Consider the following 243793-nt stretch of genomic DNA (forward strand, 5'->3'; position numbering starts at 1 on the left):
CATGCTTAATGCTTATGCAGCAAAAATAGTAAACAAGTAATTGAGAATATCTCTCGTCGGTAATGAAAGCCTTTGTGGATGGCAGACAATTAACTATATTAAAAACTAAGTCACAAAACAACCATTCCTGGGGGATGCAAGCTCTCATTGTGATGTCATATCAGTACAATACTGATTGTAACCGAAAATAAATTACTCCCTTATCAGTCTCGTCCAGAGCACCGGACATATCAACATTTACAAAAATAGGTGACAAACTCAAACCTCAGCATAACAGTGGTCCATAAATCACTTCCATGCCTAAAACACTTTACTATACAAATTATTTTAAGAACAATCAAGATCCTAAAAACGGACTCCTCAAAGCTAGAATACATTACATATGTTACAGCTTCTTTTTCTGTTAAAGCATAATTTTCTGTAAAGCTGCTTTCAAATGATTTGCGTTGTGAAAAGCGCTATACAAATATAAATACTTGACTTGACTAGAACATTTCAGATGCCATATTTCCTGATGCATCATTTGGTTTCCAAAAAAGAAAACCACCATTTGGTTTTCTATTTGAGCAGCCACATAGGTGAATGATTTGGGACCAGATATTCAAATGCTTTTATTTAAATACTGAGATTAAATAATTAATGTCATTAATAACAAATAAATAACTTTACTTTTGTGTTCTACAAAGTCACTTCGAAGTGAGCGCCTTTTCACAAAACTAGTTCTGAGCCTTTTTCATGAACATTTAAACAATTTTTGTGCATGTAATACTATCATTTCGACCATTCATCAGAAAAAGCATTACTCTGAATAATAACACTCCTGACTAACCAGTCTGAGAATTCATAGTCTTAAATCTTAACTAATACTATTATTTATAAGAGGTTGATATGAGTGACGGATGACTGGCACAACGAACAGTGTGGGAGTAAGAATGTTTAGGTATCATGTATTGAATCTTGACCATCAGTGAGCATGTGACATGCTGGGGGATGTTTGATTGGCTGAAGCACGTATTGAGTTAGTAGTGCTATTGCTGTTTGGGGAATATGGTGGAGGCCACTGCCTGATTGAATAAAATTATGGGCAATGATATACACCCAGGGACTAGATTAAAGTAGGAAATTTCCCTAGCTAGCTTATGCTGTATCAGCATGCATGTTTTCTCCAACACGGTCTAGAATTTACACGCATAATGGAAAAAGGGATTAGTATGTAATTGCATGCTGTCAGTGTGGCATTCAGGATCAATACAGCCATAACAAATAATATGTGACATCAAAGATTACTCCAAACATTAATTCACAAACAAAGGTTAAGTTAGTGGTCTGTTGATTAAAAGCATTTGGTGATTAACGTGATCGTATTCAATTCAAAATTCAAAAAGCAACAAATTTAATGAGATGAAGTCTCCATGAATTTGAGTCTTTGTGCCATCAATGTTTAATTGAACTGAAAATACAATGTTTTGACACACATTTGGTGATATTATTGGATTTGTAAATCTGTCTTACCTGACAAAATGGTAATTCACATCAATGAAGAAATCCAACAGTGCAACAAGATTTGCAGAATAGTGAGATCATTTTTCAGAAAGATGTTTCCATCATGTTATCTGGCTGGTGACCCCATGCTTCATTGATCTGGAGCAAACTGACCGACATATATTGATTCCCATTCGGAAATCTGTATCTCTTCTTAATGCTAACAGAACCAGTAGAGAAAAGTTGTATGCATCTCTCAGTTCTCGTGAATATAAATGAGGTAGGAAGAGGGTATTCATCTATGTTGAAAATTCAAGGATATGCATGTCACTATTGTACAGCAGTACAATCTTGCCAAGATAGGGAGTTGCCAATGATAGATACTAAACAATGCATACAGTACACCATAACCCACTATCCACAAAGTCTCCATGCTTTAAGGGATGAAACAATATATTCAGTAGTAAATAATATTCAAAGTTAAAAGTGATCATGTTCAGCAAGCATAAGTAGTTCTTAAGTACAGAAATTTGAATAAGCACACTGTTTCTGTATTACTGTTACTGCTTCTAGCAGCTTGAAATATACAGTATAAAGGGACTAACTGTTTTGTAACTAAGCTTCTAGCTCCAAAAAATACTGTCAATTTTTTGTCCACCATAAATTACCAATGTAAACAAATGATTAAACACTGACACAAATATTAGAAACTAGGACAAAGGTAGCTGTTAGATTTAAAAAAACCTTTTGGGCTCTGGACTTGACAAGACTTTACATTATGTGCTGTGATGTTTGTCTATTACAGCAACAGGAACAGTGAAGGGCAAAGGGAGGTTAGAATATCCTCCAGCTCTCTCATGCTGGGATGTGAGTTCTTGTCTGACAAACTGCAAAGCCAAAATTCACACTGTGCTCAGATAGGCCACTTTAACTTGCACATCTTGGATGGCCTCTTTTCATGCCTGCCATCTTCTTGAATTCACTAAGGTGACTTTGAAGATTGCAACCTAAAAATGCTATCATTACTTGTGGAAGCGAACACTAGTCTGCTGGAAGTCAGGTGGCTGAACATAATATTTTCTTTTGAACTCTTTCTCATGTCAAGTGTACTTTAAGTTTTCCCTCTTGTAAGATTTATTGGCAAAGTTGAGAGAGGCCAGATGTACTTTATTTAATTGTAAATGTTCAATGCTTTAATTGTGGAAATATATTTAAAGAGGTCAGGAAATTACAAAGTTGGGACTATCCCAAATGGTCAAGCTAAGCCTTCTAGAAGTATTGTTTTGTAATTGGGTTCTTTATCATGTCAAATATGAGAACCCAGTGACAAAAAACCTGCTGTCAGTTTAAAGTCCTGGACAGTGTCGTAAAGGAATATTCCGGGTTAAATGCAAGTTAAGCTCAATCGACAGCATTTGTAGCATAAAATGTATTACCACAGAAATTTATTTTGACTTGTTCCTCCTTTTATTTAAAAAAGAAAAATTCTGGGTTAAAGTGAGGCACTTACAATGGCGTTTGTGAAAAGGAAATCATTATAGTTGGGTAACTACTGTATATGGCGGCGATTGGGAAGAACAATAATAACCAGTGCCACTAGTGTTCCTATCTGCACAACATTATATAAGTGTGATAAAATCACTTACTAACCTTTTCTGTGTAAAGTTATAGCGAATTTTACAACTTTCTTACCGTGAGAATGTAATATTAACGAACCCTAAAACTACTGTAAAAAAAAAAATTACTATTTAAACAACTTTACACCTAAAGTGTAAGTTTTAACAGAATAATTAATGTAAGTGCTTTATAAAGTTATAAGCTTCACATTTCTGCCTTAAAACGCACGCAAAATTGGCCCTATTCACTTCCATTGTAAGTGTTTACTGTAGCCTACACCTGACTTTTGCCTTTTTTTTTTAAAGAAAAAATGGCGGTATTCAATATTATGCCACAAATGCTCTCAATTAAGCTTAACCTGTATTTTCCAGATCATTCCTTTAAGGAAGTATTTCGCCGGGTCAATAAACTTTGAAAGGCATCCAGCTATCCCTAAAAATAGCAAGTGTGGATCCTGAAACCATTGCCTGTTCCGTTTTCTTCCACTCGCAGTGCCGCAAAGGAGAAGGCTATAATCTGGCAGGTGATAAAGACAGAGTCTGATATGTTTTTTCTTTGAACTTCAAATTGACAGAGGTATAGAAAAACAGTATTTCCAAGTGAAATATTTGTGGTTCGATAGGTATCAAAAGCTTTTTATCATCGGAGTTCGCGGATAATTATTTGTCGGTAGTAGAGTTTCACGAGAGAGAAAAGGGCTCCGACCGGTCTGTGCCACAGAATTTCTCCTTCGGTTTATCAGGTAAGATGTCATTCATCTGAGAGACCTTGATTAAAAATGACACTTTTTGAAATATATTATGCTTTAAGATCGGTTGATTTGTGACTCCGTAACATTATTTTAATTAGATGCGTTTTAACGGGATCTGATCACATGTCATTAAAAAGTGTGCGTAAGTAGCTACTAGCCTAATGTTTTCACACGTTTTTAAGTAGACTAGCCTACATGGCTACTCCTGCAGTTGAACTTTAGGCAGATGGCTACACTTGTTTTATTAATTAATTCACGTTCAGCCATTTTACAGACAAGTTCTAACATCGCTTATGCAGGGTGATAAAAACAAATTAAAAAACTATCCTCTACTATTACAATGGTGCATGCATTAATTGCCCCCATGGAGATGCTTGGCTGCTTTACTGACAAATTACATTTTAGCCTAAGCACTTTTATTAACCATATTTGCTCTAATTTATATATAGGCTATATATATATATATATATATATATATATATATATATATATATATATATATATATATATATATATATATATATATATTTTACAGGTAGCCTACATTAAATAAAAAAGCGTGGATTGGCATTTTAAGTAGCCTATAGTCTAAGTTAAATGACAGACAGCGTTTAGAATTATGCAAGCTTAGTCCTTCCTTGAAAATATCTAAGCGAATTTATCATACTACCTTTTACTACCTACAACAAACTGACTATTATTCTGTATAGTACTTTTGTTGTTTGTGCTAATGCCCTGTTGAATGGGTTGCGGTCAGACTACATCATGGTGTCCCTGTGTTAACATATTCGGGCGGCATTCTACGGACAGTTGTACATTCGCGATTAAAGCATATCCGTTGCAGGTTCACAAGGTGGTTCCTCGGGCTTTATCATCGTTCGCGTGCAGTGTCACGGCTGACGTCGACTGACACTCGGTGGAACCCCCTTTCCTTTCCCTCTTCTTTTTGTTCGAGAGGATAGGCTACTTGTTTTCATCGCAACACCTCGAGCTTCGTGGTGGAGCCGTTTTCCCCATATCAATGTGCATTAATGTAGGAGACAACGTGGAAGTGACAACATTCTTGATAACAAAGACCACTTACGTGAAGGTTTACCCTTGAGGCTGCGTTTAATTCTGACATTGGCGGACTTGTTACCACCACGCGCTTTGTAAACTCGACTATGTTATGTCTGTAAAGGCAGTGTTTGACACTGTTGAAGGTTGTGATGTTAAATCTCGATAGACGGTATGAAAACCACCACTTTCCCTCTCGTTTTTGTAAAAATATTCACTTTTTAAAATGACAATTTCTTTCTTGCAGAGCTCTTATCTCATCACCTGGCACCTTTGTTTTGGATTTGACAAGGATTTCGTAAAACCTGTGGGTGTACACAACTGACGGATATCGGGTTTTAGTCTAAATCGGGATCTATACATCCAAACTGGGATCTATGAGCGGAAAAGTGGCGAAGCCTAAAGAAGAAAAGGATGCTTCAAAGGGTAAGAAGCGAGTCTTGAAACGCCTCGATTGCTGACCGTTCATCACCGGTTTAAAGCGACCGTGAGCTCTGATTCATCTCCCACTCGTTGCATTATCCTCGCAGTTACGAAATTTGGCCAAGATAATGGTGAAACGTCTGTCTATAGAACAAACATTTCAGATAAAATAAAGATGAGTAGAAACATAGCCTACATAATTATTCTGAATTATTACCAGTTGTGCTGAGTAACACAAATTAGCTACCACGTGATGAACGACCTGATAAAGAACGAAAATCAGCACATTCCATTCAGTCTATTTAGAATATGAGATGAATTATTGGGCTGTCTCTTTAACGTAGCCTGATGGCAATAAACCCAATGCCACTGCTTTACTATCCCGTTGAAAGTGCCCATTGTGTTTTCTCTCTTGCACATTAAGGTAGGTCTGAGCAACCAGCTTAATCTTTAAAATATGCATCACGTTTGCAATGATATGTACGATGTGTGATGACGCTTAATCGTTTGTTTGGGTAGCTACTGTACTGCGCAAATGACCTATTGCGTAAAACATGTCTCTGGAACAGCCGGGCTTCAGCGGGATGTAAACTGGCCGTCCAGTGCCACGGAGACAAAGGGGATACAGGGATTGCCAAAGAAACCTTGCGCGATTAATTGATGTGCATGCTGTCTGCTTTCATCGCAATTTTACAGCGACATGAATATGCTGTAGCTCTTTGTTCCGCCTGTAGACAATCACTAAACATAGAGTTTAGTGCACAGTAGGATATCGCAACAAATCTGACAATAAATTACCGAAAATAGACATTCCTCGTAGTTCAGGAATAGTCCACACAATTGGAAATTTGAAACTTCTGTGCAGGTAGTGACTCTTCTATAGCCTCACTAATGTAATTGTTTTTTTAAATGAGAAACAAATATGACCAAAGAGATACATTCTGAAATGATATTGAAACTAATGTATATTAAAAAAGAGAAAGAAAGAGGAACATAATGATTGGTCAGACAGCTTACTTGGCATCATATTGTGGAAATGATTAAACAAATCCTCATACAGTTTTTTATTTTTTTTGTAATGAACATTTTTATTGATTGTGAATGCATAACAGAGAAAAACACAACACATATCAAAATGTAACATTTAACCCCCACAAATATCTCTCCCCATACACTAACCTCACCCTAACCCCCAGCCAACACACCTGTGGTCACATATAATAATACACACACACACACATACACACACACACAAAAAAAGTTAAACATATAATAAACATGCATAATTAAACTAGACTTCTCTCCCCACACCCTCTCCCTGAGAGTCCCCAAAAAAAGCGAAATAATTATCCCATTTCCTGACAAACACGTCCCCAAACCTTCTATTTGCCACCTCCTCGAAAGATACCACCCTCCCCATCTCCGCTCTCACTACTCTGGAAATGATGGCACACTGTCCGACTTCCAACCCCTTAAAATAATATGTCTGCCAATCATGATACTGGTTAGAACCCAATTTTTTACAAATTTATGACCACCCCCATATCCCAAATTACAAAGTCTGGAGCAAAGTAAAAGCTCCGTCTAAATTAGCAGGGAGTATTACACTGATACCTCATGACCTTTTCCAAAAGCAGTAATCACCTCTCCCAGAGTATCTGCTGCTTTAGTGGGGTGTATGCTACTCCCAAAAACAACCAGCAGAAAGGGGACTTAAAACACAGTACATAATTTAGGGTTCAGCCATATGCTTGAGGCAGCATTTAAATAAATGTCTGAATTAAGCACTCTGGATGTTTTTCCATATCGAGTGAAAATGAGAGATACCGGGTGTCACTTAACTTCTCCAATTAGTTTAATTCCTCATGCAGTTTTTAATATGATTGTTTTAATTAAATGTACATCAGATTGGTTCCCTATCGAGAGGTCTCTCCTATTGCGTAAGTAGCTTACGCTATGGGAAAACTCAGTTTCTCGAGAAATATTGACGTCTTTATGTAAAACGCATTGCAGCTGCACAGCAGACAGTAATGAGCGAGGCAGCTCGGTCATTGGCTGTGCTGCGGCAACTGCTCAAACCAATGATGGGGCGACTCTGAACGCGCGACCAATGGGCGCGCGCCTCGCGTTCGCGCGCTCAGAGCCCGCCGAAATTAGCATAGCCAGGCTATATAATGGGCACCCCGTCATACGAGTTCCTTTAGATTTAATCTCCTTCAGCGAAGACCTCCTCTTCGCTGGATCCTCCGGATTGTTGGAGTCTTTCGCCCGCCGTTGACAAGCCTACAGCAGGACTGCTAAGAGGACGCCGGCGCCTTCAGCCGCCTTCGAAGCCTTCTGCTACACCATCCGGCGCGCATCACTATATCCTTTTTACTAAGCTACTTTGCAAGTGTTCGCCTTTGCGACACTTTTTGTATTTAGTAAAAGAGCAAATTCGAGGTGTTGTTCCAAATGCCTTCGACCTGCGCCTCGTGCAGAGGCCTTCTTCCTGACAGGGACCGTCACATTATCTGCACTCGCTGCCTGGGACCTGACCACGCAGAAGCTGCTTTCACTCGAGGCGGATGCCCCGAATGTGACTCCCTGGGCCTCAACGAGCCGTGCGCTCGCTTCGCCGCGAACGAGCCTGCTACCTCCGTGCTGCCGTCCCCTCTGGGGCGCGTGCTTCACCACCACCCGAGAACTCCCCGCCGCCAGTCCAATTCACGCAGAGGGACCAGCACCCCTCCAACAGAGCGGTGGGTCTCATCTCGTTCGGCGCGCCAGGGGACGACGGTGAAAAGGATGACAGCCTTTCCAATTGGCGCTGCATCCGACGACTGGCCGGGCTCAGCCTTCGACCCCGCGCCGTCGACATTAGCGGACACGAGCACGGGCACCAGTACGGTAAGAGAGTTCGCTGACCGCTTCACTGCAGCGAGCAAAACGTGTAAAACATTACCCAGTCCCCTTACAGGCGGCTGGAAATGTCTGTACAGCAGTCAATGGGCCAGTCACAGAACTCGCTCACCTGCAATCAAACGCCGTTTTAACGGCAACACACAGAAATCACAAGAGTCATTTTCTGCCTGTGTCACTAAGGGGTCATGTGTCCACACTAAAGTGCGCACTCCCACATATCAATACTGTCCAAACAGTGCCGAATACTTTCCCAGCTCGAGCTGGACGCCCCATAAATGTAGATCGTGTGCCTATTGTCATGTATGCACCACTACACACAAGCACTGTTCCCACAGTTATAAACACTTCCCCAGTAAAAGCGGAAATACTATAAATGTAGCACGCGTGCCTGCTGTCCTGCACGCACCCCTACACACAAACACTGTATGCATGGCCAAAAACCCCGCCGCTAGCGGGAGGCTTTATGGAAGTGTCGCGCGTGCCTATTACAATGTATGCACCCCCACCCGTAAACACTGTCGTTTCAAACATTTCTCCGGCTCTTGCTGCGAGCATTACGGAGATAGCGCGTGTGCCTGTAATCTCACACGCACCCCTGCACTCAACAAAGCTGCTCAGCGCGCGCCCGCGCCTCTGAGAGCTGTAAGCTCAGTGTTAGCACATTTTCTGCCTGTGTCACTAAGGGGTCACGTGTCCACACTAAAGTGCGCACTCCCACAGTTACAAACACTGTATGCATGACCAAAAACACCCCGCCGCGAGCGGGAGGCTTTATGTAAGTGGCGCGTGCCTACTACAGTATATGCACCCCCACCCATAAGCGCTGCCCATACAGTTTCAAACAATTCTCTGGCTCATGTCGCAAGCATCACAGATGTGACGTGCGAGCCAAGAAACTCCCCACTAAGAGCGGGAAGCTTTATGAAAGTGGCGCGCGTGCCTATTACAATGTATACAGTTTCAAACATTTCTCCGGCTGCGAGCATTACGGAGATAGCGCGCGTGCCTGTAATCTCACACGCACCCCTGCACTCGGAACTCAACACAGCTGCTCAGCACGCGCCCGCACTTCTGAGAGCTGTAAGCTCAGTGTTAGCACATTTTCTGCCTGTGTTACTAAGGGGTCACGTGTCCACACGAAAGTGCGCATTCCCACAGTTACAAACACTGTAAAACACTGGCCAAAAACAATGGCCAAAAACACTCCGCCGCGAGCGGGAGGCTTTATGAAAGTGGCGCGCGTGCCTACTACAGTAGATGCACCCCCACCCATAAGCGCTGCACATACAGTTTCAAACAGTTCTCTGTCTCATGCCGCAAGCATCACAGATGCGACGCGCGAGCCAAGAAACTCCCCGCTAAGAGCGGGAAGCTTTATGAAAGTGGCGGGCGTGCCTATTACAATGTATGCACCCCCACCTGTAAACACTGTCTATACAGTTTCAAACATTTCTCCAGCTCACTATGCGAGCATTACAGAGATAGCGTGTGTGCCTGTAAGCTCACACGCACCCCTGCACTCGGCACTCAACACGGCTGCTCAGCGCACACCTGCGCCTCTGGGAGCTGTAAACTCAGTGTTAGCACAAGGCAATTTGCCGGTGGGGCCCATACGTCACTGCGACACGCCCCCAGCCAACATTCAGCCCATATTTGTGCGAGCAAAAGCCTGGGAAAAAATCCCCGACATGCCAAAATGGGTTTTGAACATAATAAAACACGGTTAGTCACTTCAATTCGCTCGCAGACCACCCTGCTTTTCAGTGGTGGTCGAGACGAAAGTGAGGAAAGATGTGTCACATGTTCTACGCACCGAGGTGCTCGAACTGATAGAGAAGGCCGCTATAGAATCTGTTCCTCCCTCTATGAGCGAGGCAGGTTTTTACAGCCGCTATTTTCTCCGCCCCATCCTAGATCTCAGACATCTGAACAAAGATTTATGATTCGCTCGTTCAGAATGTTAACAACCAAACATATCCTCGCGCAAGTTCGCCCTGGGGGTTGGTTTCTATCAGTGGATTTGAAAGACGCTTACTTTCACATTCCGATAGCGCCTCATCACAGGCCTTTTCTGAGATTCGCTTTCGAGGGACAGTCATACCAGTACACAGTACTACCATTCGGCCTATCATTGGCCCCCCGTACATTCACGAAATGTATGGACGCGGCACTTTCCCCCCTGAGACAGCGGGGAGTGCGAATACTGAATTACCTCGACGATTGGCTAATCATAGCACAATCAGAGGGTCAGTTAACGACGCACAGATCTTGGATTATCAGCCATCTAGAATGCCTGGGTCTGAGAATCAATTTTGCAAAGAGCGTGCTATCCCCCAGCCAGAATATCTCTTCTGGGAATAGTGCTAGACTCAGTGCAGATGACAGCGCGCCTCTCATCAGAGCGCGCGCTCTCTATTCGACGCCTTGCAACATCATTCAGAAAGGGCACGCGCGCCCCCATCAAACGATTTCAAAGAATGCTCGGTCTCATGGCCTCGGCATCAGCTGTACTCCAGCTAGGATTGTTGCACATGCGTCCTCTCCAGCGCTGGCTCAAGAGCCGTGTCCCCACTCACGCGTGGTGCTCGGGCCACTTTTTGATCAGAGCGAATCACGGCTGTATAAAAGCCCTGACGCCCTGGAAAGCCATCAACTGGTATCAAACTGGCGTGAGTCTGGGCGTGAACACGCGGAGAAAAATGATCACGACAGATGCCTCCAAAATAGGATGGGGGGGCCCATTATGAGGGCAGGCCTGTTTCCGGCTTTTGGTCAAACCCGGAAAAGCGCCTACATATCAGCTGTCTGGAAATGAAGGCGGTCGCCTTGGCTCTCAGAGCCCTGCTTCCGTACCTGAAAAACGAACACGTCCTGGTCCGAACGGACAACATGATGGTAGTTTCGTATATAAATCGCCAGGGTGGACTTAGGTTGAGCTCCCTGCACTCTATGGAGGGCCCTCCATGCATGGCCCCTCAACGGGTTCCCGAGAACCTCCCCAGTGGAGTTTTGAGTACCATCACTGAGGCGCGAGCACCCTCTACGAGGCGTTTATATGCCCAAAAGTGGAAAGTGTTCAGTGACTGGTGTGATACCAAGAGCTTGAACCCCAAATCGTGTGAGATACCAAGTGTACTCGCCTTTTTGCAAGAGCTGCTGGAGGCGGGCCGCACACCCTCCACGCTCAAAGTCTATGTGGCTGCCATAGCGGCGTCGCACAATCCTGATAAAGGACATTCATTAGGGAAAAACGATCTAATCATTCGTTTCCTAAGAGGCGCTAGGAGGATGAACCCTCCTCGCCCCCCCTCGGTGCCGATCTGGGACCTGACCACGGTCCTGGATGCGCTCAAGAGTGCCCCGTTAGAACCTCTCCGAACCGTGCACCTTAAACAGCAAAACTGCACTCTTGCTGGCGCTCGCTTCAGTCAAGAGAGTGGGTGACCTGCACGCGCTGTCATCAAGCGCTGCTTGCCTGGAATTTGGACCTAACGACTGCAGAGTTGTCCTTAGGCCAAAGCACGGGTATATTCCTAAAGTGCTCTCCACACCCTTCAGAGCACAGGTGATATCTCTGGCAGCGCTATCGTCCCCAGCAGACGAAAGCGACGCTAATTTACTCTGCCCCGTCAGGGCGCTCGGAGTATATTTGGAACGTTCTGCCCTGTTCAGACAGACGGAACAATTATTTGTATGCTTTGGCGTCCGCACTAAAGGTCTTGCAGTCTCAAAGCAAAGAATATCGCGCTGGATAGTGGATGCTATAGCGCTAGCTTATGAAGCCAAGGGCCTTCAATGCCCCTTAGGCGTCAGAGCTCACTCTACGAGGAGCATGGCCTCCTCGTGGGCTTGGTCGAGTGGGATACCCATTTAAGATATTTGTGCGGCGGCGGGCTGGGCCTCGCCTTCGACATTTATCAGGTTTTATAACCTACAGGTCCCCTCATTGCATTCCAACATTCTATCAGCCTGACTGTAGAATGGACTGGAGTATGTATATGCTGAGCATTATCTCCTCCCTTACAAGGTCCGTCTCTGACTGACTTAAAGGATTTTTTATGCATATCAGCACATAGAAAACTCAGTACATAAGATATGTGCTTGTGTTTGTACTATGAGCGCCCCACCATGGACCACCTTGGAAGGGCGCTCTATACTATCCCATTATGTAGCTCGCCGTTGGCCGGCTCGTGGAATAATCACTTTGCTTTAAGGCTCAGGCATCTGCCTCTGGCTTTACAGAGCGAAGTCAGCACGCACGGCGTTTTGCAGGGTGTTCCCATAGTGTAAGCTACTTACGCAATAGGAGAGACCTCTCGATAGGGAACGTCTCGGTTACTAACGTAACCTCGGTTCCCTGAGAGGAGGGAACGAGTATTGCGTAAGCTGCCGTGCTTGTGCTTGGTCAGTTCGCTTCAGTCGATTGAACCTAAAGGAACTCGTATGACGGGGTGCCCATTATATAGCCTGGCTATGCTAATTTCGGCAGGCTCTGAGCGCGCGAACGCGAGGCGCGCGCCCATTGGTCGCGCGTTCAGAGTCGCCCCATCATTGGTTCGAGCAGTTGCCGCAGCACAGCCAATGACCGAGCTGCCTCGCTCATGACTGTCTGCTGTGCAGCTGCAATGCGTTTTACATAAAAACTTCAATATTTCTCGAGAAACGGAGTTTTCCCATAGCGTAAGCTACTTACGCAATACTCGTTCCCTCCTCTCAGGGAACCGAGGTTAAGTTAGTAACCGAGTCGTTTTGCAGCTTGAGTTCATTCTTTCCTTTATTTGTTTTGTTTTTGTTTTAGGCAGCACTTTGTCAATGCATTGTTTGTGTCTCATTCACTCAGCATACCAGCTTCCAGCATGCTATTTGAATTAGGCTACACATTGTGACTGGCTCTGCATCATTAAAACTTTCAGGATTGCATTAACTCCAAGTTAGATAGTTACCAGTGAATTCATGTGTTAAAGTTTCTGTTTAACTTCATACTGGATAAAAATAAACCTAAGGTCATCTAAGGTTTGGTGGCACCAAGGTGTGCTTTACAGAGTCCCTAAACAGGTCAGTTCATAACCTCCCTCTCTTGGTTCTCTACCTATAATCTGTAAAAGTATGAGCACTAGCAGGGTTGGGAGGGTTAGTTTTTAAATGTAATCCATTACAAATACAGATTACGTAAAATGTATTCAGTAACTTAATCCAGTTATCTCAATAAGAAAACAATGTACCGGTAATCAGATTGCTTTTACTTTTTGATTACCTTAAGACCACATGAATAAACTCAAGTGAAAAGCAATATTTTCTCAAAAATTGTAATCATGCCTGAATGCAAACAAACCGTATTTAAATGATGTTATGAGTGATGTAACTATTATTATTTACAGCAGAAGGAAAAAAAACATGAAAAACAGGAACACTGCCTTCTTAATAGGAAAACAGATTATGTTCTAATGTAGAACAACTCTGTATTTTTATCCAAATCAGGTGATCTGTTACAGAAAATAGTTTATTTTCTCAACAAGCAAATACAGTTAGAACAGATGCACTGAATTATGTCTTGGTTAACATTAACCAAAATAAGACAGGATATACATCATATTCAAAAACAGTACCGTACAAAGTTTAATTCTGGCATGTATTGCTGTTAGCATGTAAACTAATTGGCAATGACCATTAATTAACTTCTGACTGGAATAGGTAGATCACAGATAATCATCATCATTGTTAATGCAGTGCCTCCAGTGTCTGTCCTCTGCTTGCTCATGAGTCAAACATCACCAACTAACATTTATGGGTGATTCTATGTTTATGTTTAAGGAGGATTTTAGTGACAAAAATAAATAAAATAAAAATGTTTTAAAGAATAGATAAAAATAGTTTTAAACCTTTTTAGTGTGTCTTGATTTACTTAATCCTACTTTCAATTTTAAATGTTAGTATTTCTCCCCCATACTTCTGAACTTCTTAACGATACATTGATAATAAGTATTAACATCAGATAAATTATCCATTGCAATTTCACCCCTAAGAATTTGGTATTCATGTGCACAATTTGAATTTATTTCAATAAAGACATGAACACATTTCAAAGAACGGTTTCAACTGAAGTTAGGATGAAATGAGAAGTCACACTAATGTTTCGACAGTAGGCGTCCGGTGTACCGGAATACTGGCCATTCGCCGGGGGAGTGGTTGATCCTGAGAAAACAATCGAAAGACGGTCTGACGGTGAAATTAGGGAACACTTATGATTAATTTTAGCTATCCTAGCTAACATGATTTTTGTATGGTCTCACCTTTAAATTATTTATCGGGTCCTTGGTAAAACACTGCATCTTCACAGCTGGAAGGTTTCAATTGAACTGTAATCTTGTTTCCCTTTTCTCCACTGAAGTGACTAAAATGTAGGAATTTCCACAAAAATTATGAAACAGCACTTTTAATGGTTTGACCATGTTTGCCTGGAGAGTGCAGTGTTGATGAGAGACAGATGTTATTTGCACATGTGACAGTACGTGGTGCTAGATTCATGTGTCACGTGAGAGAACCAGAAGAGATCTCCTGTGTGCATTTGATCATATCTGTATTCTGTACTAAAGCAAGCCGCGGTCTTTATAGATTTATGACAGGAAGATTTTTTGTTTAATTTGTATATATTGAAAATTGTAATCCTGTTAGTAATACCCATTTTTACCAAATGTAACTGTAATCTGAATACGTTTAATTTGTATGTAACTGTAACAGATTACAAAAATCAAGATACAAAAAAAATGTGTAACTGTAACAGATTACAGTTACACATTTTTTTTGTATCTTGATTACGTAACACCATTCGATGTATTCTGTTACTCCCCAAGCATGAGCACTAGCCTATTTTTCTTAGTTACCTCAAGCAGAATGTGCTCTTTCACTTAACAATGTCAGTTGCACTTTTGTGTAATTGTCAAATAATATATCCATTAGTCATTAATTTAGACAAACGCACTTAAAATACTATCACAGATGTAATAGCATAATATTTGCTTAGCTATCAGAAATTTCTCTATTTCGGATGGAGCCGATGTACAGCAGTAGTGAAGAAGCTCTTGACATGTTGGAGCCGTGGTGCTCATGAGGTGGCGTAAGTTTGAGTCCTACCGCAATGAATCCCATTCCCCTCTCTCTCCCCAATAATTTCCTGTTTCCTCTTCACTCATGTGGGAAATGTGCCCAAATATGTATACGTTTTAATTTCTGTAACATACTGACTATATCAGGGCATCCCACTCGGATGTGTCTAATACAGGGATTGAAAAGTCTTCTTTGTGAATAGCTAACATTGGCCTGTAATTTAGGCATGGTGCTTAATGCTCAAGGATGTATAACTGCAGCACAGGCTAATTAGCCTGGGGAGAAATACCACAGGGCCTGTACCGGCTGAGCAGCGCTTGCGAGTCTTTCATATTTCCTTGCAGATGAATTCAACTCCAGGCCAGATGCAGTGCCAAATCAATATGCATCCAGAGCATTATTTAGAGAAGCTTCATTAATCATAAAGCAGCCTTTTTTTTTTTTTTTTTTGTGCCTCACTATGACACCTGCTCTGACCTGCTTGGCATTGTGGCACCCCATCTGCTGCCGCATCCAAATCGTCTGATGGGAATGTTCAGATTGTGTGTACTTTGCCATTTGTCTTTACCAAAGCTTGGTTGTAGGTTAAACAGTGCCAGGAACATAAAAGAGTAGACTGTGAACTTATGTTGATGTTCCCACCCATATTTCACCCACAAGGTGAGGGGAGGCATATCAATTGACACACTGTAAATTGGAAACAAAAACACTTTCTCTATGTTCCTGTGAGATGAGCAGAGGCACTGAAAACATAAATTAAACATTCCCTAATGAAGGATATAATTTCAATTATGTTATTTAGTAAGCAAGCTATATTTGACAGTGCTCTGTCAGAATCGCTTTTGATCATTAAAAAGTATTTTGTAATGGTCTTTTGTGTTTAGTAAAGGCTGTGTAAGGACAATGATTTGAGGCAGTACACATTCTAGTCTGCAGCTTACTGAGTGCTGACAAAACCTTAACATACAGCCCTAGAGGAAGACTCCATCTGCATTAGAGAGCTGTCACTCTGCATCACTGCCATGCTCTCTGAAATGTTTGGGAATGTTGCTGGCCTGTCTCTATAACTCAATGCTGGCTATGCTGGTGAAAGCAGAATGATTAGCACGCTTTGATTGGCTGCCTGTTTCTCGCTCTAGCCTGTTCCCCTGCTCCTCAAGATCCCATTGCTTGTCATAACAGCGGCCTTAAACAAAGCGTGAGGATAATAATGTAGATCTCGCTTTGTTTGTGTTGGAGGGCTGTCATAAAATTTCTAGTGCCTCTCTTCACTTTGGCAATTTGCGTAAACTGAGGGTAATCACTAGCCATAGCTGTTTTTATTTAGTTGTATTGGAATAAATTATGTAATCAATATTCAAGCATTCATAGTCATGTCACCTTTAAACAAGTAAGAGCACAAAGTAGCCAGGTTCATCTTAATTGACCTCATCTGATTCATCTGACCTTAAAGTCTTGAAATATCAGTGAACACTGAAAACCTTCTGAAGGGAGTGGAGGTGTAAGATACCCTGTTAGTTCCTGGGAAATCAGCTTTGCTCTAGATAGCATTTATAAATGATAGGTTACATTGATCAGGTCAGAAGGTCACAACCACACTGTCCCTAATAGAGTGCCTTTTCTAAATTTTTCTGAAACTTTGGCATATTAATTTTGTACTATTAAAGGTTTAGTTCACCCAAAAATGAAAAATCCCTCATCATTTACTCACCCTCATGCCATCCCAGAAGTGTATGAATTTCTTTCTTCAGCAAAACACAAACAAAGATTTTTAGAAGAATATCTCAGCTCTGTAGTTCCATACAAATCAAGTGAATGTAGATCAGGCCTTTTGAAGCTCTAAAAAGCACAACGTCATCACAAACATAATCCTTTAGACTTAGTTGTTTAATCAATGTCTTCTTAAGTGATCCAGTTGTTTTTTGGTGAGAAAAGACCAAAATATTACAAAATCGAACTTGAAATCATAAATGTGCCTAGAGACTGCAATGGCAAGATGTACAGTGAAAAAAAGAGTTACATTTTGGTATTGCTTCAGAAGACATTAATTAAGACACTGGAGTCATATGGATTACTTTTATGCTGACTTTATCTAATTTTTGGAGCTTCAAAGGCCTGATCATTATTCACTTTCATTGAATGGACGTACAGAGCTAAGATATTCTTCTAAAAATCTTTGTTTGTGTTCAGCAGAAGAAAGATGCATCAGAAAAGTCATCCACATCTTAGATGGCATGAGGGTAAGTAAATGATGAGAGAATTTTCATTTTTGGGGAACTATCCTTTTAACTTTCGATTCGAGTAATGCAGAAAATCGGCAAGTTCACCGAAAAGTAAAATTACTGTATATTATATTTTTTATAAAAGACAAATGTCTATGAGAGATCGAGTGACCCTAAATTGTCCATTGTGCTGGAAATTTCACATTATGATGACAGCAGTCACTTGGTAATGGTTGTAATGGGATTTACGCAGCAATGCATTATGGGGATTAAAACCCAATCAGTCTTTTTGTGTTGTGCATGTGGGGCACTACTGCACACCCTCTAAACTGGGACTATTCAACCTCTCAACATTTCCATTCAAGCTCCCCCTCTCCATTTAGATATTATAAATCCTTTAATTGGTGAGGATGTTTAGCAATTTTGTATAAATTTTTTCCCAACTGTAACAACAGCTAGACTGTTGTAGAATAAGTTGAACAGTATATCGGATATTGTTTTCATAATCATATCATAGAGTCATGTAATATAGGGTATTACATATATCATTTAGAGATGTTGATGGGATAGTCATGTTCGACAACCATTATAAATGAGATAAATAACAAATAATTAGATTATTTGTCTTAATAGATTCTCCACCATTGAAATCGTAATACAACGTATCAGTTCACAATTTCTACTGTAAGGAATTAGCTTTAATAAGTGAATTATGATTAATTCACTTATTGGAGTGATATTTTCTCATGGCTTATTGAAAATAATATCACACATATTCAGGTACAGCTTTGAAGCGAAATCTTGTAGAAACAGGGATGAGATTATTTATCAAAATATACCACAATCAAGTCGTCATTAAACACAGAAAACGTTATTGCTATTCTAAACATAAATCTAATCTAACACATACATGAGACAGGTTGGTGAAAAGTGACAGAATGTGAAATAACTGATCAGTACAGTGAAGATGAACTCTACGGAGTCTGTTGACAATACCTTAAGTACATCCTTCTTTGAGTCTACATCGATTTGCTATCGGATTACCCAAATTATTTGATTAATACACCAGCACTTTGAGCACAATATTGGAGATGTACTTGCTTGTCTTTGTAGTGTTTCCTTGCGTTCTTTGTGTGGCTTGGTTCTTGGTCGAAAGTTTGTTCCGTCGATGTTTTAACTTCTGTGTGATCGAATTTATTGTCTGTATGAATGGTTAGCTGTGAAGCAAGGCCTTCTCACTTCTTCTCGGGACGTTGAGTCCCGAGTTCCCTTGGACCTCACATGGCATGGAGTCAGAGCGAAGTCTGAGCAGTCAGCGGAGCAGAAGAGAAGAGTAAAGAGAGCAAGAGAGAGTTCTTCCTGTTTGGAACTATTTGAACTGAAATTGGCCGCATCCCCCAAAGGTGTCCTGCGCCAATCAGAAGTGACTTTTCAGAGTCACATGGTCAACTTGGCTGTCTTTTCCGACAGTTGAGTTATGGTCCTTTGTTTCAGACTCAAGAATTTCCCGCTCAATAATAGTGCATATTTAATCATGAGCTTGAGAATGGTACAAGAGATAGGATATTCGTTTTCATCAGCTTTCTTTGTGCACCCAAACAAATGTTTACATACTAAACATGACATTTTTTTATGGATGTTATATGTGCAGGTAACAAAACATCAAAATCCCTGGTTACAAAATCATAATGGTTTTACACATCATTGCATTTTAACAAGTTAAGCCTTATTGTTACCATTCTTTGTAGAATGAGATGAATCATACAAAATTAAAGATTATATTTATCAATTATAGGTGATTGCACATCGCTACACACATTTTAAAGAGTTCCATCAGTCTATAATCATTAATTTGTCAGGTACAAACGTTACCACTGTTCAAAGGGATTTTCAGCATTATCTAGCAAGGCTAGATTAAGATGAAATGTCTTAGAGTTGTGCAAATATGTGTGGGGGTTACATCTGAAGGCCGGTAATTTATGACGTGGAAACATTCCGAACTGAAATGCTGTTTTTTTTTCATAGATTTAAATCATGTTGCTGGAATTCTTCTGCATATACTGTATAATCTTACATGAAGTTATCTGTAGTTGTTATATTGTTTTTCATTACACTAATGGCTTGATTAAGAGGACAACTTTTATGTAGGTGTGGGATTAAGTGTCAATTCAGGAATTTGGATTACAGGTCTGAATGGAATTGTTTGAGATTTAGAAATTAATTTTCATGCCATTTGTTGATATGAAGATACACTGCTCTGTTTTGTGTCATTTATGGGCACTGCTTATGTCCACTGGCTTATGAGTGTTGGAATTCCATGGGGAAATTTAGAGAAGACTAACTTGTACAATATTAGTACACACATTTTTGCATTAAGATTTATCAAATTGAAATTATCTACTGTTTTGCCAACATTTTCAAGCATATATAAACCTTTCTGCTATAGGGTTGAATGGAATTGCTTTTGTCATGATCTTTGGCTCTTTGACTTTAAGTGAGACACAGCCTTGAGGATATTTGTGGCAGTTTATTAGTAGAAAATGTACCTGTGTTCTTAGACATCAGACAGCCTGTAACTGCTTATAACAAAGTCATGCACAACTGCATGATAAATCCATAATGCATCTTTCACATAAAGCTGGTTAAGGAAAGTGAAACTTTTAGGAACAAACTCTAATATCTCAGACCAAGTATACATCCCACAGCTACAGAAACAGTAAGTGGATTATTACTGTGCTTGCTGTTTGTTGTCAAGTGATGCATGAGAAGTGCCCTGACATATATTCCCACTCAGTGGACACATTTGTGACAAATCCAATACCTCAGTGACAGTTCAGTCCTGAAACCATCACAGCACCTTGATGATTAATGTCCCTGTGTCAATGATGCTCTTAGTTGCCTTTTCAGTCCCCCAGGCTGCTGTGGAGATTGTGTTTTGCTTAATTACACTTCCCCCAGGCCTGAAAGTTGCACCACTTAATAGGATTTAATTTTCTGCAGCAAAGACAAGTTGTTTATGGATTGATGGCCAAGGGTCTTGATCAGTGATTGACAAATACTATTTCTTATGTTAATTATTACCCTTTTCTTATGTGAACTATTACACTTGTTTGTAAATCAGCACCCTCGTATCAGATCAGGCAGATGCCATTTCTGCTTTTAGAAGGTAATCAGCAAAAATTGTCAGAGGGAGGTAGGCTATAGTAAATGGGCTGTGGGCACAGGTTGGGATTTGGCACAGGCATGTGAACTGACTTGAAGGATGACCAAGTTTGCAGAAGCCACCTGCCCCTTTAAAACCAATTTATCACATTGAGCCAATCAGCATAGTTAAAGAGATTTTTGGTCAATGGAAGTGCCTGCAGCAGTGTTGGGGGAGTAGCTAACTAAGTGTCAACGCATATGTCTTAACTTAATTTTTCAGTGGCATGCAGTAGCTATTTTCAAAATAATGTAGGTTTTCAATGTGAAGTGGCATAAAGTGGCAAACAATTGAACATGCTCTTCTAAAATGACCTCTCTCGCTCTCTCATTAAGCATTGGTAAGACTGACTCATTTTATTTAATCTTTGTGTTTTGGTAGTAATTGTATTTATACAAACCCACGTACCCTTAATAGCTTCAATTTAGTAAGCTACTTTTGAATAATTTGTATTGTAGCAGTGGTGATTGCTTTAGTACACATAATGCACAGCTTTCCCTAAGCTTTCATAAGAAATGCGGCTATGATGAGTTTAATGTATGTATAAATGAGCTATATTAATTACATATGACTCTTTTTGCATTTAAATATTTTAGCAAATAAAAGTGTAAAATGTCACATCACAATCAACCTGCTTATTTCTACATTAATATGTCCTTAGAAGTGGATGCATGGTCCATTTAGCATTGCAGCTGTGCTTCAATGGGAGTCTATTGCAGATAACTGTAACATTCAAATCATTGCGCAAAACATCAATGTTAATTTTAAGAGACCCTCTAAAATAGTGGTCAATTGATATATCACCGAGGCCGATAAATCGGCCGATATTCAGAATTATTAAATGATCGCATTGGCCGATACATTTTCACGTTTGGCCGATTTGTTTCCTAAGGGCGCTTAGAATCGCCGCTTGCATTTGTAGCGACTGAGACATGTAAACGACCAGTCATGGTTCATTTTGTTGTTACGTGCCATCGTGTTACTACATTAATAGACTGGTGTGCAACACAATCTCATTTAAACAGTCTGCATATCGGAGCCACGGCATACGCGTTTGAGCCCATATTGTTGAAGTGCTCACCTGTTTCATTTTCCCTTGCTCTCCTCAGCAGATCCCTGTCACTTTTAACATACTTTTGTAATGATAAAAGGCAAAAATCAATAAAACTTCTATTACATTCCATTTGCAAATATGCATATATCTTGTTTAAACAGATGTAATTTACTAACCTCATGAATATCCAGCGTTTTCTTCTAGGGATGGGCGATTAATCGAATGCTATTTTCAATTACGATTTTGGCTTCCAACGATTATGAAAACAAGATAATCGAGATAAAACCATTATTGTGCCACATTCTGTTTTGCAAATAAACCCCTTGGGGTTATATCTTTTAAGCATCCTTTATTAAAGTTCAAATAATAACGAAGAGGTTATGAAATAAACTCTGAAACTGGCATTACTGTGTGCGGTTAGCGCCGCGTCAATGAGTTGAGATTGAAGAGATTGAATCTTTTCCCGGGCTGATGCACACTCTGGCGTGGGGACGGTCGTCACTTGCGTGCATTTGCTGCAGCTAGATTAGAATGTGATGGCTCATGATGTAGTGAATAATAATAATATACAGTTGAAGTTAGAAGTTTACATACACCTTAGCCAAAAACATTTAAACTCAGTTTTTCACAATTCCTGACATTTAATCATAGAAAACATTCCCTGTCTTAGGTCAGTTAAGATCACTACTTTATTTTATGAATGTGAAATGTCAGAATAATAGTTGAGAGAATTATTTATTTAAGCTTTTATTTCTTTCATCACATTCCTAGTGGGTCAGAGGTTTACATACATTTTTAGTATTTGGTAGCATTGCCTTTAAATTGTTAACTTGAGTCAAACCTTTTGGGTAGCCTTCCACAAGCTTCTCACAATAAGATAGGTTTGCAGGCCTCCTTGCTCGCACATGCTTTTTCAGTTCTTCCCACAAATTTTGTACTGGATTGAGGTCAGGGCTTTGTGATGACCACTCCAATACGTGGAATTTGTTGTCCTTAAGCCATTTTTACACAACTTTGGAGGTGCAGTATCTCACAAAATTGAGTACACCCCTCACATTTTTTGTAAATATTTGATTATATCTTTTCATGTGACAACACTGAAGAAATGACATTTTGTGTTGAGTTATTTTGAGGGGACAGCAAATTTACAAGCTGTACACTCACTACTTCACATTGTAGCAAAGTGTCATTTCTTCAGTGTTGTCACATGAAAAGATATAATCAAATATTTACAAAGATGTGAGGGGTGTGTTCACTTTTGTGAGATACTGTATACTTGGGGTCATTGTCCATTTCGAAGACCCATTTGCGACTGAGCTTTATTTTCCTGGCTGATGTCTTAAGATGTTTAATATACTATCCACATAATTTTCCTTACTCATCTATTTTGTGAACTGCACCAGTCCGTCTTGCAGCAAAGCACCCCACAATGTGAACTGCACCAGTCCCTCTTGCAATATGATTGTGGTTGGGATGGTGTTCTTTGGCTTGCAAGCCTCACCCTTGTGTTCATGTTCATTAGACCAGAGGACTTTTCTCCAAACTGTAACACATTTGTACCCATGTGCACTTGCAAACTGTAGTCTGGTTTTTTATGGCAGTTTTGGACCAGTGGCTTCTTCCTTGCTTAGTAGCCTTCGTAGCCTTCCTTGCTTAGTATATATACTTGTCTCCCTGTTTCTTCCAGCATCTTCACAATGCCCTTTGCTGTTGTTCTGGGATTGATTCGCACTTTTTGCACCAAACTACGTTCATCTCTAGGAGACAGCGATCATCTCCTTCCTGTGTGGTATGATTGCTGCGTGGTTCCATGGTGTTTATACTTGAGTACTATTGTTTGTACAGATGAACGTGGTACCTTGAGGCATTTTGAAATTGCTCCCAAGAATGAACCAGACTTGTGGAGGTCCACAATTGTTTTTCAGATTTCTAATGTCTTGGCTGATTTCTTTTGATTTCCCCATGATGTCAAGCAAAGAGGCACTGAGTTTGAAGGCAGGCCTTAAATACATCCACAGGTACTCCTCCAATTTAGTACACCTCCTGTCAGAAGCTAATTGTCTAAAGGCTTGACATAATTTTATGGAATTTTACAAGCTGCTTAAAAGCACAGTTAACCTATTGTATGTAAACTTCTGACCCACTGGAATTGTGATATAGTCAGTTAAAATTGAAAAAATATGTGTGTGAACAATTATTGAAAAAATTGTGTCATGCACAAAGTAAATGTCCTAAATGACTTTCCAAAACTATCGTTTCCTAATTAAATCTGTGGAGTGGTTAAAAAGGTTTTTAATGACTTCAACCTAAGTGTATGTACACTTCTGATTTAAACTGTATGTGTCACGTTCACGGTGTGTATGTAGTAATGAAGAAAATCGGCGATATGCACCTCTATTAAGAAGAGAGAGTTTGTTTTTTGTGAATTAGAGATGGATTGAAGTGAACATAAATGTGAGCGAGAGAGTGTTGCCTTACCCAATTATACATTGGAACAAAATACATTTTTGATAAGACTATTTGTTTCCCTAAATAATATCTAAAACTCCTTTTAAAACTACGTACATTTACTTAAGGAGCTATACTGCAGAAGAATTTTTTTTTATTAGAGTACGTTGAATACAGTATTTTATCAAGGCTCCAGGACATTTACATTTTTGAATGGGCAAGTGAAAGTGAACCGGACAAGCAAACTATTAAAACGTCAATAATGAAAAAATAACTGGCAATGTTTGCCTAGGCCTGTGTCACTTATTATAAAGTTAATATTCTTATTCTGCTGCTGAAAGTAATCCAGCGGACGTAATTTTATCATTCGCAAGCAATTTAGTAACAATTGTGCCCTGTTTGATTGACAGGTGGCATATGTGTGTGTGTGCCGAAAATGCGCACCTGAACAGTCAAATACATTTCAAAAGAGTATTTTTGAGGTATTCATTGTAAACACAGAGAGTGATGTCTAAAGTGAACGTAAACAGCTGAGAAAAAAGTGTGTTGTATTGCAAGCTGTCAGGAGTTGGGTGGAGAAACTATACTTCTTAATTAAGAAGGAAAAGGAAGAAGTACCTTCTTATTTTTTCATTATTTTCTGTAACAACACGAACGCATAACACTCTCTCACTACCCTTACTCTGTTCTCTCCTTCTCCTCTTTCTCTCTCTTCTCCTTTCTACCAAGGAGCGCCCTCTACTGTTTAACACAGGACCCAACATACCCTCCTTTGTTAAAGTTACAAAGTGCCTGTTCCACATAGACCACATACACAAAGTACTTATTTTGTAAACTATATTTCAGAGCACATAAGTACTTCAAGCTATGTGAATCAGAATATTAAAATTACAGACATATGAAATTCTGAGTACCCTTAGGTCAGCAGCATGGTATAAATTCAACACTAACAGAACAATATGTGTAATAACCATCTTGTTTACTATTGTTCTTATTTCACTATATTTTCCACATTGTTTCACCGGTGTACTTATACTTTGTATTTTATCTCAGTTACTTTACAGAGTTTTTCATCCACTCAGGTGGTTTTACCGATCTCTCACTCCTCCTGAGTAAATCTGAACACTCTTGTGGCTGTGAACTGAAACTCTGTTTATTCAGGAGGGAACTTAGTAAGCCTCATTTCATAAAATTTGTTTCCATCGCTCAGCAGGTAAGTATTTTGTCCTATTTTTTGACGAACAGACAAGGGTTGTGTATATTTGGGACTACCCTTAGGTACATGTTCCGGTTTCCTGACTCTCACCAGATCTTCCTCATTGTAGAACGTATATATACCTCTTCTTCTGGTGTCAGTGTAGTTTTTTCTTTTCAACTATTTGTTTTTAACAGAGACCTTTACATCTGCACATTTGTCACTCTTCCGCTACTTGGGAAAAATGTCCACCTTTGTTCTCTGTAACACAGTTAAAGATGGGCATGGAGGAGGCGAGAACCGGCTTGTCAACATAAATCATAATTTAATGCAAACTTAAACCAAAAGCACAAACACATAAACATAAACACACACATGTCGGACATGCCTGTAATTATCTCTCTCTCTCTCTCTCGAACCATCGTCATCAGGCCGGTTGGGGACCGGGCGTGCGATATTCCGACCCGGCCCCGCCCCCCTCCGCTCCACACTCCTCCCGGCGTGCCACCGGCATGACGTACATCCCCCCCCCCCCCCTCATCCCTGGGGCGGGGTGTATCTTGCGTCCCGTGTGGTCATCCCTGCCTTCCTCACCCTGGGAGGAGACAGGAGGGGAAGACAATAACAACAAAGAAAACAAAATAGGCGAGGGAAAAGGCCAACACGGTGCGAAAGAGAGAGAGAGGAGAGCGAGGAAAAAGCTCACTCACCGGTTCTCTGATGTACCGTCGCGTGGTCCTCGAACAATCCTCCACACTCAGGCGGACGACAGCCGCTCCAACCCCGGGTGAACCGGAGTCAAACTTCTGACCCCCAGCAGGCAGAACGTCCCTCCGATTTTCTGGCAGCAAATGGGGATACTCCTCCGCCCCTGGCAGCGTTCCTACCGCTCCGGGCGGTCGGGGAGTTTCTTCCCTCCTCCCCTCGCGGACGGCAGTCTCCCTTGACCCCTCCGCATCTCTGGGGACGGCAGGGCACTCCTCCGCCCCCGGCAGCGGCTCCCTCGCTCCAGGTGGTCGGGGTATCCAGTCCCCACTTGCCCCGCGGACGGCGGCCATTCCCCGCATCCGGGCGGTCTGTCTGCTCCGTCACCCGGCAGATGGCAGCGGCGCTCCCCTGGGTGGACGGCAGTGTTGAAGACTCTGCAACGGGCATCCCTCCTCCCTCCCGGGCTTCCGGCACCAATGTAACACGGTTAAGGATGGGCAAGGAGGAGGCGAGAACCGGCTTGTCAACATAAATCATAATTTAATGCAAACTGAACTCAAAATACACAATTATTAAACAAACACACACCCATGACGGACATGCCCGTAATTCTCTCTCTCTCTCTCGACCCATCGTCACCGGCCGCCTTTATCCCTCGCGCGCCTCGTCAGGCCGATCGGGGACCGGGGGCGCGATACTCCGACCCGGCCCTGCCCCCCTCCACTCCACATTCTCATTTTCCGAGTGTGCAGGAGTTCAGATGGTGAAACACCAGTTGTAGAGTGTGGGGTAGCACGGTAGCTCTGCAAAAACTCAGTAACTGCAGGTTTCCATGTTTTTCTCTCACTATCAGCTGACAAAAGACATACTTTCAGTATCCGATTCCAGTGCTCAACTGCACCGTTGTTCTGGGGGTGGTTCACGCTTGTGCGCAACTATTTGATACCTCTTTCCGACAGGAATTCAGCAAAGGCAGATGAAAGAAAATGAGGTCCATTGTCTGTAACAATAAACAAGGGGTTACCTTCACGAGCAAATACAGAATGCAGCACGGAAACAACCACGTCCATGGTGACTTGAGAAGCAAATGCCACTTCCGGCCACTTGCTATAGTAGTCCACTAAGCAGATAGCAAAACGACATCCAGGTGCGGCATTCTGAAAAGGTCCAACAATGTCAAGTCCAAGTTTCTGCCAAGGACCGTCAAGTAAGTCTATAGGTTGCAAAGGGGCAGGTGCAGTTTTGTCATTTAACTGGCATGGCAAGCACTTAGCAATAACAGCATGCACAAAAGAGTAAATTTTTGGCCACCAGTACAATTCACGAAGTCTCTGTTTAGTTCTGACTAGACCTTGATGAGTTTCATGTGCTAGGCTAACAAAGAGGGGCATGCAGGGGAAATAGGTACAAGGAACCGATGCTCACCTCTCCTAATCAGTCCATCCTGTATGGACAATTCATCCCTAACTAAGAAGAAAGGGGCTAAGGCCGGGTTAATATCCTTCCTATCACGACGCCATCCGGCCTGTATTTGTGTCTTAAGCAAGTTCATTTTGGGACAGGCTTCCAAAGCTGATTTAAATTCCTCCATGGATAAGGAATGCAGGCCAGAGAAGACTGCAGCAACCATCTCAGGTTCTTCTTTTTGTTCAGCAGGAACTGGAGGCATTCTTGAAAAACAATCCGCAGCCTGATTTTGAGCGCCAGGCACAAGGTCATATGAGAAACACGATAGCTGAGCTGACCACCGTGCCACTCTCATTCCAGCATGACCAAGTCCTTTAGTGGCAAGCAGAGTAGTTAAAGCCTTACGATCAGTGTGTAATGTAAAACGGTATCCACATAAGTACGGCCTCTTTCTCTACTGTAGAATATTTCCGTTCCGCAGCTGTGAGGGTGCGTTAAGCAAAAGCAACAGTGCGTTCTATGCCGTCCTCCTGAACCTGTGACAGCACTCCACCAAGTCCATAATCTGACGCATCTATTGACACGATACTTGGGAGAGACGAATCAAAAAGAGACAGAACTGGGCTGTCCACAAGCACTTATTTCAAGTTGCTAAAACATTTGTCTGCTTCAGCGGCATTTTGTACTTCAGGAAGAACTTCACTAACTAGCGTAGATGAACGGCAAACTTTCACGAAGTGACCTGTTTTGCCACATGTATTACATATCACCTTAGCTACTGGGCAGTCCGAAGCATTCGCTAAGTGCTGAGTGGAACCGCATCTGAAGCAATTATGTTGCACTTTTGTAGATGCGCTTATCTCCCATGTATTGAGGTTTACCCTGCTTATGATGATGTGTCTTTTGAACTCAACGTGTGAATTGGAGCCGAATCACAAAGTACAGTGGCATTGTGAAAAGCCTGTTCAATCTGGCAAGCAATAGTCACAGCTGCATCCAGAGAGGCAGGCTGTTCCAGGAGCAGTTTTTCTCGTACTGCTGTAGCGTAAGCCTTTGCAACAAGCTGATCCCTGATGATTTCATCCTCAACAGTCACAAAAGCACAATTAGCTTCTAATCTCACAATGCAGTAAGATATCGTGAGATAGTTTCACCCTCATATTGTGCTCTCTGTCTGAACTGGTGACGTGCAACAACCACATTCACTTTTGGGGTAAAATGGTATTCCAGAGCAGCCATAGCATCGTTGCATGTCGTACCTGTATCGCATAGTCTGTAGAAAATACGTTGTCCTTCTGACCCAAAGCATTGAAGGAGGACTACCCATCTGCGCGCATCCATCCGGGAGCCCACAGTTGCGTTAATAGCAGGCATATTGTTCTCAAAATATTTTCTCCACATGCAGAATGGAATTGACGGAGCATCGCCGCATGTAGATATGGAGCCAGTGTGGGAAGACTCACCATCGTCGTCAGTTGTTGTATTGCAAGTTGCCAGGAGTTGGGTGGAGAAACTATACTTCTTAAATAAGCAGGACAAGGCAGAAGTACCTTTTATTTCTTCTTTATTTTCTGTAACAACACGATCACTCACTACCTCTACTCTGTTCTCTCCTTCTCCTCTTTCTCTCGCTTCTCCTTTCTCCCAGGAGCGCCCTCTACTGTTTAACACAGGACACAACAAAGTGGATTTGTATTAAAATGTCTAATAGACCGTTTGCCATCTAGTGTTGTGTGTCATTATAATAATCAAACGACCATAACAAGAAAATGAGAATACTCACTGCTCCTGACTGAATACATTTAGAAGCTTTAAAAAGTATTAATGTATTATAATCATATATTGAATACCAATAGTAGTTTTATGTTGCATTTCATTCTGAATGTTTACTTGAATGCTTGATAGCCTACTGCCGTTAAAAACTTTTAAAGCTGTTAAAAAGCACTGAATTTTCTTAATTTGAATTTTTTGTTCTATTATTTTTAATCTATTTCTATTCATTGCTGTTTTTTTTTTGTTGTTTTATTACTGACTGTTTAATAGTCTTGAATAATTACTTAAGAACTTGAAACCATTCTTCCATAATTAACATATTAGTTAGTGTTATTATTTGTTGTGGTTTTGAAGCTTTTATTGAGAATAGTCAAATTTCACTACCGACTAGTGAAATTTTGGTATTGTGATAATGTATAGCCTTTATTGTACATGGTAGATCTTGCTGGAATAACATGATAAAAAGTAGATCTCATTCTATAGAAGTGTGAGCATCCCTTCTGTAAATAATGGCGATGGAGGCTTTTTTTTTTTTTTACTACAATACATAACATAAAATAATTATCATATGACAGTAGCGTCATCCCCTACACAGTGTAGTTTACATTTCAAGTTCAAGGAAATCAATTTTTTTTTTTTTTTAAGTTAAATGTATTTATGTGTTTATGTTTCCCAAATCAATGAGTAACCGTGTTAAATAATTGTGATCTCAATATTGACCAAAATAATCGTGGTTATGATTTTTGCCATAATTGAGCAGCCCTGTTTTCTTCCCATCGAGCGCTTATCTAATATCTTCCTCTGAAGTACATATTCCATCAGCCAGAATCAAAACTTAAGGATCTGGTTCAAAAATTCCTCTGATTCACAAATCATGATGGTCACTCAGTGACGGTCCAAGCAGGCGATCCAGGCTGTTTAAACTGTCAGGTGATTGCTGCTCACGCGTGAACTTCAAAGTAAAAGGGCTTCATGTGTGCTATAAATTAAATGACTTATTCACTATGCACTGTACATACAATTGGTTTAATTCTGTATTTTTTGGGAAAATGTGATTAATGCGCACGTCACCATGGTTGGTATTTCCTTCTTCCTAATATCTTAAGAATTTCTTCATGGGCAAATTAATTATACAAATTTGTAAACTAAACATAAATTAGAAGAAACTGCTATCTGCTATTTCAAATATAGTATTTTATTTATTATTTTTTTTACAAATTTTTGTGTATAATTAAGTTATATAGTGCTAAATAAGAGTCTATTAATTTTTACTTTTTAGCAATTTTATGTTTTAGTTATTTACTATATTAAATTGCGTGATATATTGGCATTGTTTTGGCCTTTCTGCCACCCTTCTCTCTGGATATTGGCATCAGCATTAAAAAAACCATATTGGTCGAGATATATATTTATTATTTGATCCCCTTTTCTCCCACTACTTAGTAAGTCCTCAATCCGGGTGGTGGAGGACATGTCCCAGTTGCCTCCGATTCTGAGACAGTCTATCCGTGCATCTTATCATGTGGCTCGCTGTGCATGACATCGCGGAGACTCACAGCATTTGGAGGCTCATGCTATTCTCTGCGATCCACACACAACTTACCACGTGCCCCATTGAGAGTGAGAACCCCTAATCGTGACCACGAGGAGGTTACCTCATTTGACTCTACCCTCCCTAGCAACCGGGCCATTTTGGCTGGTTAGGAGACCTGGCTGGAGACACCCAGCACCCTGTATTCAAACTCGCAACTCCAGGGGTGATAGTCAGCTTCAATACTTGCTGAGCTACCCAGGCCCCCAAGGTCAATTACTACACTAAACACACCATTTTAGGTCCCGCCTGAAGCTGAGCTTCTTAAGCGCTGTTTGCGTTGGATCTGCATTTGATCTGTCTCACCTGGAAACCTGTCTTTTCTATATGATGATTGGTAGAGCTCTCAAATAGGCCAGAATTCACAACTAATGGTAATGTTCAGTAAGGATTGATAAAAATATATATAAAAAAACGATGCATTGCAATCTTCATTTGAACAATCTCTATATCGATTCTTATATCCCAAGATCGATCTTTTACTCTGTGCAACCCTCTACTACAATGAGAGGAAATCACTCACATTTGCAACCAAATTTCGTGCTATGAAACCAAAATGTATATATTTGGCAACTGGCTGGTAAATGTTTATATTTCACTCGCCAGTGATTGTGCAGTGTAGTGGTGAAGTATTCAGCAGCGAGATCCTTTCACTGCATGTTGAGAGTAAAAGTTATTCCATGTAATGCGTGCCAAAAGACGAGCTCCTTTGACCCTCTTTGTTAAAGAGACAGTACTGGTTTCAGCACATGCTCAACAAATCAATGTAAATACTTGTAAATAGTACAAATTATACAATTAAACAATAACCACGAACAAAAACAATTATATATGAAATATAATATCTTGTTTATTATACCTGTATTTATTAAAGCCAAAATGTGACCAAAATGATAAACTAATAAAATATAATTAGTACAATTAATATTTTCATAATGTGCCTAGTAAGAAGGTCCATGTATACTTAAAATCATTAGCTGGAAGAGAATGTATTTAATATGTAAGTAAAAGCGACATTATAACTGAAATATACCCATATGAATCGATATCGAATCGAAACGAGAGCTTGTGAATCTGAATCGAATCGGGAAATCTGTATCAACACCAGCCCTAATGTACTGTACAGTATGTGATTGACAGCGTATGAAATGTAAAGTACCACGGTCGAGTGCAGAGTGTTTGGTGGCTCTGAGATAATTATTTTGTTATTAGTTATCTGATGTAACATTTATTTCAGCTTTCATATTTTGCAAATACAATGAACTCCTTCCTTTTACTGTTTGAGTTGTAGTTTAAGCAGCTTTAGGAGCAACACTGCAGCAATACTGAAAACCAAAATCTGTTGTTCCCCATTTTTGAAAAGCACCAGCTGCCACTGTATTATAGCTTACAACATTAGCAATAGGGTAGCTTGATTACTTTAAATTATGAGTAGCTGGTATCTTGAGAAGCTACACGTGTCACAAATCTGCTCAGCCCAAATAAAAACTCATAAATAGTAGTCAGCTTTGACGTGATATATAGACATTCCCACATCAGGTGGTTGGATCTCCAAAACTACTATCACAGTCCACCTCCTCCACCTCTGACCACGCTGTCAGTTCCCATGGGTGACTTACTGCCTGTTCTGCCATAGTTCAATAAAGAGGTCAATAATTAAACTCCATGCTTTAATTGGTAATTCCCATTGCTGATGGGGTTCAGAGGTTTTTTTTGTGCTGTGTCATTGACAGCGTAAGGAATAGCTGAAAGTTTGTAGTGCAGGGCTAAAGTGCAAACTGAGGTCACACAATTAATTATCAAGTGACCAGGGGCACAATTACCCCTTCATTACAGTGCAAGGCCCAAGCTAAAGTTCAAGGAACCGAAGCCTCCTGTCAAGTCTGTGTAAACCTACTATTTAGTATTTCAGTGAGATGGTCGTTAAAGCAAATAACTGTGATTATGACTGTGTGTGCACATATGTGTCACATGTTAATTGCCTCTTTCTTGGTAGACTCGGTTACTGCGCTGAGGATTAGTAATTAGTTTGATTTTGAACAAATTAAAGCTGGCCAAATTACAGCTTGGATAAGTAAGAAAGACAGTTGATAAAACCTAACAACGTTAGAGAAGATGTAGGCTTCTGCTAGAAAAATGCATTATGTGGGAGTGGAGGGGAAAAAGCTGTCCTTTGTAGGTGGATATCATAGCAGTAAATTGAGCTGTGGAGATTGCACTATGGGTTTTGATTATGTTGATGGGCAGTTGACTGACAGCCAGCCATCCCCCTACCACATGCAGAGCCTGTTGACTCTCCTTGTTGTGACTCTCTTTACTAATGTGCCTCCACAGAGTGTCCATTTAAAGCCCAGTTTGACACAGTTCAGGCCAAATAAAGCATTAACTAAATTTACACTGTTAGTGTCTGGCACCACTTCAAGCAACTATTCTAGAGAAGACTTATTAAGCACTTCTGTAGAGGTAAATACATAGAATTTGCTGGCTGGATTTCTAACATGAAGTCTTAAAGCGGTAGCTTCAAGCAGCTGGTTAGAAGTCTTGTGGAGACAGAAGTCTGGCCCACTCTGTAGCTTATTAAGATCGGCAAACATAGACATTGTTTTTACTTACCATTTAGGGATGGATACATTTAAATAATACACTGGCATGGAAAATTCCCATTCAAAAGATGCTAGTGTATGTCTTTCACTATTTGCTAAAATGTGCATCAGACAAAACTCTGAAAATGTTACAAAGATATGCCACCACAAACCTTGCAAACTGTGGCAAATTCAATGATTAATCTTTCATCCAAAAGTGCTAATAACATCTTGGTATCTTGTAAGCACAAGTTTGTTTCTAGGTAAACTAGTAAAAACCTGTGCACACACTGACTCCCCAAAGTTGCATAGAAGCTAGACAATAATATTTACATTTTCAGTGGATCTGTCATCTGAGGCTGAGACTTGTTGGTCAGTGGCTGTCATGTTGATGCATGTCATAGGCTCTTTGCAGCTCTGAGTTATGTTATTGACAACATTGATCGCTGGGGTCACTCAGTCAACATAAACGTACAAGCACATGCTTTAGAACCATATGAATAATATCGGTGACACTTGGCAACATTAGTTAGTTAATGCTTTACATATCATGAACTTACAATAATGAATTTTTTTTTTTTTTTACAGCATTTATTAATCTTTGTTAATGCAAAAATACAACTGTTTATTATTAGTTCATGTTAGTTCATAGTGCAGTAACTAATGTTTTATAACGTCTAGGTTACGTATGTAACCTCCGTTCCCCGATGGAGGGAACGAGACATTGTTTCAGAGAAGCGACACTACTAGGGGTCTCTCTTGTGTGCCGATATTCACCTCTGAACTATGAAAAAAAGGCCAATGTGAATTGGCACCCAGTATTTGCATGTCCCGCCCCCGGACATATGGGTATTTAAGCGGCACAAATACGGGAGTTCATTCAGGATTTTTCTGAGGAGCCGGAAATGGTCCGGCCACAACAGTGGCTCGCTCAGCGACGTGGCAGGGGAGACACAACGTCTCGTTCCCTCCATTGGGGAACGGAGGTTACATACGTAACCTAGACGTTCCCCTTCTGTCGCTCTCTCCACGTTGTGTCAGAGAAGCGACACTAGGGGTCCACTTATAAAAGTGCCATGCGCTGAGCAGTGTACATGAACTGCTGATACAGGAGCGAGCAGGTATTTGACCAACTGTATCAGGCTGCACGTACCCTTCCCCAATGCCCCATTTAAGCCATCAGGATTCCTTATCGTTACCCTGGAGGGGGGAACAAGGTGCTGGCCGCCAACCTGGGAACGGTCCAAGCCTGGCCGGGCCTCTTTTCTCTCTATGTTTCTCGCATAGAGCAGCTAAGGCCGGGGCCCTTACACGCATTGAGGGAAGGGGGTCTTAGCCCTTATTCAGGGCAGAGAAGACCCTGCGGAGGCCACGCCTACCCGAGAGGGGAGGCAAGTTTAAGTGGCAAAACCATCAGAGGCCTGACTTAGGGCCTATGTGGAAAAGTTGGTGCAGTGGTGGATCCAGCCTCATAGAGGGGGGAACCTACAGCACGGCAACCAAGGCAGCCGTGACTGCCTAAGGGAAACACGGGAGTCCGCTCGTTCAGAGGGGACAGAACTGTGGTGTTACACACAGGGGGAGTCCGAAGGAGGCCTTACCTGTGGAGCACCTATACCAGTACAGGGTAGCTTGCGGTACCCGCAGTGGCTTGGGTCGGCAAGTTCCTCCGCGAACTGCAACCCACGAGGGCTGGGGAGGAATCAACCAGCGTCCCAAACATGGGATCTCCTGGGAATGAAGGTGCACTGTTTCCCCTGGTTAGGGGGAAGGGCGCTAGGTGCAAGCGGTTCACCTGGTCAGATCGTCAGCGTGCTACCGAGTTCTATGGGCTCGGTACCTGAGAAGACATGGGACGATACCGACTCAACTCGGAGATTGTAGAATCTCGCAAAAGTGTTAGGTGTTGCCCAGCCCGCTGCTCTACAAATGTCTGCTAGGGCAGTGCCCCTAGCAAGTGCCCATGAGGACGCAACACTCCTGGTGGAGTGAGCTCGGACCCGCAAGGGGGGGGGGGCACAGCCTGGGTATGATAAGCCAGGGAAATGGCGTCGACAACCCAGTGGGCGAGTCTCTGCTTGGAGACAGCGTTCCCTTTCTGCTGTCCCCCAAAGCAGACAAAGAGCTGCTCAGAGCGTCTGGTGCTCTGTGTGCGGTCCAGATAAATACGCAAAGCACGTACTGGACACAGCAGTGAAAGGGCTGGGTCTGCCTCCTCCCGAGGCAGCGCTTGCAGGTTCACCACCTGATCCCTGAAGGGTGTGGTAGAAACCTTGGGCACGTAGCCCGGTCGCGGTCTTAGGATCACGAAAGTGTCTGCCGGACCGAACTCCAGGCAAGCGTCGCTAACAGAGAACGCATGCAGGTCCCCGACCCTCTTGATGGAAGCGAGCGCGATCAGCAGGGCGGTCTTGAGAGAGAGGGCCCTGAGTCCAACTGAGTCAAGCGGCTCGAAGGGGGGGTCTCTGGAGTCCCGTAAGGACGACCGAGAGATCCCAGGAGGGGAACAGGTTAGGCCGGGAGGGAGTCATCCTCCGGGCACCTTTTAGGAACCTGACGATTAAGTCGTGCTTACCAAGAGACTTGCCGTCTACCATGTCATGGTGGGCCGTAATAGCGGCGACATACACCTTGAGGGTGAAGGGGGACAGCCTCCTCTCCAACCTCTCCTGTAGAAACACGAGCACTGACCTAACTGCGCACTTCTGCGGGTCTTCGGCTCGGGAAGAACACCAGTCCGCGAACAGACGCCACTTTAGGGCGTAGAGATGCCTGGTAGAGGGGGCTCTGGCTTGATTGATTGTATCTATGACAGTCAATGGTAGGCCGGCTAGATCTTCCGCATCCCATCCAGGGGCCAGACGTGGGGGTTCCAGAAGTCTGGGTGCGGTTGCCAGAGTGTGCCCCGTCCCTGAGAAAGAAGGTCCTTCCTCAGGGGAATTCGCCAGGGAGGGGCTGTCGTGAGGAGCGTGAGGTCCGAAAACCAAGTCCGGGTGGGCCAGTAGGGGGCTACCAGAATGACTTGCTCCTCGTCCTCCCTGACCTTGCATAGCACCTGTGCTAGAAGGCTCACTGGGGGAAATGCGTACTTGCGCAGCCCCGCAGGCCAGCTGTGTGCCAACGCGTCTGCCCCGAGGGGAGCCTCTCTCCGGGCATACCAGAGCGGGCAGTGGGAGGTTTCTTGGGAGGCAAATAGGTCTACCTGAGCCTTGCCGAACCGGTCCCAAATCAGCTGGACCGACTGGGGTGGAGCCTCCACTCTCCGCCAGGCAAGCTTTGTCTTGACAGCGCATTCACTATCACATTGAGGTTGCCGGGGATGTGAGTGGCGTGCAGTGACTTGAGTCGCTGCTGACTCCAAAGGAGGAGACGACGGGCGAGCTGTGACATGTGGAGGGAGCATACTCCGCCTTGGCGGAGTACACGTGGTGCTGTCTGTCCTGACTAGGACGTGTTTGTTTCCGAATTAACGGGAGAAACTTCTGCAGGGCCAGAAAAACAGCTAGGCAGTTGATGTGCCAGCGCAGCGGGCCTCGGTTCCACCGGCCTGCGGCTGCGCGCCCGTTGCACACGGCACCCCAACCCAATTTGGAGGCATTGGTTGTGACCAGAACGCGTCGGGACACCTGCTGCAAGGGTACTCCTGCCCGTAAAAAGCAGAGGTCTGTCCAGGGTTTGAAGGTTTGGCGACAGGCAGAAGTAACTTTTACGTTGTGCGTGCCGCGGCGCCATGCTCGTCTCGGGACTCGAGTCTGGAGCCAGTGCTGAAGTGGTCTCATATGCATCAACCCCAGCGGCCCGGCCACCGCGGAGGTTGCCATATGCCCCAGGAGCTGTTGGAAACATTTTAGTGGGACCACGGCGCCTGGCTTGAAGGAAGCGAGGCATTTCAGCACTGACTGAGCACGCTCATTGGAGAGACGTGCTGTCATTGAGACGGAGTCTAACTCCAGACCGAGAAAAGAGATGCTCTGGACCGGGGAGAGCTTGCTCTTTTCCCAGTTGACCTGAAGCCCCAAACGGCTGAGGTGGCTGAGGACCTGGTCTCTGTGCGCATAGTAACTCTCGGGAGTGGGCCAATATGAGCCAGTCGTCGAGGTAATTGAGTATGTGTATGCCGGCTTCTTGGAGCGGGGCAAGAGCTGCCTCTGCGACTTTCGTGAAGACGCGAGGGGACAGAGACAGGCCGAAGGGGAGGACTTTGTACTGATACGCCTGGCCGTCGAACGCGAACCGTAGGAAGGGTCGATGTCGAGGGTAAATTGAGACATGGAATTACGCGTCCTTCAGGTCTACCGCTGCGAACCAATCTAGATGCCTGACGCCAGATAGAATTTGTTTCTGGGTGAGCATTTTGAACGGGAGTTTGGACAAGGTCCGATTGAAAACTCGCAGGTCCAAGATCTTTCGTAAGCCGCCGCCTTTCCTGGGTACAACAAAGTAAGGGCTGTAGAAACCCTTCTTCGTTTTGGTTGGAGTGACAGGCTCTATCGCGTCCTTTAATAGAAGGGAGGCGATTTCTTCATGCAGGGAATGGGCATGTTGGCCATTTACTGGGGAAAAATGTACGCCCACGAAGGGGGGCGGAGACCTGGCAAACTTAATTGCGTAACCGAGTCGAATGGTCCGGTGCAGCCAGCGTGACGGTTGGGCAGAGAAGGCCACGCCTCTAAGCTCCGTGCTAGGGGCACCAAGGGGACGAGTTTTTTTGGACGTACTCGACGGGGCTTTGCAGCGGTGCGGAACAGGTAACGCGGCGTCGGGAGGCAACATGGCGTCCCGAGGCTCTGGTGCTGAGAATAAACTCAAAGCACTTACCTTGCTCCGCGCACCCGGCAGGGGGTGACTGAGGAGGAAGTCTGATGCTGGGGTCCTCTGAACTCGTCTGAACCGGCCGGCCGGGGAACAGTCGTAGGGCTGAGGGCGGGGATACCGCGTCCAGGAAGCCGGGACTGTTGAGGCCTGAAAGCAGAGTGCCGTGAGAACGGCATTTGCGGGCCAGGTGACCCCAGAGACAACAAGGAATTAGCTCTATAGAGTGTAAAGAATTTAACAAAAAATTCTCCTCCTGGCCCTCCACCGGGGAACGGAGTGGTCTTACCAGCTCTGGAGCTAACGTCTCGGTCTCTGGGTCTGTCATCTCAGGAGCGCCTGGGAGCCTTCTGGGTCCTCAAGGGGGTCTGTGAGACGATGGGCGTCCAACTTCTGCGGGGAGCTCAACGCTGGGGCTGAGAGCTGGGCCCACTCACTTGTTAGTTGAGGCGGAGCACAACATTCTTTCTTTCTTGAAAGCCACAGGAGGATGCCCTCGGCGAGCAGACAGGGCATGGCCCCTGGCGGCAGGTTTGCGGCAGGGCAAGATGCTTTTTTTTGCTTATAAATAGCCTTCGTCTGTTTCTTCACCACTGAGGACTGCTGGGCGAAGTCGTCAAGTGGTGTCGCCGAATGGATGGAGCTGGGAGACGGGGGCGTTTGAGAAAGCGTGCTTTGCCTCCCGTACTGCCTGTCCATCGTTGCGTTTAATTTGTGTAAAAGAGTCAAATTTGTGGCCATCGCCTGTTTGAGTGCAGTTCCTGCAGCACGTCAAGAACAGGACCACCCAAGTGCAGATTTTGAAGTGCCCTGGCCCGGTGGACTTGCAGGAGGGGGCCATGGCATGCAGGGGGAGCGTTCTGGGACCATTCTACCACCGAGGGTAGCGAGAGCGGAGGAGCGAGGAAGCTGGGCTTGCTCATCTCGTCATGCACGTCCGGGAAGGAATCCGGGGGGGCGCGGCTGTGAGCGGCGCACATGCCCGCGGAACCAATTAAGCCCGGGGAAGCATAGCAGACCTTCTTGCGTCAGGCTCAGACTGGGCGGAGACCCGAAGGTGGCGGCCCAGGCGAGTTATCCGCATCCGACGCCGCTGTTACGCTCTCCGATGCAGCGGTGATGTCATCATCCAATGCCGGGGAGCTCGAGGGACCGGACGGTAGGCTGTTAAGCGGACCGCACTAATCCCGAGCTCGGGAGAAGCAGGCAAGCGTGCCGGGGAGGCGGGAGGTTTTCGAGGGGATTTACCCGGCAAAAGCGTCCCGTTATTCTCCCCAGATCGTTCTCCATCGCCCGCGGCACCTGCCTCAATCAGATAGCCACAGAATGTCTAGAGGGGGGCTGAGGGCGGAGGTAGCGCATTCAGGGAGCTGGGACTGTTGAGATCTGGAAGCAAAGTGCCGTGAGAACGGCATTTGCAGGCCAGGTGACCCAGAGACAAAGGAAATGGCTCTTTTATTGAGAATGTGGGTACCGCAGCCCCCGCTAGGGGGTGTTGCAAATGAAAAAACACAAGATTCTCCACCGGGGGATGGAGCGGTCTTACCACCTCCGGATTTAACGTCTTAGACTCTGGGTCGGATGTCTCAGTAGCGCCTTGGAGCCTTCCGGATCCTCGAGGGGGTCCGTGAGACGGGGGGTGTGCGCCCCCTGTGGAGTGCTCGACGCTGGGCCTGAGAGCATGGCCCGCGTTGAGGTGGAGCAGAGTGTTTCTTAGCCGCAGGGGGACACCCTCGGCGAGCAGACAGGGTATGGCCCGGGCGGCAGGTTTGTGGCGGGGCATGATGTGAGAGATGGCCTCCATCTGCTTCTTCACCGCGGAGAACTGCTGGGCGAAGTCCTCGAAGGTGTCGCCGAAGAGGCCGAACTGGGAGACAGGAGCGTTCAGTAAGCGAGTCTTGCCGGCTTCACGCATCTCGACCACAGATGACGTTCCTGGACTACGAGCGTTGCCATCGCCTGCATACACAGACACAGACTGCATACACGACCATCTGCTCTGAATAAATTTTCTGAATGAACTCCCGTATTTGCCCGCTTAAATACCCATATGTCCGGGAGCGGGGTATGCAAATACTGTCTACCAACTTCTCTTTGGCCTTTTTTCATAAGTCAGAGGCATATATCGGCACTCGAGAGACCCCTAGTGTCGCTTCTCCGACACAACGTGGAGAGAGCGACAGAAGGGGAACAGGTTTTTGTGCTGATGAATTCTCCCCATTTCACTTATACTGTAGCATGTCTTTCTGACAGTTTATTTCAGGTTAAACTAGGAAGTAATCACCCCTGTGGATACATTTAATTTTTGTTCCTCTCAGAGTGATTTAGAGCCCACCAGATTTGAAGAAAACACAATAAAGCTCTATTTGTCTCATTATTGTGCTATAATGATATTTAGATGAGTGATGACCCCTCAAGGACTCTGGGCCTCTGTTTATATAATTTCTCAATTTGTTTTAATTTTTTTATATCATGCATTCTCAGGCCTTAGGATATATATGCACCATAAATGCCTGTGTGTGTATGTGTTCGTGCTGTGTGTACAGCGGCATGTGCTCCTATATCCCAAAGCACAGTCTTATCTATGAAATAACTTTGTGTTTGCCTTGAAGAATCGAAATAAAACGTTGTGAGGTTGACAACTGCTAAAAATAGCTACGGCCTTGTTCCCTGAAGCTAACATCACACATTCTCAAGTGGCGAACATGAGGTGTGTGTGTGGCAACAGTTCAGTGTAATGGGCACACACTCAGGGGAAGGAATCATTTACATTAAGAGACAGCCAAGAAAACAAACATGAAAAGAAGTGTGCAAACTGTCACAGTCTCGCAGCTGCCTTGAACTTAAAGAATGTTTGGATGAACGGTTCTTTTATCAAATCTCATTTATACTTGGGTACAGAAAAATGTGAGTCGTCAAGACAAATCTTGACGTCAACGAAGTCAAATGTTATTGATTCTTGCTTTCTCATGAACTAATGTTAGTTCTGCCTTTGTTACCCCTTATTTTTAAAATCTCATTATGACTGGTATTATAGTAGCATGAGAATGGTATAATATTCAGTGCAGACAGTAGGTTTTTTCAGCCTCTTCCATGCAATGGGTTGTTAATAGATCAAACCCTCATCAGAAGAGGGTTGTCATTGGACTGAGCATTACTGAACTATTGCTCTGTCATCAATAGCACTCTTTATAATCACTCTCTGCTAGACACTGGTAAATATGTACAGTTGTGGCGCACTCAAAATTTATTATGCACACCAAATCTACAAGTTAATACTGAAAAAAAAAAAGAATTTAAAATGAACCCTTGACAGTAGCATTGCAGTCACATTACATCAAGGGTGCACAGCCAATAGCATCCCCGGGAAGAGTTGTGACCATGGTGAACGGTTAGCTGGGATGTCAGTAAATGCCTAGTGACAGAGACAGAGCCAGCTGATTTAATTAAGTCAGGCCCATTTACTTGTAAAAAAGTGCAGCATTTGAAAGGATGGCAGTCTTGTTTGAGCGTATGTTTGTGTGCTGAAGTTTCAGTTCAGAAAATCCTAAAATGCCTCACTGCTTTATATCATTGCCTGTCCTAGTAGTTTGAGGCAACACGTCTGCATTTTTGGCATTTGCTTCAGGTCTTGCCAGCAGACATCAAACTGAGCATGTCTGTGTTTATGCGTTTTATGTAGTCCATTACCTCCATCCTTTTGGACTATCAGCTGTGTGACACAGAAGTCTAAATGCAGTGTCTGGCAGCAGTCTAGCAATGTGATCTGTTGATTTCAATGTGAATTTTTTTTTTTTTTTTTTGACAGAAGCACAGCAAAAAAAAATTTTTAAAGATGAATTTGTGATTAGAATTTGAGTTCACTTTCAGTTGCGTTCAGAAGTCTACATTGAAAATATGGGATTCATAAAATAATAATAAAATAACACAAAGAAACGTCATGATTACAATTAATATGAAGTATTTACGATTCTGGAGTATTCTTATATCTTAGTTAATAATTATATATATATATAGAATTATATCTTAGTTTAAAAATTATATATACATTTTCATATTTGACTAGTTGGTCAGTTGTTTGAATGACTAGTCGCAGGGTTTGTACAAGGTGCTTGAAGTGCTTTAAATACTTGAATTTGACTTGAAATACTTGAAGTCCTGGAAAACCCTTTAAAATAGCAATTTTTACCAAGAGGTGTTTAAAATGTTATTGAATTATAGAAAATCTTAAAATGTGTTGCTTAAATCATTTAATAAATTAAATGTATTTAGTTATTTTCAGAAAAACATGACGACAGACCACTAGTCCACTGCTGAAGTGAGCAGCGCATAGATGGCGCTGTCACGTGGCACCTGCTGCTTTTGGCAGCATGGTTCAGAATAGGCCAATCACAATCAAGTTTCACTGGAGGATTTTAAAAATATATATTTTATAGATACTGCTGTTGTGGATTTAACAAGTATGAATTATTGCAACTATCAGTTTTAATAACAATTTACACTCCAGAGTGAAAAAAAATATATGAGATGTAAAAAGTTTTTGATGATTTGAATGCAGATCAATAGAGGATTCAGTTTTGTGAGCCGTTTAGTGCCCCCTTCTGTAAAGAACGCTTTGTATCTCACAAAATAGGTTATTTCTGACAACATTGTGACCCAAAATACGTTGACAAACATTACTTTTTTAGTCACGAAAAAGCTTTCAAATATCTCGAACAAAAAATAATAATAAAAAAAAAAAATATATATATATATATATATATATATATATATATATATATATATATATATATTTTAAATGTTATAACCTAACCTTTAATGATATTAAAATGGCTTGACACTGTTTTGCAAAATTGTTTAGAAAATATATTTTAAATTGTTAATTGTCTGAAAACAAATCCTTGTTCCCTTCAGCTGGTACACCACTGTGTGTTTATTTTGTACTTGTTTTTAATAAAAGCATTAGTTCAAGGCCGAACAAGTGTGCAAAAAAGCTAAACAAAATTATTATTAATAATTGTAATAATTTAAAAAGAATGTTTGTCCCTTGATTTAATGTTATTGTTAGTTTTATCAATGTTAAAAACAAAAAACAAAAAAACATTTAATACAAAACGTTGTAGAAAATAATTTGTACGGTTTAAGATCAGAGGCTGCTTAAATATGCTTCCCCTTCTGTCGCTCTCTCCACGTTGTGTTGGAGAAGCGACACTAGGGGTCTCTCTTGAGCGCCGATATTCACCTCTGACCTATTGAATAGGGCCAATGGGAGTTGGCAGTCAGTAATTGCATACCCCGCCCCCGCATACGGGTACTTAAGCGGGGCAAATACGGAAGTTTAGTCAGAAAATTTCTTCGGAGCCGATGGTCTGTCTGCAGTTTGCTGCGAGTTACACACCACATTAAAACGTTCCTGTTTCCTCTGACGATCTGCATGCTGTTGGATCTTGACGGCGCACAACAGCGGCTTTCTCCTTTACATTGCACGGCGTGCATTGTTGTCCCTGAGCGCTTCGACAGCGCAGACACACACACACACTGTGTATTAAAAGAGTAAATTTTTATTAAAAGAGTAATTTCTCTAAAAGAGCAAAACACAGCGGCGTTGAACGTTCTTTTCAGAACGTGTCTTTTTCAAGATGCCCTTCCGCCCCTGTGTTGTTCCTGGATGCGGTAGAGTGCTCTCCGCTTCAGACGGCCACAGGCGCTGTCTCATGTGTTGGGCCGCGATCACACCGAGACGGCGTTTGTGGATGGTTCATGTTCTCACTGCGAGAACATGACCATGACCACGTTGCGGTCGCGGCTTGCTTTCAACAGAAAGCAAGCCACCCCAGCTGCACCCGCATTGCTCCTTCTTCCCACGGGATTGAAGACGGTGCGGTTGGCGCTGGAGGCGATTTGGGGCGGCAGCGGGTGCAGTTTCGCCGGGTAGCCCCCGCGAACCTCCCGTTCCCCGACACGCTCGCTGGTCCCCGTCCACGCTCGCGGCGATAGCGGCTCGCCTCACGACCCGGCTGTTTATCCTCCCGAGCCCGAAGCAGATGAGCTCGCCGCTGCATCGGAGAGTGTGATGTCTGGTGTGGCCGCCCCGTACTCCCATCCAAGCCCTGTAGGACAACATCCTCGCTCAACGCGAAGGCCTACAGTACGGCTGGACGCGCTGCCTCCGCCCTGCATGCGATGGCCCTCCTGAAAGTCCACCAGGCCAAAGCACTCAGAAACATGCACTGGGGTGGACCTGATCCTGATGTGCTGCAGGAACTGCGCTCAGCGACCGACCTCGCCCTGAGAGCGACCAAGGCCACAGCGCAGGCACTCGGACAGGTGATGGCCACCCTAGTGGTCCAGGAACGCCATCTTTGGCTCAATCTGGTCGAGATGCATGAGGCCGACAAGAACCGCCTCCTGGACGCACCTGTCTCTCAGACTGGCCTTTTCAGCGACACCGTCGAGGACTTCGCCCAACAGTTCTCCGCGGTGAAGAAGCAGACGGAGGCCATCTCAAGCATCATGCCTCGCCGCAGACCTGCCGCTACGGGCCCTGCTCCGTCTGCCCGCCGAGGGCATCCCCCTGCGAAGAAACCAGCTCCTGCTCCGCCTCAACCCGGGCCCAGCTCTCAGCCCCAGCGTCGAGCACCCTGCAGGCGGCGCACGCCCCCTGTCTCACGAACCCCCTCTAGGACCTGGAAGGCTCCCAAGCGTTCCTGAGACAGCCGACCCAGAGCCGAAGATGTTAGCTCCGGAGGTGGTAAGACCGCTCCATCCCCCGGTGGAGGGCCGGGAGGAGAATCCTTTGTTTTTTTCATTTGCCACACCCCCTGACGGGGGCTGTGGTACCCACATTCTCAATAAGAGCTATTTTCTTTGCCTCTGGGTCACCTGGCCTGCAAATGCCGTTCTCACGGCAATCTGCTTTCAGATTACGACAGTCCCGGTACACCGGACGCGGTGATCCCGCCTTCCGCCTGCCCACGACTGTCCCCTGGCCGGCCGGTTCAGATGAGTCCAGAGGACGCCAGCATCAGACCTCCTCCTCAGTCACCCCCTGACGGGTGCGCGGAGCAAGGTAAGTGCTTTGAGTCTATTCTCAGCACCTCAGCCTCAGGCCTCGACGAAGCCGCCCGACGCTGCATTACCTGTTCCGCCCCGCTGCGATGCCCCGCCGGGTACGTCCAAAATACTCGTCCCTTTGGTGCCCCTAGCGCAGAGCTGGGAAGCGTGGCTTTCACTTCCCAACGCATCACGCTGGCTGCACCGGACCATTCGACTCGGTTACGCAATTCAGTTTGCCCGGCTCCCGCACCCCTTCAGGGTCGTCCGCTTTTCCCCAGTACACGCCAAGCATGCCAGTTCCCTGCGCACGGAAATCACGACCCTCTTAGCCAAGGGCGCGGTAGAGCCCCTCCCTCCAACCGAAATGAGGAAGGGTTTCTACAGCCCTTACTTCATTGTACCCAAGAAAGGCGGCGGCTAACGACCAATCCTGGACCTGCGAGTTTTCAATCGGGCCTTGTTAAAACTCCCGTTCAAAATGCTCACGCAGAGAAATATTCTGGCTGGCGTTCAGCAACTAGATTGGTTCGCAGCGGTAGACCTGAAGGATGCGTACTTCCATGTCTCAATTCTGCCACGACACCGACCCTTCTTATGGTTCGCGTTCGAAGGCCAGGCGTTTCAGTACAAAGTCCTCCCCTTCGGCCTGTCTCTGTCCCCTCGCGCCTTCACGAAGTTCGCAGAGGCGGCCCTTGCCCCGCTACGAGTAGCCGGCATCAGCATTCTCAACTACCTTGACGACTGGCTCATCCTAGCACACTCTCGAGAGTTACTATGCACACACAGACCAGGTGCTCCGGCACCTCAGCCGCTTGGGGCTTCAGGTCAACTGGGAAAAGAGCAAGCTCACTCCGGTTCAGAGCATCTCTTTTCTCGGGTTGGAGTTAGACTCAGTCTCAATGACAGCACGTCTCACGAGCGAGCGTGCTCAGTCAGTGCTGGACTGCCTTGCTTCCTTCAAGCCAGGCACGGTGGTCCCTCTAAAACTTTTCCAGAGGCTCCTGGGGAATATTGCGTCCTCCGCGGCGGTCGCGCCGCTGGGGTTGATGCATATGAGACCACTCCAGCACTGGCTCCAGACTCGAGTCCCGAGACAAGCATGGCACCACGGCACGCATCGGGTAAGGATCACCCCCGCCTGCCTCAAAACACTCTGACCCTGGACAGACCTCTGCTTTTTACGGGCAGGAGTGCCCCTGCAGCAGGTGTCCCGACGCGTTCTGGTCACGACCGACGCCTCCTGGTCCGGGTGGGGTGCCGTGTGCAGCGGGCAAGGGGTTGGAAAGGGTCCCCGCTGCGTTGGCACATCAATTGCCTGGAGTTGCTGACCGTACTTCTTGCTCTCAGGAAGTTCCTCCCGTTAGTTCGGGACAAACATGTCCTTGTGAGATCGGACAGCACCACGGTGGTGGTGTACATAAATCGCCAAGGCGGCGTACGCTCCCGCCACATGTCACAACTCGCCCGCCGTCTCCTCCTATGGAGCCAGCAGCGACTCAAGTCGCTGCACGCCACTCACATCCCCAGCAAGCTCAACGTCGTAGCGGACGCGCTATCACGACAACGCCTGCCCGGCGGGGAGTGGAGACTTCACCCCCAGTCGGTCCAGCTGATTTGGGAACGGTTTGGCAAGGCCCAGGTAGACCTGTTTGCCTCCCAGGAAACCTCCCACTGCCCGCTCTGGTACGCCCTAACAGAGGCTCCCCTCGGGACAGACGCGCTGGCACACAGCTGGCCCGCGGGGCTGCGCAAGTACGCATTTCCCCCAGTGAGCCTTCTTGCACCGGTGCTGTGCAAGTTCAGGGAGGACGAGGAGCAAGTCACGTTGGTGGCCCCCTACTGGCCCACTCAGACTTGGTTCTCGGAACTCAGGCCTCTCGCGACAGTTCCTCCCTGGCGAATTCCCATGAGAAAGGACCTCCTCTCTCAGGGACGGGGCACGCTCTGGCACCCGCGCCCAGACCTCTGGAACCTCCACGTCTGGTCCCTGGACAGGATGCGGAAGAGCTAGCCGGCTTACCGGCGACCGTTGTGAATACAATCAACCAAGCCAGAGCCCCCTCTACCAGGCACCTTTACGCCCTAAAGTGGCGCTTGTTCGCAGATTGGTGTTCTTCCCGAACTGAAGACCCGCAGAGATGCGCGATCAAGTCAGTGCTCCTGTTCCTACAGGAGAGGCTGGACAGGAGGCTGTCCCCGTCCACCCTCAAGGTGTATGTTGCCGCCATTGCCGCCCACCACGATCCTGTAGACGGCAAGTCTTTGGGTAAGCACGACTTGATCCTCAGGTTCCTGAGAGGTGCCCGGAGGTTGAATCCCTCCCGGCCAGGCCTAGTTCCCTCCTGGGATCTCTCGGTAGTCTTGGCAGGACTCCAGAGACCTCCCTTCGAGCCGCTTGAATCAATTGGACTCAGGGCCCTCTCTCTTAAGACGGCCCTGCTGATCGCGCTCACCTCTATCAAGAGGGTCGTGGACCTGCAAGCGTTCTCTGTCAGCGACACTTACCTGGAGTTTGGTCTGGCAGACACGTCTGTGATCCTAAGACCACGACCGGGCTATGTGCCCAAGGTTCCTGCCACACCCTTCCGAGATCAGGTAGTGAACCTGCAAGCGCTGCCCCGGGAGGAGGCAGACCCAGCCCTTTCGTTGCTATGTCTAGTGCGCGCCCTGCGCATTTACCTGGACCGCACACAGAGCACCAGACGCTCTGAGCAGCTCTTTGTCTGCTTTGGAGGACGGCAGAAAGGGAATGCAGTCTCCAAACAGAGGCTCGCCCACTGGGTTGTCGACGCCATCACACTGGCTTATCACACCCAGGCCGTGCCCCTACTCTTGTGGGTCCGAGCTCACTCAACAAGGGGTGCGTCCTCGTGGGCACTGGCCAAGGGCACCTCCCTAGCAGACATCTGTATAGCCGCGGGTTGGGCAACACCCAACACCTTCGCGGTTTTACAACCTCCGCGTTTTGTCAGGTCCAAGCCCATAGAACTCGGTAACACGTAGACCGACCGGCCAGGTGGATCGCTTGCGCCCAGCGCCCTTTTCCTGACGTCAAGGTAAAGTAGTGCGCTTCTTCCCAGGGTGCCCCACTCTGAGTCGGGACCCTGGTCGATTCCTCCCCAGCCCTCCGGGTCCACGGTTCAGCGGAGGAACTCACCGACCCAACCCTGATGGCTACCCTGTACTGGTATAGGTGCTCCACAGGTAAGGCCTCCTGCTCGGACTCCCCCTGTGTGTATTTCCACGGTTCTGTCCCCTTACGAGCGGACCCCCGTGTCTCCCTTAGGTAGTTACAGCTGCCCCGGTCGCCGTGCTGTAGCAACTCCCCCCCTTTCAAGGCTGGATCTACCACCGCACCATACTTTCCACACGAGCCCTAAGACGGCCGTGTGACGTGTCTACCACTTTTCCTCCCCGAGAAAAAGGGCAGGTGTGGTCTCCGCAGGGTCTGGGTATACCCCCTTCCCTATATGCGTGTAAGGGCCCCGGCCATGATTGCTCTATGCGAGAAACATAGAGAGAAAAGAGGCCCAGCCAGGCTGGCCCATTCCCATGTTGGCAAACATCGCCTTGTTCCCCTTCCAGGGTAACTAGAAGGATTCCGATGTTCTTATGGGGCATTGGGGAAGGGTACGTGCAGCCATGTACAGACGATGCGCGGCACTGGATGAAATCCCTGCCCGCCTCTTTATCGGCAGTTCACGTACACGGTTAAGCGCATGGCAAGATAGGAATGGGTCCCCTAGTGTCGCTTCTCCGACACAACGTGGAGAGAGCGACAGAAGGGGAACGTTTGGTTACGTATGTAACCTCCGTTCTCTGAGGGAGGGAATGACACGTTGTGTCTTTCCTCCGCCATGTCGCTGAACCGGGCCACTGTTGTGGCCGGACCATTTCCGGCTCCTCAGAAAAATCCTGACTAAACTTCTGTATTTGCCCCGCTTAAGTACCCGTATGCGGGGGCGGGGTATGCAAATACTGACTGCCAACTCCCATTGGCCCATTTCAATAGGTCAGAGGTGAATATCGGCGCTCAAGAGAGACCCCTAGTGTCGCTTCTCCGACATAACGTGTCGTTCCCTCCCTCAGGGAACGGAGGTTACATACGTAACCAAACGATATAGTGATTTTTTCCCAGCATGTTAAAAAGTTATTCACATAAGGCCTGTACCCCTGAGACTTCTCTTTACTGTTCATGAAACTGGTGTTGAGTGGGTAGGATTCAATGAAGCTGTCAGCTGAGGACATGCGAGGAGTCTATTTCTCAAACTAGCCTCTGATGTACTTATACTCTTGTTTAGTTGTACATCTGGGCATTCCACATCTCTTTCTGTCCTTGTTAGATCCAGTTTTCTGTTGTCTTTGAAGACTGTAGTGTACACCTTTTTATGAAATCTTCAGTTTTTTGGCTATTTCAAGCATTGTATAGCCTTTATTCCTCAAAACAATGATTGACTGACAAATTCCTTGAGAAAGCTGTTTCATTTTTGCCATTTTTGACCTAATATTGACCTTAAGACAAGCCAGTCTATTGCATACTGTGGCTACCGGTACTCAAAAACAAACACAAAGATAAAGCTAATGAACCAAATATCTTTAAACTGTGTTTGATATAATGGCTGCAATTCACTTGAAAAGTGATTTTCAAGTACCAAATTAGCAATTTAGAATGATTACTCAAGGATAAGGTGTTGGAGTGATGGCTGCTGGAAATGGGGCCTGTCTAGATTTGATCAAGAATTACTTTTTTTTAATATTTATTTATTTATTTTTTAAATAGTGATGTTGGTGTTTTTTTTTTTTACATCAGTAATGTCCTGACTATACTTTGGGATCAGTTGAATGCCATTTTGGTGAATTAAAGTACAACAAGTATCCAGTTCAATAACTGGATTGTATCTACACATTTCTTGTTTGTTTAGATACAATCCAGATGCAGACACTGTGTCAGCCGATTTTGCCGGGGCTTCAGGCCCGAATGTTTTGAGTGTAGCCCCTAATGTATTTTGAAATGTTGACTGACAAATATGAAACCGGACAATAGCCTATGTAAACCCCAGAAATCATAAGTTGCCTTATTTCATTGTGCTTTGGCTTTGCACATACTGCATACAGCCTGTAAAATAGACATAGGTCTTAAAAATAATCTAGCTTATAGAATAAGTTTCTTTGCTGTCGGTAGCCTATGGGCTACTCTGTTTCTTCCTCTGTGTTGAATATGCAGCAGGTAGGGGAGGAGTTGACATCAACTAACGTTTTTTGGCGAGTTAACAGCAGTTAGCAGGAAAGACAGCAAAAATGAAGCAAATGAGGCTATGGGGATTTTTCCGTAAGAAGTCAGTGGATAGCCAGGAACAATGGTTTTATCACACTGCACTTGCAACGAGAGCCAGCAGGTAGATAGCTGTGCAGTGTGTAAAAAGGTGTACAAACGACTGACGCAACTTGTTAGCTTATTGTTAGCGCATCCGCCTCTCACACCGGAGACGTCAGATCGAGTCTCGCTTGTAGCGTACTTTTCTTGTTTATTATGTGTTGTTTTCTCTAAGGATAACCTATGAGCATTAGCATAAAATGTATGTGTGTCTTGTTTTGTGTTATTAGTTTGTAGTAAATATAAACTTTGATTTGATTAAATGGTTTTGTAGAGGGTAGCAAAGATGAGCTATAGACTGAGGAGCCTGCAGCAGCTGTGCCAGAATCAGGCATGGAAACTGGTAACAATTAATCAGTCACTTTACTTTAGAGAAAGTTAAAAGTGAAACATTGTTTATCCCAATGCTCCTAATGATTATAATGAAAGGATTTTGATAGATGAACATTGAGAATTATATACAAATCGATTCAATGGTGTGTCAATGAACTTAGACTAAAGTCATTCATGTATTCCTTTAACTTAGGATCTTATACATCATTTTGACTATTTATGTCAGAAAAATATAGATTTTTTATATTAAATTTTTTTTTTTTTACCTCACTTTACTCACTATAATATAACTCTTTTGTGATGACTTTATGGTAATGTACATGAAAATTCAAGAATCATGATAGATCTTCGGGCAATCCCACTGATCTGATCTTCCCAATACATTTACTTCAATGGTATTGGTCTACACTTTGACATATGTAGCACTTGAAGAATTAGTTGTGTGAAGCTGATTTGCAATAAGTTATGTGCTGTATCTGTTCTTTTGCATCACAGATGATTCAAGGAAGAGAGAGAATGAGTTAGTCGAGGATAGTACTAGAGTGGAAGATTTAGGAACTATAGAAACAGGCCCAGCCAGAGCAAAACTCAAAGAATACCCTCTCACCGGCTTTGGACTACAGGGAAGTGGTTGCTAGTATGAAAATAAAATTGTCTGGGCTAAGCCCCGGATGTCCTTCAATGCTGGAAATGCCTCTGTCCAGATGTAGTCTAGGACGGATCTAGAAAGATCAGTTATTGAACAGGATAATTTAAAAATCTCTAAAAAAAAGTCTCTAAGAAGTCAGCAAACACACCTTGTACAAGAATTGTATTAAATGTATTTCTGATTTGTTATATCTGCTCTTTAGAAATCTTAAAGGATCTCATCAGTTGACAACAGACTGTAGAGGCAGTAAATCCAATAAGAATTGCATTTCTCATTTTCAAATAATTCTTCCTCAAAAGTTCTAAAAGAACTACTGGAACCGCTAAGGAACAGGAGTCGTTATGCGGTATTGGAACTGGAATTGTTATATTCTAAACAATTTCATCCCTAGTCCTTACAAAGCACCTTTTATGTGGTCGTCTGCTGTTGTAGCTGTTGCAATTTTTCTTTAAAACATGTTTATCATGCTATATAATGATAATAAACTGGCAGTAGATGCTGTAAAACGAGTGATATTTGTTCCAGTGTTCTCTGTTATGGAATGACTGTGTAGGTGGAACTCTGTTTAGAGTTTAATAACTGGATACCACCATCAGAGAAAAAGTGTATCTCCTGTTAGGGGCCACACCACAGGGCACTGCCTGATGGAGCACCTCACTAACTTCCCACATCCACACAAAGCACAATCAGACACAAATATTCACACACTCTCGCTATTTCCACATACACAGACATTAACCTGTGTATAACAACAATAATATTTGTACCTTTCTCTTCAATAAGGGACCATTTTCTTGACATTTTGTAGCAATCCAATCATAGTTTTAGTTAAGTTTGTTATGTAGTTTTGCCATAGTGATCATTTTCTGCCTCTCTCTTTAATTAAACAGGCGGCTTTCTTCTGTACATGTCCCTGTATAGGGATAGTTCACCCAAAAATAAAAATGCTATAATCGTTTGCCTACCCTCATTTGTTCCGAACCTATATGAGTTAATTTCTTCAGTGGGACACCATAAGTGATGTTTGGCTACATCTACCAGCCAAGATACAGGACATATGAGGTCATATGTTAGTGTTCTCATGTTTTTAACATCATAACCTTGATGATTTTTGAACGGACCACTTCATTGTCATAAATGGAGGACTGATGAGGAACGATTTGCATTGTGAACGTACGTCTACATAGTAAATCAAACTTTTTATTTGAAAAGATCAAGAAAAGTCCTGCTTTCTATGATGTGCACCCATTGGATGTTTGGATCCGGTTTGAGATGCAGTCTCATTGCTGCACACATAGTTCAGATCTGTGATTGCTCTGCTCTAGGGACAGATGGCCCTTCTGCTGTCCTGCTGCTTTCCTGCACCCCATCTCTATGCTCTCATCCTGTCCTGGTGCACAGAAAGAGTCACTCTCTCTGGCTCCGACCCCTCTCTCCTTTAGTTATCACTGATTCAAGCTGTTCTTTCAACTCTGGCTTACTATGTTGCCTACACAAAGGTTCCAGAGCTCCAGGTGACCTGACCTATATTAGTACACCGGACACTATACTAATTGCACTGACAAGCTACTGCTCTCGCACATTTTGTCTTAAATGTGCTGTAAGCAATTTTTTATGGAATGGCATGCAGAAATAAAATCCCTACTACTGGAACCTGCCAGCTATCAACTAAATATCGCACCTGTCACAGCCCTAGCTTCTGTAAATGGCAAACCAAAATGTGACTGCGGGCAGTGGCCAGATTCTTTTTGTAGGCAATGAAAAGATGTTGACAGTGTGCTTTCTGTTTGTAAATCATTTTGTGTGTTTACTGGGAAGCTTCTATATAGGCAGCAGGAAGCTGCGAGCATGGTAATGGAAGCAGTCATTCATATATGTTATTGTAACTCTATATTCAACTTCATAAGCAGTTGTCATTTGTTAAGACATTTTTTTTGCATTTATTGTTCTATTTAAATGTGCTAGATGAACATAGTTGTCCCCCTTATGCCATGTCTCACTGTTTTTCTGTGTTTCCATTCACATGCTTTTATGCAAATTTGGGGATATCAAATATAAATGCTGGATAGAAACACCAAGATGCGAATACATTTCCAAAATGTGCATTAAAAAAAAACTTGCGCATAAACTATAATGGAAGCACATTTACTGAATACTGTATATTTATATATTTATACACTCACTGAGCACTTAATTAGGAACACCTGTAGAATGGTGCCAAAAACATCCAGTGAGCAGCAGTTCTGCGAACGGAAATGCTTTGTTGATGAGAGTGGTCAACTGAAAATAACCGGACTGGTTTCAACTGACAAAGTTTACAGTATCTCAGGTAACCACTCTGTACAATTGTATTGAGCAGAATAGCATCTCAGAGTGCACAACACCAAGAACATTGAGGTGGATGGGCTACAACAGCAGAAGACGAGGTCAGGCACTTTATTAAGACCATAATGTTCCTAATAAAGTGCTCAGTTAGTGTAGATATGCATTAAAAAGTAATGTGACTTTGCCTCAACAAACCATTTGAAGACATTCGCTTAGAGAACATTATCAAAATTCTCACATTGCATCTCAAATGTTGGTCTGGCTGCTGAATGCTAGCAAACATGAAGTTTGTCAGAGTCTAAACTGAAAGTAATTTATTACATTTAATTAAAGTGCCATAGTGGCTTCAACTTATATTTTTGCTTCCAATTTGCACCAATATCGCTAGAAGTGGCAAATTTGTTCTTTTAAACACATGGGATGGACATTTTTGATTTTCCACATGAATTGGCTTGGATGGAAATATACTGTCTCACACAGGAATGATGCGGTCTTAAGATGCTGCGTCATGTTAAAAGAACTTCAACTTTTAAATAGCGTCTCGAGACACCTGCTTTCTGTTCTAGTCTTTGTGCTGCATTTAGCTCCAATTTAACATCGCTCACAACTACTGAAATTGTCTTCCCCTTTCGGCTGAGCCTGAGCTCCATGAAAGCTAGTCAGGTAACAGCAGCAGCTTCTGGGGACAATCTCCCATTTAGAACTGGGAAAGCAGCAAACAAATCCCCAATTGAGAACAGAGCATGCATCAGTGAAAACAGAATGACACTGATTAAGTTAAACAGAGTTAAAGGAGGAGCTAGGGGAGGAGGTGGGTTGCAAGCATGCAGTGGAAGCAGCCAAGCAGACAGACAGAAAAAAGCCTTTAAATAAGGCCTAATTGAAAGAAACTAATTGAAGGCGTATGAATCGGATCAGCTGATAGACTGGGTATCAGCTGATAGCTGAGCTTGACTACGCGGCCTGCCTGAACTAACGCTGAACGCTAGATTTCAGTCAGGACCACTTGAGTCAAAAATACCAAAAACAATAATATTTCCAAAATATTTATTTGCATGATTGTTAAAGTTACATTTGGCGGTATGGCTCTGTTCTGAATTACCCATCCTTTTCATGAGCTCCATGAAAGCTAGTCAGGTAACAGCAGCAGCTTCTGGGGACAATCTCCCATTTAGAACTGGGAAAGCAGCAAACAAATCCCCCCAACAGACCATACCAGGCAATCATCCCTGGCTCTTTTGCTAAAACGAAGAGCCAGGAGATGATCGAAATGAGCGTTCAAGAAGCCAACCTTATTTAGTTTATAGGAATAAGCTAAAATTGAATGTGAAGATAGCCAGAGAAATGAAGCTAGATCTAATGAAGCTGTAATTAAAAGCCAATTAATTACTGAAGCAATATTTATTTCGACTACAGATCACAAGCATCACTCATAGCTTTCTGAGCCTCAAGGATGGCTCGAGTATCTGGCCGGAGATACCGTTCATAAGCTGCCGAAGACCATCTTCCCATAGCTTTAAGGGTAGAAACGGGAGTAGAGGAAGCAGCCGTTGTAGCAGCCCCTATACGCAATGAATGAGCTGAATAACGCCCTGGGGGAAGCCCGCAGTATAGACAAAGCAGGCGGAAGCGGGATGCAAACCAGGCTCTAGACATAGGCTTTCACTCCTCAGTTGTAAATAATGGGTCCTCTGGACGAGCTTGAGAACAATTCCTCAGATAAGCCAACATAGAAGACAGAGGACAAAAAGCAGAATTAGTTTCAGAAACGTAAACAAAAGCTCCTTCCCTGTTCCTATCAGATTTTGAGTGTTTCAGAAATATGGTGAAGTGGTGAGGAAAACCTGAAACATCAGATATGGTGAGGTCATGTGACGGATTAAAGGAATCTGTGCGTGTTGCGAACTCGCCACCTCTGAGAAAGCCATAGAAAGCAGTAAGCAAAACAGATTCTAACATCATATCAGTATAAATCCCAAAGCATCCCGCTCTCAGATGTGATATTAATTTTCTCAAAAGTGGAAGTGTGAGAGGGAGTGTGATCATTGCCTTTAGGTTTCTCTTTTTTAAGTCCATTAAGCAGGAGACGAATCGATGAATTTTTGAGCAAGCTGGAGGTAGATGGATCCAAGCAGCGCAGGTGGAATTGGATGCCGGCGATCATACTTTTAATGGATGAAGGCTGCATTTTACGGGACTCAAAACAGTGAACTATAAAAGCACTAACATATGAAACATTGACAGGAAGTACATTTACAGAGAAGGTGGCACAAAAAGAACTAAAATGAGACCAAGCAGTGTCATACATTTTTAATGTCGATGTTGCTAGACCACTGCGCATGTACTTTGCTGCTGAATGAAAATAAGATAAAAGGGTCATGTCTAATCTATTACGGTTTGGCTGAAAGGAGGGCAGACCAAGCTGGTTGATGCTGAACCTGGACACAGGAGGTGGAATTTCTGAAATTCAAATCGAGAAAGTGAATCAGCAACTTGATTGTTTAAGCCTGGAATGTGAGCAGCTCAAAAATTGAAGTTATCCAAGACCGATACCCAAGTAAGGCACCTGACGAATCGGTTGATAAACGGAACTGATGAGCGACCCTTGTTAATAATATTAACAGTTGCCTCATTATCACAAAAAAACAGAATTTGTTTTCTGGACCATTGTTTGCCCCACAAAATACAAGCTATCACAATGGGATATAATTCCAACAGAGCGGTGGACATATTATTATCAGGCATGGATATCAGCTCCTTTGGCCATTTACTAGCAAACCAATGACCATTAAAAACCCCCCCAAAACCGACAGAAGGTGCAGCATCTGTATACAATTTAAGGGCTGCAGAAGACTCCAGATCATCGTAATAAAAAAAGGAAATGCCATCCCAATTATTAAGGAGCAAAGACCAGAACTTGAGATCTGATCTGCAGCCTGCATCTAGGGTAACTATGTCCTTAAGATCTTTAACTGATTTGGATATATCGAGGAGTCTGGCAATAAAAGACCTGCCTTGGGGAATTATACGCATCGCGAAATTAAGATGGCCTAGTAGAGAAAGCAAATCTCTTTTTGAAAAACATGTGGACATCTGAGCATTTCTCATGATTTCTCTAATGCGATTTAATTTCTCAAGGGGCAACGACGCTTGCATTAAATTAGAATCTAATGTAATGCCTAAAAACTCAATAACTTTAAGAGGGCCTAAAGTTTTCTCCTCAGAAATGGGAACACCTAAATCGGCGAAAGTGTGTTTTAACGCCGAAATGCATCTCTCTGGCTTTGCATTTTTATGATCCACAAGCAGAAAATCATCTAAAAGATGGAGCACGTGCGGTAATTTGCAGTTATTAAGGAGAATCCAACATAGTGCCTCTGATAGTGTATCAAATGTTTTTGGACTACTGCGACAGCCGAAAGTGAGCCTGACCGAAAAATATAATTTTTCCCTCCATTTAACACCAAATAAATGCCACTGCGATGGATGTAAAGGCATGACTTTGAAGGCGTCTGAAATATCTGCCTTTGCAAGCCATGCACCCCTACCTGCTATTTTTATGAATTTAATTGCATCGTCAACAGTTGCGTAAAACAGAGAAAACGGAGCTAGAGGAATAAGACTGTTGATACTTTGAGTAGCGTCATTATGGGGGGCAGACAAGTCAATTATTAAGCGCTTCTTCCCTGAATATTTTCGGGTAGCAATTCCTATAGGATTAATCCTACAAATTGAGAAAGGAGACTTATCAAAGGGCCCGATCATGAATTTGATCTTCCTTTTCCAACAAAGAATCGACAATTTCAGGTTCCTTTACAGCAGAAAGCAAATTACTACAGGAAAATAAAGATTAGGCAACCATAATAATCCTGCAAAAAAACCTTGGATAAGTCCTGTTATTAAATAATTGACAAAGCAGCGGTTAGGATGATTTTTCAGTGCCTGTCCCAGTTTTGGAACATTGATTGGGGTTGATGGCTTTATTTCTTTTTCTCCTTTTTCATAAAGCGGGTTCATCTTGGGCACACAGATTTGGGGTGGCTGTCCCCGCAGTAACTACAAGCATGAACATATTTACAATTATAAAATTTACAAACATTTTCATTAAAATTATAGCACAATGGAGTAGCAAATGGTGTTACCTTAGAGTCAATAGTTTGAAAACCAGGCTTAGAAGATAGAGACACAGATTTTGGGCATAGATTGAGAGTGTGAGAATGAGAGCCACAAATCGAGCAGGAGAGAGCTTGATGACCAGTGAAATGTCTGCTTATGAGGGTTAAGTCGACTACAGACCAGTCCAATATCTGATTAAAACGTTGAATAAACATAGCAGCTTTTGCAGAGAATGATTTGTGATAGTCATAGAAGAGAGTTCCTCCATAAGTCAAAGCCAAGTCAGAAATAATTGCTAAATATGTGTCCAGCTCGGCTCTACGAGACGGATAGATTTCGCAAATGACATCTCTGTAAACCCCAAATGCCACGTTAAATTCAGCTAGTGTTAACATTTTTGAAAGCCGGGGATCGCTGTCTTTAAGCATAACGGACACATCGCCACAATCAACAACACGCTTCTCACTCATTTCTGAGCACAGTAATATTTTTACAAGATTGACATCATTACCTGCCACGATTTGGCTTCTCAACTGATGAGAAATCGCCGCAGCAGGCGGAAAGAATGGAGAGCCTGAAGACACGGGAACTGCACTTCCCATCGTTCTTCGCGGAATAGTCGCCGCGTTGATGACGTTGTCATCCAGCTGCGGAGTAAACACGGGCAGCCGCGCCGTGCCTGAAGTGGAGTTCTCGAAAGACGGGCCGGAGAAGCGAAGATTTGCCGAGGACCTAGATGATGGACCGGACTCCAAAGCCTGAATTCTGGAGTTCATGTCGGAGAGTGAAACCTGAATGCTGGACAATGCTGTTAACACTGGGTCATTGCTTTGGACTGAAGAGTAGACTGCTCGGTTTGAGACGGCTGGACCACCTGCCCGCTTGGGTGCAACATCAGACGTAGTAAAAGCCGGGTCGAGGTTCTTTCTCTTCTGCGGCAGTTTCCTGCCGGAGAGTGGAGGAGGAGGAAGATGATCTGCTGCTGGGACGTCAATTTTTTCACAGAGCAAAGCAAACAATTCTTTATGCGTAGCTCCAGTCGGTGCCGGGATATCGTGTCTATACAAGGTTTCCAGTAACTTCGGCAGTGGCCAATCAATGATGCTAGGAGGACTAAAAAATTTACTCGCAAGGCGAGAGCTCCGACGGACAGAAGCGTTGCTTTCGTCTTGAAAGGCTTCCTCTGCTTGACTTAATTGTTTCTGGGATTCTTCAATGGATTCAACTTGCCATTGGTCTTCAACATGTGCGGTGGTAAACATGATCGGCAGTTGAATGAGTACGGCAAAACATATGAGTAATCTCATCGTATGCGAGAAGCTACGTTTGCAAGCATGCAGTGGAAGCAGCCAAGCAGACAGACAGAAAAAAGCCTTTAAATAAGGCCTAATTGAAAGAAACTAATTGAAGGCGTATGAATCGGATCAGCTGATAGACTGGGTATCAGCTGATAGCTGAGCTTGACTACGCGGCCTGCCTGAACTAACGCTGAACGCTAGATTTATACCAATTTGGTATGCCCAATTCTAGAGGTCTACCGATTAATCGACCGGCCGATTAATCGGCCGATTTTTTTGCATTTTTTACATAATCGGCATCGGCCAATATCCACGCATATCAAGCCGATTATTAGGCAGGCGCATCTGTGGGCAGCCTAGTGTTGTTGGAGAAAACAGTAAGGGTTAAATTTGTATAACTTCTTTAGATTTAATTAAAAACGTTTGATATGTTACTGCCAACTTCAAGAAAAAAACGTGACAAACGCGATAGTTGACATGACGTTAGGCTACTTTGGATATTGATAGCGTAGTTGAAGTTGCATTATCACAGCAGAAGGGTTGCTATCATGTCACATTAAGGAAGCAAGAATTTTGCAATTACAGACAGTGAATCTGAGACTTTTATTTGTTCTGTTTGTGTGTCTTATATTTGAGAGGGTTGTCACTCAATGCAGATAAATAAGTAATAAAAATATACCAACGCAGTATAGGCTATTGAAGGACTGGCTTTGGTAAGCTCGGACGTTATCGGTTCTGCTGTCGGTACTGGAGAAATTAAGAAAATACATTCTTTATTGCTATAAAGAGAAAGTTATTTTATCTCGCCAGCCATTTCTATGTATAATAATATGAAACCATTTGTTTGTGATACAATTTAGCTATTCACAGTCAGAGAGAGAGAGAGAGAGAGAACTCGCTCACGCGGTGCTACAGCGAGCAAAACACGAGCCCTGCTCACCGCAAAGAGACGAGCAAAGTATAGGCTACTGTGGGTTTCATGTGCGCGTCTAAACGATCAACTAGACACAAAAATATGTCAAAACGACAGGCTTGGAGATTCACTTAAACACAGTTTATGTCTTAAATGGACGTAGTTATGGAAATAGTTGGGGAGAAAATATGCTGCATCAGGAGCCTATTAGATCTGAACTCGGTCTTAAAGGGGAAGCAGTCTAATGAACATGTTGACGATTGAGCCATTACTGCGAATCAAACAACAAAAAGCAAAGAGAAAATCACTTACAGCTCTTGAATGAATAACTTATGTATTAATAAGCATTAATCTATCTATGATAAACTATGCAGTGTTATTTTACAATTGATTACTTTATTAGATTTCTTTTTAGACCACACCTGAACAGTAATGTTAGACCTTCCTGAAATAATTTTTTTATATATATATACAGTGAGGAAAATAAGTATTTGAACACCCTGCTATTTTGCAAGTTCTCCCACTTAGAAATCATGGAGGGGTCTGAAATTGTCATCGTATGTGCATGTCCATTGTGAGAGACATAATCTAAAAAAAAAAATCCAGAAATCACAATGTATGATTTTTTTAACTATTTATTTGTATGATACAGCTGCAGATAAGTATTTGAACACCTGAGAAAATCAATGTTAATATTTGGTACAGTAGCCTTTGTTTGCAATTACAGAGGTCAAACGTTTGCACACACTGCAGGAGGGATTTTGGCCCACTCCTCCACACAGATCTTCTCTAGATCAGTCAGGTTTCTGGGCTGTCGCTGAGAAACACGGAGTTTGAGCTCCCTCCAAAGATTCTCTATTGGGTTTAGGTCTGGAGACTGGCTAGGCCACGCCAGAACCTTGATATGCTTCTTACAGAGCCACTCCTTGGTTATCCTGGCTGTGCGCTTCGGGTCATTGTCATGTTGGAAGACCCAGCCTCGACCCATCTTCAATGCTCTAACTGAGGGAAGGAGGTTGTTCCCCAAAATCTCGTAATACATGGCCCCGGTCATCCTCTCCTTAATGCAGTGCAGTCGCCCTGTCCCATGTGCAGAAAAACACCCCCAAAGCATGATGCTACCACCCCCATGCTTCACAGTAGGGATGGTGTTCTTGGGATGGTATTCTTCTTCCTCCAAACACGGTTAGTGGAATTATGACCAAAAGTTCTATTTTGGTCTCATCTGACCACATGACTTTCTCCCATGACTCCTCTGGATCATCCAAATGGTCATTGGCAAACTTAAGACGGGCCTTGACATGTGCTGGTTTAAGCAGGGGAACCTTCCGTGCCATGCATGATTTCAAACCATGACGTCTTAGTGTATTACCAACAGTAACCTTGGAAGCGGTGGTCCCAGCTCTTTTCAGGTCATTGACCAGCTCCTCCCGTGTAGTTCGGGCTGATTTCTCACCTTTCTTAGGATCATTGAGACCCCACGAGGTGAGATCTTGCATGGAGCCCCAGTCCGAGGGAGATTGACAGTCATGTTTAGCTTCTTCCATTTTCTAATGATTGCTCCAACAGTGGACCTTTTTTCACCAAGCTGCTTGGCAATTTCCCCGTAGCCCTTTCCAGCCTTGTGGAGGTGTACAATTTTGTCTCTAGTGTCTTTGGACAGCTCTTTGGTCTTGGCCATGTTAGTAGTTGGATTCTTACTGATTGTATGGGGTGGACAGGTGTCTTTATGCAGCTAACGACCTCAAACAGGTGCATCTAATTTAGGATAATAAATGGAGTGGAGGTGGACATTTTAAAGGCAGACTAACAGGTCTTTGAGGGTCAGAATTCTAGCTGATAGACAGGTGTTCAAATACTTATTTGCAACTGTATCATACAAATAAATAGTTAAAAAATCATATATTGTGATTTCTGGATTTTTTTTTTTAGATTATGTCTCTCACAGTGGACATGCACCTACGATGACAATTTCAGACCCCTCCATGATTTCCAAGTGGGAGAACTTGCAAAATAGCAGGGTGTTCAAATACTTATTTTCCTCACTGTATATATATATAACTAAAAGAACCGTTAAGAATACCGTTAAAGTACCGGATCGATAAGCGGTATCGGTAAGATAGTAATACCATTAAAACCTTAACGATACCCATCCCTAGTTATGCCTGTGCTTCTCTTGGATGCTCTGAATATTGGATTACATGTCTGGATTGCCCCTTAATTAAAGCTGCATTTGGATCTCAACCTTCGTGTCTCGGAGCAGTTCGTAACACCTGCTTTGTTTATTTAATATATTTGTTATACATTATTTATACAATATGTTTTTACATTACACATTTTTAATTTTAAGTGTACAAGTGCAGATTGGTCAAGTGTTCAATAAATGTATTTGTTGAGAAATGTTGTCTATCTTAAGTAATTATTTGTGTTACATTTTATCTTTCAAATAAAAGGTTCAAATAAGAGGTTAAAAACAAGCACATATCGGCCAAAATAAAAAATTTAATCGGCAGCATTAATCGGCCATCGGCCGACCCGGATTTCAAAAGATCGGCATCGGCCTGAAAAAACCAATATCGGTCGACCTCTACCCAATTCCCAATTGCTTTAGGTCCTCGGAATCTCAGTTGCATCCATGTTTGAGACAGTCAATCCACAAATTCTTATCACATGGCATGTTGAGTGCATTACCGTGGAGACCTAGCTTGTGTGGAGGCTCACGCTGTTCTCCGCGGCATCCATGCACAACTCGCCACGCACCCCACCGAGAGTGAGAACCACATTATAGCAACCACGAGGAGGCTAACCCAACGTAACACTACCCACCCAAGCAACCGGGCCAACTGGTTGCATAGGAAGCCTGACTGGTGTCACTCAGCACGCCCTGGATTTGAACTTGCGACTCCAGGTGTGGTAGTTAGCGTCTTTACTTGCTGAGCCATTAATTTTAATACAAGTGCTCTATCTTGGGCTAAGTAGTCTCTGGCCCAGTTGAGTAGCCCTCCAATAAAATTGGGGTATCCAGCAGTAGGAACGACCACTACAACCAACAACACAGCCACTTGGTGACCTCTAGGGATTAAATCGCTTTATGTGTACAGGGCAGAACATTGAGCACCTTTTCTACTAGAGTCAGAAAGTTTTGACATTAATTTGTTTTTTTTTATGGAAAACTACTTAGCATTTAGCATTAAGCAAGGAATTAAATCCTGACTTAAACTGTATAAAAGTGTACTTTTCATAAATTAACAGAGCTGTCCTGTGACACTAATGGAGGCTTTATACTTCTGATGGATTATGTAGAGAGTATCATGTTAAAACTGGGAGAGCTTAGTGAAGACATCCTCAAGCCTCTTCTGCTGCTCCTCAGCATTTCTCAAGTCAACAGCATTCTGCTAATTAATTTTTTTTAAATTGTATTTATAGCGTTTTACACTTTACCAATAAATACTAAAAGTCTACCCAAAGACACTACATTACATGGCCAAAAGGATGTGGACAAACCCTTCTAATTAACAGGTTGGCCAAGGCCCCTTAATTCCAATCAAGACAAATCTTAATGATATGGCATACAATGGCATTCTAGAGAATTCTGTGCTTCTAAATTTGTACAACATTTTTGGGAGGACACTTTTCTTTTCCAGCATGACAATGCCCGTTCACAAAGCAAGGTCCATAAAAAAATTATTATGATGTCTGGTGTGGAAGTGCATGTTGTGTAAATAGAGATGATAACAGCCATTCTTTGTCCCACCATTATCCTTCACTTTATCATTTTCTCATCACTTGGTTTTAACCATGGTCTTCTATAAGATATGTTGGCTTGGTGGATGCTGTGGGAGAGGACAGTGCTAAGTGCAGGTACTGATGGTGTATCCACCCAGTACTTTGCATAACCAGCCGTGTAAACGTGGCTGAGCATGTGTGGGAGCTTCTCTTCATGTGTTTTGTGGACTGTTGATAATTGTTGTGTACGTGTGTTTGTGTGTGTGTGTGTGTGTGTAAGAGTGAACAAGAATGAGAGTTTGAGTGCAAGCTGCAGTCTTTGCATCTCTTGTGAGTGTTTTGTAAAAGAAGAATCAGTATTCAAGTATGACCTTCAAATATCTGTGCCATTCAACCAGATGTGTTATTACAAACATGCTTATAAGATCCAATTTGCTCAGCAACATGCTCTTTAAACTGTTGCTCTACCATGACAGTGACCAGTGCCCCTTGCGGCAACGCTGAGAATGCAGTTTACTTGCTTTGCGTAATTAACATATTTCAGAATATTATGTTGCATAAAAGAGCGCTTACATAGCTAGAAGGGTCTATGTTCATGTACTTTATAGAGTAGCCTATGTTATAAGCCTCACTCTCTTTAAAATGCCCTAAAGAGAACCATGCACTAATTTTTGTGAATGTAGTGAGAACTGTTGCTTCAGATATTGAGCAGAAACTCTGTTGTTGTCTGGATTTGAATTGCTAAATATTTCTATTCTAAATTTAATAATGGTATTTCAAAAAGTTGATTTCTCTCATTGTACACACCCTATCACTTAAATGCAAGTAAAATATGTAGGATTGAATTATACTTTTACATGACAGACCAGTGATCACCGGTATTTATGTTGAAGACTCTCAGGTGCAATGACATGAGAGCAGAGAAGACGAGGTAATGTTAAGGTCACTATTAAAGTGTCATGTCAGTTTATGAGGCAGCGTGCAGTTGATGGGCTGTAATTCAGCAGTGGGCCTGAACCTTGAGGTGGCAGACATCACACCTATTCACAGAAACGGATAGAGACATAGAGAGACATTTCAGACCAGCACTGCTGAACAAAGCCAAATCAGAATAAACCAAATCATAAAAGAAAGCAAAAATTCATATTTGGACCATTGGGAAAATGAAAGTAAAAACCAAAGCAAATTGGAATGTTATCGGGCCCTAAACAGAACACATAATCTGGCAGAATATCTGCACACTGTAAGAGATCCAAAACAGAGACGGATCCTCACCAAATACAGACTCAGTGATCACAGTCTGCCCATAGAAAAAGGCAGACACAGACAAACATGGCTTCCAAAGGAAGAACGAGTCTGTGCTAACTGTGACACGGGTGAGGTTGAGACAGACACTTTCTCCTTCACTGTGAGAAATTTACAGAGGTGAGAGAGAGATACCTCCACAAACTCTCAAACCTCATGCCACAGTTTTCCAGTTTGGAAGAAACCGACCAGATGCTGGTGTTTCTGGGGGAGGATCATAATGCATCAGTTGCAGCTAAATTCATTTTTGAGCTGCACACCCTCAGAAACCAACAGTTACCATGAAACCATGTTACAGTAAACAACATATTTACACAACAACAATTTACATATCAAATGGACACATACACAACACAATAATTATATACAATGTACAGTAAACAATACACACAATATAGAATACACAATATACAATACAGTAAAGTAGAGAGTATATTAAATATATAAGTAGTTGTACTGAGGAGAATATGTTGACAGTCCAGTGTGAGATTATAGATTATAAAGTGCAGTGCTAATTATTGATCCTGATAGATCAAGTGTTCAACAGTCTGACTGCTTGGGGGAAGAAGCTGTCATGTAGTCGGCTGGTGCGGGTCCTGATGCTGCGATACCGCCTGCCTGATGGTAACAGTGAGAGCAGCCCATGACTTGGGTGGCTGGAGTCTCTGATGATCCTCCGAGCTTTTTTCACACACCGCCTGTTATATATGTCCTGGAGGGAGGGAAGCTCACCTCCGATGATGTTTCTGGCAGTTCGCACCACCCTTTGCAAGGCTTTGCGGTTGTGGGCGGTGCTATTGTCGTACCAGGCGGTGATGCAGCCAGTCAGGATGCTCTCTACAGTACTAGTGTAGAACTGTGTGAGGATGTGGTGGTTCATTCCAAACTTCCTCAGCCGTCTCAGGAAGAAGAGGCGCTTGTGAGCCTTCTTCACAACGGCCTCAGTGTGGACGGACCATGTGAGTTCCTCAGTAATGTGGACACAGAGGAACTTGAAACTGCTGACTCTCTCCACCGGTGCTCCATTGATGGTGATGGGGCTGTGTTCTCCGTCTTTCTTCCTGAAGTCCACTACAAGCTCCTTGGTTTTACTGACATTGTGGGAGAGGTTGTGCTCCTGACACCAGCGTGTCAGAGTGTGCACCTCCTCTCTGTAGGCTCTTTCATCATTGTCAGTGATCAGACCTAACACTGTCGTATCGTCAGCAAACTTGATGATGGCATTGGAGCTATGTGTTGCCACACAGTCATGTGTGTATAGTGAATACAGGAGTGGGCTGAGAACACAGCCCTGCGGGGCTCCAGTGTTGAGGGTCAGTGATGAGGAGATGTTGCTGCCCATTCTAACCACCTGACGTCTGCCTGACAGGAAATCCAAGGATCCAGCTGCACAGCGAGCTGTTTAAGCCCAGAGCCCAGAGTTTCTCATCAAGCTTGGAGGGCACTATGGTGTTGAATGCTGAGCTGTAGTCTACAAACAGCATTCTCACATATGTGTTCCTTTTTTCCAGATGAGAGCGAGCAGTGTGTATAGTAGATGCAATGGCATCATCAGTGGAGCGGTTGTTGCGGTTCACAGTACTTTTATTCTCTTATAATGTCCTGTTAAATGCATATTTTATTTTATATTATATAGTGTATATTGTTATTATAGTTTTTATTTTATTTGATTCATTACCTGGCACCTTATTTTAATTATATCTTATCATTTGTCTTGTCATTATCTGTTTTGTGTATTAATGCTTTTGCAATATTGTATGTAAACACAATCATGCCAATAAAGTCCTTTAAATTGAAATTGAGAGAGCAGGAGAGAGAGAGAACTATGATGGGACTCTAATTGAGGGAGAATTTGTGTTGTTACAACAATGTTGTTAACGTGTGTGTTGCTCATATTACCTTCACATGGCATGTCAAAGAAAGAGATGTACTCTAAAAGCTCTGTCCTGTGCACATGCTTTGGTCCCAACTAACCACATACACACAGTGCAACTTGCTAAAAATACACTCAATGAGCACTTTATTAGGAACAGCTGTACACTTACTTATTCATGTGATTATCTAATCAGCCAACTGTGTGGCAGCTGTGCAACACAAAATCATGCAGATATGGGTTAGGAGCTTCAGTTAATGTTCAGGTGGGGAAAATTTTGTTCTCAGTGATTTCGACTGTGGCATGATTGATGGTGCTAGACGAGCTGGTTTGAATATTTCTGTAACTGCTGATCTCCTGGGATTTTCACACACAAGCGTCTCTAGAGTTTACTCTGAATGGTGGCAAAAAAAAAAACATCCAGTGAGCAGCAGTTCTGCAGAAGTAAAAACCTTGTTGATGAAAGAAGTCAATGGAGAATGGCCAGACAAGTTTGAGCTGACAGAAAGCTGAGGTTAACCCAGATAACCGTTCTGTACACTTGTAGTTAGCAGAATAGCATCTAAGAATTCACAACACTACAAACATTGAGGAAGATGGGTTACAACAGCAGAAGACTTTGTTACTAATTTAGTGTTACTTATAAAATGCTCAGTGAGTGAATATATAACTATTCGATTTCATCAATAATAATTGAATCAAAGCCATATTATAATAAGGGTTTTTTAATTAACATTTTAAATTAGGGTAACAGTATTAAACTTGAAAAGATAAAGTTACTTAATACAGCTCAATCAAAAACATAAACATAATTCAAACAAATATTTTTTTTTATATAAAGATTTAAAAGACGTAAATATGTGAATAATTAAAAACAAATTGTATCTGTTGATTTACATTTACCGCCTAAACTAATCAATTCACAAGAATGAATTGGACTTTCCAGACAGATGAGAGAAAGGACAGTTTAAATTAGGAGAGCACGTTTGATTATCACCTCAAATTGCTAGGATTTAAGACTTCACTGCTTTTTGTTGGAAAAAGTAGCTTGGCACAAAAATCGAGCTTGGAGGGAGCTGGAGGACTGCCTCCGATCCACCCGGGGAGGTGCGGCTGTCATCCGTTAGTGGTCTCTCTTCCACTGCCGCTCTGCGTTGGCCTTTTCCCTCTTTTACATTTTTTTTTTATGTTTTTTTTTTGTTGGGTGTTCTTCACTGTTACAGGGAGTACCCCCCCTATTTTTCATTATTGTTTCCCTCCCCCTGTCCCCTCCCAGATTCAGGAAGGCGGGGATGACCTGCCGGCAGACGGGGCATAAAGGCATAAAATTATATAAAAATATACATCATGCCAGGGGCTCCCCGGCCTGAGAGAACGAGGGAGGAATGTGACAGGGCGGAGGGTGGGGGCCCGGTCGTGATTTTACACACCGGACCCCTTATCAGGCTAATCAAGCCTCCGAGAGGGATAAACTGCAGACGGTGATGCGACAGAGAGTGAGTGTTTATGGGCAGCTGTCCATCCTATGTGTGTGTTTGTGTCTTTTGGTATATTTCTTCATTAAACTATTATTTATATCGTCAAGCCGGTTCTCGCCTCCTCATTTCCATTGAACTGCTTTACACAAGATCAATCAAATTGATCTTGTTTCATGAATTGTTTTATATTTTTACTGGAGAACAATACAAAAATGTTTTATCTAGAATACAATTTTTGCCCTAATATCAAAGGTCTAACTAGAAAAAAATGAATTATGATCCAACATGAATTTTCTTGATAAAAAAAATATGATAGTGCCTGGTAACGTGCATGTAAAATGATTAGAAATAGCATTTTAGCTTGGCGTAAAGCTGATAATTTACACAAGGTTTATTTCTATTTCTTCTGCTCCAAACTTACTTCAAACGTACTTCTCTGTCTGCTCCTATGAATGTAACACATCATAAGAAAGTGTTTCACCGCTGTTCAAATGCACTTTGGATCACATCATTTATATGGATAAATGTACATCTGAAAGGACTAAATATTAAATGAAACAAATTACAATAAATGCAAAGTAATATGAATGTAACTGTATTCTAATTACCAATGATTTAAATGGTCAGTTACTTATATTTAGTTTTCTAAATACTTAATCCCATAACATGTATTTCGTTACTCCCCAACCCTGCATATATCATTACATTTTTATAATTTTCCACCTCTCTCTCCTAGTCTTCCTATATCTGTCTAGCTCAAATGCTGCTTCTTGTCGCACAAGTACACTTATTGACCTCCAGCACAGCAGTGCTGCTGTACACAAAGACATCTGCAGATCTTTCTGAGGTTGTGTTTATTGTCATACACTTACATCATCTCTCATCTCATCTTTAAAGAGCTCTAAGTTTATTATTACATGTACAAGGTTGTCATGGTTGCTTGCTCAAAGAATAACAAGGAGCCTTTGGGTATCACAGCAGGCTATGATTCTCTAACAGCCTATCTCTCTTATCCCCCCACACCCCTCTTCGATTTTGATTTGCCAATTAGATTCATACTTTATCAGGTTGTTTCTACGGAGTGGAGCAAATGGAAGTAATGGTTGGGAATGGTGGGATAGCAGTGGAGAGCAGGAATGGATAGGTTAGGAGATCAATTGGCTAAGTGCAATATTTGTAAATGTGTAAAGGATTAAAAACATTTCCATTTTTGTGTCAACTTTCCCTTTAAGGGATGCTGGAATTGTATTGTAAAGCTGTCTAGAACTACAGTATGCCTACGTTGGCCTGGTTGCTCTATTATTTGAAACCTGCTTTGTCAGTCTACACAAAAGCACATTTTAAATCAAATGTATTGAGTCATGTTTGATGTTCAGTGGTCAGAAGTACATTACTGCCGATCAGAGCTGCTTCAGTCTGAACAGCTCATTGTGATTTTCATGCAGATGAGCTTGTGTTTAATCACAATTGTAATCTTGCTTGTCAATTAATAATTTATGGGCTGAGATTTAAATCTGGAAACTAAAAATTTAAATAATGTTAAATTTCATTTAAGTGTTCCATCTGTATGTTACATCATCTCCATTTGTCATTAAACTAGAATGTGAGGGCAAACTCTGTTAACTTAAGTGACAAGCACTACTGAATGTGGGGATTTCACCAAGAATGATTTTGTGCACTGATAGCTGTAACGCAGGGAAGAAGTCAAGAGAGCTGGATATATGTGCAGGGAAGGATTTTAATGAAAAAATAAACAAATACAAATAACTGGGAGACACAGGAACAAATAAAACATCCACGAGGGGAGACAAAAACATAGACAGGAGAAAACATCCACGAAGGGCAAAACATCCACGAAGGGCACGGGCAAAACACGGTAGGTCAGGATACATTCAAGTCCATACATTCAACAACTGACCAAGAACAAGCAACCAACAGGGCATAATATACAAAAAGACTAATGAGTAGACGAAACACAGGTGAGGACAATGGAAGACAGCTGGCAGTGATGAGGGCAGAGAATTTATGGGAAGTGTAGTCCATGGGGAACAGATGACAGAGGCAAAACACAGGGCAGACAACAGTGAATCGTGACAATAGCGCTGTTCATTTGCACATGTTGTCTGCATATTTCTCCCGATTTACTAAAGAAAATTGTGCAGATTAGTTTACTGGTCAAAAATGTATAAAACATGTTGTGCTGAACGAAATTTGAATCGCCCAGTTCCCCATTTTGCAGACCAACTCTGATTGCTATTTTGTGGTGATGTTGTAAACTACTGCAATCTGGCTTTCTTTACTAGGACTACACAACATTGCTGCACCATTGCAATCCAGGCACCTGAATGGGATATTTAAAATGGCAAAAGTATGCTTGACTACACTGCACCTCATGATTTATTGATGCCATGATCACAAGCAAATTTACACAAAATTCTCTTTTAAATGAAAATTTGCTGTAATAACTCAACGTTCATTGTGCCAAGAGTGCAATCTATAATGAGCACACTTTACATAAAAAGAGGTGCATTTGTGTTCACAAGAATGACAATGACTTGGTTATGGCACAGGAGCAAAGCAAATGCTTAGGCTATATGTTCAACTAAAAAGCTTGGATTTGAAAAAGCAATGCGGGGTAGACATTATTATAGACATATAATAATATATATTATTTTTAGAGCTGTCAGAATTAATGCCTTAATGCATAAGATTCATTTTTAAAAAGTTTAATGTATTAATTTTACTTATTTTTCTTATAATTTTTAACATTATTTTAATGTTACTTGAATTGGTTATATTTTAGTGCATTGTCTTTATATTGTGGAAGGCTTTGTTTGGAAAATGTTACTAAAGCATTGTATTGCTACAAATTGTTTTGTTTTCTTTCCCAAGATGGAAATAAATTGATTTTGACAAGAAAAGAAGTATATATATTGAAATATTAAAATCTGTGATTAATCATGATTGACTACAAGATAATTATGTGAGTAATGGCAATTAAAAATCGGAATTGACTGATAGCACTAATTATTTTAGTTTTTTAAATAAAATATTTATTGATAAAGTTTTGTTTTTTTAATTGCTATGGACGTTAGTCATTGTAGATCCAAAAATGAACTTATAATTACATGTATAATTAAGGTTTTGAATCACTTTCTGTGATATTGTTATCAACCAAAATTTTCAAAAAACAACTACATACATTTTTGTTTAATTGCTAACACCTAGTAGCCAGGGGTGAAAATTTCATCAAAATGTGGGGGTGGGGTGGGGGGCAATAAACATAACAATTCTCAAGAGCAATTTTTGAATGGGACACCAAGGGTTTTTTGTTGTTGCCCCATTTGCATTTGTATTATTTTGTTTCTTAAACAATTATTTTAAGAATATATCATTATATTATTTACAATACACATATTTTAATGATATTTTAGGGGGAGACAACCCCCCCCTGCGATTTCCGCCTATGCTAGTAGCATGCAAAAGTGACGGAATTGTTTCATGAATTCGCCCCCCAGTACATTTTCATCTCTGTCAGCTTTCACAATTAACAAAGTCTTTGGGACATTATTTTGTTTGTGTGAGGTACATAGGCAATCAGAGTACTGGTTGGAGTGAAGCTCTTGTAAAGAACACAATTCCATCATTGCAGATGCACTTAACATATCTCCCTGTAAATCAAAGCCACAGCAGACTGATAGTGGATGAGATCTGTTAAAGCTGCATGTCATCTGCTGAGATATACCACTCGCTGACATAATTTCAATACTGCTTTTTTCCCATGCTGGGCACTTTGCATTTCTCTTTTCTCTGTTACATCTTAAGCAGTTTGGCAAGAACATCAAGGTCTGTGGAAATTTTCATTCTACTCGTGTCGAGTTGTAAAGTATTATAGGTTGCAGTTAAATGGGACCTACAAGTTGTTAAATATAAGGTTACACATGTTGAGGATGGAGTCATATGGCTCAAGGGTGGGGTAGGTCAGTTTGTGAAGTGATTTAAGATGGTGTGAACATGAATAGCTTGGGGTTGTCAGGTCTCAAGCACTGAATGTTGTTATGCATGTTTATGATGGGGATCAAAGGACAAGTTATGAGAGTTATGGCAGGAATGAGGTGGCAGCATTTTTTTATGTGCTGATTAGGGGTTGCACCAACTAGTTGATTAGTTTTGCCATTTGTTTATGTGCCGAGTCTGTGTTGACTAGTCATGGATCACTTGACTTCAGTTGTGCTGATTCGATAAATGGCGACAACAGAAGAAAAATTATTTTGTCCAAAAACTGCATCCCAGTGTTGCTTTGTATAGCAAACTATATAATCATTATTACAGGTGTCGACGACTACAGGGCTTATGCAGCTGCTAGCCTGCTAATACTTCCTAACTGGCTGATGTCATGACTGTGATTCAGTTTGCTAGTTGTGCAACTTTGTCTAACTGCTGGCATTTTAGTGATAAATACCTGATCCTATCCTCTAAATGTAGAACATAGACTAAATATCGAAAAGTTTACCATTGATGTTGAACATTTATTTTTTACGTTAAAAATCAATATCTTTTTATCACCCAGCCCTACATACGACCCAAGATTCTTGCAAACTGCTTTCTAAATAATCAAGTGTCACCCATAGACTGACAATAACTAAGCAAGTGAGACATGACTGTTTGTGCTTTAGTTGCATTATCTCAGATGTGTGGAATTTCTCGCTTCTCACACATTCTCCATTAACACATGTTAGACACACCAGAAATGGGAAAGACTGCACGGTATGTGTTGAGTCATTTACATAAAGTAAACAGTGACTTGCAGACTAGTCGGCTACTTTTTTGGACAACTAGTTGACTAGTAAAATGAAGAGTTGTGCAAGCCCTTCTTCTGATGGCTGTTGAGAAGCTAGTGTTGTGCATTTCCTCATCATTCCTATTCTCTGCTGTTGCTGGCTGATATCTGAGAAATTATGAGACAAACTGAAGTGCCATTAGCCTGCTACTGAAGTGATGTGCTTGCTGAACGCAACCGCAACCTCAACTCTCATCCTCCCATCAGTCTCTTTAAGGGCCTGTCTACTGGCCTGTGTCCATTGATCAGTGCCGACTCAAGACTACACAGCCTCAGATACACATGCTACCAAGTTTAGAGAAACACCATCTGTATGTAGATGATGCAGCTTGGACACATCATCAGTGATAAACCCAGGGTCGTCAGGTGTTTCAGGTCTAATCATCAGACACCCTCACCTGGTTGACCCAACCGGGTATGATCAGTCCCCAGCTTGCGTCCAAGCGGCATGCTACACCATGGATCCCCCTCTTGATCCACAACCACCTTGAAGCTTTTTCCACAGCTTCAATGATGTTCCTGGTGGCTTTTCTTTTCTGCAACCCTCTGATGCCAAGGAGCCTGAGTGCCCGGTGCAGAGACTGCCCTGGAAATCCCCTGCAGCCCACCTTCATAGGCTCACAGCGGGCCTTCCATCCATTCCCTGTACAGGCCTCCATCAGCTCAAGGTATTTGGCCCTCTTCCGCTCATGGGCTTCCTCTATGCGGTCTTCCCAGGGGACTGTAAGTTCCAAGATCACTACTTGCTTCGAGGAGTCAGATGTTAAGACCACGTCTGGCCTGAGTCTTGTTTTCTCAATGTGCTCTGGGAACTTCAGCTGTCTCCCGAGGTCCACTTTCAGCTGCCAGTCACGAGCCGTGAATAGCAGCCCTGTTGAGGACTTCCGCTCTGCCTGCGTTTACTCCCCTGCCCTGGCGAAGGCGATGTTGTGCCTTGTTGGGAGCTGCTGTTTGCTCTGTCGTATTCCTGTGCAAATGGTATCCGCTACTGCCTTCAACACCTGGTCATGGTGCCATGTGTACCTCCCCTCTCCCAGGGCTTTCGGGCAGCAACTCAGGATGTGCTCTAGAGAACCTCTTGCCAGGCACAGTGGGCATGCTGGAGTTTCCACAAGACCCCAAGTATGCAGATTTGATGGGCTTGGGAGGACATCGTATACCGACTGAATCAGAAATTTGAGTCTCGCTGGTTCTGACTTCCAAATTTCTGTCCAGGTGATCTAGTAGATGCATGGTCCCAGGTCATCCAAGCTCCCTGCTGACGCATGGCCACTGACTTACTGTGGCGCTCCTCCTCTACCTCAGCATGAATCTCCTCCTGGACCAGGTGACGTCTCTCACAATAGATAGTGTTGATAAAAGATTGTGGAAACTTACAAGGACATTTCAGCTTCTTTTCACTATCTGGTCAAGTTGTATAGCTATTTGTATAGCACTTTTCACAATAACTAGGCTAAGCTGGTGGAGTCCGTTTCCCTCTGGCTAAAAAGCATAAATATAATGACAATATTAGTTATCTATGTGTAATACAATTCATGTATTAATTGATTAAACTGAGTAGATTTTCGATGGACATTTGTTTAAAAATAAAATATATGAATTGATCTGTAAGATCAATGATTGAGGTGCAGATTCACTAAGCACCTTTTTTGCAACAGCATCACTTTAATCCAGACACCTGGATCAGCTCTTAAACATGCAGAATGTGCGCTTGATGACTCCATGCATCTGTATGAGTATTTGATTAATTACTGCTGAAATGATTGGTTCAAAATGTTCACAAACATCTCTTTTAAATAAAATTAATTTTACCACTTTAATTTTTCCGGTAATAACACAATGTAAATTTAAGTGCAATCTTAAATGAGCCTAATTTACATAGAAAGGAGGCATGTTTGTGTGGAAAGGAATGGCAATGACAAATAAATAAAAAAATAAAAATAAAAAAATAATATTGAAGAAGAAATTCAATTTCAGTACCATGCCAATACCATGCGCCACAACTGTTTGGTGAATCTGCTCCTAAGCAGCGTTGGAAGGGTTACTTTTGAAATGCTGTGTATGAGTACATGCTGTAAAATGTAATTTATAACATATTCCATTAGATTGCTCAAGGTCAGTAATGTATTCTAAATACTTTGGATTACTACTTCAGCACTGGTAGATTTTTTCACTTGTTCTGACTATAAAAACTCTGCCAGTACAGTAAAGGTGCGTACACACTGCCAGCGACTTTGTCGCTGCAGGTCGCCAGTGGCTGGCGGTTAAGTCGCTAGTGGGTGTTCCCACTACTGGTTGCCTAGTAACGTTTATAAATGACATTCACGGATGTCATTCCATTGCTGTTGACAGCGAATCTATTTTCTTGCCACTAAAAACAAACATTTTGGAGGGAAAAGACCAAATATATATGGAATCAGTACATAAAATGTTTTATATCAAAGATGAATGAGAAACAAGGCGTGCTGTTTGCCATAGTGGCTGTTTATCTGCGGCGAAAATGCAAATGCCGGTCTGTCTGGGTCCATAAAATCTCCGCGATCTCAGATACACCTTTCCACACAGTATTTTTCTTAAAAATGTCCTTGTAAGTGGGAAGAGACATATCATAGAGCACTGGAAAATTTCTAACAGCAAGAATTAGCCTTTCATCCATCTTTCCGTTACTGCAGGAGCTGAGAGAGAGAGAGAGAGAGAAAGAGAGAGTGAGATAGAGATGGATCACGTGAGCTCTCCCGTCGTCTCTCCTATTGGCTGTCGCTTCCGTTAGTCACTCTTCATTTGAATAAAGTTGAACTTGTCTCAACTTTGTCGCGTTGCTGGACACGCCCACATCTAGCGCCAACGGTCGCGACAGCTCGGGTCGCCGGAAGTCACTGTTTTCGCATTGAAAATGAATGGTATGGAGTCGCTGTCACTGGCAGTGTGTACGCACCTTAAGGCAAAATACACATGCTATAAAAATACATTCTCTGAAAAAACTAAATATCTTATGCAGTGTTGTTTCTAAAGATCAGATTTTGACAGGAAAACAATAAAAACATTTTTTATCAAGAATGCAATTTTTGTCCTAATATCAAAGGTCTAACTAGAAAAAAGAAATTATGTTCCAAAGTTAATTTTCTTGATAAAAAAATATGTTTGTGGCTGGTAACATATGCATGTAAAATGGCTAGAAATAACATTTTAGCTTAGTGTAACCTGGCAATTTACACAAGGTTTATTTCTATTTCTTCTGCTCCAAACTTACTTCAAACTTACTTCTCTGTCTGCTTGTATGAATGTAACGCATCATAAGAAAGTGTTTCACCACTGTTGAAATGCACTTTGGATCGCATCATTTATACGTATAAATGTTTTCCATCTAAAGGACTAAATATTAAATGAAACAAATGACAATAAAATGCAAAGTAATCTCTTCAGTAATCAAAATACTTTTTGAATGTAACTCTATTCTAATGACCAATTATATAAATTGTAACTTTAGTGGAATACAGTTACTTATATTTTGTATTTTAAATGTAGTCTTGTAATTTTATGTAGTCTTGGTTTTATTTAATTTTTTTATTTTTATCTTGCATAGTTTTGTTCATGGTTTTCAAGGATGAGAAAATGTATATATGGGTCAGGAGCTTCAGTTAATGTTCACATAAACCATCAGAATGGGGAAAAAAAGTGTGATCTCAGTGATTTCAACCATGACATGATTGTTGGTGCCAGACAGACTGGTTTGCGTATTGCTATAACTGCTGTGATCCCCTGGAAATTTCACACACAACAGTCTCTAGTTTTCTCAGAATGGTGCCAAAAACAAGGCACTTCTGCATATGGAAACGTCTTTTTGATGAGAAAGGTCAATGGAGAGTATCCAGACTGACTGTTTCGAGCTGACAGAAAGGCTACGGTAACTCAGATAACCAATCTGTACAGCTGTAGTGAGCAGAATAGCATCTGAGAATGCACAACGAAACTTGAGGCGGATGGGCTACAAAGGTAGAAGACAACTTGGGCAAATTATTAGGACCATAGTGTTCCTAATAAATTGCTCAGTGAATATACATTCTGGCTCATACAACTGTTTTATGTAACAGACAATAACCAATACAAAGGCCAATTTTATAAATCTATATTTTTGTCTGTTTACTCTGACAAACTGTTTAAATTATTAATAAACTGTAAACCCTAGATTTTACACTAAAACCTTAATCCATCATTTTACATGCGTCAGGTGAAATCAGGCATTAAATCACATCAAAACAGATACAGTCAAACATAAATTAAATGATGCATCCGTAGTCATGATCTCATTACATAAATGTATCAGTCAAATGTCATGCATTCAGTTTATAGCTAAATTTATTTTTCTTGCAGAACTTAACTGTAATGAGTTTAAATCCCTCAGCAGTTTTTTTGAATAATGTGTTGTAATTCTGTTGTGCATGGTGTAAACAGTAATCTCCATAACTCACAGAAGTGGTTTGCATACTGTACATTTATCAGTAACCAAAGCCCTCTTTGTTTTCTTTCTCTAGCTCACGGTGTCTTCACTGGCGAATTAACTCTCAGTGCAAAAGAAAGGCACTCGTATTTGGTGTAAAAATATATTCATGTTACTGTAATTCGCTATCATTATAGGCCCTGATTGAACTTCACTTTCTCATGGATCAAACATTGATTTTTGTTACTAAGGTGTGCTTTCTTACCACTCTACCATCAAAACTATCAAAACTACCATTTCTTCATTATTCTTATTAATTGTAATTATTTATACCAAACATTTTAAAACACACTTCTACATGATGTGAGATTCTTCATAATTTTTCATTTAAGTGAAATAATACTTGTTCTTTTTTGTTTGTTTACTTGTTTGTTTTTTGTCTCGGTACGTACATTACAGTAGTACAAAGTTTTCATTCTACTGGCCAATTATGGTTGTTTTTGGAAAAAATGCGCCTGCAGCCTATTGTTGCTATAGTAACAAATGTAATTTCCACGTACACCTGATTGATGCTCTTATTTTGTTTTTTTTTGTTAATTTTAAGGGAGGTCAGACCTCCCCAACCCCCCCCCCCATTACTCATTTTAGATGCTCATACGCAAAATCCTTAGAAAGATAGATGGGTATATGCTTGCAACGACACTACTGGTGCCTGTGTGTATGTGTCCTCCTTAGGTGACCTCAGGTTCAGAGCATTGACATTAATAAGGGTAGTGATGTAAAACCTTGACATACATCTGGAGGAAGAGGCTAAGAACCAACTGTAAGAACCAAATAATTGAATGACTCTGTGCTTCCGCTGTGCCAGAGGACGCAGTCTTCAGATCTGCACAAAACTGTGAGAGAGCAGCTTTATGTATGGCGTTTAATGTTGGACAAAACAGCGCAAGCGCAAAAACACAGCGCGCAAGTGAATTTCAACAGTGTGAGCACAATGACACAGCTCGCACGTAAAATGCAAACCTGCAGATCTTGCAAATCACAAACTCGAGCACAAAAAATATGATTGTGCACACAAATTAACAAGTCCCATACACGCGCAAGTTCTTTTCTGCATGCGCGCAGAACTGTATACACGTGCAAGTTCTTTTCTGCACACGTACGAGTTCTTTTCTGCACACACGCGCGCAGATCTGTACACACGCGCGAGTTATTTTCTGCACACACGCGCGAGTTATTTTCTGCACACACGCGCAAGTTATTTTCTGCACACAGGCGCAAGTTATTTTCTACACACAAGTCGGTTTTGACACTCAGGGGCGGGGCCCGATCCTTTCTGTTAACAAATGCTATTGGCTGCTGACCAAATACTGTATTGATTGGCTGCATCTCTTCGAATCTCTCGTGATTGGCTGTTGTTGGACGAGAGCAGACAGTAAAGAGGTTATGGTTTATTTCTAAATTCCTCCTTAATTTCTTGTAGCTGTAAGATGTTTTGTGCATACACACACACATAAATATATATACATATATGAGAGGCAAGATGACACTAGCTGCGTTTGAATAAAACAAGAGCGCGTCCATCTGAAGTGTGATAAGAGACATGAAAGAAGGGCCGGATGAGCGGTCATTATAAAGTCTTGCTACTGACGACGATCATTATCGGTCATATAATGTTGTAACTGACAAATCAGAATCAAACATTTCAGAGAGACATTCCTGTAGTAATATTATATTGTATGTACACTTGATTTCCTAACCTGGCCTTATTCTGCTGCACCTGCTCTGCTTTCCCAGCCCCAAGACTGACTGGCTTGCTCTCTTAGCCTGCATTTCATCTATATAATGAATTAATGTAGAGGCTGATGAGTAGTGGATGGCCCTTGCAGTACCACACAAACAAGCTGAGAACTATCTGGCATCTAGCTATCTACACTTACCATTTTGTGAAACACTAACGTTCCCTTCAACATTAACGTTAGATTGATAGATATGGATAGATAGGGTACATCTAAACGGGTTCACTAAACGCCTTGCTGCGTTCTATATTTCCACCTATTTTCAGTTATTATCAAAGACAGAAAACACACATACATACATACATACATACATACATATATATAAACGCACAAAACATCTTACAGCTAAAAGAAATTGAGGAATTTAGAAAGAAACCATAACCTCTTTAATGTCTGCCATCATCCGATTCCCAATCTTTCCAGTTCCCTCCTTTGTAAAAATGAAACCCATTATATTAGGAGATCACAGTTAGTGAAAGAGAATGATAAGGGTGGTATCAATGCATTAGACTTTGAATATATTTTTGGGGCATTTACGTGTAAATGGTTGAAATCATACTTACTCTATGTGATAGATAAATTGTTTCGATAAATATCCACTTGTATGCTACGTCTAAAGGATGCTTTTATTTTTATTTTTTTTAAACCAGTACCCCCTTGTTGTTTGCTTTTTGTTGTTCAGTATTGTGTAGGGATGCTTTTCTTTCATTTACACTAACAAAAATTGTATTGTTCCAATTGATTTATATTTCTTATTTCTCCACTAAGAAAGTTTTGTATGTTTTTTCTTGTCAAAAATAAAGTTCCCGCTTTCTGTCTGTTCTCGTCCAACAATAGCCAATCACGAGAGATTCGAAGAGATGCAGCCAATCAATACAGTATTTGGTCAGCAGCCAATAGCATTTGTTAACAGAAAGGATTGGGCCCCGCCCCTGAGTGTCAAAACCGACATGTGTGCAGAAAAGAACTTGCGCGTGTGTGCAGAAAAGAACTTGCGCGTGTATGGGACTTGTTAATTTGTGTGCACAATCATATTTTTGGTGCTCCAGTTTGTAATTTGCAAGTTCTGCAGGTTTACATTTTACGTGCGAGCTGTGTCATTGTGCTCACACTGTTGAAATTCACTTGCGCGCTGTGTTTTTGCGCTTGCGCTGTTTTGTCCAACTTCTAACGCCATATTTGTGTATCATTCAATACAGCAGCTGGAGGAGTTTTGATTATTGATATAGTGTTTGCTGACCCACCCATACAGTCAGTTTGGCTGGTTTGTTATTGGGTGGGACACCAAAGTTAAACTTAGAATTTAAGGTCTTTCCACATTATACAATTGTAAAGTGTAAAGATGCAATCAGTAAGTCTTTGTTTATGGTGGACTGGCTCTTATTTGCTGCAGTGGTCTTGAACTTTATACTGACACATATCAGTGTGAATTCATGAATTTTGTTTATTGACTGAGGACATTAGTGGGCCCCTCTTGTCACAGGGCTTTGGATAACGTTCCTGGTTGTGCATTCTTGATGACGAACCTCCATAAGGAAATATTCATCTTTGAGTTGAGTTGTTTTTAAACTTTCTAAGGCCACATCCAGGCTACTATGCTTACATTTTGAAAATGCATCGATTTTGGTATTCTCATCAGAATAGCATTTTTCCCCACCATAATGAAGAGTTTAAAAAAATACTCTCCTGTACCGCATTCTTTAGAAAACAATATGTACATTATTTTTCATGTGAAAACTCAGTTATCAGTTCCCTAGTGCTATCGTTTTCCAAAGTATGTGGTTATGGAAAGCATTTTTTAAAATGCCATTCTAGTGTAAATGAGAGGCCTAAATGTAGCAAAATCAATGTGTGGACGTGGCCCAAATGTCACCTTGTTTTAAAGTTGAAGTGTGGAATCGTTATCTCCTATTCCACTTTAATGTGCGATGGCATGAATTTGATGCAGGACTACCTGTCTGACAAGGTGGTAGGAGTGTTTGGTAGACTTGTTTGCAAAACAAAATAACATACAATTCTCGCTCTTGCTGCTAGTTGTGCAGAAATGATACATTTCCCCTTTAAATAGAGCTAGGTTTATGTTCATGCCACATGTGTTCTTTGCATTGACATTTGATTAAGAGTTAAACTGTGCTGGCATGTGCCTCTGTATGCTCAATGAACAAAAGGGCAGGGATATATTAAAGGAGCCGTGATTGTAATTGCTAACCTTGTTGCTTCTCACAACAAAACTCTGAATTGTTGAATGTAACTGAAGCTGAATCCCTCAGTGTATGAAACCCTTGAATGATTTTCCCAGCATCCACGTTTAACGTGGGGGCGAAGAAAGATGAGCTATGTGCTTTCCTCTCGATTCACTTTTCTCCCAGTGCAGCGAGTTATTGCGTTATAGTGGTTTGAAATGACAATAGATGTGTCCTCATAGGGGTGCTGTAACAATGCCCACCACAAACCCTGATTAAGAAACAATGGGTTACTTGAAGGGAAGCTGAAATCTTTGGTGGAGTGCTGAGGTCGGATGTCGTCACAGAAATTATTATAAAATAATTGCAGACTGATATTCCAATTCAGTATAGCTGTATCAGACTTTACCCGTTGTAACTGTGTTTGAACAGGGTTTAACTGTGCGCATTGGTGATATTCTATGTTAATTAGATGTGGCTATAACTACTGTATGTTGCAGTGCTTCAGTTAAACCATCTCCTAATTTAAGAAATGCTCTTTATTTGTTGGCTTGCTTTTGGAAAAGAAAAAACTGCATAAGCATTAAAGAGATAGTTCACCCAAAAATTAATGTTCCCTCATCATTTACTCACCCTCATGCCCTCACAGATGTGTGTGACTTTCTTCTACTGAACACAAATTAAGATTTTTCCAAAAATATGTCAGTTCTGTAGGTCCATACAATGCAAGTGAATGGTGACCAGACCAAAAATCACAAAGGCAGAATAAAAGTAATCCATACTATTCCAGTTTTCACTCCAGCAATCCAGCAATCCAGCAATCACTTTGGGTGAGAAACAGATCAATATTTAAATCCTTTTTTACTATAAATCTATTTTTTTTTTTACTATAAATCTATACATTTTTAAATCTAAATAAATGTATCTGTTTCTCACCCATGCCTATTATATAGCTTCTGAAGACATAGATTTAACCACTGCAGTCAAATAGATTACTTCTGTGCTACCTTTGTGATTTTGGTGCTTGGAAGGTCTGTTCACCATTCACTTATTGTATGGACCCAAAGAGCTGAGATAATTTTCTGCATATCTTCATTTGTATGCAACAGAATAATTAAAGTCATACACATCTTGGCATGAAGGTGAGTAAATGATAAGAGAACTTCCATTTTTGGGTGAACTATCCCTTTGGTGTAGTGGTCTAATCACATAACTGGTAATCTGGTATTCAGAAGGACCTGGTTCGAGCTCCACAGCCACCACCATTGTGTCCTTGAGCAAGTCACTTAACTCCAGGTTGCTCCAGGGGGATTGTCCATGTAATAAGGGCTCTGACAATGCATAAATGTAAACGTAAATGTAACTTCATTATCAACATCTACTACTAAAATATTCAAAATAGTTTGTATTAAATGTTGACAGTTGTAGGGTTATAATTCATAATGTATCTTTAATTCCCCTTCTGTCACTCACTCGACGTTGTGTCGAATGAAGTGACACAAGGAGACTTCCTTGGGAGCCTCGCGTACCTCTGAACTTGAGAAAAGGCCAATGAGAAATTAGCAGAAAAAATGTTCATGTCTCGTCCCCGGACATACGGATATAAAGGGAAGCAGGCGTGCGTCTGTCAGGGTGATTTTTTCTTCAGAGCCGAGCGGTTGTGGAACCTCTGTTGGCAAGAAGCACTGCTGTTGGATCTTACTTAAAAGCTTTCACTGCCTAAAAGAGTGTTTTCCCCTCCTAAAAGAGTTTTTATTCTCTAAAAAGAGTTTGAGTTTCACTCATAAAAGAGCAATACACAGACAGGCATTGAACGTCCTTTTCAGGAGGCGTCTTTTTGAAGATGCCCTTCTGCCTCTGTGTTGTTCCTGGATGTGGTCGATATCTCTCCAAGACTGACGTCCACAGATGCTGCCTCGTGTGCCTGGTCAGTGATCACACTGAGGTGTCGTTTGTGGATGGTTCATGCACTCACTGCGAGAACATGTTAATGGCAGCATTGTGGTTGCGAAGGTGAATGCCACTTCAGCCTCCCCCCTCGTCGCTCCTTCCCATTGGATTGAGGACGACCCGGCTGACGATGAAGGCGATTTGGGGATGACGACGGTCTCGGTTTCGCCGGGCAAATCCCCATGAACCACCCCCCGGCATGCTTGCTTGCTTCAGATCGAGCTCGGGATGAGTGCGGCTCTCCTCTCGGCCAGCCGGCATTCTTTCTTGAGCACCCGGAATTGGATGATGACATCGCTGCTGCATCTGAGAGCATCCAGGCGTGGGCACCCTTTACTGCCCGGAACCGACCACTCCACTCGTCCGCTCTCACTACCCTGGAAGGTGGGGCAGACAGAGCGGTTGTGATCCACCTTTGTCCTGAGAAAACTGCCACCTGGTGGGACCGCCTGGTACTCCCCTCCAGAGCCTGTAGGATGACGTTATCACTGACCTCCAAAGCCTACAGCGCCTCCGGACAGGCCGCCTCCGCCCTGCATGCCATAGATCTCCAGCAGGTCCACCAAGCCAAGGCACTTAAAGATTTGCACCTGTGTAGTCCCGACCCTGATGTGCTGCAGGAACTGCGCTCTGTCACGACCTCACTCTCAGGGCCATGAAGGTCACAGCGCAGGCTCTCGGGCGGGCAATGGCCAACCTCGTGGTCGGAGGAGCGCAACCTCTGGCTGAACATGGTCGAGATGCACGATGTTGACAAGGCACACTTTCTCAATGCCCCCGTCTCCCAGCTTGGCCTTTTCGGCGACACCGTCGATGACTTCGCCCAGCAGTTTTTGGCAGTGAAAAGGCAGACGGAGGCGGTCTCTCACATCATGCCGTGGCGTCGCCAAACCATTTTCCCTTATTTTAATTTGCCGCACCGCGTTTGGGCTGCAGTACGCACATTCTCAATAAAAGAGTAATTTCCTCACTCCCTGGGTCATCTAGCCGGTGCGTGCCGTTCTCGTGGCACCCCGGCTCCAAAATCCTACAGTCCAGACAGAGTCTGGACGCGGGGCTTTCACTGTCCAACCCGTCGCGCTGGTTGGCCAGGACCATCCGACTCGGCTACGAGATTCAGTTCGCCCGGCTCCCACCTTGTTTCAGCGGTATTCGCTCCACCTCTGTATGCGACGAGAAAGCCCCCTCCACCTTGAAAGTGTATGTAACCGCTATCACGGCCCACCATGATGCAATGGACAGCAAGACCTTGGGTAAGCACGACTTGATTATCAGGTTCCTTAGAGGCACCCGGAGACTGAACCCTCCCCATCCAAGCCTGTTCCCCTCCTGGGATCTCTCAGTGGTCCTCTCGGGCCTTCAGAGACCCCCCTTCAAGCCTCTTGAATCAGTTGAGCTCAAGGCCCTCTCCCTTCAAAATTCCTCAAGTTATTCCTCCCTAGCCTTCTGGCCTGCGAATTCAGTGGAGCATTTTGTGACCAGACCCACCACGAGCCACAGGTGCTCTGTACTGGTGTAGGGCTCCCCAGGCTTAATTCCCTCTTCAGACAACTCCCTGTGATGTATTTTCCATGGTACGGTCCCCTTGTCGGTGGACCCGCGTCTCCCTTGGGCAGTCCCACTGCCCCCTGTCGCCGTGCTTGTAGAGATCCTCCCTCATCAGGCAGGACCTACCACAGCGCCGCTCCCACGTGCGGCTTCACAACCCACGTGGTGTATTTGTCACATGTCACCTCCCACTAGTCTGGGCAGGATGTGGCCTCTGCAGGGTCTTTTCCCCCTGAAAGAATATGATCGGGAAAAACCGCCTTCCCTGACACATTTCATTACGTTAAGATAGCCCCAGCCACTTTACACTCTATGCGAGAGACATAGAGAGCGAAAAGGCCATGGCTGCCGGGCTTGCTCCCATGCTAGTCATGTAGCACCTGTTTCCATTGGGGAGGGTTACGTGCAGCCAATACAGTTGCTTCTAGCATGCAGCAGCCTGCTTACACCTGTGTCAGCAGTTCACATAACATGGTCTAGTGCATGGCGCTTTTGAATGGGACCCCTTGTGTCACTACATTCGACACAATGTCTAGTGGGTGACAGAAGGGGAACGTCACGGTTACTGTTGTAACCTCCTTTCCCTGAGGGAGGGAAGGAGATGTTGTGTCCCTTCTACCACGACAATATACCTACCACTGTATACGGCCATACATTATTCTCGGCTCCTCAGTGCAAAAACCTGACTGACAGACGCATGACCGCTTCCCTTTATTCCTGTATGTCTGGGGACAGGACATGCAAATTCTGTCTGCCAATTTCTCATTGGCCTTTTCTAAAGTTCAGAGGTATGCAAGGCTCCCAAGAAATGAGAACTTCATTCAACACAACGTCTCGTTCCCTCAGGGAACGGAGGTTACAACAGTAACCATGACGATATGTTTCCCCCTTAACCACTGGCTTGCATAGAGCAACCTCTATAGTATGAGTCCCTAGTCAGCATTTACTAATACTCCCTTGAGTCTGCTTTCCAATCAACCACCGGAAACTCATCCAAGTAACTGTGATATAGCAATTTATTAAGGAATTAATGTAATTGGTCTCCAATAAATGGGTATTGACCGCTTCAGCAAGGCAGACCAAAGTGTATCTGTTGTATGTGATGTCATCATAACACTGCTTAACCTCAGGGATCCTTGCTACTGAAGTCCTTACAGATGCTTTTTTCCAGTGATAAGCAATTTGTTTGCCCACAATGAAGGCAAAACTGCTGAAAGATATATTAATATATTTTCCTCCATCTCAATGCAAAGCATATGTAATTTGTTGTCCAGCACCAACTCTCCCATAAATATCTCATTGGCTTTGGTATTAGGTTGTGCACAGTTCTAGAGAGTTCTGGAGAGTTTTGCCAGTACAAGGGCAGTGTTAGTGTGACTGAGCTCTGGTGGCTGCTGCCAGTCAGTGTTTACTTTCATACATACTTTCCCCACATGATCTCTCTGATATCCCTGACGTAAATCTGTTGACCACATGTCTTTTTTGGGGTGAAATGCAATCCGTCCACCTTAATCTTAGCTTGGCTTTAAACCAGCTTAACTGGATTATGTAAATGTCAGCTGGTTATGTGTGTAGAAACAGTGAGAAGCAAGTCATTGCTGCGCTTATTTAGTTACTGCTTTACTTTGCTGTCAAATATGTCTTGTCAACTGTTCCCATGGCTTTGAGCACTCAAGGCCAAAAAGTGCTATGTAAGATGTGTAAAGAGCAGTTGATCAAATTAAACGTTTGTTGTATAAGAGATAACAGATATACAACAAAAAGCCTCCTGAAAGAAACTTGGCCTCATTGATTTCCTGATTGTTATTATCATTTAGGCAAATTTAACTTGTGACACATGATAGACTACTGTTTTGAACCAATCTTAGGACTATAGATGCTTCTAAATGGATGTTCATTAAAACTCCAAAAGTAAGTTAATAGATTTTACATAATGTAAGTTAATATAAGAATTATCCCTATTACTTTTGCTCGTACCAAGGGTTATTGTAGGCTAGGGTTAGTTTAGGGTCGGGGGGGTATCCCTAGGTAGGGATATCAAATTTTGATTAGAGGTTTGCTATTACTTACTAGATTATCATACTGCATGACGGATGATAAAATGGGTGGAAAATATCCCTTAGACTTACATAAAAGGTGGGATCTGAGTCATATACGTAGAGACCAGAGTATCAAATAGACTTAGAGTGGACTCTTTAGACTTGGACCAGTATGATTCCACCTAGCAACCACCCAGATGAGTGTTTACATTCCTCCAAACGCGTCTGGGAACTTAGCGCTGCAACAGCTGGCTGATCAAATCTCAGACATAGAACAACAATACCCGGATTCAGTCATTATTATTCTTGGGGTCTTTAACAAAACAAATCTCACACGCGAACTGCCCAAATACAGACAGCACATTACATGGCCCACCAGAGACAGGAATATATTGGATCACTGCTATACAACATTAAAGGATGCATATCGCTCTGTCCCACGTGCAGCTTTGGGACTCTCTGATCACTGTCTGGTTCATCTTCTCCCGACCTACAGGCAGAAATTAAAATCAACAAAGCCAGTTGTAAGGACTATAAGGAGATGGACTATTGAAGCAGAGCTGGAACTACAAGCCCGCTTTGACTGCACTGATTGGAGTGTTTTTGAAGCTGCAGCTACAGACCTGGATGAGCTCACAGATACTGTTACATCATACATCAGTTTCTGTGAGGATATGTGCATCCCTACTAGGACATTTTTGTCATTCAACAATGATAAACCATGGTTCACAGGAAAACTCAGACAGCTTCGTCATGCCAAAGATGAGGCTTACAGGGGTGGGGATAGAGTCTTGTATAATCAGGCCAGGAACACACTGAATAAGGAAATCAGAGTGGCTAAAAGAAGCTACTCTGAGAAGCTGAAAAGCAAGTTTTCAGCTAACGACCCTGCATCAGTGTGGAGTGGCCTGAAACAACATACTAATTACAGGACTCCTACCCCCGACCCTGTGGCGGACCAACGACTGGCTGACGACCTGAATGTGTTTTACTGCAGATTTGAAAGGCACGATTTCACACCCCACATGCACTCGGACCTTCATTTCACACAACCATTAACACCTCCTGCAACCCCCCTCCTCCCCCCTCCTGCTACACTACCTGCACTCAAGATCTGTGAGGACGATGTGTGTCGTGTCTTTCGGAAGCAAAGGACAAGGAAGGCTCCAGTACCAGATGGCATCTCACCAGCTTGCCTTCGTTCCTGTGCTAACCAACTGGCCCCCATCTTCACTCAGATCTTCAATAGATCACTGGAGCAGTGTGAAGTCCCATGCTGCTTCAAACGCTCAGTTATTATCCCGTCCCTAAGAAACCTAAAATCACAGGACTTAATGACTACAGACCTGTCAGCCCTGACATCTGTGGTCATGAAGTCATTGAGAGACTGGTGTTGGCCCACCTGAAGGACATCACTGGACCCTTTCTGGACCCCCTTCAATTTGCTTATCGAGCAAACAGGTCTGTGGATGATGCAGTCAACATGGGTTTGCATCATATCCTGCAACATCTGGACAGACCGGGGACATACGTAAGGATCCTTTTGTGGACTTCAGCTCGGCTTTCAACACAATCATACCAGATATACTCCGGACTAAGTTAAACCAACTCCCTGTTCCCACCTCTACCTGTCAGTGGATTACCTGCTTTCTGACGGACAGGCAGCAGCTTGTGAGGCAGGGAAAATTCACTTCCACCACCTGTACCATCAGCACTGGTGCCCCCCAGGGATGTGTGCTCTCCCCACTACTCTTCTCCCTGTACACCAATGACTGCACCACCAAGGACCCCTCTGTCAGGCTCCTGAATTTTGCAGACGACACCACTGTCATCGGCCTCATCCGAGATGATGATGAGTCTGCATATAGAAAGGAGGTTGAACGGCTGGCTTTCTGGTGCAGTCAAAACAACCTGGAGCTGAACACGCTCAAAACAGTGGAGATGATTGTGGACTTTAGGAGGAACACCCCAACATTGTCCCCCTCACCATTCTAAACAGCACTGTGGCAGCAGTGGAGTCATTCAGGTTCCTGGGCACTACCATCTCACAGGACCTGAAGTGGGAGATACACATCGACTCCATTGTGAAAAAGGCCCAGCAGAGGTTGTACTTCCTTCGCCAGCTGAGGAAGTTCAACCTGCCACCAGTGCTGCTGAAACAGTTCTACTCAGCAGTCATTGAGTCTGTCCTCTGCACTTCAATAACTGTCTGGTTTGGTGCAGCTACTGAAATCAGACATCAGAAGACTACAAAGGACAGTTCGGTCTGCTGAGAGGATTATTGGTTGCCCCCTGCCCCCACTTCAAGAACTATACACTTCCAGAGTGAGGAAAAAGGCTGGTAAAATCACTCTGGACCCCACTCACCCAGCCCACTACCTTTTTGAACTGTTGCCTTCTGGCCGGCGCTTCAGAGCTCTGAACACCAGAACCATCAGACACAGGAACAGTTTTTTCCCTCAGGCCATCCATCTAATGAACAATTAAATTGCCCCATTGAGCAATAATTATGTGCAATACACAGTTTAATTTTAATTTTAATTTATATTATCCAACTTATCCACTTCTGCCATTACTTACATTGCTCTGTACATAATATACAGGTTTTTGTTCTTTATATAACAGATTGTATTAGATTTGCACTACGTGTGTGTATGTGGGTATGTATGAAGGTGAGTGTATGTACGTATATGTATAATTATTTATTTTGTGTTCTTTTTTGTTTTTAATTACCTATGTCTTGCTGCTGTTTTTGGTATTGTTTGTATTGTTGTTGACTGGAAGCTCCTGTCACCTAGACAAATTCCTTGTATGTGTAAGCATACTTGGCAATAAAGCTGATTCTGATTCTGATTCTGAATACTTAAGCAACCACCTAGCAATGCCCTGACAGCGACACACGACATGTTACAATCATAGTGGTGCGTTTTGCACTGGCAAACACCATACACATTTTCTTCTGAAATTGTTTAAATCTAGTTATATTTATTATGCTGTGATACCCAATGTTCTATTCTATTCTATTCCAAACATGGTATATCAGGATCTAACAATAATGTGAAAAGCAACAGTGCAATGATAGATAGTTATCAGGTACCTTGAATGTGTGATGTTCTCTTCTCTGGGACACAGCTTTACACTGTGTCCCATTCACACACACATTGACACTCACACGCATACACCAATGGCGGCAGAGCCGCCATGCAAGGCACTAGCCTGCTATTTGGAGCAACTTGGTGTTCAGTGTCTTGCTCAAGGACACTTCGGCATGTGGAGTCCTGTGAACCGCCAACCCCGCGATTAGCGGCTGACCCGCTCTACCACCTGAGCCAGAGCCGTAAAATAATCTGTAAAATTACTTTGTAACAATTTACAATAAAGTTCTATTTGTTGACATTCGTTAATGTATTTTGGATAATGAACTAACCATGAACAGTCATTTTTAACAGCATTTATAAATCTAAATATGCAATTGCTTAATGTTAGTTCATAATGAATTAATTCATGTTGACATATACAACTTTAAATGGTAAAAATATATTAGTATATGTTGAAATTAACATTAACATTAACTAAGATTAATAAGTACTGTAAAAGTATTTTCATTGTTAGCTCATGTTAAGCAATGTTGTTAAAATATATATTTTTTTACAACCACAACCTTATTGTAAAGTGTTACCCATAATATAAATGTAAATTACCCCATTCCTTAATATCTGATTATGCATTATGTGACTTCCTGTCACATTTAGCTTCTTGAAGACCTATATGGCAAAATGTTGTGGCTCTACTGTGTACAAAAATGTTGGAGCATTTTTTCTTTTGTGCTATGTGCTCTCCATCCTCTTGTCTATTTCTTTGTATCGTATTTGACCTCAAGGTTGCTTTGTTGATTTGGGAGCCAGTAATCATTATCTCAGTAGCCTTGTATTGAAAATAAGTAGTGTCTAGTGCCACACCGAGCGAAGGCTGTTCTCTTCTCCCAGGCCACCTTCTCTGTCAACAAATTATTTATGAAAGTATTCCAGCCATCAGCCCCCACCCTACTAGAACACATTTAGCCCTTTCCACTGACATGGTTCGGGTGTGGGTTCATGGGCCAGAGCGAATTCTCGAACTCTTCTGTGCATTTCCACCATAGAAAAGGCCATTCAGGAGCTGAAAACCTGGTTTGATTCCGGAACCCAAAAGCTTGCTGGTCACTACGAGGAACCGAGTATGTCAGGGGATGGATGGTGAGATAATGTTTTGTCACCATGCTAAAGTTTTCCCAAACAATAACAGTAGCTACCATCTGCATCAAGGAGTAATTCTTCACTCTATAACAACAATAAAAACCCTCAAAATTATCAGACCTCAAAAACATTGAAATCAGCCAGAAACACTCGTGATAAACAGTGAATCGCTGGTGATATCTGCAGCTCATCTCAGTAAGTTGTTATATTTGCCAACTTTCTTAGCTTTTCTTACACTGTTGTCATCATATTTTGTGCATTGTTTTGTTCTGTAAGCAGATTTTTGACCAGCTGCTCACTAAGTTTCAAAGATCGCTGCTATCTGTTAAGTAAAATGGTGGGATTCTCAATCAGTAATATTATATGCTATGGCAAAAATCCAAATACAACCATCTGCTACACCAATGTTAATAATGATTCCACTGTAAGAGTTTACAGGTAATTACATAATCTGTTGTCTTTATCGTAGATGTCGTCTCTGACGTTCTTGTTGAGCAGTGTAATTACGATGGTGTTATAGATTATTAGTTCTCTACTATGATGGAGGAAGAGGGGGTCAGGTGAACAGTCCACGTAATTCTTTATTCTACACTTTTGAGGCGAACACGTACGTTTTCACATATCAAAGGCACACACTATCACTGCTGCATACATCTCTCTCTCTCCCCCCTCTGGCGGTTTGGACTGCCCTTTTATCCCCCTCCAGCACTCACTGCAACACAAAATAGTTGTTAGAGGTGATTTCCCACAGGTGTCAATCCTTACCATTCTTCCTCTCCCAGCCTCGCTCTCCACAGACGTCGCTCGTCCACGCCTACATCACCACATAGCTGATGGTGGTCAAATAATTAGGCACAATCCTGCAATAATATCCAGCCAGCCCCAGGAACCGTCTCAACTCCTTTTTGGTTTTAGTTCCCAGGCAGGCTGCAATCGCAATGGTTTTATAAACTTGGGGCCGCACCTGCCCGTGACCCAAGTAGAAGCCCATATACCATACTTCCTGCCTAGTTGTGCACTTCTTTGGGTTTTCTTGTGAGTTCCACCTGTCTCAACAACCTTAGGGCAGCCCTCAAATGCTGCAGGTGCCACTGCCAATCATTACTGAAAATGATGATGTCATCTAGATTGCAGTGGCGTAAGCAGCATGCAGTCTGAGGATTCTGTCCATTAGCCTCTGAAACGTAGCCGGAGCCCCGAACAAACTGAACAGAAGCATCACGAATTGATGTAATCCGAACAGTGTGGGAAATGCAGACTTTTCACAGGACATGGGAGTTAAGGGGATCTGCCAATATCCCTTTGTTAAATCCAGTGTTGAATAAAAGCAAGCCACCCCAAACCAGTCGAGCAACTCATCAATCCGAGGCATCTGATATGCATCAAGATTAGATATTACATAGACTTTTCTATAATCCACACAGAAGCGAGCTGTTGCTCTTAGGAACCAAAACCACCGGGCTGGCCCAGTCACTGTGGGATTCTTCTATTACCCCCATATCTAGCATGACCTTTTACTCTTCCCGAACCACTTTTTTTTTGCTCGGGTAATCATGAGGGACTACAACGTACCACTACCCCTGGGGTCGTCTCGATGTGGTGGTCCATGAAATTCATACGACAGGGAAGAGGCAAAAACACATTGGAGAGTTTTTCTTGCAACCTGGCAAAATCTGTGATTTGGGATGGTGAGAGGTGGTCTCAACAAGTGACTCTAATTTGTGACTTTTAATTTCACCTCCGGTCCTCCCTCCTCCCTCTCCAGAACCACCATCACTAAAGTCACGGGGACCACCTCTCTCCATGGTTTTAGGAGGTTGAGATGATAAATCTGATGTGCTCCACCTCTATCATTCGTTTTGCCTCATAGTCGATTTACCCAACGCGCCGTGTGATCTCAAATGGACCTTGCCACTTGGCGAGTAATTTAGAGCTCTCGATGCGGGGAGCAATACAAGGACTTTATCTCCCAGTGTAAATTCCCTTAGTCGAGTACTCCTATTTTACAGCCGGCTTTGACATTCTCAGCAAATGATCCTGTGTTAATTGCCCCAATGTGTGGAGTTTTGCTCTCAGGTCAAGAAAGTATTGAATTTAGTTTTTGCGGTTTGATGGTCCCTCCTCCCAATTTTCCCATAGGACGTCGAGTATGCCAGCTGTTGGTGATTTCCCACATGTGTCAATCCTTACCATTCTTCCTGGCTTTCCACAGATGTCGCTTGGCCATGCCCACATCACCACAGATTGATTGCATTAATCCATGTGTTTAAATATGTACTCAAAAACAAGAGTAAAAAGATGTATACACACACTGTGACATGTTTGTTTATGTTTGAGGTAGTAACGTGAAACTACCATGTAGACAGTAACACATTACTTTCAGGTCAGTGGAAAAGCATGGCCGATTTACAATATGCTCCAGATTGCCTCGTACCTGAACCAGTGGAGCACAGTCTCTGCACGAGAACCACTGCAATTTCAGTGGAAAAGGGCTTACTGATTCTGGACCTGAAGGTCAGATGTGAAGGAGACTTTGTCCCTTCAATCTGTAAATGGTAAATGGTCTGCACTTATATAGCGCTTTTTTTATTAACCTTAGAGGTTACCAAAGCGCTTTACACTGTGTCCCAATCACCCATCCACACTCACATTCACACACCAATGCCGGCAGAGCTGCCATGCAAGGCGCTAGCCTGCCATTGGGAGCAACTCAGGGTTCAGTGTCTTGCCCAAGGACACTTTGGCATGTGGAGCCGAAGATGTGGAGAGGAATTCTTTGTCCCTTCAATCTGTACTAATGCAAAAAATGCTACAGGTTAATAATAAACGTTCTTATGTTACACACCAGTGTTAAATGAATCACCACCACAAATTATGGCTTTGATCTTTCTGGTGAACGGATTGTGACCTTGTGTGTTTATGAAATATTTGCGCTGTAAAATGAATGCCCATAAAATGTAATGGCCCATTCTGGAGGGAAAAAGTGTTTGTATTTTTATGCTGTTAAGTGCTTTTATTACTCTGCTAAGAGCAGTATAGTTTCATTTTGATTAGTATCTAATATACCTTCTCAAATTCTTAAATTGCTGCTGTTTGTCTCTGTAGAGCTCAAAGCTTTTTAGTGAGTGTGTATGTGTTTGTCTGGGCCACCTCACCTAGTCATCGTTCTTTTGAAAAGTATTGTCTGACAGAATGAGGTTGCTATGATGAGTACAAAGTTTTTTTTATTAGATTTATTTTGGGTGCATTTCAGGTGTCTTCAAATTACTGACAAATATAGCAAATTTTGCTTTCTCATCTCTAGTAACACACTATAATTGGTATTACTTCTGATATGTGTTCTTAATGGTAGAGTGGTTTTGCTGTTATGTAATGAAATGGAGGAATTTAGTCTCTGATCTGTAAGATCTTGTTTCTAAAGTCTTCAGACTCTGAGGTACTGACAGACAGACAGGATCATTATCTCATTTGTTTATTATGACCGTTGATCATTGCAAGATTGTGCATGTTAACTCGGTTACTGTTTGGATGTTTTGCCTATATGACAGCGTGTTGTTAGCTATACACAGTTTTATTGTTTTGTTTTAAAAATATAATATGTTCTAAGATATTGTTTGTTGTAAGCATATAATATGAATATAAATGTTACAAAAAATTCTTTAAGAAACAATCTGTAAGAATACTGTTAGACATACTAAACACATAAAGTACTCAAAGTGTGCTAAATCATTGTACTACTACGCACAGGAGCATGTCATGTTAAAAATTAAATAAAAAATCTAATTAAAATTAATTAAATTAAATTAAATTGATCAATTGTCACACATTATACATACATTTCTGCATATACATGGTGAAATTATTTATTTTTCACATATCCTAGCTAAGCTGGGGTCAGAGTGCAGGGTCAGCCATGATACGGCGCCCCTGGAGCAGATAGGTTCAAGGGCCTTGCTCAAGGACCACACAGTGGTGTCTTGGTGGTGTTGGGGCTTGAACCCCTGACCTTCTGGTCAGTAACCCAGAGCCTTAACTGCTGAGCCACCACTGCATGTTTGCACCCAAGGCAGGAGCAATCACCATATCTGAGCATTCTTTCCCAACACCTCAGCACAGAGGAGACATTTGCTCTCATGAAGAGGGAATTGGCAAACAGAACTGGCAAAGGAATGAGCTGCGTGAACATTGCGGATCTCGAGAGGTCCCGGGGCTCCCGGGCAAATTAGCTGTCTTGCTAAATTCAAAGGCAGCCAGTCATGTGAAGCCTGCCATTATATAAGCACATTAAATGCATGGCAAAGACACACACGTGTGAACGTGCTGTGTACAGAAAGTGCTAAGTTTTGGTAGTGACAAATTCCCTAAATTATTGTTCTGTGTGTAAAATACAAGAGTCACTACTGAAATTGCGATGGTTTTGTCCAAAAGAGAGTGACATGCATTAACAACAACTAGTATATTTCTGACAACTATTTAGAGGCAGTTTGTATGTAGCTTTTGTGCATTGCTTCAAATATATCTGTTGTATTGTTCTCGCTGGCATTATAAAGCTTTGCCATAAACCATTTATGACCTTACCCTGATTAGTGAAAATGGTTTAAGGCGTGTTGACCGCTTATTAAGCATAATCGTTGCAAGATTTTGCATGTTAACACGGTTAATGTTTGGATGTTTATCCTATATGACTGTGTTTACACCTAATAAATGGATGACAACTATACTGTATTTAGCGGCAGTGTGTATGTAGTTTTTGTACATTGCTTCAAAGCATCTGCATTAAGGAGGAATGTATGAAGCTTGATAAAATGATACACATTGTGAACAACACCATATCTTTTACACAACTAAAGAATGAATGTGACCCTTGGGGAAAAATGGCGTTTGTGTATGTATTCACATTGTTTGCGGAGAGGAAAAAGTAGTGGCTGGGGCCATTTCGGGTAGTTATGCCATGTAGCAGAAGGCCGTCTGAGGCAGCTATGCCCAAAGAAATGTATTTCTCAGTGCTTGACTCTAAACTTTGCCTTTGATGAAACACTGCAATTGCAGGAAAATTCTGTTGTCCTCTTGCTTATTCCATTTTGTTGGCCTGGGAAACTCTAGCTTCACAGAAACAAGGTTTGATGCCAGTGCTGTGTGTATTTTGTATAGGCTGTCCACATACGGTATGTTTGTCATCGCATGACTAGATTTAGCCTGCTAGGACATGTTCCTGTGTGAATGTCCTTTACTGGTCCTGGAACAGCATAACATAAAACAGTCATAAGCTAAACCTAAATGGAAACACTAACCACAACTAATATCTGATGTAAATGATCGGTTGAAAATAATATTATTCATGCTTTTAGCCCCAACCCTAGAATCCTAACCCTAAAATCGGATTCATAAATTGGAATGTTATTTCAGTACCAACAAGGATGGTGATCCAGGCATTTGTCCTGGTAAATAATGTTAAACGCTTTGCCATCTTAAATCATAATTTAACTGAATCATTCACTACAAAATATGTCTTCACACAGCAAATACAGTATGAATGTGAATGAGATTTGAAAGCTACAATGGAACTAAAGTGGGCCATGATGGAATTTGTTTAGAATTCTGCTGAATAGTTAAACATGTTTAAATGTATTATACAGAGATGAGAATTTTATACTCTTATTTATAGCTTGAAAGCATTTCCAAATGACCCAATATGTTTAATAAATTAAAACGTAAGGGGATGAAGGATGTGTAAAACAATCATTGCAATTTTGTAGATTTCTGTGGGTGCAGATTCCAGGTGGGCCTAGTTATAGCTCTTATGTACATACTGTATGCACTCCGATAAACAGATCAGTCCCCTTTACAAACTGAGGCCTCAACAAGAGCTTGTCTGCTGGCACAAAGCCAAATCTTTGGGCTAGCAACATGTCATAGCCTCTGGTCATAGATTACCGCCTGCGTGTGAAGTGCTGCTGTCACTATATATGTACGGACAGCGCCTCAAGACAGGGCCAGCCACTGTTGTGTAACAGCCCAATTGCTTCCGGTCCAGTGGTCAGGATGAGGACATTTTTATGTCTGTGTTCTTTGGAGAAGTTTGCTGAATGTGGATCTGAGGTGACAGTAGGAAACGTTTCTCTGTCTATTTACCCTCTTTTAGCTTGGTGTTGACACAAGGGAGTCTTGAGTCTTCTCAGCTTCTGACTCTGTTTTTGACTTCCACACACATAGATACACAGAAAATATTGGAGAGTAAACACCTATTTGTTAATAACTTTGTAGTGTAGCTTTTTCTTGGCAGCTTTGTCACTAAAGCTAACACAAGAGACCAGTGTTTTAAGAGCAGCCAACAACGGAGACTCCATGTAAGGTACATAATGACAGTTTTGCACTGAATTAGCAGTGTGTTTGAGTTTGCATATAAAATGTATAGCTCATGGGGCTATACGCATTCATTGGACGAATCCTTGGTAATAGAGTTATCTCCAAGGGGAGAACTCTCAAAAATGTTGTCATTGTAGTAACACAGTGTTTCAGTGCAAAAAATAAAACAAAAAACCCCCAAAACAAAAATATTTTATTCACATACAATTCTCAATCCAGTTAAAATTTTTGCAAAATGTGCTGAACAGGGGAGGATACCAATATTAGAGGGGCTCAGTCCCCAATGACACTATTAGATGTGGACATTTAATGTATTTCACTCTTAAGGATAGATAGTGTTATGTTTTTTTAAAAACTATGTTTATATCATTCAAGATAGCCAGCTAATATACATTCAGAATTTTGTCGTTTTCAATAATAAACACTTATACATTTATTGAAAAAATATCTAAAACCATTTAAAGAACCATTAGAATATTTTTTTCTATAGGTTAAAGTTATATTAAACTTTCAACGTCTTATGTGTTTTTAAGTCATTAAACCACTAATAAAGCACCTTGTTCATGACCGAAACAAGTCTAATTATTTTTTATTAAAATCAGCATGTCAACTAAGAGACTTCTGCAGAGTGTTTAAGCATAATATAAGCATTTCCCCACAAATGACAACAAAGCATATCATTTTGTGAACTGCTGTGCACGACCATCAAGCTATTCAACAAAAGACAACATTATTAGCCTGAAAGTAATTACAAGTTTTAATTATGTCTTAATATCATTGTAATGTCATTAGTCACTTTTACTCCTAATTCATTCAGCCGCTTTCTCTCCTTGTTAAACTAGATTACTGAACTAAACGAGTGACATGCCTCCTCCACTCCTTCAATCAGTTAAAAGAGTCTCCAGACGCTGATCCTTGCTTGTTCACGAAGTGAATGAGGAAATGGGGTGTATTTATTCAGTGTGTCAAACCAATGATATTCTCCTTCACAGCCCACACTCCAATGCTACTGGCTTCTGCTTCAGTCAGTCTTTACAGGTAGAAAACGCCACCAAAGCAGTCTCGCACTTCAAACAAGTGCAGCGTTGCAGCTGCCGCTTTTTTTTTCCCCCTCCCATTTTCTCCCCAATTTGGAATGCCTAATTTCCAATGCGCTCTAAGTCCTCGTGGTGGCATAGTGACTCACCTCAGTGCGGGTGGCGGAGGACTAATCTCAGTTGCCTCCGCGTTTGAGACCATCAATCTGCGCATTTTATCATGTGGCTTGTTGAGCGAGTTGCCACGGAGACATAGCGCGTGTGGAGGCTTCACGCCATCCACCGCAGCATCCACACTCAACTCACCATGTGCCCCACCAAGAACGAACCACATTATAGTGACCATGAGAGGTCCAGCCATGCAATTTGGTTGCTTAGGAGACCTGGCTGGAGTCACGGAGCACACCCTAGGAATCGAACTAGTGAACTCCAGGGGTGGTAGTCAGCGTCTTTATCACTGAGCTACCCAGGCCCCCTGTCCTTTGACAGGCAGATTTGAGTCAACTATGCTCAGATTCAAAGAAAACAGAGTGTGAATTTATTAATCCACATTTTGCTGATCAAAAAACTTTGAAGTAGGGCTGCACATATAATCGAAAAACTAATCATGATTACGATTGCGGCTGCCACGATTTTGTATATTATAACAGCATTCAATTTATGTCTGCTACTGTTGCGTCAGTGGTTTCTATTTACGACGTGTTTTTGCAGCGGTTGAGTATTCTAACCAATAACTAACATGTCTGTTGAGCTATGAAATGGCAATGGCCAATCAGAGCTGCTTAGATTAGTACTCCGTCCTAATCACAACTCCGTGTAATTACAACTGATCCTAATGTGCAAGTTTTAAACCATCTGAATGCCCAGATGCTTGCTTTATGTTCTACCTCTGTTTGCGGTGGCACATGAAAATGAATATTGAAGAAACATCACCTGACACTTGAAAAGAAGCTGTAGAACAAGAGCGAAAAGCACTTTGGAATTATTTGGATTCATTGCATATTGCGCCGCTTGCTTTGAATGCAAATGAGCAACAAGACAAAACTAAAATGCTCCCGTTCTATTCAAGGCATAGATGTTGTGTAAATAATGGATTTATTATTCTGATTAGACAGATTTGTGTTTAATGAGAGCATTTGCAAGAGTGCAGAACTTTGTGTGGAGCATCACTGAGCTCCCGTCGAAATGCAGGTCTCAAACAGTCGAAATGCTGGTCTCAAACAGTGTTAACCTGCAGTGAGTGACAGCAGTCATTGTAATCAGAGTTTGTGGCGTTGCTCGACTTCTGTGTACAGTTTCTTAAAAATGTAATAACAGTTTTGTTTTGTCATGATAATAATTAGACCAATGTGAATTTGTTCTAAGTTTGTTTTGGAGGTGTAGCCAACATAAAGAATATGGTATGAATAACATATTTCAGGAATCACGTCATTGCTATGTTGTATGCTCTAATAAGACCCATTTGCCACGCAGCTAGTATTAGTAGATTTAACATTTACACAATTTGCACAAACTCAAATCGCAAATGACTGGATTTAATTCCTGGTTTAATTTTAAGTGCAACCACTGAGGCCAAAAATGATCTTACAATGATCTTACATGAACAATATCACCACTGAAGATCTAACGGGATGAATGCCCCCCCCCCCCCATAATCATGCAGCCATACTTTGAAGTAATTTTTCTCAGTTTTACTGTTGGTGTTTGCTTAATTACTGCATTTTGCCTTTGTGGTGCAGAATAGGCTATTGACAACAAGAAGAGCTCACTCTTAACTTATAAGCTACCCTAAATCAAACATTAATACTTAAACTTCATGGCTAATTTTAAAGAACTACTTCTCATACTCTATTTGCTGTGTGAAGACATAGTCATAGAAGACATAGACATAGAAGACATAGACATATTTGTAGTGAATGATTCAGTTAAATTATGATTTAAGATGGCAAAGCGTTTAACATTATTTACCAGGACAAATGCCTGGATCACCATCCTTGTTGGTACTGAAATAACATTCCAATTTATGAATCAGATTTTAGGGTTAGGATTCTTGGGTTGGGGCTAAAAGCATGAATAATATTATTTTCAACCGATCATTTACATCAGATATTAGTTATGGTTAGTGTTTCCATTTAGGTTTAGCTTATGACTGTTTTATGTTATGCTGTTCCAGGACCAGTAAAGGACATTCACACAGGAACATGTCCTAGCAGGCTAAATCTAGTCATGCGATGACAAACATACCGTATGTGGACAGCCTATACAAAATACACACAGCACTGGCATCAAAATAATCAGTATTAATATATTAACCTATATCCAGTTACTATTTAGTCGACATTGCATTGAGACTGCAGTGTGGAAAAGCTTTGAGAAATCCACTTTTATTTTTCTCTAATATTTTAACTTGTCCATGTCATCTATATTAGTGTGAACTACTCACACAATCATCAAGGTGGGCAAATTAACTGGTATGCTTTAGGACAGCTGTCACCCACTGATCCAGTTTTCAAAGAAAAATGTACATGCAACTTCAAGTACTGAATGTCGCACGTAATTAAAAGATTCACTTTAAGATGCGAGCTAAAGTACCATAATAATATCACTGAGCATAATCAAAAGACATCAACAAGTACAAGTCAACTTACATTACTTGATGTCACAGGGCATTTTTCTCACGTTGAGTTAAAGATCTAGCCCTAACCCTGTGGATGACATGCTGCTCGGGTGTGTGACATGTCATTAGTGCCACCAAATGGAATTTCAAAAATAATAATAATTAAAAAAAAAAAGATTTTTTGAATATACATCGTTTTGTTGTTGAATGAACAAACAGATAGTCCTGCCCCAAACTTACACTGTTGGTAAGACTGGATGGGTTGCTTAAACAAACTACTTTTATAGTGCCACAGAGACTCAATTTTGACAGTTTTAAAAGAAATCGATCTACTGAATGCTGTTTAAAAATGATTTTTGCAATACATTTTGGTGCCGCCAGTGATTGCACCTTTAAGTCATCTCCAAGTTTAGAAACAACAATATAATAACCCATATTCTGTATGTTTTCATGTTTTAATCTCTTTAATTGGCACAATGACAAAATAATCAAGTTTCAATCCCATTAGCAGTTGACTTCAGTAAATTTAGCCCAAAAAATTAATCCCACTTAATTCTTACATCTGTTTGCTCTCAGTGCCGTATGTGTGTGATAAAGAGAGACAGACAGACAGACATATATATATATATATATATATATATATATATATAGGCCTACTCTTATTAACCTGAAAGGAAAGATCAAATGCCTTGTCTCATAACATACAGTGCACTTTGATTGTTAAGGGTGCATTTAGAAATTATCCATGGCTTTAACCTGTTAACCTTTGCCAGAGCGCCAGCGCACGGAAGAGTTTTTTTCCCCCACAAGTTTAATGTTTATGAATAGATTTAACGTGAAAGAACATCATTAATCTTGGCAAACTATATATCATTTTAAAGGTGTAAGCCTCAAGCATCGATGATAGAGCTCTGTTTTTTGATGAAAAGCTTATAATGAATGTATTTCTTGCATTTATGTAAGCAGTACAGATCAAAACACACGTAATCAAAAACGGAGTACATACCAGTAGTGTCGTAATAACGAGCCACACACGCATCCACTGCTAAAAGTTCCAGATTGAATGGAAAGGTGAGGGTCCACTGAATAACATCCCATAGAGCATTTTTAGTCCAAAGAAACAATAACGTTGTAACATCGATGGTTATTCCTTTGTTTACATCGAGTTTCTTCAGGGTGAAGTATCATACTTGTCGGTTATGCAATAAAATTATGCATAAAAACAGACTCCCGGTAGCCGAACGTTATATGGGTGTGTTGCTTAGAGTGTAATGAACAAATTAAGACCGCACACACACACACAAATACAAAGATAGGCAATATATAGGTCAAAATATCCAAACACTGCGGTCAGTTTTTCTGACGTCATGAAATGCTGATCCTATTATTTTGTCTTTACAACGAAAGCCAATGAAAGAATTGAAATTGTATGACTGATAGAAAATGTAGCCAAGCAGTGCACGATTCCAACGATACACGGAAAGTCTAAATTCCTCGCGAACAAGATATTTTTTATTTATTTGAATCAGCCACTCTCTATTGAGGAGCTAACCTGCGATGTAGGCTGTGACCACACCCCGTCATTTGACAACAAACAAGCCATAGTAAAAAGACGGTTCCCCAGTCAACATCTGTTTTCGCGTCTTACTTACTGGACGGATTATCTCATCAAATGGATCGTCAAAAGAAGTTTTTTCTGCTGAAGATGTTTTATTTGCGATCACTTCGAAGCAGCGATGACGAAATTGAGGAGAGTGAAGACAGCGTCGAGGGTGATATGCTTGAGGACGGAAAAGATGGTCCAATTTCACATCGGTGAGTTGCTATGTAACATGCACACATTATACGTGTCTAAACGACTGCCCATCAGTTTGATTGTATGGACGACCTTTAGTATGAATGCTGTCTAAACGACTGCCCATCAGTTTGATTGTTGATTTATGAATGCTGTCTAAACGACTGCCCATCAGTTTGATTGTTGATTTATGAATGCTGTCTAAACGACTGCCCATCAGTTTGATTGTTGATTGAATGGCCAGCCACATAAAAACTATACAGAATTATTTACTTGACATGCGGTGCTAATTATCTTTCCATTCTTTCCCATGCAACAGCTGTGTGGATTATTTTATAATTGAAAAAGCATGGAACAGTGTATATGATGACTAAAATAGCTTGCAGTACCCTTCATAACATTTGGTCATTAGGTTGCTTTTTGAGGTATCCAAGGAGGCTTCTTGGTACCTGGACATAGTCTTGGAAAACATATTGCAGAAATCTCATTTTTCATAATATCTTCCTCAAATGTGAAATATAAACTGATGAGACTTGTGGCTTTCAATCAATTACCTAACTGGATTCCTCCAGGTTCGTTTTCATTTATTTTTTCATAAAATAATGCAATGTTACTTGCAGTACAAATTATCTTCAAGACACTTTAAATTCTATAAATGTTTGTCTGTGTAAGTTTTTCAACTTTTACATTTGGGTAATAAACTCCAAAGTGTCTTCTTTTTAAATATGTCTAAATTGTGCATGTAGAGCAAATTGTTCAGTAACTACAATTATTTTAGTTTGGGGATGTCATTTCTGGGGATGTGCCTCAAGCAGGGGAAGGGAGAAAGGGAACTGACATAGTCTTGGAAAAAAGCTTGCAGGAACCCCATTTTTCATTATATCTTCCTCAAATTTGAAATATAAACTGATGAGACTTGTGGCTTTCAATCCTTTCCCTAATTGGATTCCTCCAGGTCTATTTTTATATATTTGTACATGAAATAATAAAACATTTTTTGAAGTTCACATTATTTATGAGGCACTTCAACTTTTATAACTTTTTATTTGTTTGAGCATTATCAACTCTGATTTATTGTTAGTAGAGTGCCAAGTGTCTTCTTTCCAAAGAGACCTTAATTGTGCCTGTGGTACACTGTTCTCAGGAGCTATATTTATTTTAATTCAGGTATGTCATTTTCAGCTGTGAGCCCCTGAGTGGGGGTGAAGGTTAACAGGTTAAGGGCCCCCCCTGAGAGCTACAGTATGTGAAAACAGTCTGGTAAGCCTTTGTGATTTACAAGTCATCTTTTGAGGGTTCTCTCAGGTTGTGAAAAGAGGCCACGCTTAAGTTTTATTAATGCGTATGACTCAGCTGTGACAGTGAGATACACACAGAAGAATCTCATCAGCTCAGGGGAGAATGCATACACAATGAAAACAAAGTCTTTGTGGATCAAATGCAGACTCAATACAAATGCAAGCTGTGTTTACTTGCAATGTAATGTTTGATGTTACTAAACATCAAGCGTGTATCAGTTACTATTGTGGGACTGTATCTGGTTACCTCCAGCTGTTCAGCAGTCCTAAATGTACACTATCAATCAAACGTTTGGACACAGACTAAATTTTTTTCTCATGATCTCTAATTTTTTTAATCTAAATCTTATACTTAAATGCTTGAATTTAATTTTGTAGACAAATCTTGAATCATTAATTTCAACTGTTTTTATTTTTATTTTAATTAAAATGAAAACAAAAACAGTTGAAATTATTGAGTTGGAATCGATAGTGAAGCAATAATGCAGTGTTGTTTTATTGTTTGCGTCAACCTCCTGATGATAATGTATTAACCTCTAAGATTTGTACTGACATTTGTATTAACCTCTACACATGAGATCAGATAAACTGTTAAAAAGCACCTAAAATAATTTCAGTGTTATAAATAGATATACTCCTCATGTTCATGGTCTCTTTAATAACATAAATGTTTAGGAATGCCTTTTAGTGGCTTGCTGCTTTATCATCGATGTGTTAAAAACCACATAAGTGGGCAGAAGCTCAGCTGTATTGTTTAACTTGTGCAGCCATGCACAAAAAGCCCTGTGTTTATTGTTAAATCCAAGAGCTGGTCTGCAGGTTTTCAGCCAGAGGGGAATAAGTTCTACACTCTACCTACCTTGACACACACACACACACACACACACACACACACACACACACACACTCACTCACTCTCACTCTCTCTCTCTCTCTCTCTCTCTCTCTCTCTCTCTCTCTCTCTCTCTCTCTCTCTCTCTCTCTCTCTCTCTCTCTCACACACACAGTCTTACAGAGAGCGAGAGAGTGTTTGGCAGTGATAGACTGTACTCTGTCAGCTTCTCCTGTGAAGAGGAGTCTTGTTGAATAAGATCTTTTGGTGGAAAGCAGTCCATCAGTCAGTGTGACTTCTCAATGCTCTGCCATCTCTAAATGCCACCCATCCATAATATCCCTCACAGGGGACATGACACACACCTCTACAGCCTCTGATCTCCCAGCATATTTAGATTTGAGCTCCACAATGCACGGATGAACGATGCTAATCATTTGTTACTCTGCTCCATATTGTCCTGGAATCGATGACTTGAATGGAAAATATAGTATGTATAATATTGGTATAATTGGCTATAGTAATCTAATTACTATAGTAAGCTATACTATAACATGAAGTTAATTACATGTTTCTATATAATAAAGTAATTAGAGATTGCAGTTTAAACAAAGTGAAGGAAAAAGAAGGATGTGTAGTCTATTAGCGATGTGTAGTCTATTAAGATTAGCATAACTGGTAACTTTGATGTTGTGTTTTGTATGTGTTGTGAAAAAAAGTTCTGTTATTATTTATTTACCCTCATGTCTTTTTAAACATGTATGCTAATTTTTCCTCTCACGAAACACAAAAGAAGAATTTTTGAAGTGACTTTGTCAAGCTCCAAAAGGAACAAATACGCTTACTTTTTGTGGGTTTTTTTTTTGTTTTTTTTTTTTTTCTCTGCTCTGTTTAGTTTTGCCTTACTTTGTGTCTTTTTTTTTTTTTTTGCTTTGCTTTATTTTGATTAGTTTAGGTTTGTTTTTTTAGCTTGATGGATGTGCTCACTATAAACTGTTGTTGTATGGAAAATAACCGTGTAAAGATTTTTCACAAATTCACAGCATATGTGTTTGAAATTACATGAGAGTAAACAATGACAGAATTGTAATTTTTTTTGGTGATTCCTATAAACCAGAAAGACTTCACTGAATAAAATGTGCCATTCCACTAACTACTGTAGACTAAACCATCATCAAACCAACACTAACCTGCCTTTTCAGAAGGGCAGTAAGTGTGTGTGTGTGTGTGTGTGTGTGTGTGTGTGTGTGTGTGTGTGTGTGTGTGTGTGTGTGTGTGTGTGTGTGTGTGAAGACATGTGCACTCTCAGTATCTGCAGTGTTAAGAGAATGATTCAGTCAAATGTCATCAAGCCTCCAGGCACTAGAGAGATTTAGTCCACCTCAGCATTTGATCCCCTAAACCTTCAATGTTTCCTGTATAATAATTGTGAGATTGAGTAAACTGCATTTATAGCCAGATAATACATATCTCTGGAATTAATTAGATTGTGCTGTCATTAAAAATCCTTGTTAAGAAAATGAATCATCAATTTCATGACACAAATGTATATATCATCTCAGGGGTGGATTATGACTACGGCAACGGCTCTGGGGTGTGGGGCTCAAAAATAGTGTTCGTTTGGTCATTTTTTGGGGAATTCTGTTTGGAACAATCCTACAGCTTGGCCACCATTATTATTCTTCCATCATTTAAGCCTTTTCAAAGTGTCCAAAAATCCCCTAGACTACATTACATTGACAGAGCGTTAAAATGAGTTAACGTGGCATGGTTGTGTCAGTACAAGGCAAAGTTCCTTAGCTGACCGCAGGCTTCTATTGGGTGTGTTGCTCTGCAGAAATGATTTTAGGTATGCTGGAGCAGACCCAGTGACTGTTCTGAATGCCAGTATCAGAGTCTTGCATTTGATACATGCATCAACCGGCAGCCAGTGAAGAGCGACAAGGAGTGATGTAACTGGCTCTCTTTGGTTTATTAAATACCAGATGTGCTGCTGCATTCTGGGTCATTTTCAGAGGTCTAATTGCACATGCAGGGAGGCCTGCAATGAGAGCATTACAGTAGTCCAGTCGAGTTATGACAAGTGACTGAACAAGATGTTGTGTGGCATGTTCAGAGAGGAAGGGTCTGATCTTCCTGATATTTTAGAGTGTAAATCTACTTGATCTTGCGGTCTTTGAGATGTGGTCTGTGAAATTTTGTTTGTTATCGATAGTTACCCCTAGATTTCTGACCATTTTGGAAGGCATTACTGTAGTTGCACCCAGCTGTAACTGTGATGTTGGACAAGGAGTTTGGTTTGGCTGGGTTGAGTTGCAGGCTGTGTTCCTTCATCCAGGCCGAGATGTCTAGCCAGGCAGGCAGGCAGAGATTCGAGCAGTCACTGTGATGTCGATGGGCTGGAAAGACAAGTAGAGTTGCGTTTCATCAGCATAGTAGTGGTAAGAGAAACCATCTGAATGATGGGTCCCAGTGATCTTTTGTATATAGAGAAGAGAAGTGGCCCAAGCACTGAACACTGAGGTACTCCAGTAAGTAGCTGATGTGGCTTGGGCACCTCACCTCTCCCAGGCTACCTTGAAGGACCTACCTGAGAGATAGGAATTAAATCAGTCAAGCACAGTTCCTATGTTGCCCAGCGAAGAGAGTGTGGAGAGTAAGATCTGATGGTTGACTATCAAAGGCTGCAGAAATGTCTAGCACAATCAGGACTGATGATCTGGATTCAGCTTTCGCCTGTCTCAGCAACTTACAGACAGCAGTTAGACTTACAGTTTTGTCAGACCAACATTATAGTTTGTCTCAACAAACTTTACATGTCTAGTTTAACCTGTACTTCTGAACCACATAAAGTAAAATATCAATATTTTCTTTTTCCCAACCACCTAAGCCAAGTTATTTTTTGTAATGTTGGTTAAACATGCTGTTATAGCAATGAATAGTATAATAATTTTTTTTGCTGAACAGCCCTTTTATACAAACAATAAAGCTTAACCATATTAAGCATAACATGTGAAATAAAAGTCAGAAAATTTTATTTTTAAACCTGTTTAAAAAACATTTCTACAAATTAATAACATTTTAATGTTGCTTGAAATCATTAAATACTAATTTTGAAATATCAGTAACAAAATAAACATTATTGTTCATTTTATTTTCTCGAAATCACAAAAAAGATGAGTGCATCAAAACATGATGGTAGCTATTATGGAAAATTATATTACAAGGTCTTCTACTTCCAGTATAGCTTGAAAACTTTCACCAGGAGACAGTAGACATCTCATACACATTGTTATAGAGGCTTTAGAAAGTCATGTTTCAAATATGATACGCACAGCGTTAGGTAAGGTTAAAGAGTTTCTCAAAAGATGTAATTAGAAATAAAACATAATAATGACAAATGTTTCATTTTTGGGTGAACTATTCCTTTAAGTCCAGTGAATTCTCCTCTCATTTTACCCTCTGTCCATTCCTCTGTATGGGCTGCCCTATGTTTCTCCAAACAGGTCTGTGATGTTAGCCCACTTGGCCATTTCTAGCCATTTTCCATTGGAAATGGTAGGGGTCATGAAAGCTTCTATTCCAAACAATTGTAGGGTGTAGGATTAGCCATGAATCATTGGCTGAAAAGGGGACAGGATAGCTATGTGTGTGAGTGTAAGAGAAGTATGGGGTAGTGATGTGTCGTTCATGAACGATTCGTTCATTTTGAACGAATCTTTAATATGACTCGGGACTACCGAGTTGTCTCAGAGAGTGATTCGTTCATTTTGTGTTGACCGCGCATGCGCGCAACATCGCATAAGGTACATGAAGTCATAAATGATTAGTTCATCTTTCGCGAGTCTTCGGGTTCGGCCGGGTCCGAGTCTTTCGTTCTTCCTGTCAGTCCCATAGAGACTATGCTGTCAGTACCGGAAAGAGAAATGATTAGTTCGTCTGGTTCGGTTTCGGCCGGTGCGAGTCTTTCGTTCTTCCTGTCAGTCCCATAGAGACTATGCTGTCAGTACCGGAAAGAGAAATGATTAGTTCGTCTCTTCGGTTTCGAGTCGTTCGTTCTTCAAGTCAGACTCACAAACCCATAGCACTATGCATTTTGCATATTGTGATTTAAGTTATATGGTTATGCTCTGTGGCTTTATAGTGTCCTTTTCATTCTTATTTATTTTTTATTTATTTTTATTTAATTCCTTTTTGGATAGTTATCCAATTTTTTTAAAGCATTGTTGGCAAAAAATAAACAAACAATAAACATCCAGTCAATATAGTGTGTACAGTGTTGTAATAAGCTATGTTACAAAGGTGTAGGTTTCATAGGTTTATTAAATAACTGCATATTTAAGTTATATACTGTGACTTTTCACAAAACAACTCGTAGACTTTTTAGGTGATTTTTTGTGGACTAAAAAACATAGTGAATGGAAAAATGCATGAATACTACATTCTACATTACTACATTCAATGTTATAGAAAAGAATCTTCATGACAGAAATTCACAAATACATATGAAAAAAGATACAATTTGAGACCAGAAACGTAACATGTAACTGTAAAAGTAAAAATCAAATAAAAAAACTAACTACAACATGTTTGTAAGAATGATGTGAATTATGAACTAGGTTAAGTATTTAATAGGGCTGTCACGTGACAAAAGAACGAAGGACTCAGACTCGAAAGATGAACTAATCATTTCTGTCTCTGCATAGTGCTGTGCTATGGGTTTGTGAGTCTGACTTGAAGAACGAACGACTCGAACCGAAGAGACGAACTAATCATTTCTCTTTCCGGTACTGACAGCATAGTCTCTATGGGACTGACAGGAAGAACGAAAGACTTCGGACCCGGCCGAACCCAAACCCGAAGACTCGAGAGTCGAGACTTGAACTAATCATTTATCTTTCCGGATCCGGACCGGTATGCTGCATGTGCATGCAGTCAGTGAGTGCATTGGCTGCTGTGTCACACCACACGGCCCACACACAGACACTGACGAGTCGACATCGACAACCAAGTATTTTTAACGTTTTGAAGTTCGAACCCGATGACACAAGAGGCGGAGAAAAAGGAGGTGAGGTGAACTAACTGCAATAGCTTAAACTTAAGACCCAATTAATAAATTAACATTTCGGTTTCTTATAAATTGGCTTTGGCTGCATTACCCTATAGTTTATTTTTATTTATTTATTTCAAATTGAATCAACATTTTCGTAAGTAGACTACTTGATGTTTTGGGCTATTTAACATGACATTTAATTATATTCTGCTGAAATGAACGAAATGACTCGAAAAAAGATTCGTTCATTTTGCTGAACGAGACTCAAAGATCCGAGTCAGTAAAATGATCCGAACTTCCCATCTCTAGTATGGGGAGAATCAGACATGCCCTGTGCATCATCGGTGTGTTTCTCTGTGGGTGGGAGGTATCAGGTGGTCAGTGTTGTGTTGACTATTGACTAACTAATTGACAATCTGTTTGGACAACTGATGGAAATCTTTTTGAAAAGCATCATAATTTTTGCAATTCAGTTTGATGACACAAGTGGATCAGAAATTAAAATACATTTTACACTCCTTCACAATTATCATGGGAAACCTGTTAATTAGAATTTTTGTTTTAAATCAGATTTAAATTGAGTTTTAAACTGTTAAAATAAGCATTACATAATTTGCTCCTGCTGTATTTTCAAATACTTTTCTACTTGCTTCTTTCTTCACATGCCCTTCACCAGCATGTGAACTGCTCTAAGGCATTTGAAACTGTGGAAAATATGGATTCTTTGTCTAAGTAGAGAATAAACAAGCATTCTTTCAAGCTCATTTACTGGTGTAAAGAAAAGCTTACCTTCACTCCAGTAGCTTCAGGGTGACACAGCAATAAAAATGAAAACCATTTCTTCTTGGCTACGGAACTTAGAAGATCTCTCAAGACCAAAGAGAAGTCTTGACTCAGATATTTAAAGGTACTGGTATTTTAAGAACAATCTCCCCCAGGGCAGCAGGATCAGCTGATGACAAAGTTCTTGTGTTCAATTTCATCAGACAATGATCCGGCATTTCATACAAATTGAAAGTGTTAGGAATGGGTTCTGACTTCACTTCATTTAAATTGCAAAACTTGAGACAGTCCACCTCTAATCTGTCTCACTGTTTAAACTTTGTGACCTCAATGTGCTGCAAGCTCTCAGCATAACTGTGTGAACTGCAGGAGGGTCATAATTCAGCACAGACATCCTGCTGTTGATTGCATCAGTCTTGTCCTTGAAGGCATTGTGGATTGAGGCCAATGTAAATTAACTGCTCTGATCTTTGACATGTAATGTTACTGTGACCCATGTATATTTCAGGGGAATAATGGATGAAACCATCACTAATCATTTACTATTTGACTCCTGTAAAAATTTGGTGTTTTTTGACCTTTAAAAAATCAAGACAACAGTTTTCATGGCTGTTTTAAATGACATTATATTATTTTTATTAAATGTCTTGACTGAACTTAAGGTGTTAAATTACCATGAATAAAAATCTGCAAATTTTGAAAAGCAGATTTGTGAAGCTTATAGCATAAAAGCACTTACATTAATTCTTCTGTCAAAACTTTTGATTATATGAGCTGTCACTCTAAGGTTTGCTGCGGTGCATTGTCAAGGCAACAAAGTTGTAAAATTGGATGTAGCTTTGCACAGAAAAGGATAGTAAGCGATTATACCACACTAGAAATCATGTTAACCCCTATATTGTTTGTCTTGTGGCTATATTTTTTAAAAGTATTTTTAACGTTTATGGATTGGCCCCATTCACTGTCATCATAATTGCTGCACTGTAACCCAGATTTTTGCTTTTTTTGGCAAGTCGCAATACATTTTTGAGGTAATCAACATTATGCCACAAATGCTTAAGATTGAGCCTAACTTGTATTTAACCTGGAATATTGCTTTAAGAAGATTTCTTAAGCTGTGTCAACTTAAAAATAATTTTATGCTAATTGTTCCTTTTATTTACATGGGTTAAAAAATATATAGTCTAATATTATGTTCTTCATCTCATGCAGATTTTCACTGTGTCATGTTTCGAAGGCTGTGTGCTAGCTAGGAAGCATCCTTTGGACAAATGGAAACAAAACTTGTCATGGTTGCTATGACAGCACACCACTCTTTAACAAGCATGAGCACTTAGAGTGAGAAGAGAACAAATTCCCTTTGAGTGCTCACAAAGGTTAAACCTCATGCATCCTCTGAATTCCCGTGAAAGTAGGTCTCATTCGAAGGCTGCATTCAGGGTGTCCTACTCACTTTTCTGAAAGGAGACAGCCGCGATGACGTATGCGACCTACAGAGAACACAGCCTTCGAAACGAGATACAGCCTATGTATAAAAATTAAGATCATAGTTGCAGAGAGAAAAATGCTTGTTCTCTTAAAATGTTCTCTTAAACTACTGGCGATATCAAATGAATACTCATGTGAACACTCATGTGACAAAAAACACACATGAAATACATGAAACGCCACACACAGATTGGTGCACACATAATTGATATATGAAACACAAAAAGGGTAACACTAACAACCTATTAAATTATCATTTTAATAGAGGAACAAACTCATCTTACAATCACAAGACAACAAGTTTGTGACAAGGAGGAGGGCGGGGCCGGAGTATGCACACCCAGCCCCCAATCGGGCTAATCAGCCGAGGAGAGGGATAAATGCAGCGGAATGCAGCAGTTTGGGAGAGAGAGAGAGCCATGTATGTAAATGTGACAACAAAGTCAACAACAATGAAAATAAAACTGGCAAATGGTCAAACAATGCAACTATTTTAATAAGGCTATTAATTTTAATTATTTAAGAGGACAAATGAGACTGAGTCACAAAACAATTTTTCAGCATTGGCGTATTTGAAAAAGAAAAATGCATTTATCAAAATGCATCCAAATGCAAAAAAAGCCATATAAACAGTATATTGTAATAATATTTTCTGTTAGAATTTTTGTTCAGTTTTTCTGTGTAATTAAGGGTTATTTTGCATCCAACACCTTAACTAAAATGGCAAGGTGATGCAAATAGGGTAAAGTTATGTTCTTTTGATTCATTAAGACCTTAATTTCATCAAGCTCCTATCTGTAATGTCAGAAACTGGCTTTCAGAACCATGGAGGGACAGTCATCAGAACAGAGCTGATGTGGTGGCAGAACCATGAGTTGTAGATCATGTAGCATGCAGCAGGCTACATATCCGTCAGACTTCCCATGACCCAACCGTGCACTCTCCATCACGGTTTGGCATTCCGTGCTGCTTCAAGTTGTAAAGAACTCTTTTAGCATGGACTAACCTTAAAAAAGCCCCTCATTTAATTGAGGTTTGTGAGGCTGCAGTTAACATGGCCATTAATAGCCACAGATGGACTAAGACCTTCAATGAACTGTTCCCCCTCAACTTGTGTAAGTGGGCAAATGGAACAAATAGGTTTGGTGTTTGGAAGAATCAGCTATAGCGTCAGCACTGATCTAGTAATTTGTGTTAATTTAATAGTTTATACACAATAGGGCTGCAAAAAATTATTAATTTGATAATTGGCCAATCTTACAATTATTAGAGCAATTAATCAACAATCAATTCATAATCTTGGTGACTAATTAAATGATTAATTTACAGCTTTTATTCGACTGTCCAGATTTCATCTTGAGTTAGGGTGCTTACGAACCATAAAGACAATCTCCTAACAATTTGACAATATTTACATAAAAGATATTACTTTTTCATGAAATGTGTAATTATTACCACTTAAAAATAAAATATGCACTTCCAATGCATCTACGGTGGGGTATTTCATTTTTAGTTGCTCTTCTGAAATGCCAGCTCCACCTGATAATATGATAATACTATACTGAATTGACGCTATGTGAAGAGTGGACTTGAAAACGGCAAACATGGCAAAGAATTCAGAATCCTCGGGCTCTGGAGTTATTAAAAGACACTTATGTTCTCAAGCTGATACCTCAGACAGCGCCACAGATCAGGGACTCGGTTTGGACGGTGTGGTGGGAGAAATTCAACACCAACTGTCCAGCATGTCTGTGATGCTGATGAAAGTTGTTGCTGAATAAGAGGATCTTGCTGTTAAACGTCGATCGATTTCTGCGATAGAAATGAAATTCTCTGCATTGGTTGCAAGAATCGGGGATGTCGAGGGACGGATCGATTATCTTGATGCATCGGAGAGGGAATTAGCTGCTAATCCGCTAGTGACCAAGATAGACTTGGAACGCGTTTTGAAAAAACTTGATCATTTGGAAAATCATAGCTGAATCTGAATTGTTGGAATTCCTGAGCATAAAGAAGATTGAGATATGGTAATATTCCTAGACAAGCTCTTCCCAAGTCTGCTCGATATAGCAGGCCATTAGATGGAAATTGAGCGAGCCCACAGAGTCCCAGCTCGGAGATCCACGGAGGGAGACAGGCCCCCGATCAATTCTGGCAAAATTTATGAGATCAACCGATAAAGATCTTTTGATGCGCAAGGCGAGGAGCAAAGGAAAGCTTTCTTTGAAGAATCATAGCATTTACTTGTTTGGGAATTCGACAGAGAAACGTGATCGATTCAAGGAATGCAAGAAATTCTTACATCAGTGGAAGATCGCATTTGCACTGATGTTCTCGGCCAAATTGGGAATAGATACTAAGGATGGCCGCAAAATATTTCCATGCCCACAGCAAGCATTTTCTTTCATAGAGTAATTTCATATGGCCCCCAAGTGAATTGACTCGTTGAGCTTACACTTGACTGTCTGAGGAAGCTGGGTGCCATTTTGTTTCTTTTGGTGTTGGTTTCACCTTGTTGCTGGAATAACACACCTTCAAGAATCTTTTGCATCGACGAAGGGTCATCTTTACACTGAAGTTCCAGGCCAAATTGAGAATAAATACTTAGGATTGCGGCAAAATATATACTTGCCCACAACAAGCGATGTCTTTCATAAAATCAATGGACTGAGTAAGTCATGGTGTGCTTCTCATGTGCCTCCAAGTGAACTGACTCGCTGAACATCCACTTGACTGTCTTTTTTGTTTCTTTTTATGCTGTTTCTGCCTAGCGGCTGGAGTTTGTTTTGTGGAATAACACTCTTTCGGGACAGTTGTGGATGAATCTGCTTGTTCTTTGTGCTTATTCCTCCTATTGGTTGGATTTTGTTTCATGGAGTATTTTTTGCAGGACATTGGAATGATTAGGTCATCTCCTGCACTCTTTAACAGCCAGCTCACGGAACATTCGTTTGACCCTCCAAGGAAACTGAATGGCTTTATCTTTTTATTTTATTTGTATTTTTTGTGCTTTTTCTGCTAGCAGCTGGAAATTGTTTTGTGGAGGAAAACACCTTCAAGATTTTATTTGATTTGTGAATGAATCTACATGTTCTTTGTGTTTATTCTGCCTATTGGCTGGAGTTTGTTTTATAGATTATTTTCTGTTATGTAATTCTGTCTCACAAAATTTGTACAGGAACACCAGACTTGAGCTATCCGACGGCAAATTTGTCATGTGGACTCTCATTGGCATAAATTGACCTTTTAAGTTTAGAGGAATTTGGCGCTGTCGTACGTGGGGTTAATGCAAAAATTTTCTGTTTGTTTGTTTCGGGGGGAGTTCGGGGTCTGACTGTGGCACTAATGTTGGAATTTGGTCTTCATAATTTTATTTTTGACACACAAATTTTTTTTCTAATATGTCAAAATGTCAATTTGAGTGGATTGTCTCTCTCCATGTGGAATGTGAATGGGATGGGGCACATAACAAAGAAGGAAGGTTATTTGTCTTCTTAATTAAAATAAATATGATAGTGTTTCTTCAAGAAACACATCTTTCACAGCAGGAAGCTGAAAAATTTGGGAAGATATGGGGTGACATGTTTTCTTTAGTGCTGGCTCAATTAAGAGCAGGGGAGTCATTACATTTGATAAATAAGCATCTACAATTCAAATATCTCAAACAGATTACAAATCAGTTAGGAAGAGTCATTATTGTTTTAGCAGAAATTCAGGGGCAAAGGTTAATTTTGACTAATATTTACGCTCTTAACACAGGGCTTTTTTATAGATCTTGAAGGGATGTTGCAAGCCGCTGGCACCCCTCATGATATAATATTGGGAGGAGACTTTAATCTTTTGATGGACTCAGTCCTTGATCATAGTGAAGCAAAAGTGTGACGGCCCCCTAGAGCAACATTGATGCTTCACAGGATGTGTAAAAATCTTGGTCTTACAGATATTTGGAGACTTTTGAACCCATCTGGTAGGGACTATAATTTTTTTTTCATCAGTACATAATATTTATTCTAGAATAGATTTGTTCTATATATCTAAATTCCTCATTTCACCTGTTGTTGAGTGTTTAGTTGGAAACATCCTTGTCTCAGATCACGCCCTGGTGAGGTTAGAGATGTTGCCACGTATGGAGAAAAATAAATCATATAGTTGGCGCTTTAATGTATACCTTTTACAAAAAAAAAAATAAAATAAATAATATATATATATATATATATATATATATATATATATACACACACACACATATATATATGTAGACCAACTGGTCCTCAATATCTTCTGTGGGCGTGGCTCAGGAGTAGGGCTGGGATAAACGATTATTTTTTAAACGATTAATCTAGCGATTATTTTTCCGATGCATCGATTAATCTAACGATTCATTTTTCCAGTCCGATTCGATTTCGATTTGATTAATCGACTTGTGACAACACCGGTAATACCGGTTTCATCGGGGGTGGGGGTGTATAAAATGTTAAAAAAAAAACATTTGCCGGGAGTTTGATTGACTGGCAATCTGATCAATCAATCATAATACACCATTTTTGTCCGACAAAGTAGTCAGGAGAGAGAAGATTAACATCGGTGGATTTGAATTTGAATAATGGATTGTAGGCTACTGTACTGACATCTTTCCGCGGTTAAAACAACAGTCCTTCTGATGTAGGCTACATTCATGTTTAGCCTATTTGATGCTATAAATTAACCAAGGAAAAGATGATCGGTTCACGAGCAGCTTTAACTGAGGCAATCTGTCACGACACATTAAAGAGCCACAAAATAGTAGGCCTATTTATGGTTTAATTTTCTTTGAATGACCAAATTTGAAAGTTGAGACTTTATTAAATGTTACCTGCTTGGTCCTGTCTGTCAGCCGTTGTCAGTGTCCTCTATGTATTTTTCACGACATTCATAGCTATAAGCGCATTATTAATAGCTATAAGCGAAAACTTTAGGTGTCGACAACGTATTATAGCCTACTCCAACATCGAGTGCAAAGTGGGGAGTTGAAAAAAAACTTACGGTGCTTTGTCAACTGCAGCTGCAACCGGGTGGCGCCTCTTAAGGTGCTGGTGCATTGCCGTGGTGCTAGAATGGAAGGCCATCTCCATTTTGCAAAGACGACATATCACGGAATTGTTTCCTTTTAAATTAAAGAATTCCCATACTTTAGAGGAACGAGTGCATGCCGCCTTGCACTTCTGATAGTCTGAGGAGCCACTCGTGTTGCTACTAGTCGGCGGCGCCGCCATCTTTGTTTTGGGTCCGACGAATCGACGCGCATATTTTGCGTCGACGTATTTTTTGCGTCGACGTCGACGCGTTGTCCCAGCCCTACTCAGGAGGCACTTAAGGCGGTTCTTCGGGGTCAGATCATACAGTATGCCTCATTCATCCAAAAATCCAAAAGCACGAGAACTCATGGAGTTGAAAGGGAATATTAAAAGTGCCAAGGCAGAGCTGAAGCACCGAATGTCATCTGATATGAGAATTGACCCGATTGAAATACAGATATAATACTATTTTTAAGGCCTTGCCTACAGGCAAGTCTGTTGGACCAGATGGTTTTGCCGTGGAATTTTTTAGATCTTATGCTACAGAACTGGCTCCACTTTTGTTAGAAATTTATACAGAATAATTATAGAATGAAAGCTTCCACCAACCATGAAACAAGCACGGATCAGTCCGATTCTTAAAAATGACAAAGATCCAAGTGAGTGGAAGAGTTAACGTCCAATTTCCCTGATCCAGCTAGACGTAAAAATATTGTCAAAACTTCTGGCTAAACGATTAAGTAAAGTTATGACATCTCTTATACATATAGATCAGGTGGGGTTTATTCGGAGCCGTAGCTCTTCTGATAGCATTAGGTGTCTCATCAATATCATGTGTCGAATGATCAGGTCGCTGCCATATCACTTGATGCCTAAAAGGCGTTTGATGTGGTAGAATGGGATTATCTTTTTAACATTTTGGAAATATACAGGATTGGGAATTCTTTTATTGGATGGATCAAGTTACTATATAGACACCCGGTAGAAGCGGTACAAAAAAATGGATTAATTTCAGATTATTTTACTCTGGATAGGGGCACCTGGCAGGGTTGCCCTTTTCCCCCATTATTGTTCTGTCTTGCCCTAGAATCATTAGCAGCCGCAATAAGCAATTTTCCAGGAGTTGTGGCGGGAGGTGTGGCGCATAAGCTTTTGCTTTATGCAGATAGTTTATTATTTGTCTCTGACCCTACTAGATCTATGCTTTGCCTCCACAGAATTGTTAATTCCTTTTCTAAATTCTCGGGATACAGAGTCGGTTGGTCTATATCCGAAGCTTTGGCTGTGACAGCATACTGCCCAGTAACGGCTTTCCAGCTGGCGCCTTCCAGTGGCTCAAACAGGGCATTAAGTATTTGGCCATTTTATTCCCAGCAAATTTGTCTGATTTAGTTAGTTAATTTTGACCCCTTAATAAAAAGGTTTTTGAGCGATGTGGGTAGGTGAGCTTTATTACATTTATCTATGATTGGGAAGGTTAATGTTATTAAAATGAATTGTATTCCAAAATCTAACTACCTGTTACAGTCTCCCCCTGTAGATATCACCCTCTCTTACTTCAAGCAATTTATAGCATAGCGAAGTTCTTCATTAGGAATGGTAAACATCCTAGATTACATTTTAATAAGTTACATAGACCGATTGAAAAGGTGGTCTAGGCATTCAGTCTCAGACATTTGGTTCAAACATTTGAACACTGCCCTTGAAAAGAAGTTCTTGCTCCTATTTTGCCATTGAAAAGCCTATCAAACTAGTCGGAAAAGTTAAATTACACCCTGTTATCTCTCATTTGCACTCGGTATGGACAAAAGTGTCCAGAGTGTTTAATTTGAACATTTATTTAAATGTTGCCTCAAGCATATTGCAGAACCTTAAATGATGTATTAATAAGTCTCCTTTCTACTGATCAGAGTGGATTGGGAGGGGGTTAATACACTCGGTGACCTACATTAAAGTGGAGTGCTGAGATCTTTTGAAAATTTGGGTCAATATTTTGGGATTCCCAGATCTGAGTTGCATATGTATTTACAGCAGATTACGGCCTTTGGAAAAGGTCATAAGGCATCAGTGTATTACTCTCTGGTAATTCAGAGTCTGGGGGATGGAGCTTCAACTTCTCTTATGGGAGAAAGATTTAAACTTGATATTGGAGGAGGGAGTGTGGGGTATGATTCTAAAAAATGTCAAGTCTACATCTAGAGATGCAAGGGTGCACCTTATGCAATTTAAGATTTTACATAGATTCTATTGGACCCCCTTAAGATTGTATAGGCTTGGCCTTAAAGATACACCCACATGCTGGCGATGACAGTCAGAAGACAGAAACACAACCCATGCTTTTTAGGGGTGTGTTAAGATTCAGGAATTTTGGTTTAAAATTCTCGAATTTCATTCTGCCCCAGACTTTGCATTTTGGGTGATGGGGTGGTCATACATTTTTGGGATAAACACTAATAATGCTGGTGTGCAGGCAAATTATTTTAAGGGGATGGATGTCAGATAGGGCACCCTTATTTCCAGAGTGGTGTGTGGAGATAGGGAGAGTGGCTGCTTATGAAGGAATGTCAAGGCTGGGAGTTCAGAATTTCTTCGACAGGAAGTGGGGTAATTACTTTGTGTTTTTGGGGGACTCTCGTGGAGGGGCTGGGGAGAGAGATGTTTTGTTTTAATTATATATGATTATTATATTATTATGTGTGTGTGTGTGTGTGTGTGTGTGTCTATTTGTGACCACAGGGGTTTTTTTGGGGGGTTAGCGTGGGTTTGGTGATTGGGGACTGATATTAGGGGGGGTTAAATGTTGATTCAGTGTATATATGTAGCTGTAAGGGGTTTAAGATGGGCAAGGAGGAGGTGAGAACCGGCTTGTCAATATAAATAACAATTTAATGAAAACTTAAACCAAAACACACAAACATAAACACACATCTCTCTCGAACTGCGTTCGACATTCTAGCCTGGTCCGGCCCCCCTCTGCTCCACACTTCTCCCGGCGTAACCTCATTCCGTGGTGCCACAGGCAAGACATACATCCGCCACCCCCCTCTTTCCCTGGGGAGGGGCATGCTTTGCGCCCCGTCAGGTCATCAACGCCTTCCCCGACCTGGGAGGAGACAGGAGGGGAAAAACAACAACAAAAAAACAACTAAATAGGTGAGGGAAAAGGCCAACACGGAGTGACAGAGAGAGAGAGAGAGGAGAGAGAGAAGCTCACTCACCAGTTCTCTGATGTGCCGTCGCGTGGTCCTCGAGCACTCCTCCACACTCTTCGGTGGACGACAGCCGCTCCTCCCAGGGCGGACCGGAGTCAAACCGCCGACCCCCAGTGGACAGAACTCCCCTACGCTTTTCTGGAGGCACTTGGGGACATTCCTCCGCCCCTGGCAGCGGCCCTACCACTCCAGGCGATCGGTGAGTTACTTCCCTCCTCCCTTCTCGAACGGCGGTCTTCCCTCAACCCCTCCGCGTTTCTGGGGGACGACAGGGCACTCCTCCGCCCCTGGCAGCGGCTCCATCGCGCCAGGCGGTCGGGGAATCCAGTCCCCACTCACTCTGCGGACGACGGCCGTTCCCCACGTCCGGGCGGTCGGGCTACTCCGTCGCCCAGCAGATGGCAGCGGCGCTCCCCGGGTGGACGGCAGTGTTGAGGACTCTGCGACGGGCATCCCTCCTTCCTCCCGGGTTTTCGGCACCAATGTAAGGGGGTTAAGATGGGCAAGGAGGAGGCGAGAACCGGCTTGTCAATATAAATAATAATTTAATGAAAACTTAAACCAAAACACACAAACAAACACACATGACAGACATGCCCGTAATTCTCTCTCTCTCCATAACTGTCGTCACCGGCTGCCTTTATCCCTCGCGTGCCGCCCGCCCGCCCCCCTCCGCTCCACAGTAGTGTTTTTTATTTTTTATATATTTATGAATCAATAAAAATGTGAATTGAAAGGTAATGCTATACTGAATAACGAGGATAGGTAACTATTTTGTAAACTCATGTCTACAATCTCAAAGTCAACATACACTACCGGTCAAAAGTTTTGAAACACTCATTCTTTATTATACTTTTTTTTTCTTTCACATTTTAGAATAATAGTAAAGTCATCAAAACTATGGAATAACATAAATGGAACAAAAAATGATGTTGTGCAAAATCCAAAATAAATCAAAAATCTGTTATATTTTAGCATCTTCAAAGTAGTCACCCTTTGCCTAGAATTTGCAGACATGTACTCTTAATATTTCCTCAACCATATTTTTTAGGTATCACCCTGGGATGCTTTTTAAACAGTTTTGAAGGAGTTCCCATCTATGTTAGGCACTTATTGGCTTATTTTCTTTATTATTTGGTCCAAGTCATCAATTTCAAAAACGTTTTTTTTTTTTTTTAATTTAAATTTTTGTTTTATAATGAAATTAATGAAAAAGGTGGCAAGATTAAATTTGTCTACAAAACAAATTTCAAACATTTAAGCATACGCCTTCAGATCAAAAGATTAATAAGATCATGAGAAACATTTCAGTCAAGTGTTTCAAAACTTTTGACCGGTAGTGTTTTCTCTTGAGTTGGCTACATAGCCGATTTCCTTCCCCAGAAGAAGAGTCAGATTTCAACCTCCAGTATAGTACATTCCACGGCTTTAAATAGAAGGTGGCTGTCAAAGCACCTGATCTTCATACTGAACCAAATTGGTCCCAAAATGTGTCTGAATGTGCCTTTTAAACCTACCAGTTCAGACCATATCAGGGGAAGATGAAAAGTCTTTTCTTAACCACCATTCATGTAATTTTGTCTTTAATAACATGTCTGAGAGAAAGGAGAGCAAAAGAAGAAAAGCGAGCGAGAGAGAGCGAGCGAGCGGGCAAGTGAAGAGGAAGAGATTTTTAATACCACAGCTGTTAAATACTTTGGCAGGAGTAGTGTTTGGCCTCAAATCATGACGATGGAAAAAAAGAGATGCTATAAAATAGAAGCCAAAAGCTTTATTAATACATTTTATCTCAGGGAAAAGTAGTCCAGGAATTGAGCCCTCATTTAACCTCTCACAGTTTGTGCTTGAACTAATACAGTGAGCATTAGCCTGCACTTAGGCCCTGAGAGATTCAGAGGTCAAAGTGAAATAGTCGTTGTTTATTATAAGGGAGTCGTCCCTTAGGTGAAGTGTGTACAGTAATTGTTTTCCATGTAAAAAAAAAAGGAAAAAACAAAACAATAAAAACTCTATTAATGTGGATAAACAAGTGTTGGTAAGCCATCCGTAGGTTGATTTCCCCCAAAAGTGTAATCGCTGTGGCTCTTTGGCACTTTCAGAACATTGCTCTGTTTGTTTGTAGAACAGTCTAGCACAGCAAAATTGGCTGAACATGTGCCATGATCACCTTAGTATTTGTGCTCACAACAGACATAGTCCATTAAATTTTACAGAGTCTTTGATTACTGTCCACAGAGGACCACTGTATGCCATCAACAAAATAAATATATCGTAAATACAGGGCAGGAATCATAGAAAGAGATCATATAAATAGTTTAATCATGCGTAATTTAGTGAAGTTTAGTTATATTCTTAGATGATCAGTTACGGAACAATGGCAGCTGTTTATATGTGCATGTTGCACGCAAGTGATGCCCAATATACAGTTTGAGCTGCTTTCTCTATGCATGTGAGATGCAAAAGATGCCTGTGCTGGAAGATGACGCATGCATTGACAAGAATGACTTTCTCAATACTGAAATAAGAAAAAACGTTAGCAATAATCTCTTGATACTGTGTGTCTTGATCCATTGCAGCAAGTTTGCATGGTAGCTTTGTCCATAATCACACACACGTGATCCTGGTCATTACCCTCTAAAATATTGAATTTATTTTTTCAAAGAGCCAAAAGAGACCTGCTCTAACTTTTCCACCTTATCCCAGTTCCCAGTGCTTAACTAACTGCTGCCATATTGTTTGAACCATTTGTGATGTGTGCTGTCCATATCTCTTCTGTCTCTCTCCTTCTCTTTCTTACCTCTGAATACCTATCTATTAGACGTTTTCTGCTAACCTTGTTACTGTTGTTGCTTATAATGTCTCTTTACTTTGCATATTTCTCTCATTGTGTTTGATTAGATCTGTTGCGCTCTCTCCCTTTCTAACCCTTCGTTCATTTTGTTATGGCCTGACCACAGTCCAGGATGACGCTGTCCCAGGTACCCAGGAGTACATTATGTTGCGGCAGGATTCCATCCATTCTGCAGATATAAGGGGTAAAGGCTCCCCCTTTCGTGCTAAGTGTCATGAAATCTTCTGCTGCCCACTGAAGCAAGCCATCCTCAAAGAGCACTCAGATCCCGAAGGTTTGTGTGCAACACGTTCATGTTTCTCTTTACTTTACTGATGCTTCTTTGTATTTTCCATATATTTATGTTTCATTTGAAATCTTGATTTGTTTTGTTTTTGTTTCTATATTTTCTGTTTGTGTGTGTGTGTGTGTCTAATCTGCTTGAAGCCTGTGATATTGAATGTCCCAAAGACACATTCTCCTTCTGCTCTGCGTTTGTGTGTGTGTGTGTGTGTGTGTGTGTGTGTGCGTGTGTGTGCGCGCACTGAAAGCAGGCTTGTGGTCATGGTCCTTTTGATCTGTATTCACCAATAATTGCCACAGGACCACAGAGCACTGATGATGTAACTGCATGACCACATATTCTAGCTGACGTTACACAATGGCTAAGTTCGCACACTGTTTCGGATTGACAACCATATTTAGTATTGATTGTGACTCTCGAATGATCCTGTTTGTACAACGGCCGACAGAAGCAGATTAAAGTGGTTTAGCCAAAAAATATGTCATTATGTACACACCCTCATGTTGTTTCACACCTTTATGAAGTTCTTTCTCCTGCAGATTACAAAAGGAGATGTTAGGCAGGTAAGCCTCTGTCAACTCATGTATAAACACACAGGTTTGGAACAACATGAGGGTGAATAATTGACAAAATCTTTGTTTTCCATCTTTGAGGATTTCATTTTTATTCTATCCTATTGAGGGTAGGTCTCACTGCCATAATCTTAGATATGCAACTAAAAATATAAAATAATCATTCTCCTTCACCCAAATCCTTGACAGCAAATAACCTGATAAAATTGTCTGATCGTACAGTTATAACTGAACTGTGTGTGATCAATTGAACACTCTAAACAGAACTGACAACAGTATTCTGCTGCTGTGTGAATGTAGCAAATCAGCAACATCTACACAATAAGTATGTCTGTCTTGTAATTTAACCAGCAATTTACCAATAACCCTTCAATAAAAAGTTAGTGTGTGATTAAGATGATGATTCAAAACCATATCTTTAGTCATGTATGTAGTTGTAGACTTCACCCTCTCCCCATAAGGTCCTCCTCCTTTTGGACTACAGACTAGGACAATTACTCGAAATAAAATTGAAATTCATGATATAACGTGGTCTGCATGCACTGCTCACTATAAGTGCACAGCTCTGTTTTATGAACCATATTTACACATCCTCAAAGCATGCATGAAGCTAATGATCTTAGAGTGTTTTATTTACAGTGCTCTAGCATTTATTTTTACAGTGCTAACTGCACTTTTGTGTAATTCCAAATATGATTGGCCCCTAAAACTTACTATCCAAATCTTAAGTAACCTCATAACAAATGGTGTTTTTTGACAGAAGAGTGGAAGAAGCATTTCTTTGCATTAAAAAGCAAACAGATATGTCTTCCTTGAGTGCAGGGGTGGAAAAAGTACTGAAAAATAATACTCAAGTAAAAGTACTGTTAAATCCTAAAAGATGTAGTTTGAGTAGAGTAAAAGTACCGGTCCTAAAAACGACTCAAGCACGAGTAAAATAGTAACTCATTTAAAAGTACACATGAGTAGTGATTATTGAGTACTGAGTTTCGAAAGCTATGCCCTTTTATAATAAAAATAATATAAATGTTTTTTTAATGTTGCACACATACCGTAATTTACATTCCCTTTTGTTTTCCAGAAAGAATAATATTTAAAAAAAATATTTTATAGGTGTTTGTGATTGACAACTTTTAAAATACATCACTTATCTATGATATTGTAAGCACTACATGAATCTGATTTAAAAAATAAATAGATAGGGCGACATGATTAAAGAAATTAAAAGATGAAAAAGTTATTTTCAATATCATAATGTAAGAAAAAATTATATTAAAATCAGTGTATGTGTAGGGTCTAAATTTCCCTTAATGCCGACTGAGAGATTTATTGTTGAGCATAAAACGTGTTCAGAACTATGCAAGGAATGCAAACAAAAAAAAGCAGGGTCACTTGGCGTGTCATGTCCCACACAATAGAAGCGGTAGAGCAGTTGTTTGGTACAGGGGCCACATTGGGCTTTAAAGGAATAATTCATACAAAAATTAAAATTCTGTCATTATTTAGTCACCCTTATGCCATCCCAGATGTGTATGACTTTCTTCAGCAGAACACAAATTAAGATTTTTAGAAGATTATCTCTTTTGATCCATACAATGCAAGTGAATAGGTGCCAAAATGTTCCAAAAGTCAGCATAAAAGTAGCCTAATCCATGTGACTCCAGTGGTTAAATCTATGTCTTCAGAAGATATGATAGGTTGGGTGAGAAACAAATCAAGAATTTGTAGCAGAAATTGACTGAAATATTGATCTTTTTCTCACCCACACCTATAATATCACTTCTGAAGTCATGGATTTAACCACTGGAGTCATATGGATTACTTTTGTCCTGCCTTTATTAGGGATGCACCGAAATTAAAATTCTGGGCCGAAACCGAAACCGAAAATCCAGGATGCACTTGGCCGAAAACCGAAACCGAAATTTATTTATTTATTAAAAATTTTTTAACCTATTTAAGAAAAAGAAAAAAAAACATTTTGTGTATAATTGTATTAACATTATACTTTTTCATCAATTTCATGAATTTAATGAATCTGAATTGAAAAACTACAAACCAATAAAATAAATCACACTTTTATTGAAAGTAACACACCAATATTGGAAAAAATATATATTAAAACATTATTAAATATTATTCTTCATTCAGTTCTGTAAAAATCTAATTTTACAGATTTTATTAACAATTATCCAAATAATGTAAAGTTTTAGAAAACTATTATATGCAAAACAACAGTCAAGTAATGAACTTAGCTAGCATCTTTCAAAAAGTTTAAATATGCAACTGTAATTTTAATTAAAACAAAAAGGCAGAACACAGAATGGCAGAGGGCCTCTATTCCACTGATCTATATATAACTATAATATTTAATAATATATATAGATCAGTGCTCTATTCTGTTTATGTAAACGTATGTACACTTTAAGTGAAAATGATTGTGCAAAACAGCAGTAATTGAACTAAATCCAACCTCAACTGTAAATGACAGATGTATCCTCAAGTGAAGAACAAGTGTATTGTAATGGCTATACACATCACATTGGACCGCTTTCTATTTAAGTACAAGTGACAGGTTTCTCTTCAAGAACAAATGTTGCTAAACTTTCTGACAGTCTCTCCTGTCAGAAAGCTCATCAAGAACATGAGATGCTGCACTGAACTCTCACTCTCTGCTGGTGCTTTGGCAGATAAATACCTGTGCGCAATCCAAAAAAATTTCCTGTAGAATCTCTTGCTGTACTCTGTATATATATCTTGAAAGTTCTGCTGAACAAACACTGCAGATCGCAAATGTGATGTCCTTATCAGAAACTTTGAAGAATTTCCACGCCGCTGACATGATCGGCCTTCGTTTGGTAGCGCCGTGATAAGGGCTAGATCGATCCAGGGTGAAATCTGAGCACTGAGGGGCGGGGCGAGGAGGTATATATTTTCGGCTCATATTTTCGGCCTTTTTTCTCTTTCGGCCGAAAACCGAAAGTGCCATTTTCGGCCGAAAAGTTTCGCCGGCCGAAATTTCGGTGCATCCCTAGCCCTTTATGTGTTTTCTGGATCATCAAAATGTGGGCATCCATTCACTTTTATTGTAAGGCCCCTCTTGAGCTAAAATATTCTTCTAAAAATCTTAATTTGTGTTCTGAAGAAAGAGAGTCATACACATCTGGGATGGCATGAGGTTGAGTAAATGATGAGAGAATTTTCATTTTTGAGTGAACTATTTTTTTATGTAGCACATGGGGGGCCTCATTGTCCTCCTTTTGATATGCAATGTTCCACAATTATTTTGTTCTTGTAACTTTTAAGCCCATCAATAGTTGTGTTCTCATTCTAATGCATGATGCACAATTTTCTGAAGTTTGTGACTGGTGGGATGTTCTGTAGAACATTGCTCTACAAAGATTGACACTTTTCTATCAGGCATTAGAAAAAACATGATAAAGGCTAAGCATAAATCTAAATTATTTTATCATCTCTACTTTCCTGGTAATTTATTATGCAAATTAACACACTTATTAAATAAACTAACAATATTATTAAAAATAATATTATTAAAAATGTCAGTTTTATTCTATTACAATTTTACTTTTAAAGCTACTCAAGTTATTCAGCCAAAAGTAGTGAGTGGTTTTCTTGTTTCATTGTTATTGTTATATGATTAAAAGCCTTTATATGACATGGCCTACTAGACAGTGCTCAATTAGATTACATGTACACTTCAAGCCTGACATTTTGATACAAATACACTTTTTATCCCACTGTTTACATTCACTTTAGACCAAACTGACTGTGTTTACATTCATTCCTCTCCAATACAGGCATTGGCGGAATTATAAATTGTATTTGACCATTTAGGCATACCCGCATTAGTGCACAAACATTAGCCGCCTGTCAATCAAACAGCACACAGCTACAGACGTCAGGAAATAAAAAGTCAATCTTTTATATTTTGTCTAGATCAACCAACCAGTGGTTGTCATGCTATAGTGATCAATGTAATGAACACCCCTGTTCTAAATGTAGAATATAGGCTAAGTATAGAAAATTACTCAAAAGTTTGTCATCGATATCTTTTTTTTTTTCAGATAAACATAAATATTGTTTTATTGCCCAGCCCTATTGATAACATTGTCTTAATCTCTCACATCAACCCAATAATCTCAGTGATAGAAAGCTAATTTACAGGCTACATTATAGACACGCAGAATCCAGTAATCATAAATATGAAGTGTACCTCGATGTGTTTTTTAAAATTAGAGGCAGGATTAATGCTGATATCTGGCTTAAGCAAGTTAAACTCACATGACACAGTCAAGCAATTGGCCTATTTCACTGTGAAAAGCCCTTTCAGGTGTGGCTGTGATATTCAGGTGTTGAAATGTGCTTAAGGCATCCTCCGCATCCATAACAGTTGGCGCCAGATCTACAGCTTCCGTTCAAGTTTTTTCGTGTGATTTGATTTGACGGGTCAAGAGACTCTACCTAGTCAATCATGTTGATAGATAAAAGAAAAATCAGGACAGAGAAGTAGTGAACACAGGCGGTGGGAAAATTTTAAAACTGCTTAAGGTACAATTTTTGGGAAAAACTACTTAATTACAGTAACGTGAGTATTTTTAATTCATTACTTTACACCCCTGCTTGAGTGGTTCTGCCAAAATAAAATCTTAAAAAATATTTTTACAAATAAAAATATATACAAAAATTATCATTGTTATTATTTTTTTCTATTGTCAGTAGAGCATGTTTTCCCATTATAATTTATTGGTGAAAAGAAGAATTTTTTATTTTTTTTAATATTAATCATATCGCAGTTCAGATCTCAATTGCAATATTTTTCAAAATAATCACAATTAGACTTTTTGTCCAAATGGTTCTGCCCTACTAGAGAATACTTCTTTCTCCTTGCTCTCAAAAAGGCTAGAACCCTCTATCTCTTTTTCTTTCTTTCCACATCTCTTCCATCCTTAGGTGTTTAAAGATACATGATATTGCTGATGTCTGCTAATGGTCATGTGCAAAGATGGCAAAATTGCTGGATTGTTATGGGGTGCTGCATGTTACTGGATACTGTATTGTCTTTACGTTGGTTGGGCAGGTATTTTAGAATCCTGCAGAGTGCTAAGCTTCTCTAAAAGTATTGTAAATGTGATTGTAAAAGTATTTTTCTTCTCAGACTGTCAGATCACTGGGTAAGCCATCAGCAGTCACCTCAATCCTAAATTAATATTTAAACAACTCAAACACATTCATGCAGAATAACGCATGATGACACATTAATTGTTCACAAATCACTGGAATGCAGCTCTAGATTAATTGATAATATAGTTGTCAAAGATACAATGATATTGCTGCTGACAAACGTGTGCCTAATCAATTATTCAATAATGATTTATATTTACGGTCATTACTAGCGCATTTCAGTGCGGTTTAGAGTTGTAGAGAGTCTGTGAGGAAGGAGAGTAAGTCAGGCAAACGAAAAGCTTCCATGTCCATTTTCTCACAGTGTTTGTGCTGAACATTGAGTGTAAATTTCATCAGTCTGGATCAAGTTGCAAACAACAGGACAATTACTGTATGAAAAGAGAGAAGGAGGGAATGGCTGATAAGGAGAGAGACTAGAATATTACAGATATATTATTTAGTCTAACTGAAGCTCTGCTTGGACGTGATGAGTTTCTTTTGAAACGTGTTCATAACTGTGCCATCAAGGGTTAAAGCATTAGTTCACCCAATTATTAAAATTCTGTACTCATCTTCATGTTGTTTTAAACCTATATGAATGTCTCTGTAGACCATCAAAAAGACATGTGGAAGAATTGTCATGCAGTGAACTTAAATGTGGATTGACACTGTCAAGCTTCAAAAATGACAAATGCACCATAACAACCAAAAGTCAATTTGACTTCTGAAGCAATACGATACAGTAGATTTTTGTCAGGAACAAACTGAAATGTAATTCATTATCCTCTGACATTGATCAAATCTCATTCATGCTTTTGCATATTCAAACTTTGAACAAGAACGACAGGTGTTTGACATAATTGACGTCAAACCTGACATTACATGTATTCATGCATAATTTTTAAATGCATCCGATCATAAGTGAGATTTGACAGCTGCAGCTGAGGGAATGATTTTCAGTGAACAGCTGTCTGTTCCTAACAAAAAGCCTATCGTATGGCTTCAGAAGACTTGGAATATAGCACATGAGTCATATGGACTACATTTATTGTCCTTTTTAAAAAATAAAATAAAATCATTTGGGTTTAAAACAACACAACGGCAAGTAAATTATGACATCATTTTTGGGATGGGCATCTGAACCACAGTCTAGCAGACCTATGTGCTGGGCTGAGCTGTTGTTAATAAACAGTTGTTTATTACAGAGACGCAATGAGACTGAACATGTTTCTGTGATATAGGGAGCAACAGCTGTAGGTGGTGTTTCCGCAAGCAAAAAATCTGTTTGCTGATTCCTGAAACCACTCTGCCTGATTATAATCAGGACACATACACACACACACACACACACACACACACACACACACACACACACACACACAATAGAGGCTCAGGTCAGCAGTGGAGTCTATAATCCAAATCCCTGTATACCTCCGCAAGTCCATCAGCATCAGGCTCCTTGGACCCACAATCTCTCCCCTCTCTCGCTGTCCTCACATCTTCTCTTCTTTATCCTGTTCTGTTACGCTACTTGCCCTCAACATCCTTCATCTCTCTTTCTCTCTCTTAACATCTCCAAATTCATCCCATCCCTCAATATCTGGCTGATTTCTATCTGTTCTCACGCTTATCTTGCATTCCTTTGCTCGGTTTGTCATTATCATTCTCATGGAATGTATCCCTGAGGCCTGTTTCTTTTTATCAATAAATGAGAACAAGTTGGACTTTTTGAACAGCCCTACCAAAGATTGCCATTTTCGCCCCCATTGCACGTCTTCGTCTATATGACTATAACTCACCAGTAAATAGTCCAGAATTCCTACTTGGTGTTGATTTGTTACCTTTTGTATCACTGAGCATATTCCCAGCAAACAGATCACCATAATGCTGTTGTAAAAGGTAAACATCAGGACCACGTCTATACTTGGCAGAATATTAAATTATGGCTTGCTTGTTCATTTCACAAGCCATGTGTATCAATAAAGCACTTGGCACATTCACCCACTCTCACACCTGTATAAACAGCATTAGTGGACTGATGAACACTGAAATTACATTACAGCTGACCCCCACCTCTCATTTCAGATGCTCCTCACAAACCATGTGACTCAACACTGTTAACACTAGTAGCTGGACTAACAATGGCTTTTTTTTTATTTGTTTGTTATATATGTTGCATCACACTCACAGGATCAGGCTTAAGCTATTTATGCAAATCGTTGCTTGAATAATGAAAGCATGAATAAGTCATGTTTATGATAATGGATGTGAATTCAGATAGGTGTAGTATTGGGAATGTCACACTAGAGGAAAGGAGGCACAGATATACCCTCTCCAGTGCACATTATTTCAATGGAAGGTGAAAGAGTGTTTTTAGAGTGTAATTTCTATTTATTATAGGGGAAAGCTCTAGCATATAGAGTGTGTTCAGAAAGTATTTTCACATTTTGTTATGTTGCATTTTATGATAAATGCTTGAAATTAAATCACATTTTTCACGTCAATCAACACTCCATACCCCATAATGACAATACAAATCCCTTTTTTTTATAACTTTGCAAATGTATTAAAAAGAAAAAAACTGAAATATCACATTGACATATGTATTCAGACCTTTTGCTATGACACTTGATATTTATTTCTCTGGATCATCTTTGAGATGTTTCTACACTTTGATTGGAGTCCGCCTGTGACAAATTAAATTGAATGGACATGATTTGGGAAACCACACACCTGTCTATATAAGGTCTCACAGATGAAAATGCTTATCAGAGCAAAAACCAAGCCATGAGGTCAAAGGTACTGCCTGCAGAATGATAACCCATTCATCGAAGGTTTATTAATAAACAGTATATATATAGTTGGGATGATAAGTTTGCATTATATTTTGTCCCATAATGTTCACACCCCTTTCATAATTTATACAAATATAAGAGATAATTTTTTTATTTAGTACTGCTTTTCAGAATCTACACTACAGATATTTACATAAAGTATAATATGCATATAGTAGTGTGTGACCTTCTTCAGCATTTGTGATTGTTTGCATCTTGAGTAATAGTAGTGTACAAGTCCCTCAATTGTCCTGTGTGTGTATATATATATATATATATATAATTGTAATTGTTCTTTCTGTACTGTTACCGGATAGCCCCAGACACAGAGACTACAAGAATGCAAATTAAATTAAATCCCAGATGCAGTTTATTGTGCTACTCCATTCCCAATCAATAATTACCTGAAGAAAAAAGTGGTGGGACTTTTAATTATAAAGAAGCCCGAAATACACATGGGACTCTTATTTTGAAATGTATGTTCTGCCATTTGTGAGCTCACTGACAGCTGATTTGCTGAGAATTTTTTGGATGATTCATGAAAGGATCCTGTTCAAAAGAGTCATGTGTTCATGACTCCCCCGTGCTGGGTCTGTTGTTTCATGCGGTGCAGCGAGCTCATCAGAAACCGAATGGGTGAAAAGTGGCACCAGACACACTGGTTGTCCGCTTTCCAAAAATATATTCAATAACTCACAAGATGTTATCTGACAAAACAGCATATAAACGCACACAACCTGACATTAGCAATCATTGTAGTCACAGTCTGGAGCCCTGAAAGACATATCCTTAATGAAAACCTGGTCCAGAGCACTCAGGACCTCAAACTGGGCAGAAGGTTAACTTTCCAACAGGACAATTACCCTAAGCACACAGCCAAGACAACTCAAGAGTGGCTTATGGACAACTCTGTGAATTTCCTTTAGTGGCCCAGTCTGATCCCAGATTTGAACATCTTAAAACTCAATTGAACATCTCTGGAGAGACCTGAAAGGTGCTTCAAATAAATACTAAGTTAAGAGTCTGAAAACTTATGTCAAAGTTATACACTGCAAAAAAATAATTTTTTTGTCTTGTTTTCCTGTCAAATTATCTAAACTTTATTTTATTTACTTGTCAAGAAAAATGGGATAAGATATTAAGTCTTGTTTTAAGATAAATCTGACTAAATTTAGTGAACTTGAGCCTCAAAACAAGAAAAAAAAATCTGCCAATGGGGTAAGCAAAATAAACTTAATTTAAAGAGAAAACAAGTTTATTTTGCTTACCCCTTATCTTATCTTGTTTTGAGTCTAAAGTTCACAAAATGTTGTCAGATTTATCTTAAAACAAGACTTAATATATTATCCCATTTTTCTTGACAAGTAAATAAATCATCTTTTAAGAAAGTTTAGATAATTTGACAGGAAAACAAGAAAAAAAGACTTGTCTAGAAAATAATTTTTTGCAGTATATTTCAGTTTTTTTTTTTTTTTCCAGATTAACATTTTTATTAGTTGCTCATTCAGAATGACACATAACACAACAAAATATTCATGTACTACAGAATCAACCTTTATCCCCCTCCCAATCCCCAACCCCCAACAAACATCCCTGTGGCCAAGCCTGAGTACACATGCAGATAAATTAAAAAGAAAATAAATACAATTACAAAATAAATAAACACACACACACACACACACACATATACATGTGTGTGTATATATATATATATATATATATATATATATATATATATATATATACACACTCACCTAAATGATTATTAGGAACACCATACTAATACTGTGTTTGACCCCCTTTCGCCTTCAGAACTGCCTTAATTCTACGAGGCATTGATTCAACAAGGTGCTGAAAGCATTCTTTAGAAATGTTGGCCCATATTGATAGGATAGCATCTTGCAGTTGATGGAGATTTGTGGGATGCACATCCAGGGCATGAAGCTCCCGTTCCCGATGCTCTATTGGGTTGAGATCTGGTGACTGTGGGGGCCATTTTAGTACAGTGAACTCATTGTCTTGTTCAAGAAACCAATTTGAAATGATTCGAGCTTTGTGACATGGTGCATTATCCTGCTGGAAGTAGCCATCAGAGGATGGGTACATGGTGGCCATAAAGGGATGGACATGGTCAGAAACAATGCTCAGGTAGGCCGTGGCATTTAAACGATGCCCAATTGGCACTAAGGGGCCTAAAGTGTGCCAAGAAAACATCCCCCACACCATTACACCACCACCAGCAGCCTGCACAGTGATAACAAGGCATGATTGATCCATGTTCTCATTCTGTTTACGCCAAATTCTGACTCTACCATCTGAATGTCTCAACAGAAATCGAGACTCATCAAACCAGGCAACATTTTTCCAGTCTTCAACTGTCCAATTTTGGTGAGCTCTTGCAAATTGTAGCCTCTTTTTCCTATTTGTAGTGGAGATGAGTGGTACCCGGTGGGGTCTTCTGCTGTTGTAGCCCATCCGCCTCAAGGTTGTGCGTATTGTGGCTTCACAAATGCTTTGCTGCATACCTCGGTTGTAACGAGTGGTTATTTCAGGCAAAGTTGCTCTTCTATCAGCTTGAATCAGTCACATTCTCCTCTGTCCTCTAGCATCAACAAGGCATTTTCGCCCACAGGACTGCCGCATACTGGATGTTTTCCCTTTTCACACCATTCTTTGTAAACCCTAGAAATGGTTGTGCATGCAAATCCCAGTAACTGAGCAGATTGTGAAATACTCAGACCGGCCCGTCTGGCACCAACAACCATGCCATGCTCAAAATTGCTTAAATCACCTTTCTTTCCCATTCTGACATTCAGTTTGGAGTTTAGGAGATTGTCTTGACCAGGACCACACCCCTAAATGCATTGAAGCAACTGCCATGTGATTGGTTGATTAGATAATTGCATTAATGAGAAATTGAACAGGTGTTCCTAATAATCCTTTAGGTGAGTGTATATATACACAGTATCTCACAAAAGTGAGTACACCCCTCATATGTTTGTAAATATTTGATATATCTTTTCATGTGACAACACTGAAGAAATTACACTTTGCTACAATGTAAAGTAGTGAGTGTACAGCTTGTATAACAGTGTCAATTTGCTGTCCCCTAAAAATAACTCAACACACAGCCATTAATGTCTAAACCGCTGGCAACAAAAGTGAGTACACCCCTAAGTGAAAATGTCCAAATTGGGCCCAAAGTGTCAATATTTTGTGTGCACTGCTTTAACCCTCTTGGGCATGAATGAACCACCACTTCCTCACACGGTTCTACCCCAGCACTGTAGAGAGCATCCTGACTGGCTGCATCACCGCTTGGTACGGCAATAGCACCGCCCACAACCGCAAAGCCCTGCAAAGGGTGGTACGAACTTCCAGACACATCATCGGAGGTGAGCTTCCCTCCCTCTAGGACATCTATACCAGGCGGTGTGTGAAAAAAGCTCAGAGGATCATCAGAGACTCCAGGCACTCGAGCCATGGGCTGCTCTCAGTGCTACCATCTGGCAGGCGGTATCGCAGCATCAGGACCCATTTAGACTCCCAAACATTACCTTTGCAAATAGATTAGAATAGAAGAACAGGGCATTCTGCAAGAGAAGGCATTGCCCCCACAGAGCCCCCCACTGAACATTGAGTCAGTCTGGGATTACATAAAGAGACGCCTAAATAGATAGAAGAACTGTGGTGAGTTCTCCAAGAAGCTTGGTACATCCTATCTGCCCACAACCAAGAAAAACTGTGTCCAAACTCAGGCAGTTGTTGTTACCTGTACCTGTCCCACAGGTGTGATATTAGGAGGTAACGATACTTTGCAGGTGTTGTTACACGTGTTCTGCCACTTCGAGGATGATCAACTGTCCTTCCTGTTCCCCTGTAGTGCTGTCTTAGGCGTCCCACAGTACGAACAATTTATTGACCTGGCCACATCTGAAGTCCTAAGGCACGTTCACGCAGATGTGCAGGCACTCTGGTCATAATTCTTTTGGTGTTTTTCAGAGTCAGTAGAAAGGTCTCTTTAGTGTTCAAAATTTGTATAACTGTGACCTTAATTGCTTACCGTCTGTAAGCTGTTAGTGTCTTAACAACCAACCTGTGGAATCAATGTTCATTAATTGCTTATTGTTTATAAATCATTTATAAGTACACTTTTAATAAAAAGTCCTTCTCCACAGCTCCTCCCCGAGAGCCCTCCAAAAATACCAAGTAACTGCCCAAATTGTTTTCAAACAACTCCCGGTTGCCTAGCCTTCTATGCGATAAAATGAACTCAATCACACAGATTTGTTGTGAATAAAATGCCTAAATACTTAAAGCCCTGTTTGGGCCACTGGAAGGCATCTGACTGAAAAGCTGTTACTGGGCAGTACACTGTCAGAGCCAAAGCTTTGGATTTAGAACAGATGGCTATGTATCCTGAGAATTTTGAAAAGGCATTCATAATTCTATGGAGGCAAGGCATCTTTTTGCATCTAATTAATCTATTTGTCTGTACCACTACTACTGGGTGAATCTTAATTCATCCAATAAATGTATTCCCGAACCTGTATATTTCCAAAACCTTAAAAAGATAATAACATTCTACCATATCAAATGCCTTTTCTGCGACAAGTGTGATGGCAGTGACTGGAGTCTGATCATTCGCCACTGACCACATGATATTGATGAAATGCCTAATGTTATCAGATGAGTTACGGGCCTGATAAACCCCACCTGATCTATATTTATAAGACATGTCATAACTTTAATTAAATGGTTAGCCAAAATTTTTGACAATATTTTAACATCTAGCTGGATCAGGGAAATTGGATGGTAACTCTTACACTAATTTGGATCTTTGTCCTTTTTAAGAATCAGACTGATCCGATTTTGTGTCATGGTTGGCGGAATCTTTCCATTCTTTAATGATTCCATTTAAACTTCTAAAGATCTAAAAAAATCAGTGACAAAGCCATCTGGCCCCGGAGACTTGCCTGTAGGGAAGGCCTTAATTACATCGCTCCTCCAGTGTTATCTCAGAATCAAGAAAATTGTTTTGCTCAGTCGTCAGTTTATGAAGTTCTAATGGTTCCACAAAGTTTCTGATATCTTCATCAGTAGACGAATACATGGAACTATACAGATCAAGATAGAATTATGTAAAAGCATTATTAATATCAATGGCTGTGGTAAATATCTTACCACCAGCAGATTTCACAGAGGGAATGGTAGAAAAAGACCCACTGTGTTTTATATATCTAGCTAAAAGCTTCCCTGCTTTGTACACTGACTCTAAGTATGACTCTCTTACTCTGAATAGCTAAAACTCCACCTTCCGCGACAAAATAGTATTATATCTGTATTTCAATCCGGTAAATTCTCTGATGCCATCAGGATTCTTGTGATGAAGCATACTCTATAATCTGGCCCCTAAGAATTGCCTTAAGTGCCTCCCAGAGAGGATACTAAGGACCAGTCGGTCTCCATATAGACATTGATTTCAGCCTTTAGCATTTGTTGGAATTCAGGATTTTGCAAAAGGGATACATTGAAGTGCCAACTATATGATTTATTTTTCTCTGTATGTGGCAACACCTCTAAACACACCAGGGCATGATCTGAGACATACATTTTTCCAGTTGAGCAATCAACAACAGATCAAATGAGGGACTTTTATATAAAAAAATCTATTCTAGAGTAAATCTTATGGACTGAAAAAAAAAAAACAATTATAGTCCCTACCAGATGGATTCAAAAGTCTCCAAATATCTGTAAGACCAAGATTTTTACACATCCTGTGAAGTGTCACTGATGCTCTACGGGGCTTGCACACTTTTGCTTCACTATGAACAAGGACTGAGTCAATCAAAATATTAAAATCTCCTCCCAATATTATATCATGAGGGGTGCCAGCAGCTTGCAGCATCCCTTGAAGATCTATAAAAAAAGATTTGATCATCGTTAGGTGCATAAATATTCACATAATAAGACTTTTGTTTCAACTAAAACAATAATAACTCTTCCTAATTTATCTATACTCTGTTTGAGACATTTGAATTGTAGATGTTTACTTATCAGTGTAATGACTCCACTGCTCTTACGATAAAAAAATATAAAACAAACTCTAGCCATCCATAAAACTGTCCAAAAGGTGTATCATTCTTCAAAATAAACTCCAGCCACTAGGCGGAACCAGCCCAAAAAGACCACGCAAAATGTTCAAACAGTCCAGCGAATGTTCAGTGAGTCGGTCCACCCGGCCTCAGCGTGAGAACCACAACACAACCCACTCACTCCATTGACTTTATACAATTCAATACAATAACATTTTATTTATAAAGCACTTTAAAGACTACAAAGTCATACCAAAGTGCTCTACAGTTAAAAACGTAATCATACATACAAAAAACAATGCATCAATAAACACATAATAAAACACAGTACAACAAACAACACTGTGTAACACAATTTTTATTCCTGGGTAGTAAGTGTTATTTCCTAATTGCTTATGCCTCAAAAGTATATAATGGCTATTATTCCCCACAAATGTAGCTTTTGTAACCAGGACAGTGATATTTTGAAATGTACCTATTTCCAATGAGAAAACAAGCAAATTTGTGTCTTTTTTGATTCACATGAAGTCAGAAAAAAACAACATATGAATCCAAATGAACATTTATTTATACTAAAGTAATACACATATGACTACAAATGATTTAGAAGTGAGTTGTTTTTCGAGATTTACGATTATACTGTAAATCACTTTATGAATCAGACCCCAAATGTACTCGTCATACTTCAAGGCGTTCAGTAAGGTCTTGATGCTGCTGTAATACTCTTTGAGGTGCACCGAGTGAGCCAGGGGAAGAGATGGGTACTTGTTACCATTATGGAGCAGCATGGCTTTGAGGCTCCTGGATGAGCTGTCAGTGAAGAGGCACCACTCATTCTGGTTACAGGCGATTCCGATTGCCTCGAACAGTTTGGGTCACATTATGGCAGAAGCAGACCCCTTCTTGACGGGTGAAGAATCTGGAAAAAGGTTGGAGATGCTTTCTCTGATCTGCGACTTGCACACTTTCATCCAACAAGTTCCACTGCTTGAGCCTAGATGTCAAAAGCTCGGCATTGGACTTGGTGAGACCAAGATCTCTATTCAAGTCGTTGAGGTCTTTTTGGTTGGGTTAGTATGGGTTTCTCTCCTCAGCTCCACCTTTGAAATTGTCATCTGGATCTACAATGTCTTCTTTGCTCTCTGACTTGTTGCTCTCTTCTAAAGATGGCTGCTCTCTCTCCATAGGAGTGGGTACGGGGAGCTCATGGCAGCATGTCACCGGGGCGATGTATGAAGGAAGGTCCGGATACGTGATAGCAGGTGCATTTTTGCCAGTCCGACGTTTGAAGGGTCCACCATACAGAAGTAGCTGTTGCTTGAGTGGTCAGTGGATTCCCACAAAATTCTTGGGATAGCGAACTTCATGGCTTTCTTTTCCCCTCTGTACCATCCTATAAAAATACATTTATTTCACCCATGACTAATGTGTAAGAGATTCGCATTTTCTCGCTCAGATATTTATCCACTTAGGCAGCTTGAACTAAACTGAACTGGTGGGCTTAAGGCCCCTGTATTTATACTACTATTTATATTACTGGAAATTTCTAGAATGTTCTAGAATTTACTCCAAGTTTACTCAGCACAGAATCTATCTTGAATGTTCTGGAAAATAGTTACATTTCAAAATATCTCTGTGCTGGTCACAAAAGCAATGTTTGCAGGGAATAATAGCAATTTTCTATACTTTTGAGACATAAGCAATTAGGAAATAACACTTACTACTTACCAGGAACCAAAAAAACGTTTGTTACACGGTGCAATCAATTCACACCATACACATAGAAAAGGCCATACTCTGTTGTCTAGCTAATAATATTCTATCAACTCTCCAATGGCACAGAACATAAATATGTATTCAAATGTGTATTAAATAATCCTATTGTGTCCGATGATCTAACTGGCAGTGGCAGAGCATTCCACAATCTCGGTGCTGCTGCAGCAAATGAACGATCTCTCTTACCCTTAAAATGTGTACGTGGAATATTAAGCATCAATTGCTTATTAGATCTAAGAGGTCTCATGGAAGAGTAAGTGTTAATCATTTCCGATAGATAATCTGGGGTCATACCATGTAATGCTTTAAACACATACATCATAACCTTAAATTCTACTCTCTGTTTAATGGGCAGCCAGTGAAGAGAGGCTAATTTCGAAGTAATATGATCTGTCTTTCTGGTATTAGTTAGCAGCCTTGCTGCAGCATTTTGTACCAACTGCAGTCATGACAAGGAGAACTGACAGACCCCCAGAAACAGTGCATTACAATAATCCAATCGCGAGGACACAAAATCATGAATAGCCTTTTCAAGATCCTTAAAAGTTAGGTCCGATTTCAGTTTGGCAATGTTCCTAAGCTGAAAAAATGAAGGACATCGCTTGCTGTGGGCATGTGAATGTTTTACGTCCATCCTTAGCACCTATTCTCAATGTGGCTGGGAATATCAGTGCAAAAGCAACCTTCCATTGATGAAAAAGTTTCTTGCATTCCTTGAATCAATCACGTTTCTCTCTTGTCGAGTTCACAAAGTCTGGGAACAAGAAAATGCTGTGGTCCAAGAAAGCCTTCCTTTACTCCTCGCCTCACGTAACACAAGATCTTTATCGGATGATCTCAGAAATGTGGCCAGAATTGATCGGGGGCCTGTCTCCCTCAGTGGATTACTGAGTCGGAACCCTGTGAACTCTCTCGATTTCCAGCTTATGGCCTGCTTTGTTGAGCAGACTCGAAAAAGTCCGTACAGGAATTCCACCATATTCTGTCCCTCTACTCCCTCTGGGACTCCCACGATATGGTATTATTCCACCGGCTACAGTTTTCCAAGTCCTCCAACTTCTCCCAAATCCACCTTGGTCGCTAGCGAATTAGCAGATAATTCCTTCTCCGATTACTCCAGATAATCAATCAGTTTCTCGACATACCACACTCTTGTGACCACATCAGTAAATTTCACCTCCATGGCAGTGATCGGTCGACATATCACAGCATATCACTCTGACCAAAGCGACTCCACGGCCTTCTCAGGGGTGTCAGCCTGAGCACGTAAGTGTCTTTTAATGTCTCAGGAGCCCGAGGATTTTGAATTCTTTGACATATTGTCCTCCTAGAACAGTAATGGAACAGAGTGTATTGAATCTCACTGGTTTATATCATAAAAAGTAATAAAACTAGCAAAGTGCGCAAAGCTCTCCGTTCACACATACGATCCTCGCATGGCTTCACGTGACTCCCCAGGTTTTTATTTTTAATAACTTTGCAAAGTCATCAAAAATCTGTTTTTTGCTTTATCATTATGGAGTATAGAGTGTACATTGATGTGAAAAAAAAAAATATTTTAAGCATTTTAGCATAAGTCTGCAACATAACAAATTGTGAAAATGAAGGGCTTTGATTACACAGCCTTAAGTGAGACAGTAGAGTTGTGTTTGTTACCTGGATGTGGTCACCATGGATATGTAAAAGGTGAGTGCTTAAAAATAGCAGAAGTGCAGCTGATCTGATGGGTTATTCAAACACTCACTCCAGGACACCTGCCTACACAAGACTGTTTTAGTTCCTGTAAAGGCCACCACTTTGATAGAGGCATAGAGCCATGCTATCCTCTTACTGTACCAAGTTGGGTTTTCTATGGCTACCTTTGGTTCTTTGTGGAATAATGGCATCATCGTGTTCCTTTCTCAACTACATCAGAGGATTCCAGTCTAGTCACATAGACAACTTTAAGCTTTGTGGCACTTTGTGGCTCTGTGGAACTTTCAACATTGCTCAGGGCTGAATTTCTCAAAAGCTTTGTTAGCCCAAGTAGATCGTAGAAGCCATTGGCACAAATAGTCTCTACAACCAACTTTAGCTTGCAATGCTTTGGGAAATGCAGCCCTGTTTGTTTGACTTGTCCGATATAGCAACATAGGCTCAACCAATGTCTTGAGTTTGTGACGGGACTGTATGTTTGCTGCACAATGGAAGACAGGGGGTGTGTTTGAGAAACATGTTTGAAATTATTATTTGTCATTAATTATTATTTAAATTTTCTTTGGTGCTGCTAGTGGCGCAGAAATTACACACAGCAGTTTTAAGTATACTAAATGTGACAGTCCAAATGGAGCAACCTATATTTGACCCCTAAGTTCTTAGATCTTTCTTGGATTCCAGTCCAAGTTTTTTTATTCAGTTTACTTTGGACCGAACCTGCAACCTTTGCACTTGCATCCCATTTCCTGTGGATTTTTAAGTATCTGCTTTTTACACAGCAGACCAACTGCAGCTCTTTTCTGTTACACACTCCTGCACACAGACTACCAGACCTCCTGTTGCTCACATATGGCACTTTTCCACTGCACGTTACGGTTCGACTCAACTCTGCTCGTTTTACTTTTCTGAGCTTGCTTTTCCAATGCATTGTTTGTGCCTCATCAGCATGGGTGGGATTATAAGCTGATCGTCATAGTTTTGCCACCTCTACTGCCGTGACATCATCTTAAATGCGACACAAACATTACTGACCATAAACAATAACACGACCGATAGCTGTTAGCTACTAGCTCATTGTGCTGCATAAAGCAGTTCATGCATGGTGATTTAACACAAATGTAACAGTTAAATTGGCCTGGTTGTTTTAGAAGCAAGCTTTCCAGTCGCTGGTCAACTAAATAAAGTGAAGCTTTCAAGCAGAATATAAAGTTAATGTTACAAAACGTACCATCCTCCAACATGGACTCCAATCAGTCTAGGGCACTCTCCCTCCCTTTGCCATAAATATCCTTGATGGTTCTGTAGTCACTTTGAATTATTTTGAACTTTTCCCTACACTGTTGGTAGGTCCGGTGGTAGCCAACAGCTGAGATACTTCCTGAAAGACTTTTTCATTTCGTGTCGTGTCATTTGTCACTAACGAGAAGAACGTTTGCACCTCGTTTATTGACCATACCGTGGTTTTGCGCACAGCCATTTGTTTTTACAATTAGAATGTCATGTGAACAAATGATACTGCTATCGCTGTTGCTAACTTTAAAGCGGGTTGATGTCCCATGTCACAAATCCAGTGATGCTGGTATTGATGATTCACTCTTACCAATCAGTGATCTGCAGGGTTTTGACGTCACATTTAGGATTGGCTCGGCTCACTTGGAACCTCGACCGAGGTGGTGCTAAAAAAGTACCAGGTACCACAGTGGAAAACCCCCAAAAAGTGAGCAGCGTTGAGTCCAGCTGTAGTGCAGTGGAAAAGCCACAATAGAGTGAAGATATATAAAACCTGTAAAATCTCTGCCAACATGACTCACAGGTTACAATTCTCACCTGACTTATTCTGTCCAAACCAGCCACACTGTGCCAGATTTTCACTTAAAAAGCAGTTTCACATCAGATTTATAAGCCATTTTAATGATGGTGGTTGACACACTGCTCTCTGGATGTGTGTACATTAGCTGAAGTGTAAACTGCATTATTATCTGTTAGGTTTAGGCTAGGCTGAGGTATGCAGTCAGCGATATTACATTCACATTATACATGGTCAACCACCAGACACTGCAGTCTCCCCTCAATAACCAGACTCTAACAAGAGAGATCATCTGTCAAATCTGACAGCCTCACATTAAGACTCCACTGGACTGGTTCACATCTCTTCCTATAGACTGCCTTGTTTGTGTTTTGTATTATTGTATTATTTATTAACTCTAATAAGATTGTTGTTTCATAGTCTTATAGGCCCTATAAGATAAGGTTCTGAAGCAATGAGATAAAATATGCAATTTAAACCAAAATAGGAAATGTGTTGTGAGTTTTTAATAAAGAACAGCAAAATGTGTGAATGGGAGGATTGGCACACTGCCAGCATTCAAGCCCGGTTAACTCCCCCTTTCCCTTTGAAATGCACACAAACACACACTCACTCTTTCTTTTCCATCCACCCACACCAGTGTATTCCTGATGCCTGTTTTGACGGGTAGTCATGAGTCATCTCCCCACACGCTCTCACCTATTCTCCTCGTTCATCAACCAGTTTCACACCTCTTCAATCCCTCGCTGTCCTGGTGAGATGAACTGAGAGGTGTAGGTAACTTCTACCCTCCAGACTCTCACTGAACAGTTTCATAATGATAGGTGAAGAAAATGTGAGTGATGCTTGTCTGTGTCAAATTCCTCACCACAAATGCCAATAAATGCAAACAAATCAGTCCTTGTCTATGTCATAAAATAAGCAAAACAAAATCACAATTATCTATCTATCTATCTATATATCTATCATATAGGCCTATAAAATAATCAAGGAAATAAAAAATGAGATGTCAGGAAAATAACTTTCCACTGTAAACAACAGCACCTTCTTGCCATTTATTTCAAGTTAATTTCGTTTTTTTTTTCTCAGGTATTGCCCTCTAGTGCTATATTATCAAAATTCATTATAATTCAAGCATTGGAGCAATTTTTCATGGATGGAAGGATTTAACAATGGGATTACTTAACTGTTTTAGCCTATATTTGTTATAAATTCGTATCACACAGCCAGTCTCCATCTCTATGTAAACTGCACCCGTCATAAACATATGAACATATGTCAACATGGTCTTATGTTCCTGGTATAATTGTAACTTCTAATGATGATTTATGATTTTGTTCCACATATTTTTGTATTTTCTACGTATGTGCTGCCAAATTGATTCTAGACTAACTTGTGCAGATAATTTTCTACTGAGGTGAAAGTTTTGAGAGGAGTTGAGTCGCAATGTGTTCTTTGTTAACAGTTTCTGTAATTTAATTAGCTCAGTTGAGCATCAAATTCTTACCATGTATTATGCACCACTGACCAAATTGAAAGTTGATTCCTCAAACTACAGTATTCTCCTTCGCTATACAACATCTATAGAGGCAGAATATTTGGATGAATAAACAGAGGCAGAGTTATTTAGCATTATAATAGATTTGGGATTACAAATAACATGTTTTGAGTGGCACACCACTCTCTGAACGAGAGCAGGGAAATTTGAGTGTGCGCATTGGTTGCTAAAGTGTTATTTTAGTCTTGCTAAATGGTTTCTTATTGGCCAGCCACCTGAGTAAAAAGAGCATAACCCTATGTCTCTAAGAATTTATTTTGCTAACTTTTAAGTGCAAGACTTTTTAATATTTGCATTTCATAAGCAATTATAATTACATGCTTGTTCAAATCATAAGGAACCACATTATAATATTTTGTACAAATGTGACCTGTCACATAATTTTCATGAGATTTTGCAAAAAATTGTAAGGTTGATCTTTTAATAAACATATGCACACATTTCCTTTAATAGGCCATGTTATATGAAGTATCATCCATGTCCCATGTCACTAGCACAAGCTGTGTAGACAAGTTAAAGGCTGAAGTTTTTTCTGAAAGAATAAGTATGAATAATAGTAATCGTGAACCTTTAACTTCTGCTCTGGGATTCTGTAACATTGCCTTATCCAGTGACAGTCACATTGAGTGGAAATATTCTACACTGTAAAATTGGAGATCAATAGCCGAGTACTCTACAGCTCCATTTAAATGTCATTTGTGCTCATGTCTAAACTGTGCCACTTTTTTCAGCTGAATGATGCCCCCATTTTTGTTGAAATGTTTACAAGGGAAGGGCTGGAAAGTTTCGTTCCCTGTCTGTTACAGTTGTAAAGGTGGGCGGAATATGAATCCTGAGTTAAAATTTAAACAATGATGATACTTGAACTCCATGCCCCCATTGTGTGATGGTCCTTCCCCATGGGACATTAAAACAAGACTCCAGAACATCTCCTCCCACAGGGGTTCATGTAGTCTGACAGGCTAAGGCCTTGTTGGCACTGATTTACACAGACACCCAATTTGGAGCATCATCTTAGCTGCCTGCCCTGGTGAAGGATCTAGTATAAGGCTGGATGGAAGAGACAGGATTAATGTCTGCCAGCAAGACACTCTTTTTCTCACTCATTAGCATACCAGTATATATATAGGAATATAACCAGAGACAGAGTTGTTTTGTCTTTAAATTATTCTCTTAGGAAGTATTCAACAACTCAGTTTAAAGCAACTGTTCCCCCCAAAATTTTAATTCTGTCATAATTTGCTCATGTCACTCCAAACACATATGACACAAAAAGAGATGATTTAATGAATATATTGGTCCTTTTAATATAATGGCAGTTGATAGTGACTTTCTTTAAAGCTTTAAACATACCCAAAAGTATCATAAAACTAGTTCATGTGACTCATGCATCATATTCCAAGTCTTTTGAGAGCGCACCAAAGGTTTTTGTGAGAAACTGCCCGCAAGTCATTTTTCTATGAAAATTTTGATGTCCATTGTGCATTCATGAGCACTATGAAAGAAACTTATTTTTAGTAGCTTGCACGCTTACATGAGAACTTGTTGTTTAGCACAAAAAAAGAGCTTCTCTCATGCACTCATGAATGTGTAACTGCTTAAATTGTGTGATCCAAGATGTATATGTATAACACTTAAATCTGTTAAGTTTTTGATATAGAGGTGTTTGATGTATTCTTTTGAAATCTATTTCCATCTCTTAGACATGCGGCATAAGTCTCTGTTGTGACAGGAAGTGCTTCTTACCAGGTACGATCTAATTTTGAGGTGATGAGGTGGTTACACTGTCCTCATTTTTTGTACAAAGGAACTTTTCATCATTTTTGTGGTTCAAATATTCTGTCAGACAGAATAAATAGCCTATTTTCAGTCTAACAATAAATCTAGTCTGTTTTTGACAAGCGGAGTCTTCTGAAAATAGTACCTTTGGCTCTCTGCGCTGTAGTGTATACACTGCTCTAGGTTTAAGCAAAAACCTCCCTCAGTGGGCCAGTTATATCTTTTACAGAATGGATGAGATTCAGTGTATTCAACCACTTAGGGCGAGCAGTTGCAGCAGCTATTTATAGCCAATCCTAAAGTGAGTGGAAAGAGGGGCTAACACACCCTCAGGGTGGATGCAGGGAAAATATATTAAAAGGAGACCATTGCATATCTAGCACATGTGTTCTAGAACGATACTGATATACTATTCTAAACCACATGTCGTCTCCATGGACTTTATGCTTTGTTTATTGTGAAGTGCAGTAGATGTCATGTGCTGCCTGAAATATTTATCAAACTGGATATGTTTTGTTGGCTTTTGACAGCATGAAATCAGCAGACCCAGCTATCAGTCACTACATGAGTTTTGAACAACAGCAAATTTGCAGAGAAAACATCATTAGCACTTCTGCAACCCTCAAGCCATTTTTGGGGCCTGTATGATGTTGTCATACTTGTGGCAACCACAAATGCAATAATTATAAACATAAGATGTTACCATATTGAGTCTCAATTAAGGTGACACTTCACAATTAAAGTGACAATTTACATTGAACATATACATTTGTACTACAAAATTAACAAAGCTAGAAAACACCCATTTTTATTTAACTGAGTTGAAAACAGTGATAAACAACAGTAATTAACAAAATATTTCACTTTGCAAAAGAAGATGCAGTGACCTACACAAGGCCTCAAGTGAATCTGTGAATCATTTATTTGAACTAGTTAATTTATATGAACCATCCAAACAAGCCAATTAAATAAAATGAGTTGGACTTCTCAATGCAATATATATTGTAAATCAATCGATGAATCATTTATTTAGACATGTTTTTTGCATTCTGTCCATATTAACCGATTAACTTAAATAGTTAAACTCCCAATGCTATATATAAGAGAGTGAGGATGGTGTGAACATGTTTGAATCCCTTTGGTCACTCAGCAGTATTGCTGCATGTGTAATACAATATGAGAAATATAGCGTCTTTTGACACTACATCACTATAATTTTGTGAAAATAGCTGCGCTGCTGTCACACTACTGAAAAAATTGCTTAGGGTAAGGTTAGTAAGTTACTGTAGTAGCGTTGCTACTTTACATTTGCTCATTTACTCCCCAAAATAGATATTGTGCAACAGTACAAATTTGTTTTTGAAGTGTGAGTTTTTGGCTCCGCTCATGTCCAGTGTAAGCATGGTGTACCAGTGCAGTAGGTTGTTAATGGTTGTTAAGCAATGTCCAATTTTGGCACAATGGTACACGGCCATTTTAATATATTAAACATTTTTGGGTTTAGTTTCTAGCAATAAAAACACATCATGGTATATACTGTGATATAACATTACCCAAATCAAGAAATAAAATTTTGGTCTTATGACATGCCACACAGTCTATTTACCTACTGTAACTAATATAAAGAAAGATTTTTTTTATAAAGATTTGTCGTGCAACCTTGAGGCTAAAAGGATCCTGCTTTGTTGCCCTTGAGCTTTCCAAAGATGAATAGACTTGTAATACACCAGTGTTTCTCAACTGGTGGGCCGCATCCCAAAAGTGTTTCTCAGGTCTGATCAGATAGGGTCCCAGACAACAGCGAAAGAACAATGCCAGGGTTCTCACCCACTTAAAAATATTTGCCAGCCGAACCACTGAGGTAAGTTAAATTATAATCTGGCTTGGCACTTTATACCTGCTAAATATGCTTCTTATCTGCAACAAGAGTATGGCGCAAGCCATCATGGTACCACTCGCGCCAATGTTCTGCTCTAATCTACTGTATTTTAGGAGCACATGTATCAAATGGGGTTCCCTCGATATTGTGGCGCAGGCAATACGTTTAAGTTTCTAAATGTGTTTAGGCTTTTATTGTTTTTATTATTACTTTTGGAAAGACTGACTACACTGTCCTAACCACAGTAATGAGGAGCCATCCATGGTCTTGCTTATATGGAATTGCACTGTAAGAATAAGGGCAAGTACTTAAATGTCTTTAAAGTCTGGACCTCCAAAAATTATGACATCAACAACAAAAATATCAGTTGATACTTGCCCTTATACTTGAAGACCATGAACAAAACTATGCAATTTAAAAGAAAAATCGACCCAGGGCAGGCTACATTTAAATACAGGTTAAGTTTTTTACTATGTTGTATCACTAATGTCCAATGTAAAATCTGTGTCCTGAAGCAAAATCAGTTGAGAACCACTGCTATACCCTGTTTCATTCACCATTCAACACTGGACTGTTATGAAGCACAGAGATATTCCATCTCGATTTATATAAAATGTGTTGGTAGGGCTTGCACAGCATCACCTCAATCAGAATGCAGGACACGGGAGCACAGAAAGGAAGTTGTTATCATGGAATCAAATCAGATTTGTGGGTGAGAGATTCAAGAGGGAGGGGAAGAATGAATGAGCGCTGTTGAGATGCATTAGGCTAAAACGGAGCGTGGGAGAGAGCAGCCACGTGCCTGACAGGAGACCTTGAGTGATGACAACACTCTCACACAGGCCCGAGGCTGAATTTGCAAAACTTACATATGTATAGACACACACCCACACACTCCTAGGGATGAACATAACCAGAAACACCTGATCATGCTTTCACAGTAATGCAAAGTGTGAACATGGCTGGAATGTAGTGTTGACAGGTGGTGTTGTCTTCTACAGTTGCAGCCGCAGTAACTGCATTAATCAGGCATATACATATATTGTGACATTCACATCATCAGCAACACACATCACACTTGCTCATATACAAATGGACTAATTCTCAGTTTGTGGACAACCCATTCTAATTAACAGTTTTGGCTATATCTGACACACTCATTACTAACAAGTGTAGAAAATCAAGCATACAGCCATGCAATATTCTAAGTCATTTTTAGTAGAATGGAGCATGCCAAGATCTCAGTGACTTTACATGTGGCACTTTCATACCACCTGAGTTTACTGTGTTTGTAGAAGAACTTAACTGGCCTGCACAAAGCCCAGACCTGAACCCCACTGGCCATATTTCCACTATCGGCATAGTGAGGGCATGCTACTGAGTGCCTGGGCCAGTTGCATTCCCACTATCACTTCCAGGGCTTCATTGAGCAAATCCCTGCAGTCATATTCTAACATATAGTGGAAAGCCTTTCCAGAAGAGTGGAAGCTGATGGGGAGAACCAATTACCTATTACTGCCCATAGTTTTGAAATTAAATGTACAACATATGGGTGTGGTTTTTGAGTGTCACCATACATTTGGCTATATAGTGTAGTCTTTCTTTAAGTGAGATTCTGAAACTTTTCTCTGTTGACTTGTCAGTATCTTAGCACACCATGTAGTCACTCTCTGGCAGAGGAATAAGAATGTGTGGCATGTGTGCTCTCTCTCTTTTCCCCCTATTTTTGTTTCTTCTCCCTGTCAGACACAAAACTGTCTGATCGGCTGTCACAACTATTAGATGGCGTTGGATGATGTAATGCATAGCAACCAAGAGTCATATTCATTGCATGTCAGCACGTGCAAAAAGTAGAGCTGAGGATGTTATCCTGCACTAATCTAAGCACCAACACTGATAAAGGCCTGATTAATGTTATCCCTCTAGCAGTGACCGCATGTTTTATCAGCTGATTTGCATCAAATGCTGGATAACTCTGTGGCTTTGTGTGATGATTTGCACTTAAGCCTCTCTGATTTTACAGCAGCATGAGTCTGACTCCTGCAATGAGTGCTTGTTGTGTCAGATGTTTTTAAATGAGATCAAATGGCTGCATTCGCTCCAGAAGGATACCCAATTCACCCTATTAAGGCAGTAAATCATAATGCAATGCTTGAGGAAAAGCCCTAAAACTTAAGCCTCAAACTTATCCCTCAGTCATCCCTAGTCTCAACTTCATCTTTGGACATGGCTCTCTGAAATACTTGATTACGATTGGTCGAGACATTCTGTTATAAAATATTTATTTGCAATGACCACTAAATTGATCGCTGCCCCAGGATACTGATGTCCTACTATGCTGTGCTAGTTTCATGCCTCTTGTATCACTCTGTGATAGTTTTCTTCATACATAAGTGTAATTTCAACTCAGATCAATATTTCATATCATTTTATTTATTAACATTTTTGAAATTGTGTTTTCCAGAGCAGGAAAAGTTATAGAAATTGAAAAAAAAAAAATCATGAAACTAATGGAAGTATCATGGACATTTTTGCAGTGAATGTAAATGTATCTAGTTTTTTTATGGTCTAAAAATATATCATCAAATACAGTGAGGAAAATAAGTATTTGAACACCCTGCTATTTTGCAAGTTCTCCCACTTGCAAATCATGGAGGGGTCTGAAATTGTCATCGTAGGTGCATGTCCACTGTGAGAGACATAATCTAAAAAAAAAAATCCAGAAATCACAATGTATGATTTTTTAACTATTTATTTGTATGATACAGCTGCAAATAAGTATTTGAACACCTGAGAAAATCAATGTTAATATTTGATACAGTAGCCTTTGTTTGCAATTACAGAGGTCAAACGTTTCCTGTAGTTTTTCACCAGGTTTGCACACACTGCAGGAGGGATTTTGGCCCACTCCTCCACACAGAGCTTCTCTAGATCAGTCAGGTTTCTGGGCTGTCGCTGAGAAACATGGAGTTTGAGCTCCCTCCAAAGATTCTCTATTGGGTTTAGGTCTGGAGACTGGCTAGGCCACGCCAGAACCTTGATATGCTTCTTACAGAGCCACTCCTTGGTTATCCTGGCTGTGTGCTTCGGGTCATTGTCATGTTGGAAGACCCACCCTCGACCCATCTTCAATGCTCTAACTGAGGGAAGGAGGTTGTTCCCCAAAATCTCGCAATACATGGCCCCGGTCATCCTCTCCTTAATACAGTGCAGTCAGCCCTGTCCCATGTGCAGAAAAACACCCCCAAAGCATGATGCTACCACCCCCATGCTTCACAGTAGGGATGGTGTTCTTGGGATGGTACTCATCATTCTTCTTCCTCCAAACACGGTTAGTGGAATTATGACCAAAAAGTTCTATTTTGGTCTCATCTGACCACATGACTTTCTCCCATGACTCCTCTGGATCATCCAAATGGTCATTGGCAAACTTAAGACGGGCCTTGACATGTGCTGGTTTAAGCAGGGGAACCTTCCGTGCCATGCATGATTTCAAACCATGACGTCTTAGTGTATTACCAACAGTAACCTTGGAAACGGTGGTCCCAGCTCTTTTCAGGTCATTGACCAGCTCCTCCCGTGTAGTTCTGGGCTGATTTCTCACCTTTCTTAGGATCATTGAGACCACACGAGGTGAGATCTTGCATGGAGCCCCAGTCCGAGGGAGATTGACAGTCATGTTTAGCTTCTTCCATTTTCTAATGATTGCTCCAACAGTGGACCTTTTTTCACCAAGCTGCTTGGCAATTTCCCGTAGCCCTTTCCAGCCTTGTGGAGGTGTACAATTTTGTCTCTAGTGTCTTTGGACAGCTCTTTGGTCTTGGCCATGTTAGTAGTTGGATTCTTACTGATTGTATGGGGTGGACAGGTGTCTTTATGCAGCTAACGGCCTCAAACAGGTGCATCTAATTTAGGATAATAAATGGAGTGGAGGTGGACATTTTAAAGGCAGACTAACAGGTCTTTGAGGGTCAGAATTCTAGCTGATAGACAGGTGTTCAAATACTTATTTGCAGCTGTATCATACAAATAAATAGTTAAAAAATCATACATTGTGATTTCTGGATTTTTTTTTTTAGATTATGTCTCTCACAGTGGACATGCACCTACGATGACAATTTTAGACCCCTCCATGATTTCTAAGTGGGAGAACTTGCAAAATAGCAGGGTGTTCAAATACTTATTTTCCTCACTGTAGATATTGCTCTGGTGTAGAGAAAGGGGCAGTTTAGAACAAATACTAAAAAAAAAAAAAAAGCTTGATGCTTCTTTTTTCTTAAAAGTTGCCGATCTTTTAAATCTGACACAGCATCCAAAAAATAACAGCACAACAGTCAAAGACGTCCGCTGGAAAAAAAACTTTCCTTCAGCCCCTTAAACTTGCTCACAAGTCGTAGTGATGTGAAACGATCATTCTTTTGGATCAATGATGGGAATGATTCATCAGCGAATTGGTCTGAATCTAAATAATTTTTGAAAAATGTTATCCAGTTATTACAAATGCCTGGATCATGGAAAAGTTTTGGAATTTCATGATTTAAAAAGGGTGGGAACCCTGTGTACATTTAAACTGTCATTATTGCAGAAAACAAAAACCAAAAAAAACTTCAAACACAAGACCTGATTTGTATTTTATCACTTATTTAATTCACAACCCCTTATGCAATCTTGGTGTCCAGCATGTTATAAAATGCCTTACCAAGAGAACAAAAGAAATGCAAACATAAAGAATGAGAAAAAGTTATAGAAATCTCCAGGTTTATAGATTGAGCATACCCGGCAGCTTTAGAATGTGCATAGTGACTCACTCTCTGAAATACTGAGGTCTCAACCCAGACAGTTCGGCTCTGTAAAAAGAGCTTTGGCACAGAGCTTTGTTCTTACCCCTCATTCTTCTGCTTCATTAATGTCAGAATTATTATTATTCCACTGGCTTTCAGAAATGAGTGCCCCTGTAGCTAAAAAACTGCTGCATTTTTGTGAGGAAGCAGAAGATAGCACAGAATGGCAGAATCAAAGGAATTTCAATAGCTGTTTACTCTTCGACCTCCTATTCAGGCAGCTCATACTGCATACGCATCTGCTTAGATCACAAACCATGCAGGGTGGAAAAAAAAAAAAGGACTTAAATATTGATCCACATCAATCATAGCTGCCTTTGTCATTTTTTGTGTTATTCTTCTAAAAATCTTAATTCAGCAGAAGAAAAAGTCATATACATCTGGGATGGCATATGGGTGAGTAAATGATGAGAGAATTTTCATTTTTGGGTGAACTATACTTTTAAGCAACTTCAAGGGATAGTACACCCAAACGTTACAATTCTGTCATCATTCACCTATATGTTGTTCCAAGCTCGTATGTATTTTGTTTTCCATGGGAACAAAAGTATAATGGTTTAGAATGTCATGGGGGTACGTAAATTTTGACAGAATTATTTTTTTTGGATGAACTGTCCCTTTAAAGCTTGGCTGTTCACAGAGATAGGAGATGCATACATAGACCATAATGCAACAAATTGAATCTCATTTCCTTTTCTCCCTGCATCTTTTTGTCACCTTCCTCTCCGTTTTAATAAGAAAAAGAGGCAACAATTTATTCATGCACTGCAGTACCTCAGAGACTGCTCTTTAGCCCCCTTCAAACTCCCAAAGGTTTTTGGACCGATGGTTCATTCTGATTTGAGGTCTGTGGGAGAGAGCAAAAGAAAATCAAATAAAGAAAGTTTTGAGAACATCAGCATGCCATGCAGGCATCCCAGAAGGCGGTGTAGAAGAGTTGCCTTGCCTAGGATCTCTTCTGGATTCCTGTTTCTGGGGGTAAAATACAGTGTGGTGGAAAAAAGAGAGGGCTATCAATAATGCATAAGGTCAGATCTACTCTAGCTGTACTGCTCAAATCAAAGCTGTCTGCAGCTCAGATTCATAAAAGGAATTCAGTACTCTGGATCTGAAGTTGTAAATCTGCAAACCAGACATTTTAACTGGGACATCCCCAGCGCTTGGGGCTGTTTTACCTGAGGTTTATCAAGGAAGAACTTTAGAATCTAATATATATTGAATTTTGTTCATTCATTCTATGGACGTTTTCAAGGATTTAACCAACTATTAAAAATTGGAAAGGGCAAAATGTAAAAGTTTAAATCTGAAGTGTACATTTTTGAATGTTGAAATACTTTCTCCTATTCAATCCTAATTTGAAGAGAAAAATTATTTTAAGTTCAGTCATGAAACTCTATTGCACAAGCTGATAGGTCATTTGAACATACACTCTCAGAGCACTTTATTAGGGACACTATGGTCCTAATAAAGTGCCAGACATCATATTCTGCTGTTGTAGCCCATCCGCCTCAAGGTTCAGTCTGTTGTGCATTCTGAGATTCTATTCTGCTCACTACAATTGAACAGAGTGATTATCGGAGTTACCTATTCTCGAACCAGTCTGGCCATTCTCCATTGACCGCTCTCATCAACAAGGCATGTCTGTCCGTAGAACTGCCGCTCACTGGATGTTTTTGGTACCATTCTTCGTAAACTCTAGAGCCTGTTGTTCATGAAAATCCCAGGAGATCAGCAGTTACAATGCTCAAACCAGCCTGCCTAGCACCAACAATCATGCCATAGTCGAAATTACTTAGATCAAATTGTATCCACATTCTGATGATTGACATGAACATTAACTGAAGCTCCTGACCCATATCTGCTTTATTTATGTATTGCACTGCTGCCACACAATTAGCTGATTAGATAATCATGTGAATAAATAGGTATACAGGTGTTCCTAATAGAGTGCTCAGTGAGTGTATAATCTGTTAAACCAATCATCTTGCATGTTGCAGCTAATTGGTCTTTTGACGTGTAATCTGTTAGTGAATAAATTTGTGTACTCACTTTGTCTAACATCTAAATTACCTCAGTTGTTTGTAGGCAAGACTGTTTAACTGCATTGTGATATGAAAGTTTTCTCTTTGAATCCCTCCTCCTCTCAAGCACCTTTGGTCTAGATCTGATTCATGAGGATTGTATGTATGTATGTATGTATGTATGTATGTATGTATGTATGTATGTATGTCCAGTTGTGCAACAGCAGCAGAATGCCCTACATGCCCTGTTCTAGCAGTAGCAGGCCTTTGTTCTTGCTCTGCAGCAGCATCATAAGCAAATCTATTCTGCCAAAAAACAAATCTACCAACTTTTCAATCAATTATAACACAAGTTTATTCAAAGAGTTGCCATGACTGAACTGTAAGTAAGCCATTTATAGGTTGATAATACTGAAAAGTGTAAACTCTATTAAATCATTGCTCTGTTTAGTCAAGCATAGCAACATTGGCTCAGCCAATGAGTCAACCTCAGCATGCTCCACTGATCCACACTCAGCTACCACTGTAAAGCTTTGACAGGCCTTTACGCAATGCCATCATGCAAGGCAAAAGACACCAGATATCTCCTGGAGGAAGGATAGTATTATCATAGGAATTGAAAACCGCATGCCACACTTAACTGATTTAGCATATGATGTTCCATAAAAAAACCTAACAGATAACTAATAAGACATCTTGCACAACCTGTGCATCTATTTGTGGGAAAGTGAAGATGAGTAGGGCTATTTTGGAGAGAATGGCTCTGTAGTTGCTAAGCTTAGGATTACACATTCTAGAAACCTTCAGACTGATGCAAACAGTTCTGACAGTTGGCTGTGATACAGCTGTCACCTCCGAGCTGAGATGGGAGATGGTGCTATTTGCTTATCTATCAGACCTTTGTTCCTCTCTCTCCTGTATCTCATGTTTCATTTGGACTTTTTTGAATTACCATTAGCAGGGTCATCTGCCCCTCATTTCCAACCATTTCCATTTATATCTGTCTGACTGGGAATCGATATAGTTCAGCGGCCCCTCACCCAACCTCTGTTCGGGCCGTGCTGTCAGGATGAAAATAGAAAATGAGTTATTCATATGCTTAGGTAGTGTGTAATTCAGGAGTCCATGATTATTGAAGAGGGAGTCCTGGTGGAAATGTGTGTGAGTTTGCAGTCGTTGATTGAGTTGATTGAGAGTGATTTTCATTCTCACCTTTTGATTAGCAGGACTGGGCTGTGGGCTTGGAGACATTGAGGAATTAAAATCAGGTCATATAAAAGCAATTTGTGCTCTCTCTCAGGCTCTGATATGGAGCCATTATACGGCAGGATCAAAAATGAAATATTTTTTTAATCTTGACCTGCCTTTTCAAGGTATACAGGTATGCTGGCAATGGAAATTGTGAATATTTGCCAAATTATTTCAAAATTGTACTCCAACATGTCAAATTAGATTAATGCCTCATTTGTCATTTAAGTGGACTCAGTCTTGCTGGTGTGCCTGAGCTTGGCAGGATATCAGTGTTTGAATAAGCTGTGATTGAGTTTTACTGAGAACAGAAGTGTTTTATAAACTATATTGAGTTCATCATAGCATAAATACTCAGATGTAATTGGTTTGCAGAGCAATGAATTTACATAAGGAAATCTAGACATAAAAGTTTACAAATCTCACCATGGCAAAATGTAATTTACAGCAGTGGATTTTGTGTGGATTTGTTACTCAAGTAGAAGTTGTCATTATAATTTCCTTAAACTTTTCTCAAATTGGGCCACCTGTTGTATACTGTGTGTCTTTCTTTTCCTGATCTCCACTCAGTCAGTCCCAAGGTGGTAAAGTAGGGTAGAATCGTTCAGCAACCCAGAAACAGCAGTAATCTGGGCTAGCATCACCATGCAGTGCCTAAATGTCCTAATTTTGAGACACTAGCCACTTGCTGATTTCTGGTCCTAAGAGACAGTGGTACTATCATGAACTTCTAGGATGGTGGATAAATTGCTGTAATTCATTTTTTACCATTAGTTATTGCTTAATGATGACCACTGACTTCATTTTGTAGGGTATTTAAAATTATGTGTGGCAGCACAGAGCAGACATTAGACAAAATAATCAGTTTTAAATTACACTAAACTAATGTGTATTAATACTTTACATTTCATTTGAAATCGAATAAAGCATATACTGTGTGTGTGTATGTGTGCGTGCGTGCGCGTGTGTGTGTATAAAACTTTATTTATAATCAGCATTTCTCTCATCTCATCTGCAATCTTGGATTTATTTATTTTTCAAAGAGCTTTTTGGCAATCTTTGGTATCTTAGGAGACCGCACAATTAACCCTTAAATGCATGGGAATTTCACAAAACACATACATATTCGGGTCTTTAGAGTTCCGGCGCTTATATCTATTACGGATGGATCTACAAAATGCCCACATGGTGTCAAATTTTCTAAATACTTTCAAGACAGTAAATAATAGAATCAAGTATCTTGATATATTTTGATGTTTTATTTTCATCTATAAAAAAGAAAATGTAACAAAGTTGGACAAATCTAGAACAGGATTCATTACTTTCACACTTACATTTTACCGTAGACATTCTGTCAGCTCAAAAATCATATATATATATATATATATATATATATATATACAGGTGAAACTCAAAAAATTTGAATATCGTGCAAAATTTCAGTAATTCAACTTAAAAGGTGAAACTAATATATTATATAGACTCATTACAAGCAAAGTAAGATATTTCAAGCCTTTATTTGATATAATTTTGATAATTATGGCTTACAGCTTATGAAAACCCCAAATTCAGAATCTCAGAAAATTAGAATATTGTGAAAAGGTTCAGTATTGTAGGCTCAAAGCGTCACACTCTAATCAGCTAAACACCTGCAAAGTGTTCCTGAGCCTTTAAATGGTCTCTCAGTCTGGTTCAGTTGAATTCACAATCATGGGGAAGACTGCTGACCTGACAGTTGTGCAGAAAACCATCATTGACACCCTCCACAAGGAGGGAAAGCCTCAAAAGTTAATTGCAAAAGAAGTTGGATGTTCTCAAAGTGCTGTATCAAAGCACATTAATAGAAAGTTAAGTGGAAGGGAAAAGTGTGGAAGAAAAAGGTGCACAAGCAGCAGGGATGACCGTAGCCTGGAGACGATTGTCAGGAAAAGGCCATTCAAATGTGTGGGGAGCTTCACAAGGAGTGGACTGAGGCTGGAGTTACTGCATCAAGAGCCACCACACACAGACGGGTCCTGGACATGGGCTTCAAATGTCAAACGTCTTACCTGGGCTAAAGAAAAAAGAACTGGTCTGTTGCTCAGTGGTCCAAAGTCCTCTTTTCTGATGAGAGCAAATTTTGCATCTCATTTGGAAACCAAGGTCCCAGAGTCTGGAGGAAGAAGGGAGAGGCACACAATCCAAGATGCTTGAAGTCCAGTGTGAAGTTTCCACAGTCTGTGTTGGTTTGGGGAGCCATGTCATCGGCTGGTGTTGGTCCACTGTGCTTTATTAAGTCCAGAGTCAACGCAGCCGTCTACCGGGACATTTTAGAGCACTTCATGCTTCCTTCAGCAGACAAGCTTTATAGAGATGCTGACTTCATTTTCCAGCAGGACTTGGCACGTGCCCACACTGCCAAAAGTACCAAAACCTGGTTCAATGACCATGGTATTACTGTGCTTGATTGGCCAGCAAACTCGCCTGACCTGAACCCCATAGAGAATCTATGGGGCATTGCCAAGAGAAAGATGAGAGACATGAGACCAAACAATGCAGAAGAGCTGAAGGCCGCTATTGAAGCATCTTAGTCTTCCATAACACCTCAGCAGTGCCACAGGCTGATAGCATCCATGCCACGCCGCATTGAGGCAGTAATTAATGCAAAAGGGGCCCAAACCAAGTACTGAGTACATATGCATGATTATACTTTTCAGAGGGCCGACATTTCTGTATTTAAAATCCTTTTTTTTTTTATTGATTTCATGTAATATTCTAATTTTCTGAGATTCTGAATTTGGGGTTTTCATAAGCTGTAAGAAATTATATCAAATAAAGGCTTGAAATATCTTACTTTGCTTGTAATGAATCTATATAATATATTAGTTTCACCTTTTAAGTTGAATTACTGAAATTAATGAACTTTTGCACGATATTCTAGTTTTTCGAGTTTCACCTGTGTATATATATATATATATATATGAACTAGCTGTCAAAAACATATTGAGCTACACATAAGAAACAAGATAAACCTACAGTAAGTTGCACATACACCGATGAGCCAAAACATTATGACCACTTACAGGTGAAGCGAATAGCGTTTATCATGTCCTAACAAGGCCGCATGTCAAGGTCTGAATAGATTACATGGTAAGCGAACAATCAGTTCTCGTAGTCAATGTGTTGGATGCTTGTGCGTCTTTTACCTGGGAAAGTGATGGCACCAGTATGCACTGTGGGAAGATGACCTGCCAGTGGAGGGAGTGTGATGCTCTGGGCAAAGTTATGCTGGGAAACACTGGGTCCGGCCATTCATGTGGATATTAATTTGACATGTGCTACTTACCTTAGCATCGTTGCAGACCAGGTAAAGCCCTTCATGGCAATGGTATTCCCTGATGGCAGTAGCCTCTTTCAGCAGGATAATGCACTCTGCCACACTGCACACATTGTTCGGGAATGGTTTGAGGAACATAATGAATAGTTGAAGGTGTTGACCTGGCCTCCAAATTCCCCAGATCTCAATCGGATTGAGCATCTGTGGAATGTGTTGGACCAACAAATCCAATCCACGGTGGCTCCACCTCACAACCTACTGGACTTGAAGGATCACCTGCTAATGTCTAGGTGCCAGATACGACTGGACACCTTCAGGGGTCTTGTAGAGTCAATAACTTGGTGGGTCGACATTGTTTTGTCTTTCAGAGAGCCCCGTTCGAGCCCCTAGAGTCAGTCGAGATAAAGGCTGCCCTCCTGACCTTGCCCCCTTGCAGGTTCGAGCACACTCTACAAGGAGTGTGGCATCCTCATGGGCACTTCTCTAGCAGACATCTGCAGAGCAGCGGGCTGGGAAACACCCAATACATTCGCAAGATTTTACAATCTCTGGGATGAGCAGGTTTCATCCCATGTTATTTCAGGTACGAACAGGTAGAGTTTGGTAATATGGAACAGCTGGCCGGATGTATCGCTTGCTTACAGCACCTTTCCCCTCCCCTGAGGTGAAAACATGCGCTTTTACCCCCAGTCGAGTTGACAAAGTTGTGGACCCTGGATGTCCTTCCTGCCTAGCCCTGTGGCTCCCAAATTCGGCAGAGGAGATTGCAGACCCACTACGGGTACTAATATGCCCTGTACTGGGATAGGTGCTCCACAGGTGCCTATTACTCCAGTAACCCCCTGTGATGTATTTTCCACGGTACAGTCTCCCTGTCAGCAGACCTGCGTCTCCCTTGGGCAGAGCTTTCTCTGCCCCCAGTCACTGTGTTTATAGAGCTCCTCCCCTTCAAGGCAGGACCTACCACCGTGCCTTTTCCAAGTGTAGCTTGTGAGCCCATGTGTCATAATGTCACATATTTGCCTCCCCGTTTTGGTTAGGATGTGGTCTCCACTGGGTCTTTTCCCCCTGAAAGAATAGGAAAGGAAAAGAACACCTTCCCCAATGTGCGTAATAGCGTTAGATGGCCCCAGCCGAATCTAATACTCTATGGAGAGAAAACAGAGAGAGAAAAGGCTGCTGGAGAAAACGATTTCAAGTTAAAAACATTGTTGTTGCATGAGGCTTAGATGTTTAATTTTTTGTGAAATAGAATACATAAATGCATGTTCAGGTTATAAAAATATTATAAATATTAATATTATTAAAGGTATAGTTCACCCAAAAAAAAAATTATGTCATTATTTACTCACCCTCATGTCTTCCATGGAACACAAAATGTAATGTTTGGCAGAATGCTAGTGACTTACTGCCTTTGTCACCAGTCACAAATACAGTGAAACTGAATGGTGACTGAGGTGGTCATTCTGCCTCAAATCTCCTTTTGTGTTCAACGGAAGAAAGAAAATCAGATACAATTTTGGTGAGTAATGAGTTTTTATTTTTGTGTGAACTTAATCTTTTAAAAGATTATTAGAGGATATTTTATTTCGGCACTTATTTTATTATTAGTCACTCATGAGTTCAAGTGCTTGTGTTAAAATTACTCTTTTATCTGTTCTGATTGTACTTGAAGAAAGTGTCCTCTTGTACTGTGAAGTGGACAGAGCAGCTATCTGTAATTACATTATTCCTGATATTGTTGATGCCAGTGCCACTATTTCTTTGAGATAGGCCCTACAGTGTAACTACAGTATTATATGTGTTTCAGTGGGCACTGGAGATAAAGTTTTAAGGTAAATGGGAATCCCATGTGGTCTAGATTGAAAATAGCTGTTGATGTGTATGTGGTTGTTAGATAAAAATCACTCACACTTGGTTAGTGATGGACTCTCACTCACCTCTTAGTGTTCTGCTGATGGTTTAATGAGGACACAGAAGCATCATATTTAGGACAGTGTTGACTTTATGATGTATGTAACTACTCATCCCTGTTATCTTTCTAGCTGTCCTTCTACTGCGACCGCAGCTTAAGCTGCTTCTGTTGCTATTTATCAGACTAGTGAGTATAATAGATTTGAGGTTTGTTCATTAAAGGGATAATTCACCTAAAAATGACAAGATTGTCATCACCATAAAATGTCGAATCCGCTCTTTTCTATACAACAAAAGTGATCTGTGATTTTAAATTATTTTAAATAAACTGTAATGTGATACATTTACTGTAAAAACATGACACAAATTATATTTGAGGGCAATGAAGGAGGGAAATATTATAAGTGGAAAACAATAAAAATGTTGTTTTGTACTTCATGTAGTTACTTGTGTTGTATCTTTCTGAGGAGTTTCTCCTTGCCATTGTCACATTTAGCTTGCTCACTGGGGGTTTTAAGGCATTATTCTCTAAAATGGCTTTGGAATAATATTGATTGTGACAAGTGCCATTCAAATGAATTACCGTTGGACTGAAATTATTTCTGTTTATAAAAGGTTGATAAAAATATGCTGTCAACTGAATACAAAGTAAATATTTTCCTTTTAATATTTTAAAAATGACTTTGGCACCATCACAATATAAAAGCTAATTATTTGAAGCTAATTACTTCATATCATATTTACTATTTTATAACACAGTAGGAATGGGCCATTATACTTGACAATACTGTATATTGCAGCCCTTTTCTCACCAGTTATATGGACTAATTTTATAGTGCTTTTTTTTGTAGCTTGGCATTTCAAATAACAATAAACATTTGTTGAATGGAAAAGAGCTTCTTGAACATTCTGTCCAAGATACACTTTTGTGCTTCACAGTCGAAAGAAACTGGGTTGTAACAACATGAGGGTGAGTAATTAATGACACCATTTTATTTTATGGACCTCTATAGACCATATTCACAGTAGCTTCATGCTTGTTTTTTTGACGTGAATGAAAATGAGGCTGTGAGGGGTAGACTTTCAGTCTCTTCAATGGCATTGTATAAAGCTGTATAAAGTTCCCAGTTCACATCTAACTCTTGTCTTATGGATTTGTTTGTCTACTGAAATTTTTTAGATAGATGTTTTTTTTTCAATGTTTCTTCAATGAAGCGATCCAAAACACTAAACAACACAGCCCATTGATGAGGCTGTAAGTCTATCTCTCAGCATAATTTTCACTCCTGTCAAAAATTCAAGATAGCACTACTGTGAATATTGTCCATTACTGACACAATTTCAGAACTTTAACTTCCACGTCTCATCCATCTACTGTTCTCCGTTCCTCCATCTCCTTTTCTGTTATTTACTCTGTTTTAATCTGTTCCTTGCATTCTTCCGATGATGTCAAATATATCCTGTCTCTCTCATTCTGTTGCACTAACCCTGTTATCTTATTTTTCCAATCTCTCCCAATTACATTTTATTTTATATCTCGCCATCTAACAATTATTACATTCTGCGGCCCAATGCAGGCTGTAGGTAACTTGGTTGTGGACATTAATGGAAATCCCATTTTGCTATTAAGGAAAATGTGTTTGTGTGTGTGTGTGTGTGTGTGTGTGTGTGTGTGTGTGTGTGTGTGTGTGAGAGAGAGAGAGAAAGGGGGAATGGAGGGTGGTAGAGGGTTGAAAATGGATTTCCCCCTCCCCCACCTACCATGTTCACACACATGCTTGCTCATATAGACACTGTCTCCATGACAACGCCTACCATTGTCACGATGCTAGTGGCCAGCGATCAGCAGAAGACCCTCCTATTTTTAGCATCATTGTGATGCTCTGAACTCACATTGGGACAACACACACTTCATTTCTACAAAAAGCACAACATTTTTTTTATTTATTTTTTTTTTCTTAAACTGTTTTCATATTTATGCATTTTCATTTGATTTCTGACAGCTTTGTTTTCATTTCACTAAAGATTTGTTTGAGAAGGTTTTTCGGTTTGAAGAGAAGGTCTTTTGGTGAAATTTGATTCTTAGATCTGAACAAGCGCTTCCATTTAGTGGATCCTTGACCACATAACTCCTACCTTTAGAATACAGAAAAATCATGCGACCTTTGCTGAAATCCCAAAAATGAAATGTGTTTGAAATATTACATGTCTTCCTCTACCTCAGTGGCCTTTACTGAGGTCATATCTTTAAGAGAAAAGTGGAGTGTTTTCAATGCAGTGGTCAAAATGGTCTTCAATCTTCTTAACTGTCCATGAATCTCAAAGTCATCTTGTGGCTATTAAAGAAGCTCACAACCACGATTTATGAGCAGCTCTTTGGGATGATGTCATTCTTTCTGGCAGTGCTTTGTGAAAAGGCGGTATGTTGCTGATATCTGAATGTTCCCAGGAAAAAAAAGGGATCAGTATGGCCATCTGTGTGCCTTTGTGTGTCAGCAGCAAGCACACAAAGAACCTGGCACCATTATCACACGTGTTAGAGAGAGAGAGAGAGTGTGTGTGTGTGTTTGTGTCAGTCTAATCATAGAACAGCTACTAATTGTAGGTGCATGTAATAAAACAGGTGCTCTATTGTAGTCTTTTCCTGTTGAGATTCTCATCACCATGGCAGTTGCTATGTCATCTCCATTACCATGAAATCATAGCACATAGTGTTATGATTTAATGCATGATCTCGCCGTAGTTATATGAGAACAGTCACACTTCCTGTAAAGCAGTGCCTTATAGTTGCATCAAAGCTCCTAAATGATACATAATTGATCATCTTCCTTCTGTCTCATTGTCTGATTACAGTGAGCAACCACTTTCTGCCCTGGACAAGCTGTTTACACTGTCTAATAAGCCATGATTTACACAATGCCTTTTATGGCTGATGCTCTTATTCTGTACCTATTACTTCAAAATGAATTCATTTCTGTAACCGATCTTGTAAATGTTGTTAAGGGATTCCAAACAACTGCATTAGGTGCATAATATATAGTCCCTATATAAATGGAAATGTGGCAAGAGCCATCAAGAAAATGGGCACACCGCCCAATTTCAGTTTGTTAGGAAATAATTTTTACTTGACATGCTTTTGAGTTCTATATACCGTTAATTTTCATTTGCATATATTCATGTAGCAGACACTTTTATCCAAAGCAAGGAAAAATGTAAAACACAAGTGATTAATCATAAAGAGCCAACAATATTAGCAGTGCCGCAATAAACAATTTCAAAAGTAGACCAGAAATAGTAGTAGTTAAAAGGAGTTAAAGGTGCACTCAGTAATGTTTTCCTCAAAAAAGTTAATTGTAATTTTGAAATATATGTAAAAAATCCTGAGTACTCGCATGAGATGAAGACAGTCAAACTAGTAACCTTATAAAAGCTGATTTAATCTACATGGAGAGGGTCCCCTCATGGGGGCTGCCATGTTATGATCACATTACCAGCCAAATACTACTTGCTTATTATCAGTAATCACACTATTATTGGACACCTTTACTTATGGATTCAATTAATCAGGGCTGACACTGAATAGTGAATTTCTACAATGACATTGGTAACTTAAAACTATTACATTTGAATGATGCTGCATCCACACCACTAGGTGGCAGTGTAAGTCTAAGATATCATATTTAAAGAGTGCACCTTTTAAAAGACGTAATATCAGTTATTATATTTGTTGTTCATAACACCAGTTAGGTTTTTCTATTTTCATGCCAATGCAATAAATATACATTGAAGTGAAACAATTTCTGCTTATTTTGACCATGTTATGATAGCTAAAAGGAACAAAAACCAATAAATAAATAGATCAATAAGAAAATTGAATATTGACTAATAGAATTAATATGCTTTTGTGACACTTTTGGCCACTTAAGTCACAAAACATGTATAAATGTCATTCCATTAGATTATAAAAATAAGCAATGTCGTAAAAATCAATCTGCAAACAAATTGTGCCAGAGCATTTCTCAGAACTAACTTTTTGTAGCTTTTCATCAATTTACAGTATAGCACATCATGGATCTTTTCCACCATGTTTTCAACCATACATAAAAAAAAAATATTATTTTGTTTTTTCTTAATTTTACCCTAAATAGCCTATATTAAATTATAAGTTGTGTATTAACTGTTACTTATAAAGTCTCAGACAAATATTGCTGGAAACACATCACTGGGTTTGGATGTGGAGAACCATTCATCATCTTAAGGAAAAGAGAAATTGTGCAGGTTCATAAATATGATGAACCTGCTCCCTCTAGTGGTCAGATCATTGATTGACACCTATGAGGCAGTGATTCATGGATCTATGCTTCTCTATTGGTCACTTTTAAAAATTATTATCTGTTATGTGCATTCATATGAGATGAGAACGATTACAGAGGGGGGTACATAGTGCAAGACAGTTCTAAATATACAACATTGCAATTTAATACAAAAATAAGCAAGCAATAGTGATTGAAGGTTTAGTTTACCCAAAAATGAAAATTCTCTAATTATTTACTCACCTTCATGTCATCCCAGATGTGTATGACTTACTTTCTTCTGCTCAACACAAAAGATCTATTTCTCCAACTAAGAGTTGATAGTAGGATTTGAAGCATCAAAACAGACTATATTCAAAACCTGCAAACACTCCAAATAACACTGACTGTCCCTTAGACAATTTTTTGCATTCTACGGAGTCATCATTGCTACTATTAAAGGGATAGTTCAACCAAAAATTAAAAAATTTTCATTTACTCACCCTTGTGCCATTCCAGATGTGTGGACAACTTTCTTCTGCTGAACAAATTAAGATTTTTAGAAGCATATCTCAGCTCTGCAGATCCATACAATACAAATAAATGGTGGCCAGAACTTTGAAGGTCCAAAAAACACAAAAATGCAGCACAAAAGTTATCCAAATAACACCAGTAATCCATCTTCAGAAGCGATATGATGTGTGGATGATAAACAAATGAATATTTCAGTACTTTTTCTATCAATCTCCACTTTCATATTCTTCTTTTGATTTTGGCGATTCTCACCACCTACTGGGCAGGGAGAAGAATTTATAGTAAAAGAAGGACTTAAATATTGAACTGTTTCTCACCCACACCTATCATATCGCTTCTGAAGACATGGATTAAACAACTGGAATCATGTGGATCATTTTATGTTGCATTTTTGGGACATTCTCTTGCATTTGGATCTACAGAACTTAGATATTCTTCTAAAAACCTTTGTTTGTGTTCAGCAGAAGAAAGGAAATCATACACATCTGGGATGACATGAGGGTGCGTAAATGATGAGATAATTTTCATTTTTGTGTGAACTATCCCTTTAATAGCAACAACGATGTCTCAGTAGAACCCAAAAAAGTACATTTGTCTGAGGGATGGTCAGTGTTATTTGGAGTGTTTGCAGAATTTGAATGTAGTGTGTTTGGATGCTTCATATCCTACTATCAACTCTTTAGTAGGAGAGCAATAGGTTTGACGCATGTGCCATCTGAATTCTTTAGAAATCTTGTAATGTTCTCAATGTTTTTTCCTTCGCAATCTGACCTGGTATACTGATGCCTCTGTTGAAATAATCTTAAATAAAAGTGTTTCACTTCCAAAGATGCATTTCAGAGATTCACCAAGATCTTGATAAAGCGATATTGAGGTTTTTTTCTTCTTTTTCCCAGCACCAGTTTGTTCAGTCTAACTATAGCTCAGGATTTGGTGATACCAATACGTATAGTTAAACCAACCTTGGATTAGATACAAGCCTGTAATCAATAGAATGGGATTGATTTTAAAATTCACCTTGCCTCCCAGTAATTTAATATAGGTTTTTCTCAGAATGTGACATTTGTAGGGTACAAAAAAAAAACAAAAGGCACTTTTGATTTTATTTTCTCCCAAAACTACCACGGTACTCTCCTAAACATCCTTTTGTCTCAATACACTGCAAAATATTCCTAAAGTCCAAAGTTTGTTTTTGATGGCATTTTATCTAATATATAATAAAAAATTGTAATTGTTGCTAATGATAGTACCTGAAATTATCACCTTTATTTAAGACACTCTTTTATCATATTCAGTTTTGTTCAAGGTGATTAAAACAAAGGTTTTTAAATAACTGTCCAATGAGTGAAAGGATAGTAGGTGGGGCTAAAGGCCCCCATAAAACACAATGTTTTTCTTAAGTGGGGTGAATAGAATTGTTATGAATTGTGCTTGTTATGAATATATGATTTATTATGAAAGTAGGCTCACATTGACGGATCCAATCACAATGGAGATTCATTTATTTATAGAATACTTAAGATGTTATGAAATGACAAATGTTATTGAAATTACCAGGAAATATTTAACCCTTATCTGGATATTTTTAATAAACACTATCTTACTTTGTTACTCAAAAAAGCATATTGCTGTCTCAGAAGTATTTGCCTAAGTTGAAAAATTTTCCTCTATAACTATTGTCCCTATATTTACACATTATCACTTTAAAACCCCTGGGGGCCTTTTTACCTCAAATATGGGAGCCTTTACATCAAGTGTGGGGTCAGATATTTCAATAAAAATAAATGAATTCTTTCAATTTCATGATCCAATACGTGACCAGAAAAAAGCAAATTTTCCATAAGCTGTTCCTTTAGCCTAGATGTACCCTAATGCCACCAGCATTGTCACTTTTAATAATATTAGTTTGAATAATTCTGAATCACTTTTATTTTTATAAGGTGTTTGTTAAATAACACAGAATCTCTTTTATTTTTATGCTTAAATCTTTGTATGATCTATGGCGTGTTCAGAACATCAGATGTGAAAAGCACTGCTAATGTTTGCTGTATATCTGCAGATGCTCAGTGATGCAAGTGAAAGGTCTGGTATAACTGGTTTACGCGACGCATTAAAGGATCACTTTACAGCCTTTTCTTTGTAACGTAAGAGGAACGAAAGCTCTCTCTAGTAGGAAGTACAGAGTTCGATTTTCTTCCTGCAATTTTGACCCAGAGCGCTGCAGTTTAGTGATCACACCCACGCCCTGTGTTTGCCAGATCAACGGCGCTTCCGAATGAATCTTTAATGAGTGCTTTAGAAATAATGGCTAGTCACTAATGTCCATTAATGATTTCTGAATACAGCTGGCCCCGCCTTGATGGCCCCTCGTCGGTTCCATTAGGATTTCTTTTAGTATGGTCAAAACTTCGAAAACATCCTTCAGCCCTCGGTGAATCATCACTGGCCTCCAGCTTTATTGTTTCCTCATTTTAACGACTAAAAATGACTTTTCCTCTTAGAAAATCAACGTCAGGTAAGCATTAGCATCACCTTTCTGTGCTTCTCTGGTGTTTTAAGACAAAGTGTTAATTAATTGCTGATTTTTGCACTAATGTTTTATTGGGCTCCCATTCTTGTTGTTTGTCGAACATGGCTCAATTGGATATTTTTGTTTGAACTTTTTTTTCTGGGAGCTTTTAACATTGCTTAGGCCGTTGGAGGTCATAACCGATGGTGCTGTCCGAGGTGCTGAACTTCAGATGTGCTACAGATGTCAAAGCTGCCTGTAGTCCTAACATTTTATTACCATATTCTTTCTGTTATTTCGTTCCAGTTATTTATTTGTGTTGTTATTGATTATTTAGTTTGTAGTATGCATATATATATATATATATAATGTTGCGGACCTCAAAGAATGCAAGCTTATTTAGCTAAATCAACTATGACGCTAGAATTTCTGTGTCTGAGCTTATAAGAGCTAGTGGAAATATTGTGTTGTTAAATTAATATTATATGTCACATTAAACCTCGATTATGCGAAATCTTTAAAACTTGTTTTACGTAACAATCGGAAGCAGATTTGATGCTATACGTCCATCTAATTATCGAGGCGAGTTGTTATTGCGTTTCATAAATTCATGATTGTACGGTAGATGGCGCTATTGGTGTACATATACTACATTCAATATCAGGACCTACTCCATGAAACGCTTCGAAACATGTTGACTAGGGAGGGCAGGAGGCAGTAGGGTTGAGACACCATAGTAGTTGCTGAGGACTGTTCTACAGTCAGTAACTAAACAGGGATTGTTTGACTAATTGTTTTTGCAGAGATTAATTGAAACTCCCAGATCAGGGAAAATGCATTATAAATTGCATCCTAAATGTTGTTCTATTTTGTTCTATGTTAAGAAATACGTATTTTGTTTCAAATATTCTATATATTAATGATAAAAATAACATTCTCGTTACGTATTCCATGTGCTAAACAGGGATTGTTTGACTTAATTAATTGTAATTAAGCTATGATTTAAATTAGCCATTTTTAGCCTCCAGAGCGTTGTACAAAAAAACTGCAAATATAACAATAATGTATGTGTGTAGGCCTATGCGGTGCATATTATTGCTTGTTATTATGAGTGGGACAGAATATAGTTGTGTTGTGCCACGCATGCAGGAAACTCACTACCATGGCAACCAACACCCTTTACTCAGGACGGCATTAGCGACTGTGTTCAATCCACGCGCTTATGTATGTTGTGAAAAAGAAATATAAAACACGTATAGGACTTTTTATTAAAGAATCCTGTTCAGCAGCTTTCATTATTGGAGCACCCGCACACTTACCACAGTCATGTTATATCGTGATTCTCCAGCGGGGAGAGGCAGCGCGAGATTCGTCTCCCTGAAAGATATAAATTAGTCTCGCTCTTTAGCCACCACATACGGTTCACACTATGTGTTAAAGATACTTGCAAATATCAGGACTAATCTGGTTCCATATACCTCACTGTAATAGTGAAATGATATGGATACTCCACTTAATTCAAAGGCGTAGTCGAAGCTTGTTTTGTTTGTTCCACATGAGTCGCCACCCTCCGCCTCAAACTGACAGCTCTTTGATAGGATGCGCTTAAGAGCGCTACGTGTCACTTTTTGTTACACAATTGTTATCCTTTTCCGAAATGGACTAGTATTATATTATATTAACACCTGCGAGTAACTTGCCAATCTAGTTGTTTAAATCTACATTACAAATGGATTAAGAAGATTAACTAAAAACATACAGTCGCGCTCGTGCCCGCGCGCACTCGCTGACCGCGCTCCTGCGCTCTCTAACAGGTGTTTCACTCACATGGCCGTGTGCTGTGACTGACTGCTTCGCTGAATACTGTGAGACGTGTGTTCTGTCTTTGGGGGACCATTCTCTCCGTTATAAACCAAAATGGCCAGATAGTGACATTATTTGGAGACAGATGCGGTAAGGCTGCAGTTGACTGAATGTAGATGCATTCAAAGGCTCTCCTCTTGAAGAAAAATTTAACGAGATGCATGTATCATTACCAACGTAACTGTATTTTGTCTCTTCAATTTATATCAGTTTACAACTCTTTGCACGCGGATCTGTCATTCTGACTAACGAACAATGGCGGCGACTTGTGTATGAAGACTTGGATGTGAGCCATCAAGTTAAAGGTTTCCTTTAAAAAAAAAAATCCTGATTTGGACGAGGCGAGGAAACGAATTCCGTCCTCTGAAAGTTTTTGGTGTCACACCGTCAAACTGGCCATGGCCGCGGCGATCGCCAGCTCCCTTATTCGGCAGAAGAGGCAGGCGAGGGAGCGTGAGAAATCAAACGCCTGCCGCTGCGTGAGCAGTCCCAATAAAACCAAAGGAACATGCGAGAAACCCAGTCGACTGAGTGTTTTCTCCCGAGTCAAGCTTTTCGGGTCTAAGAAGCGCAGGAGGAGACGACCAGGTCTGATGTTACCTGTGTTTTTTAGGGTCCTATCATAATGTGGTCATTATAACTGTAGCACCATCATCATCATCATCATCATCATCATCATCATCTTCACACTTTTTGAGTCTCTACTATTCAAATATATTTATTTTGTATCCTTAACATTTTCCATTTAGATTTGTTTCTTCTTCCATGGAAAACCATCATTCCATAAATACATTTTTTAAATGATTTTATAATTCAGTTTGTGTGCTTTCTCGCTTTATTATTTATATTATTGTGACATTTCATTCAAACTTAGCTATTCATCAAACTTACAGCACACTTCAGGCATCCAGATTGGCAAAATAGTATTTGTGAGAGAGAAAAAAAAATCTTTCAAGTATATGTAAGTTTTGTAATTAGTCTGCAGACATGGTTTTTCAGTGGAGATGATGAGCAGTCATTTTTCTGCACTTGTCCTCTAGTGTGTTTAATCCCAGTGGGGTCAGAGGGACAATAGAAAGCCCTGGTGATTCTCCCACAGTGAGGTCATATAGAAATATCCTGCAAATATTGCAGTGCAATGAAACCTGCTGTTATGAATTTTTCTGAAATCAGAATGAGTTTGACAGCTGTTATTACAATTCCTTCAGAGAAAGTGACTTAAGATCAGTGAATCGTGCATAAGAGATGCTGCTTAGAAGTCAGTGGAAATATTTTCCACATGCTCTTTAAGACACTTAAGGCATCTTTATACAGACGAATTAAGCCTGCTCTGTGCCTTCTCAAAATTTTGACGCAATGCCACATAAACGTCAGACTAAATTAAGACTGCTCTGTCCCACCACAGCCCAGAGTATCAAAGGCAATGTTTATGTTGCTTTGGTTGTGTAAATGAAAGGCAACCTCAGAGCAGCCATAAAGGAATATTGCAGGTTCAAGTTAAGTTGAATCGACAGCATTTATGGGGTAATATTGATTACCACAAAAATATATTTTGAACTGACCCTCCTTTTATTGAAAAAGTTTCCAGTGATGCACTTACAATTAAAGTGAATGGGGCCAGTCTAAAAACATTAAAAAAAAGTTTCAAAATTATAGCTACAAGGTGCCAACAATATGCTTGTTGTCGTGATTTTAGCATGATAAAATTGCTTGTTAAGTTATAGCCAATTTTACAACTTTGTTGCCATGACGATGTAATTTCAATAAACCCTAAAATGACTGTAAAATACTCACAGCTCAAATAATCCTTAACAGAGTAATTAATGTAAGTGCTTTTACAAAATTATAAGCTTCACATTTTTGCCTTTAAACCATCCTTAAATTGGCCCCATTCACTTCCATTGTAAGTGTAACTTCGATCTTTCCTGTTTTTTAAAGAAAAGGACGGACAGGTCAAAATAATTTTTTGTGGTAATCAACATTATGCCACAAATGCTGTTGTTTAAAATAAACTTGTCTTGAATCTGGAATAGTGCTTTAAACGTTGTTGTTGTCATTATAGAGCCTATATTTAATAATTTTAACATATTTAAAAGTTTATTTTTATTCAGTTCATATTTCTATACTTATCATTTAAAATGTAAAACATTAATCTCGTAAAATGTTTTATGCAATGTTAATTACTGTTTAAAGGCATTTCTGAACAGCATTAAACAGTCTGTATAAATACATCTAAATGCCACTTCAGATGCAGCTTCTGCGCCACCTTTGCAGTGTAAAGATGGGCTAAGTCCTTTAAAATGGTGAAGTACACCCTAAGTGACATTAATACCAAAAGGTTGTCAAGGTTATGAGTTCTATTGAGGTTTTAGAAATGTGACTTGCCACTAAGCTTCTTTTCCTTTTTCTCTTTTACTGTGAAATTATAGTTTTATGTCTGTGCCTTTAATTGTAGCCATCATTTCTTTCCTGATTTTACACAAAACAGATTTTGAAAATAAAGCTTAACAGAGTTGTTTTGCAGATTAGACTAAATAAGCAGTACTTCATACCCTTTTACAGTTTCTTTATATCTTTCTTTCTTCGGGGCTGTGATTCTTTCTTTGAGTCTCATGCTTAAATATCTTGCTCACACACATGATGTTCTTAGCATAGAATTTACCTACTGTTGAGCAATTTTAGGAAAGCCTAAACATTTTCATATCATGCTTTCCATAGGTCTGTTATCAACAGAGGTATTGGGCTTGTTTCTATTTTAGTAGAAAATCAATGAAAATTCACACGCTTTTTCAGCTAGTCATCCTGTACTGAAACAATACCATACAGTATACCTATAAATTGGTATAAATCAACAAGATATTCAGATCCTTCAGATTTCTCATGACTGTAATGTAGGATGTACGTTACATTTAAACAGTTTGAATGGTAAGATGTAACCTAATTGCCACACATTATTTAATCTCCTATGATAAATGAAAGTTAATCAGTGTTAATAGCCTGATCCACCAACTCTCTAAGCCTTATTAACTACAGATCTGCTGACGCAATCTGGTATTTTGTACTAGAGAGCTGTTTTGGATGCTACAGTATGTCCTGTATGCCTATTTGTCTCAGTAATGAAAATCAAATCCACGTAAGGTGATATGGCTCCTCAGCAAATGTACATGTTTTGCGTGAAGTCTTATCTTGGGCAGCTGACTGCAGTTGCTTTACAATTTGTGGTGGCTCTGGTGACTCTTAAATAATTTTTTTGCTCCTGTTCTTCTGATACTGTGATCTGATTTTTTGTTTGTAATTTAGGCTCAAATCTGTAGACCATGGAAAGCTCTTCTAAGTCAGGAGCTTTACAGCATGTTTAACCATCTCTCTGTCATTTTCTCTTTCTCTCTCTCCAACTTCTGTCTCCCTCTATGCAGAGCCCCAGCTTAAAGGGATCGTAACGAAGCTGTACAGTCGACAGGGTTTTCATTTGCAGCTCCAAGCAGATGGAACCATTGACGGCACTAAAGAGGAGGACAGTGGTTTCAGTAAGTCAGCTAGAGTCTTATTCTGGGTTTCTGATTTTCTGTGTTCTGAAGTTTTCACCTATCCAGGTCCAGCATGGGGTTCAAAGTTGTAAAATAGAGGGAAGTTCAATCGCGTAACTATCCTTTCATATGTCTACTCATATGTCAGTGACAGCTGTTGTTATTGTGTCTTCTGCAGTAACTGTATAAGACTATATTTCTGCTTTATACCTACACTTATAGGGTAAAATCAATAATTTTGGTTAAAATGTGAATATGTAAGGGAAAGTGTATATTTTAGGTGGTGTAACTGGTCACCATTTCTTTTAAAGTGATAGTTCACCCATTTTATTCAAATTTATGTAACAAATCTATATGACTTTTTTTCTGCTTTGGCAACATAAAGGAGATATTAGGCCCAATGATAGTCACTATTCACTTTCATTGCATCTTTTTTAATACGATTATAGTGAGCAGTGACTGAGGCCATGTGCACACTAATATGTTTTAGTTTAAAACCCGCTTTTTCCATTTCCTAATATTATTGTTTTCCAAAGTATCCTTATTAGAGAGTGTTTTCAAAAGTCAAAAGTGGAGGAAAACATAGTTTCAGTGTGAAAACTCCAAAAGCGATGTGATTTATAGTAAGTAAAATTTATTTCTAAAGCATACTCAAACACAGCAAAGCTGACCGAAGTGCTGTACAGATGAATATACAATACATTAAAATAAAACAAACATGCCAAGTACAGATGAATCTTCAATACATTAATAAAACAAACACGTCATTAAAAAAAAAAAAGTGGCTCACGAGTCAGTGCACCTTTGAGCTGGTCTGCCCTCCTCCTATCATGGGTGAGAAGAACTAACCACTTGACAAGTTTGCGAAACAAACAAGACAAGCAAATGACTCCTCTAGGGAGCAGATTGAAAAAATAAATCTGATTTCTCTAAAAGCTGCATCAGTGATTTGTTGTTTATTTTAGAAAGAAAACATTCGAGACACTTTCACAAACTATTTCAGTTCTCCTGCTGGACAAGTTGACTGGCAGAGATTAGAAATAATAAAATTAATGTTTAAAAAAATAAAAAATAAATTTGGGTTAAAATATGTTATCCCATATAGAACACGTACATCTCCGAGATGTCTGTTTTAGATCTTTTCATTTGTAAAGCATCTCAATCTAATAACATCTTAAAAAGATCAGATTTACAAACATCATAAACGTCTCAAAGTCATCCGCTGAATGACTTACTGACCCGAGGCATACTATACTTATTGACATACGTCTAATTGATGTATTGCAGATGAGAAAACAACATAAAAAATAAGTTTTCCAGATGGAAAAACATATCAAATAGACATCTGGCTGATGTACATGTGCTATCAGGGATCATTTGGAAATATACTGTTTAAATGCAACTGACGCTCATACTCTATATACTGTAAATCACTGCATAATGCACACTCATACTGACTGTTTAAACAAATGTTTGATTTGATCTTATTGCCATCTACATCATCTTGTGATATATTTGCTCAAAACCCAGCATGTTACTTACTAAATGTGACAAAGTTTAAACACTCCAAGAGTCTTTCTAATGCAAGCAATAAAACAGATCTCACCCAACAAAACAGTCTGACCCACTATTAGATACTTTAATACTTTTAAAAATTGCACAGCAAGAACGATTTTGTGGAGACACTACCAAGTGATTTGGTATACAAAGGCATTTTGAATAGAAATACATAAGTATACTGCGCTGCAAGTCACAACAATAGTCATTATACATATTTTGCTATGAAAAACAATTAAGATCTGTAAAGTTGTTTATTAAAAATAGGTAATAAAAAGACAAAGATGCAGTGATATTTATATTAAATTAGAGATATAAGAGAACTTGTGTAAGATTAAATGCAAAGGTAAAACAATGCAGCAATATGAAATAAATGATAAAGACAGTCCACATAAGATCAGATCATTTTAAATTGTATGCAAGGCAGTGGTGCAGCAATAGTATTTACATGTTAAGAGAACATGAGAATTTAAGCCATTTTATACAAATGAAGTACACATCCTTATATCTTCCCCTTTTAAAAAAAAAATCTTCACTTTATTGCCGTGTGTTTTGTGAGAATGGCTTGTTATTGTAATATTAATGGAATACTGTTATTGTTTTGATTCTAAATGTTGATCATGGTAAAAAATGTTGTGTTCTGTTGAAGAAAGTCAGTCATATGGTTTGGAACAACATGAGGTTCAGGGCTCCAGACTAAAAAAAAAAACTATGGAGCCATTGGCTGAAACATTTAGGAGCCAAATGTCTGTTTTTGTTCAGAAGCAAAATAGAAAGCCAAACAAGATAAAGACAGCTGATAACGATTAATTGGTCAATACTTTTAAAAATAAAATATTGTATTATACTATATTATTTATATATTATATATACAGTATACTGTATATAATAATTTGTGAAAAATATTCTGATTTGAGAAAGTGGCTCTCATTCAAACAGCTAACCAGAGCTTCTGAGTTGAAACCCGTTTTACAAAAAGGGTGAAAAGCAGCATAAGACACACTAGCGCTGGCTCTAATTTGATAGCTCACAAGATGATATCTGACAAAAGCACACAGCACTGTTGGAATTTTGGTTTTATAAATGCACATGTTATGGATTAAAGTGTCCGCGTACCTTCACCACAATATATAAGAATGTATGGCAAATGATCAGATAGAAATCTGTATAAAATACTCCACAATTCAAATTTAATACAATGGCTTGTTGTATCCGCTCACAATTTCTATTGTAAGGAATCAGGAATTATAAGGGAATTATGCTTAATTAATTTATCAGAGTAATACTATTCTCATGGCTTTTTTAAAATAATGTCACATATGTTTAGATTATTGTTTAGGTTCGAGCTTCAGAGCGCAGATCTTAGAAAGATCAAGTGATGAGTTTATTTGTCAAAATATACCAGCGTCAAATTAACTTCGAATACAAACAAGACTTTATTGCTAATCTAACATAAAACTAAATAACACATATAGACAAACATGTAAAACAGTTTGTAAGTGAACTGAACAGATTAACTTGAATGGTAATTAATGTACAGAGAAAATTAACTTTATGGAGTCTGTAGACTATGCCTTGAGAACCATAGACATTTAATTCAGTCTAACTCAATTTACAACTGGGTAACACAAATTATATTATAGAGACACCAGTACTTTCAGCAAAGTCTGGAGATGCACTTGCATTTCCTTTGTTTCCTTGCATTGCTTAGTTCTTTGTCTCTTTGTAGAAAGTTTGGGTTGTTCCGTTGATGTTTTAGAACTCTGTTAAGATTGTGGATGTCGGGTTGTTGATGGAATGATGAAGCGGCTTTGAAGCGAGGCCTTCCGCCAGGAAGACTCACGAATCCCCTTCACATTTTTGAGTCGTAGCGATGATCGTCATAGTTGTGCCACCTCTACTGCCGTGACATCTTCTTAAACATGACACAAACTGACCAAAACAATAACACAACCGCTAGCTGTTAGCTAACTACTTGATGGTTCTGTAGTCACTTACGTTTTTTTTACTTCTCCCTACACTGTTGGTAGTGTTACGGCCAACTCGTGGCCGCAACAACATAGGAAAACCCAAAACCAAAAGATCAATATAACCAATGCAGTTTATTGGTAAATCTAGGGGATTCACAATGTGCAATAATTAATGTTATACGAGGTCTTCCAAAGTGCCGACCGACGTCGGATCCCACTATCAGGCGAACAAGAGGCGAGCCACGGATGATGTCATTTCCCTGCTGCCCCCTCCATGCACGAAACCGAAACCTATATCTCCACCTCCTAATTTGAACCAGGTGTTCCTCATCTCCACTACAACCTACAAAACAAGAGATAAAAGAAAAAACAAAACACACACCCCTAACACCTTCCCTCTTAAAAGAGAGGTTCCTTGCAAAGGACCTCTAAAGCAAAAAAACAAATTGTTAATTCTCAATCAACAAAAATAAATACTACCACTTAACTCAAAATCATTATAACAAACCCTACATGTGGCTTTCTTAGTCTGGTTCCCCCTTTGCAACTTGAATACAGCAACTCCTAGCACCTTCCTGTAATCAGTACAGAAACGGTATGACCCATCTGATTTTCCCACCAGCAGACAACGTGATGCCCAGCTTGCAAAGGAAGGTTTAGCGATGTTATTCTCCACCATAAATTTAATCTCAGAATCAAGATGACGTTTATCCAAGACGGGGTTGGAGCATGCCATCTTCAGGTGCTTTAACATCCTCAGCAATTTCCATCACAGATGAAGCAACAGCAACTGCCACAGGAGCGTCCTCACTGTATATTGACCCGAGAACTTTGCACAGAACGGAGAAGCTGGAAGAGGCAACAAAGCCAACACCTGATCACCAGGGCAAAACACACGAAACTCTGTGTTTCGGTCAAACAACCGCTTCATCTTTTTTTGTTTATTTAACAAATTGTCCTTAGCCATTTGACCAGCTAAGAATAAACAACGTCTAAAACCATCAACATATTGTAGCAAACTCTGAGGTGGATCAGGCCCCCTTTAATCCGTCATGGAGTACAGCAAGGGGTCCACGCACTCTATGACCAAAGACCAACTCGTTTGGACTAAACCCAAGGCTGTCCTGAACCACTTCACGAGCCGCCAACAATAACCAGGGCAAACCTTCCTCCCAGTCACGCTTTAACTCCACACAATAGGCCCGCAGCAACGACTTCAATGTCTGGTGGAAGCGTTCCAAAGCCCCCTGGCTTTGTGGATGGTAAGCACTGGAGAGATTTTGTTTCACACCAAGCTGCTGCAAGACTTCCTGAAACATATGAGAAGTAAAATTTGATCCCTGGTCGCTTTGAACAACCCTAGGAATCCCAAACACAGAAATAAACTGTGTCAAAGCTTTAACAACAGAGCGAGTAGTAATTGAGCGAAGAGGAAAGGCAGCCGGATATCTTGTACTCTGACACATTACTGTAAGAATATAGGCATTTCCTGATTTAGAAGGGGGTAACGGACCCACACAGTCTACAATCAGATGCTGAAAAGGTGAATCAATTGCTGGTATTGGATATAGCGGTGCAGGTTTTAAACCCTGGTTCGGCTTTCCTATGAGCTGGCAGGTTGTACAGGTTTTAATATACTCTCTTACATCTTTTTTTATGCGAGGCCAATAAAAATAATGCAACAGATGATTATAAGTCTTATTGACCCCAAAATGACCCACAATGTCTCCATGTGCAGTACATAAAACAGTATCTCGAAGAGACATTGGCACAACCACCTGTATACAGGCCTCACCCAAGGGTACATCACTACCAGACAGCCATTTCCTTAGCAGGATCCCATCCTCAATAAAACAGCCAGTTGCTGCACTCTCCACCTCTTCAGTGGACAGTGTGGCAGAAAACATTTCCTTCAAGGTAGAATCCTCCCGTTGCGCCACCACCAACTCCTGGTGAGAAACAGAGGGGAAAAGATACGAAAGACCAGGAATCTTTTTCTTTTTTCCACAACCAGAATTAAGCTCTATGCTCTCAATATCAGACACTTTTTTGCTCATTGCACGAGTAACAGCACAAGTCACAAACACATCAGGAAACTGTTTACCAACATCAGTTTGTTCTGTTAAAGAAGGCGAATCTGTTACAATGGGAGGGGGTAACACATCCCTCCAAACACGTCCTCCAGCCAAATTATTACCCAGAATAATAGAGATACCCTCCACTGGCAGAGAAGGTCTCACCCCTACAGTGACCTGACCAGTGTCCAAATCTGATTCAAGTACAACATTGTGTAATGGAACAGGCAGAACTTGTAACCCAATTCCTTTTATTAACATCTCCCTTCCTATACTGGAACTTTCAGAAAAACTTAAAACGGACTCTAAAATAAAGGTCTCTGAAGCTCCAGTATCTCTGAGAATTTTAACTGGGACTTTCACATCTCTTCCGACCAGAGACACAAAGCCGTCGGTAATGAAAGGAGCATAGCTCAACTTATCTACCTTACCTAGCACCTCACTTCCCTGAACAGAGTTTACATCAACCCCAGGTACAGCAGACATTTCAATAACGGAAGACGCAGCAAGAGCAGATTTTGGTTCAAATTTAGAACGGTTCATTTTTGCTTCAAGAGCTGGACAATCTTTTTTCCAGTGTCCTGTATTCAAACAATAAGCACACTGGTCACTTATATCAACCGGACTTCTTGGCTTTCTCTCTAACTTCATATTACCAGGCAAAGAAAAACGAGTCTCCATAGGAGCACTTTCCACAAAGCTACTAAAACGGCGGCAATTATTTTTTCTAAGATCTCTATGAGTCAAAACATATTCATCAGCAAGGACAGCAGCGGCCTCTGCATTCTGAATATTACGCTCTGTTATGAAAACAGCCACATTTTCAGGTAAGGTGTTTTTAAATTGTTCCAACAGTAACAACTCATAGAGAGAATCAAAATCACCCGCTTGTGAAGCAGAGCACCAACGATCAAACAGAATCCTTAGCTCTCTTGCGAATTCAGTAAACGACTGCTGCATACCTTTTCGTAAAGTCCGAAACCGTTGCCTGTAAGCTTCCGGAACTAACTCATACGCCTTCAGCACCACGTCTTTTCCTTACTGTAAACTTGACTGTCGCGGACACTTAGAGTAGAATAAGCTTTTTGAGCTTTTCCATAAAGCACACACTGCAAAAGTAGAGTCTGCTCACAATCTTCCCACCCCATAAGATCTGCCAACCGCTCAAACAAAGTAAAGAAGGTATCCAAATCATCCGCATCAAATTTTGGAATAAGGTTAAGAGAACGAGCAACATCAAAAACTTTTGGAGCTGGACTATCTACTTGGGCCTGCAACCCCTCAGAGTGGTATCCCAGCTTACCTTCTCTAATTAGAGCAAACCTTTGAGCTTCAATGTCCAACTTTCGCATCTCAACTTCTCGATTTATTCGACTCTTCTCCATTTCCAAGAGCAACAACTCCTTCTGCTCTTCAAACAACAGGGATAAAGGAATACGATTAGGAACATCACTTTCTCCAGTAACACTTAAAGGTCTCTCCGATTCAGATACAAAAATACCCAAATCAATAAGAGCAGCTTTAACAACAAATCCCACCCCCTCCTTTAAACTCTTTTCTTTAGTGGGAAGGCTGATTTCATATTTTTCTGCTACTTCCAATAACTGTTTTTTAGAAAGCCTATTAAAGCTCTCCTCAGTAGGATACTCAAAAAACTCATCTAACAAAGTAGACATCTTATTTTTTTTTTTTTCTTTGTCAAAACCTCATATTTAGTGACCTTCCCCACTACCTACACACAACACTACCTCAACCCTGGACTTCATGCTTCCACCAAGGGCTAAGTGACTTTAAGCACTCTAATACCGACAGTACAGAACCCTCTCGGACAAACCAGAGAGGGACTATACAGCGGCAGTGCCCCCAACCCAGCGTCAGCACAAAAAAAACAAACTAAAATAATAGAGTCAACGTAAACGTTGCTTCAGCCTAACAATGGAAACGTCACCAATATGAGAAGTCAAATATCAATTTGACCTCGCTATAATCTCACGCAAAATTAACGGAGAGTAACAAACAACATAGGCTACATACCACGCCAAAAAAAAGGTAAACAACCTTTACATATACGTCGTGAATGCCAGATCTCAACTGTTCTTATAAGTCCACTAAACAAATGCCAAACAAGAGTAAAACATACATCTACCTTATTAGCATTTTTATATCACTTTCCAAATGTAGGTCAATTTAAAGTAACTCACCTACCTCACTTTCCTTTCATGGACAAGTGACGGACATTTGTGATCAACTACTGACAAAAAAAAAACAACAAAAAAAAAAAACAGTGACTATACAACTTACACGTCGATCTGTCGGCACATACACTTGCAAACACCTAAGCTGTTGAAAACACCAACAGGCGTTTCTAATTACCGACGCGTCTTACAATGATTACAAAATCAAACAAACGCATAGGACGAGCCCCCATTTTGTTACGGCCAACTCGTGGCCGCAACAACATAGGAAAACCCAAAACCAAAAGATCAATATAACCAATGCAGTTTATTGGTAAATCTAGGGGATTCACAAGGTGCAATAATTAATGTTATACGAGATCTTCCAAAGTGCCGACCGACGTCGGATCCCACTATCAGGCGAACAAGAGGCGAGCCACGGATGATGTCATTTCCCTGCTGCCCCCTCCATGCACGAAACCGAAACCTATATCTCCACCTCCTAATTTGAACCAGGTGTTCCTCATCTCCACTACGACCTACAAAACAAGAGATAAAAGAAAAAACAAAACACACACCCCTAACAGTAGGTCCGGTGGTAGCTGTGTGTGGCCAACAGCTGAGACACTTCCTGAGAGACTTTTTCATCGCTAACAAGTGGACTGTTTATTGACCACAGCGTGGTTTTGCGCACAGCCATTTCTTTTTTCACAATTCGAAAGTCACGTAAACAAATTATACTGTTATTGCTGTTGCTAACTTTAAAAGTAGCAGGTTGATGTCGCATGTTGGAAATCCAGTGACGCTGGTAGAGACGATTCTCCCTGACCAATCAGTGATCTGCAGGATTTTGACGTCACATTTAGTATCGGCTTGGATCGCTTGGAACCTCAACCGAGGTGGTACTAAAAAAAGTATAAGGTACCAGGTACTATCCACAGTGGAAAACCCCAAAAAAGAGAGCAGAGTCGAGTTGAGTCGAGTTGTACCGTGTATTGGAAAAGCCCCAAGAAAAGTTTGTTCAATGGGATACTTTCAAAGACAGTAAGACAGTTTTCTCTCTCATCTCGTACAGCGCTTTAGCATGTGATGTAGGAAAAGTCTAATTTTAAGTGTGTCAAATTGGTTAAATCGAAGGACAAAGGAGTGTCTTAGCTTTCCCGATGGATTTTTTCAGAAGATAGCCTTGTAGGTCATGTATATCATTAATAACCTGAAGGTTTCTGGTATGTGCTCTTCTGGACAAGCTCCCTTTGTTCGTTGACAGTTTTAGTTGCCAGATGCAGATCAACTTGGACTCCTTGGCTCCAGTTCGCATTCCTGATTTTAAGTCATTCAGCATGGATATATGTAAGATTCTTCTGCCCATAAGATCCTACAGCACACAAAATGTTCCTTGACTCTTTTTAATTATTGCCACAATATAATTTTTTTTGCAACCATTTTAGTCGTAGTCTGGAGCCTTGAGGGTGAGGAAACTCTCAACTACTGTTTAAAATTTTTAAATCACCTTTTTTCCTACACTAGTTCATTTTAAATGTCCTGCAGTGTGACACATGATGTTTTGTACGTACAGATATTCCATGTTGTGTGTCAATTAATATTGGGTCCTATAAACATCATGCATAATAATTATACAATAATAATAAAAAAAATCTATTTAAAATAGTTTTAAATGGAGCATAGTATGTCTCACCACAGGACATGTCAGCTTTCCAAAATAATTAAATATCAACTACCAATAGGCAGTTTCAACTTTCCTTTCTCAGTTAGTCATGTTGAAAACTCTAGAGGCTCAGTTCTAAATTATACTGAAATGGGAAATTTTGAAAGAGCACTCGCATAAAAAAACAACATTAAGACAATTCTTCAGAGAGCACAGTCAATGGACCTGGAAAGCCCAAGTACAATAAAAAAATTTTTAGCCAGATGTAAATTATGCCAGGAAAAAAAAAACAAAATTTCAACTGAAAATTATTTTGTGTCATTTGCTTTTAAAGTCCTCTTGCTGGGCACCTGTAAGTGTGAATTATTTAGTCTGTAGGCAAGTGCGGTGTCATTCAGTCAGTGTCTGATCTATACTGCGCCTGTGAGTGAGGACAGAGCTGGCTGGCTGGTTGGCAGGGCTCTAATTTAATATGTGCTATATCTCACTGACGCTAAGTGTCTGTGGCATTCTGGAGCCTGTAAATTAGCTTGAGTCTATTCAATTAGTCATTGGGCGAAGATGACGCTCCTATCAAGCAAATGAACATGGACCATGAGCTCAATGTGTGGTGATCCAAGGCATTTGGAACTGTTATCACTCAAGTCTCCAAATCCTCTTATGGATGGAGATATAAAACAAGCACATCCTGATTATCATAATGTAGTATCTAGTGTATATATACACACAACTTATAACTTTCATTGAAATACTTAAAGCTGAATCAAGCAATATCACACAGGAGTGTGGAATTGCACATTTGAGTGTCACTATAAGATTAGGTGGTCTACTATCTTTAATATAAAGTGATGCACATTGTATTGGGCTTCAAGATATTTGGTATTGTGATTCTGTAAGATTATCTCCCAGTGGTCATATTCCTCTTAACCTAGAGTATATTTGGTTTCACCTAAATGCTTTGTAAATTCGGAGGGCAGGCAAGGCAGGACAGGCACATGAACAAACAAAGACGATGACGATGACGATGATGATGAGTGAAGAACCTGATATATCATACCAGTTATATTGTCAAAGTGAATACCAAACATGAAATCCTAACTTGAAGGTATCAAAACAAGGTGGCAAACAAACATAAACAGAAACTTGACCCATACAGACTGTACTGGAATAAACTATGACTTGACTGTGTGCTAGATACATCTTGTGGATGTGCTGGGACGCATCATCAGTGATGTTACCTGGGGTCTTCAGGTGTTGTTGGTCTTTCAACATCAGACACCCTTGCCTAGGTGACCCAGTCAGCATTGGTCAGACCCTGACTTGCATCCCAGCAGCAACCGCCCAAGGCCGAGAGTGAAAACCACTAATCACGACCATAAGAGGTTACTCCATTTGACTCTAACCTCCCTTGCAACCGGACCAATTTGGTTGCTTAGGAGACCTGGCTGGAGTCACTTAGCACACCCTGGATTCAAACTCATGACTCCAGGGGTGGTAGTCAGCATCAATACTCGCTGATATACCCAGGCCCGCTGACCTTGATTTTGGTGAAGGTGATGGACTTCATTGGGGCGTGATTGTGTTTGCTGGTACCAATGGTAGCGGCTATACTCTCTGCAACTGCCTTGAGCACCTGGTTGTGGCGCCAATGATAACAACATTCCCCAAGGGCTTTTGGGTAGCTGCTGAGGAGATGCTCCTGAGAACCCCTTCCAGGACAACAAGGGCAGGAGGGTGTCACATTTTCCCCATATATGAAGTTTTGCCGGGATTGGTAGGGTGTCATAGACCATCTGAACAAGGAAATGGACACAATGGAAGTCTGCCTGCATGATGTATTCCCAGGTAATCCTGCATTGCAGTATGCTTTCCAGCTTGTCCATGCCCACTGCTGTCGGAGCCCCACCATTGTGCTTGCTCAATCTTCCTCCATGCATGCTCGGACTTCTTCCTGGATTAAATGGTGTCGTTCCCTGCTTTGCCTGTTGCCACTGTCCCCACCAGAGCCCTTTGCCTCAGTCACTGCTTCCTCCACTCTCCATTATTGACTAAACTATGACTAGACTAATACTTAGACTGGCTACAACATAACATTTACAATACTTGACCAAGAACATTGGCAAACATGAGGGCTTAAATACAGAGACAGTGGTTAACAAGATAACAAGACGTATCAAACGAGACAATGACAAGGCATGACTAATGAACATAATAAAGAGACAATGACTATAAATCAATGAGAACAAAACACATAAAACATGAGGGTCAATAGACAAGACAGAATCACAAGAGGGGAACAGGAAATCATATGACATGAACAAGGAACAGGAAAGTGAAAGCTAAACTTAAAAAAAGACATAAACAGAAGAACATGAATTAAAACATGAACAAAACACATGAACATGGAAGCATGTCTCCTTAAGTTAGACTTGATGAATGCAGTGCAAGACAGCACGTTCTTACATGTAGACTGATGCTTCTGATCCTCTAAAATTAAGAATCCTGCTGAAGCTTTACCCAAGTCTCCTGGTATGCTCTGAGACTTTCCAGCAGGTGCTAACGTGCTGAATATCAGCATGACTGTAATTTGGCCATTTTAGATACAATATTGACAATTATTTGGTATATGTTTCATGCACTAATGAAAAAGGTTTCAAAACGAAGTCAAAGCATTATCAACCATTGCATGTTGCAGAGCAACGTACAGAATGACAGCCTGTCTAAAAAAACGGGAAAAGAAACAAGCGGAGTGATGCAAACAGTGAAGCGTTCCAGTGCTGATATAATAATTATCAGAATGATGCTTCTTAAGTCAGATTAAAGAACCTAAACTAACTGGTGTATAACAGTGATTATTTAACTCAAGCATATACTTTTTTTACTCTGGAACGGAATCTGCGACACTGCTGTGGTTGGCCACACCTCTTCTCCTTGTTTTCTCGCTGTATTCTTTCCCTGTGCAATTGTCTGCAAGGTAGAATGAGTTATGTAGGGGTGAGATTACATAATAGCTGACCTGCTTTTCCCACCATACTCCCTTATTTTGTGGAGAGAATGAAAAGCTGTTGCTGGAGAGGAGAAGTCGGAAAACACGGAGCTTCTATCTCACACACTACAAAAATAGAATTGTTAGGAGCTTGGTGCCCTTGTCTCCATAGCGACAGCAGTGCAGTCCTCTTGGCTCTCCTCTTGGTGTGTGTGTATGTTAGATAGGGATGAGGGTCTGCTCAAATGCAGTGTTTACACTCTAGATGCATGTTTCATCAGCGTGAAATCTTTTGGAAAGCTGCTCACTGCACTTCTAATTATGTGGTGAATAGGGCTGCACGATTTGGGGAAAATGTCGTATTGCGATTATTGAGGCTAATATTGCAATTACGATATAATAAACAAATGGTACCATGAGTCAACTTGCTTGGTTATCAAGGAAAATGCACAAATAGATTACTGATAAAGCTGAAATGAGTATTTCTCAACTCAAACATACAAACAAGCTACAACAACAACTATAAATGCAGTGTTTTCGAATTAAAATATTTTTACAAAATTAAATGATAACATCTTTGCATTGCTGCAAACTTGTTATTTTCTCAATATTACACCTAAATAAAATAGAACAATAAATAAGAACATACAAATTTTCATGAAAATAAGATTGTCCAAACAAACTGACATTTAATCAGGATGTAACATGTACTTTCTATAAACTCTTTTGAAAAGGAAACCGGATATAAAAGTGTGGTTCACTCAAACCACTAAAACTGTTGTTGTTGCCTTTGTGTATTTTTTATTTTTTTTTAAATGACCAACTGGTATTTCCAAATCCTCTTTCTAAAAAGTTCTACTTATCGCTGGAACCTCTTGTCCAGTGTTCATTTTCTGAAATCCCACTTTGCTAACGGTGCATCAAGTCTCTTTATATCTCTGTGAAGACTTGTCATATGGCGTGACACTCGCAAACACATCCGTAAATGTGCTTTGTTTTGTTTGGCTTACTGGGCTTACTCTCATTTAGTCAATGAAAACTGTTGACATTTTAGTCATATACAGTGAGGAAAATAAGTATTTGAACACCCTGCTATTTTGCAAGTTCTCCCACTTGGAAATCATGGAGGGGTCTGAAATTGTCATCGTAGGTGCATGTCCACTGTGAGAGACATAATCTAAAAAAGAAAATCCAGAAATCACAATGTATGATTTTTTAACTATTTATTTGTATGATACAGCTGCAAATAAGTATTTGAACACCTGTCTATCAGCTAGAATTCTGACCCTCAAAGACCTGTTAGTCTGCCTTTAAAATGTCCACCTCCACTCCATTTATTATCCTAAATTAGATGCACCTGTTTGAGGTCGTTAGTTGCATAAACACACCTGTCCACCCCATACATTCAGTAAGAATCCAACTACTAACATGGCCAAGACCAATGAGCTGTCCAAAGACACTAGAGACAAAATTTTACACCTCCACAAGGCTGGAAAGGGCTACGGGGAAATTGCCAAGCAGCTTGGTGAAAAAAGGTCCACTGTTGGAGCAATCATTAGAAAATGGAAGAAGCTAAACACGACTGTCAATCTCCCTCGGACTGGGGCTCCATGCAAGATCTCACCTCGTGGGGTCTCAATGATCCTAAGAAAGGTGAGAAATCAGCCCAGAACTACACGGGAGGAGCTGGTCAATGACCTGAAAAGAGCTGGGACCACCGTTTCCAAGGTTACTGTTGGTAATACACTAAGACGTCATGGTTTGAAATCATGCATGGCACGGAAGGTTCCCCTGTTTAAACCAGCACATGTCAAGGCCCGTCTTAAGTTTGCCAATGACCATTTGGATGATCCAGAGGAGTTTACAAACTTTTGACCTCTGTAATTGCAAACAAAGGCTACTGTACCAAATATTAACATTGATTTTCTCAGGTGTTCAAATACTTATTTGCAGCTGTATCATACAAATAAATAGTTAAAAAAAATCATACATTGGGATTTCTGGATTTTTTTTTTTTAGATTATGTCTCTCACAGTGGACATGCACCTACGATGACAATTTCAGACCCCTCCATGATTTCCAAGTGGGAGAACTTGCAAAATAGCAGGGTGTTCAAATACTTATTTTCCTCACTGTATATACATATATACATATACACACACATTTTATTGTTGTTGTCATTTTAGTGTTATTTTTCACATAAGATCTTATCATGATGATCTCATCAATGATTCTACACGTTGCAAGCTGCAGACAGCGGGGGTGAGAGACGAGCGTCTCCGTGTTAGAGTGTGCATCACCCGGCAGAACTTTAAATCTCTCCCGGTCTTGACTCCCGCTCAGATTGTGTCTGTTTCGCAACTGGTTGAAGCGGCTCTGACCGCACCAAGACTGACAGTTTTGGAGTTTGTGTTTAATTACCTGGCACGATCTCATATAATATGAACTTGAATTAAGGATGAAATAAAGATATATCGCCAAGCTGTGATCTGTGTTATTTTTTCTGGCCACCAGTTCAGTGTCGGTCTGCTCGATATCCATGATTTCCACGCTGAACACCGGAAACTGACATGCCATGAATACATGTCCCACTCCCTAAACTGAGACTGACTGGTCATCTTTTTATTAGCGGTGTAGAAAATGGGCAAACAGCTCTCAGAGAGAATGGGCTGTCACGTCCACACATGCACTTATTTATATAATATAATCGCATGACATTGCGATTGAGATATGATTTATCGTGCAGCACTAGCGGTGAGCAGTGTTAAGATTAATAATGGTCCATGTGTTATCTTTGAGTCCAATCTGTAAGCTACACATCGACAAAATTCACTTAAAGCAAATATAGGCATTTAACATATACAGTCTTTCTGTTCTGGGAAAACTGATAAAAATATTGGTGACTCAACTTAATACCACCAGCAACCAAGTAGCAAGTAGCAAATCATGGTTCATTACTGTGACAAACTCTTTATGTCCCACTAGGGCTGGGCAATAAAACATCTTTAATTTATTTTTTATTATTTATTGAATAATTTATTATCCCCTTTTCTCCTCGATTTGAAATGCCCAATTCCCATTACTTAGTAGGTCCTCATGGTGGTGTGGTTACTCAACTCTCTACGAGTGGTGGAGGACAAGTCTCAGTTGCCTCCGATTCTGAGACCGTCAATCAGCCCATCTTATCATGTGGCTCGCTGTGCATGACACAGCGCAGACTGAAATCATGTGGAGGCTCATGCTACTCACCATGATCCACGCACAATTACCATGTGCCCCATTGGGAGTGAAAACTACTTATCGCAACCACGAGGAAGTTACCCCATGTGACTATACCCTCCCTAGCAACTGGGCCAATTTGGTTGCTTAGGAGACCTGGCTGGATTCGCTCAGCACACCCTGGATTCAAACTTGCGACTCCATGGGTGGTAGTCAGCGTCAATACTCGCTGAGCTACCCATGCCCCCCCAATAATATGATCTTGATATTTATCATGATAAAAAAAAAATCTTCTCTGACTGTATGAAGTTGCTAACTTTAGCTGCCTTGCTAATGATTAGGCTACGCCAGTCACCATATTGATTCCATCCGGACCAGGGCTGGACTGGGAAGAGAAATTGGCCCAGGATTTTACATGGCAACTTGCATCCAAATGTTGTTTGTGGTCAATTTGTGGTCCGTTCTGCGTAACGTGGCGGCTCATTGTTGCTTATCGCCGCACGCTTCGCAGCCAAACCACTATCCCAATCGGTTCTCCTGATGGCCATTCTGCCCCTGATCGGCCCAAAAGTGCGTCGGTCCACCGGGAAAATGCCGGTATGCCAGATTACCAGTGCAGCCCTGATGCGGATCACAAGACCTCGTGATGACGTTGCGCCCTCTCATCGTCTCTAGTGTGCAGCACGACAAAACGACAGTGATGTGTACACCAGATCTGATCCTTCTGCACCGTATTCTTGAATATTTTTCTCTAGCACCGAACACGCTTAATTTATATCCAGTCCTGCTCTGCATGCATTGCCTCTTTAACCCGCATGTGAGTAGACATGAGGTGCCGCATAAGTTAACGTGCATGGTTCCAGAGCGCCTTTTTCCTTCTAAATTTAGCTTTATTAATCAGCATGTTATGAGCCTTTAATAATAAACAAATAGATTTCTCTTCTAATTTTGTGAAATTAATCAGATCTCAGAATCTCTGGCATAGATGACAAGGAACGACAATCAAATTAATAGTTTGTAGCCTAGTCTTTCTCACTTTAAAGAAAATATAAAAATGGTCCATTCAGACTTCTACATTTTCTAAATTTTCTCTGATGCCCCTGAACCCCCATACAACATCGTTCCTCAGTACAAGGGCTTCTATGCCCCAAATGTAATGAAATATAAAAATACAGTCATCATAAAAATATTATATAAGTGCCAGTTTTTAGTGTATTACCAACACAGTTAAAGGTTCTATAAGTGATTTTAGCCATTCTAGAATTTCCACAAACTGAGCCGTTGGATTACCACACCCCCTTTTCCCCAAAACCCCACAATCCAAAGATACCAAATGATCTTTATTGAGACCGACACAAGCAGAAACGATTGTCAAAAACAACAGCGGCAAAATAGCGCCCTCAACTGGCAACTGTTATTAGCAACATGGCATTAAAATGGAATTAAGACTCTATAATTCACTGCAACAACAATACTATGAGAATGTGAAAAATGATTGACAGGCAGAAAGCGCCATTGTCTGGGGCACACGGTCAAATTTTTTTCCTTTACTGTTTACAGAGTCTAGAGCTGTCACATAGCTATATCTGAAGACACTTATTTCATTAATATTTTTCAGGGAGCAGTTCAATGCATACCTTTCCATGAAAAAATCACTTACAGCCACTTTAAAAGGTAGGAAGGGAAATGTTAATATTTTTTGTGACCTTAAGTGATGCCACAGCACTAAATAAACACTCTTACTCTCAAATTCTTTAAATTCCATATTCTTTTAATGGTAAAATCTATAAATGTTGAATTCTATTGTTTTACTGTGTAAGAATGACAATGAGAATGAGATGGTCCCATTCCAATTTCAAAGTCATTGAAAAATGTATTTCATTAGATAAAATATGGATAGGAGGTGAAAAGCGGACATTTAAAGATAAAGACCTAATTGAAATTTTGCCTTTCCATCTCTCAAGTCCAACTGTTATGAGGTCTGGAGGGAACAGGACAAAAGCTCATTCTGGGCAGTAAATGTCAGGTATGACTGCTGTATTGGATTATGTCTCTATGTGCAGAATTTAAGAGCTTAATTCAATTTCTAATCAATGAGTCTTGGCAGGTGGCCTTTCCCTCCGTCAACATTAGGTTGTATCTCTGCTAACTCATCTGCCATCTATAGAATGCTCCATCCAGGTAAAGATGCCTTTGAGCACACTATTGCTTTAATTTTCAGTTTAAGAGCTTGTATAACTTGTGAAAATAACATGCAAAAGACTGGATCTGCTTTCACATACCTTCTCAAAATGGTGGCATTTTACATTTAGATAAAGATTGGAGTTTTATGTACTGTAAAGCAGTGGCAGCTTGTCAATAGAGGGCGCTGGGGCGCCGCCCCATCAAAGTTCCAGAAATATACATGAATACAAAAATGATATAAAAATGAAATAAAAATTAAAAAATAAAATAGTTTACTCATACGATGTGCAGGCTGGTAGTAAGAGCCTCAGCATTTAATACAAACTGGCTTTAATCGGTTAACTATTTTCTATGTTTTTCAATATGTTTCATGCGGTTTCATGGGCGAGGGATGCCGGACAAATGGATGTCTATCTGAGTCCTTCAATTTTCAGGCAGCATGTGACCTGAAGCTGGTCTGTAATTGGTTTCTTAAAGATTCTCCTCCGGGCGCAGGTCGCTGCGTCCCTGGCGAATCAGAATTGGATGCATGTTATTTTATCCAATCTGATTGGTTCTCGTCACCTGTCATTCAACTTGACGCTCTTGGACACTACTGAGAGTGCGCAGGCGACTCCGCCAAAACTTTGCTAGGCTGATCACTTTCGCAGAGATAATGGCAGCATTTAAACCAAACTCTGTCATTGATTTACAAAAAAACCCTTTCACAAGGCGCTCGCTGGAAGAAAAAAAAAGGAAACTCTCTCCAATACCATTGGTGAGCAAAGCAGTGGTTCTCGGCCAATAAAGAGGCACTTAGACTAGAACAGCGTGAAAGGATTGCAGCAGAGGTGAGTTTGTTATAGAAGTGAGTCAAAATACCATTTTACATTATTGTTGTGCTGCAGAGATGTCCTGCCCACATAACATATTCTACAGACTCACGAAAACAAAAATCATAATTTTAATATATAAAATAATAAATTGGCAACATAAATATAAATGATCATATGAAATATGAAGCCACCAAAAACTACTGTCTTGTATGGGACAAAAACTCTACAAAAACTTTATTTTGAAAGTCATTGCAACTGTGACAACTAGTGGCCTACTCCAGGTTACTACCTTACATGTACATATATATATATATATATATATAATTATCTCTATAGGTCTGTGATCCTGGGACACACTAGGGAGCGTTTCTCCTTCACAGACCACCTTGTCTATGCCACCTTGTTGCAGGGGGACAGGTTTGATGAGTACAAGGATACCTTTCCTGAAGATGCATTGAGCAGCACCATGAAAACATACCTCAGTGGAAGCAAGCTGAAGACAGAGCTCAGTCTCATCTACAGCAAGGAAGAATTCAAAGCCTGCCATGGTGCTGTGAACCTATTCCAGCTGTTTATGGAGAATAATCTCGAAGTCTTTTCCTAAACTGTGACTCTCCTAAAAGTTCTCATTACCACACCCATGACCACGGCTGAAGCTGAGAGGTGCTTCTTAACCTTGAAAAGAATAAAAACTTTTCTCAGAAACACCATGACCCAGGAGAGGCTGAATGCACTGGCATTGCTCTCCATGGAAAAGAGACTTGTTACTGAGATGACTGACTTTAATCAGAGAGTCATTGAGAAATTTGCTGGCCAGAAAGAAAGGAGAGCAAAATTTATGTTCAAGTTTTTTGGTACTGCTTTGTATTTATTTTCGCCCACAAAAAATACAATAATCATCATAAAAATATAGTGCATGAGAGTCCATGAGAGCAGTAGCAATGTGCGATAATGTTCAGACCGGTTTTGTGAACTGGATTAACCAATTAATTAAAAAGACCAGGCTCAGAAGAACAGTTTGTTCACTCATGAACTCTCATGAACAAAGCAAGAAGAGATAACTTTCAGTGAAATAAATTTCTGTCTGTTTGTAGTATAACCTCAGAAGACTTGGAATATAGCACACACGTTGTATGGACCACTTCTATTTTAATTTAATAGTTCTTTTGTGTCCTTTTTAAAGCTCGAATGCTCCATTAATTGCATGGAAACAAGCAACCAGAACACTGTTGAAAATTTCTCCTTTTATGTTCTATGAATGAAGAAAATAATACTGGTTTGGAACAAGATGAGGGCGAGTAAGTGATGGAAGAATTTTTATTTTTCCTATTCCTTTAAAATAAGTTTTAGGAAGATATTTCACCCATATTTTCAGGGATAGGTGCTGTAGGAGACTCTCTTTTACAGTATTCTGGTAATTTCATGCCCTTTTTGCAGAGAAGATTTTCGTGCTCTCTTGATCCTCCCAGATCTCTTCGATTCTGTGCTCAGGTGCTCTATTAGGTGTGTGTAATTGAGTCTCTTCTCCTCAACTCCCATCGGCCAAGCTCTGGTAATCCCTCTGAAATGAGGTCAGAAAGACTGTATATGTTAAAATGTGTCTGTTGATACATACCGACCATGTGTGTATGCCACAAACAAAAAAAAATTAGGATATTAAAACTTCTCATCTTCCTAATTATACAAATTTATTTATCAGCTCATTAAATTTGCCAACCAGAAACTCTACATCTATGAGCCTTTGTCCAAGACTTGTTTCCATATAGTATGCAGACAGAGCAGTGATATCTGCAGGTGGACCAGGCTGGTGTCGAGGTTCAGAGAAAAGAAAAAGGCCTTGCTGTAGTGTTACTGGAGACTGAGATATAAAATAGCACTGCCATCAACTCAGCTCTGTTGGAAATAAAGAATATTAATCAAGACCTCTCATGTTTATAATGAAAGGCACAGGAAAAAATACAGAACAAGGTTTATATTTTTTCTCCAGAACAAGTGAGCAGGGAAGTGCATTGAGTTAAGAGACAAGGGAGGGATATTTTAGCAGCATAACACAAGATGACTGTTGTGCCGAATATCAGCTATTAATAATCACAGTCATGCTATTTGTGACAGCAACACAATTGTGTGTGATGTTGCTTTTATACAACAGTTCTATAAACAAGAATTTAATTGTCCAATTAAATTAGAGGACCAGAACTAGTACACTGCAATTGTTTCTCACTTGTCAGTGCCACAAGACAAAATACACTTATATTCAATATACATTTTCATAAAACAAGTCTAAAACATTTTAAGCAGTGTTGCCTATCATGTGTATTTATCTTTAAGAATGTGTAAATATTGCATAACACTATAATATAAGGCTCCATTTGTCAACATGCTCAGTGGAAGTTCATGTTAGTTGGTAGTGCATTAACTAATGTTGGATGGAGTGGTGGTGGCGTAGTGGGCTAAAGCACTGAGCTGGTAAGCAGAAGGTTGTCGGTTCAATCCCCACAGCCACCACCATTGTGTACACTTGAGCAAGGCACTTAACTCCAGGTTGCTCCGGAGGGATTCTCCCTGTAATAAGGGCACTGTAAGTCGCTTTGGATTAAAGCGTCTGCCAAATATGTAAATGTAAATGTTAATTCAGTGTGATTTAATTTTATAAAAATAATGTGTTAAAAAACTTTACGCAATTAATCACAATACTCCCGGACCGTAATAAGGAAGATTCCTGAGGAATGCAAGCTTGTAGTACCACTTGTTTACGCCAGAGTGCAGTAATTGAAATTTCAGCTATATGGCAACGCACAGTTATACAGTGAAGAAAACAACACTTCAGCAGGCAGAAAAACACATACATGCGTTCAAAACACTTGATGGAGCGCAAATTCCAACTAAGAGATCTCAAGATGTGTTCTAAGTATTAAACACAAGCATGTCTGCCACAGGTGTAAATTGACGGATCCTTAAACAAACCCTCATAATAAATCTGGAACTGATTGACAAATTCACTTGTGAAATGGATTGCTGTGAACTGGCTCTTCCAAGCTTTATAATGGGAGTGAATGGTACCTTTCTTGGTAGCACAAAAAAGCGCATCCATCCATCAAAAAAGTAATCCATACGGTTTCAGGGTGTTAATAAAGGCCTTCTGAAGTTATGTTTTTTTTAAGAAAAATATACATATTTATAACTTCATAAACTATAATCCCTGGCTTCCGGTAACGGCCGTCGTCGCATTCACGTGAGAGTCGAGTTCCGGCATATGACGTAGGCCTAGCGTAAGCTCTGGTGAGAAGTGATGAATGTGAAAGGGCAGAGGATAGAGCAAAACAAAACACCGGTCACGAATTAGAAGACAACAATGAGGATTTTTAAAGAAAAATATCAGAGGATTTCGTTTAGAGGTTTTTTGCCATCCCTATTTGTTTGAACCGGAGTACACCAACCTGGAACTCCAGGAGATGGAGGAGGCTGCAGCAGCAGCACAAACAAAAGAATCTGGTAGACGGAGAGAACGGGAGATGTGGTTGTGCTCATGCAGGAAATGTGAGGTAATGCTAACAGAGGCTGAGAGTGTTTACTGCCATGAATGGACGATTGGAATGACTGGATAGATGCATGAATGCACCATTTTAAGACTAATACAAATCTGAAATTGTCTTGAAAAATGTGTGGTTTGTGTTTTTTTTTAAAGGAGTTAGCGACTTTACAACAACTTCTTGCTTTGTTTTTTTTTAATCAATTGCAGTTACATAACCAGCAAAATGGCTCACACATTTTGCCTTTCAGAAAGCTTGTGCTTTTTTCTCCAAAGCTTATGTTTCTCACATACTCTCAGAGTCAGGGGTGGTTGGCTGGCTGCTTCACTCCTCCCACTGGCAGAAAGAGACCATGTGGATGGGAGAGACTGTCAGCTTTATGGCTTACGTGGTGACAGAGACAAAGGTGTGAGGCGAGTTGGCACAGCCAGTGCTACCAAGCAGACAGAGCCCCGTGCAGCTCACTAACTCTCTTAACAGAGAGTAAAGAATGTGTGAAAGAGACAGAAGGACCAGTGTGAAACAGAGAGAAAGAGAGATGGAGTAGGAAAATGATGAACTACATATTAAAGAGGTGGTGGTTCAAAGAGAATGAAACATACAAGTAGCGCGTTTGAACGCACAAGTTTAAACAGTGTTTAGATTAAGCTGAAATGTTGCCCCATGTAGATAAGAATAAATACGTTTAATGTGCACTAGATATAGCTATAATACACTTGGAAGTAGATCCTTGCCAAGGTTCAAAAGAAACTAATTTTATCAGAATGATTCGTCAGTGCACTGTTCTCTAAAAAAAACATTCTGATGATATTACCTAAGGCCATGTGGGCAGGGAAAAATTATATCATAGCATAACATGTGTCCAATCAAATGCAGATAATGAGTCCTGCACCACATTATTTGCTGCTGAATGTTTAACATAAATTACTGAAATATGTCACATTGCGGATGTTACAGTAAATGTGATGCAAATGCGCAATCTAGGGTGAGGGGTTAAGATGTGCCAGCGGGTAAGTTGTGTCAATCCATTAAACGGTACACAATTTTGTCATGCTTTATGCGATGTTTAGGAATGGTTCATCATATAAAGCTGCCACTGATTGACAGGAGCACATTATAAAATGTGATATGCATTTTTTTCTATGTTGCACACTTTTTTTGCATATCAAAGTCAATTCCCTACATGGCATGTAAAAGGAGTTTCATATCAAAGCAGACTTAACCAGGTAAAAAATATATTTATCATTCATGTTGGTGAATTGACAATGAATGAAACCACATAAATGAAATGGATAAAGAAACTATGAATTATTAAATTAAGTGTTGACGTAGGGGTTAAGAAAGTGCTTCGGGGTAAGCTGTGTCAATGGCTGAACTAATAGTGATAGGGAGTTTTGCATCCAAATAGAGTACATTGAATACTATTACATTGGTCTCTTTGAGAAACTGGACACTTTCTTTAAAAAAAAAAAAAAAAGTGACACAGAATACTCCACTCTTCCCTTTGTTTGTATTGGGTGATATCACGATTAGGGTTTTTAGAGATTTATTGAAGACATTCAGTGTTTATCATGAATATCTAAAAATATTAATGTGACTTTCCTTGTTTCATACACAGCCATGTTCAACCTCATCCCAGTGGGCCTGCGAGTGGTGGCCATCCAGGGAGTTCAGACTAAACTCTATCTGGCCATGAACAGCGAGGGCTATCTGTATACATCAGTAAGTAACTGCAACTTCTGATTAAATATAGACCTTTGTGTACTTCAATCCTGCTCTTTTGACTCAAGAGAGAATGTCAAACCATGCTACTGCTGTCCAGAAAAACAGCACACTGGAGGTTAAGTCATTCACTAAATAGGGAGCAAGGGAGCATCCTATAACTCTCTAAGCAGCTAAGTGCATTCAATACAAACCTCCTATCAAAAGACACGTTTCAGGCTGCAGATGATGGACCACTCAATATGTTTGATGTAATGTTTGTAACATCTCAAGATCATGAATAAACAACACTCTTGGAAACATAATAAACAATTTGATTTAAAAAATATATTTCTATAGCTTGTTATTATTTAAAATGTTACTTTTTAGTCCTGCTGTCCACATGTGTAGCCATCAATTTTTAGGAAAACTATTTGCTCTAGAATTGTTTATTTTTTTTATTAGTTTATTACTAGTTCCCCTTCTGTCACTCACTCGACGTTGTGTCGAATTAAGTGACACAAGGGGTCTTCCTTGGATGATGAATCGTACCCCTGAACCTGAGAAAAGGCCATTGTCAAGTTGGCAGACAGAATTTGCATGCCCCGCCAGGACATACGGGTTTAAAGGGAAGCGGGACAGCGAATGCCAGTCAGAATTTTTCTTCGGAGCCAAATGGTTGTGCAGCAAGCAACTGAGTTTCAATCCTGTTCCACTCTACCAGCGAGAAGCATTGCTGTTGGATCCGCACGAATCATTTCCAGCTGGCGTCTCTCTCTCTGCACTCTGTTCATGCCCCTGGGCGCTTCGACAGCGCTTGCTTTCTGTTTAAAAGAGTGTCTCCTCCTAAAAGAGTTGTAGTTCCTCTAAAAGAGTCTGAGTTTTCCACTCACAAAAGAACAATACACAGCGGCGTTGAACATCCTTTTCTGGACACGTCTTTTTCAAGATGCCTTTCCGCCTTTGTGTAGTTCATGGATGCGGTGATTTCTCTCCATTTCTGACGGTCATAAAAGCTCCCTTGCGTGCCTGGGCTGCGATCACACGCAGGCAGCTATTATGAATGGTTCATGTTCTCAGTGCGAGAAAATAGCCATGGCAACATTGCGGTCGCGGCTTTCTTTTCTCACGAGAGAAAGCCACTTCAGCCATCTGATGCTGATGACTCGTCTGGGCTGCCACCTTCGTGTCTGCTCGCCCAGTCTGAGGCTGACGCGCAGATGTCCTCTATGCTTTTCCCGTGAGCGCGAGGCTGGACTGGAACCCCCTTTCCTCCCCACACCCTTCGCGGCTTGACGACTGGTACCTCGGCGCCTGGCGCCGCTCACATTATTCCGGGAAGTGCATGACGAGCCGACGCGGTCGTGGAGGGCACCTTTCACTACCCGTAACTGACCCCTCGCTCGTCCGCGCTCACTACCCTGGATGGCGTAGCGGCCCACGGGTACACGGAAGTCCCCCAGGTTGCGATCCATCTGTGCCCAGAGAACGCTGCCACCTGGCAGGACCGCCCGGTACTCCCCTCTAGAGCCTGTAGGACGACGTCATCACTGACCTCCAAAGCCCACAGCCCAGACAGGCCACCTCCGCCCTGCATGCCATGGCTCTCCTGCAGGTCCATCAAGCCAAGGTACTTAAAGATCTGCACATGGGTATTCCCGATGTGCTGCAGGAACTGCGCTCTGCCACCGACCTTGCTCTCAGAGCCACGAAGGTCACAGTGCAGACACTCGGGTGGACGATGGCCACCCTTCTGGTCCAGGAGCGCCACCTTTGGCTCCAGGACCCTTTCCCGGATCAGAAAAGCGCTCATGAGACGATTTTCACTCCGGAGATGGTACCAAGACCACTCCGTCCCCCGGTGGAGGGCCGGGAGGAAAATCCTTGTTTTCCTTATTTTCATTGGTTCAATAAAAGAGCGATTTCCCCACTCCCTGGGTCATCCAGCAGGTGTGCACCGTTCTCACAGCACCCCGGCCCTAAAACTCTACAGTCCCTGTTCCCCTGACACAGCTCCCTCACGTCTTCACTAAGGTTGCAGAGGCCGCTCTTGCAGAGTTGCGCAGTTCGGTCAGTGCTTCTATTCATGCAGGAGAGTCTGGAGGGGAGGCTATCCCCCTCCACCTTGAAGGTGTATGTAGCTGCTATCGCAGCCCACCACGACGCAGTAGATGGCAAGTCCCTTGGTAAGCACGACTTGATTGTAAGGTTCCTGAAAGGCGCCCGGAGACTGAATCCTCCCCAGGCCTAACCTGTGCCCCTCTTGGGATCTCTCAGTGGTCCTCTCGGGTCTTCAGAGACCCCCATTTGAGCCGCTTGATTCAGTCGACCTCAAGGCCCTCTCCCTGAAGACGAACCTCACGATTGCGTTAGCGTCCATGACGAGGGTTGGAGACCTGCAAGCGTTCTCTGTCAGCGACACCTGCCTGGAGTTCGGTCCGGCCCTCTCCCTGAAGACGAACCTCACAATTGCGTTAGCGTCCATGATGAGGGTTGGAGACCTGCAAGCGTTCTCTGTCAGCGACACCTGCCTGGAGTTCGGTCCGGCACTTTCTCATGTTATCCTGAGACCCCGACCGGGCTACGTGCCCAAGGTTCCTACCACCCCTTTCAGGGACCAGGTCGTGAACCTGCAAGCGCTGCCTTGGGAGGAGGCAAACCCAGCCCTTTCTATGGACCCCTTGTGTCACTTCATTCGACACAACGTCGAGTGAGTGACAGAAGGGGAACGTCATGGTTACTGTCATAACCTCCGTTCCCCTAGGGTGGGAATGAGACGTGTCCCTCCTGCCACAGCACTAGACCTAGCACTGTAAATGGCCGTGCTTCATTTTCGGCTCCTCAGTGAAAAATCCTGACTGGCATTCGCTGCTCCCTTTATACCCGTATGTCCGGGGCCGGGCATGCAAATTCTGTCTGCCAACTTGACATTGGCCTTTTCTCAGGTTCAGAGGTACGATTCAACCTGATTCCCTCCCTCGGGAAATGTAGGTTACAACAGTAACCATGATGTTTTTACTAGTTAGGGCTATTAGTTACAAATCAAAAAGGGAAATGGAAAAGGCACACAGCACTCACTCTCAGGTCTTAGGAGGTTAATTTTGAGAACTACTTTTAATGTGACATTTTATCTTAAAATGCAGTGTTCGTAGCATAACAGTCAAATATGTCCATCTAGTGCATGTATACATAAATCATCAATTAAAAAATTAAGCAGCAGATCACAAGAACATGTCCTGTGTGAACGGCCCCTAACTGTGCCAAAAAATCCCTCTCTCCCAAGAGCGTCACATACTATCCAACAGATATGTCACAGATTTAGCCATATAAACAGATGATGCCTCCTCTGTGAGCTTGTCACACACCCTTTCTCCATATGGCATGCTGTCATGAAATGAGTAAAGTTACAGCTGTAATTGCATATCGGGTCTGGACAAATTTCTCAAGATGTTTTCATAACCTCAGTGCCACATTACTAGTTTAGATTATACAAAGCCCTGCTCACTAAGTGGCATGATTTCAGGGTGGATGGTGGAGAGATGTTTGGTTACCGGCTGTGGTTGGGCTGCCCTTTGCCCACAGTCTTGACCTTCTGCCTGCCTGCACCGGACGAAATGTTGGTGCTGTGGTATTCGTCTTGGTTACTATGGTGATGCAGGAAAGGCAGTATGTGGGTTGAGCAAATGCACACCAGTCCCAATCATTTTGTTCTGCTTCAGAAACACATATATAAGACTCTCTGCTTTTACAATATCCCCTCCAGCACATATCTGATACAATGTGTAAAATCATTCTCAATTAGCATCATATCATGATATGGAGGCATGTTTGTATTTGCTGAAAGTCAATTGAAAATACTACGACTCAGCTTTGTGTGCAGTTATCACTATTAAAACATGATTGTATGCTTGGAAGGTTTTTAGTCCCTGGTGGATAAGTTCTTCCCTGTATCTCTGAAATTTTTCCAATACATGAATTTAGCAACATGCCTTGTAGTATAAAGATGAGTTATTGAAAAGCTGAAACATTTAGAAACAAAGAGCCCGTGAAAATTTGCTGAACCGGCAGCTTGCAGCTCAACATTGATTGATAGCATGAAAACATGAATAATGTAGCATGAACCTGCCAAACTCCTGCTGCAAGACAAATGTTAGAATTTCATGTGGTTGACATTACTGGCGCCCGTACTATCTGACAGGAGAGAGTTGGTGCAAACAAATACACATACTCTCAACAACACACACACACACACACACACACACACACATTTTATTCAATCTTGAGGCTGGCACAAATCCTCCATATGAATAACAGTGGAATAAAATGGGGCAGGAAGCAAAGAAGGCAACTTCTGAAACATTTGAGAGCACACAGGAAGGAATAGGGATGAGCACGAGTACTCAAGTATGTGACAGCAATGATTGATCATGGAAATACAGTAATTGTGTAACATAATCACCTTAATAATCTTTAAAAAAAAAGTTATTTAAAAACCATACTCAAACATGTCAAAAAGGGGCCATATTTTTAACTTTGTGATTGTTTACTGCATGATTTTTGTTGACACCTTGCAGTAATGTTGGTCAACACTTTACATTATGGCTTTCAATTCGGATTATCATTCAATATATTGAGTGGATTAGAGGCGTTTACACAGGACACATTATTTCTTTTAAATAGTTAGATGGAGTGCAAATAAATGGAACAGAACACAGGATCTTGAGATGCATTTTTCACTCTGTTAAATAAATAAACAACCCTTGGCTGGTTTGCTAGTCTTTGCTGGTCTCCCAGTCTGTTTGATGGTTTTAAAGAGGTTTTGGGCACTTGGTCAGGCTGGGAGACCATATGGCTGAACAGCTAATCCAGCTGAGGACCACCTTGACCAGGCTGGGAGACAAGCTAGACCAGCTCAGGCTGGTTTAACCCTCTAAAACCCGAGCATGACTGCTGTGTGCGTTTTATATTCCCCTTTTTGATTTGTAACAAGTATCCACTAAGATATATATATATATATATATATATATATATATATATATATATATATATATATATATATATATTTTTTTTTTTTTTTTTAATTATTTATTTATTTATTTTTTGGAGCAAATAGTTTTCCTAAAAATGGATGTCCACATACAATATGTGGACTGTGGGAATAAGTTGTGAAATTGTAATAATTCCAAACTATAAAAAGTCAAATTTTATCAAATTGTTTGTGTTTCCAGGAGTGTTGGTTATTGATGTTTTTGAGACATTACAGACATTACATCAGAAATTAGCATAAATAATTCTGATTAAAAGTATTGGCCAGCATCGTCCAATCACTGGCAACCATGTTCAAATAAAATAATATATTACCCATGTCTGTACATGTTGAGTGTTCCAAATGTCATCTGCAGCCTGAAACTGTACTTTTGATAAGAGGTTTGGATTGAATGCACTTATCTGCATAGAGAGCTATAGAATTTCTCCCTTGCTCCCTATTTTGTGAATGACTTGACCTCCAGTGTGCTGTCTTTCTGCACTGGTATCAGAACAGTTTGAAATGCAACTTATTTTCATCTTAAATCTTTATACAGCCTCTGAAAGCAACATTTTCCAGCTTTTGGAAGAATCCTTTGATTCATTGTGATTATGCACAGTGAATTTAGGGTATTTTAAATGAAACTGAGCATACAGTCCATTTATGTGGTCATTATGTTTAACAGTGTGCCGTTTTGCTATGAATCGCTAAAATAAAAAAAATATAATGTGAAACTAGAGACTGTAATCTTTTGACTCAAACAGGTATAACTGTTAAAACTTTATTAGGTTTCTTACCAAATGTAGTTTTGTTGGTGTTTGAACCAAATAAAAACTCTAAAAGCTGTAATCGACGTCATGTTGTTTGGTCACATGTTTAAACCTTTACTGACAGCATAGTCTTCTGAACTGAGATCAGTCAGTTTAAATTAAATTATGTGTTGCGTATAGCAAAGCCAAAATACAATGTCCAATGTGGACACGTGGTCACATGAGGTTAAGCTGTTAAATCAGCAGGGTAAAAGGGCTATTTTTTATTTCACTTAGAAATAAAAATGCGACACTCGTTGTGATGCAACGACTGAAGATGTCCGACTGAAGATGTCCGTCTGAAGTATTTGTCCATAGAACAACTACAAAATATCGCAAATGGGATGCCCCCCACCTCGAGTATTTAATTTATCTGTCAAGACAAAATAGTTGTTATAACATTTAATGGGTTCAATCAAAGCAGCTGGTATTGTCCTTAAACAATCATAAGGTATTGCAACACTGGAGCACATGGTGCTGTGTATAAGTGAGACTAGACAAAATGACCAAAATGCCCATCCATAGTCCAGAATCAGCTTTTTTCCGGTCCATCCTGTTTTGTGGCTGCGGACTGCTCTGCCTCAAACATGTAGCTTGCTGCAACAAACCTGTTGCTGTCTAATCTTCTGCGCAATGCTGTTTGTCAGGAAGACAATCAAGACAGCAGACATTGGGAGTCTTGCATGAACTCTGACAAAATCATGTAATCTGATCAGGATGTTTGGTATAATACAGCCCAACATGCTCAGCGGGAAACTACCAAGCCTGTGGGGACGTTAGGGAAGCAATGGAAACCAAACTCACTCACTCACACAAACACACACACTTGCTAACCAGCAGTTTTTTGTTCCCACTCAGTGACTTTAATGATGTGTGTCTTAGCGTCTGTAATTAAAACATATGTGCCATAGCGCTCATTAAATTAAAGCTCTGTTTTCCACAACACTAACATCGTGTTACCTTGTGGCATCTTGATCGACAGCAGAAAGGAGGAGGCTATATTTAACTCTGAGTGACAGAACAGCAAGGTGCTGTAGGTTTTAATATTTTATTTCAACTGTAACTTTTAATCTGGAGAGTATTAACACACACGTCTTCGAACATTGATTTTAATTCATACCCTGTATTTCCATTTTAAAAGCTTTCTGTGCAGATGTTTCCTCACCATTGTGAAGCACAACTGTAATTGTCTAATATCAGATTTCTCTTAATTTTGCAATATGTGCTTGTGATGAAACAATAGAGTGCTTACAGAGTGGTGGAGAGCTTTCAGCCAGCATAAGTGGATGATGATTAAAAGTGAAGGATACTGTTCATCTCATTCGGCTTTGTTTGGGGGGTGTTTGTGTGTCTTGTAGGGATACGCAAGACTAGTCAACTAAATGGTTCTGATGCTGCTAGTCGACACTGGAATTACTAGTCTGTTAATATTTCCCCCCATTAAACTGTTCATAATTTTACAAATTTACATTTGGCTTTATATTTTTACAGAGGCTGCACTTAAATTACTGTCATATTAATGTTGCATGTTTTAAATAGAATGAATAATACAAATGTTATTTAAAAAATCTGGAGCAGATACATAGTTTCATTTCACCTCAGACTGCGCATGCTTTTTCCCTCTCTCTCACACTCAAGTCACGTGCAGGAAAATGTCATCTCACTAGACAAGCAAAGTCAGCATGGTTATGAAACCACTTTGGTGGTGGTGCGGGAATCGGATTTCCAAAGGTTTGAAAGTCCCTATGATGTTTTTACATTTGAGATGTCTTTACATCTGTGCATGCTTGTACATCATTTTTTTGCTGTGCAGGCTTTTTCAAGCGCAGGATAGCAGCCTCAGGTGAGTCAGGTCCAGTCTTTCACCGAACCATGACGACGTGTCAATTTTGCTTGTCAAAAAATGTATGCTTTTGAGCAAGTAGCCTAGAAAATTACGGTTTATTTCAGCGAGTGCTGACTGCTTAACAGGTTAAACTATTTTTTATTCTGTGTGCACGTCATGTTTATAAAACATTAGGGTTATTGTAGGCTACATCACAGGCCTATTTTTTCTATCGTATAGATACTTTTTTTTTTTTTTACATCGTAACTGATATTTGTTAACGTTCTTTACTGAACAGCTGTCATATTAGAATTAGATCAATGGACGCGGGTGAATACTCAGCGAGTATTGACGCTGACTACCACCACTGGAGTCGCGAGTTCGACTCCTGAGTGACTCCAGCCATGTCTCCTAAGCAACCAAATTGGCAATGAGATGAGATGCGCGGATTGACTGTCTCAGAAGCGGAGGCAACTGAGACTAGTCCTCTGCCACCGGGATTGAGGGGAGTAGTCACGGCACCACGAGGACCTACTAAGTAGTGGGAATTGGGCATTCCAAATTGGGATAAAAGGGTATAAAATAAATTATTAAAAAAAATTATTAAATCAGTGGCTAATGTTCGACTGCATGTCGTGAAATACGCACAACTTTTCAGCGCATTTGTTTTCTCTCAGATTTTGCTTAGTCTACCTGTTAATTATTGTCAACAATGTCATGACTGTTTTAATATTTAAAGTAACTTTTACGTGGGGAATTCGGTTTAGAACAGGCTGGGTTGTTGTATTGGTCCTGCAGTATTCATCCAATTGTTTTCAATAAATATGCCTGTTAAATATTTGCTAATGTTGATTCACTGAATCCGTGTCATGTTCTATATTTAATGTACAATGATCATAATGCCAGGCGAGCACGTCACAGATAAATGCCACCTTTCAGTGGAATTTAGCTTTGGATTTGGAATAGATTAACCTGTTGATACACAATCGCCCACACGCGGGAGTGACGTCACTCTGCTTACATTTAATATATAATTTACCCTCTATAAATGTAATTAATGTTAACAAATTATACATCTTTTCAAAGGTCTAAGGGTTCAACATTGATATCCGATCTCTGTTTCACGATAGCAATGCTCCAGAAATAGCAATTTAGTTATTTGTGCCAGGAGTACAAATTAAAACATGCACTATCAAAACGGGACTTCATACCTTTTTTATGAAAACACGATCGCCAAATGAATCCAGTTCGTCACACTTGGGTCAATTTTCCATGACAAGCGTTTTTTGAAAAACATAAAAGTGATAAATCTGAGAAATATTGATATATTCTCCATTGTTTACATGAGATCTCGCCTGAAAGAATTAGTCTTTGTCATCGTTCTTCAACAAACTATGCAATCTGAGCAGCATTCATGTTGTAAAACTGTATATGATCTTATATATTAGAGTCTCATAAACAAAATGAGCCTGTCTCCAAAGTCTATTTTAAAAAATGGGGCGTAGTTTTATTCAGAATAGCCAAGCAGTGCAGTCAGATTTTGTCATCTTGAAAGGCGGAGCCTTAATTTTACTCTATACACCTGCCAGCGATTTAACAGAGAAAAAGCTTGCAGGAACCTCATTTTTTGTTCATGTTAGATCATCTTCAAATTTGATACATAACTTCTTTTGAGTTGTGGCTTTGAGAACATTGTATTTCTGTGTTGTCTTGGTACTTTTATTATGTAGTGTTTTTAGATTATAAATACATGTTCAGCACAAAATATTTCCATTACTATAAACTTCAGCTTCTCTAACTTTAAAAAATAACAACATATCATAATTCTGAAACTTGGGGCATAAAGCCCAAACTGTCTTCTTTCAAAAGATACTACAACTGTGTCCATACTCCAAAGGGTCCAGTAAATACAACCATTTAAGTTCAGGTACGTAATTTTCATGGTTTGTGCTCAAAAAGGGGGTGCTATCAACAGGTTAAGTATTTTAAATGGGTCACATAAACACATTTTCAGAAAGTTGGTTTCTTTTTAGACTAGTCGACTTCAAAATGTCCATTTAAACGTCAGTGAAAATAGTCCTTCAGCAAATCCCTAGTGTCTTGCCTGCGTAAACTATATTTTGAAGTGGTAATGTTTTTTCTTGATGTGTGTATGTTGGAAGAGTATGTAGTATTCTAAATTTCCTTTTTTTTTTTTTATGAGTCGTTTGGTTACGTATGTAACCTCCGTTCCCCAAGGGAGGGAACGACACGTTGTGTCAGAGAAGCGACACTAGGGGTCTCTCTTGAGCGCCGATATTCACCTCTGACCTATTGAAAAGGGCCAATGAGAGTTGGCAGTCAGTATTTGCATGTCCCGCCCCCGGACATACGGGTATTTAAGCGGGGCAAATACGGAAGTTTAGTCAGGATTTTTCTGAGGAGCCGGAAATGGTCCGGCCACAACAGTGGCTCGGTTCAGCGACATGGCGGAGGAAAGACACAACGTGTCGTTCCCTCCCTCGGGGAACGGAGGTTACATACGTAACCAAACATTCCCCTTCTGTCGCGCTCTCCACGTTGTGTCGGAGAAGCGACACTAGGGGACCCATTCCAATCTTGCCATGTGCTGAACCGTGTACGTGAACTGCCGATACAGAGGCGGGCAGGGATTCATCCAGTGCCAAGCATCATCTGTACCCGGCTGCACGTACCCTTCCCCAATGCCCCATACGAACATCGGGATCCTTCTAGTTACCCTGAGAGGGGAACAAGGCGATGTTTGCCAACATGGGAGCGGGCCAGCCTGGCTGGGCCTCTTTTCTCTCTATGTTTCTCGCATAGAGCAATCACGGCCGGGGCCCTTACACGCATATAGGGAAGGGGGTCTTACCCAGACCCTGCGGAGACCACACCTGCCCTTTTTCTTGGGGAGGAAAAGTGGTAGACACGTCACACGGCCGTCTTAGGGCTCGTGTGGAAAGTATGGTGCGGTGGTAGATCCAGCCTCGAAGGGGGAGTTGCTACAGCACAGCGACCGAGGCAGCTGTAACTGCCTAAGGGAGACACGGGGTCCGCTCGTAAGGGACAGAACCGTGGAATTACACACAGGGGAGTCGGAGCAGGAGGCCTTACCTGTGGAGCACCTATACCAGTACAGGGTAGCCATCAGGGTACCCGCAGTGGCTTGGGTCGGCGAGTTCCTCCGCTGAACCGCTGGACCCGGAGGGCTGGGGAGGAATCGACCAGGGGCCCGACTCGGAGTGGAGCGCCCTGGGAAGAAGGCGCACTACTTTACCTTGACGTCAGGAAAGGGCGCTGGGTGCAAGCGATCCACCCGGCCGGTCGGTCTCACGTGTTACCGAGTTCTCACGGGCTCGGACCTGACAAAACACGAGACGCAACCAACTCAACGCGGAGGTTGTAAAACCTCACGAAGGTGTTGGGTGTTGCCCAACCCGCGGCTCTACAGATGTCTGCTAGGGAGGTGCCCTTGGCCAGTGCCCACGAGGACGCAACACCCCTTGTTGAGTGAGCTCGGACCTGCAAGGGTAGGGGCACGGCCTGGGTGTGATAAGCCAGTGTGATGGCGTCGACAACCCAGTGGGCGAACCTCTGTTTGGAGACGGCATTCCCTTTCTGCCATCCCCCAAAGCTGACAAAGAGCTGCTCAGAGCATCTGGTGCTCTGTGTGCGGTCCAGGTAAATGTGCAGGGCGCGCACTGGACACAGCAACGAAAGGGCTGGGTCTGCCTCCTCCCCGGGGCAGCGCTTGCAGGTTCACTACCTGATCTCGGAATGGTGTGGTAGGAACCTTGGGCACATAGCCCGGTCGCGGTCTTAGGATCACAGACGTATCTGCCGGACCGAACTCCAGGCAAGTGTCGCTGACAGAGAACGCTTGCAGTTCCCCGACCCTCTTGATGGAGGCGAGCGCGATCAGCAGGGCCGTCTTAAGAGGTTTCCTGGGCGGCGAACAGGTCTACCTGGGCCTTGCCAAACCGTTCCCAAATCAGCTGGACCGACTGGGGGTGAAGCCTCCACTCCCCGCCGGGCAGGCGTTGTCGTGATAGCGCGTCCGCTACGACGTTGAGCTTGCCGGGGATGTGAGTGGCACGCAGCGACTTGGCTCCATTGGAGGAGATGGCGGGCGAGTTGTGACATGTGGCTGGAGCATACGCCGCCTTGGTGATTTATGTACGCCACCACCGTGGTGCTGTCCGATCTCACGGGGACATGTTTGTCCCGAACTAATGGGAGGAACTTCCTGAGAGCAAGAAGGACAGTCAACAACTCCAGGCAATTGATGTGCCAACGCAGCGGGGCCCCTTTCCAATGGCCCGCTGCTGCGTGCCCGCTGCACACGGCACCCCACCCGGACCGGGAGGCGTCGGTTGTGACCAGAACGCGTCGGGACACCTGCTGCAGGGGCACTCCTGCCCGTAGAAAGCAGAGGTCTGTCCAGGGTCGGAGTGTTTTGAGGCAGGCGGGGGTGATCCTTACCCGATGCGTGCCGTGGTGCCATGCTTGTCTCAGGATTCGAGTCTGGAGCCAGTGCTGGAGTGGTCTCATATGCATCAACCCCAACGGCGCGACCGCCGCGGAGGACGCCATATGCCCCAGGAGCCTCTGGAAAAGTTTTAAAGGGACCACTGTGCCTGGCTTGAAGGAAGCAAGGCAGTCCAGCACCGACTGAGCACGCTCGCTCGTGAGACGTGCTGTCATTGAGACTGAGTCTAACTCCAACCCGAGAAAAGAGATGCTCTGAACCGGAGTGAGCTTGCTCTTTTCCCAGTTGACCTGAAGCCCCAAGCGGCTGAGGTGCCGGAGCACCTGGTCTCTGTGTGTGCATAGTAACTCTCGGGAGTGTGCTAGGATGAGCCAGTCATCGAGGTAGTTGAGAATGCAGATGCCGGCTACTCGTAGCGGGGCAAGGGCCGCCTCTGCGACTTTCGTGAAGACGCAAGGGGACAGAGACAGGCCGAAGGGGAGGACTTTGTACTGAAACGCCTGGCCGTCGAACGCGAACCGTAAGAAGGGTCGGTGTCGTGGCAGAATTGAGACGTGGAAGTACGCGTCCTTCAGGTCTACCGCTGCGAACCAATCTAGATGCTGAACGCCAGCCAGAATATTTCTCTGCGTGAGCATTTTGAACGGGAGTTTTAACAAGGCCCGATTGAAAACTCGCAAGTCCAGGATTGGTCGTAAGCCGCCGCCTTTCTTGGGTACAATGAAGTAAGGGCTGTAGAAACCCTTCCTCATTTCGGTTGGAGGGACGGGCTGTACCGCGCCTTTGGCTAAGAGGGTTGCGATTTCCGTGCGCAGGGAACTGGCATGCTCGCCGTGTACTGCGGAAAAGCGGACGCCCTTGAAGGGGGGCGGGAGCCGGGCAAACTGAATTGCGTAACCGAGTCGAATGGTCCGGTGCAGCCAGCGTGATGCGTTGGGAAGCGAAAGCCACGCTTCCCAGCTCTGCGCTAGGGGCACCAAAGGGACGAGTATTTTGGACATACCCGGCGGGGCCTCGCAGCGGGGCGGAACAGGTAATGCAGCGTCGGGCGGCTTCGTTGAGGTGCTGAGAATAGACTCAAAGCACTTACCTTGCTCCGCGCGCCCGGCAGGGGGCGGGTTCTTGACTGAGGAGGAGGTCTGATGTTGGCGTCCTCTGGACTCATCTGAACCGGCCGGCCGGGGGACAGTCGTGGGCAGGCGGAAGGCGGGATCGCCGCGTCCGGTGTACCGGGACTGTTGTGATCTGAAAGCACATTGCCGTGAAAACGGCATTTGTGGGCCAGGTGACCCAGAGGCAAAGGAAATAGCTCTTTTATTGAGAATGTGGGTACCACAGCCCCCGTCAGGGGGTGTGGCAAATGAATAAACAAAGGATTCTCCTTCCGGGGGCGGGACATGCAAATACTGACTGCCAACTCTCATTGGCCCTTTTCAATAGGTCAGAGGTGAATATCGGCGCTCAAGAGAGACCCCTAGTGTCGCTTCTCCGACACAACGTGGAGAGAGCGACAGAAGGGGAAATATGCTTCTGTGGTGTCTGATCCCCTTTATTGGCTTTTTGCGTCTGCTGCTATGGAGCCACTCAGCCAGCCTATCAGACACCTGTAATGTTGGGAAATCTCCAATCGATGAAGAGTAGGCAGTGAGTGATGAGGTTCTGTTTTCCTGTGCTGGTGTGTAGGTAGACTGTGTTTCTTTTTTTTACTTTTTTTTTTTTTTAAGATTAATACTTTAGTATTTTGACTTTTTATATTTTTGAACAATTTGAACAAACCCTGTAACATTTTGCTACTTTTTCCAATGAATGAAAGATACCTCAAATCATGGTTTACTATTGCATTTCTAAGGCCAGAAACATACTTAAGATTGTAGATGCGAGCGCATGGCCAACTTGGTCTGGTTGATCATGCTTAACATTGGGGTGATAGTTACATTCAAATGTCTGTGTCAATAAACTGGATGTATTGATATTCAGGTAATTTCCTATCAATATATTGACTTAATCTTACATTCTAAAAAATGTTATGTTCAGACAGCTGCTCTGCCATAAAATCTTAAAAAAAGATAACTCACTGCAGAAGCAGAAGGTTCAGACTAATATCCTCTACAGTGGCCCTTGCTGCACAGCTGCAAAGCGTCTGCATTCACTTACTTGTCAGAATAAAATCCCATAGACTTACTGTACATTTAAGGAGCGATCTGAGCCATATTAAGGGATCTTCAACATTTCCTCGGCTTCGCATTTCAGACAATTCAAATGAAGTATAATTACATTAATAAAACAAAACAAGATGTTCTCTGCAAGCGCTTTTTATGTGGAGTTCAAAGCGGCAAATCATGTAAATACAGCTTCACGATTGCTGTAGCTAAGTGGATAGCCACAATTAATATTGTTAAAGTTTAAGAGTTTAATGTTCATTGCAATGAAAAGCAAAACTACAGGGACTATGTATTTTAATGTGTTAACCTCCCACTTAGTTTTTGGTAAACAATAATGATTTGAAATACCTTGAAATGGGGGGAATTTGGTGGATTTCTATCTTTCTACCATGGAAGGCTTTGTTTGGAAAATGTTAATTAAACATTATTTTTTACATATTGTTTTCTTTTCTTTTCTAAGAAGGAACCAAATGTATTTTGACTGGAAAATAAGTATACATAGAGAGTCCAATTTAAGCACTTTCAAAATCTGTGATTAATCGTGATTTAACTGTGAAAAATTATGCAACTATAAAACGTATTTTAATCGACTGACAGCACTAGAGCAAATGTATCCATCAGTGTGACAATAAGTGTGAAGAGTCAATCAATTAAATATATATTATATTCTTTTTCTGTACGCTCTCTCTTTATGTTTCCAAGTCTCGCTAATGTTAAGCCAATACCTTAAGAGAGTGTTTAACGATAATGCCTAATGCTTTGATCAGTGAATACATCAAATGTTAAAACAACATATGGAAATAAACGATTTAATAACAGCATATTAAAATTGAACAGTTGATCAGATTACAGTTACTGTGCATTGGTGCATGCAGAACCAAGACTACGTGTGAGCTGTCCTGTGAACAGCTCTGCGGGTGCATTTAAAGTTGGAAATCAGTTTATTGTTGGGTCATTAGAAGCAGGCAAAGACAGACGCTTTAATATTATACTCCCACAGAGTACAGAGAGCGAGCACAGACACTCCCTCTGTCATGTGAAGTGGCCATAACCAGCACTTTGGAGAGGGAGAACTCGGGCAGTGCTGAATATTACATATATCCTCGTTTTAGAGATTTGTGTTTATAAATAGGGGAAAATAACAGAATATGGCAAGTTGAAATGATCGTTATGGATCATATTTATTTGGGGAACACATTGCGGTTATTTCATGCATAAATCCTAAAACCTGTGCTCACACTTACAGTTTGCCTCCAATATTTCAATTATGAGTCAAATATTTCTCCCAATTATAACCCCTGATTATAAATCAAATTGACTGATTCAAGCACTTATGTCTTGATATTACTGATGTAATGGTTGTCACTGTTGTTGTGCTTTCCAGATATGTTTTTTTGTTCTCATATGAATAATAATTGCCAACTCCACAATAAGATAAATCAAATCATTTCAATTCAATTGTTGTGCCCTTTTCCCTTTAGGATAGGTTTAAAATTCATGAAAAATGGTTAAAGTTAATTTTGTAAAACATCAGGCATGAAAAATTGCGTAATTGAAATAATTATGCCTGGTTGCATGTGTTTTTGTAGGTCTGTCATATTAAAATAATTTAATATTATTTAATTTAATATATTGTTTTATTTAATTACTCTTTTTGTTATAGGTCAACAGGATTAATCTTAGATTTTCATTTTGCTGAAATTAACCTTTGAATATGATTATTTATTAATTTTTTTTTTTCAGTTTAAATGCATTTATTTGTGCCACATACAAATCTATAATACAGTATGAATCCATCCATTCATGTAGACAGTATAATCACAAGACCTATACATTATACATGTTAATATGAAACTATTGTGATAGAATCGCTTACTAACCTTGTCTTTTAAAAAATATATCCAATCAACTGTTATGACCAAATAATGGCAATAATGAAATACCAGAAAATGGCATGATGTAACTCTATGCAGAGTACATGGAGAATTCAGAGAATTTCATATGTAACTTAAAAGGATGATATAAACAACATAACTGCTTAAATAATACACATTTTAGTACAGAAAAATAAAATACGTACTGCAGAATTGAAAAAAGCTAATGGTGGACTAAAAAAACTTATGTGCTTTACTCCTAGAAGTTGTGTAAAGTCAGCCAGTCAGATTAAAGCTTGCCAAATTGAGAAAGTGTTTTATGCTTTGTATCAATCGGTACATCATAGACATGAGACAATCAGTTGAATAGACTGCAGGCATTCCATCAAGGCTGAGGCAGAGTCTATTCTGTCCATTGCAAGCACACACACACAAGCATAACAACACAAACCTCTCCTTGTGCTTCTCTGCCAGGGAGGGGAAGCCCTTTGGGAAAGGAAAGGAGAGCAGAGGAAAGGGAGGGGCAATGCAGGATTTCCCCCGTCAGAGGAAAAGATATTAGATACGAATCAGTGAGTTGGCAACAGCGTGACTGCAGCTCCTAAATATAATTCACGTGGAGATAGAACCTGCTCTCTTTTCAGGGTTTGCCTTATACAGCTTTTAGCTTTAAGGGCACTCTTCTCTTATTCTGCATCCATTTTACTACACCTGTGCAGTAGTTTTTATTATTATTATTATTAATATAGAGTATGTTTTGATGAGAGATTGTTTCTCCTCCCATCACTGGATGAGATTTTGTCAGCTCATGCACAATCCCAGAAGATCATCAAGCTCTTCACCTTTCTTATTCTCATCACAGATTCAAGTATATTTGTGAAATTTTAATATTGCCTCTATTCTCCACAAGACATTAATGGATGCCAAAAAATCTCTGCTGTATTTCCATGTAGATAGATTCTCCTCATCGCTTTTAAATGATGCCACCTCTTGCTGCAATTTGCATCAGTATTGGTGATGAAATGTTATGGACAATTAGGAAAATGCTGTTTCTGCACAGTGTACATCTTAAACACTCCATCTGGAAGTAGTACTGCAGTTTGTCACGATGACACAGATATTAAAAAGGGCTTCTCCTCTGTGGGCACGAAGGTTTGATACAATACTTGTGCTGTCAGTCAATTAAACTTTGTAATCGCAGTTATTCACAGATTTTGAAAGTGCTGAAATTTGACACATATATATATATATATATATGTGTCATACTGTATACTACTTTTCCTGTCAAAATGTATTTCCGTTGTTGGAAATTTTGTTGATGTAGATGTGCACGGTATGGGATAAAGTGCCACAATCTTTTATCTGCTCACAATTTCTATTGTAAGGAATTAGCTTTAATAAGAGAATTATGATTAATTCTCTTATTGGAGCAATACTCCATTCTCATGGTTTATTGAAAATAATATTACACATATTTAGGTATAGCTTTGAAGTGAAATCTTTTAAAAACAGGGATGAGATTATTTATGAAAATATACCACAGTCAAATTACCTTTGAATACAGACTAACTTTATTGCTATTCTAAACTTAAATCTAATCTAACACATACAAAATGAAACAGGTTGGTGTGTAGTGATAGAATGTGAAGTAAATTATCAATACAGAGAAAATGAACCTAACGTCTGTTGACAATGCCTTAAACAATGAGTTAATATTTTGGATTGTTATGATCGCGGATAGTTATTGTCTGGATGAAGCAAGGCCTTCTGCAAGGAGGACTTGCGACTCCCGTTGGTGTGTGAACCGTAGAGCAGAGAGTGAGAGGCAGCATGATAGCCGAAGAGGAGAGACCAAGCCATGGTTCAAAGAGAGCGTTGCAAGAAAGAAATTCAGCAGAAGAGGAAGTTCCTCCTTGAGTAGGAAAGTTTTGAACTGAAATTGGCCACACCCCAAAGGTGTCCTGAGCCAATCAGAAGTGGCTTTTCAGAGACATGGTCGGCTGGTCTGTCCATTTGCAAAGTTGATTTATGATCCTTTGTGGAGAATTCTTACAAATGTTCTAAAATAGTATAATAGTATGCTAATAGAAGCATGTTTAATCATTAACTTTTATATCTTGACAACAGTACAATCCTCTACGTAAACAAGCAAGCATTTACATACTAAATATTACATTCATGAATATTATATGTGTAAGTAACAAAACATGACAATCACTGGTTACAAATCATACTGGTTAATTCATTGGTTTTACAACATGGATAATACATAATATGTTATGAGAAACCTGATTGTCAGGGTATAATATCCAGTTGAATATTTACCATTCTTGGTAGATTGAGATTATTCATACCAGATTTATGATTATAATCATCGATTTGTCAGTTATAAGTGATTAGCAATCGCAACACATTTTAAAACGTTAATCGGCTATAATCATTCATTTGTCAGTTATACAAGTGATCATAGGTCATGGAGTAATTTTCAGAATTATCTAGCAAGGCTAGGTATGGTGTATATTTTATAGGGTTAAATCACAAGTACTGGGATGAGGATCTCACAAGGAAAAATCTGCTTTAGCTCTGTGTGTGGAAGTTCAGAAGGTCATGCTGAGGGTTTAAGTTTGTGAAACAAAGAAGGCTCTTCTTTATTGGTCAGCTCTGTCATTACAAACCCAAGTTAGAAATTAAACAGGCATTTTAGGCACCATGGATTCGTTTTTATGACTCTCTAATGGCTCGGTGGGGGATCTCTCTGATCTATGGAATGTGATGTTGTGTTCATTTGATGGCTATGTTTGTGGATAATCATTCACCGTATTTGGAACAATGTGACAGCATGAAACAATAAAATGCTTTATTAAAAAGCCTTCCACAGCATAATGATAGAAATGCATTAAAATAGCACCAATTCAAGTAACATTAAACGTTTTCCGAAGTCAAAGTGGGAGTTTGACTAATTGAAAGAATATGTCCACATTGGTTGCATTTTCATTGCAATGGGCATAAAATCTCTTAAACTCTAATCCTCCACAATATTAATCTGCCAGTAGACTGTGGCTATCCACTCTCCAACATCATGAATTATGAAGCCGCTTTCATGATTCGTGTTAGGGCATCAATGCCAATGTCAAGTGCCACACTGAACTTAATGCGAAAAGCACAGGCAGAAAAACTGTTCTCATTCAGCATTTTGGTGAATGGTACATCAGTGTAATGACTCTGGGCAGACATATGACAAAGGTCCTGCCCTTTCCAAAAAGCGTTTATGCTAGTTTATGCTGCATTAATGGTAAATGTGTTAATCACGATTAAGAAAAAATTACTTGTTAAACTTTTTTTAATTAACGCATGTGTTTACACATTAATTTTGACAGCTCTATACTATACATTTACAAAATAAATTTGTTTTGTGCATAATTTTATGGTGCTTCTTGTCTATGATATCAATACTTACTGTGTTTAGTTAAAGAGCACTTTGTTACACCGTACGGTTACAAATGTTCTTGAAATCCTGCTTGAAGCGGATTTATCTTAAAGAGAAGTGGAGAATAATGTTGAATTTTAGAATTAACAGATGAACTTTGCAGGAAGTAAAAAATACACAGGTCACTTATTGCAACGTAATGGGTTTTACGTAAATTACAGGGCAACAATATAACATTTTACATGTCACAAAATTTGTGTGTGGCATGAAACAACCATTAAAAATTTATATTTATATATATATATATATATATATATATATATATATATATATATATATATATATATATATGTGTGTGTGTGTGTATATATATATATATGTGTGTGTGTGTGTGTGTGTATTTGTTTCATTTGCCTAAATAACCAATAATTCATCCATTTGCACTTTTGAAAAGGTGTGTTTCTCTGAAATCTTTTACTAGATGTAAATGAGTCATTATTTTTGCAATTCTATTTGTTGCTGCTAATGGCACAGAAACTACACACTTAAATTGTTCCAGTCTGTTGTGCAAGGACCAACCCTGTAAAGCATTGCATTACTTTAATTTATGGATTCAGTGAATGGCTTGTGGCACTTATAAACACAGGCAATCATTTAGTTTACTGCCCTCACCCCTCCATCTTTTGTTTTTGTTTGTTATTATCATAATAATGATTACTTTCTGATAATAATCCATTTGTTTCAGAGAGCAGCTCTGCAGAATGCATTGTCCTCCAGTCTTTGGCATTTATTATGACCTTCAGCTAAAACATTTACTGCTATAAAAATGGCATAGAGCTTAGTGGTAGTTGTCTTCTGACTGGAAGATATCCAATCTTGGAGAGAGATGCTGCCTTTCTATCTGTCCTCTTCCTGAGAGAACTGTCTCTGTATTGGCGCTAAGACATGATGGGTCTCGGCCACAATACTCCTACCTGACTGGAGATGCATCTAACGATCTTGTGCAAATCAATTTTGGTGATGTTTATCTCATGCAAAGTATCAATCCCAGATTTTTCCCAACATCCCAGGATCTGACATGTAATAACAAATCAGACAACAGGCTGACATAGTGGCAGTCCTTACAACTTCCTTCCCTAACACTTTGTTTGCTGTGTTGATGATATGTAGTTTAGGACCAAGCCGACAGCCTGTCTCATAGAAGATGCAAAGTCAAGGCCGCTCTGTGACATCAGAAATGTTCCTGTCAGTGTGTGTGGGTGCTTAGTGTATGTGCGAGTTGCTTATAACAGATCAAACGGCTCAAGCTTGTACATCGAACATTTAAGCTTTCCTGTTGGCCAGAGGCCGGCTGTGAAACAGTGTCGTGGGACGTAAGTGAGAGTGGAAGACCTTTTCAAACACATTATGAAGGACATTTTCAGCAACAATTCTGCAACCGCTGTAAATCTACTGTATGTATGTTTTATAACTGCATGTATGTCTTTATTGCATGTAAAAATGTAATCCATGTTAAAAAAACGAATTCTAAATTGTCTATACAGTGTTCCAGTCATGCTTTAATCCACGACATATTAACAGCTACTGTATGATGCGAAACGCCATATCACTACACACAGGGGTGCAACTACCCATTCCGGGGGTGTATGCAATATCAACTTTGGCACCCCCTTGAACATTGTCTGTCCACATATGATTTTTGGGCCTCTGACTGCACAGCACTCTTCGTTATTTTTGTTGCATAGCAACATTCTGTTGCGTCTGGGACTACTGGTGCTTTCACATCATGTCAAAATTACCGTAATTATGAGATTCTGAATTGCGTAATTAAAGCATTCACATCCTTGGAGAACTCATAATTACAAGTTGTAAACTCAGAATTCTATGAAAGCTCCAACTTTACAATCATGACATCCAAAATGTCAGCAGACTCAACAGTTAAAGGTGCTAAAGTGATTTTATACATTTAAATGACACACGGAAAACATCCCTATTACCTGTTAGATATCACTGAAATATGTGCAAATAGGCTTCTGTAAGTCTTGTGGAATTTCTAGAACGGCAAACACATGCCATTAGAAATGCCAATTTATTATGCCATTGTTACCTAGAGCACTTTCTTTATTCTTAAACATTTTGAAAGAACAAATTTGAATTAATGCAGTGATAGTTATTTTGTTGTTATCAACAACAAAGGGTCTTTGATCTTTTGAATGTTGCCATAACAATGGATAACTATCGAGGTCCAAGGACGTGAACAGCTCTGATTAGAATTCCCAAGTTGCCCTCTGACATGACGTGATTCAAATTTAGTCATCAGAACAGTCTGCAGCCCAGATTTTCTTGACATGCAAACAGTCCTTGTCTGTCCTTGCATGTGCTGTACTAAAAGAGTATCAAAAGGCAGTCTTATTGCGCATGCGTCTAAGATATTCTGTAAAGGGATTATTGGAAAGGAGGCGAGAACTGGCTAGAGAATATAAATAATATTTTAATAAGAAACTTAAACAAAAAGACAAACACACAAAGCTGTTGCACTGCCGTCTTCGGTCGGCCGTTATCACTCTCGATGGCTAATTAGCCTGATTAGGGGCCGGGTGTGCGGACTCATGACCCGGCTCCACCCTGCCACATATTCGTATGCGTTCGCAGTCAAAAGTGTATACTTTGAAAGGCAACGTGGTCAACCGGTACATGTCCGATCTGGAACTCAGAAAAACAAAGTATACCCAGGCTTTAAAGGGGTTGCAAGTACTACACTTTGTATCGTACCTAACAACTTTCACCCTTCAGCCTTGACCATATTAACAATATCGCACAGCCTCTCTAACCTTATTGCTTAATTATACCATCAGACGTTTGCACATTTGTCATATTTAAAGAAACTATTGGCATAATATGCATGTGCAGACATACTTATGTAACTCTCGCAGTGAGCTAAAGGAATAACTACATTTGCTGTTGCTTCATACGCAGTTTCCCCTATAAATCGTGTGCCTGCTGTAGATCTAACTATCGAATGCATCAAGCTCTCTGAGTTAAAGTAACTCTTCTCCTAGTGGTCTTTTCAGAGTGACACTAATAATTTACAGTTTCTTTTTTCCCTTGGCTCTAATAAAAACATAATTTGATTTACTGCTCTCTCTGTAATATTAATTTGCCACATTCAAACAGTAAAGAGTACAGCCACAAGACCCTGAGGTTCTGTAATCCATTTTAACTCTGTTCAGTTACTGCAACAGCAGCCCAAAGGCTCAGCATGGATATTAATCTAAACTCACCTAATGACTTTCTGTTCAGCTTTACTTAGCTCCTACATTTAAGGAGATGAATATGGTACGAGCATTTAGATTTGAAAAACCAAGAATAATACATTCTAATAATTATATAATCATACTGACATGGGTTTAAATACACAAATAAAGTTTTTCATGCCATCCAGTCTTTGAAAAACAGTGGGTGTGTTATTGTGGCTTTCCATTGACATTGATCAATTCTGAATGCTTTATTGAGCTGGCGAATGAGTTAGACACCCCTTGAAAATAATTAGTTAGCAAGATAACATGTGAAATCACGGAATTTGTTGTTACTTTATGTACCGCCTCTCATCTTTTCACCCTCTTACACTGTTTGCAATATCCTAATGAAGAACTTAGTCAATACTAGATCAGACCTAGTGGGAGGCAAGCTTTTATAATGTCTAAATCAAGTGCTCACAGTGCACTCACACACATTCAATACCACCAGATCCATAGACTTGTTGTGCCAATGACGCTCCCCATCCAACCTGATGGAGCTTGAGAGGTCCTGCAAAGAAGAATGGGAGAAACTGCCCAAAAATATGTGTGCCAAGCTTGAAGCATCATACACAAAATGACTTGAGGCTGTAATTGGTGCCAAAGGTGCTTCAACCAAGTATTGAGCAAAGGCTGTGAATACTTATGTATATGTGATTTTTTTTTTTGTTTTTTATTTTTAATAAATTTGCAAAGATTTCAAACAAACTTCTTTTACGTTGTCATTATGGGGTATTGTTTGTAGAATTTTGAGGAAAATAATGAATTGAATCCATTTTGGAATAAGGCTGTAACATAACAAAATGTGTAAAAAGTTAAGTGCTGTGAATACTTTCCGGATGCACTGTATTTCATCATACCACCTTATGCAGCCTGCCTTTGGAGCAGCATTTTCCAGTTTTCGGATGCAGCCTGTGTCTTCAGGTTACAGATGAAACTTGGGTACATGGGCAGTGCGTGTGATGCTCCGTGCTGCAGCTGGAGTGAAAGATGAGGCGGTTTTTAACAACACTGAACTCAGCAGACAACATGTTGAAAATGCACTATAAACCAATTTATCTACATGATCTTTTAAAATAAAGGTTTATATGACTCAACATAAATTACTGTACTGAACTACTCTCCCATTGACCTTAAGACATCTTGATGCAAGTTAACCACATAGTAACAGGCTCACAATACTTCCCTCATGTAAACTAGATTTAATGACGGTTTAGTGTATAATAGAGTTCAATTACCCACTCTCGATAAACATATTATTTATATCCATCAGCCCAGGATAAATTTGATGTAGTAATCCAGAATTCGCTTTATTTTCTGTTTGGTCACACAGGACAAACCGTACACATGCGATGAAATCTCAAAGCATGTCTCCCGTTGAAGTCACTCAGCAGTTCTGCTCAAATGCGCGCACACACACGCATGTGAAACAGATGATGCTCTTTGCACACTTTGTTGGTTTTATGTTATTTCTGTTAAGGGAATTGTAAAATTAGCGCAATCCTCTGACTAGCAGGTTAGCAGCTACAAGTATGTTTACAAATGACTGGTGTCGCCTCCTCGCATCTCTCATTTATAACGTTAGTGTTAGCAGACAATGAGTGAGAGAGCACAAAAATACACAAAGTAAACAAAGTTTTCTAACCGAGCACTTAAAGACGAGAGCGTGATTATATTTAGCTTTCAAAGACACGCGAGTGCATATACTTGAAGCGGTGAGGAAAAGTCTCACGAGCGCACGAGCGTGCAGATATGGAGCGTGCGCTCTCCTAGAACTGTCCTCACTTACTTCCAAGTGTCTTAGCAGCCGCCATCGCATTATTAGGCCTTTCTAGGAGTGCTTCAACCCCCTAAAACTAATCTCAGCCCCCCTAAAATTCTGTGACTATGCAATCAGCACGTAGCTGTTCTAAACAGCTGCAGCTGCAACACTGCGCTTGTTTGAATCATAAGGCACTTTGGTTGGTTTTCCGTAAAGACTGACTGTAGTGTGAGCCAATAGCATTGGAGTGTGGGCTGTGACGGAGCATATAATTGGTTTAAGCCACTGAACTAATATGCCCCATTTCCTCATTCAATTTATGAAGGAGGGAGGATCAGCATTTTATTATGACCGATTGACAGATGAGGCATGTCACTCGTTTAGTTTGGTAATGCCGTTTAACAAGGAGAGAAAGGAGCTGAAAAATTGACTAATGACATCAGGACGTAGTTAAAACCTGTAATTACTTTCAGGCTATGTTGTCTTTTTTTTGTATATTCCTTGATGGTTATGCACATTAATTCACAAAATGATATGCTTTGTTGTCATTTGCAGGGAAAACACTTATGATATTTAAACACTGATAAAATATCTTAGACACGCTGGTTTGAATAAAGTATAATTAGACTTGTTTTGGCCTCTGTGCTTTTGTCAATGTTTTAATGATTCAAAACACATGAAAGATGTTGATTTGCTGCCATCTAAATGTAATTTACAGAAATGGTTATCTGAATGAATCTCCGAATACATCTTTTTATCTGAAGACGTATGCTTAAATGTTTGAAATTAGTTTTGTAGACAAAAATATAATTGTGACACCATATTAATATATTTCAATATAAAACTATAATTTAGTTAAAAAAAAGTTTTTGAAATTGATGACTTGGACCAAATAATAAAGAAAAACAGCCAATAGGCAAAGGGTGATGCCCTTTGAAGATGCTAAAATATAACACAGTTTTAATTTATTTTGGATTTTGTTTATTCACGACATAATTCCCATAGTTCCATTTCTGTTATTCCATAGTTTTGATGACTTTACCATTATTCTAAAATGTGAAGAAAAATAATTATAATAAAGAATGAGTAAGTGTTTCAAAACATTTGACCGGTACTGTATATATAAAAAATTAAATAACTTTGGACACAATATTTTTAAGCCATGATGTATCAGCTATTTTTCATTTTTGTTTTGGGCCATTGAAAATTTTGGCAGGGCAAGTAAAAGTCAGAAGCACTGGCCCGACCGGACCATTAGAAAAAATCCTTAGCGTTGAGCCCTGGTTTGTATCACCAGTTCTTATGCGTCTTTACACAATCTACACAAGTGCTCTTACTGTCTGCTGTACAAATAAATGACTTTTAGTTTGACTAAAATCTAGGCTAATTTTTATCTCTTCACTCTCTTGTTCTCCAGGAACACTTCACACCAGAGTGCAAATTTAAGGAATCAGTGTTTGAGAACTACTACGTGACATACTCCTCCATGATCTACAGACAGCAGCAGTCAGGCAGGGGCTGGTACCTGGGCCTGAACAAGGAAGGAGAGATCATGAAGGGTAACCATGTGAAGAAAAACAAGCCAGCCGCACACTTCCTTCCCAAGCCTTTGAAAGGTAATTCACAACCTTGCACCTGTCTTGACTCAAACTTGCTAGCTTTAATATCATTATCATTTTTGTCAAAGTTCATTAGATTTAGCTTTAATGATATTAAAGACAAATATTATGAACACTGACAAAATGTATGTGGTTATTCCAAGGTACAGTGATGGTATCAGATGGTACTACTATTGTTCTTTGAGATATTTTATATTGAAAATATGGGATTTAAAATCCAGTTTAAACCTTGAATTAGTCAAGTTTTGGGCTTTTGAAAAATGTAGAACAAAGACAATGTTATAGAATGAGATTGAAAAAAGAAAAAGGATTTTGCACTGTTTCTAGGTCAGTAATTAGATCTAAGCAAATTTGACAATTTTATTGACCTCATTAACTTCTTTCAACAAAAGGTAGATTCTATCTATTCATTTGAAGCACACGATATGCTCTTTAGAATATTCTCAAATCATACTGGGATAACATGGATCATCAGGATTTGTATAAACCTTTGGAACCCATGCTTGCTCCAGTGAATGTTGTCAAGCCAAAATACTAAAAAAAAAATGTATTCATGTCAATTTATAATTCAACTTTTCATCAAAGTTTTATGCTGATAATGTAATTTGTAATTAAATAAATTTTATTAAATTAGAAAATAGGCATGTTTTCACTAGTGTATACCAGGTAACTCACAGATGTTTTGTACTTGAGAACAATACCATGGTAGCACTGTGCTACATTTTTGTTTGTGCCACTGGAAAAAAAAAAAAAGTGGCTCACATAGTATCACATGTTGTGGTTCTTTTTCCATTGTAAAAATACAAACCCCATTTCCAAAAAAGTTGGGACATTTTGTAAAATGCAATAAAAACAAGAATCTGTGATTTTGTTAATTCTATTAATCCTTATTTAACTGACAAACATACAAAGAAAATATTTCAAATGTTTTCACTGACCAACTTAGTTGTAAAGCGCTTTTCACAACACACATCGTGTCAAAGCAGCTTTAATGGAAAATGTAACAGTAATATCTATAAAGTCTTAGTCATCATTGTGTAGTTTGATTAAATATGATTGTAAATTGTGTATAAAAATAAATAATTAAATAGTTAATTAATAATTGTATTTAGAACCCCAGTGAACAAGCAAAAGGCAACTGTGGCAAGGAACATAAAACTCCATAAGATGTTGTTAATGGAGAAAAATAACCTTGAGAGAAACCAGACTCACTAAACATCATGAATATAATGCCAATAATATTTATTTGTGTGCAGTGCAAGTTATGGTTTAAAATATGTAAAATAATTAAGTGTTAAGGGCCAGTATATAAAACAAAGATTTCGTATGAACGGTAAGATTACTGACTAATGTCTTTGAAGGTCATCCTTGTTTAGCTGCAGAAGTTCACATAGATGAATTGTCATTTGTTAGTTGGCTGATAAAGGCTTTTGTTGGCAATTAATTGATAGTATATGTATTCCATTTCAAGAGTGTAGTCAATCAATAGACAAAGGTGATGAAGGCAGAGATCAATGATGTGCATCGCAGTTCAACCGGCAGGTCATTTCAGTAAGGTTCGGGGGGTCCATCCTAAGTCCAAGGTTCAGGCAGTGGCATATGAAGTATCCAATGTCTTACAGTTGGAGTTGGCATCAGTTAATCCTCTGAAGTACATTGTAAAAGACTGAAGTGATGTCTGGCTATCACCGGCTGTAGTTTGGCATCATCACTCAGTGACAAGTAGCAGTGTAGTCTGACACCATGCAGGAATGGAGCTGGTTCTGGTAACCTCGGGATATGAATGCCAAGGTTGAGACAGGAAAACAAATAGAATAATATAAGCATAGATGCCATTACATTTATAGAGTTATAGATTATGAGAATTGTTTCTGAAAAATGTTTCTGGTTCCAGAACACCTAACTAAAGCTTGAGTTGATGGATATATTAGGTGTTTGCCTGGCTAAATAGATGAGTCTTTAGTATAGACTTAAACTGAGTGAGTGTGTCTACATCCCGAACAGTGTTAGGGAGACTATTCCATAGTTTTGGAGCCAAAAAGGATCTTCCTCCATTTGTGGATTTTGATATCCAGGCCAGAATTTTGTGATTGTAGTGAACGTGATGGAATATAGTGTGGCAGAATTGCACTTAAGTACTGTGGAGCTAGACCATTCAAAGCTTTGTATGTAGTTAACAGAATTTTAAAATTAAATCTCAATTTAAAATGTATTCAATGTAATGACGATAAAATTGGGCTAAAATTATCCTATTTCTTGGTTCTAGTCAGCACTCTGGCAGCTGCATTTTGAACCAATTGAATTTATTTATTGAACTTGCAGTACATCCTCCCAGTAACAGAGAGCATGTGTCGTAACTTAGCAATATTTCTGAGGTGGAAGATTGCTGTTCAACAAACACTGGAAATTTGATTTTGAAAGGACAGATTGGTAAAAAATATAACACCCAAGTTCATCACTAAGTTCTTTGATGTAACAGTACATCCATCAAGAGTCAAATTATATTTTAGCGTCTTATTTTTTAGTGGTTTTTGATCCAGTAATTAGTACCTCTGTTTTATCAGAATTGAGTAGAAGGACATTTCTGTTAATCCAATCTTTGATTTCATTGCTGCACTCTGCTAATTTGGAGAATTGTGACATTTCATTGGGTTTAGAAGAAATATAAAGTTGGGTATCATCGGAATAACAGTGGAAACTTATTCCACAATTCTTGATAATATCTTCCAGGGGAAGCATATATCAGGAGAAAAGCAGAGGCCCTAAAACTGATCCTGTGGCACTCCTTACATAACTTTTGTTTGATTTGACAATTCCTGATTTGTCATACAAAGTGGTAGTGGTCTGATAAATAGGACCTGAACCATGCTAATGCAAGTCCACTAATGCCAACATAATTCTCCAGCCTGTTCAAGAGAATGACGGGATTTGTGTGTGGAATGCAACACTAAGATCTAAAAGCACTAGAAGAGAAATGCAGCCACAATAAGACGATAGTCATTTGTAATTCTGATAAGTACAGTCTCTGTACTGTGACTGAAATTGTTCATATATACACCATTTCTCTGCAGAAATGAACAAAGTTGGGATGACACTACCTTTTGTAGTATTTTAGATTTTTGAGATTTGAAATCAGTCTATAATTAGCCAATTCACCAGGATCAAGCTGTGGCTTCTTAATAAGCGGTTTGATAACTTCCATTTTAAAGTTTCTTGGGACATTTTGTCAGTAAAGAAATTCATGAAGTCATTACTATTGTACTGTGATGGAATATCTGGTTCAGTCAAGGTTTTTTCCTAACAAATTTATCCACAGTACTGAATAAACACCTAGGATTTTTGTGGTTATTTTCTATGAGTTTTCTCAAATGTGCTGACCTGGCAGCTTTTAGTGCCTGTCTGTAGCTACAGACACTATCCTTCAATGCACCGCAAAATATCTCTAATTTTGTATTCTTCCACTTGCGCTCCATTTTCAGAGCTGTTCTCTTGAGAGCATGAATGTGATCATTGTATGTATCATGGTGCGGGGCTCTTTAATTTTCTTTCATCGAAGGGGGCGACACTATCAAGAGTGCTAGAGAAGACTGTATTTATAGTTTCTGTTATTACATCAAGTTCTTCTACTTTTTGGCTTACTGAGTATGTGAGACAATTCTGGAAGATTAATAGTGAAGCTATCTTTAGTGGTCGAAGGAATAGTTTTACCTGAATGATAGCATGGTGTAGATTGAGTGACATTAGCTGATTGCAGCAAACAAGAGACGAGGTAATGATCTGAGATGTCATCACTCTGTTGTAGAATTACTATAGTATCAGCATCAACTCCATATGACAGAATTAAATCTAGCGTATGATTATGGCGATGAGTTGGTCCTGTCACATTTTGTCTGACTGCAAGAGAGTTGAGAATATCGATAAATGCTTATCCCACTGTGTCATTTTCATTATCGATGTGAATGTTGAATTTACCAAGAAGTAAAGCTCTATCTACAGTAACTACTAGATCTGATATAAAATTTGCAATTTCACCAAGGAAATCAGAATATGGCCTGAGTGATCTATAAACTGTAGCAAGGGCAAAAGACGACAGAGATTTTTTTTATTTATATCTGACAGTGTCACATTAAGTATTATTAGACATATCATGTCCTCTGAGTAACATAAAAACGTCTCTTTAAATTGTAGCAACACTTCCTCCTCGACCCTTTAGACGAGGCTCATGTTTATAACAATAACATGGGGGAGTACATTCATTTAAACTAATATATTCATCTGGTTTAACCCTCTGGGGTCTGAGGGTATTATGGGCCCTGGAGAATTTTTGACATGCCATGACATTTTTGCTTTTTTCAGTTGCTTAACAACATATTAATGGCTAAAGTCTGATAACGCTGTATTCAGCACAAACTGGGCTACAATAATATGTGAGCAACATGTATGTACAGGTTTGTATTTTTGAGAAAATAATGTATATGCATGGTTTTTGAAAAAACAAAAATTTGAAGTCTCTGAAATAAGGCCATATAACACATAGGCTACTAAACATTTGTCCACAAGACTTCTGAGAACTGGATATTGTAGCCTAGAGTTTTTGCTACAAAATTATGTGAAAACCATCCTGATCACTCATTCTTACAAAACAATATAGTAATTTAACTTTTGTAAGACACTTTTAGTGTTGATAGGTAATATGTGACGAGGCGTGAACTATCATGAATATGGAGGTAATTTACACCTGAGGATACAAAGACCCCTCCCCTGGGCCTATCAATGAGGAATAGAGAATGAATGTGAGGAGCCTTAATGATCAAAATCAAGTTTTAAGTTAAAAGAAGTAATCTGACTATATATTTTCTTTACATAAAGACTTTACTTTTAGACCTACATACCATTTAAAAACAGTCTCTTCTGCTCACCAAGACTGGATTTATTTGATCCAAAATACAGAAACAACATTACTATTCTGAACTCTTTTTAATATGCAATTTGTGATCAAAGCTGAATTTTCAGTATCATTACTGCAGTCTTCAGTGTCACATGATCCTTCAGAAATTATAATAATATGCTGATTTTCTAATATGGGCATATTTAAAGTGTATTTTACTCATTTAACCTGAACATAAGCTTGCACATATTTGCAAGCACAAGCTTTGTTGATGATAATGAGGCATTTTAAACACTAAATAAAATATAATCTAAACATTCATATTATTTTTATATCATATTACATATATTTATATCATACAGCATACAATTTACATGTACATGTATATATAAAATAGCATGTCAACTAATGAAAACTAATGGACTTACTCTTCTGAAATTGTATCCTCAGCTGGATCAAATCTCTCTTCAAAATACAAACATTCATCGGAATACCGCACTTCTTCTGAGGAAAATGTTAAATCTTCCATAATATCCTGGAGCATTCTCGCCGTGTGTGTGCACCAGAGTCGGGGGTGTGTACATTTGCATTGATCGTCTCAGCACATTAGCGTATGAATGGCGCTCTTCTGGTGGGTGGGATCACATTACAAATAATGAGCTGGACCGGTAAAAACTGTTCATCGCTTTGTTTCAAACCAATTGCATTGCAGGAGAATATTTGTTTTAAATTGGAATAGTTTTATTTAAAAGTAGACATTTTAAGCTTTCTTTAGACATATGTTTCATGTTTGAGTGAAAAGAATTTGCGGAGTTTCAGTTCATTTTAGTGACGTGTTTCTGAAATATGCTCGTGGAGACAGAGACTGCTGAAAGCTCACACTTTATATTTTCTTTATTTTACAAAAGCACAAGATTTTGTTGTTATTGTGAGTGTACACAAATAAAAGTAGACCCTTTATAGTCTCTAATGATGTCTTACACTTATCTGTATACCCAAAAATGACGGAGTATTTTAAGTTGTTTCTGCTGTAATGACGAAAATATCCAGCAGGACGCGCCGGCGTGTCCGTCGACTCCAGAGGGTTAAGCTAGGTGTCAGTCAAGCAGAGTGCATCCAAACTATGATCTGTAATCATTTCATTTACAATTAGTGCTTTGGATGAAAGAGATATCATGTTTAGTAGCCCTACCTTTTATATGATGTTTATCTCAATCAAGTCAAGTGGTTTTATTGTCGTTCAACCATATAGAGATAGTACAATACACAGTGACAACATTCCTCCAGGACCATGGTGCTACATAAAACAACATAGGACAAACACAGAACCACATGAGACTACACAGACTAAATAACATACCTATATAAAGTGCACGTGCAAACGTGTGCAAAAAGTACGCGTCAGTACAATAAATTACTAAAAATGAAAAGGACAATAGGCACAGCGAGAGACAGTGCAGCGCCGACCAGTAGACAGTAGTGCAAAAAGATGACAGTTTCTAAAAATGCCAAATGTAAACATAACATACTATGTGATCGTGTTCTATGAACATAGCAGTTATTGAGGTAGCAGCCAGGAATTAAAGTGCAACTCAGGACACGTGTGTGTGTGTGTGTGTGTGTGTGTGTGTGTGTGTGTCAGACCAGTCTCTGAGAATTGAGGAGTCTGATGGCTTGGGGGAAGAAGCTGTTACACAGTCTGGCTGTGAGGGCCCGAATGCTTCGGTACCTCTTTCAAGACAGCAGGAGGGTAAAGAGTTTGTGTGAGGGGTGTGTGGGGTCATCCACAATGCTGGTTGCTTTGCGGATGCAGTGTTTTTTGTAAATGTCTTTGATGGAGGGAAGAGAGACCCCGATGATATTCTCAGCTGTCCTCACTATCCTCTGCAGGACTTTGCGGTCTGAAACGGTGCAAGTCCCAAACCAGGCTGTGATGCAGCTGCTCAGGATGCTCTCAATAGTCCCTCTATAGAATGAAGTGAGGATGGAGGGTGGGAGATGTGCTTTCCTCAGCCTTCGAAGAAAGTAGAGACGCTGCTGGGCTTTCTTGGCAATAGAGCTGGTGTTGAGGGACCAGGTGAGGTTCTCCGCCAGGTGAACACCAAGGAATTTGGTGCTCTTGACGATCTCCACAGAGGAGCCGTCGATGTTCAGTGGAGAGCGGTCACTCTGTGCTCTCCTAAAGTTAACAACCATCTCTTTTGTTTTGTCCACTGTAAAGCAGTCAATGGAAAGGAGGCGAGAACCGGCTTGTCAATATAAATAATATTTTAATAATAAACAGCCATGGTAAGACAGAGCACCTGGTCGTTGGGAGGAGGGGTGGTCTTCCTCACCACTACGTCATTCTGCGCCTCAAACCAAGGGTAGATGTCATTCAGTGCATCTGGAAGGGAGGCATCTTTGTCACAGGCAACTGATGTTGTCCTGTGGTTGGTGATGGCCTGGATGCCCTGACACATGTGCCACGTGTCGCTGCTGTCCTGTATCTTCAAAAAAAAAATCTAGTTTGGGCTTAATAAAAAAATATATAAATTATTTAGTGTGGGGTTTGTGTTTGGTAGTTCAGGGAATAGCACAGTGTCTGTATGATATCTAGGTGATACAGTATCTATGTGTTGTAGTTCATGTGACCTGTGTGATGTCTCAAGGCAGCTAGCAGATGTTCGGATTAACCAGTTTGTCTGCTTCCTGACCTGGGCCCCAGTTAGTCAAATACTATCACTATTAAGACAATGAACCATTTTAATAGAGAGAAGAGTGGCACCCTCCCTGGAGGGATGGAGTCCGTCTCTCTTTAGCAGGTCAGGTCTACCCCAAAATCTATTCCAATTGTCTATAAATCCTATGCTATTCTCCTGACACCACTCAGACATCCAGTTGTTCAGTAACACTAATCTACTATAAACCTCATCACCACGATGAGCAGGGAGGGGGCCAGAGCATATAACGGTGTATATTCTAACAAAATAATACTGTTTATTTTTTTAAATCACAGACATTTCAGCTGAGCGCATAAATGCAACGACCAATCAGAGGCATTTAATTCATCTGCTCAGCCATTGCTCACATACTGAGTTCTGAGAATGCTTACTGCCGCACTCTCAAGCAAGGAGTAAAAACTATGTAAATAAAAAATGTATTGTGCAATTATGACAGCTTTATTGATTATAATGAGAGTTTTGGGAAGAGTGCATTACTCAGTGAGCTTACGTTTAACTGAAGTGATTGACAGTTTCAGTGATTATAAATGGAGCGTGTTTTGCTCGCTTTCTGTGTATAATTTAATCATAATTTAAATAAGTTTTATTTCATGCTGCCAAGAAGAGGATCACTGTAAAGTTGTCCTTTGATTGCTGTCTTAATTTAGGCTACTAATGAATAAATAGAATGAACGAATTCAGGAACACAGTTCTCAGCTTGTTTGGGATGTGTAGCTGCACAAAATATGGTATGCAATAAAATTATAGTAATAGATCTTATTAATAGCGATAACAATATCAGGGGAAAAAATCTTTAATTATGATTTAAAGTATCATTCAGCCCAACTCCCACCAATAAAGAACACCTTGCAACTTAACAAGCTTTTGTTGAGTGAAGTCACGGCTTCTACATGTTAGATGTAAACATAAATCATTAATGTTTGCTTTGTGTTGTTAAACCATAGTTATTGCACTTACATTCACTTGATGAGAGATGGTGCTTGCCGACACATGCGGTATGACCGAGGTAGAAGTACTGCGCTTGCAAATTCTCAGTAATGGAAAAGATGCAGCGCTAACTAGTGGCTGAAATAATAATCACAATTAGTGCACTGGTAAATCAAGACCATAGGCTGAGATCGAGATCCAGAACAAGACTTTAAATGTTGAGACCAAGACCCAGACTAAGACCACGTTTATATGGTCTCAAGACGTCTTGAGACCAAGACCACAAGATCAAGACCCCACCTCTGGTTTGAGATCGATGTGGTTTGATGTGAATCCTGATCAGCTAAGGTTTGAGAGTGATTCAATAATCCATGTAAAACACACAGGAGAAAACAAATGCATGAAGTCAAGACAGAAGATGTAGACAAGCGGAACAAAAAGAAAAGAAAAAGAGAGAGAAAGCGGTGCGAAATACACACAGCTGATACAGTAGAAAAGCGGAAAAAATTAAGCATGCAGTAAAATGGTAAAGGATAAAACATTGAATGTATAAGAATAAGCAATGCTAGCAAGCTACAAACACAGACTTGTGCAGCGTACCGGTAGCAACATGAACAGGAAATAAGCAGTGTCTCCAAATATTGAACCTTTATTTAATTGTCAAAAGTACAAAGAAAAGATTTCCAATGTTTTCACTGACCAACTTAATTGCATTTTGTAAATATAAACAAATTTTGATGTATGGCTTTCTCCTTATGTAATATGTTTGTAATTTCAAGTTGCATTTCTTTTCTTTTTTTGAATTTTCTCCCCTTTTCTCCCCAATTTGGCATGCCCGATTCCCAATGCACACTAATTCCTCGTGGTGGCGTAGTGACTCGCCTCAAACCGGGTGGCAGAGGAAGAATCTCATTTGCCTTTGCGTCTGAGACAGTCAATCCACGCATCTTATCAAGTGGCTTGTTGAGCGCGTTACCTAGCACGCGTGGAGGCTCACGCTATTCTCCGCGGCATCCACAACTTACCACGTACCCTACGAGAGCGGGAACCACATTATAGCGACCACGAGGAGGTTAAACCAATGTGCTATACCCACTTTAGCAACCGGGCCAACTATTTGCTTTAGAAGCCTGACTGGAGTCACTCAGCGCGCCTTGGATAAAAAATTGCCTCAAGTTGCATTTCTTGATGCAGCGGCAGACTGTGTTAACTGACAACAGTTTTCCAAAGTACTCCCAAGCACATGCGGCTATATTTAAAACAGTAGCATGACAGTTTCTCATTTAGTGCAGTCTGAGGGCTAGAAAGTCACACATATTCAACAGTGGTTTCTGGCCTTGCCCTAAACGGACTGAGATTTCTCCGGATTCCCTGAATCTTTTCACAATATTATGTACGGTAGATGGTGAAACACCTAAATTCTTTCCAATCTTGCATTGAGAAATTTTATTTTTGAACTGTTTGACAATTCTCTCATGAAGTTTGACACAAAGTGGTGAGCCATATCCCATCTTTGCTTGCAAAGTCTGAGGCTTTGGTTGGATGCACCTTTTATACCCAATCATGATAACCTCAACTGTTACCAATTCACCTGCTTATTGTGGAATTTTTCAAAACTGTGTAACTTGAATATTCTATACATTTTTCACTCGTATTTTGCCCGTCCCAACTTATTCTTAATGTGTTGCAGGCATCAAATTCAAATTGTGTTTATATTTACAAAATACAATTAAGTTGGTCAGTGAAAACATTGGAAATCTTTTCTTTGTACTTTTGACAGTTAAATAAAGGTTCAAGGGAATTAACACATTACAGATTCTTGTTTTTATTGCATTTCACCAAATGTCCCAACTTTTCTGGAAACGGGTTTTGTAGAATTCCATTAGATCTGCATCACTTTCCTCCTGATCATGGGCTCTGGAGCTGTGAGCACACAATCTGCTCTTCCATTGTCACAGAGAAACAAATGTTTTCTATGATGCATTATTTTTTCCAACTGCCAATGAAAAACGCCGGTCCCAGGCTCTGTGCTGAGAGGTGATGAGCTGTAGATATTGCTGTAGATTCCTTAAGGACCGCTGCAGACGCCAGCACAATCAGACAGTTTAAAGCATTGTCTGTGGCAGAATGCTCTGGGATGATAAGGCAGTCTGCTGGTCTTTTGAAAACAGAGCAGAACCTTTCCATCCAGGCCAAGGCAGCCATCTCAGAGTGGAACATAACAGAGCTTTGATCAATGGTGAACGTTCCACATGACTTTCATCTACAGGCAGCATACTTCACTCTCAACAAACATTGAGTGAGGGGTTCATCCAGACAGGGCGGGGCAGCTATGTTGGAAGACTAAGAGAGGGATAGAGAAAAAGGGAAGTTAGAGGATATGGAATTACTCTTAAGCATAACTCAGTGGGGAAAAAATATGTTTTGTTGCTATAAAACACATTCACTTTCTAGTAGGCATGTGAAATATCAGTAAGTGGAAGTCGTTATTCATAATGAGAAGGTCATCAAAGGACTGCTATAGCATTGCTCTCTATTACTGCATACTTTGGATAACAATGACGAAAGGAAACTGAAAACAGAGTTTTCTAACTAATTTAAAAATGCATCCATTTTGCTACGTTTAGTCTTCTTATCCATACTGGAACAGCGTTTTCCTCCACCGAAAAAGAAGACTTTCAAAAACTCTCTCCATAAACATTTACTTTGGAAAAGGAATTACATATACGAGTTAGAAAACTGAATATGGAATTTTCATCTTAAAGGGATAGTTCACCCAAAAATTCAAATTCTCTCATGCCATTTCAGATGTGTATGACTTTCTTTATTCTGCTAAACACAAAAAAGAAGAGTATCTCAGCTTTGTAGATCCATACAATGCAAGTGAATGGCAAACAAAACTTTAAAGCTACAAAAATCAAATTATGGCCACATAAAAGTAATCCGTAAGACTCTTTAGAATCTTTAGATTAATTTGGTTAATTTATTTTCTTGTTTTTGTCTCCAAAATAGAATAACCAATAAACCGACCATTAACTTGTCTTTCCTCTAGAAAGAAATTGGCAAAATTGAGAACATTTTTAATTTTTTGTTGTTGTTGTTTTTCCAGTTTCATATAAGAATGTTTCATTTCATTTATTTATTTTCAGGGACAAAACACATTAATCAAATAACTCACTGATATAAATGTGTCAGATTTAGCAAATGGCTAATTTTCATCTGCTGTCTCTGATTCGACTCAATTTATCTTTTTTTTTTTTTTCTTCAAAGACATGAAATAAGTGCAAAACTTGATTATTTGGTTTGCACAGGTAGATGGATGTGAAAAGTTTATTTCTACTGATAGGTAAACCTGCAATGTAATCTGCTCTTCCTCATTCCCTTCCCTCAATCTAAAAGCTGTTTCACAACTGATGTGGCAAATGCTAAATCACTGAAACATTATTGCATACATTTAGGCCAGCTTTTTTTTTTCACAGTCAATGCAGTGCTCATGTTGCAATTTCAGGTGAGCACGTTGCCATGGCTACAATCAGAAAGGACTTGATACAAAAATCCACGAACAGTGTAGGCATTCTCCTATCCCAAAGAGGGCTGCAACTTGGTGCATCCCATCTTTAATAGTCACCATACATTGCTTTATTTTTCCACTGCAGTTATAGGTGTGATTGAATTATCTGATATTAATAATAATACTATCAATAATGACCAGATGAAAAAGTATTTTTAATTACAAATAGGTCTATGCACATAATTCCGAATTCATAATCATGTTCATTTCTTTCAAGTCAGGCGTTTTTAAGAAATATTTATTTACTTTGTTTAAAAGATTAGAATCTATCTGCAAAAACAATCTGCAAACTTGAACTCTTGCAATGTGTTATATTATATTGAAGTTATTAACACTGTTTATATGCATGAATTAAACATTTCTTGTTTTGGCCATTTCTTTTTCAATTGAAAAACAGTCGGATAATACAAGAAGACCAAAACAAGAAAATGAATAATCTGAAAGTTCACGGACCATTGTTTTATAACATTTTGTTACTAAAAATGAATTACCAAGTATGCTTACACACACAAGGAAATTGTCATTGTGACAGAAGCTTCCAGTGCAAGAGAATGCAACGTATTTACATACAGTTGAAGTCAGAAGTTTACATACACTTAGGTTGTCATTAAAAGTAATTTTTTTTAACCACTCCATAGATTATTATTAGCAAACTATAGTTTGTGCATGACATGAGTAATTTTTCCAACAGTTGTTTACTCACAAATTGTTTCATTTTTAATTGACTATATCACAATTCCAGTGTATCAGAAGTTTACATACACTAAATTAACTGTGCCTTTAAGTCCTTTGATCTGGGGTTTCTTTGGTATGGGGATGATTGAAGAAGCAGGGATCTTCACAGTGCTCCAGTGATCTGTTGCAGATGTGTGTGAAGATGGGACCAGCTGGTCATATTTTAGACAAGTTGGTGAAACCAACCTTGTAGTAGGTAAAGTCTTTTAGGCCTCTCCACACTGATGCAGCTTTTTTTTTCTTCAGCTTTTCAGAATAGCTTCTTTTAGCCTCTCTATTCTCTTTTGTCAGTCTGTATTTGGCTTGATTGTACAAGATTTGATCCCCACTTCTGTAAGCATCCTCTTTGGCCTGACAAAGCTGGTTGAGTTTTGCTATAAACCATAGTTTGTCATTGTTGTATGTTAATTAAGTCCAAGTAGGAATTCACTTGACCTCTCAGAAACTGATATATGATGTCACCGTATCTGTGAACTCGTCCAGTTATGTGGCTACAGCTTCAAAAACACTCCAATCAGTGCAGTCAAAGCAGGCTTGTAGTTCCAGCTCTGCTTCATTGGTCTACTCTTACAGTCTTTACTACAGGTTTAGGTGATTTTAGTTTCTGCCTGTAGGTCAGAAGAAGGTGAACCAAACAGTGATCAGAGAGTCCTAAAGCTGCACCTGGGACAGAGAGATATGCATCCTTTAATGTTGTGTAGTAATGATCCAGTGTATTTCTGTCTCTAGTGGGGCATGTAATGTGCTGTCTGTATTTTGGCAGTTCACGTGAGATTTACATTTTTAAAATCTCCAAGAATAATAATAAGTGAGTCCAGGTGTTGTTGCTCCATGATCTGATCAGCCAGCTGTTGCAGCACTGCATTCACACACGTGTGTTGAGAAATATAAACACTCACAATAATACACGAGAAAAACTCCCACGGCAAGTAGAAAGGCTTACAGTTTATGAAGAGCCCCTCTCAATTATGACAGCACATCTTCTTCAGTGTTATTACATCTGTATACCAACATTTGTTGACGTAAAAACACGTTCCACCGCCTCTCATTTTCCTCGTTAACTCTGTGGTGCGATCCTCTCTGGTAGCCATTATTACTCTTATCTCTGTGGGTCAAAGATGTGTAAATGTACAGTCATGTTAATTGCTAATAAGTTTATTGAATTTGAATTAAATGCCCTGCTCATCAAATGACTTCTATCAAATGTCTCATGCTACACTAATGAGTTTTTATACATAATGCCTCATAGTTGTGTTTTGTGCAATTCAGTTACTGGTAGAAATCAATAACACTCTGTATTTCCTAAAACGTTTAGCTCAGTATTTATTTGATTATAATTAGAAATGGGTGTTAAGCTGCTGAGAAACATTTTGTTTTTAGAGAAAATATTTAAACTTATGTAAATGCATTTCCTTTCTCTTTAAGATGTTTCTAGTGTGGTGAGAGGATAATAAAGAAGCACATGGATAATGTAATAGAGTGTAGGAGTAATGTGTTATCATTATGTATTAAAAGAACACAAAAGAACACAAAATAACAGGACAGATGTATGTAATGTATTACTTGGTCCAGACATCATTCAATGCACAGATGTTTTACTAAGGCTGAAAGCAGTAGACATCTCACAGCCATTTAGTGAAGTCAGTGGAATGAGACAAATACTGGATATTCTCGGTACATTCTCTGAAAAAGAAAAAAGTCTTAACTTCATGCAATTTTGCTTCTCGAGTGAATTAATTTTGCTCTAAACATTTTTACTTGAAAACAAGTAAAAGATACTGACTAAGAATAGTATTTTTGCTGTCTAAGCCTAAAACATGAACATACTGTACAGGTGCTTCACATTGATTTGGCCAGGTCTTTTAAATTGTATGTTCGAATACATGAAAATCTTTTATGTGAAAAAGTAACAATTGTGTGAGTTTATTTTTTTAACTCCAGAGGAGAGTTTCATAATTTGAATAGTGAGAGAGGAAGTGAGCGAGAACTGTAATTTATATCTTGCTCGCTGGTTTATAAAGATTCTCAAGCACTAGTCATCCAGAGGACCAATTAAGAAACTGTCTCCTTGCTGTGAACATGGGATCGACTGCCAGCTCACAAAGTAGTTCAAACCCAGAATACACACACACACACACACACACATAAAATAGCCTATAGGATTATTATCATCATTGCTACACAACCAGGCACCATAAGGGTTCATCTGCTAATGGGACTGCATCCATAATCTGTGAATTTGTAGCTTCATTTATGTTCAATACATTAGCTTTCTAAAACATTTAAAAATGCAGTTTGGTCAACCATTTATTGCCATATGTACTAATGCAGTCATACTTATATTTTAGTCTATTTTAACAAAAGGGGAAAAAAGAAAAAAGGACAAAAGAATATTCAAATTAAATTGCTAATATTATCATTCTCAAAATGTGGCCTACTCTGAAATTCCAAATGCCCTGCAAAATATTTCGTCCTGGTGCCGACTCTGCATGTGCACATACATAATTTACATGCTTTTTTTTACTCAATGTGTTGCTGTTGTTCTAGTGATTGACTTGATTTACATTTGACTGATATTTGATGAAGAAGCAATGCAAAAGTAAACTATAGCAAGTGTAACACATGAACAGTATGATATGAGTATTGTAATTTGGGTGAATTACTGAAACTATGTGAGATATCCATCTATTTAGACTCAATACGTGCCTGAGAAAATACTTGTGTAGATTATGTGTAGCTCAATTTGTGTTTGAGTCTCATGAATTTTCTGTGTAAAGGTAATTAATCCTGTTGTAGATTTGTTATAATTTGTTGCATTATCTCTTTGATATATGAAAAATAAAACGTCCTCTTCCCTCTGTGTACATCCAACAAAAATATGAGATGCTCTAACTAACCACACATGCGCTCTCTCTCTCTCTCTCTCTCTCTCTCTCTCTCTCTCTCTCTCTCTCTCTCTCTCTCTCGTTCTTTCTGTAGTGGCCATGTACAGAGAGCCCTCTCTGCATGATCTGACTGAGTTCTCACGTTCTGGCAGCGGCACACCCACAAAGAGCCGGAGTGCCTCAGCTGTGTTGAATGGAGGCAAAGCTGTGAGTCAGCACGAGTCTACGTAGCCCGGTTCTCCCGGCCCAACCCACTACCTTAAGCCTTCACCAGAACCTCTAAATGCTTGTGACTTCACACAGACTTTTCTCCAAAAGCCCTCAGTGGTTCAGGACAAGATAACATAAAACATAACATAGCCTTGCAACACTTTCCAAATTAGCAACAGTTCATTGGCCTTTTTACATTCTTCTTTTTCATTTGGATTTTTGTTTTTAGACTTTTCTTTCACCACAATAATATCCTTTTGCATACAAAAGCACAAAAGTTGTAGCCTGTAATATAATGGGGAATTCCTTTTTAGTCCCTCTCAGCCACTGGCACTGAATCAAGGTTAGGTTCACCATTGTTTCTCATCAAAGTTCATTTACTAGCATCGTAGGTCCTGATCAAGTAATGCATTTGTTAAGAATTCAGGGCAGTAAGTGAGGGTTTAGTTGCTTGGGTGAGGTGGAAAAATTCACCCCTGTCCTCCATGCTTCCTGAGTAAGTGATAGAGAAGCCATCAGCTCCTGTGTGGGCCAGGCGCTAGCTCTCCTAAATTCTAGTGCACTCGCTTAGAGGTTCACTCTCTAGCATGGGAATATAAAACCTACATTCTGCTCACAAAAGAGAGTTGAGTTGTGTCTCTCAGAGCCATGACTTGCTAATTGTTTGAATTAGTTGTGAGCATTTTTTTTTTACTTGTTTCCCCTCATGTTCTTCCCCCAAATAAGTGTTTTTGTGAGGTTTTAACAGTGTCTGGGAGATCCAGCACATCAAAAACAGAACTGTGAGAGTTTTCCTGGTGCGCTTACAAACCACACAAGTACATACACCCAAGACAGGAAGGTTTTTGTGTACATTTTTGATTGGGGGGGGTGGGGGGGTTCAGTATTCTGGGAAATGCTTTAGCTGGACAGCTTTTTAACGTGTGGTCTGATAGGGCTGTTTGAATTAAGTCCAGTCTCCCCTTCTGTCTCTTTTGTTTCTTGTTGTCTCTTTCTAAGTTCCTTTAGTCTGTGTGCTTGTGTTTTTGCCTTTCCTACACATGTCTACTCTCCTTTGGTCAATGCTAGTCACCATTACTGGTGATTTTCTGAGACATGGTGGGATCCCACCTTGACTCTGTTTTGTGTAAGTAACTTATGGTGGTGATAATTTTATATATATATATATATATATATATATATATATATATATATATATATATACACACACACGCAAACAAAAGAGGTACTGTGTAATTTCAGTTGGTTTAAATTTTTTAGGGTATGTCTTATTTGTAAAAGTGAAAAAAAAAAAAAAACTTCTTGTACAGGGCATGTACAAATCAGGTTGTATATAATAAGGTCCCTTTTTGTGGGCGGTGATATGTATACTGCACTTTCCCTCTGGCAACATAACTTCATACATGCATAGAGGGGCTCTTCTTTCTTCTGTTTCCTTATGGATTTTTCTTATTTTAGATGAACATACAGTATCTGTTGCATGGGAGACTGCAGGGAGGTGAGGAATGGAGCTGCATGATATAGGCTATGTGTATTAAATTCCTCCTTGGATCACATGTTCCAAATTACAAGGATTCAACTGAAAAACAACATGTCTGTACTGACTGGCACTCTGCCTGGTACCCTCAAGTTGTTTCTTATTTGTTGTGTACATACAATGCACTGAATAAAATGTTTATATTAAGATATACTTTTAAAATGTGTCTGTGTGCTTTATTTGTTTTCTCTGATTACTTAGTGAAAGGAGACTAATTTCATTTAGCCTCTGTTTTGCCTATTATGGCCAAATTTTTGACATCAGCAGATGATGTTGTGCCATTTGAAAAAAAAGTGACCATTTTGATTGGTCCATTTACCAATGACAGAAGGCTTTATGTCATCTGCCTCTTCTGGAATACATACCAGTTCATGCAGGAAATAAAAAATTATAATAATTAACTTTCATTCAAAGGCATCTAAGTGATACATG

The 243793-nt window shown here is 40.2% G+C and overlaps 1 protein-coding gene across 4 annotated transcripts; it reads left to right on the forward strand.

Moving 5' to 3' along the window:
* Positions 1–3588: 3588 nt before the first annotated feature.
* LOC127659658 (fibroblast growth factor 13) lies at positions 3589–243505 on the forward strand. 4 transcript variants are annotated; one of them, XM_052149577.1, is made up of 7 exons: positions 3589–3841; positions 5154–5332; positions 124302–124469; positions 175609–175719; positions 199514–199617; positions 225684–225882; positions 241709–243505. In XM_052149577.1, the coding sequence occupies exons 2-7, from the start codon at positions 5284–5286 to the stop codon at positions 241843–241845; spliced, it is 768 nt and encodes a 255-aa protein (XP_052005537.1). In that variant the 5' UTR covers positions 3589–3841; positions 5154–5283; the 3' UTR covers positions 241846–243505. The 4 variants fall into 4 exon arrangements, with proteins under 4 accessions (XP_052005537.1, XP_052005540.1, XP_052005538.1 ...); XM_052149578.1 differs by lacking the exon at positions 3589–3841 and adding an exon at positions 4653–5078; XM_052149580.1 differs by lacking the exon at positions 124302–124469.
* The last annotated feature ends 288 nt before the right edge of the window (positions 243506–243793 follow it).

Source organism: Xyrauchen texanus, chromosome 19 (genome assembly GCF_025860055.1).
Source record: "Xyrauchen texanus isolate HMW12.3.18 chromosome 19, RBS_HiC_50CHRs, whole genome shotgun sequence".
NCBI lineage: Eukaryota > Metazoa > Chordata > Actinopteri > Cypriniformes > Catostomidae > Xyrauchen > Xyrauchen texanus.

Coding starts and splice junctions, on each gene's coding strand:
- LOC127659658 (XM_052149577.1), top strand. CDS start 5,284: ATGAGCGGAAAAGTGGCGAAGCCTAAAGAAGAAAAGGATGCTTCAAAG. Junction 175,720..199,513: donor AGAGGAGGACAGTGGTTTCA/GTAAGTCAGCTA, acceptor TTTCATACACAG/CCATGTTCAACCTCATCCCA. Junction 199,618..225,683: donor AGGGCTATCTGTATACATCA/GTAAGTAACTGC, acceptor CTTGTTCTCCAG/GAACACTTCACACCAGAGTG.